Source organism: Sceloporus undulatus, chromosome 2 (genome assembly GCF_019175285.1).
Source record: "Sceloporus undulatus isolate JIND9_A2432 ecotype Alabama chromosome 2, SceUnd_v1.1, whole genome shotgun sequence".
In the NCBI taxonomy this organism is placed as follows: Eukaryota; Metazoa; Chordata; class Lepidosauria; order Squamata; family Phrynosomatidae; genus Sceloporus; species Sceloporus undulatus.
The window spans coordinates 315,992,820-316,223,032 of record NC_056523.1 but is presented as its reverse complement, the minus strand read 5'-3'; the positions used below and the strand labels follow the sequence as shown (position 1 = coordinate 316,223,032).

Genomic DNA, 230,213 nt, shown 5'->3' with positions numbered 1-230,213 from the left:
AGTAAAACAAGAGACAGACCATATAATAATAATAATAATAATAATAAATTTTATTTGTATACCGCTTTTCCATAGATCAAAGCGGTTTACAGACCATATAAAAACCATTAAAAACATCTCATAAAAATAGATAAAATCCACTAATACAAATTATACAAATATAAGCATTGCTATACTAGGGGTGAGCAAACTAAAGTGGACAGGAATAGGATATTTTGAGTCAGATAGCTGCAGTGTTTCACTCAGGATATGAAAATCTGAGAAGAAATGACATAGCATAAATAGTGATGAGAGGTGTAGCAAAAGCAGACAATTGATATAATGCAAGCATATCAATAAGACTTTGGGAAAATCCATCAAAATAACCATAATCCAAGTTTACATTCCAGCTACAGAGGCAGAAAAAGATGAAATAGAAAAATTCTATGCCGGAGTCCAGGAGGAAGTTTACCTTATACCGAAACAGGACTTGTTAACATTAGGTGGTTGAAATTCAAAAGTATGAACAGAGCCAAATCAAAGATTGTAGGAAAATTTTGCCTGGGATCAAGAAATAAAGCAGAAGAGTGGCTGACTGAAATTTGTGAAGCCAGCCATGTGTTCATCACCAGCACCTTTCAGAAACAACCTAAGAGGTGACTGTCCACATGGACCTCACTTGACAGGCAATATAGAGTACATAACTTCTCCTTATGGTGTGTCTGCTTTCACAGGCAAAAACAAACAAACCCTTCTGAACAGTTGCAGGGAGAGAGTGATTGTTTTTAAGGCCAGAACCAATTGCTTCAATGCCAGAAGGTTTGTGGAATTTGTCTCTTTCTCTTGCTGTAACACTGTTTCTGTAGCACATGTCAGTCAGATGCGGTTGGACCTCAGCTCCCAGCATTCCTCACAATCATCTGGGGCTGGTGGGAGTCTGACAGCATCTGGGGGGGGGGCTTCATGATCCCTACTCCTTTTTTGTATTAAAGCAAACAAAAAAAACCATGGCCTTGTTTCCCCTTGTATCGCCTGCTCAGGTTGCTTGCTGGAGTGCTGAGTCAGTCATTATGAAACTAGTGTAGTGTGAAAACACTAACAGGAAAGGCAACCCAGCTTAAATGGAATCAATGTGTACTTGTGTGTGTGTATGGGAGGGTAAGATTCAAAAATCTCAATTGCAAATGTTTTGAAAAAGAAACGAGGGGTCATGTTTTTTTGAAACACAACTGTAGAAAGAACCTACTGATGAAACATAAACCCCTAAATACATGTAGAAGGAGGGAGGAGGAGGAATACAATAAAATCAGAGAAATCAACTGTAGATACAAGCGTTGCTCAGAAATGGTTGCACAGCAACAGTCGTGCAGGGAACATTGCCATGACAACAAAGCCAAGCGACTGCCATGGTGTTGTCTGAGAGGCAATTTCAACATCTCTAAGAGCATATGGTAGAGTCTTCCCATGGCCTAGCTTAATCTTCTCCCTGACATCATGACTTTCTTGGGTAGGGAGATTTTAGAAAAGCAACTCTCATTCTCTATTCAAGGATGGAACAGATTAGGGAGGGCGAATGTGAATATCATTGAAAATCCAAATCAGCATTAAACTGTGCAGAAGGAAGATGGGGAACTTGCAGTTTGCAGATGTTGTTAGATTCCCACATGCCCAATGGTTAGGTATGTTGAAAGGCAGGAGGTGTAGTCCAACAATATATTTGGCAGGACACCATTGACCCACTCCTGCTCCTCTTCCCAAGGGATGAACATAGCCTCAAAGCAAAATAAATAAATAAAATGGATTGCAGCTTCTTGATGGAATCACGTTTAGCAAATTGAACTGTCAAACAATTCTTCCTAACATTTAGCTAAGATCTCTCTTCTTGTAATATGAACCCATTCCTGGTGGTGGTCATTATCATGACCATCATCATTATAGTTATTTATATCCTGCCTTTCTCTCAATATAGGGAAGTGAAGTGGCTAACATCACACTTAAAACAGTACAAATTAAAAACAATGCAAAGGCATTAAAAAGTGTGTGTGTTTGTGTGTGTGTGTGTGTGTGTGTATACTGTATATATATAGTTTAAAAAACAATTAAACAATTTAAAGTCAAAAATATTAAAATGTATTAAAAATGATAAACAAACCTTGACATCTGACTTGCACAGCATTTTAAAGCCCAACATTTGTTAGTTTGAAACAGCCTGAAGACATTCAAATGTTTTTACATGCCACCAAAAGGAGAGCAGGCCTGGGGCCATCCTAGCCTCTCTAGAGAGGAAGTTCCAGAGTCTGGGAGTAGCCACTAAGAAGGCCCGTCTCATGTTCCCACCAAACAAAACTGAGAAGGTGGTGGAACAGAGAGAAGAGACCCTCTGAAGAATCTTAGTGCTCTAATGGACACATAAAGGAAGATATAGTCCTTCAAATAATGTGGTTTCAAACCAGCATTTTGAATTGGGAGTCAATGGTGCTGTAGCAACAAGAGAGTTAAAAACCTGGCTCTTTGGGCCAACTGAAGTTTCTGAGCACTTTGCAAAGGTAGCCCCATGAGTAACCCAAATGGTATGGAACCAAAGAATGTACCACCATGGCCATGTCTGACTTCTCCAGCAATGGGAGCAGTTGGCACTCTAGTTTTAACTGTGCAAAAGCACTCTGGGTCACTACAGTCGGTCCTTGGTATACGCGGGGGATCCGTTCCGGACTCCACCGCGTATACCCAAATCCGCGTATGCTCAAGTCCCATTGTCCCCAATGGCGGCGCACGTACACGCGCGCCGCCATTGGGGACAACTTCCCTCCCTCCCCTCTCCTTCCCCCAACTCTTTCCTTCCCTCCCTCCCTCCCTTCCTTCCTCCCTCCCTCCCTCCTTACTTACCTTTTCTCCCCGGTGCCGCATCGCTGCTGCTGCCGCCGCCGCCGCCACTGCCTCAGCCATAGCAGGGGGAAGACCGGGTGGGGGTTTTGGAGGCAAAGAAGCCTCCAGCTTGCCACCCGGCCCTTCTGTGGTGGCGGCGGTGGCAGCGGAGGACCAGCGCCAGAGGCCTCTTTGGCCTCCTCTCCGCCGCTGCTGCCACCAGCACCTCTGTGTAAGGGCCGGGTGGTGGGCTGGAGGCCTTGTGGCCTCCAGTCCGCCACTCGGCCCCTGCATCAAGTTGCTGGTGCCGGCGGCGGAGAGGAGGACGAAGAGGCCCCAGGCGCTCAGCCTCTTCCTCCTACTCTCGCTGCCATTGCGGGGGGGAAAGCTCCAGGGCAGCAGCACTCGGCCTTTCCTTCCCCTGGCTGTAGCTGTGAGAGGAGGCCTCCTCTCCACAGCCACCGTGCCGGGGAAAGCCAAGTGCTGAGGCCTCCAGAGCAGCGCCCAGCCTTTCCCCGGTGTAGCTGCGAGAGGAGGCTCTGGCGCTGGGGACAATGCCAGAGGCCTCCTCTCGCAGCCAGGTGCCAGGACAAGTGCCAGAGGCCCCAGAGAGCAGCACCCACCTTTCCTCCGGCAATGCGCGGAGAGGAGGAGGAGGAGGCCGAGTGCCTGGGGCCTCTTCGGCCTCCTCTCCGCGCCGGCGCCAGCACCTTCATGCAGGGCCAAGTGGCGGACTGGAGGCCCGAGGCCTCAGCCCACACCCAGCCCTTGCACAGAGGTTGCTGGCGCGCGGGGAGAGAGGCCAAAGAGGCCTCTGCCACTGGTCCTCCGCTGCTGCCACCACAGAAGGGCCAGGTGGCAAGCTGGAGGCTTCTTTGCCTCCAAAACCCTCACCCGGCCTTCCCCCTGTTATGGCTGAGGCGGCGGGGCAGCAGCGACGTGGCCCGAGGAGGAAAGGTAGAAGGAAGGGGGGGAAGGAGGGAGGGAAGGAAGAGTTGGGGGGAGGAGGGGGAAGGAGGGAAGTTGTCCCCAATGGCGCGCGTGTGCACGTGCGCCGCATGGGGACAAATTCCCAGATTTGCCATGCACATATGCTCAAATCCGCGCATGGCAAATCGCGTTAAGGAGGGCCGATTGTACTGAACTAGAGACCTCCAGGCTCAGAGCTGAATACTCCCAACTATGAACCTGTGGTAACCCCATCTAATACAGGCTGACATGACATTTCCAGCCCTCTTACCGGTGATCTGTGATTAGACAACCAGATGCAGGACCATGTAATGATCCTGATCCCACTACAGATTGCTGGAAGGTGGAGCTAGAACTGCAATATCTCTGTACCCCAACACTTTGGGAAGGTGTTGGCCATGACATCATGATTCACCTCTCTCCCAAAGTGTGATTGCCTCCTGAAACTAGCTGTTGTGTAAATGTGCACATGGCTGCTGGCTTTGTTGTGCTGCTTGCTTGCTGTGGGGATTGGAGGAAAGAGGAGTGAAATCCTGTCCACTCACACCATGTACTGTCTGAGAAGTGGCTGCAGTGGAAGGAATCTATTTCACAAAGGCAATTATGAACAGCAAAATTGAGAATCTATGACAGTTTTTCCTGTCAGTGAAAAGGTGCGCTACAATAATGAATGGAATGCAAGGCAGCAGCAGGATGAACCAACGCCGTGAGATAGATCCAACCAAAGATGCTTTTTATCCCAGAACCATGTAATAAGTCCTAAGCCACCAGTTATTTGTCCTGCTCTTCCACAAGTCGCTGTGGCTTTAATGCAAGGATTGTCCATGCTATGGATGTCCAATCATTAAGCTGTGAAATAGTGGCCTCAGCATGTCATACCAGGGTGAGATGATTATTAGTTAGAGTGGAGCAAACTTCAGGTGTAAATAGTGGCAGGCAAAATCAGTAGCCCACCTACCCCTTGTGTGGCACTGCTCTTTCTGAGCCCCCTAGCCATTTCCCTCTCTGGGAGACAAGTGGTAATGCAACCTTGTCTGCCCTGGAATCATAGAATCATAGAGTTAAAAGAGACCACAAGGGCGTCCAGTCCAACCCCCTGCCATGCAGGAATCCCCATCTCATCACTATTTATGTACTTGGATCCAAGGAAGGAGACTCCACAACACTCCAAGGGAGTTTGTTCCACTGTTGAACAGCCTTCTGTCAGAGTTTCTCCTAATGTTGAGGTGGAATCTCTTTTCCTGCAGTTTGCATCCATTGTTCCCATTCTAGTCTCTGGAGCAGCAGAAACAAGCTAGTCCCTCTCATTATGACATCCCTTCAAGTATTAAAAAGGACTAACATATCACTTCTTAACCTCTCTTCTCCAGGCTAAATTACCCAGCTCCCTAAGGCGTTCCTCATAAGGCATGGTTTCCAGACCCTTCACCATTTTAGTGCCCTCCTTGGACACGCTCCAGTTTCTCAATGTCTTTTTTAAAATTGCGGTGCCCAGAACTGGACACAGTATTTCAGGTGGGGCTTGACCAAAGCAGAATAGAGTGGCACTATTACTTCCTTGATCTAGATACTGTACATCTATTGATGCAGCCTAAATTGCATTGGCCTGTTAGCTGTCACATCGCACTGTTGACTATGTTCAATTTGTGGTCTACTTGGACTCCTAGATTCCTTTCACATGTTTCATTCAGTCAGTGTCCCCATCTTATATCTGTGCATTTCATTTTTCCGCCCTCAGTGCAGTACCTTACATTTCTCTGTGTTGAAATTCATTTGTTAGCTTTGGCCCAGTTTCTAGTCTATTCAGGTCATTTGAATTTTGATCCTGTCCTCTGGGTATTAGCTACTCCCCCTAGTTTGGTTCTCTGCAAATTTGATAAGTATGCCCCCAATTCTATCATCCAGTAATTGATAACGATGTTGAATACACTGGCCCCAGGACAGAGCCCTATGGGACCCCACTGGTCACTTCTCTCCAGGATGAAAAAGGGCCATTGTTGAACACCTTTTGGGTTCGGCGGTCAACCAGTTACAAATCCATGTAATAGTTACTTTGTCTAGCCCACATTTTACAAGCTTGTTTGCAAGAATGTCATGGGAAACTTGTCAAAGGCCTTACTGAAATCAAGATATACTAATCCCAGCATTCCTCATCTACCCAGCTTGTAATTTTATCAAAGAAAGAGATAGGTTTGTCTGGCTGACTTGTTTCTCTGAAACCCAGTTGACTTTGTGAATATGGAATGTCATCTAGATGCTCACAAACTCTCTGTTAATGATCTGTTCTAGAATCTTTCTGGTATAGATGCCAGACTAACTGGACAATAATTGTTGGATCCTTTTTCCCCCTTTTTGAAGGTGGGGACAACGTTTGCCTCCTTCAGTGTTTGGCACTCTCCTGTTTCCAGAAGGTCTCAAAGATTATTGCCAATGGTTCCGATATTATATTTTCCAGTTCTTTTAATACTCTTGGATGTAGTTCATCTGGTTCTGGAGACCTATTCATTTAGGTTTAAACAGGTATTCCTGTACTATCTATTTACTTATTCTGTGCTGAAATTCTGGCTCCACTATCCTCAGGTTGAGCACCTTTGCCTTTTCTGGAAGACTCAAGCATAAAAGTGTGAGTAATTCTGCCTTTTCTCTGTCTTCTGTTAGCATTTTGCCATCTTCTCCACGCAGTGGCCTACCGTTTCCTTCTCTTCCTTTGCTGCAGCACATATAATAATAATAATAATAATAATAATATAATAATAATATTTATTGTATACCGCCCTGTGGCGAACCAATCCGGGCGGTTGACAACAGTGATTATAACAGAGTAAATATAAAATTAAAAACATTATATCCCTCCCCTCCTTATAAAAGTATTAAATATGACAGATTAAAAACACAATATCAAAACAAAATATATTTAAAACAAACTAAAAACCCTGGTGTCCCTCTGGAGATCCTCAACCATCACTGAAGATGGGGCCACGAGAGGAAAGAGGGGATCAGGGAGCCCAGGCCGGGAGGTTAATGGAAAGGCCTGCCGGAAGAGATCCGTCTTGACAGCTTTTTTAAAGCTGTCTAATGATGTCAACTGACGGATCTCATTCGGCAGGTCGTTCCAGAGTTTGGGGGCGACAGCAGAAAATGCCCTCTGGGAGGTCGCCGCAAGCCTAGATTTTGTTTAATCCAAAAAAGCCCTTTTTATTGTTCTTAACCTCTCTAGCAAGCCTGAGTTCTCTCTGTTGCTTTAGCTTTCTGTCTTTACCCCTAAACATGCTCGCTATTTGTTTGAATTCCTCTTTGGTGATTTCCCCCTTTTTCATTTCTTATACATGTCCCGTTTAAAACTTAGCTCAGTTGAAAGTTCCTTAGTCATCCATCCTGGTTCTTAGACATCTCCATTTTTCTTCCTCATTGGAACTGTGTTTGAAATTGTCCCTTCAGTATCTCCCTTTTAAAAAACTCCCATCCGTCTTGAACTCCCTTCTTTTAGTATGCTGACCATGGATCACCCCAGTATTTCTTTACGTTTACTAAAATCAGCACCAAAATTCAAAAAGGAGTGTGGCCATCTTTGGGGATGCTTTGATTGGTTTCCTGCATGGCAGGGGTTGGACTGGATGGCCGTGCGGTCTCTTCCAACTCTATGATTCTATGATTCTATAAAGTCTAGAATGTGTGTCTGACTATTCCTGGCTTCTCCTTTCCACTGTATAACAAACTCCAGGAGTACATGATCACTCCCACCTAAGGATCCCACCGCTTGCACTCCATTAGGTCATCCCTTGCCAGAAGTCCCTCCTCATGGAACCGCAGCCCATGGTCCAAGAACCCAAACCATTCTTGGCGGCACTATCTATGGAACCAGTTGTTTACATCCACTATTTTCTTCTCTCTTCCTGGACCATGCCCTTCAACTGGGAGAAGAGATGAGATGACAGCCTGTGCATCCATCTCTTTCAGCTTCCTACCCAGAGTCTCATAATCTTTTCTGATATTCTGAAGGCTGCGCCTTGCAGTGTCATTGGTTCCCACATGAACCAAAAGCAAGGGGTGATGGTCAGTAGACTTGACAAGTCTTGTCAGCCTCTCTGTCACATCATGGATCTTTGCCCCAGGGAGACAACACACCTCCCGAGACATCTTGTTGGGCCCACAAACCATTGCTTCTGTACCCCTCAGCAAGGAGTCTCCCATGAGCACCACATGCCTCCTCCATGGCTTAGCAGTGGCTGTTCCCTTTGGTGGTACTCCCAGGGTCCCCTGCTCTGTCCTTGAAGTCTGTCCATGCTGCTGTTCCTCCTCATCCTTGATAACCCAGAGAGATTCAAATCAATTCTGTAGCTGCAAGCCCACAGAACGTTCCCTGATTTCCCTACTTCTTTGTGTGACATTCCTCCAACTTTCTACTTCTGTTGTACGTGAAGTGACCTGCTCCTCCCCAGCAACTTCCTCTGTGTGTTTCCCATCCAAGACCATCCGGTTCGTTCTATTGAGATGAACCTCCTGCTCCCTAAGATGCTGAAATGCCGATACCTGGGCCTCCAGCTGCTGTACTTTCTCTTCTAGGAGGGCTACCAACTTGCACTTGGTGCAGGTGAAGTTCCCCACATCTCTTGGCAAGAAGACCCCTCAGCCCAAGAACTTCTGGCATGCTAGGCAGTACAATCCAGTTGTCAGCATTGTGAAATAAGATCAAACTGACAGTTCAGTTAGCATGCAATATTTGTACACATTGGTACAGATTGGTATATATAATGGAAAGGATGCCATTTTATCCTCAAGCAACAAAATATCTTGGCCATGCCCATTAATTCCAGGAATCTGAACCCATGTATTTCAAAGCCACAACCCATAAAGTTACAGCCAGATTCACTCCATCAATGGTAGAAAGGCAGAAGATAGAGTGGTAGAAATCATAAAACAAGAAAGCTTTTTCTCTCTTCTTTTTCTAAATTAGTCTGTTATAATTCCTGAACTGCAGCAAAGGAACCCACATTTTTTAAAAAATGATTTGATATGCAAGTTGTCCTTGTGTATAGCTTGTGGTGTATGGCAGAATGTTGGCTCCCCCCCCCATTCATCATTTTCCATCTGTGTCTAGCTGGTGAATTTTAGGATTTTAATAAACTGAAAAACAGATCCCACAACCTGAAGTTTGTCTGTGCATAGCATAGTACCAAGTGCAGATAATATCCTGTGCCTATAACTAGGCCAAGGACCCATTCACAGTTTGAGTCAGCTTTAACTGCTATAGCTTCATCCCATGGAATGCTGGAATTTTTAGAGGTACCAGGGTTATCTTGTAGAAAATTCTAAATATTCCATGAAACTCAAAATCCCAGCATTCCATAGAATCAAACAGTTAAAGTAGAATGAAAGTACTGTACCTGTAATTGTGTAATGTAAAATACCCCAGTAGTTTTCACACTGGAACCTGGGAGATGCTGGGGTTCTTACTATCAGAAATTCTTTATCCATGTGAAAGTTAGTTACGACAGACGAAGTTCTCAGAAAACCAGCACGCCTGCTGTTATCATACTTCCTCTACAGTGTGTAAACATGGGAGTGTTCTATATATTTGCTGAGCAACCTTGGACGTGATCCATGTGAACTTTCACCTTGTTCTTAGTGTGATGGTCATTCTGCACTGGGCGTCTTCTAGTCCATATGTCACTGGACTACATATCTCACTAGCCCCAGACACACTGGCCAATGATCAGGGATATTGGGAATGCTAATCCAAACATCTGAAGGAAATGAAGTTGGTCACCAAACAACACAATTCCCTATTGAAACCTCATGTCAGGTAAGAGGATTGCAATATACCTTCTCCCTGTTTAAGGAGATTATCTGACAAGCCCTATTCTTACCACAATCACATAAATGAAAGGAACCTGATACAAACAAAACAAACAAAAACAAACAGCTTCATTTATATACTGCTTCATACTGAACTAACAGTGTCTAAGTGGTTTACATTTGTAAGTTAATTGCCCCCAACAATCTGGGTACTCATTTTAGCAACCTCAGAAGGATGCAAGCCTCAGTTGAGATTGAGCTTTGGCTGGTATTGAACTCAACTGGTTTTGAGTCAGTGACTGCAGTACAGGCATTTAACCACTGCGTCACCAGTTTGGGAGTTATCACACGTGTTTTCAGTCACAGGATTGAGGCTGTTGCCATTGAAGGCCCCGCATTTTCTTTCCCAGATTGCTCCTTAACCCTGCTTCCTTATCCTATTGCTTGACCAAGAATAACTTTCTTTTTAAAAATTTTATTTCTCTTTTTAACACAATTAAGCAATTACAGTAATGTGATTGGGGGGAGAGAAAAGTAAAGAAAGTGTAAAAAGGAGAAAACCATCCTGCTTGGAAATAGCAAGGGGGAGAGGAGTAGACTGAAACCACATGGCTGCCCAGTCCTGGAAATGTAGTTGGAAACTTATTGAACAAGAGGGTTAATGCAACAGCAGTATGATTGGCAGCTATTATGGACTTTGCCCATTAATGTAGAGGTGCACCACAGTAACAGGTGGCCTGCAGAGTTCAGTCGTAACATAATCTGGTAAAATTCTTCCAGTGAAGAATTCTATTCACTTCTATTCCACTTTTCAAGCCTCGTGCAATAATCTCCTAAAACTCACACATTGCAATGGATCATTTAGTTCCCTAAATGCACTGTTGTAATGTGGAATTTATTCAAACATTGAGTGACAGAATCCGGTGCAGAGGAAGGTCAACTAGACAACTAGACAACCATAACAGAAGACTGATAATGAAAACTATACATTAGCAGACACCTCTAAAAAGGCGTTTGAACATTTCTGTCATCTTCACTGGCTAATGAAAAGTCTTCTCATTCTTATCAAAAGGCAGAATCTATCCATCCATCTGATATTCTCATATAATAACAAATGCCTCTCACCCCAATCGTCAGCAACTGATGGATTGATTTTGTCCTTTGGTAAGGATGAGAAGACTCTATAATACCGTAAGTGATTTTTGTATTGGCCAAAGAAGATGGCAAACTTCAAAGCATTTTTTTTATACTCTGTGTGTGTGTGTGTGTGTGTGTGTAAGTACTGGCTTATATATGGTTGTTACCCATCTTCTATTACAGTTGATATCAATACTTAGTTTGCCTTCATGCAAGCACTGACCTACGCTACAGTCTTTAGGTCCTCATATCTCAGCCACTTGTCCTTTATTTTTTTCGATTTATAAACAAAAAACCTCCTGGAGTCACAAATACGCCTTCAGATCAATTAAACAATATTATACGGAGAACTTATTTTACCCCAATTAATGCTTTTGGGGGGCAAACTATGATACAGAGAAGCTGAGATCATCTACTCTGGTTCTCAGAAAGTCAGTAAGGACTCATTGGGAGAAGACACTGGATTTCACTGTTCGTTTCTTTGTACGTACCCCCCAATTTTATTTAACTTTTATTCCACCTTATGTTCTTCTACACTTCATTTTGGACACACAAATATTTTGGTCATGGCTTTGAGCATTTTTACATTGGAATTCTCATGGCTATTGGAAAATACACCATGAGTCAGATTGCAGAATTTGTTTGTTTTTAATAGTGCACAAGAGTTTTAAAATCATGGACTTAACATATGAGTTCCCTTTATATATATTTATATATACATGTTTAGAGCCATAATGGTGTAATGGTTTGAGTGTTGGACTAGGACCCTGGGAAACCTTGGGCAACTTTCAAGCTCTGAGGAAGGCAATGGCAACCCTGTTCTGAAGTAATCGTTCCAAATAAAATCCATGAAAGGTTTGTCTTAATGTCACCAGAACTATATGTTATGTGTGTGTATATTAATAGTTATACACCACACCTATGTAAAAAGTAACTTGATGGTGCACAACAACAAGAAATATAAATGTTTAAGGGGTTTCATTTGGCATGAAACAATATGTGAGCCTCCATGTCCTATATGATATGAAGGGGTATGCTTCAGATTTTGGCCCAGTACATACTGGCATTGAAGAACATCCTCGTCATGTGCGAGGGGCGCCCCCCGCCCACACACCCCTCACCCCTCGCACGTGACAAGGGTGTCCCCGCTGTGTGGTGTTGAATAGACGGTGCACGCAGCGATGACGTCATTGCTGCGCGGCATCCAAATGGAGCCGCGCAGCAGCGATGTGCTTGTGCCGCCGCAAGCTATTTGCAGCGGCACAAAACATGGCTGCTTTTTAGCGGTCCTTTTTTGCGTATCAGCGCCGTGCAATTTGGTTGCTGCGGCGCTGCTATGCAGCAACGAGAGGCAGCTCCTGGCCGCCTCTTCCTGGCGCTCTGTACTGCGCCCAAGATTGATTATGGCTGCATCTGTAATGCAGAAATAATGCAGTCTGACACCACTTTAACTGCCATGGCTCAGTGTTATGGAATTCTGGGATTTGTCATTTTGTGAGTTATTTAGCCTTTTCTGTCAGAGAACTCTGCTGCCACAACAAACTACACACCCCAGGATTCCATAGCATTGAGCCATGGCAGTTACAGTAGTTTTAAACTGAATTATTTCTGCAGTGCAGATGCAGTTTATGTCAGGGTGTATCAGACCTGAGTGTTTTTGAATTCTGTATACCTCTGAATTCTCCACAATGTGTACAAAGCTGGCATACCCATTGATACAGGGTCAAGTTCTCTCCAGGCAACAACAAAGTGAGAAATGGATATAGACAATTGTGTGCATAATTTCTGAGCCCCCTTGCCCCAAATTAGATTAATGGGAAATTAGCATTTATAAATGATAAATTTCACTCAAAATGTTGGCATGGATGTGGAGCTAAGGGGATTTACATACATATGTGGTGGGAATGCTCATTTGTTCAAGAATTTTGATCAGAGGTTAAGTAACAGATATAGGGATATATATATATATATATATATATATATATATATAATAGGGATAGAGATACTATTCCTATTATATATATATATATATTGTTTAACTCTCAGTTTAGGGGAATTAAGATTGAATAGTAATCAAAGGTATGTAATAAAACAATTTCTAAAAGCTGTCCATGCAATGATTGCTTTTGGATGGAAAAAGAAATCAAACTAGAATAAATCTTATTTGTTTAAATATATAAAAGAATACATATTATTTGATTTCCTTAGGGAAAGAAGACTTAAATATATTGGGGAAAGCAATAATGAATCATGGAAAGATAAATGGGAAATTGTGATTAAGAAAGTGGAAGGTAAAATGGGATATGAAGAAGTAAAAAGTACAATTAATGATATTTTCCACATCTCCGATAATGATTGTTAACTCGACTGAAATGTATTTCTCTTGAATGCTGTTTTTTGGGAGGAGGATAGAGGGGAAAAAACATTTTATGAAATGTGGATTGTACAATTTGCATTATGTACTGTGTAATAAAAAAATAAAAAAAGATTAATGGGAATAACTTAAAAGATAACAACAGAGTCTTGTGGCATCTTAAAAATGAACAAGTGTTTGTTCAGAATAAACTTTTCTGTAGTGCTGTCCATGAAAGCTTATGCCAAGAAACCAAAACCAAAACTTGTTACTCTTTAAACTGCTAGAAGACTTTGCATTGTTTATCCTGCAAGAGACTAATATGGCTAGCCCTTAGAAATTCTTAAAAGATACAGTAGACCTTTGGTTTCTGCTGAGGTTTGATTCCATAACAATAGCAATAGAAAACACATTTTTATGCCACTTATCAGTGAACTGTGGCTGTGAGTGGCAGCAGCACAAGCATTTAACCACTGCACCACCAGGGCTCTCTGTGGATACCAAAATCCATGGATGCTAAAGTCCCATTAAATACAATGGAACAGTAAAATGGTGTCCCTGATCTAAAATGGCAAGAACAAGGTTTGCTTTTTAGAATTTATATATATATTTAAAATATTTTCAAATCATGGATGATGGCTGAATCAGTGGATAAAGAATCCATGGACACAGATAGCAGACTATGAAGATAGTGTTCAATACCTTTTTGTACAAAAAGCATAAGCCTTTTGCTAATTGCTCATCAGTCCTCAAAGTATGTACTCCTTAACAGGAAAGGAAATTTACTAAATTATAATCTAGAAGGCATACAACAAGCAACAACAGTTCTTCAGCAGATGAGTGGATATGTTTTGGGGCTCCCCAAATTTAAATCCTTGGTCTAGGAATAATTCATTCAAAGCAGAGAGAGAAGAGGTGAATATTTGGAAGGGATCCTAAATTGTCTGCATTTCCACAAATACTCATATAAAGGTGGAAGATGCCAGCCTGGACTGTGCAAAACTCATTTGAATAAATTCCATTCTGAGAGGGTTGAGGGCAGTTGACTGTTTGAACCACCTTGGACTTTACAGGAAGGCTGTTGGACAGTTTGTGAGATTACTTGGCAGGATCTGCTGAGAAGGGCAGGCAAATCAGGAGTGAATTCTTCATGACAGAAACAGGGTACACTTCATCTCAGTTACTGCTTATTGGATTCATTTACTTCAGGCTCATTCTTGGAAGAGATTCCTTGTTTCTCATAGTTCAGGTAACTGGAATGCATTAGAAAATATCAGTAATCAGAAATGAGGGATGATCACCCCTTGCAATGTTGACCTGGAGTGCAGTGCTTTATTTTTCCACATGTACAGTTAATAGACGTTTTAAAAAGAGGGCCCAAGCACGGGGTGGGAGAGGTGATATATTTGACTAGGAACTAGAGGACCCAGATCAGATTGCATTGTTACTTTGATTACTGGGTTGTGTGTGTGTGTGTGGGGGGGGTGTGAGTCTAAAATGTAGATTATTACTGAAACTATTTATGTAAAACATATTATTTGTGTATTTCTATACGTTCAAATCTTGTAAGATGCAGGTTGGGTTTTGGGGAAGCCCATCAAAACTAGTGATGGGAAAAAAAGAACAGCATTCTGAATAGTGAGCTGCTGGTTTCGTAGGGTGCTTGTGTGTGTGTGTGTGGGAAATATGTGTGCGTGTAAAGCAAATTGTGGGCAATTTTCTGTGGGCAAAACGTACTGTATATACAGTCGGCCCTTCTTATACACTGATTTTTAAATACATTTTAATGGATTCAAGCATATACGGTTTGAAAATGTTCCAAAAAAGTATAAATTTCAAATATCAAACCTTGATTTTCCATTTTTTATAAGGGACACCATTTTGCTCTGTCATTACATTTAATGGGACCTGAGCATCCACGGATTTTGTTATACATGGGGGATCTTGGAACCAAACCCCAGCAGTTAACAAGGACCCACTGTATTTACACTGACCTGTGGAGGTTTTTTTGGGTCAATTTTTAGACTACAATTTCTAGAGTTATATGAGTATATACAATATCTACTCCTTTTAAAAAAAATCCCCTGGAGCAAGAGTGTCAGGAAAACAATTTAAAAAAATAAAGGATGTTAGTTTAAACTGTAATTGAGACTCACTAATATCCCATTTAGTTTATACCAGTATTTATTAACCTTTGTGAATTGGGAAACTGGCATTTCCCCACCCCCTACAAAGTGCCAAGCACCAATACAATATTTGTATCCATTAGCTACAGGGACAGAAACTTTAGCGAGTGGGCAGCTGATGGCTTGGACTATGGACCACAGCTCTGAGTAGCACTGGCCCATATTTTTGGCCATCAAGATGTTTTGGATTACCATTCCCACAATGCCTCAACGGGAGCAGCTTTTGATATTATTTTGGGCTAACTATGGCGCTTTCCAGACCGCCCCAAAGGGTGGTCTGTAAAGCGCTCTCATTTGCTGCCCAGAGGAGCCTCAGCGGCCAAACTGCGTGACTCCTCCACGCTGCATTTTGCGATGCGGTAATGATGCCGCAAGGTGCCAATGGCGCACTTGAGGTGTCATTACTGCACCGCGATGTGCGGACGCTAAGCGTCCACTATGTCAAGATAGTGGCACCCATATAGAATGGGCACTGCCATTTTGTACATGCTCGGCACATACTAGAGTTGGAGGTGTCCGGAAAGGACTCCCCTTTCTAACCCTAGTACGTGTGGTGCATGTACTATCGGCGCATGTAGAACGCGCCCAAGCTATGTCAGAAATTGATTTTACTTGTGGCAGAAACTCCCCCCCCCCCTTGCAGTAGCAGGCTCACCAGCTCATGTTTCCAAAGTACAGTACACTGGATCTATTGTTTTGGTGAGCTAGCCATCCATGGACTGGAGCTCCTGTGGATCGGCCTGTACCATATTAACCAATTATGACACACACCTGTGGGAACTGGGAAACAAAAAAACGTAACATCCAGGCCATGAAATTTCAAATCCATTAGTAAAAGAAGTAACTTTTTAGTTGGCCCCATAAAAGTATAACTGTTTTGCAGATTTTGGAATTTGTTTGTAACTGTACTTTCAAAACACATTAAAAGTCTCATTCCTTTCAATAGGTCAAGTCTAGTTGGGACTAGAAAATAGATTTACCCTTTAATTTCCTGATGAATCTTCCCTAATTCCAACTCACAATATATGGTGTTTGATGGATGAGAAAACAGTGTACATGTTGGCAGAGGTGGTGGGCAAGGAAGAAAAGAAGAAGATAAATGCAGATCACTGATAAAATATAACTGACAGGTTGTTAGATAGCCCAACCCAGCAGATATTAGATGTGTTGGACGACAGATCCCATCATCCCAAACCAGCCACTGAATTCTGTAGTCCAAGGCATCTGGAAGCAGTTAGGGTTGGGAAGATAACTTTTAGCTCAAAAAGAGTTAATTTAAAGCGGCATGCAACAAATTGTGCCCATAGGAAGCACATGTATGAATTTGTCACAATGAAATATACCATCTTCTCTTAGTATCTTCTCTTTTAAAGTTAATCAGTGATTCAGAATTTCCCCACCTCTGAATTAAGTTTTTAAGTCCTCTAACAACAACAAAAAGTATTTAAAATTACATTAAAATGGAAATACATTCATCATTAGTTTCCCCATATTATAGGTTATGCAGCCAAGATAATGTCATATTACAGCCTGGTAATAAATCTGGTGTTATGCAGAGAAGTGGAGAAATTAGCATAAAGGAATTATGCAGAACAATCCACTCTTATTAACTAGTTTTCTGGCTTTTTTTAAATTAAAAAAAAAATGGAAATCCAAACTATGTAGTGGCAATGTTGTGTGAAAGGAGATGATCAAACCTTTTGCTGGATCCATTGTAAAAGTGTTGATCACTCCATCCTTTAACATCACTGTTACAATCAATTTCCTCACATTGCCTTCTTAGACTATTTCACACACACACAGGCATCTATAATTTGAACCTCAAAGCCAATACATCTTACTTTAAAATACTGTAGTGGAAACTATTACACCTTCATCTCCCCCCCCCCCCAACTTTAGTTTCCTGTTAACTGACTGGTTTGGAAGGAAAAACAGAAACATCATGCAAAACACCTTAGTCAAATTACACCTGCAGGGTTCCTTCTCAGCCAAATCCAGGACTTAACTGCATGCAGAAGTCATTTGCATTCCAGCATAATACACCTCTGTCTCTAGCAAACATGGTCCAAAACATTTTGCTGCCTAAGGTGAAATAGCAAAGGATGCCTGCACACATCCAGGAACCTGAATCCAGCCAAGTTATTCTGGTATGTGACGCAGAAAATTCCACAGGTGCCTCTCGCCTCCCCTTTCCTGGCTATAAAACTACAGTGATAGGAAATTAAATAGCTAATCACTTGTTGCACTTTCATAATATTTCAGTACTTTTCCCAATTGTAAGGACAACCTAGCTAGCCAAACATTAAAACAAAAAAAGAATCCAAAAACTGAGCAGAGTAAAAGTGCATGTGTGTGTATGTGCTTCCAAGTTGCCTGTTGACTTATGACCTTCAAAGGATTTTCTTAGGAATACTCAGAGGTGGTTTGCCATTGCCGTTCTCTGAAATTTAGCCCACAACACCTGCTATTCATTGGCCACCTCACATCTCAGTACTAACCAGAGCTAATCCTGTTTAGCTCCCAAGATGAGGCAGGATCTGGTACCTTCAGGGTATTTAAGTCCCTGTGAAAGTTTATATTTTTATACATCTGTCTAGGCTCTTCTTTAGTCTGCAATACATACGTGCGCACACATGCACGCACTAACCTGCACACACACTTGTGTTGTGGTTTGGAAAAGAGGTGGTTGTATGCCTCTGTGTGCATGGCATTTTCTCGGGAATTGCAAATATTGAATTATAAAAGAATTATGTAATTCCTGTCAGGATATCCTGTGCATACAAAGGAGGGGTAAACTGGATGTGACTGTAAAAAGGAGTGACAAAGCATCATCATAATATCTTACCTGGCTATATTTGCCTTTTAAAATTGATTAGTTGCTGTAAGTTAGTCACCAACTCTGGTGACTCCTAAATGAATGTTCAGTTTTGCCCTCACAGCCCCATAGTTTCACCTCTGTCTCCATTTCCGACTTCATCTCCATCTTGTGTGTTCTGTTTCTTAGTAGTGTGACAGAATCCTAGACATCATTGGTGTGCTATTTTATATCTTCAGCACTAACTTCTCTGGCATGTCATTCTGTTGTTTCAATTGAGGAGTAGGGAGGGAGGAAAACTAATTGCTAAGGGATTAAAAACACAGAAAAATGCCTTAGAGATTATTCCCTTTTATGTTTCTGCAATCATTATGGAAGCATTTATTACTCTATAGCATTCGTAAAACATTTTGCTGGCAAATAGTGTTTGTGGACTTATTTACAAGGCAAAAACAGATATACTATGCATACATTTTCATGTGACTGTCAAAGTGGTTGTTGGATAGTATGTATCAATCAGGTGGCTTTCATATATAGCTGAAATGCAGCCCCCTGTCAACCCTATTGTCAGATTATTTCCGAGAGAGGCTAATATAATGTGTCTCTGCAGAAGAACAGCTTTATTTAATTGAAGAATAATCTAGAACAGGGATGGCAACTGTGGAAGACTGGGGGGCTGCTTTGGTCCCCCAAGACTCCTTGAAGGCCAGTACCTCCTGCCGCACTCCTAAATTGTTGTATGTGTTGTGTGCCTTCAAGCCACTTCTGATTTATGGCAACCCTAAGGCGAACCTATCATGGGATTTTCTTAGCAGGTTTCTTCAGAGGGAGATTGGCATTGCCATCCTCAGAGGCTGAGAGAGTGTTACTTGGGCAAGGTCACCCAGTGGGTTTTCATGGCCAAGTGGGGATTTGAACCCTCATCTCTAGAATCCTAGACCAACACACAAACCACTATACTGCTGCACTCCTGCAGCACAGACATTTCCGCAAAAATAAAAGGATTTTAGTTCCCAATGCCCTCCAGTGGGGGCACAGCCAGCATTTTAATGATGTTTTTTGGGCCTTTCTGGACCATATTAGGCTCATGAGATGTCCTTTTTAAAGAAAAACAATGACTCCCTGGAGGCCGTTTTGGTTTTGGCTTTTTGGAAATGTTTATTATTTATTTCTTATTTATTTATTACACTTGGAGAATCCACGCAGCCTCCAAACATGATAGAAATGCCCTCTACACCATCTAGATGCCATTGGGGGGCATATTGTTTTGCACCTGGGGGGCTCTGGGGCCACAAAACAGCCTTCAGGCTGAATTTTGCCCACTCTTGATGTAGAACAATAGCATGTATATGGGCTTCAAGCTGGATGTAGAATCACCTTTAGGTTAATATTACTACTATAGGCTGAGTTTCCCTTATCCAAAACCCAAAATACTACAAAAAACCAAACATTTTTTTCAAGGGTGGCTGAGACAGTGACACCTTTGCTTTTTGATGGGTCAGTGTACACAAACTTTGTTTCATGCACAAAAATTATTAAAAATATGTTATAAAATTACCACCAGGCTACGTGTATAAGGTATATATGAAACAGATGAATTCTGTGTTCAGACCTGGGTACCATCTCCAAGATATCTCATTATATATGTATAGGCAGGTATAGGCATTCTTATATTCATGAAGATCCGAAATCCAGAATATTGCTTTTTGCTCCCAAGCATTTGAAATAAGGGAGTCTCAGCATGTAAAATTAAGCCGTGCATCATGCCTAACCTGCACAACCCATGGGGAGGGATGATGGGAATTGCTGTCCACAATGTCTGGAGGGCCACATATTCCCCATCCTTGATGTAAAACAGTAAACTTTCCCTATGCCAACTTGGAGCAGTTTGGCAGTATATCTATGCGATTTTAATTTTTTTTTTTAAAGTCTTGCATAAACACACAAGTGCTCACAAACAACATTGGGGGGAAATCAGATTAAACCTACTATTTTCCCCCGTGCCATTTAAAAAATAATAGGTTGGATCCAGACTTATCCATTCTTAGATTATGTGCATTTAAATTAGTGGCACAGGCTAGTCATGCCTACATTAAATCCTTTTTGTTTAAATGGCTTTACCATAAAGCCCAAGGAAGTCTGGATCCAGGTTAATCTGCTTTGTGGCCATTTCTTCAGCAAAACATTGATATCCAGCTAATGCTAATTAAATATTTTGTATTGCAATTTATTGTTGCCATTATATATATTTAAAATAATTCCCCTCTGTTAATCTGATGTCTTTGGTTAAAACTGTTTGTTTGTAACACATAGTTTCTGTTCTCTCAATTGAACAGGTGCTTTTCATGCACCTCTCATTCCAGTTCTGACTTTTCTCCCCAAAAGATATATGGAGTGCATTCTTCATAGAAGCCCTTTCCCTTTTAGCTGAAAAAAATTAAAATAAGGCAAGGCTATATGTTCTTTAGTGTGGTGTAGTGATTTGACTTTTGGACTACAACTCTTGAGACTAGGGTTTGATTCCCAGCTCAGCCATCAAACCCATTGGGTGACCTTGGGTAAGTCACATGCTCTCAGCCTCAGGGGAAGGCAATGGCAAATCTCCTCTGAACAAATCTTGCCAAGAAAACCCCATGATAGGCTTGCTGCATAGTCGCCATAAGTCGGAAACTGCTTGAAGGCACACAGCAACAGCAATATGTTCTCCTACAATATGTAATAAAATACTTCCCTCATTCTTAGAATATTTACTTAGAAGTGTGTATTGGACTGCAGCCTTAATGATGACTTAAAATCATTTTTCTTAGGACAAGAATACATTTTCCCCTTGTTTTGTTTAGCAAATTGAGCAGATATTTCCTCTCCTTGTCTTCTGTTTTTTTCCTTTCTCTCTCAAAAGGAGCAAATAGGCTCTTCTTGCTGCAGCAAGGCTGGTTTTGAGCCAAGCCATTCTTTCTCTGACAACAACAACAACAACAACAACAACAACAACAACAACAACAACAATAATAATAATAATAATGTTTATTTCTATCCCACTTTTCCAATTTGATCAAAGTGGCGGACAAAATTCATATAAAATACATAATAATCAGTACAATCAATAAAACAATATATAAAAACAACATATAAAAAACTAATACTCAGCCAGCTGAGTGAGGGAATCCAGAAACATGTCACAGTCGATACCAAGATAGAGCTCTGCATCCCCTTTTCTACTCTTAGTGGCAACTGGAAACAGTCTGGAAAAGTGTCAGGAATACTGTGGCTACTAGTAGAAGCCTCAGATGCTGGCACTAGGACCTCACAGACATCCTTTTTGAAATGCTGGCTGGTAGCATGTCTGTGGTACAGTGACAGAGCCGCTCTTGCTGTTACACAAGACAACGGGGATCAGTGGCTGCAGCAAGAGCATCCTTTACCTCTTGAAAGGTATCCATTTATCTGCTTGCTGTCTTCAGCATCCTTAACCTGCCAATGGTTTTATCCATGCTCAATATAATTTTCTGCATTGTCAGATCCATAGTGGTGATATTACCTTCTCCTCCTCATACCTGTTTTTTTCCCATATATTCATAGAACAGACCGAAGCAACAGTGCCAGAAAGAAATGGGCTAGTTATTTTCCTGCTGGCAGAATCCAGAGGGACTGCTTCATACCAAAAAGTGTAAGTCAATTTGGTATGATCTTCCTTGTATTTCTCATGATGGCTTGTGCCTTTGACATGAGCAAAACACTTCCTCCCATCCACCCTGTTTATATTTGTTGGGGGGAAACATATAGGAGATCCTTAGAAATTCCAGAGAGGTGCATGTGCTATTTGCTTTCTTGTTCATTTCTTATTTGTTATGCTTATTTGTTTATGTATGATGAGAAACTGTTTTCTATTGGTTTTTCTTCAAGTCTTGTCCAGGGCCACTAAGGAGAGAGCAAGCAGCTTAGTTATAACAAGACTGATGAGAGTTAAAATTAGGAAGATGTCACTGAGATGGGAAACAAAAGTACCTGGATTTAATCCACATTAGTCCCATTGTTTTGGGGGAAACAAGACAGTTTTCAATCAGACTACTTTGATATAACTGGATTGTGTACTAGATTCCAAGGGCCAACTTCAGTCCCTATATTGGGAGAAAGGCAGGATATAAAAAACATAATAATAATAATAATAATAATAATAATAAGGGTGTGACAGGGTCTGAATTTAAAATATAAAGACTGAGTGATTTTTCACCATGTCACCACAAACCTTTAAAAATAATTTGGGTGCTGTAGAAGAAAGTATTCAATCTCTCTTCAGGCAAATTGAGATGAATGCTAGTAATTGCTTAGGAACAGTTAGTATAGGGAGAAGTCCCTCCATGTAGTGGTTGTATAGTATTGTGTGCCTAAATTTTGAGGGATAAGGAGTATCACTCAAAAACCCAATACTACTGCTTCCTCCCCCATGACATCCTAGACATTATTAATCTTTTGGAGTTAGGTTTAGTGCTGCTATATTCTATGTTGTTTATTGTCTAGACTTGATTCACTTAGAAGCAGATACTTTTTCAATAAGATAAAGAGCTAACCCAAACTAAATGTAACAAGCAGAATTGGATCTGGTTTAATAAAAGGCAGCAAGATGTGGCAAGAACATTAGTTATGGGGAAAGCAGCAGAGCAATAGTTAGAGAAGGGGTATATCCTCTTGCCCATCATCTTTCCACTATGCATTACACCATTACTGCATTTAGATATTTAGAGATGAACAGAGCTATGACTTCATACCTGATGCTAATATCTAGTTTGTCCTAGATCAGAAGGCTTACTAGAGTCTAGTTATTTTATTCATTTTTTAAGGGACTGGATTTAGCAGAGCCTTTGGCTGAGGTATTGCTTGTCCAAGAATACAGGAATGATTTTTCTTTGTACTCCTGGACAAGATGGCTGTTACTCGTAGAACTTTGTTCCTTAATGTTTCCTTCCAAGTCACTGTTAGTCACAGTACCCAGAGGCAGTTTATCCCTATTCTATAGCTGTTTTGACTTCCCTTTGGCAATAAAGTATCTGGTCTGATACTGGTATGGCATACAATTTATCTCCTTAAAGTCTTTAACTACAAGATTCAGAAGGGTTTAGGAGTCTTTTAGTGATCCTCCTTAAATAAAGATAGTTAAGGAGCAGATGTGCAACCCTGAACTGAAATATGCCATAGATTGAAAGAGAATAAATATTGTACCACCCAAACTGTAAAAAGACATGCAGGCTTTGGATGTTGCCTGATATAAAGTTCCATCATGTATACTTACAGAAATAAAATACTTGTTTCCTAGTGAGTTTATTTGCACAAGGGAATGAAAGCATTTGAATACAGAAATGCTTCATTCTATTACTGTAACTGGTTGAGGAGAATGTGTTGATTATGTGTTTGTGTATAATTTCATTATTAATACTATAGATGGTTTTACATGGTTTTGATGGGCTTCTTAATGTAAACTGAGAACAGAAGTTGGTCTGACTTGGAGGAACATTTCAGTTTTGCTTGAGAGTCCGTCACAGCATTTTCGGTTGTTCTGTGGGCCGGGCCATCTGGTGGTTTTGTTATTTCAGCAGCCACTATCCTCGTGGCTAATGCCAGCTTTACATAGTTGTGATCCCATGCTCAGCCAACAACAGAGTTAACAGCCCAAAAAATATCTACAAAAAGAAAAACAAACAAAAAGCAATGCTGGCACATCCACCCACAACATCCCTGAAAACTCCAAGACCACCCACCAGTCACAACATTCCCTACATGACGGCTTCCATGTATGAGCCAGGCAGGAAAGCCAACATATGGTGACTATGGGAAATGCCACAGAGGTATCAGCCTACATATACTCACAGAGCAGAAGCATAGTCTGAGAAACAGATGACAACACCTTCCCTATTACGAGGCTGAGTGGTCAGGAGGCCAGCATGAAAGACCCAGAGGTTTCCTAGGCAAAGACTTTGAATTTGGCTGGGCTGTGCAAGCAACAATGCACACTGAAGACATATGTAGAGCAGGGTTTTACCCACTTTTTTTCTTCTTACAAGGAGGGAAGTAATGAATCATATGAATAAGGACAATGAATAAGGATTAATTCCCCTTGCTAGATTACCTGCCATAACTCTTGGCTTTCAGCTCCCATCTACTTTGGCAGCTCTACATTGCTTGATTGTGACAAAACCCCACAGAGGAACATCTAGCTTTCTACTTTGATCTGCCTCACACTGTGGAATGTGGAATATGTTTTGATGTGTTAAATGACTTTCCAGTTGCCTGTGATGAAGCAGTGATGAAATGGATATGATAATTTGGAACGGAAAGCAGTTGCAAGTTTCACCAGATGGTTCCTGTAACTTACATAAAAAAAATAAAAAATAATTTTTTTAATTTATATACCGCTTTTCTTAAAAAATCAAAGCGGTTCACATCATATATTACGTACAATAACATAACAACAATAACATTAAAACCATCAGCAACAACAACACTATAAAATACAATTAAAAACTCATGACAGCGTAACAATGCTGTCTGGAGGAGAAGGGGAGGTCTATAGGAGTCAGAAGTCAGGGTATGCCTGCTCAAAAAGGTGTGTTTTCAAACCCTTCTTGAAGCGGTCTAAGGAGGTGGCTGAGAGGAGCTCATTGGGAAGCGAGTTCCAGAGTTTAGGGGCTGAGATGGAAAAAGCCTTCTGAGAGGTGGTGACTAATCTGGCCTCTGGAACCTTCAGCAAATGCTTCTCAGCAGATCTGAGTGTGCGGGGCGGATTATATGGGGAGATGCGGTCCTCTAAGTACCCTGGGCCCAAGCCATTTAGGGCTTTATAGGTAATAACCAACACCTTGTATTGCGCCCGGAAGCGAATAGGCAGCCAATGAAGGTCTTTAAGGACCGGTGTTATATGACTGGCCCTGGATGTACCAGTGACCAGTCTTGCCGCCATATTCTGTACCAATTGCAGCTTCCGGTATGGTACAAGGGTTGCCCCATGTAGAGCGCATTGCAGAAGTCCAAATGAGAGGTTACCAGAGCATGTACTACTGTTTCAAGGTCCCCCCGGCCCAGGTAGGGACGCAGCTGGCGTATCAACCGAAGCTGATAACAGGTGCTCCTAACCATCGCATCCACCTGAGATGTAAGGTGGAGTGACGAGTCAAGGAGCACCCCCAGACTGCGTACTGAGTCCTTCTCGTTCAGAACAGGTGGAACCACCACCATCCCCGGGCCAGGGGATAAGTGCTCATGGAGGGTATTTGGTAGGCTTGCAAGAAAGGGTGCTATCATTTAGGCCATCCTTCCCCACCACAAGACCCTCCATATACTTTGGGCTAGAAATTCCATCATTGCTGACCATTGGTCGTGCTGATGTGGCTGATAATATAGTTGTAGTCCAAAACATCAGGAAGGCACCACATTGAGGAAGGCTGATCTAGATGTTCTATGTGCCTTGTGTAGTTCTTCATTCACTTGGCTACTCCTCTGATGGCTATGTTTTGGAAGGCTCAGTTGCTGGGGGAGACAGTTTACTCTACTAGACAATATCCTTCCATCCAGTGCAATGGTATTGCATTGGAACACTGTTCTGCAGCATGTGCCCAGGCTGTCGTTCTGTATAGAATGAATGTTTCCACTGATAGTAGCAAGTTCTCCCTTACTGCTTGTGTTCTCTGTGTAGGAGATGCTGTTAAAATTTATTATATAAAAATTACATTGTTGCTGTTGTCATTTCTAACTTATGGCAACCCTATCATAGGGTTTTCTTAGCAAGATTTTGTTTCAAGGAGGTTTGCCTTTGCTGAGACTGAGAGAATGTGACTTTTCCAAAGTCACTCAGTGAGTTTCTGTGGCTGAGCAGAAATTTAAACCCTGTTTTCTATTGTCATGGGCCAACGCTCAAACCACTGTACCAAGTTAGCACTTTAAAATTGCTTTTGTTGTTGTTAACTGCTCTCAGGTCAACCCCAACTAATGGTAACCCTGTGGATGAGACACCTCCAAGATTCCTTATCCTCCACTGCTCTGCTCAGTCCCTGCAAACTCATGCCTGTGACTCCCCTGATTGAGTCATCTTGCTTGTGGTCTTCTCCTCCTTCTTTCCCCCTCTACGGCCTCATTCCCACTTACCTGAAATTCAGATTCCTGATTCGATTCCTGAAACTGGTTCTGCAAAAACGTGGTTCCCACTATGTTTGCACCAGTTTCAGGAATTGGTTCAGGAATAGGCAAGTGACAAGGGGCAGCTCGATGGCTCAGCCATCCCCAGCCCAGACTCCTTATTGGTTTCTTTGGCCACTGACTGGCTTCCCTGCGGCCCTTTTAAAATGTTCTGTGGCTGGGGAAGCCAGAAGGAGGTTGCAGAGAAGCTGGGGGAAGCCAAGAAGGAGGTTGCAAGGCTTCCGGCTTCTCTGTGACCTCCTTCCAGTTTCCCTGGCTGTGGAAAATTTTAAAAAAAGGTGCAGGGAAGCCGGTCAGTGACCAAAGAAGCCGTTAAGGAGGCTGGCCTAGGGACGTCGGGGCCAGTAGAGGCCAGTGATGGGCTGGGCCATGCCAGCTGCCCCCAGGGCCAGGTTGCCAATGGGAACCAGGGTAGATTCGAATCCGATTCAAATCTGCCTGGTTCTCACATGGGTTGAATTGGTTTATTTCTAAATAAATTGATTTGGCCCCCAAAACACCCCATTTTACCAGCATTTATTTGATGCGGGTTAAATGGGCAAAAGTGGACAAAAAGTATGCCCCCCTCTTTCTGAATTGATTTCTGAAATGGGATTCAGTGGGAACCATGCCCTTTCAACCTGGATCACGATCTGGATTAAAAGGTAGTGGGAACACTCCCTACCTTTCCTAGCATTATTGTTTTTTCTAGTGAGCTATGTCTTCTTATTATGTGGCCAAAGTACTTTAGTATCATGTGGCCTAAATGTTCTGGATTGATCTGTTCAAGGACCCATTTGTTTTACTTTTTTTTCTGTATATAGTATCCAAAGCACTTTTCTCCAGCATCACATCATGAATGTTTTGATTTTCTTTCTGTCTCATTGGCGGGTTACAAAGTTTGATGCCCCTTGCCCTATCACGGACTCAGTCCGTACAAAATGGCAGCGCCCTGTTCATATGGGCGCTGCCATTTTGACTTAACGGACGCTCTGCGTCCGCACGTGGCGCCCCAGGAGTGACGCCACGAGTGCGCCCTTTGGCACTCGCAGCGCCTCTTCCGGGGCCTGAGAAGGAGCGCGATTTCCGTGCTCCTTCTCTGCAGCATCCAGGAGCCGCGCCGTTTAAAGGCTGCAGCTCCCCGACGCTGCAAGCGGCGGCGGAGGGAGAGTGCTGCAACCTGGCGGTTTGTAACCCGCCATAATTACCATTTACTACAGGGATGCAGATGGGAGACACTTGGCATGTATACCTGACTCATAATGCTAAGGTGGTAAATAGTGCTCCTGAACATTGCCACTTGGGCATCCAGTAGCAATAGCCAGTCCAAAAGCATTTCTATTCATACCTATATTCCATAACCTTCATTGAACTTGTGTGTGTGTGAGAGAGTGTGATTGATGGAGAAGCATGTGCAGGGGAAGCAATCACGAAACTATAGTATCCATGCAGCAGGATGTTAGTGTGAAAGACCTGACGTAAGAGTTGTTTGAAAAAAGTGGCAGAGGGGATCAGCTTCAATAACATATTTAAGGGGGAATTTGTCATTAAAAATCACAGAACATGAATTGTCAATTTATTTATATATTTGGTTATTTTATATCCTGCTCTACCTCATAAACCCTCAGCATGGCTAACAAAATTACATAAAAACACAAAATTAACATAACAAATTACCTAGAATTTGTGAAGTGAAGGCATAAATCTCTATGGTTTTAAAAAAAGAACGAGTTAATTTTTCTGCTGAGGTTGATATAGATATAGGTAATATGGAACCAAAACAAATCAAAATACAGCAGGAAAAGTAATTTTTTTAAAAATCACATCTTGGATAAAAGTTACTTTTGGGGGGCTACGACTGCTATAAGCCCCCACCCAGTTTGCTGGCTGGGAGATTCTGGGCATTGTACTCTAAAATACAATTTTTACCAGCCTCTGAATTTAATCATGAATATATTCAAGAGTGGTCTCTCAGGCCTCACTATTTTTACTCCGCTGAAATCATTCTGCCAAACCAATTACTAAAACATGAACTCCATCCTCCACATGTTATGAATTAGTAGTCAAATGTGGTTCAGGAACAAAGAAAGTTGCAGGCCATACATGGTCATTTTTAAAGCCCTGATTGCTGTAAAGATTTGCTACTTTTGACCGTTATCAAAGGCAAATATCTATTTCATCCAATGTGTATACAAGTTGGATAACCTGAAGCACAGAGCTGATTAAATTAGGAGAGTGTAAATCCCAATGTCAACTGAACTTACTTGCATCAAGCATAGACCATGTAAAATCCTTAGACAAAATGGACAGCCATGTAACTGCAATGCATAAAAGCAGTGGTAAAGGTGTTTCTGGCAGTGTCCTCTTTCAAGGCATCCCATAAATGTGGATAATAGTGTTTCTGTAAATTTCTGGAAGACTACACAATAATTCTGAATTTCTGTGAGATATGCTACTTCAACAGCTCTTGGATTTTTAAAAAGCCCTATCATAGAAGATTGACAACATACATATAAAAGTTAAAATTCCTTTGACAGTCAGTATGCTGTCAGTTGAATGATCATCATAACTCCTACAGGTACTTTGTGAGGATAGTGTCTTGTGGTATTGATTATTGTTGATTGTTGCTTTGCCAATTATTGTTGCCTAGAACGACCTTACACAATAGCTTCCAGAATAGCCCCCATTTCCCCACCCCATCTCACTCCAACTGAAACACTTAGAAATATTTACTTTTGTTTTCCTGTCCTCAGAATTCAGACTACAATTCCCTAAGGGAAGCATTGACTCCCACTCTCTTAGCTATCCAGCAAACCTTTAAACAATAACAGATTTTTCATATATTCATGTATCAGCAGTGATTTATGTTCTGGAAATTACTTCCCAAAATGAAAGTGGGAGATCCTTTAGATACCCAGTTTAGCACAGATAGGCCCAGTACAGAACATGGAAAAGGGGCGATCCGCAGCCACCCCTTTCTGCACCAGGTTGGGGGCAGGTCAGCCTCACTGGCAGCCCAGAGGTCCCAATCCAGCACTTTTCCAAGCCGCGGAGAAGCAGCAAAATGTTGTTTCTCTGTGGCCTGGAAAGAGGTGTCCATGGGGCTTCATGCCACCGGACAGCCTGACAAGCACGGCGAAGAGGAGAAAGGGGCCACGCTTTGTATGGATCATCCCACGCTTTGTATGGATGGCATGCTTCCAAAATGGTTGCTGTCCATACAAACTAGGGCTGGGGAGCGTGTGGTTGCTGCACGCTCCCCAGTCCTAGTTTTGACCCAAGGACGACACTTCTGCAACATCCGTATCAGGCCAAAGATTGCTTCAATATTTCTTAAAGACAACATTTTTAATGAATAATTCATCATAATCACTGCCATCATTAACATTATCAAGATCATTGTTGTTGTCTTGTGCCTCCACGTAGTTTCTGACTGATGGTAACCCTAAGGCAAACCTATCAATGGGTTTTTTGGGGGCTGAGAGTGTATGACTCACCCAAGGTGATCCAGAGCATTTCCATGGAACAGCGAAGAACTGAACCCTGGTCTCCAGAGTTGTAGTCCAATGCTTGAATCACTATAATGCTCTCATACCTCCCCTTTATTCTTGATTGCAAAATAGTGAACATTGTGAAGGGCATTGATTATTTTATTTATTTATAGAATTTATATCCCACCTCTCTCTTGAGATGGGGTTCAACATGACTTTGTTGTTGTAGTTGATGTTCTGTGCCGTGAAGTCATTTTTGACTTCTGGTGACGCTAAGGTAAACCTATTATAGGGTTTTCTTGGCAAGAATGGTTCAGAGGAGGCTTGCCATTGCCATTCTCTGAGGCTGAGAGCATGTGACTTGCCCAAGGGCTCACTCAAGGTGGCTTACAGTAATTTTTAAAAAGATGAAACTAAAATATTAGTTTACAAAGTTAGAAAAGAGTTAAATAATAATATTATTTTAAAAGCATGATTAAAACAATGTAAAACATTTAAAACATAATCACCAGTTAAACAAAAGAAGTAAAAATACAGCATACCACTTCACACAACACTTCTGCTCCGTAATTAAAATTCAAAGGTGTAAAATTAAAATTAAAAATGTCTTAACCTGCCAGTGGAAAGAGAGTGGACAAACATCAGGTGGTTCTGTACAAACTGAAGAATCAATGGCCCGTTCCGCAAGGGCCTTTGCGCCGCCCCCATCACGTGCTAGGGGTTGGCCGAGGACCTAGCATCCATACCAGCCTCACCCCTAGCATGTGACGGGGGCGTAAAAATGGGGGTGCCCTATACACATGGGCGTGGCCATTTTTACGTGCTGGACGCTTAGCGTCTGCACGTCCCCCTTGCCTTGCGATATCACGAGTGCACCATTTGCGCACTCATGCATCGCAAGCATGGCGCAAAAAGAAGCCGCTTTTTGCGGTTTCTTTTTCCGCCACTGGGAAGCCTCCCCGTTTGGAGGCTGCAGCTTCCTGGCAATGGAATTGGAGGCGGCGGCAGACCACAGCTTTCAGGCGGTCTGTAACGCGCCAAAGTTTTTATTAACAAGCTACAATGATTGCATCTTTTTTAGTGTTGCCTGCAAGTGATACAGGGCTCAGGGTTTTGCCCAAGACTTTTTTTTTTAAAGGTTTTTTTTTTCTTTATTTCACAAAAAGAGAAAATAATTACAAACAAAAATCATTCCATATTACATACAATTTTCTCTTAACCCATCATATCCTACTCCTTTCCCCCTCTCCCTCCCTCTCCCCCCTCCCCCTCCCAATCCTAATATACTTTACATTCTCTTATGTATTACTATCTCTACACCTATATATTTTCCTATTCCTTCACTCTACTTCTATACTCTTCCAGTATTGTACAATCAAGTTCCAATCTTCTTCTTCATCTTCCTCTTCCACTTCTTCCTCTCTATCTTCTCTCAGCTTTCTGGATAATTTATCTGATTCTCTCATGTCCAGTACTCTTATAAACCATTCCTCCAGAGAGGGTATCTGATTCCCTTTCCACTTTTGGGCATATATCACTCTCACTGTAGTGATCATGTATAACATAATTTTCCAGTACTTTTTTTCAATTTCTTTTCCTAATTTACATGTCATGTTCAAAAGGTACAATTCTGGATTCTTTGGAATCTCCCTTCCTATTATTTCTCTTACTACAGAGTGTATGTTATCCCAAAATTGCTTCGCTTTCCTACACGTCCACCACATATGATAAAAGGTCCCTACAGCCTTCCCACATTTCCAACAAGTTTTGTTTGCATCCTTATACATTTTTGACAATTTGACCGGAGTCAAATACCATAAATAAAACATTTTGTAATAATTCTCCTTTAGGTTTTGTGCTAAAGTAAATTTGTTAGTCTTTAACCACGATTTCTCCCATGCCTCCAGATTTATATTATGTCCAATCATTTGACTCCATTTAATCATATTATCCTTTATACCTTCTTGCTCCAACTCTCTTTTTAGCAGTTCTTTATAGTATTTCGATATTTTTTCTTTTTTTGTTTTTCACCAATTATACCATCCCACTCATTTTTCCTTCTTTCTATACCTTCTTCTTTCAAATCTTTCTTAAACCTTTCCTCTAATTGCTTATATGGGAACCATTCTAATTTTATTCCCTCCTTCTCCAGCTTCTCTCTAGATTTCATTTTCCAAGTTGTTCCTTCTCCCTCTTCCAACATTGTTTCATATGTAATCCAGTATTCTTGTGTCCTTTTAAATTTCCCAAAGTGTGCCTCCTGTGGTGACGTCCACCTTGGTATTTTGTTGTAAAAATTTTTCTTTCCATGTTCCCAAATTCTTAACAATCCTTTTCTTATTACATGATTTTTAAATTCCTTATCTTCTCTCCATTTATTATACATTAAATATCCGTGCCACCCATATTTAATGTTATGCCCTTCTAAATTCAACAGTCTCTCATTTTTTTAGATTAATCCAGTCCTCTACCCATACCATCCCACATGCATAATAATACGTTTGTATATCCGGTGTTCCCAAGCCTCCTCTTGTCTTATCATCTATTATACTATTCCACTTGATCCTTGCCTTTCTTCCAGCCCAAATGAACTTTGCCAGTTCTTTTCTCCATTCCTGGAAACACTTATCACTATTAATTATTGGGAGGTTTTGAAAAATGAACAACAATTTTGGTAATACATTAGTCTTGATAGCAGCCAATTTACCAAACAATGATAAATTTAGTCTAGACCATCTCCCCAAATCCTCTTTAATCTCCTTCCATTTTTTCTCATAATTATTAACAAATAAATCTCCGGTTCTTTTGGATATCCAAATTCCCAGATAATTTACTTTGTTTTGGATTTTAAATTTTGTAAGCTCTGCCAGCTCTAACTCTTCTTCCTTTGTCATATTTTTAGTCAACATAGTTGTTTTATCTACATTGATTTTAAATCCTGCCACTTCTCCAAATTCCTGAAGTATCGCCATTAACTCCCTTATACTATTTATAGGATCTTCTAAAAAGACAACTATATCATCCGCGTATGCTTTTACTTTATAACAATGATCCTTTAACTTTACCCCAACTATCTTCTCATTTTGTCTTATATCTTGTAAAAGGACCTCCAATATTAATATAAACAATAATGGGGATAATGGACATCCCTGCCTTGTTCCTTTTTGTACGTCAAATTCCTGTGACTTTTCTCCATTCACTATTACCCAAGCTTTCTGTTCTTTATACAATTCTATAATCCATTTTGAGAAAGTTTCTCCTATCTCCAGCCTATTCAATAATTCATGCATAAACTGCCAATTTATGTTATCATATGCTTTTTCTGCATCGAGGAAGATTAACGCCACTTTCTTTTCTTTATGAATATCGTAATACTCTAATACATTTATTACTGTTCTTAGATTTTCCTTTATTTGCCTTTCGGGTAAAAGCCCATTTTGATCTGAGTGTATTTTATCTTTCAGTATTATTTTAAGTCTATTCGCTAGGATACATGTTAATATTTTATAATCATTATTGATCAAAGAAATCGGCCTATAATTCTTCGGCTCCTTTTCATCCTTCCCCTCCTTATGTATCACCGCTATGTGCGCTCCTCTCCAAGAGTCTGGTTTACCTTCTTTCTCTATATCATTAAAAACTTTTAACATGCAATCTTTTAATTCTTCCTCTAATTTCTTATATAAACCTCCAGATAACCCATCTGGTCCAGGCACCGTACCACTTTTACCTTTCCTTATTGCTCCTTTCAACTCCTCCTCCACAATGGGTGCATTCAGTTTATCCTTCAATTCCTTCTCTAATGGTACGATTGTTCGCTTATCTAAATATTTAATTATTCTTTCTTGCTGATTATCTCCTGTTTTTTCTTCTCTGTACAACACTTTATAATATTCTTCAAATATTCTCTTCAATTCCTTCTGTTCCTTATAAATCTTTTCTCCGCTTCTTAATTCTAGAATCACCCTTCTTTCTTTTACTTTCCTTAATCTCTGTGCCAACCATTTCCCTGGCTTGTTTGCTTCTTCAAAAAATCTTTGTCTAGTTCTCTTTAATTGCCATTCCACCTCTTTGTTTAATTCCTCTTTAATTTGTCTTTGTATTAAGTTTAGTTCTTTTCTTACTTTTCTGTTTTTTGGGTCCTCTCTTAGTTCTCTTTCCTTCTCTTTGCTTTTTGCTATTAAATCTTGCATATTCCTTTCTTCCATTCTTTTCTTCCTGGACCCTAATTTCACAAATAGGCCTCGTAACACTGCTTTACACGTATCCCATAGCAATTTTGGTGGAACTCCATCCTTATCATTTTCTTTAAAGAACCAATCTAACTCTTTTTTCACATATTTTACATTTTCTTTGTTTTCTAACAATGATTCATTCAATCTCCATATCCATTCCTTTCTTCTACCTCTTAAGCTTAACACCACTGGATTATGATCAGATACTACTTTTGGTAATACTTCTATTTTACTAATATCTGGTAACAATGTTTTTGACAATGCAAACATATCTATTCTTGACATGGTTTTATGTCTCACCGAGAAAAAGGTATACCCCTTTTCTTTACCTTTTTTGTACCTCCATGCCTCCTGTAGTACACAGTTATCCATAAGGTCAAAGGCTATTCTTGGCAACTTCCCATGTTCCCTTATAGCTCTTTTTTTTTTTTGTTCCGTATGTATTGATCTATCTTCCTTAGGGCAAAATACCCCATTCCAATCTCCCATTATTATTACTTTCTCTATCTTTTGTTCTAGTATTATATCTTGAATTTTTCTAAAGAAGCTTTCTTTCTCTTTAATGGGAGCATATATCCCAATAATTAACATTTGTGTACCATCTACTTTTATTTCTATACCTACATATAGCCCTTTCTGATCCATAACAATCTCCTTACTTTGTATGTTCTTGTCCACATATATTACTACTCCTTTCTTTCTTTTGTCGTTTGCTGATATATATGCTGTTCCGAGCCTAGTATTTCTCAGATATTTCAAGTCTTTTTTATTTATATGTGTTTCTTGCAAACAAACAATATTAGCTTTCTGCTTTTCTATGAATTTATACACACAGGCCCTTTTTGCCCCCGAGTTCATTCCTTTAACGTTCCAAGTCAAGCATTTCAATGCCATTTTGTCTCCCTCACCATTCTTTGTTTCTCTTGAACTTTCCATAATTGCTTATTTTTACTTCAGACACCTTCACCCACGACCCCAATTTTTATATTTTTTTACTCCCGTTCTCCCACTCCTTCTGTAAGTTATCATACATCTCTTTCGCTTTCTCTATTGTATCTATCTTATATCTTCTTTGCCTGTAGGTAAATGATACCCCTTCTGCTCTTTCCCACCTAAATTCTATGTTTCCTTTCATCAATAATCTAGTAAGAAATTTATATTCTTGTCTCTTTTTTAAAATTTGGCTAGGGACATCTTTAAATATCTGTATAACTTCATTTTCTATTACCAATTTTTCTTTATAACTTTTTTGGATTATTAAATCTTTTATTTTTGTTCTCAGTACATATATAACTATGTCTCTAGGTACTTTTCTTTCTCTAGCCACAATAGAGTTAATTCTAAACATTCTATCAATTTCTGTTTCCAATTTACCCTCTTCTAGTTGTAAGAATTTTTTCTAAATAAATATAAATATAAATAAATATAAATAAATATAAATAAATATATGCCAGGCTTCAGTTGATAAACGACCAGACAAGCCAAGTCTCCCGAAGTGCTTTATTTACAGTGCTATAATACAGATCACAAACAAATACCAACTCCTACTACAACCCACAAAGCAATCACTGGAAGCCTCTGTGCTCATACAGCCTTCAGACCATGCGGTCTCCCAAACCCAGTGACTTCCTGTGTTACAGTCTAAAGTGTCCCCCTGTGCAATCCCGCTAGATGTTTCATCATCCAGGGCTTAGTGCATGCAGGCATCAGCTGTGCTTGATCAGCCTTGTCCTTAGAATCATAGAATCATAGAGTTGGAAGAGACCACTAGGGCCATCCAGTCCAACCCCCTGCCATGCAGGAAATCCAAATCAAAGCATCCCTGACAGATGGCCATCCAGCCTCTGTTTAAAAACCTCCAAGGAAGGAGACTCTATCACCCTCCGAGGGAGTGCATTCCACTGTCGAACAGCCCTTACTGTCAGGAAGTTCCTCCTAATGTTGAGGTGGAATCTCTTTTCCTGTAGCTTGCATCCATTGTTCCGGGTTCTGTTCTCTGGGGCAGAAGAAAACAAGCTTGTTCCCTCCTCAATATGACATCCTTTCAAATATTTAAATAGCGCTATCATATCACCTCTTAACCTTCTTTTCTCCAGGCTAGACATCCCCAGCTCCTTAAGTTGTTCCTCATAGGACATGGTTTCCAGACCTTTCACCATTTTTGTCGCCCTCCTTTGGACACGCTCCAGTTTCTCAATGTCCTTTCTAAGGCCGGGATAATTCTCTCTTCTAAACTCTCGTTAACACTTTCTGATAACCCTCTAAGTTTAATACATTTCTCTCTATATTTCTGTTCTAGTTGTATTCCTCTGTCTTCCTCTTGTTGTACCCTTTCCTTGACTGCTTTAACTGATCTCTCTAAGTCATGAGTCCTTATTTTTACCTCCTTAACTTCTTTCTTTACTTGTCCCATTTCCTCTGAAATCCTTTCTATTTTACCTCCTAGTTTATCCATCTCTTTTCTCATTTCCTCTTTAATCTCCTCTCTATTGTCCCTCATTTCCTGTTTCATCTCTTTTTTAAAACTTTTAAATTCCTCCAATAGGCTAGTCATTTGTATCCCTATTTCTGTTTGTCTTTCTGGTGAGACTGATGGTGACCTTCCTTGAGTCTGTGCCATTTTTTGTGACTGTTTATATTGCCTAGTGGTAGGTCTTTTTCTCATTCTATTCCTTCTCCTTCCGTGCTTTACCCTTTTTACCTATCTCTTTATTTTATCCGAATCACTCTCTTTCCTTTCTATCCTGCTCTTCACTGTCTTCCACTTTTTCTGCGTTTACCACAGTGTTTGTGCAGCCCTGGCTGCTAACCAATACTAATAAAGGGCCCTGCCACTCGTGACTCCTGCTCTTCTTTCTCTATACTCCTGGTATTTTTCTATTTTTCCCTAGTTTATTCTTTCTACCCTCCTATGAGTCCTTTGAGAGCCTCTTCCCTTTCTCTCCTTCCCAGGAAAGACTTCCAACTGGTTGTCTTGCTTTTCTTTTCTTCAACCAGTAATCCCTCTATTAGTTCTCAACCTAGCCTGCTCCTTGCTCACGCTAGGTTGCTCTGTGGTCTTAGCCACCTTCTTTACCACAGCTTATTTTTCTTCCTCTTTACTTTTAACCTTTCCCTCAGCTGATTACTGTATGCTCTTGGCAGCCACTTCCCTATTTCTTTAATTGCTTTACTTTCCTTTCCACTATTTCTTCCTCCTATACTTTTGTTTTGTTTTATTTTATTATTTTTTTAAATTTTATTATATATTTTTTTCCTTTTTTTCCCCCCTCTGCCGCGCCCTGGGGTTGCTGCCGCCTCCGCTGCTGGTGAGTGCGGTGGGGAGGGGGTTTTTGAGGCCTCCCTCCCGGCGTGCCTGGCTTCCTCCGCCGCTCTCGCCGCGCCCTGGGGTTGCTGCCGCCTCCGCTTGGGTTTTGCCCAAGACTTTTCAAAGTAGCTTCTGACAACTCTGTGCATCGTCCAGTTTTGATCAGTTTTGATCCATTATATTTTGTTGGTTTGCAATAGGGAAACACACAGTCATCAGTTGAACAACAAACACCTTTAACATCAGTGTCTCTCTGGGTTGACTGGTCAGTGGGAAAAGCTATGGAAAAGGCTGTCAGGAGACATCAAATGCGCCTCACCAAATATGCCTCCAGAAGTGGTGGGACTGAAAGAAAGCTTTCTCCTACAGATCATATTCTTAATCTTTCAGATAGTCTTTGATGTAGGGTAGTATCTTTGTGTTCAGGACTGGTATATTTCAAGGATCCTTGAGTTTTCTTCACTCAAATGCACATTGCACCTCCTGCAGAAAACCAATTGGTAGGTCCTTTCAAACGAGAGAGAGGTACCAGGTTGGTGCCAGCCCTTTGGATACTAATTACTTTTATGGGTGCAAGCAAAGATGTGAACTCTAAGATATTACTGTGTTGGGGATAATGAGAGAATGAAGTTGGTGCTTCAAAGTATTTGAATAAGGCTCAGATAATTTCCACAATGGATCCAACTCAAAATGGGATTTATTTCTGACCCTACTGCTGGCCCTGAAATCCCTCTCTCCCCATCCCTAAGCAGTCTTCTCTTTCTCTTTCCCTTGTAAAGGGGATGGGATAACTGGCAGTAGAACATAGAAAATTGCCTTACCATACTATTGGTCATCTAACCTGGAATTGCCCACTCTGATTGTCAGTAGCTCTCAGGATTTCAGGATGATTCTTTCAAGTCCCTGACTGGAGAACTCTTGCATTACATGTTTTTTTCCTGTCTAAGTATTGATCAAGTGTGAAGGTGCTTAACTTCTGAAATTAGATGAGATTGGTGTGTTCAGGGAGATGTAGTGGTAGTAAGTGTAGAAAATCACAGGGTAGATACTTTTAAAAAACACTTTTTGTTTTAGTTTTGTTTTGGGTCAGGGTTTGTGTAGGCAAATAAACTTCTTCCTATTCCTTGAGGCCCTGTTTTTGACAATCAATTCTGTCCTGCTGTTTATATAGCCCTATCTTGGGTTTAATTTTTTCTTCCAAAGCAGGGTTGATAATTAGTCAATTGACACAAAGCAGGAAGGGATAGCTAACACAATAAAAGATCAAATCAAGATTTAAGACAAAGTTTTACAGGCTGGAATGATGAGCCAAAACCAATCAGATTAAATTTAAAAGAGATAAATGTTAAGTCCTGCAAAAGCAAAAGTATAGGATAAGGAGATCTGAATTGACAGCAGAACATTTGAGGAGGATCAATGTGTCTGAGTTGATGTCAGGTTGAACATGAGCCAGCAGTATAATGCAGCTGTTAAGACAAGCTTAAGCAGTTATATGCTGCATTATCAAAAGTATCATGTCTAGATCAAAAGAAGTAATAATTACAGTCTGTTCTACATCTGGCGTAGTGTTTCACTACCGATACTCTACTGACCAACACATTTTTAAAAAGGCACCAGCTAGTTGAAATATCTAGAAGAGGGTGGCTAAAATGGCCAGAGGTCTGGCAACAAGTCCTATAAGGAGTGTTTGGAAGAGGTGGGAATATTTACCCTGGATCAGAGATTCTTAAGGAATAACAATTGTCTTCAAAGATCTGGAGATATGCCATGCCGAAGATGGAGCATGCTCCAGAGGAAAGGACTAAAAGCATTTGGACAGATGTGCAAATAGGTAAATTTCAGCTAAATCTAATGAGAAACCACAAGTCTCACTACCTATTCAACAAGGGTCAGGCTACCTCTGGAGATGGTGGGCTCTCATTTGCTGGAGGGGTTAAAGTAGAGAGTCTAGATCAGTGGTTCACCAACTCAGGTTCCCCATATGTTTTGGACATTTATTCCCAGACGTCTTAGCCAGTTTGGCCAGTGCTCAAGAATTACAGGAACTAAAGTCTCAAACATCTGGAGGACTGATGTTTGAGAACCACTGAGCTAGACAATGATGCAGCAGTTAAAAAGCCACTATTATCTTAGGCTTCCTCAATAGAAGTGAAGTGTCTAGAAACTGAGGAAAGAAATAGTACTCTTCTATTCTGCTTTGGTCAGGTCTCACCTGGAATATTGTACCAAGATCTGGGCACTATAATTCAAGAGGGATATTGACAAGCTGGAGTGTTTCCAGAGGAGGGTAATCAAAATAGTTCAAGGTCTGCAAAACCTATGAGGAGTGGATTAAGGAGCACAGTATGTTTTGCTTGGGCAAGAGAATGTTAAGAAGTGGCATGGTAGCCATATTTAAATATTTGAAGGAATGTCATATTGATGATGGAGCAAGCTTGTTTTCTGCTGCTCCAGCAATTAGGTCACAGAGCAATGGATTCAAACTACAGGAAAAGAGATTCTATCTAAACATTAGGAAGGACTTCCTGATGGTAAGAGCTGTTCAACAGTGGAATACACTGCCTTGGAGTGTAGTGGAGTCTCCTTCATTGGAGGTTTTTAAACAGAGCTTGGATGGCCATCTGCCAGGAATGCTTTGATTGTACATTCCTGCATGGCAGGGGGTTGGACCTGGTGGCCCTTGTAGTATTTTCCGATTCTATGATTCTATGTTCAGGAATAACAGTTCAAATATTGTTAGAGTAGCATTAAATATGGGCAGACAAATATCAGATATAATCAAACAAGGTTGTTTAAAAATCTATTTGTGTTATGACAACAGAGAATGTATTCACCAACAACCTTGAAACTTAGGTTATCTGGAGATAACTCTTCTTGTGAAACAGTGACAATAACTTTTAAAAAGTTAATAGTTTATTCTTGTTGGAACTTCCCCCTAAGGTGTCCAGAGATGCATACATAGTTTTCCTGCATTCTGTCCTTGCAACAATGCTGTGAAGTACATTAGGCTGACTGTGTGCATGCAACTGACCCAATATTATCTAATGGCCATTATGGCTATGTAAGGGTTTGGATGTAGGTCTTTGTTAGACTGGATTTGTGCTAGGTTGCAGTTAGGATCTGATTCTAATGACATAGCTGAGGGTCAGATAGGCCAAAGGCAGAAGGCAGGATCATGGACATCTGGAGATCCGGAAATGGGTTAGGCAAAGGGACAGCATCAGAAATGTATTAGAAGATGAATCATAGGACCTTATCACATGCAGGGCGAAATGTCATGCAAAAATCATGGAAATGTTGCAGAAATGTTGCAGAAGCGCCAGAGATGTCATCGTCTGTGGCAGTTCTAAAGTATAATTGAGGCTTCCCGCTATGTTCCCGTCATGGAATCCTTTGCAGGGAAGCCAGGAGGAGCCATTTTTTAAATAATGGGATATCCCATTATTCAGCAAATGGCTTCCCCGTGAACGATTCCATGATGGGAACATAATGGGAAGACCATGTGTGATAAGTTCCATAGAATCATAGAGTTGGAAGAGACCACAAGGGCCATCCAGTCCAACCCCCTACCATGCAGGAATGGTAGGTAAGAATCAGGTTGGACCAGAGGGAGGAGTGTAATTGTCTCCTAGCATCTTACAATCTGCCTACCCAAGGGACTTTGTCCTCATGACTGCTTTCCTATATTATATAGTAATAACAGATAGTCAGTGGATGGAATGTTTTTATGCTGTTAGGCTTGCTCCTATTGTTCCTGCACAGGTCAGTCTGCCCTTTTCATGCCTTTTGCTAAGACGAAGCATTAAAAGAACGCCCTAACAAAAAACTAGAGTGATTCCACCCCCCAAAAAGCAAGCCATCACAGCAAATGGACTATGAAACTTTCAATAATATTACAAGCATTGAATTCTTTAAAGGCTAGCAGTATTAATTAATATATGAGTGGTCAATGAGTTGCTGGTAATGCAACCCTAATTTTATTTTAGTACTGGAATAATCAGTATGAAGGGATGTTGTAGCACTTTAAGAGACTGAGCAAATAAGTTTTAAGCGTAAGCTGATCTGGGGAAAATAGACGAAGTCTGCAAAAGCTTATTCTACAATTTATTTCACTTCAGCTGGAATGTGCTACAAGATCCCTTAGCATGAGAGTGAGGATATAGCTAGACGATAGTGTTAGTAAGTAAACCATGGGGGGGGGGGGAAAACAAATTGTTTTGGGAAGAAGATAGGTTAGGATAAGAATAATGGGAGGGGGAATGGCAGAAGGGGGATTTGTTTAGGTTTGCATTTCAATGTGAATCTATCTATCTGCAAAAACTTTTTCCTGAACACATGTAGCAAAATGCAGTTAATTGAAACGTATTTCCATGTATCTGAATTTTGTGTACAGTTTCCAATTAAAACAAAACTCCCAAAATCATGGAGAAAGGAGTCATGTCAGGGAAAATAGTATCTACAACAAACAATGCTATATTGCTTGCAGAAAATGTACATATCAGGTAGCAATGCAAAAAAATGTGTTTGTTGAAAACAATGTGCAGGAAAAGTGCCCCCCCCGCCCCCCCGCAATAGAAAATCCCAAACTGATGTGAAAATGGGACTACGGTTGACTCACACTTCACTGGGTGGCTGTTTGTTTCTGTGTGGGAGGATTGGGGAAGCCAACCTGTTCTGCCTGTAATCAAGCTGGAGAACTTGGAAGCCTGCATGGCTTGTAGGATGCTGGTAGCTATGTAGGATGCTGTAGTCAGCATTACCCTGTAGTGCACTCCTCCCTCTGAATATAAGCTTAGTTGACCTAGCTTGTTTCCCCCAGAATATCATCACACACGCCTGTTTTCTTGTTCAAATGGAAGTCTAATATTTATTAAAAGAAATGCATTGAGATTTGAAAACGAAAGAGAAATCCTGGTTCTAGTTAGCTATAATGAAGAAGTGGGGGGGACCCATTTGCGTTCTGCGTTTCTCCATTCATCCTACATAAATATTGTCTACAGTCAGTTGCAATTGCTACAATAGGCCTTGGTTGGCAGACAGTTGTAGAAAGAACTTTATCCACAATTGTTGTTGCCTCCCTCATAGAAATTTGTTTCTTTTATCATAGAATCATAGAATCTATAGGTGGAAGAGGACCACAGGGGCCATCCAGTCCAACCCCCTGCCCTGCAGGGAAAATCACAATCAAAGCATCCCCGACAGATGGCATCCAGCCTCTGCTTGAAGACCTCCACGGAAGGAGATCCACTACACTTCCGAGGGAGTGGCATTCCACTGTCGAACAGCCCTTACTGTCAGGAAGTCCTCCTAATTTGAGGTGGAATCTCCTTTTCCTGCAGTTTGCATCCATTGTTCCGGGTCCTAGTCTCTGGAGCAGCAGAAAACAAGCTTGCTCCCTCCTCAAATGACATCCCTTCAAATATTTGAACAGGCTATATATCACCTCTTAACCTTCTTTTCTCCAGGCTAAAACTCCCCAGAGCTCCCTAAGTCGTTCCTATAGGGCATGGTTTCCCGACCTTTCACCATTTAGTCGCCCTCTTTGGACACGCTCAGTTTCTCAATGTCCTTTTTGAATTGTGGCGCCCAGAACTGGACACAATATTCCAGGTGGGCCTGGCCTGACCAGAGCAGAATAGAGTGGCACTATTACTTCCCTTGATTAGCACCATACTTCTATTGATGCAGCCTAAAATGTATTGGGCTTGTTAGCTGCCGCTAACACTGTTGAACTCATGTTCACTTGTGGTCTACTTGGACTCCTAGATCCCCCCCACATGTTGTCTCTTTAGCAGGTGTCCCCCATCCCAACATCCGTGCACTCACCCTTTCGCCCCAAGTGCAGTACCCCACACCTCTCCCCGCGAAGTTCATCTGTTTGCTGTGGCCCAGCCTTCCAGTCCATTCAGGTCATTTTGAACGTTGATCCTGTCCTCTGCAACAGGAGACAGCCAGAGCAGTCAAGTTGAAGAGCAGCACTATAAGAACATTGCTGCACTATTGTCATATTTCTTTTTCAATAGTTTCATCACAATCGTCTCAGGAGCCTTATGTCCTAATCAATTTAACATGGAGTAATGTTGCAAAATTGCTGTTGCAAGCTGTAGTCTGTAAAGGTTGTGGTCAGATTTCACCATGAAGCCTGTGGTACATGTAGTTGCTGCACTCCCTGCTGTATCCTGATAAGCACAATGGATGCAAGCAAATTTAAGACTGAAAAACTGAGAATCATAGAATCATGAGTTGGAAAGAGGACCCAAGGGCCATCCAGTTCAACCCCCTGCCATGCAGGAAATCTCAATCAAAGCATCCCCGACAGATGGCCATCCAGCCTTTGTTTAAAGACTCCCAAAGGAGGGAGACTCACTACACTCTGAGGGAGTTTGTTCCACTGTTGAAACAGGCCTTACTGTCAGGAAGTCCTTTCTAATTTAAGGTGGAATCTCTTTCCTGGAGTTGCATCCATTGTTCCGGGTCCTGTTTCTCTGGAGCAACGAGAAAACAAGCTTACTCCCTCCTCAATATGATATTCCTTCAAATATTTAAACAGGCTATCATATCACTTCTCAACCTTCTCTTCTGCAGGCTAAACATCCCCAGCTCCCTAAGGCGTTCCTTTGGACATGCTCCAGTTTCTCAACATCCTTTTGAATTGTGGTGCCCAAAACTGGACACAGTATTCCAGGTGGGGCTGACCAAAGCAGAATAGAGTGGCACTATTAAAAAAAACAACACTATTAATTCTCTTGTCTGAACAGTGATGTCCAAACTCTGGCCCTCCACGTGTTTTGGACTTCAGCTCCCAGAAACCTCAGCTATCTTGGCTTATGGTCTGGAATTGGGAGATGGTCCAAAACACCTGGGGGGCCAGAGTTTGGAACATCACTGATACAGACATTATACTTGTATTGATGCAGCCTAAAATTGCATTGGCTTTTTAGCTGCCACATCACACTATTGACTTATGTCAACTTGTGGTCTGCTCGGACTCCAGATCCTTTCACATGCAGTCTCGTTCACGCCAGGTGTCCCCCATCCTATATCTGTGCATTTCCTTTTTTCCACCTTAATTGCAGTACCTTACATTTCTCCATGTTGAATTTCATTGTTAGTTTGGCCTTGCTTTCAAGTCTATCTTCGGTTATTTGAATTTTGATCATGTCCTCTGGGGTTTAGCTACTCCTCCTAATTTGGTGTCATCTGCATTTGATAAGTATGCCCCCATTTTTGTCTCCAAGTCATTGATAAAGATGTTAATAGCACTGGGCCCAGGACAGACCCCTGTGGCACCCCACAGAGAAACTGAGAACCAGCATGACAGTTCATCCAACCTGTGTGAGCGAGGTTAAACTTGGGCAAACACTCTTCCTCCAGCTGCTATTGTCTTGTCTCTGTAAGTAACATGAAATCACAGGCAGTGTGATCTGTTGCATCAGAGATATGGGAATTCAAGTAACAAAGTGAATAAGGTGAGTCTTTGTAGTCCACAGTTTGCTATATCTTGCAACATTCCAGATATGGCAGTACGTTTTTTCAGTAGCCACCTTGGTGCTATCATAGGTAGAATCTTGTCTGGGACAATGGAGTGTAGTTTTCTATTCTTTAGTTATAGAACGGTTGAGTAGGAGATAACCCATGCTGGCACTGTGAGTGGCATACCTTTGGAGCGTCCCCCTCTCTTCTTCTAAGGTTTCCAATATTTATTGAAACTATTTTATTTAAATAACCACTATTTTTGATAGGGGGGACTGTATATAGGGGTTCAGTGAGTGGTGTGTTTCTCTCTCTGTATGTTTTGAATTAGTTAAAATAACCCCTCTCTTAACAGGTTCTTCTTTGTTAGGCCCTTGTACCTTTTAAAGTAGTTCTTTCTCCTTCTTAGTCTGCAGTCTGCTTTGTTGTTGTTGTTTATCACTAAATAATTTGCCAATCCATCTGGATTAATATATAAAGACAAGAAAGACAGCAGAACAGTTTGATAAAGGAGGTTACATACCACCACATATTTGTTCTGTTGTTTTGAAGTTCACTAAGAATTAGGTCTGGACGTGGTTTTGTTCTCAATAGAACTTGTGGGGGCAAAAGAGCTGCTAAACAGATTCCAAATCAATGAAGGAGGGGGCATGCAGAGTCCTTGTTTTGAGCAAATTGCTTTTCTTAGAAGACTTACAATTTTGTGTACCAACTGCAGGTGAATTTAAATAACTGTTACTAATCAACTCATCTATGGACACCCTGGCCGTCCTGGCTTTTTTGTTTTTTACAGTTCTGCCTAGGTATCAAAATCAGAATGCTATTCTTTTCTGTTTGCCAGAGAAAATGAAGCATATTTGTAAGTACCTTTTCATTAAAGACATAATTAACAAAGCAAATATTAACATTATCTATGAAACATTATTTTCCTCTGCCTTTTTTAAAAAACAACAACAATTGAACACAACTATGTTAGTTATTGTGCATTTCTCTTCAGTTTGTAAACTTGCAATTGAATTGTTTGTGTTTTACAAATTTTGTACTAAATAGGTATTGTGTGTCTTTGAAGGATTATTTGTCGCTCTTGCAATTTCTATCTATTTATTTCATTTGTTCACATTCTACTAATGGATGCAATAGAACATTCCTCTCTTTCCCCTTAGCCTGTTATGCCACCAAATTCTGGGTCCAGATTTCTTTTTAGCAATTTTGATCCAATTTTGGGTTAAGGGAAGATTGTCTCAAACCGTTACACTAGTTTTCTTGTGGTATATATGTCAGCAACTCATCTGAGCCCTGTAGCCAATGCTGGCATACAGCAGAGTAGACTGGCAATTCAGAAATGTGGTTCTCAGTCCTCAGTTGGAGATAACAGCAGCTGGATGTCTTCAGGAAACTGAGAATGCAGGAACCTCAGGGACTCTCAGCAACCGATGCCAGGCCTTCAGTTGATAAAAGACCAGACAAGCCAAGTCTCCCGACGTGCTTTATTTACAGTGCTATATACAGATCACAAACAAAATCCAACTCCTACTACAACCCACAAAGCAATCACTGGAAGCCTCTGTGCTCATACAGCCTTCAGGACCATGCGGTCTCCCAAACCCAGTGACTTCCTGTGTTACAGTTCTAAAGTGTCCCCCTGTGCAATCCCGCTAGATGTTTCATCATCCAGGGCTTAGTGCATGCAGGCATCAGCTGTGCTTGATCAGCCTTGTCTTAGAATCATAGAATCATAGAGTTGGAAGAGACCACTAGGGCCATCCAGTCCAACCCCCTGCCATGCAGGAAATCCAAATCAAAGCATCCCTGACAGATGGCCATCCCGCCTCTGTTTAAAAACCTCCAAGGGAAGGAGCTCTATCACCCTCCGAGGAGTGCATTCCACTGTCGAACAGCCCTTACTGTCAGGAAGTTCCTCCTAATGTTGGGTGGAATCTCTTTTCCTGTAGCTTGCATCCATTGTTCCGGGTTCTGTTCTCTGGGGCAGAAGAAAAACAAGCTTGTTCCCCTCCTCAATATGACATCCTTTCAAATATTTAACTAGCGCTATCATATCACCTTAACCTTTTCTCCAGGCTAGACATCCCCAGCTCCTAAGTTGTTCCTCATAGGACATGGTTTCCAGACCTTTCACCATTTGTCGCCCTCTTTGGACACGCTTTCTCAATGTCCTTTCTGAATTGTGGCGCCCAGAACTGGACACAATATTCTAGGTGGGGCCTGACCAAAGCAGAATAGAGTGGCACTATTACTTCTCTTGAACTAGACACTATACTTTTATTGATGCAGCCTAAAATTGCATTGGCCTTTTTAGCTGCCGCATCACACTGTTCACCTTCTGCTACTGGATGCTCATGGTCAGACACACACACACCTCCAAGCATTTTCCAGTGTGCTGACTTTAACCCTCGACAATATACAAAAAAACAAACAAAACAAAACAAAACAAAACAAAAGAGTTGGGAAGCACGGTTCTGAAAGCTCCTATCTCTTGACAGTGAAGACTGTGTAGACTGCACCCTACATGTTTTAAGTAAGTCTTAACCTGTGGACTTTGTGAGGAGAAAGTAAGCAGTTTGATTTGGCATATTCCACTGAACTTGGAGGAGATAATCCAACGGCCTCACTAAACAGTTTTGGTCACAGGGGACTTAAGATGAAAGGTGTGTCACTTGCTGTGAGCACAATAAATAAGAAACACAAAGAAGACACCAAACTAACATGGGGTTGTTAGCTCAGAAAACACCGAAAGTATTGGATTGCTTTAGGCCAATGTTTCCAACTTTCCATTCAGAAAGATCAGTATAAATTGAGCATGTCATTAACCTCAAAGATAAACACTGAAATATTAAACTATACATTTCTGTGCACAGGTATCTGCATTGTTGTTGTTGTTGTTGTCATCGTCATTGTTACTGTGTGCCTTCACGTCATTTCTGACTTATGGTAGCCCTAAGATATTACGGAGCTTCCTTGGCAAGATTTGTTCAGAGAGGGATTTGTTCAGAGAGGCTGAAAGAGTGTGACTTGCCAAAGGTCACCCAGTGGGTTTCAATGGTCAAATGGGGTGTAAAACCTTGGTCACCTGAGAACTAGTCCAACACCCAAACCCACTAAACCACACTATCTTTCTAGCTATCTTATACTTTGGGGAAAAAAGTGTGAAAGTTGACCATGGCGGGTTACAAACCGCCACTTATGACGCGCTCCGTGCGTGCTAGGGATAGGAAGGGGCGTGTTAGGGTTAGGAAGAGTCGCCCCTTCCTAACCGGCCCTGGCCCCAACACGCGTGGAGCGCGTCATAAATGGCGGCGCCCATCCACATGGGCTCCGCCATTTTGACGTCTTGGATGCATAGCATCCAGACGTGTCGCGGCAGAAGTGACGCTGCGAGGGCGTGCTTCGCCCCTCGCGGTGCCACTTCTGCGTTTTGAAAAGGAGCGCCATTTCGGCGCTCCTTTTTCACTGCGCCGGGAAGCCTCGTGGTCTGGCCGCTTGGGCTTCCCTCCACAGCGAATGGCGGCGGCGGGAGAACGGCCGCTTGAGGGCGGTCTGTAACCCGCCTACATGTGCAAAACATGTTTGATTTTATATCTCCAGCTTAAAAGACACAGTTATGGAGAATAAGGCTCTCAATGGTTGCCAGTTATGATGGCTATGGTGGGGTACGAATGGCAGAAAAGGGGCGGTCTGCATTTCTGCAGATTGGAGGCAGGGCAGCGTCACCGGCAGCCCCTTCAACTCCAACCCGGTGCTTTTCCAGGCCATGGAGAAGTGGCAAAATGCCACTTCCCTGTGGCCTGGAAAAGGGGGTGTCCTTTGGGCTCCATGCCCCAGGACACCCTGACAGCTGCAGCCAGAGGAGAAAGGGGCCACTTGACCCCTTTCTCCCTGGTACTGTTCCCACAGCCATTTTGTGGCTGCGGGAACAAGGCGCATGCCTCCTCGTGCCATTGTTAGGCTGCCACAAGTGGCCTGGGGCGGCACAAACACATCAAGCCCACGCTACACTGTTTGGACGTGGCATGGCCATGACATCATAATGGTGGTGCCCGTGTACACAGGGTGCTGCCATTATGCCGCTGCTGGCATGTACTAGGGTTGGGGAGCATGTACATAGTGCACGCTCCCTAACCCTAATACCGACGCTGGTACACTGCTTTTTGGTGGTCTGTACTGCACCTATATAAAGCTTCCAGTATCACAGGTAATATGCTTCTGGGCATCAAGTGTTGAGAAATGTGAGTGAAAGACTGCTATTGCACTCATGTACTATTGCTATCAGCTTTCTATGGAAATCTGCTTGGCAACTGTGGAAAAGAACAGAACACAAGAGTAGTTTTATCCTTGGTTTGGCTCTTCTTATGTTCTTATTTTTAACAGATCTGCAGTAGTTAGAGAACATGGGAGGCCCCAGTTCATGTTCTGTTCAACCACTTTTGTTCCACACAACTATAGCCAAATTTATTTTAGACATTTCATTTAGACATGTAGAGAATGCACCCCACTGCTGTTAGAGTAAGTATCAAATCTGCCTTCAACTGTGAAAAGGTTAGCCAAATATAAAATAAAATAGAATAACACAAGGCAACTACATAAAATTGCAGCACAGATACCAGGAATGTCAAAACACTCCTGTGTGCTATATACTGTTTGCACATCGCTGAGAGAAAACTGTCTCTTGGGATGAACATCTGATCCAGATTTTGTCTAAAGTTGAAGGCTGTGCTGCAGTAAATGAACTGCTAATGTGTCTGCTTCACATTAAAAAAATACCTTACATAAAATGAGCTGTTGCCATGATTGCCAATCTGACAATGAGGAATTCTAATGTTAACTTCATATTGCTCAACACTGAAGTGGGAGCAGTTTTAGGACCTGAACTTATGGTCCTTTCAAGCCATTGTCACGGCATTTTGATGGCACACGTCATGAAGCTGCCCTGAAGCTGTCTGGAAGTTGGGTGGCTGCTCACATGAGGACAGCTTCATGCCACTCTGGCAGCATGGTGTTTACATGCTGCATGCCGCTGTAGTGTCATGAAGCTGCCATAGCACCACTGCAGAGCTGGCAAAGCTAGCTTTTCCCTTGTCAAAAAAGGCACAGAATTTATCCACTCCTTTTTCGGCCAGGTTCAAGGTGGATTGGGGCCATGGCATGTGTTTGCCATTGCTCCAATCTGTCTTTGGAAGGGGTGGCTTCAAGCTGCCTGTTCTGTCCCATCTGCCCCCCCCCCAGTCAAGATGCCTTGAGCTTTTTCTTGACCTTGAACCCCAATGTGTCCCCACTGCCTAGAACAGTGATTCCCAAACTTTGGTCCTCCGGGTATTATGGACTTCAACTGCCACAAGTCCCAGCCATCTTGGCTAACTATCAGTCTCTCTGAGAACTGAAATCAAAAATATATGGAGGACCAAACTTTAGGAACCACTGATCTAAAAGGTATTGGCGTACTTTTTTTCTGATTTCACACCCTCCCACCCAATATGTTTTAGGTCTGTGCATGTATTTGCAGGACTGGAGTGACATTTCATCAGTTCTGGTTTTGAATAAGACTTCCTGGGCCTAAAACATGAGCCCCCCCCCCCCCAAAAATTATGAAATTGACCCCATGACACGTACGGGCCACAAGGGAAGTTCATCAGCGAAAAGATAGGGGTGTGGGGCCAGTGTGGCCATCTGAGGTGTGGGAGGAAGGATATGCTACCCTCAAACTTCTGGCAGCTACATGATGTGTGTTACCACATTATCTATGCATTGACACACTATACAGATTAGTTTGCAGTAGTATGAGAAAAAGAGCTTTCATGTTTTTGTATGAAGGCATGGGAAAATTTGCATGGGTCTTCCCTGTTTGCAAATAATTCTGTTCATTCATACTACCATATGTATAGACGTTAGAATTTCACACATTTAAAATTATTTTAAGGCTATGGGAAGATTTATTCCATTGGAAGTACTTTTCCAGAGAAATGAACATTTAAAAAACCCTCTAAATTGAAGATGTTGTCCAAACACCTGGTTAAATTTTTTCTTGTACAAAAATAGTATCTCCTCTTCTCATAGTTTTTGTGATTGATTTGAAATAGCTGTTTATTTGTATGTGAACATAGGAGACTTTTTCTCTCTCTCTTTCTCTCTCTCTCTCTCTCTCTCTCTGTGTGTGTGTGTGTGACTTATATGTGCCCATGTTTTCTAGACAAAGAGAAGGGAAAGGATGACTGGGTTACCTGATGTTCAGCTGTCCATATTTTGGGCATTGAAACATTTTTAAATTAATGTGTTTTTAAAATTTTTTTATTAGTCTTTATTTCTAAGATTTACGCCCTGCATTTCTATCAAATGACTGTCAAGGCCGGAATGGATCCCCCGTGTAAGGGGAGGATGGACTGTATTTTTAAAAGATGGATTTTATTGAACATACAGTGGTCAAGCTATACACAATAGTTGCACACTCATGCACACCTCAGATAAATGGGGAATTTAGGGAGCTGCAATGTGCAGAGAAAGAACTCCCTGAAAGACTGATTCTGAAGATGTCAGAAGTTAACACCTCCATGGTCCCATTGGACATTTGAGAAGCTAAAAAGCACTCCTTGCCGTAACAATGGGAATGTTTGGCCTCATTATATCTTGACTTATTTTGCAGTTTGGCCTCATTATATCGTGACTTATTATTTTGGTAGAAATGAACAATGGACCTCTGAAAAACATCATTAAAAAGATAAAAGTACACCGCATTAAAAAAACCCTTTGTCACATGAAATAAGACCCAAAGGCATGCCTACGTAAAGAGATATTTGCCTTACAATGGCAGCTAATTGACTCTCATTGAACAACCAGGTAAAGGAACCCAGTGTGACAGTGGTGGGCCTCTGGCAGCTGTCCCCAAATGCCACCCGTTGATGCTGGGCCTGTCTAGGATTGTTGTCACCAAGCATTTTTATTTACTTCAGTTATGCATCAGTCTTGTTTCCAAGGTGTTTTGGGAGGCAGAGTTGTGGTCCTTCAGATATGCCTTTAAATCCCTCCAGTCTCTCATTTAGTGACACAGAAAATTGCAAAACTTGGGCAAGAAAGAATTTTGTAATTCCTTGTCTGGCACTACTGGTCTGCGTCTCATACCAGGCAATGATAATCTAAAGGAGTCAAATGTTTACTGCCCTCTGAGATAGATTTTTCTTCTTTTGATGTATTTTCCAGAACTCTATCTAATCTAGTTTTAAAATGAGTTTTACAATATTGTCTGCTGTAAGTAAATTTGCTTATTTTCTCTGCACCCAGACAGTTGTATAAAATACATAAGACGAAGCAGAGTTACTTGTGGTTGGTAGATTCTTAATAATAAAAAATTGCCTCCCAGAGGTTTAGTCATCTCCTCCTACTGTAGCTCTTTCCAAATAATCCAAAATATTTTAATACTTCAAAGATGAAGTGTTCAGAAAATTTATATACCATTTATTTGATATACAATTTTTTCATGATTAAATTTAAGAACAAGTTCACCCATCTTTTTATATCTATTTACACGTTTCTTTGAATAATTAACAAGAGTAGATGAATTTAGTCTTGCAATTTTTGAAATTTTAAGATTTGAAATATGAAATTGTTAATTTAGTAGAACTAATAACAAACTACAAATTAACTAACATTAAATTAAATTAAATTATGAAATTAATCTTTTAGTCTGCAATCCAGGTGTCCCATTGTAGCCACTGTCTCCTTGAAATTCTCTGTGGGGGTTAATGTGGGTACAGTGGAGCATAAACAAGACATATCTACTTATATGTGTTATTGCATTCTGGGACAGATGATTTGGAACCTACTGGAAAGTTACTTAATATATGAATATATGCTTTAAACAGAGTCACACCATTGGCCCATGTAGCATACTTTATCTGGGGTTGGCTCTTCAAGAATCATTCCTGAATCAGCTATCTGAGATTCCTGGAGTTGTTGAGGACTCAACCAGGGTTATCAGCATGTGAAGCATTACATTTGCAAGGAAAAGCTACAAGTCCTCCTTGCATTAACTGTAGTTACTCTGAAGTCTCCTCATTAATAGACTAATTTATCGTACAATCTGAAGGGATTTAATATTGAGCAAGCTTGTTTTCTGCTTCTCCAGAGACAAGAACACAGAACAATGGATTCATGCTATAAGCAAAGAGATTCCACCTCACCATTAAGTAGAACTTTATGACAGTAAGGGATGTTTGACAGCAAACATGCTGTCTCAGAGATTGGTAGAGTATCCTCCTTTGAGCTTGTTCCCACTAGGGGAAACCCCGCGTTCTGAATCGATTTCATTAGGCAGCGTGCCCATTAGGATTCAGTTTAAATCTAGAACAGTTCTAGACCAACCCGGAATCGTTCCCACAAGAAATCGAATCCAGAAGCGGGTTAAAATTTAAATCCGTGTTTTCCTCATTTAACGCGTGTTTAAAAAACACTAGGGTCCTACCTAGTGTTTTTCCCTTGATTCGAGTTAGGAACCGGAGTATTTAGATGAGAACGATAGCATTTGAATCGGGCTAGAAGGATGGGAGGAGCTGACTGCGATGGGGGCTGTCATTGGGGGAGTTGCCCTTTCTGTCCCCATCCGTCGTGGCTGTCGCCATTTTTGCTTCCCTCACCCCTTTGTTCGCTGTGGTCTTTCAATAAGAGATAAGGATTATTTTTATTTTTTATTTTAATGGTTTACAGGCGCTTAATCTCTTCAGCGCTTTAAGCGCCTGAAGTCTCGGCTGCTCAAACGCCTGCATCTGCAAAGGACTACAAGGCTTCTCCCGGTGGATTGCAACCTTCCCTCTGTGTGGGGAGAGCCCATTTCTAACGGAGGAGAGGCAAGAAGGGAAGGCTCCTCTAAGAGCCATTCCCTGCCCGCTTGGACTCTGATCTCGCCCAGGCAGGGAAGGGAAGGCTCCTCACGAGGAGGCATCTGATCTCGCCCAGGCAGGGAAGGGCTCTGATCAATGGGGGGGGGGATAGAGCCTTTCTCCCTCTCTTTCTCAAACGGAATCTGCCTTCTCCTCCAACCCTAGAAAGAGAATCTTTGGGAAGAGTGCTCCCTCCCTGTTTTGCCAGAAGCCTCCCCCATTCATCTGAGGGCTCTGTCAAGGGATTCTGCCTGACTGTCTTGGTGGGAGACATGAAGAAAACCTATCCCATAGTTCCTCTGGCAAGAGCTTCGGTTTCCTACTAATAAATTCGCTTTGCCACAAGCTTCCCCCCTTCATCTATGGGCTCTGTCAAGGGATTCTCTGCCTGATGTCTTGGTGGGGGAGAACATGAAGAAAACCTTTACCATAGTTTCCTCTGGCAAGAGCTTCGGTTTCCTACTAATAAATTCGCTTTGCCACAGCTTCCCCCCTTCATCTTGGGCTCTGTCAAGGATTCTCTGCCTGACTGTCTTGGTGGGAGACATGAAGAAAACCTATCCCATAGTTCCTTGGAAAGAGCTTGGGTTTCCTACTAATAAAAATTAGCTTTGCCATAAGCTTCCCCCCTTCTCTATGGGCTCTGTCAAGGGATCTGCCTTACTGTCTTGGTGGGAGACATGAAGAAAAAACATATCCCATAGTTCTCTGGAAAGGCTTCGGTTTCCTACTAATAATTCGCTTTGCCACAAGCTTCCCCCCTTCATCTATGGGCTCTTGTCAAGGATTCTCTGCCTGATGTCTTGGTGGGAGACATGAAGAAAACCTATCCCATAGTTCCTCTGGAAAGAGCTTGGGTTTCCTACTAAATTCGGAGGGAAAATGTATATAAGGCTGACAGCGCTTATGACGTTTGATCGTTTAAGCGCCTTGATTGGTTCATTTAAAAAAAAACCGCCAAAAATAAATCGAATCAGAAACGGTCACAGAGATGGAAACGATGTCACAGATAAATCGATTCCGATTAATGCGGGTTAACATTACGTCATTCTGACGTAGTATTGATTGACAACTCCAAATAAGGTATGGAGGAGAAGATTCGCTTTATTTAAACACCGATTTCATGCCAAGTGAGAACGCTTACTGAACGCTTGCAGGTAAAAAATCCGAATTAAACAAGCAGATGGGAACGATGACTAAAGCGATTCTGAAAGCGGGATAACAACTGTGTTATTTTAATTCGATTTTATTAAAAACGTTTTATTTTAATTCGTATCAAATCCTAAGTGGGAACAAGCTCTTTGAAGGCTTTAAAGCAGAGGCTGGATGGCCATCTGTCAGGAGTGCTTTGATTGTGTCTTCCTGCATGGTAGGGGTTAGACTAGATGGCCCTTGTTGACTCTTCCATCTCTAGGTTACTAGGATTCTTTGATTCTATGATCTTTCTTTAGTGTAGCTGATTTGAATGTTGTTGGCTGAACTTCATCCAAAATACATCTTCCTCATCAGCTTTCATATCTTCCTATTTATGTGTACAAAAAACTCCCCTTTCTTTTTCCCATTTTTTGGTTGGCAAGCTGAGAGGGAGGGTCAGCTCTTGCATCTTGTCTGGTCTGCAAAGGGGAGATAAGGAATTCAAGAAGCCCTTAGAGAGACTATTTCCATGTGAATAATTTAAATGAAAATAACATGTAAGAGGCACTTACTTCACAGCAATGAGAACTTTGTTGAAATATTGCATACAGGTCCGGTTGCCCCCATCAAGCAATGCACAGAGAAGTCTGGATTAATTCAAAAGGAAAGGAAGAAATTATGAATAGTGAGGAGAACATAACATACTGACATACTGAAGTAGCTGTGTTTGTTTACTTTGGATAATTGAGAGAGGATAATTGACAATTATGTGGAAGTCTACCTTAAAAGGTATAGAGATCCATGGTTCATTTCTACCAAAAAATAAGTCAGGATGTAATGAGGCCAAACTGCATTGAGGAGAAAGCGTTTAAGATGAAATCCAGAAGAGCTTGATGTGAACAATTCAAACAGGCTGCCTTGATTTTAGTAGAATCTTCACTGTTTGTCTTTAAGTAAATTCAAGTCATGACTGAGTCTCTTTCAGACATATATCCAATCTGTTTGGACTTGACCTATCAACCCCAATCCAATCTTTTCTGTGAAAAGTATAAAATGTACAAAAACAGATAATACAGTATAATCGAGAGCTTTCCAGTAGTGCCTCTGGGATTATGTATGAATAGCTTTAGATGCCACCCAAAGTAACACTAATTGAATTGAATGTATTTTGTTGTGTAGCTAAACTATCTTTTGTTCAGTGTAGAATTTTACCCATTATAAGGGGAGATGGGCTAGAGAAGGATTAGAAGGATTTTTCTCCAGTTCAGTGGTTTATCCAACCGCAGTGACTTTAAATGTTCTGTTTAGCATTCCTGGACTTTTTTTTTAATTGACTCAAAAGATGGTAGGACACAAATGGAACAGCAGTCTTTTAATAATTAAAAGCCACTGATCTTCCAGAAATGCCAGGAGGTGCCCCAGTAATATCACATGATGTGTTCTTTCCCATCCACCTGTTAATCATAAGGATCATTACGTTTGCATGTAAACAGCTATATGAATTTGTTGTTTTGTTGTAGGAGTTATCAGGGATGAAAATAGATGGCACTGGTTACTAGGCAATTTGTTTTGAAAGATGTGATTCTGGGAATTTTCATATAAACATTTTCACTTTCAAAATTCGGGGTGCAAATTTTGATCAGTTTTACTTTACCTGAACGAATCCTTCCCTAGCTTAATCACTATGATGAGGATAAGAAGTAAGGGTCTCCTCACAACATTTATCAATAATTCCAGCAAGGATCGACCTTAAAACCTGCTGGAATCAAAATATCAATTTCCCCTGTAACATGATATGACAATTCATACCATGCCATAGCCAAAGAATACCCAGAACATGGAGTTGTGGAAGTCAGAAGCAAAAACGTCATCTCCCCTTTTTTCTGTGTAATAAATTGCTGCTGCTATTTTGTTCTATTACATTTTTAATAGTTTGGAGCATTTTATGTTCTTGCTGTTTCAAATTGCATCATAAACCACATTGGGATAACCAGAGTTCGAACACATCCTAGGGTGGTGGATATGTTTGTAATCACAGAGGTGTAGGAAAAATACAGAGAACTCAGTGATACGAGAAAAGGCAATGCTTGAATTATTGGTTAACTGCTAGAGCATTACTTGATGAAGCTGATAAAGCCTATCCTTGACTTTGCCCAGCTGTAGTCTAATCATGTCCTTTGTATCTAGAGGAGAGGGAATTACAAAAGCTAGAGTCTGGCCCAATCTCTCCCTCCCTGTAATTCAGTCACTGGAAAATATGTTAGGTGTATTCCATTGCTTCACACATTGTAGGACTGAGATGTCTCTCAAACTGACTCATCTGAAGATTTCTGTGACATATACCAGCATCTTTTTTTATTCAGATTAAAAAAGAAGAGGTTGAAAACTGTGTTTCCTTAGGAGAAAAAAAAACCCTGCCAAATATTCATGACAGTGCACCACAACATTTGAGAAAAGGTCTTGACAGCTACATGTCAAGGCTTGTCAGGAATCGACTTTGCCCCTTTTGCCATGATCACAGAACAGCAGAACAGAAAAGATGACTTCCATAATTATACATCTGGATAGAAGTGTATCTACAGAAATTGTTGCTGGCTGGGAGAAAGCTCTGGAAAGAGCAGAAAAAAGAGTTAAATAGGACACCAGAGAATGTGCTGTGTTTAATATTTCATTCAGTGATAATGAATTATTGCTTAGAAGTTAGAAAGTAGCAGAAGGGAAGAGTGGGTCAGAAATTTTCAGCAACAGATACTTTGTGGTAATGTGATTTTTGACTCCAAATGTTTGATTAATACCAGGATTGGTATCTGAAATATAGAAAAACTGCCAAGATGTCTTAGGCTGCACCTGCACTGCAGAAAAAAACATGCAGTTTGACATTGCTTTAACTGTCATGGCTTAATGCTATGGAATTCTGGGATGTGTTGTTTTATGAGATGTTTAGCCTTCCTTGTCAGAGAGCTCTGGTGCCACAATAAATTATAAATTCCACGATTCCATAAGATGGAGCCATGGCAGTTAAAGCAGTGTCAAATTGCATTATTTCTGCAGTGCAGATGCAGCCTAACAGGCTTGTCATTATAAAAGATTTGAATTTGTATTCTAGCAACTATGAACTGTTTATCCATATAATCTGGTGTAGAGAAAGGAGTGAAGCCAGGCGAATTCCTTGTCCTCATGAATGAAAATAATTGATGTTGAGCACTAATTGTGGGTTATATTCTAGTTTTAATTCAAAATTCAGATCACACACATATTTCATTGTTTTTAGTTATTTATCATTATATTCATATACCCACTGTCAATTGCCTTGAGCAACTAAATGGAAATAAGATGTTTTTCAAGGAAAGAAATTTAAGTTAACAAAAAATTGAAGAAGACAGAATTGTATATGTGTGAAAAAATACCTGATGAAATCTCAGCTGCCAATTTCTGGCTGAAAAATTTCTAGTGCCCAGGAGTGCAGTTGGAATGCCTGTTGTCAAAGCCATTCCTTGTCCTCTGCTGTGTCTGCAAAAAGTCAAGAAAATGCCTCCAATGATCCATGGAGTTAGATTTAATTTTCCTTCAAGGTACAGAATCCCCCTGCCTTAATCTAGATTCTTCCATACTCCCAAGTTTTGGTTTTTCCTTACTAAAATAAAGTATAATTGAATAAATGCAGCATGAAATTCACAGAATCATCTATCAACAGAAATTTGGATTGTCAGGTCTCAGGGCACCAGCTGAAGTCTTAGGGAACTGTTGTTGGAACAATGTTGAACAGGCTTAGGTCATCTCCTGATTGGCTGAAATCACCATGTCTCTCTAATAGCTTTTTCTACTGTAGAATGTATCACATCACATTCCCATTGTTTTATGGCATTTGCAACTCCTGACACAAGGAGTGGAGTGCCAGCATCGTGACTCATAAATCTGCCTTGTCAGGAACAACACAGAGAAGAATATCGCACAGTGTTCTGAGAACGTTCTGGGAACCCAATGGGAACGGAACACATTTCAGTTTACCACACGTATGTGTTCCCATCGGGTTCCCAGAACGTTCTCGATGTGTTCCACATGCGTTCCAGGGTGGGGACGGATTAGATGTGTTCCCAGCGAGCTGTAACGTTCTCAGAACGTTCCTGTCCGGGATTGCTGCCAGCAATCTCTGACTTATGCTGATAACCAAGTCTGCACGTGAAAGCAAAACAAACCTTGTGGAGAAGCAGTCAAAGAGTAAGCCGAGGAAACAAGCCGGTGTCGGGGTTGCAGAAAGTCAAGCGTGCCAAAAGACGAGCCGAAGTCAGGAAGCCAGAAAGCAGCGTGGTCAAAACAGTCCGAGGTCACAATAGCCAAGAGATAACAAAGGTCCGGTCCGAGGTCAAGGTAGCAAGGTAACAAGATGTCTGGAGCTAGAGCGACAGCAATCACACCAAGGGCTCATGCAATAAACTCTAGCAACAAACTCAAGCCTCTCTTCCACTTAAATCAGGGAAGCTCTCCCTCGAGCCACCTGAGGCTGGTTTGCTAACTGTCTTTCTGCAATCCTCCTGGATCTGCGCCTGCAAGCACTGTCGGCCCTTCTCTCTTGATAAGAAGGTACTTGCAGGCATGCCTCATCTCCTGAATCACCACTAGGCTGTGGCACCATAGAAGGCCTTTCCTCAGCACTAGGACCTGGTTGGACCTCCTGCTCTGAGGCTGGGGAAGCACAGCTGGGGCCTGGCAGAGCAGAACTAACACCTGGCGTAGCCTCAATCAGCCCTTGCTCTGGAGGAGGCTCATCCTCCTCCTCATCCTCCGAGAGCTCATCTTGGCTGGCCATGACAGTTCCATAAGAAGTGTGTGCAGTATTCGTATCCGTTCCCAATTCCGTTCTCTCATTCGTCCGTCTCCTGATTGGCTGAAACAATGCCCTTCTCTTTAGTCCTCCAAAGTCCTAGAGCATACTAAATTTTTCATTGCTCTCCCATGTATGATGTGCCACCCTCTTTGACAAAATTAACATAGATTTTATCCTATTTTCCCCAAACTATATATATATATATATATATATATATATATATGCGCACATTGGCAATATGGTTCTAAATGTTGTGTATGTGTATATATGCATATATTTAAATATATGACTCTGTATGTGTTTGCTTTCTGCACACACAGACACACAAATACACACACACACACACACACAGAAACTATACATAAAATGGCTACTGTGTGCATATTTATGTGTGTGTGTGTGTCTCGGTTTGTTCTGTGCACACACCCAAACACCCAAAAATACAGACATATTTATATAGATAGAATTCATAGCAGTAAATTTCACAGGTTGAATGTTTGCAAACTTAAACGGAGTCTCAAAAGTCGAAGATACATTGTCTCGGGAATTGTCACAGTGACTGTGTCGCCAACAGATAGCAATGTGTCTAGAGACATTTTTCTGTAGCGGTGTGTTAATGGCCCGCCTCTGTTGGCTGTACACACCATACAGCATGATATCAGAGGGCGAGGGTTTATAGGACATCTAGGGACAGTGGCTGCAGTGAGACGGATGACCGGACACTACAACAGGGACAATCGTCCCAGCAGAGAGGAGGACCCTGATGCAGGGGTTTTTTTTTGCAAACAAATGTCCAAGGATGTGGTGGCTCGATTCCCTCCGTGCTTTTGGCAGATACTTCTGAGGCTGGCACCGGCTTGTACACAGCCCTCAAAATGAAATACGCATGCGCTACAGCAAAACGTTCTGGGAACGTTCTCAAGAAAAAGGGATGCGCTGTGCAGTAAAATGTGTTCCCGTAACGTTCTCATCATGTTCCACTTTCTTGAATGCAATAATACCCATTCCCAGTGTAACAGAAATTTCAGGAAACTTAAAGTTCTAGGACTGACAGAGCAAAGAATTGGCAAGAGGACCTAGTAAATTGAAAATCCATAAGTTTATTTCCAATTGTCGACAAAGGAAAACATTGAACTCAGTGGAATTCAAGTTCCAAAAAGCTGAGGCCCCGAACAAGACAAAATGGCTCTTTTTATATTATTGAAGACAAAGAAGCTTCTTCAATATACCTGATTGGCTAATTACAAACATACAGAATTCTTACAATCAGAACAGAAATACATGCTTACGTTAAAACTGCATCATCACTCCTTACCCCCTCCTTTAAGAATTTAGTAGCTGCCTTCTAACCTTGCTTCTGAATATCAACAATATATCCTTATCTCAGTAGTTTATGTTATGTCTTTTTTACTGGTGCCAGGTTCCATTTAGGTCAAGATGCACTCATTATTCCTTTGCTCTAGTTTTTTCTAAACTCCAAGCCTCTATTTTAAAAACTATCTTTCTGGCTGACAAAGGTGACTCCATCTTTCTATAGATTTCTATTTCAACAAGGAATTTCCACCACACCAGAACATTCCCAGAACGTTCCATCTCGTAACATTCTGAGAACGATATGCGATAATCTTCAGAACCTAGCAGTGAGCCTTCCACAAATCTCAGTAGCAATTCAAGGCCTGGACAAACACTCTACATGGCATGTGTGCTTTTGGTAAGACCACATGGGATGCTAGCCCCAGAGAATAATGAGAACTGCTATAACTACTAGGCATGTTTTGCTACCTAATTGGCTGCTGAAATTGTCTCGTCTGCCCATGGCCTCTGGTTGAAATCCAAAAACCTGTTCCTCAGATTTGGTCCTACAATTGCAGGGAATGGGATGTTGCTGATCTAGTAATCCAGAACAGAAGCATGGATTGCTGTAACTAGCACTGCAGAAAAAGGCTTATCCTCTCAACATTCAAGTTTAGCAGTCTTTTTCTTTTAAGGGCAGTCTTCTAATTTTCCTTTTGTAGATGGCTGACATAAACCAGTTTTGCTGATCTTAGGTAAAAACAGAGCTTGCTTTCACATTTCCTGCTGATGTTACTTGATCTGAACTAGTTGGCCTGACTTTTGAGAATCAAAGGAGAGACCTTAAAATAAATGAATGTGTTTTTTGTTGTTGTATTTCAAATGCCTCCTGGCACATCTCCCAGTGGAGCAGGCAAAGGCAAGTTCCTTTGCCTCGCTGAGTTTATGATGGGGGAAACATGCACAAGTGTTTTGAAACTCTGAAACCTGTTTTTCAAGGATGGTGCATCATTCATTAGCATGAGCCCAACTTCCTCCTTGACAGATATCCACTATATTTATTCAGCTGAAAAGGAAACAATATGTGGTTGCAATATGTTGTCTTCAGTTAAGCTCTTTCAAACAAATTGTGGCAGTGGAAGAGATCCTGTGATGAGATGATGAAGGAGGCTTCCCTGATATTTAATAAATAATAAATAATGAAACATTATTTATACCCACCCCTCTGTCCAGGACAATTGGGGCAGATTACACATTAAAACTTCATACAAAAAACCAATATCCCCGTTTCCCTCTCTCCCCTAAAATAAGAATTAAACAGTTAAACATTAAAAATAATCCAATTAAAACAATCCAATTAAAATAGACAGCATGTGATTGGGTACAGAGTATTCAAAGAGGAAGTCATGTTCAGTGTGTGGTTGGTTTTACTGTTCAGGAAAGGCCTGCCAGAAGAGATCTGTCTTGACAGCCTTTTTGAAGTGGCTTCATTGACTAGCTGGGTTTGGAGACTGGACTAGGATATTGGAAGATCCCAAAGATCTCAACTGAAGATGAATGGATATGTAAATTAGTAGAGTTTGAGGAGATGGATAAATTAACACAACTAATGAAAGCTAAAACCCAGTGAACAGTTCTTGCAAGAATGGAACCCACTTATAGCTTATTTGCAGCTAAGAGTGGTGGCATCAGCAGGCTTTGAAGTCTGATTGATTTTATTGAGGTTAAGAAGGAGACAATATTATAAAGAAAAGGTTTTTTTCTTCCTGTTTTAATTATAAGGAGTTAAAATGAAGAATAAGTTGAATACAGGAAGTTTATATATGAAAGGAATGGGGAAAAGGATCAAGGGATATGCTGTTTGTCTTGGCAAATGGGAAGTCAGTATTTGTTATCTTTTTCTTTATTTACAGTTTTGTTTTGTTTTTAGAGGGGGATATATGTATATAGAGGAATGTTGTGGGCTGTAGTGTCTTGTGCTTCTATTATGTGATTTGTATAGTGACAAATACGTGTGTGTTAATATATCATTAAAACATATTTTAAACAATAAAGAAAGATGTGAATGGAAGTATAGAGGGAGTGATTTAGGGGAGACAGGCCTTGTAAGACTGCAGCACTAGGGCAGTGATGACATCTCCAACCCATAAGCTCCTTCTTCTCCTTCTAAATTGCATTTCTGTATGCAGTTTATTCAATAAAATTACAATGGCAGCAATGGATTGGAAGAGCAGAAGTATCTTTTGTGTGCAAAGTGGACCACATAAAGGGCCTCTAAGCATTGCTGGTGTTTTACATTGAAATGAAATAATGTTCTGCTGGTGTCTGGTTTTATTGTTGTTGTCTGCCTTCAAGTTGTTGATGACTTATGGCAAGCCTATCACAAGTTTGTTGTGTGCCTTCAAGTTGTTAATGACTTATTGCAAGTATATCACAGGGTTGTCCAGGGCTGAGAATGTGTGATCCACCCAAGGTAATCCAAAGGGGTTTTATGGCTGAGTGAGGAATCAAACCCCAATCTCCATCCATGTCCCATGCTCAAACCACTGCACCACACTGGCTCACTGGTATCTGCTAATCTGGTATATTTGGACATTTTTCTTGTTGTGTGTCTTTAAGTCATTTCCAAGATATGATGACCCTAAGATGAACCTATCATGGGGTTTTCTTGGCAAGATGGATTCAGAGGAGGTTTGCCATTGCCTTCCGCTGAGACTGAGAGGATGTGACTTGCCCAAGGTCACCCAGTGGGTTTTATGGCCAAGCTGGGAAGCAAACCCTGGTCTCCAGAGTTGTAGTCAAATACTTAAAAGACAACACCATGATCCTTTGGTCTCTTTAACAATGTTGGAAAGTAGCAGGGACTCTTTACATCAGGTTGGGAATTTTGTAGCCCTTGAGATGTTGTTGGATTATATTTCCCATAGCCAATGGTAGGGAATGCTGCAGTTTGCAACCCAATAACGTCTAAAATCTCTCTCCCCCCCCCCCCCCTTTTATGGACATGATTTTACATCAAGATAGCAAGCATTTCTTACTAAGCAAACATTCCTTGTCATTCATGATACCTGCATCATAGTCTGAGGGAACTATAGCTGGCATGTAAATATTGACTAGTATGAAAATGCAATGCAATATTTATTTTGCAGGTGTTCCTTCATATGAAGGCACTAGTCAGTACACTAAGTAAAGTTCAGACTTCTAACACAATATCTTATATTTGTTATAACTACATGGAACTGGAGAAAGGGCTTTTCCTTTGCCAAAATGAGCCTCAACTTATTCATTTTCACTAATCTGTGACTGGAATCTGGGAAGATATCTAAGACTTGTTCTCCTGGAAGCAGAAGGTCGAGAAAGAGGTTACTTTAATTTTGAATTGACCATTAGTCTATCTGTTCTGTACTTGACTAATACCAATTTTCCCATGGCTAATACCTGAACTTTTTAAAGATGCTACTTTATACTGGGATTAGAACCTGAGATGTTAGGCATTGTGCTATTTCTGGACAATGGTGGATTTTATCTTAGAGTATTTAGTGAAGCAGGGAAGACCTTCATGGGGAAGGGATATAAATCCAGATTTCCTTTTATATATTGCCTTTGCAAAGAGTTCAGAGCAACATTCTGTCTTCACAGCAATGCACACAGATCACATTCATTAAATGAATGCAATGACAAAGAAGGGATTCTGTTCTACATCCAAACTGGGCATGCTCTCATCTTGTGCTCGATAGTCTTCTCAGGTTGTGACAACAAACTGACTTGTTCTCCAGACTGAAATTGAGGGGTTCTGTGGCTACAGAGGTGGAACTGTGGTGATAGCTTGTTTTCTCTGGGCATCCAGTTTAAGAACAAAGTAGAGGGGAATAGAGAGTAATGGAATGTGGTGGAAACTGATTGAAAGTGATGAAACCGTCAAAGCAGTTGCCTGGGGAAGGGGGAAACGAAAACATCAAGATTTTCTTTACACAAAGTTGAATGCAAACTCTTTCAAAGGGAGATAGGATAAGAATAAGTCGAACATTTCCAGATGAATTGCAAGCATGGTATAGCAGTGAGTGCAGTAGTTATTCCCCTCGATTCCCTGGCACCATGACCAGAAGGAACCTAGTGTGGGGAACAGAAAGTGCCCTTCCTACATAGAAAGTAGTCTTATACCATTATCTCAGACTACCAGCCCAGTATTGTCTGACTCACAGCAGGTCTGCAGGGCCTTTCACATCGCTTACAGCATGATACTTATCTTCAAGTAGAGATGCCATTCAGGGGTCATGGAATCTTAACACCTGAAAAATGCCCATTCAGGCTGTGTTTATAGGACTCCAAGGAAGGTGAGTCCACCATCCTTCAAGGCTGTCTATTCCACTCTCAAACAATTATTCCAGTAAAAAGGTTCTTCCTTATAGCAGTGGAATTTCTTGGAATTTGAATCTGTTGGTTCATTTTCTAGTTTCTGGAGCAGCAGAAAACAAACTCGTTCCATTTTCACATAACAACCCTTCAGGTATTTAAAAATGGTTACCATGTTACCTTTTAGTATTCTCTTCTCCAAGCTAAACATACCCATGAAAAACAGCTTGTACCCCAGGGCCTTTTTGTTTTCTCCTCAGAGCCTCATAAACCCTTGCAAGATGTTGAAGGCTGTAGTATCATTTTTTCCAACATGGATCAGGATGAAGGAGTAATAGTCAGTAGGCTTGACCAACCTCTCTGTTACATCTTTGTCATTTTGTTGAACCCACAGATCACTGTATCTGTTCCTCTCAACAGAGAATCACCTATTACCACTACATGTGACTTCTTTCTCCAGGAATTTAAAGGCGCTCCATAGAACCCACCAAGGTCAATTCTATGCTTTCTGAGGACTGACACTATTGTTCCTGTTCTTGTGTCTCATAATCACTGATTAAGAGGATAGTTTGGAGATTGTGTAGCTGCAAACGTACAATGTGATAATTCTTGATAATTCTGCCATTGTGTTTCACATTCATCCAAGCCTCTTATTTTGAGGAATTGTCTCCCTCTCCAAAAGCATCCCCATTTCTTGCTCCTCCAGAAGAGTCTGTGCCACTCTTTCCAAAAATGCTTCATCCTCTTTGAAAAACTGAAATGTAGGTACACGAGCTTCAAGTTGTAGCATCCTCTCATTCAAGAAGGCAGACGGTTTGCACTTGCTACAGATATAGCCCTTCATATCTTCTAACAAGAAAATAAACGTGGCACAGATGCTGCAGATCACTGCAAAAATTATGTCTTCACCCATGTTTCTCATCCTATATAGGCAGTTGTGCAGCTTACCAGACCTCCCCCTCAAAATCCCCAGGAAAATGCCCACAAAAATCCCTGTTTTCTCTTTCTGTTTGCCCGGCTCTAGAAATGCAAACAACGCCGAGCCAAGTCAGTGACTAAATAGAAACCTGCCCTCTTAGACCATGTGTTGGGAAGAGCACATAGTTCCAAAACAAAGAAAAATACCCACACAAACCTCCAAACAGGGCAGTTGAACAATCAACCCTGAATCCTCGAAACACAGACTCACATTATTCTATTCCTCCTTTTTATGAAGAGCATAATTTATAATGGGTAGAGAATCTCACATCCCAAGACCAAAATCTGGGCCTCTAAGCCATCCCTTTGGGGTTCCCTTTATGGTCAACTCCCTTACTCAAGCTATTATCATTTGGTGGTTTCCAGACTTTATACTGTATAGTCTTTTTTCCCATTCTGAAAGATTGAAATACTTGTCCTCAGGCTTAATTACTCACAGAGTTGTAAGTTAAAATATGCTGGTAGTTTTACTCCCACCTTTTGGGCTTTATCTGTGTCTGCCACTTAAATGTAGTCTCTGAGAAATTTCTTAGAATGGAATTCTGCTCTTGATTTAGGGTGGTTCCCCGACTCTAATTTATACTAATAAGGATGTTGGTTTCTGAGTGTCTAACCTTATGTGGACAAAGAGCACCAACTGAAAAAGGGAGATATTTAGCAAGGTTAGAGAAATCCTAAATACATTGGTTAAAAGAAAGAAAGAAAGAAAGAAAGAAAGAAAGAAAGAAAGAAAGAGGGAACGAGAAAAAAACAACCTAATAAGGACCGAACATGATCAGTTGCCTCAGTACACTGAGTTATGTCTTAGAAGGAACAAAAACAAAGTTATGAGAGTGGAAATGGAGTGGAGTATCTTGTAAGGGGCATGGGTGGCTGGCTGGGTGGCTATCTGGAACAATGAATAGGAACGTATCACACTATAACATTTTGGTGCAAGTCCAATTTCTGTGCTTCACTACTATTCTCCATCCTTTCTTACAACCCCCACACTAGTAATATACACAACCCAGATCACAATGTTCCATAAGCAGAGAACAATGTGCAGCCTGCTGAAAGGCATTCCTGAAACAGATAGCTGCAGGAGATATATGCAAGCTATGCAGTTGTCATGCTGCAAGGGGAAGCAAGATAGAACTCACTTAAGATGTTAAATATACACTTGGTTAACTCATTATTGGATTTTCAAATACAAATGGCATTTTAATACCATAGTCAGAGTCACCATGCTACAATAGTTCTGATTTCAGGATATAAATCTGGACAGCAAAGAAAAGTGGCAGGAAGAGAATTAATTCATTTGAAATACAGTGCTGGGGGAGAAATCTGAGAATACCATGCCAAAAACACAAAGAAATGGGTCTGAAAGTAACTCAAGCGTGAACAATTCCTAGAAGCCAAAATGAATAAGCAGAAGCTATTGTCCTTTGGACATACCATGAGATGACACAGCTTGCTGGGGAAAAAAACCTGATAATGCTCAGTAAAGTTGAAGACAGTAGGAAAAGAGGAAGACTAATAGTTTGATTCAATAATGGAAGTCAAGGACCTGAGATTGCAAGACCTGGGCAGGGCTGTGGATTACCAAGTCTCTTGTGGAGGTCTCATCCTTATAGGTTTGCAGTACACCAAGATCAACTTGATAGCAAATTACAACAATACAAAGACACACTAATAATGTGTGCTAATAATGAACAACAAAAATGTGGAACTGTATAAAGAAATTCCTGATACTACATCAGACTAATGGACAATTTACTCATCACAGGCATAGTACCTGACTGACTGTATGTCTGAAGGTCTCTAAAATAAAGAAGTCTTCTTTAAACATTTTTCAAGAGAGTCTTGGTTTGAACTTGAGAGCTTCTAGAGTGTAAAGTATTTTGTAATGCCCTTTGAAGCAATAACCAGAGAGCTGTACACATAAATAGAATATTTTACTTTCAAATCAGGCCATGCTCCAACAATTTCAGAAATGTTTTAAAAAGAAGGGTCAGAAGGAACACAGGAGGTATGTAATGAAAACCACAAACTTGCCCAACTAGAATGGGGTCACCCATAGGTTCTAGCACAAATCAAGTCAAAAATTTGACATAGCTTGTAAATTAACCTTGAGTGAATCCATACATAGATACTTTGAGCAGTGGAACCAAAGCAGAAACTCACTAGTATCAAAGAGTTCTGCTGTTTTTGTCAAAACATGGCTATTCCTTTGGAAAACATATTGCCACATTTTGTTCATTTATACTATTTCCTCTTCAAGATTGGGCTCAGGAAATCACCCTCTCCTGGAGCAAGTTTCTGACTCTTTTATAACTTAGTGGGTTTTGTTTAAAGGATGCTGAAAATATTAAATCAGATAAATACTTACGGTAAGTGGCACTACTATGGGAGAGAAGGCAGATAGTGTACCTGAACTATGATGGAAAGTCCAAGACAAATGGTTCACTATGAATCTAATTTTGCCCACAAATACATCCATCAAAGGGAGGGGGAGTCAGGTTTGACCCACGTAAGAAAAAAATGGGACTTCCTTCTCTTTGTGAAACAAGACCAGACAGTTTGGTATAGCAGTTAGAATGTGGAACTAGGATTTGGTAGATCCAGGTTGTCATTCATTCTGAGTCATGAAACTCAGTATGCCATTCAGAGCTGGTGCCAAAACAGGTGCCTAAATTAAGAATGTAATTTGCAAATTTTCCATGGGGTCTAGGAATATTTCCAAGGGACACCATGAGCCCTTGTGAGAAACATCCATGCACCTGGAGAGGAAGGTTTCCAGGTCAACTGGCCTATATCCTAGATTCATTTCACCATTCTTGATTTAACATGACATTTTAGATCCAGTAAAGCAGGTTTTTTGGCTCTTTCTCTTTCAATACAGATAAAGGTTGAAGAAAGATAATGGTTTTAATGAGAGCTGCAATTAATTGCTTTCCATGATGGTTATACTATTTGTTTTGTCTCCTTGCTACCTCTGGTGGAGGGATTCCCAGTGCGTGCTATGGTCTAATCAGTTGCCATCTGTGGGCGGGGCTGGCGTTCCAGGCTGCATCCGGGGCGGAGTTTACTTCCTCTTGACTCTGGAACACGTGTGCCACAAAGAGAGGACACAGGTTGCAATGCAACAATAACTTTAATTAACCAAACTTTTCCTTCTCCGGATAACAGTCAAACAAAACACAACAGTGGGCTGTTAAGGCTCCTAGCCCCTTTCCATTAAACTCTCCCGTCCGGGCTGTTTTACAGGGAGGAGTCCACCTCTGCGGAAATAGGACTCCTGCGATGTTTCTTGTGAGGTTCCGTTTTCGCTTTTTCCCGACCTTGAGGCAAGGGCCCAACCTCCCAACGTTCCCCTCTCGGGTCCCACCACTCGTCCTCTAAGTCCGGTAACTTGCGAGCAGTGCAAGCCTCGGCGTTGGGAAAAGGAAAATCCCCCTCCTCCCGTGGGTCCCGCAATTGCATCTCTTCGTGCGGTCCTCGTCTTGGGCGCGTCCCTCGATGCCTCAGTGATACTGGGGTACCGCTCCGCCCTGGACTCTGTCGTACCTGCCCTTTCCCTCTCTCGGCTGCCACTTCCCATCCAACTCTTCCGCGTCCCAGCCTCCTCGCCTGCTCTGGCCCTGCCTCTTTTATCCCCCCAGGGACTATCTCTGCCTCTCCCTCCAACTCCGCCCCCTCGCTCTCCTTTCCCCAGCTATCTCCCATCCCCAACTGGTCCTCCTTAGCCTCCTTATCCCTCCCAGCAGCTATAGCCTCACTACACCATCATGGGTGCAAGGGATATATATGTGCGTGTGATGTGCTTGTGTAAAGATGTCTTGGTTCTCTGCTTATACATGCTTGTTAAAATTGCAACTGACAATGTAAATAGGAATTATAGCAGTAAGAATCAGTGTTGTTTAGTGGTTACAGCACTGGACTATGATTCTGGAGGCCAGCATTCAAATCCTGGCTTGGCCATGTAAATCCACTGGGTGACCTTGGGCAAATCACACTCTCTCAGTCTCAGAGGATAGCAATGGCAAATCCCCTCTGAAGAAAACCCCATGATAGGTTTGCCTTAAGGTTGCCATACAGACAATGCAACCAATAATCAATTTAGAACATGCAATTCTACAAGAAGGTTGCCTTTTAAAAACAAACAAACCAGGGCTCTCCAAAAGTGTAGTATTCTGAGTTTATTAGATGTCATAACATTTTTTGAAGAACACTTGTAATAAGTTGGAAAGTGTTCATAAGAATCATACAGGTAAAAAGTGTAAACAAACTATGAGAAGGTTTTATAGAGAATCCACAGTATCTGTAGTTGAATAATTATCTCAGCTAGTTGTTTTAAACTGGATTGATTTTACATTTTAACATAATGGATCCTAAATTTTTCTATTTTGCTACTATTTAGTTGTCCCAAGGGAATATAGCTTCAGTTTATCAGAGTATGCCTCATTTTAGAAGCATGTGTGGTTACGTAGTTAGGTTTCATCAAAGGATTTCACATGTCAGCAGAGTTTAAATTGCACTTCTTCCCCAATCCTGCTGGTGCCCTCATGGTTGCTGTGTAGCTGATATGATTAGTACAAGTCTTCAGAAAGCTGCTCCCTTGTTCTTGAAGCTGGGATCTCAAATATCTCTCCCAAATCTCAAAATTATGTTTGCATAACTTTGCGGGATTTGAGCCTGGATTACATGTTCTGAATTTCAAAACTAAATAAGAACCCAAATTTAAACACTAGTCTGACTCATAAATAATTCCCTTCCTTATTGCAAATACGATGAATGTAGACCTTGAATATGATTTTAAAAAAAATCTTGACAGGCTTAAGAATTGTGTACTGGGGCCCACCATCTGCCAGTTTAAAAGAAGATGTTAGTTCTTGCTTTCTTAATTTTTCATATAAATAATAATTATTATTTATTTATATTTTCCTGCCTCTCCCTGCAGATCAAGGCAGGATTACAACCTGATAAAAATACAAACAACAACAACAGTCTCAAATTAAAACCTAAGCCTTATCATAATACGACAGTAAATAACAGTTAAGATTACTCAATAGACATGGTCAAAAAGAGTGGAACATTGGGTGGATGGCTATCTTATACAGGGTCCAGGTAGGGTAGGAGCAGGCTTCTTTTAGCTCTCCTTGGGATGGACTAAGCTTTTTGTCTTTCACCACTCTATTCAAAGAAGGAAAAGGTTTCTTTTTTGGTAGGAGTCAAGGTACAGTAATTACATTGCACTGTGGATAAGTTCACCCAACTTTTTGAGGTCAATTTTTTAACTAACATTTCAAGTATATACAGTACCTACTTTGGGGGGTAATAGAGGTATAACAAAGCCACATTTCAAAATTAACATCATGAGAGTGAACAAAATAATGCCATTGGTGCAATTAGGAATAGTTTCTAGTTACAGCCCCCCCTTCTCTGGTTTCCCTTTCATGCATTTGAAGATTTGTGGATTCGATCAATATTTTATCTCCAGGGATCTCTAGGTCCGCCAAGGTGATTCTGTGGTTAACTTCTGTTGGAGTCATGCTGGAGGACCTAGAGATTCCCGGAGAAGTGCTTACTGGGGGTCCAGCACCACTTTCTCCTCTGCCTTAGCAGCATTGAAATGACTGATCTGCCAGTAAGTGTTCTGACTTTCATTAAGGCGTGATCCAAAAAGATACACAAGTTGACAACAGAAGCTCCACTGACTTGCAAAGGCAAGAAAAAAAATTGTTGTGAAAGAAGTTTATCCCCCTACAGTAGTGGTGTCACCCTCCCCTTCTTAGGGTATCACTTGGTGTGGTCTGAATCCCTTGCACCCCTCTAGTAATGCCTTGGCATGGCATGTTTATGCAGCCTCACTACTGAATCATAGAGAACCAGAGCTGACATCTTTCTTTAACTATGTATTGCAGAAAAGAGAAGTAATTGCTGGTCAAATATCTTCCAGGAAAGCTTTCCATCATTACTGACTTTTTATCTGAAAAACTTCTGATTATCCAAAGAACCTCATTATCGGAGGCAAACCAGAGTTTCTGTTTCTAGCCAAACTCAGTGCAGTCCACCCTTAGTATCCACGGACTTGCCATCCTCAGATTTGAGTACCCACGAATGACAAATCCACGTTGTCACCAATGCATTACAGGAATTCTGTAAAGCTAAAATGGAATTCACTTGCTCACAGCATCAGGGCTGTGCTTCCACTGAGGGTGGTGTGGAAAGATCTGTCTGTCTATCCTTCCACCTGCAGTGCCTTGGGCCCCCTCCGGATCCTGCCTGTGGGTCCCCCTCAAATCATGTCAGCTTGGTTCCTCTGTCTCTTCTGGTTCCTCCCTTGCCCCAATGAGCCAGTGGCATGGCAGCAGCATGCATGCACCACTATTGGGGATAATGGATGGGATTTGAGCATCCACAGGTTTTGGAACCAAACCCAATAGATACCAAGAGCTCACTGTAATTCATCCTAAAGGCTAGTAGGATCAAGCCATTGGATAAGTTATTACCCTACAACCTGGAACATTCCTGATCTTACCTGATATTGAAAGCTACTCAGTGTTGGGCCTATTTGGAGATGACCATTAGGGAAGAACAGGAATTTCCAGGTAAGGCTAGGAATGAATCCTGCTGAAAAGTCTGGACTGGACTGCCAGACAAAGTTGACAATACTAGGATAAATGGATCAGTGCTTTGGATCAATAAGACAATAAATGGTTCAAGAAGGCAACTTCCTATGTTCATATCTGCTTAATTAGTGAGTGGAATAATAAATGAGAGTGTTATTTTAAAAGGCTGACAATTACTAGTGGATAGAACAAAAGAACTGAGAATGTGAACCAGAGTTATTATTGAATATTGAAACAGCTAAAGGGCTGTTAACTGAAATAACACAATGGAGGCAGAAATTCATAAAGAGCAGAAGAAAAATCAATATAAAGCACATTTGGTTTTGGTAAAGCCTCCAGTGAAGAGCGATAACATGGACAGCCAGAAAAACAAACAAATTGGTCCTTTACCAGATCAAGCCTGAACTTTTCCTGGAAGCAAAGATGATGAAACTGAGATCATTGTACTTTGGCCACATCAAGAAAAATGGCAATAATGCTAAGGAAGGTAGAAGGCAACAGAAAGAGAGGAGGAACACATGCTTGATGGATAGACTCAATCAGAGAAGTCACAAGCCTGGATTTGCAGAACCTGAGCAGAGCAGTGGAGGGTGGGGGAGGGGGCTTGCATCCACAGGGTTGCAAAGTGAAATCAAAATATATAGCAATATCTAAATCTAAATGTTTAGTGATAAAGATAATTGGAGTTGTGTATTATTTTCTGTCTCAGTAACAAGGATGTACAGGAAGCCTCTGTAAATTTTGCGAGAGGTAAGGAAAGATATATATGTGTTGTTGCCAGGAACAGTGCTTGATGCTCCATAGAACACAGAAGTTTTGTCTGCCAAACTATCACAAGATTGTATGTGATCAGAATGGCTTCTTCCTCCCAGTACACATGATTTGGGAGAAAACAGAGTGAGAACAAGTTCACAAGCAGGTTGGCACAAACATTTGAGTGAAGTCAAGGGTCTAGAACAAGCTGTGCTGTTTATAATTGGCAGTAACAAGGTCAGATAAAATCTGTGGTATGTGACGAGTTTAAGCTGTAACTGAAATGTGGAGCTATGCTCATGGGACTCTTTCCCTTGTGATTTGTTAACAAAAATGGCTTAATCTAATAATTTCCTTTCCAGCGCACATAAATACACCCCCACATACTTTACACACCAGAGATCTGTGCATTTAAAAAATGACAGCTGTCCACCAATTAAAGAATGTTAAGCTGATGAATCATTTCACCTTTCAAACATTTAATTGATTACTTAATTAAATTTAAACACATTTTCAGATCATGAGTAAAGGTGGCTTTTGGAGATGCTGAAGGTAGTGTAGAAATATTCAGATTAATACACAAATTCATTGTGAGAAAAAAGGACTATCCTTAAGACTCTCTTTTTCATTGCCCAGAGCAGTAGCTCCTGTGAACCTTCAGCTACTAGCCCCATGATAAAAGTATTGGTTTGTCTTTTTAGCTGTCCATGGTATCCAGCCCCAAATGAGTTGATTTTATTCCTATCACCTTTCTTCATTGTCCAGCTTTCACAATCCCCCATAGAAATGGGACTATGATGGCACGAACAATTCTAACTTTAGTATTGTGATATATCTTTGTCTAGTTCCTTCATAGCCTTTCCAAGTCTTAAGTCTTCTTCTGATTTCTTGATTGTTGTCTCCATTCTGATTAATGACTGAACCAAAATACTATATGGAAAATCTTGAACTATTTCAATGTCTTCATTGTCTGCTTTGAAGTTATGTAAATAAGATGAGATCATTATTTATGTTTTTCTTAATGTTCAACTGTCAGTCAGTGGAACTTGATAAGCCACCACTTGTATATATTGGATTGATTCAATGCGTCTATGCTATTTGGGACTAATAATTGGATTTAGGCCATGGACTGAAAAATATGCAATGTTTAAACTGGGCACTGAGCATAGGCAGTGTTTTAATAATTAAAGAGGGGGAGAGATACATTCTCCTTCCTTTAGAATTAAGGATTATGATTATCCTGCCCTCATACATCTTTCTTGATAATCTCACAGTTAAAAGAAATGGCAAAATTTTATATATCAACATACTTGTAAAAGCTGAAACTCTGCATCAAAAGCTAGCCAAACAGCCAGCCCAAAATATTAACCATTTTAATCCAATTATATTTCCAGGGAATGTTCAGGTCTTGCTGTACCTCCATCATCACCACACTGAGAAATCTGTAGTGTGTTCTCTGTAAACAGAAAATAATGAAGCAATTTCAATCAGCACTTTGAAATGGTTAGCTTGATTATAACCTTGAAGGTTGATGTTTTGCTCATAAAATGTCAACTGTAATGGCATGTTCAAAACACATTTTGTCTGGACCCATAAAACAAAGAATACTAACAGGAGTTGAATTTACAAGAAGTGAAGTGATTTGATGTCACCCCATTTCAATTTGAGCATTAGATTTGGTTCAAGATACAAAAAAGTTAGGGAAGAAAGATATTAAGCTATCAATTTGAGGGGAGAGTGTAGGCCATCCTTATCCTCCTAAAAGCTTCCCCAGACCTTCAGAGTGATCTATTCAGCTGGCCAGCAAATTTGAGAAAGCAGCTGATAGTAGTACAGCTACCAGGGCTTCTAGAACTATCTCACATTGAGGAATACTCAGAATGAGGCATTGTTTGGCAGGTTTGGAAGATGTTTCTGCCAGCTGCTTTCCTGATCCTGCAACCATCACAGAAAATTGGCTTGAAGCCCCCATCACACTAATGCCTTGCTCTGACAGGTCTCTGAAGTAAGGCATTGTGAATAAGGTGACCATGGAAGTGGTCTAGTGGGCTCCTCAGAATGAAGCCTGATGTCTGATATCATCTGATCTAACACCACATGAATGATGCAACTCCTCTTCCCAAAGGGAGTAGTAGTGCTGGACCTTTTCTTGATCAGGCACCACCACCAATCTGGTGCTGCCACTGTTTTCATCAATGATTGTCGTACAATGGGCCCTTGGTATCCACTGGGATTCTAGTCCACCCTGTGCATACCAAAATCCCTGGATGCTCACAATTTATACAATACTCAAGTTATATACAATGGGGTAATAAAATGGTGTCCCTTATATAAAATAGCAAAATCAAGGTTTGTTTTTTGGATTGTGTGTGTGTGTGTGTGTGTCAGTGTGTGTCAGCCCATGGATGGTTGACTCTGTGAATACTGAATCTGTGGATAAGGATGACTGACTTTAAAGAATGTAGTTGTGAATACTTCTTTGATCTAGATTGCAGAGAGGGTGTTGGTCATTTTTAATAGGGGCTTACAGTATAAGCCTCTACAAAGGGATTGCCAAGCCTCATCTCCTGTCTGAGCAGTCACCCAGCCCGTGAGCTGCCAATAACAACAACTTTTTACTCTTACCTGCCTCTTCCCAAGGCTTAAGACAGGATACAACACAAATTAAAACACATAAAACATTTTAAAGACATTAAGTTAAAACACATAAACATAGGACACACTAAAATCACCAACAGTATTTTTTAAACGATAGAGATTCAACAAAGATCAAACAAAGAAAAGAGGAATGTTAATACAGATGGTGTAATGTAGCTAAAGCACTTTAGTATATTGACTATAATGCTTGTATAACATTTTTAAAAACTCTCAGTGGAAATGGGTGAAAATTAATTTCTGAAGTATGCGTGAGACCAGATGTGACACGCGATGAGTGTGTGTGTATGGTGGGGGGGGAGAAAAGTATACATTGGCAGGGGAAGTGAGGGAAAATCCAGCATATTTCAAGAAAGAGACTGGATGCACTTTGTAAAGTAGCAGGTACAGTCGAAACAGACATAATTGGAAACTCTTGAGACTTCCATAGACTTCCCTCGCCCATCTGGAGATACCCTCAATTTCACTTGAAGTTTCCATTTTCACGTGCACCATGCCACGGGCACTGAATGTCAAATATTCCTTTGATTGCTCTTTAAAAATGATGTTCATTATAACAGAGAAGAATCAGAAAACCAGACAGTAACTGGACAATGGCAAACCAAAGAAAAGAGAATATTGCATCCAGACTACCTCATAAAATTTGTAATCAATGATAGTATATATATATTTTGAGGACCGTTACATATAAACAACCCATCAGATTGTTTCTGGGCACAGCTCCTAGCTGGCAGATACTTGCTTACACACTCTATGTGACAAACATTCACTCTCTTTCATATTCTTCCATTTCACCAAACTTTTTTTTTAAAATACACCCCCCCCCCCCCCCCCCTTTAACTTCAAACTTTAGCCTTAAAGTCCAAAGACAGGTGTGAATGTGTAAGCATTCAGAGTGGCTTTGGAAAACTGACAACAGTAACATTACATATAGTCTCCAAACTTTTACAGATGTAAACCAGGAAACATGTGGCCAAGTAATATTAGAATGTGGTTAAGGGGGCAAAAGGTATAAATGTGGAAGGACAGACAAGCTGGAAGAGACTGCTATAGTTTCCTTTTGCCTAACTCTATAGGAAAGGGCAAGATTCTGCCCCCTTTCTGAGTTAGTTGAGTGGAAACTACTTTTGCACTTTGAACAGTAAGCCAAGGACAAAGAGGGAAAGTTGCAAGAGGAAAAACTGGGACATTTTAAAAGCAACTGAAAAAGTGGGAGAATAGAGGCTTAATCAGGTCTGTCCCTGCCAAAGCAGGACAGTTAGAGGGCATGGTATTATATGCTTTGAACAGGCACACCAAACTGATGGTGCAGTGGTTAAATGCCTGTATTGCAGCCACTCATTCACAAACCGCAAGGTTGGGAGTTCAATACCAGTCAAGGGCTCAAGCTCAGTTCAGGCTTGCATCCTTCTGAGGAGGTTGCTAAAATGAGTACCCAGCTTGTTGGGGGCAATTAGCTTTCACTTTGTAAACCGCTTAGGGAATGCTAAGTGTACTGATAAGCAGTATAGAAATGTACTTGCTATTGTTATTCGTATCTAGATAATAAACATGATTGGTTAAACTCTTGTTACCAATATGCAGAGGAATCTTGTAGCACCTTTGAGCCTAAGAGAAAGAATAGTACAAGCTTTCCTAGTGCCTAGGCATAGAACATTACAAGCAGGCTGTCTGTGTGAATCGCAACTGAAATGCAAAACTTGTGGATGTGGTGGTGAGATAGCAAGTTCAGTTCAGTTTCATTGGGAGACAAAGGCAGGAGGAAGGATGTTGCCTAAAGTCAAGGCGAGTAGATGACCATATGAATGGTGGTGGGAGTTATCAGAATGTAGTTTGATGCTGGCTGGGAACCAGATAGGCGACATTATTTAGTGGTTGGCATCACGCTACGTTCCAATAACTCTCACCACCATTCATATGGTTATTTACTCACCTTGGGTTTAGACAATATCCTTCCTCCTGCCTATGAAGTTGATCACACCGGGGTTAAAACGTTCCCCAGTGTGTTCTAACGTGCTCACTTGCGGGTGCGCACAGAACATGATGGGAACGTGATGGGGCCAAGAACCCCATTTTACTGCACACTGGAACGCCACCTTTACCGCCGGGTATTCCAATCGTGTTCCCATTGAATTCCAGAGGGCGCCATTTCTGAGAACTGTTTTAAAGTGTTTAACACGCATGGGCAAGTTAGAACGCACTGGGGAATGTTTTAACCCTGGCGCGATAAACATTTTTGTCTCCCAGTGCAATTGAACTGACCTGAACTTGTCACTTCATCACTACACCCACAAGTTTGCATTTCTATTTCCAGCCTGTTTATAAAGGTCAGTTCTTAGGCATTTAATCTATGCATTTTAGGAAACAGATTTGAGTCTACGAAAGCTTATGCTACCAACTTCTTTCTTTCTTTCAGTCTCAAAGGTACTACAAGAGTTGCACAAACACAGCTGTCTCTTTGAATTTTTATTACCAATGTTAGGAACCTTTTTGCTACAGATACTTGCAAAATCTAACACGGATTCTTAATACCATGCCCTTTTCTCTTTGACAGTACTGCTGTCCTCCTGTTCAGCTGTAGCTGGATTGTTTTTGTTCCCAAAAAGAATATAATCACTAAGTGCATGGCTGCTTTTTTTTCCATTCTACTAGGACAAGTTGTGAGTTGTCTATATCTTGTTACAAAATGTATTAATGGCTCTTGCAATATGAAACAGTATATCATATATATTACACATGGTTTTATTCCCTTCTCTTCTCTAGAGGACATACAGCTGAATCATCAGTCATAGTGAAGAGGTACTCTGTATTCTAACATTAGAAATAGTAATAGTCAGTAAGAAAGTCTTACAAGTCTAGTAGTCACTTGTATTTTGCCTGGCAGCATGTCTCCAGCATCTCAGGAAAAGTCTTTCCAACCCTAGTACCTAAGATTCTTCCACCACCATGGCAACTGATCATTTAACTATGTTGTAAATAGGATAGGGAGGTGTGTGTGTGTAACTATTATTATTATTATTGTTGTTGTTGTTGTTGTTTATAGTGCCGTAAATTTTGCATGGCACTTTACAACCCAAGATTAAATTGAGCAACAATTTCTTTATAAGAACTATTTCCTCACAGCCTTCATTAAGAAGCTGTTTTGCTGTTCATATCACTGAAATAAAAGTAAGCCAGAGGGGAGGATGATTTTATTTATTTATTTATTTATTTATTTATTTATTTATTTATTTAAGGCCAAGGACACACCCATCTGTCACAGAAAGAATGCAGATTTCCCATTCGTTAATCTTGGCATAAAATTATTCTCAAGAAACTGGCTATTCAAGCAATCTAGGAAGATTTTATTTTTAAAGTTGAATGGAAAGAAAATGCAAGAATACTCACAAAACAACTCTTTAGTTTATTAAAAAGGGAGGAAAGCAGAAACTTGGCAGTAAAAATTGCAGAACTGCTCAAGCTGATTCATTTTTTCACAACGTGACTGAAATAAAATTGTCAAGAACAGTTGAAGAATACAAGTTCTCAGAGTCCTTTGCTCCAGCTATTCTTAAAAACTCCAAAATGTCACTACCCAGATGGTTTCTAGATACTCTTGACCCTGGGCCAGCCCCCTCTGCAACCATGAGCTATGATAAGCAGAGAGACTGATAAAGAGAGAAAGGGAGATCATGTTACATTTCCCTTTAAAAATAAAACAGAACAGTCCTACCTTGGTTATAGGATCATTTATTTTTATTTATTTATTTATTTATTTTATATGTCACCTTTCTCCCAAATTGGACCCATGGCAGCTCACAAAAGATGTTTAAATATAACAATAACAACAGCAGCAGCAGCAATAAAACAGAACAAATTTAAATCACAATTAAAACACCACAGTAATAAGTCAAAAATCTAAGATCCTTAAAAATACCAAGTTAAACATATAAAACCATTTAGAATTGGGCCAGTCATGTAAGACTTGATGCATTGCAGTGGGATACTGTTGTATTTTGCATTCATTAGCAATGTGAAATGCAGGCATTATTTTCATCAAAATCTTAATTAAGAAACAGTTGCATCAACTCTCTTTTTTTCAGTTACAGTACTTTTCTCTCCAGCATACCTTTGCTCATACAGGTCTACTGCCAGTTCCTCTTCAGAGAAAACTTCAGTAATATACTATAAATCTTTACTAATATGTTACAAGTTTGCCACCCCACAAATATTGATCACTGATACATATTACTTGGGGTTAGGGTAGAATAGGAATATCAGGTTGCTGCTGCTGCTGCTGCTGTTGTTTTAAATAGCATTTCAAGCTCTGTCCACTTTCTTGGAGGGCAAGAAAAAGACGTGTCATATAGAGTGGCCAGATGCAAAAAGAGGATGCTAGAGCAAATGAATTTTCCTTTTTCTTCATTAGGAAAACTGCAGGAGCCCTCTTTTACATCAGACTAAGCAATTACAAGGCATTCACTATGTGTGGATGACAGAGATCTCCAGGAAGACTGGTATGCGTGTCAAACTATCCAGGATCATCAGCATTCCATTTTGTGTTTACAGTGACCCTTGAAATTGGTCCAGGGCTGCTGCTGGACTGCAGAATTAATGCAATCACCACTTTAACTATCGTGGCTCCATTGTATGGAATCTTGGGATCTGTAGTTTGTTGCAGCACAGAACTCTCTGACAGAGAAGGTTAAATCTCTCACAAAACTACAAATCCCTGAATTCCATAACACTGAACCATGGCAGTTAAAGCAGTATCATAATGAATTAATTCTGCAGTGTAGATGTAGTCCAGGGAAACAAACTGGCGGTTATCCTATGTAAGAAGCAAACACTATGTGACTGGAACTCCCATTTTTAAAACCTTAAAGCAATCTATAGTTTTTGGTGGGTTTTTTGGGCTATGTGGCCATGTTTATTCCTGACGTTTCTCTAGCACCTGTGGCTGGCATCTTCTGAGAATGCTGACATGGAGGAGAGTGGGGTCTCTTGGCACTCACATTTCAACGGAGTAGTGGAATACTGCAAAGCTAAAAGCAGTGAGGAGGGCATGAAAGTCTCTCGTATCATCTGGCCTTAAATGGGAATTTGGGTCTTGATTACCAGATCAAATCAAATCAGCTTTTCTTGCCCATACATTCCAAGAGAGAACAAGAACTGATTTTGCAGTTTATGAAGTTTTCACACCAGTGCTTACCGTGGATTAAGCGCCGGTAAAGCACCAGTAAAACGTCCCTGAAGCACAAGGGTGTGAAAGCCGATTGTGCTTTTGAAATGGCAGTGAAGTGTCCTCTCGTCTCTACTGTCCTTGAATTGTTGATGGAGCAGCCATTTCCTATTAACGCAAAGTTCCCGTTAATAGGAAATGGTTGCTCCATGAACGATTCAAAGATGGTAGAGGCGAGGGGACACTTCACTGACATTTGAGAAGTGTGACCATCTTTCACACCTTCACGCTTCAGGGACGTTTTACCGGCACTTTACTGGCACTTAACTCACGGTAAGTGCTGGTGTGAAAATCTTAGTTGTCTAAGTTAAGATACAAACTGCTGAACCTGTCAGGATAGATGTCATGTCCCCAAAATGGTGCACAAGGATCTCCCCTGATGTTTGCCAATTTTATTCTAATTATTTTTGAGGCAGAAATTGAATTCTATTGTTAAACTAGGTTGCTGAAAAGACAGAGATGCAGATATGAGTCAAGAAAACTGTGTCAGTACATAGTCCTTAACATTTCTACCGATAAGGTATGCAGAAATGGCCTTAGAACCAGCACAGAACATTCCCTGCCCTTTCTGTTTTACCTTGTTGTTATTGCTGTTGTTAGCGGTCCTTGAGTCAACTTCAGCTCATGGCAATCCTGTGTATGAGACATCTCCAAGCCCCCTGTCCTCCCCTTTTTGGCTTAGGTCTTGTAGATTCAGGCCCATGGCCTCCCTGATTGAGTCTTTCTATCGGGCACGTGGTGTTCCTCTCTTTCTTCTGCCTTTTGCTTTTCCATACATTATTGTCTTTTCCAGTGATTTATGCCTTCTCATGATGGGCCAAAGTATGACATCTTGGCTTCCACAAAGAGGCTTGAGCTGTTCATGCTTGATCTGTTCAAGAATCAATTTGTTTCTCTTTTAGGTTGTCCACAGGATCCTCTGCATTCTTCTCCAACACCACATCTCAAATGAGTTGATTTTCTTCTTATCTGCTTTTTTACTGTCCAGGGGTCACATGGTGATGGTGAATACAATGGACTGGATGATTCTTGTTTTCATATTCTTGTTCCTGGTTTTATAAAAGATTACATGGCTTGAAGGAATTATCTATTGCCATGTGAAACTAAAATGGCTGCTTCTGCTAAACATTTTCTCTATTCATAGGATGTACATATAGCTATATACTTAACAGTCATCAGTGAGGCACTGTCCTTGGAAGGCAAAGCTTACTTCGTTGTTAATGTTGCCCCCCCTTTTTTTCCATCCACCACCCACAGAGTTGTATGAAAAAGCTGTGATGGGAAAGAAGACTTCATTTTCACCCACTTTCCTGTTTTGAAGGATTCTTCACAATCAGAAAAGAGGTAATCATGATTAATTTTGTCTCAGTTTGTGTCTAGTGCATTCTCTCTCTTTCTCTCTGTCTAATGATACAAAAATAATTTTGGGTTTAGGAAGACAATTTTGGAGGATTTTAGATTTCATAATTCCAGATAAGTGAGACTCAACCTGTACAGAAGAACTGTAAAAATATTAATGAGTGGAAGCAAACTTCTTCCTTTCCAACTAGGCTGAATCCATACTTGCAAAATAATCCAGATCCAGTATGCAATACATTATCCTGATTTCACGTTGTGTATGACACAATGAGTCATAAAAACCCAGACTCAAATTGATAGCCATACATTCCCTGGTCAAATTCAAATTGGTACAAAAGGTGTTTGCTCCTGTCCACTTTCCTCCCTTCCCATCATGAATAAACCTATGCACCAATAGCTTTTCTTGTTTTTCTGTCAGTCTTATCACCTAGCTTGGATGCCTACCCCCCCCCCCCCATCCTTCACACCCCAGTGAGTAAGTGGGGGAACTTTAAATCTCTTCTGACACAGGAGAAGAGGAGCCGAGGAGAAGGAGAAAGATTTTTTTTTCTTCCCTCACTTCTCTTTCCATTTTGAATCTTTAACTGAATTAAAACTGGCAAATACTTAACAAGCTCCTTCTTCTTGGTGTGATGTTTGGCTGGTGAACTTCTTTCAGGCCTGCAGATACTTGCCTTTTGTGTCTAGATGATGCTAGTTACTTAAATACTAGTGCTTAGTGAACTGAGTGTACTGTTAGTATATATAAAATGAAATTTATAGCTGTGGATGACCTATCTTGTAAAGAGGATTGTTTCACTGGGAAATTCAAATGGTGTTTGTCTTAACAATGTAGGGGCTAGCGAGGGGGGGGGGGGGGGTGTGTGATGTTTCTTCTAGTGCAGCTCAAGTGATCACTTGAGTGCCTAATGTTGATCAGTGGAATTTTAGTTATTTGTTTAAAGCATTTCTATTCTACTTCTCTGTCAAACAAGGCTCAGACTGGCTTACATCGATTCAGTAAAAGAAAGCACCTGCCTACAACCTTATTATCTAAAAATACAGACAAGGGGAAAAGAATGGGGAGGAAAAACAAACAAACAAACAGTCTTTTTAGCACCATTGTCTCCACTTTTGAGATCTCCTTTTGCTAGTTTCCTAGAATGGATGCTGCTGGTGACAGTTTTCTTTATAAAAATTATTATAATAATTATTTTGCATGTTAAATGACACCTGCTGGAAGCTCACATAGCAACTGATTTCTGAGAAAATCCCTTCACTTTTGAAGGACTGAAGCAGCCCAATTTTAAAAAAAGAGGCAGGGGTTCAAGTTGGAGTTTTTCAGGAGTGCCTTGAATATACCCCAAAGTCTGCCTTCCTGGACAGGAAACCGAGGCTGTAAGAAGAAAAAGTTCTACCTGCATAAGATGTCCTAGAAACTTATGGGATTGGAATTAATGTCCACTATTTTGCAAACATTATGTACCCTGAATTCTCCCCTAACTTCCTCTGCGAATTGTTCCTTCCAGTTCTGTAATGCTGTTATCTTAAACGCTCTAGAGATACCATTATTTCCTGTTAAGTAAAAAGAATGTTCTTTCAAACTGGCAAAACAAAACCGTCCTTATAGTACAAAGTATCAGTACGACATCCACTGCATTGCCATTGAAATAAACCTGCACATGTCAAAACCTCATTGTATCTGTCATTATAAGTATATGAAAGGAAGCGAAAGAAAAAGTCATCCCTGATTATGTTTAGGAAGAAACCTTCAAGAGGTCTCTAGAGGGGTCATATTGTTTTTGTTTGCTTACACAAGGCTGACCTGACTTTGGGGTACACCTACACTGTACAAATAATGCAGTTTGACACTACAGTAGTTCCTTGACATTTGTGGCTTTGACACACATGGTTTTGATTACGTATTCGCAAGGTCAAGGCTGCTGAGCATACACTCCTCCTCCCCATCTCTGCCAGGGAGATGGAGGCATGTGTGTGTGCACTGCTCCCCCCCCCCCGCATTTGATTCACGAATTTTGACCCTGTGAATGTCTAGGGTTGACTGTAAATGTTGTAGGACCATCCTATAGAATCCTGGGATTTGCAAGTTTGCCACGTCTTTCATGTTCTCTGCCAAAGCATGCTGGTGCCTCACAAAACTACAAATGCAAAGATTATGTAGGATGGAGTCATGGTAGTAAAAATGATGTTGAACGGCTTTATTTTTACACTGTAGATGCACCCTATGTTGTTTCATTGCAGAGGAGCATGTTTGAGTTTTGAATAAAAAGTTTGCTGAAGCAGGATAAACTGTACTTGTTTGCTTGCTTGTTTTGTATCCTGCCTTTCTCATGATAGGATTCAAGATGGCTCATGATACTTATGGGGCTTTTGTAGGAGGAACCTATCCCTATTCATTCCATGTTATTTCTGCCTTTGGGACCAAATGTTCTCTCCCCCCCCCCCCCCCAATACATTTATATGGCTTCTCTGATGTCTTTAGGATCAAATATTCTGTTAATATTCTGAGGTATACTTGTACCTTCATTCTTTACCTTTGAAAGACATTTTTGTTTGGAAAACAGTTGGAAAACATATCCAGTGAAGCTTGATGACATTACAGTTGTTACCCATTCCACCAGCAGTCTCCTTTTGCTGTGGACTTGCTGAACAAGTTTTTCCAGGGTTCAGTGCTTGAGACTCAGTGCAGCTGGACACTTTTAACCTCACCACTCTGCCAAATATACTTCCTTCATCTTCAGTGGATGGCTGAATACTTTCAGCTAATGTGTAAAGTGAGTGCAGCTTTAGTGTAATCTGAGTTTTGATGCACTGAATGCATTGGGTTTTGGTGTAATCTGAGATGAAAATTGGTGATGTGGCAATGCGATTGTACTTGCAACTCATCACAGGTTACTGATGAACATGTATGAGTAAACTAGCTAAAGATGCACTGTAAGCTTCAGAAGCCTCTCCTTCTTTGGAGGTCTTTAAACAGAGACTGGATGACCATCTGTCAAGGATACTTTAATTGTGTGTACTGGCATGGCAGAGGGTTGGACTGGATGGCCCTTGGGGTCTCTTCCAACTTTATGATTCTATGAAATACAGATTCCTGAGAAGATATATTGCTTGGTCTGAACCGTCTACTTTTAGATACCTTTCAGAACATCACGAACACTATCACTTTCCTGGTTTCCACTGAGTTTTGGATGTGGACCATTATATGTGCCTCCGGGGCACCATTTTGTGGAGATGCTAGTCCTGTTTGGCTGAATATTCCCAGAGGGTCATGTGGGAGAGTGAGAGGAGCTACTGCTTGGCCTCATAACCATTATGTTATGGGATTTCTTAAGGTTCCACACTGCCTCTTATGCTTTGAGAACTCTACATGAAACCACTGAGGAAACCATTGAGGGAGATCATACAGATCTGGGGTATTTATGAGTATTATACTCATAGAATCATAGAATAATAGAATGGGAAAAGACCTAAAGGGCCATCATGTCTAAACCCCTGCTTTTTTAGTTTTCTTGCTGCAGTGATTTCTTTTCATTTTGTATGTCTCTACTTACTGAAATGAAGTACCAATGTGAAGGGTGAAGAGTAAGTAGAAATGTGTAATAATACTTTGCACTGACTCATTTTGGAATCCTGTTTATCCTGTGCCTCAAGCAGTTTGCTAGCATTTTATGTGTGCAGTTCATCTCCTACTGTTTTGCCTCATGCAATGGTAAGACTGACTGTTTTTCTCCTTTAAAAATCTGGTTGTGGTACTGAAGGATTTCTTTGAAATATCAAAGTAGGGATCCATTGAAGAGTTCCTGTGTCAGTTGAAAATTATCAAAGTTCAGTGAAATCCATTTAGGCATATAAAGGATGAGCGATGGGGAGCAGCACAACTTGAAAAAGCAAATAATATTATTTAAAAGTAACAAATAGTTTTAGCATCACTTCTGTTGCAATTCTGAATTTCCACATCTCCGCTTCCCCTTGCCCCAACTAACAAAAGAAGAAATGACACAGGGGCAGACCTTTGCAATTACAGTACATACGAGTGGTCAGACTTGAGGGATGTAGCCATGGTCCAAAACACATTGCACAAATAATCCAGTTTGAAACCACTTCCTGGCTCAGTGCTAGGGAATCCTGGGAATTCTAGTTCATTGTGGCACCAGAGCTCTCTGACAGAGAAGGCTAAACATCTCACAAAACTACAGTTCCCAGAATTCCCTAGCACTGAGCCAGGGCAGTTAAAGCATTCTCAAACTGGTTATTTCTGCAGTGTGTCTTGGACCCATGTTAGTTGACAATAAAAAGCTTGCAAAGGCATCTTGCAGCACCTTTGAGATGACCTGTGTGAAAGAAGTTGTAGCCTTCCATAGACTTGGTCTACTTCCTCAAATATATGGAGAAAACTGGTTGCCAGGAAGGACCTTTATAATCAGACTGTATGAACAGCCATAGAAATGCAAAACTTGTAGGTATGGTGATAAGAGAACTCCACTTTTAACTATGGTTGTTAAGGGATGAAGGCAGGAGGAAAGATGTTGCCTAAGGCCAGGGTGGGTGGATGACCATATGAATGGTGGAGGGAATTTTTGAAAGTGCTGTGTGCAAGGTGGGAACCAGAAAGGAGATATGATACATAAATGTATGTGGGCGTATATGCACATGGGTGCATGTGTGCATGTATGTGCCTTCAAGTTGCCTGTTAACTTATGGTGACCCGATGAATTTGATACGGTTTTCTTAGGTAAAGAATAATAAGAGGTGATTTGGTCAGTTCGTTCCTCTGAAATACATTAGTTGTTTTTAACTGCCCTTGAGTTGACTTCAGCTCATGGTGACTCTGTGGATGAGACATCTCCAAGACCCTCTGCCCTCCACTGCTCTGCTTAGGTCCTGTAAACCCAGGAACATGACCTCCTTGATTGAGTCCATCCATCTGGCTTGCATTCTTTCTCTGTTCATATTGCCGTCTCCCTTTCTTGACACTATTGTCTTTTCTAGTGAATCACACCATCTCATGATGTAGCCAAAGTATAACTGCCTTAGTCTTGTCATCTTGGCTTCCAGTGATAATTTGGGCTTAATCTGTTTGAGGAACCATTTGTTTGTCTCTTTGGCTGTCCGTGATCTCCTCAACACTTTTCTTCAGCACCACATCTCAAAGGAGTTTAGTGTGTGTGTGTTAGCTTTCTTCACTCATATCCATACATTGTGATGGGGAATACAATGGCTTGGACAATCCTCATTTCAGTATTGAGAGTTATGTCTTTGCTCTCTAGGATCTTCATTTCTTTCAAAGCTGCTCTTCCCAGTCCTAGCCTTCATCTAATTTCTTGATAGCAGTTTTTGTTCTGATTTATGATTGATCCAAGGTATGGGAACTGCTTACACCCAATCAAATATTACTTCGTGAAGTCAAAGGCTTACATGGCCGGCATCCATAGTTTTTTGTGGGTTTTCCGGGCTATGTGGCCATGTTCTAGAAGACTTTATTCCTGACGTTTCGCCAGCATCTTCTCTGAAGAGATTTCATATGGATTTATTAAAGGAGAAACTGGAGTTTAAAGAAGCTGGAATTGGGCATCAGTGTGCCCATGAAATTTTGTGTGTGTGTGTGTGTATTTCTGGCTCACATTCTGGCAGGGCTTTCCAACTTAGTTACCCCTTCCCAGATATAGAGATATAGAGATATAGGTGTGTTACAGACCGTCCGTTTGGGGCGGCCTGTAAGCGGCCCTTTCCCCGCTGTATCGGGGCCTCAGCTGCCACAACGGCAGCCTCCGAGGCCCCAATCCGCCGCTTTCCAGGTCGCGGGGAAGCTGCAAAAGGCCGCTTCCCCGCGGCCTGGAAAGGGGTGTCCTTTGGGCTTCATGCCCCAAGGACACCCGATGGCAGCGGAGAGGAGGAGAAAGGGGCCGCTTGGCCCCTTTCTCCTCTGCGTCACTGGCACAGCCATGTAAAGGCTGCACCCAGTGACGCAAAGCTGGAAGAAGCTCCGAAACGGAGCTCCTTCCAGGGCCGCAGAAAGGGCTCTCTAGGCGCCCTTGCGCAGCCCCACTACGTCACAACCACGCCACCCCGTTTAGAGGCGGCATGGTGGTGACATCGTCATGGCGGCTCCCATGTAGAATGGGCGCTGCCATTTTGTACATGCTGAGCACGCACTAGGGTTCGGGGCATCTGGAAGGGACGCCCCTTTCTAACCCTAGTACGTGCTGAGCACTTACTTTTAGGCGCGTCTGTAACGCGCCATAGATATAGAAATATAGATCTAGATACTACCCTGACATGAACATGATCACAATTATGAAAAATGCCTCCTCGTTTGGTTATTTTTCTCCAAATTTTACTTGAATGTTTTTAACGTTTTTACTGTTTTTAATGCTTTTATACTATTGCTGTTTAATCCTGTTTTAGCATTGGGAATGGGGTGGGTGGGTACAGGGATTGATTTATTCTTGGATTTTACTGTAACTTTGACGTATTTTACTGTTGTAACCCACCCGGATTCTTTGTCGTCGACATCATCATCATCATCATCATCATCATCATCATCATCATCATCATCATTCTTTGGATTCCCAAATACAGAAAGCCAAGAGGGGCTAGAACTCAGACTGAAATCACTCTGCATTGTTTGAAATACAGTCGGCCCTTCTTATACACGGATTTTTTATACACGGATTCAAGCATACACGGTTTGAAAATGTTCCAAAAAAGTATAAATTTACCTTGATTTTCCATTTTTTATAAGGGACACCATTTTGCTATGTCATTATATTTAATGGGACTTGAGCATACACGGATTTTGTTATACACGGGAGATCTTGGAACCAAACCCCAGCGTATAACAAGGGTCCACTGTATTTGTGTTTGGGTGTATGCAGCCAAATTTCAGAGCCCATGAAAAAAAGAAAGTAACAGGAAACCTTGGGTAAACATAAAGTTCATAGCGATATGAAAACCATTAAGGAAAGGAAAAAAAAACAGCAATACTGAAGTGTGAGGTTGAGGAGAGACCCAAATTAGCCTAGTAAGAACTCAGGGTGCATCTACACTGTAAAGAAAAATGATTTTGACACCACTTTAATTGCCATGTCTCCATCCTACAGACTCCAGGGGTTTGTACTTTTGTGAGACAGCAGCAGTCTTTGGCAGAGAAGGTTGACAAAACTGAAGATTCCATGGGATGGAGCTACAGCATGTAATGTGGTGTCAAATTCTATTATTTCTACAGTGTAGATGTGCCTTAGTGTCTGACAACCTAGTGGGATGGAGTTTCTGGAGAAGAAGGAAAGAAGGGATGCACAGTGATAAAAAAGAGGATAGTCAAAGCTATCTCACAGTCTGGGCAGGTCATTCTTGGATTACATTATTATTATTATTATTAACCTTTATTTATAAATTCTTTGTAAATATCACTGGTAATGGAAATAAGGGTTTCCCATAGAAATCAATGGAGAAATAATTTATTAAAAAATAATTAACCTGGTATTGGACACTAGGACATTTGTCAGATTCCTAACTCCCAAAGTGGGTGGGTGGGGAGTGGAATGAGAATAGGCTATAAGAATTCAATAAAAAATAAAAAGTATGCTCAGTCAAACAAACTTAGGCGTGGTACAGACCGCCAGCAAGTGGCATACCGGTGCCGCCGATTCTAGGGTTAGGGACTGCACGGCAACCGCACGGTCCTTAACCCTAGAACGGACGGACAGCATCCTGTGTACATGGGCGCTGCCGTTGTTACGTAAGCAACGCATGGCATCCACACGTCGCGCATCGCTTACATAATGAATGCACCATTGGTGCACTAGTTATGTCTACCCTGCGGCGGACAATGAACCCGCTTTTCCTGGGTTCTTTTTCCTGTGGAGGAAAGCTGTGCAGTTTGGCGGCTGCGGCTTCCCTCTGGAGGAAAGTAGTCCGCCGACAGGTCGTCCTTCTTGGGCAGTCTGTCCCAGGCCTTAGTTGGTTTTTTTTTTTTTTGTTCTGGGGATGGAGAAAATGTATTGTGGGGAGTGGGATGAGGTAGCTGGAACCTTTACACTGCATTTGCTTGACTTACATAAGAAGGGTTGTGGAGAATGTACAACTTCATCTCCTCCTCCAAACCTAAACACATTGATTTAGAAATAAATCCCATTAATGTCAGTGGAGCTTACAAATGAATAACTGAAGGAACAATTAACTTAAACTGTCTATGGAGAAGACAGAGTGATATATTTGACCTGAAATCAATGTGTCTGGATAAACTCTCTCTCTCTCTCCAACATTAGTCATTGTCCACCTGCATTATCATTCTAGGGAAGGGATCAGGGTAGAAAGGGCAAAGAATCATGATCCACTTGTCTTGCACTTGATTGAGCATCGTCTGTCGCCTAAGTCATCACAGATAGGGATAGAGCACATCTCAGTCAATATTTCCATTGAAAACCTATGATGAACTGCACCAGGGTAAGTCTGAATTTAAAATGTGAGAAGTATACTGAGAATGTGCTTTCTAGTTCTCCTGTTTGTTAGCAACACTGACACATAATTAAGCAGCTTATCATTTTTAGGCTTGAACTGTCTTTGCTGGATATGAAATGCAAGTTGAAGGAGCTATTGCAAATTTGCTATCAAGCTACAGGAGTCATGCCATTTAAAATTTACCTTTTTTTTTTGGTTCCAATGCAAGAGGATGTAGTAGACCCATAACTGGTGATACCAGGTTTTCAAAACACAATAAGGAACAGTTGAAATTCATGACATTTAGGTCTGACAATCAGGACATGGCAATTAACAAATCTGTTTTCTAGCTAAATACCAAATGGAAGTATTGTTTTCAGTTAACCTAGCCATGCATTTTTCTGTAAAATTAATATATTATTTATATCTATAAATACAGAGTTGGGGGGACATCTTGTTCAGTTTAAATGAAAGGAAAAGCTTTCCAGCTCCCAAAGAGGTGTGTTGTTGTTGTTGTTGTTGTTGTTGTCTGCCTTCAAGTAGTTTCGAATTTATGGCAACACTATGGTGACCCTATAATGGTGACACTTTCATGGAAAGATTTATTCAATCAGGGTTTACGCTTACTTTTCTCTGAAACTGAGAGAATGTGACATGCCCAAAATCACCCAATGTTTTCTGTGGCTGAATGAGGATTTGTACCCTGGTCTCCAGAGTCCTAGGAGATTATCACACACCTCTTTTTGCCCAGTCTGAGCATGGGCTGGGCACAGGCTTAAATGGGTTTAAACAGATCTTATTGTGTGCCTCCGTGCCCAACCCAGTCACATCGCATACCCAATCCAAACTCCTGGCATACCTTCGAAGAACAATACTTCCCATTCTTTGAAAAGTACACCAGGAGTCTGGATCGGGTATGCAATGAGGCCAATTTGGGCACAGAGGCATGCAATAAGATCCGTTTAAGCCTGTGTCCAGCCCATGCCAGCATCAGCCAAAAAGAGGAGGGTGATAATCTCCTTAGTCCAAAACTCAAACCACAACACCACACTACACTGCCGCCCTTCTAATAAAGGACACCCAGCAAATATATTCTGTGAACTTCATGTCCCCCATATTATCTTCTATCACACCCAGTAAAAATCATAAAGATCCCCACCTAATCTGCTTTTTTGGGGGTAGTTGTGGAGATAAGATTAGGTAACCATAAATATTTGATTCATATCTCTAAATATGTACCTGATCTCATTGGAAGAATGGTGGATACATATTAGACTAATAAATGAGTATAGCCACAGGAAAATGTTTTTCTTACATTCTACTTAATATATCCAGGGTGGCTGTGTCGGTCCTCTCCTGTGACCCCACCAGAAAAAACATGTGAAGATAGTAGGACCAAGGGAAGGACCTCTCTCAGTGTTCTGGGCATGCTCATATGCTTCAGATTGCCTGGACCTGAGCCATACAATCTTTGATAGCTCAGAACCAGCATTTGAACTATTCTGAGTGCCTTTAAGCATATGCAGAACATTTTCTTATACAACAGAATCACTGTATCCTCCCTGCTTCCCCATTTCCGAACAAGAAGGATTCTCTGCAAAAATCAGTGATAGAACATATATTTTACAGGCAAGAGCTGAAGATTCTAAGTTTGATTATGTTGCTTCTCCATTTGAAAAGATCATTTATCTAACAAGCTCACTGTTCTCTCCACCTATCTTACCTTGTTTGTTTAAATCTGTTAACCTCATACTGAAAAGCTTATTAAATGATGTGGTATTTGCACTTTTTTTGGTCTATCTTATTTGACATATCATTTGTAAAATGTCTGAAGCAAAAGTTCAGAAAGGAGTCAAAATAGCCAAAGGGCTGGTGAATGCATGATGCTTAAATCACCCTGAAACATCTACTCTGACAGCTTTACTGTTTTACAGCTTTACTTTACTACCTTACTGTTACATCTTAAATAAATTTATTTGTTTAAGCATAGGATACACTTTTGTGATAATCAGGAAATCTATAGAGTTCAGACACTATGGGGAATATTTAACCAATTTAACAACTTCACCAATCCCTTCTTCCCCAACTTTGGCTATCCTAAATAGAGAGATCATGTTCATCCTGATCAGCAAAACTCAGATTGTAATTATTTTGTTGTGTGTCTTCAAGTTGTTTCCAACCTATGGTGACCCTACTATCACTGAGATTTTTTGGCAAGGTTTGTTCAGAGGGAGTTGCCTTTTCCTTCCTCTGAGGCTGAGAGCATGTGATTTGACAAAGGCCATCCAGTGGGTTTCCATGGCCAAGTGGGTATTTGAACCGTGGTCTCTAGAGTTGCAGTTCAGCACTGAAACTGCTACACCATGAGTGGGATGTCATGCTGAAACAGGCCTGTATGGTTGCCTTGAAAATTATTAAGGCTTCTGCCATACAGAATTAATGCAGTTTAAGACCACTTTAACTGTCATGGCTCAATCCTATAGAATTCTGGGATTTGTAGTTTGTTGTGAAACCAGACCTCTCTGGCAGAAGCTAAATTATCTTATCTTTGTAAAACAACTACACATGTCTCACATAATAAATGCCTCACATAACTACAAATCCCAGAATTCCATAGCATTGAGCTGTATTATTATTATTATTATTATTATTATTAACCTTTATTTATGAAGCGCTGTAAATTTACACAGCGCTGTACATGCAATCTTTTTAGTTAGACGGTTCCCTGCCCTTGGGCTTACAATCTAAAAAGACATGACACAGAAGGAGAAGGGAGTGGTGGAGGGAGAGGGTAAGAGGTCCAGCAGTTCCTCTCTACCTCCGAGGCCTGGACCAAGGCAGATGGACTGGAGGGAGGGCTTGGCTTCATAATGGAAGGTTAATCTTCATCCAGGGAAAATACATACTCTCAGGTAGGATAATACATATACAATACATAGCAATACAGGAAATGGTTTGATAAACAGGCACTAAAAGAACATCAGATGGTAAGTTAATAATAATAAGTTAAGTTAATAGTTAAACCAGTGTGAACTACTCAATCATAAACCATAAGGTTGCAAGTTCAATACCAGCAAAAGGGCTCAAACGCGACTCAGTCTTGCATCCTTCTGAGGTTGCTAAAATGAGTACCCAGATTGTTGGGGGCAATTAGCTTACACTTTGTAAACTACTTAGGGAGTGCTTAAGTGCACTGATAAGTGATATAGAAGTGTACTTGCTACTTGCTACTTAATTCTGCAGTGTAGATGCAGCCTCTGATTGGAACTGCTCCTAATGACAAGAGTGTTAGTACAGAGTGACCAGATGTCATAACTGCAAAGGAGGACAAGGCACTGCAAAATGTAGTGCATTACAAAACAGAAGCTAAAAACGCTAATATAAATATAAATGTATGCTTCATAGCCATGCTCAAAATGGAGGACATTTTAGAATTTCTCCTGGACAGATGGCTGGAATGTAGGACATATCCTGGAAAAGGAGGACATCTTTTCATCCTGCTTCAGCATGCATGTTGACGTCACCCAACATTCATACTAGGTCATAGTCAATACCATATCTTGGTCCACTTATTAAGATAATTAATGGGTAGCTAATGGATCCAAGGGAATTCCTGAATGTTTTGAGGAATGTTACTACCACAAGAACTCAGACAAGGAAACGCTTGGGCAGTCAGCACACTAACAGCATTGCAATCCTGTCTCAGTGCCCCATGACTAGGGTCAGACAGTCAAATTTAGGAAATGGCTGAACTGGCTAGTACAATGGAGGAATTGATTCCTAGCAGATCACTGTGATATTCTGTCACCACCTATTAGATCTGTTGAGAAGGCAGTGGTTTTCAATGCAAGCAATGGATGTTTGTGTATATAGAGGTGTATCTTGTGATCCGTTAATTGAGATGGTGTTGTTGGTTTTCTTCAGAGAAAGCCCATGTTCAGAACACAGAAAATAGAGCTTGAGTTAAAACAAGGAAGAAATCATGGCAATAGCTTTTAGAAGGCAGCTATTTTTGCACTCACAGACAAGAGATTTGGGTTCAAAATGGAGTCTGTTGGGTTCGGGCCAACTATCTAGTCTGCTTGCAGATTACACATACACCAACAGTTAATATTTAATACCTTCTTAGAGAAGATGTAGGAATCATTTATCCCTTCAATTGTTGGACTGCAACTCCCAGCATCCCTACCCAATGGCTATGCTGATTAGAGCTGCTGGGAGTTGCAGTCCAACCATATTTAGGGAGCTGCATGATTCCCAGCTGTAGGAATTTGGTTTCATGGAGGTATGGATAAAAATAGTGCTTTTCCTCTAGACAGAAGTGCATTTATTGTTCAAAATTTTCCAAGATTCTCAAGTAATCTGTGAAACTAAAATAGAAATCTTTACTTTCAGAAAAGCTTAGTAAGTACATTCTCAGGCATAGAAAGTTTCCCATGTACGGGGGTGCATGTTAGAGTTATTACAGTTCTCCTGCTATTACTGTTTTGCACATTTACAGATGTTTTGTATACATGCAATTAAGGATCAAAAAGCCAGGTCACTGTTGCCATTGTAAACCACAAGATGCTTTCCATTCCATGACCTGTCAGTAAATACATCATCCAGATAGCTTAGTAAAGTGTTTTTAGTTTTATTGCAATGTAGCTGCTTGGCCCACAAAACATTAGCCTCATTATTGGAAGGAGAGGAAAATTAAAACAAGACAGAGTGGACCCAGTTTTTTAAATTTACCATCGGATTCAGCAGTTACTTGGCTGCTTAGATTTTAACAGGCAATTCCTCTTCAGTTATCATTTGCACAGAGTCCTGAATTATTTTGTATGTTCATCAGAACATTGTGAATGATCATAACCTTATGGCCAGTTACAACAAAGAAGAAATATTATTCTACTTTGTTTAAGTGGTGCTGTTAAAAGTAAGGGTTTTGGATACCTACTCATTTGGGAGTAAGCCCCATTAAATTCAGCAGGATTTACTTCTGACTCAACCGGTATGGGATTGTACTGTTCCAAATGTTCCAGTGAGAATAGCCCTTGATTTTATTGTCTGCTTTACTTCAGTGAAGCAAATCTTGACTTTCCTTTCTGCCTTACTTTGGTGGAGGAAAGGGCAATGCAGTCAAGCTCCAGGTGGTCTCCCATACAAGCACTGAACCAACCCAGACCTACTTAGTTTTGCGTGTGTTGGTGCTATCAACATATGCCTTCAAATCATATCCCAGCAGTGGCATCGCTAGGGTTGGTGTCACCTGGTGCAGTAACTCATGGTGTCATCCCCCCCTTTTGGGCTGCATCCATATTGCAGGAATAATCTGTCTTGAGACTGCTTTAATTGCCATGGCTCAATGCTATGGTATTATGGAAGCCATTCCCAGAATTCCATAGCACTGAGCCATGGCAGTTAAAGCAGTCTCAAATTGGATTATTTCTGCAGTGTGGATGCAGCCTCAGATGACACCATACCAAATCTTTCGTAATTTTTTTTTTTTGGTACTAATATTACTATAAATGAACATTCCCATATCCAGTTGGCCCTTCATATCCACAGATTTTTTTTATCCACGGATTCAACCATTCATGGCTTGAAAAAATAATTATATATGTATGTATGTATGTATGTATGTGTATATTTATATGTATATATTTCCCAAAAGCAAGCCTTGATTTTACCATTTGGTATAAGAAACACCATTTTACTATGCCATTATATTAAACAGGAATAGAGCACCCGTGGATTTCGGTATCCACAGAGGTTCTGGAACCAAACCTCAGCGGATACCAAGGGCCCATTGTATCACTGCATGTAATAGCAATAGATGTGACATAAGCAACTAGCAAAATTAAACTTATACCTTTTAATTACACTATCATATACAGAGCCTAAACTTACTTGCATTTTCATAGTTTCATGTGGTAAAAGTTAAAATTTGGTAAGATGCGATATTTTCTAAGAAAATTTAATATTTTTTAATTAAAAAGAAAACCCCGAGGCCTTTCCTTTCTCCACTTCCTGAGCTTCCCACAGTTCATACCATCTCTTTCACTGAGCTCCAGCATTTTAAAGGGATGCAGGTAAACATCAAATGGCAGATGTTTGGAAAGCAGTAATTTCACACGCACCCCTTAGGGTATCACCTAGTGTGGCCTGAAACACGGGGCCCCAGTATCCCAGGACTCTATGGTGCAAACTCTGAGCAAATGAATAGGAGGCATGCAAGAATGCCCTTGATCTACCAGAGCATCAAACTGTTGTTTGGGCTGCTTAAAAGAAACAAAATAAATCATGTTTTGAATGATGCAAATCTCTCTCTCTCTCTCTCTCTCTCTCTCTCTCTCTCTCTCTATATATATATATATATATATATCTCCTTCCAGTGATGTCTGTTCATTTAACATGCTTGCCTTTCCTTCTAATTATAATAAAATTCATGGGCAGATTTCATTCATCAAATAGTTGTTTTAGCACACTGGCCAAATGATGCATACTCAGATCTGTAGGTGGTGATTTAAGCTGATGTAAAGTCTCCTTTCACTTGGTAAGGAGCCTTCTCATGTGGGTACTTGCTTAGTGATTGTGACCTGATGAACAAATGATGGGATTACAGTTGGCCCTCCTTATCCATGGATTTTTATATCCACAGATTCAACCATCCGTGGCTTGAAAATGTTTTTTTTTTTAAATTATTAATTTCAATTAAAAAAATTTGATTTTGCCATCTTCTGTAAACCATTTCACCATTTCTTTGCATTTAATCAAACTTGAGCATTTATGGATTTTGGTATCCAGGGGGGTCCTGGAACCAAACCTCAGTGGATACCAAGGGCCCACTGCAATTACACCTGAGCCCAAATTCTTATCACTTGGTTCTATTCTTTGAGGAGATAACAACATAGGACACCATTTCCCAGGAACTGAATTGAGCTAATTGAGTGGAAACTAGTTAAAAATGTGCTTAGACTGTATCCACACTGCAGAAATAATCCAGTCTGAATCCACTTTAACAGCCATGGCTCTATGCTATGGGAAATGTAGTTTTGTGAGACATCTAGCCTTCTCTGTTAGAGAGCTCTGGTGCCACAACAAACTACAATTTCCAGGATTCCATAGCATTGAGCCATGGCAATTATAGTGGTGTCAAACTGGATTATTTCTGCAGTGCGGGTGCAGTCTTAGTGAGGATATGCCTTATACACAGAAGCTCACAAACTTATATCTTTAATGTCTGGCTCATAGGATCTCAGGTGTCTGGGAAACATCTTTGCCACTGCCTATCAGATTACACAGTATTAAACTAGATGGAGAAAACCATTACAAGCCAACCTGTTATATTTGTGGTTGTATTGTTTATAAATAACGTTTTTATTGTTGTTTATTTAAGGTTATATTAGTTTGTATTGATTTTCTCTTTGTTTCATTACACTAGGTTTTGGGTTTTTTTTCTTTTTCTTTTTGATGTTTCATGACTGCTTCTTTCAGTGGAACGCAACATATACATTTTTGGCATTTTTTTTAACTAAAAGTTTTTACAAATATATTAATGGATGCAAAACTTTTTTTTTTAAAGCAACACCAGTAAATGCCACAGACCCGCAACATCCTTGGTTCATATGTGATAAACAAAGGTTCATGCAAACTTTGGCTTTCATCTTCAATCCTCCTGCCTGAAAAATACTGATCTACCTTACAGTGTACAATGCAAATATACCAACAAAAATGTTAAGCATCAGAACCATAGGGTCCAAAGCCCAGTGTTTAAGATATCATACCTCGGTATTTTTGTTTTTGGCATATACATAAACATGAGGATTTTGTTTATGTAGCAATTTAACTCCTAACTTGATCAGTTGTAGAATGGAAGTCTTACTTCTCTAGAGTTCCTCTGTTTATGAATATTACATACTTTTTGCAAAGACTTGCCATGGTAAATTCCTTGCCAGCCAAATGCTTTTGGAAATGCTACTTTGCCAGAGACACAAATAGGTTGGAATGGAAATATACGTATTTAAACATGAATGAATATTAATGAACTACTTTCTCTCTTTTGCATTCCTCTCTGGTAGATGCTAATTAATCCTTTTTCAGTCTTGTCTTTTATCTTTGCCCAGGCCATCTGCCTTAAAAATGAAAGCACTCAGGTATTTGCAATTCCAGTCTCTGCTTGCTTTCATCTGCTCTGTCATGGAGATGGAAACAATATTAAATATAAGTGCTGGAATAAAAAAAAGGATCTTACGGTCATCTAGGATGCTTCCCATGCCACGCCAGGGCTCAGTACTGTGGAGGCATTTCTTTTCTGCCACAAGCGGGAAGCAGACTATAACCAGAGGCCAAAATAGTTGAGAATTCTGACTTATTTTCCACAAGGAATGTTTTAGTGCATGCTGCCTTGGCTCCTCCTTCCAGTAGACACAGCTAAACTATCCTGCAACTAAGAAGGAAGAAAAATCATTCCTTTATGTAAGATACCCAACTCCTGCTTTCTTAGAATCATAGAGCTGGAAGAGACTGTGAGGACCATCCAGTGCAACCCTCTGCCTTGCACTCCTGAGAGCACCTAGTATTTGTTGGTGGTCTCCCATCTTAGCAGTAACAAAAGCTGACCTGCTTAGCTTCTGGGTATTTAGACCCTGTCATGCTTTAGTTTACCTGATTTGATGGCTAAATAATGTGTTTTAATATGCATCTGACAAATTTTTAAAAAATTGCTCAGAGCTATGCTGGGACAAAATGTAATTAGTTGTCACTTTGGCTAGTCCAAGTAAGCTGCTTTCGAATCATGTTTTCTGATCCTTGCTTATTTGTATATGCAGCAGGTAAAACTAACTACAGATCTAGTTTGAACAAAATTGCAAACTGTGATAAGCTGAAAATACAACAAGATGCTTGAGGAGAGAAGCAAGAAGAGAGAAAAAGGAAGCAGGCTTGTGCTGAAGTATGGTTTCACATCTTCTGTACCCAGGCTGTAAATCTAAGTGCCCTCTAATTCAAGACCTGATAGCAGGAGATTGTAAGAGTCAGTTTCTACGCTGCATGAGCATCTTTTGCTAAGGCTTTTCTTTGAGAAATGCAGTGTTTGTTCATTATTTGCAATCCATACTTCTTACCTCTCAGCAGGATACTGGATCATATCTGTGCTGACATGTTGGCAGGTAGGTCAAACTTGCCTGCCATACTTTGCAACATGGTGCCATGTAGTACTAGCACACAACAGCTGATTATGTTGACTTTGTTAACATGTACTATCTCACAGCCCTGTCAAAGAATTAGTCACAGATCTATTTAAAGTCATCTCCCCCTCACAAGAGTTCATAATCTGTTGCAATCATGTTATGCAGATTAATTTGCCTTGCAGTAAATGTATCATCTTCTTCAAATCTCCATGGGCATTAACCTTGAGTGGCAGCAACAGAAGAAACCAGGTGACACATCTACTTCCATAATCTCACTGCAATTGCAGAAGTCATAGTGCTGAATATGGCTTAATTTGTATTGAAGTTTGATCCATCCTAAATCCTGTTTCTTATACTTGCCAGCCAGGTTGGAAGCTCACCACTGTCAGGTCAATATTGCTCCTCATTGGTGCTCCATGGCATGTTTTCTCTGGACATAGATACAGACATCATGGCTAATAATCATTGAAATCTATTATTTCCTTGGAACACTTTTTCATTGTCAAAATATTACATTGTTGGAGATGTACAAATGTGTATAGATCATGAAAAGTTCTGGAAAGCTCTTAAAGAAATGGATGTGCCACAACATTTTATTATCCTGATGTGCAACCTGGATTAGATTCTGAGGAAAAGAGCTGTGAAAATCAGAGGAAGGAACATCAACAATTCAAGATATGAAGATGACACCATAGTACTAGCAAAAAATAGCAAAGACTTGGAACAATTACTGAAGAAAGTCAAGGAAGAAAGGCAGGTTTACAGCTGAACATTAAGAAAAGAAACAAAAAAATGGCTTCAGATGATTTACATCATTTTAAAGTATGTGATGAAGATACTGAGATAGTGAAAGATTTCCTATACTTTGTCTCAGTCATTATTCAAAATGCTGACTCCAGTCAAGCAATCACATGAGATCTCCTTCTTTGAAGGTCTTTAAACAGAGGATGGATGGCCAGCTGTCAGAGGTGCCTTGTGTATTCCTGCATGGCATAGGGTTGGACAGGATGCCCATTGTGCTCTCTTCCAGTTCTATGCTCCTAAGATGAAGACCTGGAAGGGCAACTAGGAAGGAACTGAACAAGTTCCTGAGCTGATGGACAGCCACATGTTCAATAATGCATATCCTCATGATTAATCCAGTAGAAACCACAAATCCTTTTTCACCAGAGTTTATAGAGTCCCCCTGCAAATTCCTCCAAATCACATGTGGCCAGATTACAGTCTATTTCATTCAAATGAGGATTCTTAATCACATAGATGACCTCTATGACAATTATTCTACTGTATACTAGCAGCATATCTTCAGTTCCAGCACCAGTATAAGGTTGTTATGCTCAAGCAAAAGATAAAACTCTGAAGCAGTAGGAGCAAAGGAAACTGATTTATTTTGAATCAGACTGTTGGTTCTCTCTAGTTCAGACTAGAAGGACATGTCTAGAATTTAAGACAGGATTTCCATGATGGAACAAAAGCATATGAAGGTTTGAATAAATAAGCAGTGACTGATAACCTTTGTCCAGGTGGTAACCTGCTTAGCAGAAGATATCGCAGGGAGGATTCAACAGGAAGAATATTAATTTGTCACCGAGCAGGTTCATGAGACTTTTAGCCTAGGGAGGTTAGTTACTGTATAGCAATCACACTTGTTAACTTGATTTTCCTAGAACAGAAAAGCAAGGACAGGATCTAGGCTAAACTAGGGTAAAACAAGTTGGAGGCCCTAGCTATCATCATCATCATCATCATCAATCATCTCAGTATTTGGGGCCGGTTACAAACTGGCACTTTAGTGCGTGACGAGCACGCACTAGGGTTACAAAAGGGCGGTGCTTCCGCACCGCCCTAACCCTAGTGCATGCTCGTCACACACTAAACGGTGGCGGCCCTTCCATACGGCCGCCGCTGTGAGGACGTCACGGCCGCGCCGCCTCTAGACAGGGCGGCGCGACGTACGTCTTGCTCCGTGCCAGGGGCTTAGTGCGCCCTGAACACGGAGCAGGAAGGAGCTCCGTTTCAGAGCTCCTTCCTGGTTTAGTGTCGCTGGCGCAGCCTTCAGACGGCTGCGCCCAGCGGACTAAAAGAGAAAGGGGCCAAGCGGCCCCTCTCTTCTCCCGCCGCCGGGGAATGGTCCTTGGGGCTTGAAGCCCCAGGGACACCCCTTTTCAGGCTGCGGGGAAGCGGCGTTTTGCTGCTTCCCCGCAGCCTGAAAAGCGGCGGATCGGGGCCTCAGCGGCTGCCGCTCTGCACACTGAGGCCCCGATCCGGCGGGGAAAGGGGCGGGTGCAGACCGCCCCAAATGGGCGGTCTATAACCCGACAGAGTTATCTCACTTTTTTCCAGAACTGGGGCTCAACATATTTTGTTGACAGTTGTTCATGCTAATTCATCCTAGTGATGGCAGGTTGCTTTACTAGTAGGGAAAGTGCTACAAAGGATGAAGTATGGAGTGTAGATCTTGTGGCTCTCTAGTGTTTCTTGAGTCCAGTCAGCATGACCATTTATCATGGGAGCTGATGGGAGCTGTAGTTCAACAGTGTGCAGAGCACCACAGATCTTCTGTAGATACCAAGGGGGCATTACTGATTTGATTTTGGTCATTTGCCCTATATATGAAGATTTCTTACTGACACACCTTATCAAGACATGTACAATTTTAAAGAATTAAAGTGTAAGCTTAAAACAGTGAGACTGATCACTTTGGTTACAAATGACTGGGTTGATCTATGGCCTGAACAGGGAAATACATCATTCTAAAATGGTGGAATGAGTGCCTTCCCAGTGCTTAGATGATAAGCTACTCCTCACAAATAGTATACGCTGTGTTGTTGTTGTTATTGTTATTCTGTGTCCTCAAGTTGTTACTGACTTCTGACTTAAGAAGAAGAAGCTAGCACGGGTTTTCATGGTAAGGTTTGTTTGGGAAGCGGCATTTCCATTTCCTTCTTCTGAGACTGAGAGTGTAGGTCTTGCCCAAAGTGATCTCATGAGTTTCCATGGCCAAGTGGGAGTATAAATACTCTAAATAAATTAAAAAATAAAATAAATTTCAGTAATGCAACACTGAAACCAATACATCTTGCTGGCCTTTATAAGCGGTATTGTTGTTGTGTGCCTTCAAGTCGCTTTCCATTTTTGGTGACCCTAAGGCAACCCTATCACAGACTTTTATTGGCATGATTTGTTTAGAGGGAAGGGGGTTACCATTTCCTTCCTCTGAGGCTGAGAGAATGTGACTTGCCCAAGGTCTCCCAGTGGGTTTCTATGGCCAAATAGAGTTTTGAATCCTGGTCTCTAAAGTTCTGTTCCAATGCTCTGACCACTACACCCCACTGTCTCTCCTCATAAGCTGTATTACCAACAGCAAAATAAAATAAAACGGTTGTCTCTCTTAGTTTTCTGTTAATCAAGGAAAATTGAAATAGCTATCAGATTATTACTATCACGGTTGCTATTCAAAGGTATAGCCGCATTAGTCTGGAAAATCAGTATGCAAAGGGTCATTGTAGCACCTTTGTGACTAACTGACATGCTGTTGATATTGCCTTTCCTTTATAGGAGGGGATTGGTAAATAATATTACATAGTAGCAAAGGAATATAACCTGATTTCACTATTTATATATGCATACTTTTCAAACAGTATTTCATTGTGACTATCCATGGGCCTTACGATATATAACAGGCAGTTTGCAAGATGAACCTGTTAGGGTTTTTTCTTTATCAGCTACACTGACAGGTTAATTTGGTTATTACAATAATGCATGTTCTGTTTAAACTCTTCCTACTTTATTTCCTTTGAGTTGCAAATATTTATCTTCAGTGCTTGTTATTCAGCACCAGTATCACAGATAGCTGCCTTATACTGAATCAGACCATGGTTCCAACTAGCTGACTATTGTCAAGTCAGACAAGCAGCCCTTCCTCAGTGCTTTAAGGAGGACCCTCTCCTCATCCTACCTAGAGATTCCTGGTATTCCCTGGTGATTTCTGATACAAGTACTAAGCAGGCCTGACCCTCATTATGATTCAAATCAGGTGCTAAGGTATGGTACTATCAAAAAGTTGTTATGGAGAGGGGTCATAACTCAGCAGTAATGCACATACTTCACATGCAGTATGTTGCAGGTTCACTCCATAGCATCTCAGATAGCAAGCCTGGGAAGAACTTCTTCCAGAGACTTTGGAAGAGCATTGCCTGTTATGGAAGACAACACAGTGGGCCCTTGGTGTCCACTAGAGTTTGGTTCCAGGACATCCATGTAGAAACCAAAATCTGTGGATACTCAAGTCCCATTAAATACAATGCCACAGTGGGATGGTGCCCCTATAAAATGGCAAAATCAAGGTTTGCTTTTTGAAATTTGTTTATTTTTAAAATATTTTCAAACTGTGGATACTTGTATCCATGGATAAAAAAAATCTGTGGATATGGAAGGCTGACTACACTGGGATCAAGGGGCCAATAATCTGACTCAACATAAGACACATTTATGTCATTTTAGATATACTGTCTCACACAAATGTGACTTCCACAAAAAATGACAATAATATTTAGAGATGAGAGCATGGAGCAGTTAGAATCTGGGCCCATCCCAGAACAGTGCCAAGAGACGAGGTGCCTTCTTCTCTTGTGCCTTAGAGACATGTCAGTGTGTGGAGGGAGTCAAGGGCATTGTCCTGCTTTTTGGCGCAGAACCCAAAGATGTCTAGTCCAGCTAGTGAGCATTGGTACAAGAGAAATGGGCTATTTTTTATTATGAGTAGAAAGAAGCCATCTGCCTCTGGGGCTGGGAGTAAATCTCCTGGTGTATGTTCCAGTGGAAGTTGGGCATCCCCCAAGGCTCTAGAGCAGCTTTCTGCCTCATGGGAACAAGGCAGGTTCTTCTCAGGCACCTTGTTTTAAGTTCTGTTCTCCTAGTGTGTGCCCATATTTCATAATAACACACATTCCCCCTGAATACTTAATTTTTTCTAACACATCATACGGTTAAAACCAAAGTGGAAAAACAGCTTCAAAAGGTGGATTAGATATGTTCATAAATGTTAGGACCACCAATGGCTACTAGTCAGGTTTGCTATATATCACCTCCAGTATTAAAGGCAGTATGTCTCTGTATATCAGTTGCTGTTACTGTATATCAGTAATTAACAGAACCATTGCACTAATTTCCCATGCAAGGAAAGTCATGCTCAGAATTCTGCAACAAATACTCCTACTATATATGGAGCGAGAAATCCCAGAGGTGCAACCTGGATTTAGGAAAGGAAGAGGCACTAGAGATCACATTGCAAACACTTGCTGGAGTGGACCAGGGAATTCTGAAAGAAAGTCTGCATGTGCTTTACTGACTACAGCAAAGTCTTTGACTGCATAGACCATGAAATCTATGGTTTTCTCTTAGAAGAACGAGAATGCTACTACATTTGATTGTCCTGATGCATAACCTGCACTTAGGTCAAGAGGCTGTCATTAGGATAAAATAGAATAGACTACAGAGAAACAGAATGGTTTCCACTTCAAAGGAGTCAGGCAAAGCTGCATTCTATCATCCTATTTATTCAGCCTGTATGAAGAAAATATCATATGTAGAGCAGACTTAGACCCAGAAGCAGGAGGAGTCAAAATCAGAGACCTAAGGTACACAGATGACACAGTACTACTAGCAGAAACCCATGAAGACCTGGAGCAATTACTGAAGAAGGTCAAGGAGCAAAATATCAAGGTATGTTTAATGCTGAACATCAAGAAAACAAAAATAATGACCACAGAAGCTCTATAAGAGTTCATCCTAGCTAACGAGAAAATTGAAATAGCCAAAGAGTTCCCATACTTTAGGTCAAATATTGACTAGAATGGAGAGTGCAGTCAAGAAATCAGAAGATTGGGATTGGGAAAGGCAGCTATGAAAGAACTAGGCAAGATTGTAAAGTGTAAAGATATAACTATGAAGACTAAAGTAAGGAACATCCAAGCCATTGTATTCCCCATCACCATGTACAAATGTGAGAGCTGGACAGTGAAGAAAGTTGATAGAAAGAAAATAAATTCTGGAGAAGAGTGCTGAATGGATGCCCAAGAAAATAAACAAACAGGTCCTTGAAAAGATCAAGCCTGAACTCTTGCTGGAAGCCAAGATGACCAAACTGAGGTTGTGGTACTTTGGTCACATCATAAATCATTGGAAAAGACACGGATGCTAGGAGATGTAGAAGGAGGGAGAAAGAGAGGGAGAACGAACGCGAGATGGTTAGGCTTAATCAGGGAGGTCCTGGCCTTGGGAGTCTGCAGGCCTTGAGCAGAGCAGTTGAGGGCAATGGGTGTTGGAGATGTCTCATCCACAGGGTTGCTATAAGTCAAGTTTGATTTGAGGGCAGTTAACACCACAACAAAAAAATCAGTTGTTCAGGAACTGAAAGTGAAGGTTGCAGTTCCATATGTCCTGGTGTGGGATTTTCCATAGGTGCTTGAATAGCCACTATGTGAAGAGAACACTTGACAGAATAGGCCTTCACAATTTGATCTAGCATGGCTCTTATGTTCTCAACAGTTTAACAACCATGACTAATATAAATGATTGATTATTGCTTTTTTTAAAAAAAAATGTTGATTCAATATAGTTTGGCATTTTTATATTGTGAGGACACACAGAAAAGAAAGCATTAAAGATATTTTGCGACTAACCTTGCCTCCAGCATCCATTTTATGGTTACTCTCACAGCAGGTTTTTTGTTTGTTTGTTTGTTTAAAGCCAAATGCAGCCACATGCCCAGAAAGTTTGGAACCACTGTTCTAGATAGATTTGTTTCATGAGGGAGAGTTTTTCTCATAGTTAATATTCTTGCCAAGAAAACCCCATGATAGGTTTGCCTTAGGGCCTCCATAAGTCAGAAACAACTTGAAAGGTCACAACAACAAGAACAACAACAACAACTTCATTCAGGGAAGAACATTCTGCAGATGTTTTAACTGGACTCTTTGATATTATAAACATTTTGTATAATATTGGTATCTTTGATGCTATACCATAAGCCTAATTATAATGGAATACAGGTGTGGGAGCCATTCTTAAGTAAGACTGGCTTTATTGTGCTATGGATTAGATTTTGAATGTTCTCTGTATTTCACTTTGGATGCTGCTTTTTGGTGGGAAAGGCAATTTACAAGTATTTAAGTTTCTATATATTTCTTTGGGTGCTTTTTTCCAATAAAGAATGCAGTCTGTAAGTGCTTATAACTGTATTTCCTTTCTATCTGATTCTATGGAGATTGTTTTGATACTTACTAACCAGTGTCTTCTGTCAGTTGTGCAATGGATGAGAATGAACAAACAAAAATAAAATCCGAACAAGACAGAGATGTTCCTGGTCATTTGAAAGGAAGATCAGGGAATAGAGATTCAGCTGTACTGTGCTTACACTCCCCCTGAAATCCCAGATTGTGGCTTGGGTATACACCTGGGCTCAGCTGAAGCCTGGATGCCCAGGTTTCAGCAATGGCCATATTTGCATGGTGAAAACTTTGTGTGCTAGCTGCAACCTTTACTGAAGATGTAAAATCTGGCTATGGCGACATATAATTACATCCTGTCTGATTTACTGAGTGTCCTATACATGAGGCTACCTTCAGAAACTGTTCAGAAATGTCAGCCCAAAATATTGCATTCAAAATGATAACCAGGGCTGATTGTATTTCCTTATTAGTCATGCAGAAGGGTCTTTTGAGATGCCCAGCATTTATACTTATTGTTATATTCTAAATTATTTTATACTGTTTTTTCATATAACAGATGGTTTAACTATTTCATAACTCCCCACCCCATCAGGCTTTTAACTGTATCTTGTTTGTTTGTTTGTTTAATATACTGCCTTTCTCTTAAATTGGACCCAAGGCAGCCCACAAAATATGCTTTTTAAAAAGTATAATTTTAAAAACTTGGTTAAAAACATCACATCAATGTAACAAGTTCAGAATATAAAATCATTAAAAACATACTAAGTTAAAGTAAAAACAAACAAACATTAAAACCATTCAAAAACAAACACCTCAATAAGAATCCACCTTGAATGCAGTTGCACGTTAAAAGCCTGCTTAAAGAGAGACGTCTTTGGGGTAAAACAGACTGCCCCTTTGAAGTGCCATCCTGTCACCCTTTCCTTGCCAGATCGGGGCCACGGCAACTACATGTCATGGCCCCGATTTGGAACTTTGCAGGTGCTAAAAAGAACGGCAAAATGCCACTCCTTTTAGTGCTGGCTAAAAAGGCACCCTTGCTTTTGTGCCACACACACCACACCTCTTTTTTGGTGCAGTACATCTAAATGCTCTTCTGGAGAAGAAGCATGATGCCACCTGCCATTTGGGCAAGTGGGCAGCATGACACCAGCATCGGGGCACCATCGGGGCATGCGGATGCCATGATCCCACTCTGCCCCAAGGCCAGTGTTAAACACCAGTCTGTTTAGCCCCTTTGCTGGCAAAAGGTGAGCTGAGTGGAGGCCAATCTAGCCTCCTATAAAAGGGAGTTCCAGAGGGAAGGAGCAGCCACCAAGAAGACTATCTCATGTGTCCTCACCAAGTGAGCCTGTGATGGTGGTGGGACTGAGAGAAAGCCTTCTTAATATCTTAGACTTCTGGCAGGTTCATATAGGAAGATACATAGGTCTTTCTGGACCAAATAAGTCTGGACCTAAGCCGTAACTTGTTTTAACATTATTTCAAGCTACTTTGTGTCAAATGTTGGGAGAAGGGCTGGATATAAATTAAATAAATAAAACATTTGACTGTATTTTATTTAGTTGATAGTAATATATTGTCCCTAATATTAGCAATAAAATTAATACAACACTGCACATCCAAAACATCATATAAAAACTGTAAGAATGACAGAACAGTCTTGTTGGTGTGTTACTTCAAGCCATTTCTGACTGATGGCAACCCCAAGGAAGCCCTATCCTAGGGCTTCCTTGGCATGATTTGTTCAGAGAGAGTTTTCCATTGCCTTTCTCTAAGGCTGAGAGAGTGTGACTTGCCCAAGGTCACCCGCTAGGCTTCCAGGGCTGAGCAAGGATTTGAATCTTTGGGTGTATCTTCTGTAGAAATAGTGCCGTTTGATACCACATTAAGTGCTGCAGCTCTACTTTATGCAATCCTGAGATTTGTAGTATTACATTCTTCTCTGCCAAAGAATGCTAGTGCCTCACAAGTTTACAGATCCAAGGTTTCCATAAGATGGAGCCACGGCAGTTAAAGTGGCATGAAACTGCATTATTTCTAAGGCGTAGATGCACCCTGAGGCACCCTGAAATAATGCAGTTTGACACCGCTTTAACAGACATGACTCACTACTATGGAATCCTGGGATATGTAGTTTGTTCTGGTACCAGAGCCCTCTGACAGAGAAGGCTACATATCTCACAAAACTACAAATCCCACAATTTCATAGTATAGAGCCATGGCAGTTAAAGTGCTGTCAAACTGCATTAAGTCTGCAATGCAAATGCAACCTGTGTCCTCCAAAGTCCTAGTCCAGTGCTCAGACCACTACACCACACAGGGTCTCATGCAAAACAAGCTAACACAAAATAATAGATTAGACATACTATTTCCATTTAGACTACAAATTCAGCCAGGGTTTGATTCCCAGCATGACCATGAAACCCCCTGAATGACTTTAGGCAAGTCACAGGGAAGACAACGGCAAACTTTCTCTGAACAAATCTTGCCAAGAAAAACCCCTTGAAGAAAACATGAAAGCACACAACACTCACAAAAGACTCAAAATAATGATAAAAACATAATTCACTCTTTTGATCTAATGCCATTATTGATTATTATTTTTAAAACAAATATGGCAAGCTTCATGTTAGACAGGGAGGAGAGAAGAGCCTGCCAGGTTTTAACAATGGGCACTGTGTGTGTGCTTAGCTGTTGGCACTGCATGTGGTTGAATCACAAGCATGATCTGAGTAGGGTCCATCCCTCACATCCGTGTGGACATTCAGAGGGAACGCCTTTTTCCTTCTTCCACTAGCCTTTTCAAAGCTAAGCTTCTGTGATCTCAGAGCTGAAGGGTGGTGCCAAATTAAAAGCAAGCTGACTTTTCCTGCACGACTGTTCTCTGGCAGCAAAGGATCAATCTAATCTTCCTGGACTATACAGCCAAAGACACATACACACACCCCTCTTGCACATACTTCAATGTTTTCAAAGATTGCTGGGTTGCTTTGGGGCATTATTTCGCCTGAGAGGAGTTGACTGTCGGAGAGCCTTTGAGAAAAGCAGAATAAGAGTAATCCGTAACTAGACACCCAATTCAAGGGAAACTTTACACACCGGTAAGTTTCACAAGACTGGAAAAAAGAGAGCTGGTTCTTTATTTCTTTGACTATGCGTTTATACACTCTTGTTCTTGGAAACATTAAATTGTACTTGCCGAGTAACTTTGCTGAAAGGAATTCAGATCTGAACATGTGCCACCACATAAGCATGCCTGTGAAAGGCCAACCAGGTTTGGATTTTTATTTTCATTTGCAATTGTTGCTATTCTTGTTTCCTTTTTAGACTTTTTAGACTTCTGCACTGGCTGTAAGTTTGGCTTGCAGGCTACATTTTGATAGATTTAAAAGTCAAACTTTGGGGAGTAAACACCTTGCTTACTTCTTGATGTTTGCCTGTTGAACAGCTGGAGTTCTCAGGAATTCAGGGTGTGTTCTGTTTCTTTTGTGTGCTTTGTGTATGTGTGTTATATTTCTGACTGCCTCTAAATTACACGTGGAACTTTTGAGTGGGGTCATAAAAATGCAGGATATATTGCCTTTATGAACAGGTATAGGCTTCTTTGGATTCTTACATTATTGTCACTAATCTCACTTCTACTTCCCAGTTTGCTATTAGAGCCTTTTAAAACAGGTTTGTTACAAAATGCAAGTTACCCAGTTGCCCTCTTTTTGTATTATAGCAGTTCGTTTAGCTTTTAAGATACCGATCACTGCTGATGTGTACAGGAAGTGCTGCGGTAACTTTTCAAAAATAGTTGTACTCGGAAATTGTGCTTAGGAAGGGGAAAAAAGTGGATGTGAATGACAGTTAAAGTTGCAATCTTGCACATACTTTTCTAGGAGAAAGTCTTACTGAGTGCAATGGCCACGTTCCCACTGAAGAATAAGCCAGGCCTGGTCAGTCCAGGTTTACCAGGAACATGTTTTGTGCTGTTGCATGCAGTCTGTTGACTCCCTCCTCACTCTACCTGGTACTGTAAGGAGCTTAACAGATCAGAAACAGTCTGTTTAATGAGTCATCCGGCCAAGATATCCAAACTAGTTGTACCCATCACTAGCCTAGATCATCTGAATTAGGATCTCAGATCTTATGGCTTGTACACATACATCCTACAGTTGACATTTTTGGCCAATCACCCTATATTCTTAATATGATTAACAAATACATGAGCAAAAGTAGGATCAAAAGTAGTCTGAGATAGAATTCTAGTGACTGGCCTTTATGGTAATTAAATTTCACATCCAACATATCCTCTGCTGTAAATCATTCAACAGGAGTGACCCTCAGAGGAAAACAAAAGAAAGTAAAACTATAGAGAGTCCAGATAAATCTGTGTACTACCAAGGGAGGGAAACAATATTTGCCACCATTCATCCCCTTATCAAAAACATGGGTTTTCAGTCACAAAGAATAACACAGTGATGAGAATTCTGCAGTTTTTGGCCACTATTCACACACTGTAAACCTTTCCAGGAAATTGTTCTTTCCAGTTCTATCACCACACCTTCCTTTTTAAGCACAACCCCCACCCTCATAAATAGTTTCTAAATAGCTATGAATAGGCAGAGGGGTTGTGAAAGACTGTTGAATTTTGCACACACACACAAAAGTATTGCCACATGTGGGCTATTCCTTGTCGTCTCTGTTGTGCTATGGACCTCCATCTCATTATCTCAGGGCTTACAACCTACTTAAAAGGTGAACTGATGCTGCTGTAAGCTACCAGGAGATGCAATTCACCTTTTTCAGCTTATTAAAAAAGCAGTCCAAGAAATCTGGAGCAGCTGAGAGCTGCCTTTGGGGCAGCCATCCTTTGTCCATCCCAAATGTAGCTTCTCACTTCAATAGGGAAAACTAAGGGGGAGTAAATGGACTGCACACACCCAACACAGGAGCAAGTTTCCCTGTGGTCAGTAGGTTTATGGACTCTCACTGATATTCACTGGTCATCTTTAATTCCAACTCTCCTTTGCAGAAATGATCTTCATTGTAAGAATCCCTCCGCTTCTTCACGTTGTGCCTCTTGGCAGTTATTAAAGTGGAACAAATTATATCCAGGAGTTGTTACATTTTTCTGTAAAAAGAACAGTGAGGTTCATGATCATCATTACTGACAATCCTTGTGAAAATAGATGGTGGAAGGAACTGTTCGACACCTTTAGACTTTGTTCAAAACCATTAGGAGATTTTTGCAGTACAAAATATCAGTTCCTGATAGCAATAGCTGTAGGGCGCGTATTCTTCTCTAAAATGGGCAATATTTTGACATATATACAAAACCACCCCTCTGTTAACCTGGTTAATCTCTTTACTAAACTCTTGGTGACTCCTTTGAATGTGGAAGCAAGTAACCAGAAATATTTAAGGCAGGTTTATTGAGCTCGTATGCTTATTTTCAAACAAATACATGATAGAATATAATGTATGCAATTGAATAACTTGGAAACTTTTTTTTTTAATTTGAGAATTTGTGGATATTAAAAAATGGAAGCATGAGCTAGTTCTCTTTTCTCTTTGCTCAGGGGATATCCGTTTAATCCATTTACATATGGATATCAGTTTAATCCATTTGCAGTAGGCTAGCAGTGATTCCCAAACTCTGGTATTCCAGATGTCTTGGACTTCTGCTCTCAATATTCCCGACTGTTGGTTAAGATGGCTGGAGCTTCTGGAAGTCCAAAACACCTGGTGAACCAAAATTTGGGAACCACTGATTTAGAGTGTAAGAGGTTGACAGTGATGGGATGGGTGGACTTGGAAGGAATAAGGCAGATTTCCTATGCAATAAATTCCTCCCTTCACTTCATCCTCCTGTTACTCATCCCAACCTTTACATGTCTTTGCGGTTACTGATACTGCACACCTGATCTCAGGTACATAGGAGAAAGAAGTCAACTATATTCCAGGCTTCTTTCCCCACTTCTGCCATGCATTTAGTTTTTTATGGCCAGTCTGATCCAGTTCTAGTTGGACACCAAAGAATTTACACAGAATAGTTGTATCAGAATATGGATAGAAATGTGCACACAGTTATTAGAAGGTGCATCCCATGGAAGATAAAGGCATTTACACAGCATTTATTCTCTTGTGTGCATTGATGCCAGCAAAGTGCAGGGAACCGAAAGCCTATTTATATATGAAGAGTTGGACTGAAGGAGACTCAGGAAAGTTAGCCAAAATGAGTGTATGTATCATTTGACATGCCAATCACATGTCAGTTCCCAGTTTCTTCTGGACTCATGATATGATCAAAAAAATTGCACTGTAGATGCTGCTCCAACAGGAAGCAGGGTTGTTTCCTAATGGCAGTGGTATTCAAAGCCAAGACATTGGGGCCCTGAGTGTGATTTTTTTTGTGTGTTTTTACTCAAGTGATAAATTATATTCATCCATTCTTATAGGGAAAAATTAAAGTGTTTTTATTTAGAATGTAGCACTACAGTGAAAGCAAAACACATTCTTCTCTCCTGGTACTGGGAGGCCCCAGCCAGTGGAGAAGGGACCCAGTTCCCTCCTTCAGCTCTTGTAGTCAGTTGTAGGTTTGTAGAAGAATAACACAATGATTCCCACTCCCCTGAAGTCACAGGGGAGTGGGACAGGAAGAAGAAAAGAGAGAGACTGTAATGCAAGGATAGAATATATGCATTGCATATAGAAGTTGTACTCTGCTGTTTACTCATCCTACCCCCTCTGAAGAAACTTGCCAAACAAACGCCATGATAGGTTTGTCTTTGGGTTGCCAGAAGTTGGAAATGTCCTGAAGGCACACAACAACAACAAAAATGGTGAATGTCATGAGAAGAGTATCAGAGAATTTTGAATCCTTCTATTTCTGCCTGCCTATGTGCCCTTATTATCATAGTTATAAGAGCTCTTTCTTGACCACCTCCAACTCCTGGACATGCCTTACAAGGTAAATAGGCTTGTGATTAAACATGGACTTACTAAGAGAGAGTTAAATCCTCTTTCTCCCCACTAGCAGAAAGCAGAAAATCAAAAAGAGGGGTAGTTTTAATATCTCTCACCATTATTTTCTCCTATGTAGTAGATAGTTTAAGGAAGTAGTTACGCAAACAGATGTTGGTTTGTTTTATGAAGGTGTACCACAAAAGTTTCAGGACACCAATTTTTGAAAAAAATAGCTTATGGCAATGTTGTTTGGTTGAATATTAATTCACTCAAGTACTTCCTGCAGTATGACATGCTGATGGATTTAAATTGTCTTTATACAAGACAACAGGACTATATGGACTATAGGACCATAGTGCTAATTTCACATGCAAGCAAAATTATGTTCAAAATTTTGCAACATAGACTCCAAGCATACATGGAGATAGAAAAACCAGAGATCCAAATGGGGTTAAGGAAAGGAAGAGGCACTAGGGACCACACTGCAAACATATGATGATTAATGGAGCACATCAAAGAATTCCAAAAGTAAATAAACATAGACTATAGCAAAGCTTTTGACTGTGAAACACCCTTAAAGACATGGGAGTGTCAACACATCTGATAGTCCTGATGAAAAATATGTACTTAGGACAAGAAGCTACTGTCAGAACACAACACAGAAAAACAGAATGGTTCCAAATTGGCAAAGAGGTCAGGCAAGCCTGACTCCTTTCACCCTATCTGTTCAACCTATATGCAGAACATATTATACGTAAAGCAGGCTTAGCCACAGAGGAAGCAGTGAAAATAGGAGCAAGGAATATCAATATGCGGAGGACACCATACTATTAGCAGAAAACATCATTAGAGGAACTACTAAAGAAGGTCAGGAAAGAAAGTGCAAAGTCACCTAACCATAAAGAAAAAGACCACTACACAAATTCAACCTAGACAATGAGGAAATATAAATAGTAAAAGAGTTCTCATACCTGGGATCAAACATTGACAAGAACAGGGATCACAGTCAGGAAATCAGAAGAAGACGAATAATGAGGAGGGATGTTAGAAAGAACTAGAAAAGATCCTAAAATGCAAAGACATACAATTAAGCACGAAAGTTAGAATCATACAAGCCGTTGTGTACCCTGTTGCCATGTATAGATAGATGCAAGAGCTGGACAGTTAAGAAAGAAGATAGGAGGAAAACCAATTCATTTGAGATGTGGTGCTGGAAAAGAGTGCTGAGGATATCATGGACATCCTAAGAGACAAAGAAATGGATCCTAGAGCAGATCAAGCCGGAAATCTCCCTGTAAATCAAGATGATTAAACTTATGCTGTCGTACTTTGGCCACATCATGAGAAGGCATAACTTATTGGATAAACCAATAATGCTAGGAAAGGTGAGGGGAAGTAGAAAAAGAGAAAAGCCACATGCTAAATGGATGGACTCTATGAAAGAGGTCACAGGTATGAATTTACAGGAACTAAGCAGAACAGTGGAGGACAGGGAGTCTTGGAGAAATTTCATCCACAGGATTGCATAAGTCAAGCTCGTTTTTCAACAACAACAAATACAAGACAATAGGCAAAAGAATCAAAATGGAACAGAGGAATAGCATTTTATATGTCAAAACTCAAGAATTTAAAAGATCAGAGCAAAAGGTTATATTTCATCTCAAAGTCAAGTTGCATTTTGAACCATCACCACCTGAAGATGTCTTGGCTGTCAAAAATATTTTCTTCTTCATGCAGAATGTTGTCATTTTTGCAATAAAATATTTGTAGTTGTTCTTTTGAGTTTGGCACAAGACCCCAGCCATATTAATACTGGGATATTTGAGCTTCCAGTAACATTTTTTCTGACTGAGGGCCAAAGCAGTTGTACCTTAGTTGTGTAAGTGTATTTTTAATATGTGTTTTGGGGGCAGGGAAAATTAAGCGTTTCAAGGGAGCCCTTGTCAGTGCCAGTAGAGGCTTCCCTTAAAATGTAACTGGTACTGCAAGAGAAGGGAAATTTGACAGGACCATGTCAGAAAGAAAGAAAAAATAGCTTCCCCACCACTACAGTCCTTAGGCTGCCCTATAGCTACTATTTAAATAACAAAAGTATTGTCGTTAATTGAATTCTTGCAATTGATCTCATGTTTGATTTTGCCCTCCAAACAGTGAGGCTTAGGGCTCACAGGGCCTACTCTTTACACAAGATGGAACAAGTGGAAGAAGGGATCTAAACCTGCCCCATCTGTGCCTTACATTGCTGAGCTCTGTCACTGTAAACAGCTTTCTCCCTATCTGGTTCATTTGCAACATCAGAGACAAACCAACGGAAAACTGCCCCCCCCGACCAAAAAAATCCCCCCTACAGAGTGCACCAAGGAAAAGCAAGGTGAGGGGTTGCACACTCTGTTTTTATGCAGATTTATTTTCCTGTAAAGGAGTAGTTCCTCCACCTCCTTACACATACTGTGTATGTAAACAACGCCCATGTGTGATCAGGATACATCTGGTTGCCCCACATGGCTTGTTTGGCCTTTGAAGAGCCTGATTTGGGCTGAATCCTGTTCCGTGTGTGTGTGTGTGTGTGTGTGTGTGTGTGTGTGTGTGTGTGTAAAACAAGCCTCTGATTATTAATGTGGCTGTACAAAAAGTTTTGCACACGGCTGTGTTTGCACTCGCACCTCAGCTTTGACGTTGAGAAAGTTTGAACAACGATAAGGAGCAGTTCTCATGATGGACAGTGATTATGCTTGCTGAGAAAGAAATGCCATGACAGTTGCCTTCTCCTGTAAAATTTGCTTCAGGGTGTAGTCAGCAGCTATTTAAAGCCTAAGTAAAGGTATGCACCCTTCCTTACAAGATATCGAAACTGTCAAGGTAGACACACCAAGACACACAATACACTTGCAGCTGTGCTGCAATTATGATATTAAGCCGGACACCACCTGTACATGAATTGGAAAGTGAGCACAAAGATAGGCTATAGCTGAGCCAATGCCGCATTAGACCACCCTTTTGCGCTGTGCTGGCACCAATTTTAGGGTTAGGGACCGCACAGCAACCACATGGTCCCTAACCCTAGCATGGTGCGGTGGCATAACAATGGCGGAGTCCCGTGTACATGAGCACCCGGTTTTTCCGGGTTCTTTTTCCTCCAGAGGGAAGCTGCGCAGATTGGCAGCTGTGGCTTCCCTACAGAGGGAATTAGGCTGCTGCCAGGCCGCCTTTTTCAGGCGGTCTGCCCCACGCCAATGTCACTTCACTCTTGATCTCCTCTGCTGGTTTTGCCTTTATAATAATGTGTTTTGTGATCCCCACAAGGGCAGGAAAAGAAAATAATTTCTAAGAACAGGACATAGGAGAAGAAAGGATTTGACTTTATCCTCTTCCCTCTCTGTCTACATTTCTTCCTTATGCCGTATGAAAAATAATGGAGTTGTACTATTAATAAGCATCAGAATGTGTGTATGAGTGTGTTGCGTGCCTTGAAGTCATTTCTGACTTATGGCAACCTTGAGTCAAACCTATTATGGGGTATTCTTGGCAAGATTTGTTCAGGGGAAGTTTGTTATTGCCTTTTTCAAGGCTGAGAGCAAGTGCCTTGCCCAATGTCACTCAGTGGATTTCATGGCCAAACATACAATTGAACTCGCTGGCTCTCATCATTAGAATGCAGATCGTCTATGTCATGCTTCTTTCCAGTTGTTGTTGTGCACCTTCAAGTCATTTCCGACTTATAGTGACCCTAAGGTGAACCCATCATGGGGTTTTCTTGGCACATTTTGTTTAGAAGAGGTTTTACCATTGCTTTGCCCTAAGGCTAAGAATGTTTGACTTGCCCAAGGTCACCCAGTGGGATTCATGGCCGAACTAGAAATTGAATCCTAGGCCCGTTACAAACAGGCCTAAAAGTGTGCGCTCTGCGCGTGCTAGGGTTAGAAAGGGGTGTCCTTTCCGGACGCCCCCAACCCTAGCACGCGTGGAGCGCACACAAAATGGTGGTGTTGTTCCACATGGCCGCCACCATTACAACTTCACGATCGCGCCACACCAGCGCACATAGTGCGCCCCTTCCCCGGCCGCAAAAGGAGCTCCGAAACGGAGCTCCTTTTGCCGTTTGTGTCACTGAGTGCAGCCTTCAGATGGCTGCGCCCACCGACACAGAGGAGAAAGGGACACCTCCCTGCCACTGCGGGGTGTCCTTGGGGCTTGAAGCCCCAAGGACACCCCTTTCCAGGCTGTGGGGAAGGGGCCTTTTGCTGCTTCCCCGCAGCCTGGAAAGCGGCGGATTGGGGCCTCAGTGGCTGCTGCTCTGGCCACTGAGGCCCCGATCCGGCTGGGAAAGGGGCAGGTGCAGGCTGCCACTTTTCGGCGGTCTGTAACACACCCTAGACTCCAGAGTTGTAGTCCAGCACTCAAACCACTACACTATGCTGGTTCTCTAGCTGCTTTTGCATCGAAGGGAAGGAGCCCAGTAGGGCAGCCCAGATGAGTGATGGGCAAAAACCAGTTGTGAGCTATCAAGGTCAGTTTCATGAGAACATCTGGTAAGAAGGAAACAAGGACAGGTAGTCCTGGGAAAGAGAATGTCTTGAGTTGTGGACAAATGGCATGTAAACCCACGAAAAACATTTGAGTTGCTATTAGCTTTTCATATACTATATAACCAAAAAATGTTTCATACCTGAAAGCATATCTGAAATATTTCATACCTGTTTTTGAATAAAGTTTTCTGGTTTTGCTGAGGCTTCTTTCTCTGTATTGATGTTAGCCAATAAATTGGCCACCGTCACCATTCTTGCCCTCCCTGCCTCTTTCTCAACCCACCCACCCTCCTTACTTCTATCTCCTACCACTGGGGTGCATGTGTAGGCACTGGGAACAGTGAAGGGAAGGAGCGCCAGAGAGTGGCCCAGGCAAGTGGTGAGGAATGGAGCCCCCTGCCTCCCTCCTCTGCTGGGCACTGCTGCCTTGCTCTTGGGACGGGGCTCTCTCACCCTTCCTGCCTCGTTCTCTTGCAGCTGGAGCACACACGGAGTAAAGGGAACCATAGCTGTCCAAAGTCGAGGTGTATAGTAAGTACAGAATTTGATGCATTTTCATAGAGTCGTAGAATCATAGAGTTGGAAGAGACTACAAAGGCCAACTGGTCCAGCCCCCTGCCATGTAGTAACACACAACCAAAACACCGCTGACAGATGGCCATCCAGCCTCTGTTTAAAAACCTCCAAAGAAGGAGACTCCACCACTCACTGAGGCAGCTTTCAAACAGTTCTCACTGTCAAGAAGTTCTTCCTAATGTTTAGGTGGAATCTCTTTTCCTGTAGATTGAATCCATTGCCCCATGCCCTTGTCTTTGGAACTGCAGAAAACAAGCTTGTTCCATCCTCAGTATCCCTTCAAATATTTAAACAGGGCTATCATATCACCAAGGAACCCCCTCTTCTTTAAAGATACCCAGCTCCCTAAGTCATTCTTCATAAGGAATGGTTTCTAGATCCTTCACCATTTTGACTCACCATTTTGGGTTTTAAATGTTGAGTTACGTCATGGGGGCCATGGCAACAAAAATATTTCCAGGGGGTCCCTGGTATAGAAAATATTAAGAACCACTGCTATACAGTATTTCTGTTTGCCCATGTGGATACGGAAACCTTTAAGGAGAACACCGTTTGCTCTTTGTATCTCCATCTGAGGTCTGAGATGAGAATAGGAATAGATATCAGATTAGTGAACTCACAAAGACACTGGCATTCCTTTAGGTAGAACAACTAAAGCACCACTGCTTCTTTAGGCCTTGAGTAGGAATCATGTGGTTTACCAGATGTTGTTGGACTGTAATGCTCTGCATTATTCCTTACTATTACTAACTATGCTGGCTAGGGCTGCTGTAAATTTCAATCCAACAACATCTGGAGGACTGCATGATTCCTATCTATTCCCTGGGCAGGTTCTAGGACAAAAGCACATCTGTAAGGCTTATATCCAAGTAAAAGGCCAGAGGGTCTCAAGGTGCAGTTTGTTACCTACAGCTTCTCCTCCCTCTTTTCAAACTTCTCACCAACCAATATCAGCAATCATACGGGGGGAAAGTCAACAGACTGATCTACAGACATGTGGGACATAATTACGTATATTCACTAGATGCTGGAATGACAGTATGGATCACCATCTTTAATGGTAGAGAAATAGTCAACCTCCTGCAGAGTCAGATCTTTCTGATGTTGCCCTTAGTAGAGGACTGGAATTCTCTAGAGCAGCTTCCGATTCAAATTAAGGGCCAACTTTAAAATAAAAGCTGCTAAAACACATTTCTGTCTTGCTATGCTCCCAGTCAAGGCTATAGCTTCCCCAGGCCATCTCTCTGTCTAAACTAGAGAAGACAAAATACAATAGCAATTTTTAATTATGTTGCACTGGATTTCTTCATCACTGATATAAAGATCTGGCTATAATATTTAGTTGCATGCTGGTCTAGTGTATTGTTCTGTTTGCTTTTTAACCAGGAAACAAGAAGCTATATACTGTGGTATGTTTATTTCTTCCTTTGTGGTTGCTTGAAGGAATTGAAAGTGATAATTATTTGCTAAAAATCTTAGACAGATGCAATTACGTATAGCAAACACATGAGAGACCCATGGGATATTTGTAAAAATACCTGCCAATATAAAATGTGTCACATTTTACAGCAGCTTCCTTGAAAAATTCTGAACCATTACAGCATATATTTTTTCTTGAAATAAATAAAACAACTGAGCTGCTGTTTAATGGTGTTCTAGTGGCAGAAAGTAATAAAAAAATAATTTTTCAACATTATGAACTGATTTCACACAGCCGCTTGCCAGTTCTAAAGCTGTATTGCCTTCTGCAGTCAAGCTGTGATGCAAACTTGTTTGCAGAATACAGGCTAGTCCATGTCTACTTTTGTGCTGTGTTCCACAGATGGTTAAACTTGCAACTAGAATTCCCTGGCATAACCCTTCATATCTGGTCCTTTGGGAGAGGGAAAGGAATCTCAGGGTGAGAGTGCTCCAAAACACTCAGCAGAAATAATCCAGCTGAGACTGCTTTAACTGCCCTGGCTCAATGTTAGGGAATCCTAGAAATTGCAGAGCGCACTGACAGAGAAGGCTAAATGTCTCACAGAACTATAGTTCCCAGAATTCCCTTGCATTGAGCCAGGGCTGTTAAAGTGGTCTCAAACTGGATTATTTCTGCATTGTGTTTTGGACTAATGTTGTCTTGCAAAGTGTGTGTATTCTTCTTTGTTAGATTTGCTCTTTTTTCCTTTGAATGACATACTCTGAGCAGTTATGTTTGATGCTCAGGATATAACATTTAATGATGATACAGGTCTGCTCTCTGTGACATTAGGTACTGTGCTAAGTCTTAGGTTTGGGTCCTAAAATCTGAGGACCTAGGATAATACTAACCATATCTTCCAACGGTCTTGATTTGGCAAAGGTCAGCCCTGATTAATTCTCTATTGTCCTACTTTCTTAACTGCTTTAAAAATGTCTCAGTTTCTGCTTTTCTCCCCTCACCTCTCCCTTTATCCTCATCTTAGTCCAATTGTTGCAAGTGAGTTCAAAATGAAAGAGAACTTTGTACTCTCCAGCAGGGAGAAAAGAAGGTGAAATGTTTCTTTTTGCTGTAGATTCAGGAAAAAGCAAACTACTGCAGCCTTTCTTAGCTTTTACATTCTTCCTCATTAATAACTTAGGCCAGCTTGACAACACATCCCAGTTTTCACCTGTAAAATGTTGGAAGGTATGTAAACCAGGTAACTCTACCTGCAACCCAGGCTACTTGCTGAGCTATTCAACAGATCAGTACAATATGTCTCAATTTGGTATGGATTGACAGACAACACACAAGGTGTTTTCATCTACATATGCTCCTAATTAGGTGAATTTGCCATAAGACAAATTGGTCATAAGTTGTTTAGTGGAGATGTCCACTCAGCAAGGAGGTTCAGCATTTTAAAATGGAGTTGACTGGGCCAGAGGTAAAGGCTCAGTGAGTCATAAAGAAGCAGTCCCTTCTGCCTCCAAAGAGTCTGCATTTCTATTCCTGCTTGTTACCTGGCTCATGTATATAAATTAGGTTGGCTAAATTAGGCATAATAAAATTATAGGAAAATTGGAGAGGGAATACATAAGGATTTGAGAGATCCATGTCTCCTCTCACTAGCAGCTTTGTAAACTGGGCACAGTAACACTAAAAAGATTCTTTGGACTGGCATTATAAGAGAGGGAGAAGCAAAGAAGTTATTAGGGGACAATGTATGTTATGAGATGGGAAGAATGATGACTCAGAAATGTTAGGGTGTGGGAAAGATAAAAGTTTCAGCAGGAGCAGAATAGACTTTAAGAGAAACAGAACTATTATGTCTGCAAATTCTACTCATATCTGTAAACCACATCATATAGCAATTTGTGAGAAAACATAGTAGCAACGTTTTCCCCAAATAGTTCCAGTGAGTAGATTTGAAACCTTAAATTCACCCTGCTGAACATAGAAACCATTTTTTAAAAAAATCATATTTTTAAAATATGAGATTTCATTGGGACTTGAGTGTTCTTAAGCCTATAGAAAATGGGGGGGAAATTGGTGGTACCTTGGCAGGACAGAGGCCACAGATACAAAAGAAGGAGATGAGACAGTGTAGACTGTCATAAAAATTTTCCTTTCTACATACGCGAAGGAAGAGATACAATTTCACTGTTAAAAACTAGAGCTCCAATCCTTCCAATTCCTTACATATTTTTTGCATGGGAAATAGCAGGATAATTGTGCCTCCAGCACCTTGAAGACAAACCTGAAAATACAGGTAATGCAAAGAAAAATGGCATGACAAACAATACAGCATTGTTAGTTTGCAACAGTGCAGGAAGTCACCCTCACTTCCTGCTTCTCAGATAACAAGATGAATGCTCAATTGTTGTAAATTACCACTCAGAGACATTGACACAGTTCTTGATGATGTAAAATCCAGCGCCTTGGGCCGTCCTTCCCTTTTGTACAAGTATGCACAAGACCATACATCACACAAGTATGCATAAAACTTGAAGGAGTGGAATAGAGAAACAGGAAAGGTATATTAGAAAGTCACCCTGGCTTCAGTTTCTATGACAGGCAACTTCTTTTCCTTGACTTCCTTTTTCTTTGAACTATGTGACTCAGGAAGAGGCTCTTGCATATGTTTTGACCACAGATCATTTCTAAAGCTTTTGGGAGGTTACAGAATTGTTGATAACTTTTGGGATCAAAACTTCTGCTTCCGTTGAGGGTTCCTGACATTTCCACTCCTTTTTTGGTGTGACAAGTTAGAATCTTTCCTAACCTGCAGGACTAACCACTGGCTCATATGACTATACCTTTAACTTGAGCTTAATTTGCAGGTGGTTCTGCTAACATCTCTCTCTCTCTCTCCATGCTGTGAGAGGTTTGGCCTGCTTTTCAAGTGGCTGTTAAAGGAACAGAGGCAGGCTGAGGTTTGGAGCTGCTGGAAACATCACAAGGATCTTCATATCTCACGGTCAATCTGTCTGCATTTCCTTGTGCTCCTTGGGCCCCAGTAGTGAGAATACAGATCATTTAGCAGTTTACCACCTACCTGGTGGGGAATAGTATTCTTTTGCCCCATACTGAGAAAAGGACAAAGACTGCCATAGCAGTCAGATCTGGAAACAAAGGTATAGAATAAACAGGGGAATCCAGAGGTAAGCTGTAACCAGAATAACTGTAGCCCAGTTGTCACCATGGTAGTAAACCTGTGTATGTATCTAGCATTATCTTATACTGTTCTGCAAATTGGGAGTGTTACATGAATGATTTGAATTAATTCACTTCCAAGCAAGCTCCTCTGTCAACACTAATTCCATCCTTTTCTGAACCGAGAATTCTAGAAGAGGGCTTAAATACCTTTATACAGGCAAGGACTTAGGATGTGCTTTGCATTGTAAGTAGCAGCAATTATGCTGGTAATTTAAAACAAATCTATTTAATAATTAGATTCATATTCCACCTTCCCTTCCATGAACCCACGGTGATGTGTAGGGCTGCCCTCTTTTTCTCATTTCAACTTCATAACAACTCTGTAGGGTAAGTCAGGCTGAGAGAGACAGACAGGAAGTTAGGCATTGGGTTTTATAGTTCTAGTGGGGACTAGAACCTGGATGTCCAAAGTCTCAGGGGGCGTTCCCACTTGGCAGATAAAACGGATTATATTGGTGCAATTCTGATTCGGATTATGTTCCGGGAATAATTTGAATTTTTTCCATCGTTTCCATTACCTCGATTCATTTAGACCCTGTTTTCATTCCCATTTATTTTAATCTCTTTATTTTAAAGTGGATTAACTTGCTCCCCATTCCCATTTGTGTCCATAAGCTGTCAATCAAGTGCGTAGGCTTCAGACGTCACAAGTCTTGGTGTTTGTTTTTTTTGGGCAGCCAATGAAAATCAGCTGCATCCGAGGCTCTTCTGTTGTGTCTTCCCAGACTAGAAGGAGGCTTGGCAAATCGGATCAAGGAGGAGAAGGCAGAGGGCTTCATTATTGGGGAGAGAATCTTTGGGGAAGAGAGAAGATAAGGCTCGATCCCTCCCTCAGATCCCTGGGCGTCCAGGCTCTCCATTCCCCAAAATCGCTTTGCGCCCCCCATTGCTCACTGGGCTGTCTGTGGGGTGATCAAGCAGGGATGGCCTGCAAAGCCCATCCCATAGTTCCTCTGGAAGGAGCCTCCTTTCCCAAAATTGCTTTGCGTCCCCCATTGCTCACTGGGCTGTATGTGGGGTGATCAAGCTGTCATGTCCTGCAAAGCCCATCCCATAGTTCCTCTGGAAGGAGCCTCCTTTCCCAAAATCGCTTTGCATCCCCCATTGCTCCCTGGGCTGTCTGTGGGGCTATCAAGCAGGCATGTACTGCAAAGCCCATCTGCTGCTCAGGCAGAGGTGAAAAAAGAAAAAAAATAGTTTAAAATTGTGTTCAATGGCTCTCCTCACACATCAGTCTATGAAAGAGGAGCAGAGGGGAGGTTGCAATCCACCGGGGTAAAGTCTATGCGAATTGAAGAAAATGGTGCTGGCAATGCAGAAAGAGAACAAAGAGGGTGACACCCCCAGGCCAGCCCCTTGAGCGCTGCTCCTCCCATCTCCAGGTTCCCGAATCAGACACCCTTTCGTTCCCATTTGGATACAGCAAATTGTACCCCGCTTTCAAAAATAACCCGCATTATAAACTACTATTATTTTAAACAGAATTATAGGCTGATAATCCAGTTTAAACATTTTAATTCGATTCTGATTCGAAACGCGGTGGGAACGAATGAGGGGTAAGGGAGATTTAATTTGGGCTTCTGTGGGAACGATGCACCCTAAATTCGGATCATGACCCGCTTTATAGGTAAGTGGGAACAACCCCTCAGTCCACTACACCACATTGGCAGTTCTGCATCTCTAGTGATGTAGCCCAAACATAGACTTGCTCTCTCCAGTGAGAAAAACTACAACTAAGTGGCGATGAATGCACTGGAAAAGAGAGAGAATCACAGGGAATGTAATGGATGGACACTTAGGCGGGTTACAGACCGCTGCTTTGCGGTGGTCTGCCGCCGCCACCGGTTGGTCCGCGGGGGAGCCGGAGCCTCCACACGGTGCGGCTCCCGTGTGGACCCATAAAGAAGCTCCAAAATGGAGCTTCTTTTTGAGTCGCATTTGTGACGTAGCGAGGCGCCAGGGGCGCACTCACTACGTCACAACAACCGCGACGCGTACGGACGCTCAACGTCCGATACGTCAAGATGGCAGCGCCCGTATGAACAGGGCGCTGCCATCTTGTACGTATTGAATACGTACTAGGGTTAGGAGGGTGCGGAAGCACCACCCCTTCCTAACCCTAGTACGTATTCTATACGTACTAAATGGCGGTCTGTAACCCGCCTTAGTTGCTGCTAACTGCCCTTGAATTGGCCCCAACTCATGACATTCCTGTGGATGAGACATCACTAAGTCCCCCTTTCATCCACTGCTCTGCTTAGGCCTGCAGATTCTGGCCCATGACCTCCCTAACTGAATCTGTTGTGTGGTCGTCTTCTCATTCTACTGTCTTCTACCTTCCCTAGCATTATTGTCTTTTCTAGTGAGTCATGTCTTTTCTTGATGTGGTCAACGTACGACAGCCATTGTGTCATCCTCTTGGCTTCTTGAGAGATTTCAGGCCTAATCTGTTCAAGGACCTATTTCTTTGTCTTTTTGGTTGTCCGTGGTATTTTCAGCACTCTTCTCCATCACCACATCTCAAATGAGTTTATTTTCTTTCTGTTGGCTTTCTTCCCTGTCCAGTTCTTGCATCCACATGTGGTGATGTGGGATACAGTGGCTTGGATGATTCTAATTTTAGTGCTCAGTTGAATATGTTTACACTTTAGTATCTTGCCTAGTTCTTTCATGACCAATTTTCCCATTCCTAGGCTTCTTATTTCTTGACTGCAGTCTCCATTCGGATTGATATTTGATCCAAGGTACAGGAAATCTTAATCCCACCATTAATAAAAGAAAGGCATGGTACTGTATACCAAAACTACAGCTTTTATTTTACTCTTTCCCCATGCATGTAAGATTCTACTCAAAATGCTACAGTTTTGAGCTTTAAGACTAGTTTATAGTTATTTCTGTACTTCTGGTCCTACTAATGCTTTTGGATTTCCATTTCCAGAAGCTCCAGCCCACATTCCCAGTGGTCCAAACATTGAGAGAATTACCAGTCTAAACAAGAGGCCAGAAGAATCTGAAACAACATGGGTGCCATAGCTAAAGTTGTCGTCTTCCCCACCTCTGCCAGCTGGGTTCTTCTTTAGAATCTCTTTGTATTTCATTAATCATTTTAGGAAGATGGGCATTTTTTTCTATTTAACTCCACTCTTCACATTCCTACAGCTTTTAACAGCCATGTGTAGGCATATCTATTACTGTACCTTGAGAATAGCATTTGATGCATATGATAAAGCAGGCTGTAGCCTCTGAAAGCTCATGTGGAGAACTTGTGGTCCCCCAAATGTTGTTGAACTCCAATTCTCATCATCCCAACTCAGAAGTCAGGAATTAGAGGAGCATTTCATGAGCCATAGATGCTTCACCTAAAATGTTATAAATGACAAGATTCTTTCTTGCTTTTCAAACAGACATGTGATGGGCAGAAATTCAACAAGGGAATCAACAAAACTACCGTGATGGGAAAGCTGTGCCTGTAGAACTTTTTCCTGTTAGTCAACTGAGAGATGATATATTAACTGTCAGAAAAAAAGGTGTCAACCTCTGATCTGATAGGAGAATATTCCGACAAGCATGAATGAAATAAAAGGAGTGATAGCTCAGTCACAGAGCACATGTTTTAAAAACCCCATATATAGCTGCACACTGTCCATTTAACATAATTTGTAGTGTGACAGTACATCTCCTATAGGGTTTACACTTTTTTTTAGAAGAGGGAATTCTGCAGGTGCAACTTTGAAGAAAAATAAAAGCTACATTTAATAAGTACTTCTCTTTGACATAACTATTCAGGTCAGAGGAACTGTGGTTTTTTCCTTTGTATCTGCTCACCCTGGAGGAGAGATGCATAGCAGGAGGACATTCAGCAAGTAAAGCCTCTGCCACCATAAAGATGCAGCATGTTTTGGGGCCAAACTGAGCTTGCCTGCCACTCAACTATTTAAAGCAAAGTGGGAAAAGGAGGCATGTTTCTCATTGTTCACCTGCTACCATGGAAGAGTGGTCTGCCTGTGATAAGTGCTTATAAAATGCCTTTAAATTATTCAGGTTGTGTGAGCAAATGTGATTGATTTTATTGAAGTTTTGAGTTTCTGCACAGCCTGTCTTAATCCCAATATATAACTACCATGGAACACCTTCCATCAGTTTGATTTATTTTATTTTATTTTGCTGAGGATTCTAAATAGCTACTCCAGGCCATTAAACAGAAGTTTTTGCATGTGTTATTTCTGCTTGCTGTTAGGAGAATGGAAATCAGGCAGTGGCATCTATTAAGCAGGATTTCAGTCACAAATTGCTATTGCTGATGCGCAGATGTCTGACGAATGAAATGCACAAATACAGGGTGGGTGAAAGCAGTACATGTGCAATGGATCTTGGGGTCTTAGTAGCCCACAAGCGAAACATGGGTCAACAGTGTGATTCAGTGCACCCAAAAGCCAATGCAATTCTGAGCTGGATCAACAGAAGCATATTGTCTAAATTGAGGGACATAGTAGTGACACTCTAGTCTGCTTTGGTCAGACCTCACATGTAATTTAGTGTCCAGTTTTGGGGCAGCACAGTTCAAAATATTGAGAAGCTGGAATGTATCCAGAGAAGAGCAATGAAGATGATTAAAAGTCTGTAAATCATGACTTATGAGGAACAAGTTAGGAGGTGGGTGTGTGTAACTTGGAGAAGAGAAGACTGAGTGTTGATGTGATAGCCAGTCTTAAATATCTCAAGGGATGTCATATAGAAGATGGATCAAACTTGTTTTCTGCTGGTCCAGAAATTAGACTGAGAACCAATAGATTCAAATTACAGGAACAGAGCTTCTCCCTAAATATTAAGAACTTCTTTACTATATAAGAACTCTACAACAGTGGAATACACTGCTTCAGAGGATGGTGCATTCTCCTCCTTTGAAAGTGTTTAAACAGAGGTTGGATGGACATCTTTCAGAACTGCTGTAATTGTATATTCCTGCATGGTGGGGAATTGGACTAGGGTCTCTTGAAGCTTCCTCCAAATGTAAGAGTCAAGAATTCTATGACTTTTGGTACATTTAAATTCCTCCACATATGAATCAAGAAAGTCTGGATAGCTAGAGCTTATGGAATTCAGACTTTTGTGCTAATTGGTTTAAAAAAGCAGAAATTAAATGTTTAAGGTGATATCCATCTGTGGGCATAAGCACTGCAAACATAATTTCTCCACTTTCTTTGTAAAGAAAAGAAATGAGCCAAACAATATCAGAATAAGCGCAGAAATGGCAATGTTCAGATCAAGGCTGGAAAGCAAGCGGCAAGTCAGATGTTGTTGCAGTTCCCAGCAGCCCTTGCCAACTTTGTTATCGTGTACCTTCATGTCATTTCTGATGTATGGAGACCCTAATGCCACCCTGTCTTGGGGTATTTTTGGCAAGGTTCTCCAGAAGGGGGTTGCCATTGCTATCCTCTGAGGCTGAGAGAGTGATACCTACTGAAGATTACCCACTGGGTTTCCATAGCTGAGCAGGGATTCAAACTCTGGTCTCCAGAGTCGTAATCCAGTGCTCAAACCAGTACACCATGTTGGCTTTCCCCAGACAACTAAGTTGATTGAAATAAAACAAAACATACCTTAATATGATTCACACACAACGTTCTCGCATTTGTGGAACTCATTTTTAATGACTCAGCACATTTGGACAGTGGTGTCTTTGAGACTCTGGTTTAAAAGCCAATTCATAGTCCCAGCTACAGCAGCCATATTGAATCTATTAAATTTATGTAAATGTAGATTTACCATTCAGCAATTGAGTCTGTGGGTCTACTCCAGCTGGGACTAGCAGTTGGATTTAGAGCAGGAGTAGGAACACACAGCCATCCATACATAACAATGTAGATTCTGTATTAGAAGACCCAGCATTCTTTGCTATTGGCTATGGTGGCTGAGGCTTGCAGTCCAACAGCAACTGAAGGGCCGCCTGATTCCTAGCTCTGATTTAGGCCAATAATGCTTAGTACAGGGGAAAGTTGACTGAAATGTATCTTTCAGGTATTTCTTTTCTTTTCTTTTTGTATTTTTTTCATATAGATTTGAAGTATTTTACAATTCTCAAAGTCCTTCAGAGTTTATACATCTAAAGATTTCAGTAAAAAGGGTTGTTTGTTATTGTTAGAAATGAGGTGGACTAGTGAAGGATCAAATATTGTGACTGCTAAGCTAAAAAATACGTAGCACAGTTAAATAATAAAAAAGGAAAGCTTTATTTTTACCCCACCTGTCTGTTGGACACAATCGAGGCAGTTTAGAATGAAAACAAGAACATACATACCCCATATCCCAATCAATCCCTCCCTCCCCTAAAACAACAATTAAACAGATTGAACATTAAAAGCAATACAATTAAAAGAATCAGGGATGGGCAGATGGGGCACAAGTACTCAGTGGGATGATAAATTTGGGTTTAGTTGGTGGCCAGGTTTGCTATTCTGGGAAGGCCTGCCAGAAGAGATCCGTCTTGACAGCCTTTTTAAAGCTGTCCAAGCTGGTAATATGATGGATCTTCTCTGGCAGGCCGTTTCATAATCTGGGAGCAGTCAAATAATAATAAAAACTTTATTCATTCCCCTAGAATGACTCTAGAGGTAAGGGTTTGGGTTTTGTGACCTACTTTGCAATTACCCAACCTTGAGGAACTAGTAAATAGAGGAAAAAAGGATCTGGCTGGGAAATGTAAAACATGTTGGCTAAAGAACATTTATTATTTAATAGCTAAATTTTTATTGTCAGTCTTAATTCTCAAAGCAATGTGTGAAAAATCAGACAGGAAAATGACAGGATGTGATCGTTAAACATCTTGTTTTCTAAAGGTATTTTAGTGTTGCCCCATTTAATTATGAATATTGAGCTTCTAAATAATGGTTCTACTTGAAATACAGTGATTTCCTTTTAAGATGCATACACTGCTACTGCTTGAATTGAAAAGGTATAGTTCATATGTTGCATCCTGCTATGGAGCATTTGAGTTTCAGTTTACATTGGTATGTTTGTTTGTTTTTCTTCTGTTTTTACCATTAATTGGAGTTCCATGTTTGGGGCTGAAAATGTCTCATTAAAACATGTATATTCCTATGTATTTAAATCATTCTTAAAATTGCCCATTTAGCATTAAGCCTACACATATTTTCTGTTAAGGAAAGGGGAGGAAGAATGAAAAAACTAAGTCACTGTTGTGCACTTGTGCATGTGTTTACATGTATTTGCCTGTGCACATGCATAAATGATGAATGTGGTTCTAAAGAGAATTCTACCAGATGTAAGCTCTGCACACAGCAGCTATATGCAATGTTTGTTGTTGTTGCGTGCCTTCAAGTTGTTTCTGACCAATGGTGACCCTAAGGTAAACCTATCATGGAGTTTTCTTGGCGTGATTTGTTCAAAGGAGATGTCCCATTGATTTCCCTTGAGGCTGAGAGAATATGACTTGCCCAAGGTCACTCAGTGGGTTTCATGGCTGAGCTGGGAATTGAACCCTGTTCTCCGGAGTCGTAGTCCAACACTCAAACCACTATGCCATGTTGGTACCTAATTCTAAAGTCAGAAAATAGATCAAAACAACCACTCAAGTTCAAAATTACACATTTAATTCTAAACATACAACAGAAAAAAAATGGCTTATTTAACATGCTGACTCTAGCACATCCTTGAAGGAACTCATGGCCCTTGAGATATGGGCTACTTCTGGGTCCAGGTTCAACTCAAGGGCTGCCATTCACTGAATTGTAGGTGAAAGGCAGAAATATAAGAGTATATAAGATGTTGCAGCTTTGTCAGTGAAGTTGTCTTTAACTAGATTGATACAATGGTTGGGTGATATCCTAAACTATATTTCTCAGTTGGTATATCTACTGGGTACAAGGGAGAAGGTGTTCTTGGTGGCTGCTTCCAGCTCTAGAATTTTCTTGCTAGAGAGGTTAAACTGGTGATCTCCCTGTTCGCCTTCCATAGGCAGGGTAAACCCTTTTTGTTTTAGTAAGCCTTTGACAGATGATTGAGTGTGGGGAGAGGGGCATTTCACAAAAAATAGCCATGGGTTTTAACTGCTTTTAATTCTGTTATTAGTTTAATTGTATTTTTGAGATTTGTAGGATCTGAAGTTTAAAGCTGCCTGTTTTAATCTCTGTGAAACTTTCCATGCTGGGTGAAGTTCAAGATGCAAATAAATGCAGTTATAACAAATAATAATCATTGTTGAATAGACAGACCTTGGACTAAATTCTGTGGGAAAAGTCTCTTACAAGGCTTACACTGAAAGTTTTCAAGTTATGTTAGAGAGATGCAGTTTGGTGGTGGATATCTATCCCTTGAGGCTGAGTAACTTGGAGTGGTGAAGAAGTCTCTCCCCCACTATGCCCCTCCAAGTTTTTTTCCTTCAGATGGCATCATCTGCAGTTTCATTTCAATAAAATAGAAGTCATCCCTTTAGTTTACTATCTGTGTGGGACTATCTTTGCAGATGATTTGGAGACTTCAGCTAGTACAGAACTAGGTTGCTGGGATTTTGCTTAGCTTATCTACGATTGCAATAGTATTATATTAGTTGCAAAGAAACATGATTGATTGATTATTTGGTTCCAAGCCTAGTTCCATATTCTGGAACTTACTCTTAAAGCCCTTAGCAGCTTGGAGCTTAATTATCTAAGGGAGCCCATATACCATATCAGGCTGCTCACATATTAAGATGTTCAGGAAAGGCCCTTATCCATGTTCCACTTCAGAAAAATTAGATTCAGAACTTGAAAAGTAAATTTTTAGATGATAACTCCCAGAATCCCTTTGTTTGGGATGCTTTGAGTTCTAGCCCAAAAACATACTTTTCTAAGCTCCAATATTGATTATTCATGTCTAAAGACAATACACATATGCAAACACAATTCCTGGTGGTTGTTGTGTGCCTTCAAGTCATTTCTAACTTATGGTACCCCAAGTTATCCCTATCACAAGGTTATCTTGGCAGAATTTGTTCAGAGGGGGTTTGCCTTTGCCTTCTTCTGAGGCTGAGAGAGTATGACTTGCCCAAGGTCACCCAGGAGGTTTCCAAAGCTGAGTGGGGATTTGAACTTTGGTCTTCATAATCATAGTCCAATGCTCAAAATACTACACCACTTTGGCTCTTTTAAACCATTTTAACTTACTATCTGTACAAGAGACTGAAAAGGTTATTCTTTCCAATTTTATGTACTGTTTTGCTGCTGGTCAAATGGCATTATAGACTCAAATTCTTGCTGGATGCAGACCTGAGATCCATTTTAGAGTAGTATGAAGGATAAATATTTGATTACCGGTACATGCAGGACTGATCATATAACACCAATATTAAAGTCACTCCACTGGCTACCTATTAGTTTTCGGGCACAATACAAGGTGTTGTTTATCACATTTAAAGCCCTACATGGCTTGGGCCCAACTTATCTAAGGGATCGCCTACTTCCATACAATCCGCTCTCAGGTCCTCTGGGAGGAATATACTGCAGCCTATAAAGACCAGATTGACTGCGACCTCCCAGAGGACCTTTTCTGCAACTGCTCCCAGCCTGTGGACAAGATCCATCAAATTACCAATCTAGATAGCTTCAAGAAAGCTGTTAAGATGGATCTCTTCTGGCAGGCCTTCCCAGAATAAACTACTCGGCCATGTAATGACCCCCCACATATATGTGATGATTCTGCCCACTGTTATTGTCTTAATTGTTTTTATGTAATATGCAATTTTAATCTTAAATTTGTTTAATTCTTTTTAAGGGGAGATAGTTTGTACATATTTGTTATATTCTTTTAACATTATAAGCCGCTTTGATTGTTTTAACAAAAAACAGGGTAGAAATAAGTTTTATTATTTATTTATTTATTAAAGATTTGGTCTATGAAACTGTAAAATAAATAGGGAGATCTTGCATCGTAAAATGCAGCTGTGATGATGGAGCTCTGTCACCATAGCTCCATCTGATGCCTGCCCCCCAAATCCCATTATTTCACCCAGCAAAAGGGTTTCCAGAATACTGCAAAATGGGGCACTGGGCAATCATGTCTGCAGCACCCTCCCAGCCATGGAAACATTGCAAACAGGTAGATGGAGAGACTCTTTGAGTCCTGCTTTTCTCCATGCAGACTGCAACCTGGAAAGGGCTGTAAACATGGATAATTTCCCAGTACTCCATTTTATATAACCTTAAAAGTCCTTTGCTTGGTCATTACCTGGCTGAAAAGGTAGAGTTGGGTGGGAGTTTATGCATCATGTCTAGTTATTAACAACCATACATGTGAATCACAAAAAATTGTAAGTGCTTAAGTTGGGCTTGTGACATCATAATTACTAAACAGGATGCCAACTGAAATTTTTCTTTTTTTTAAAAAAACCCCTAGATATAGCAGGTATTTCTGCTTTGAACATGCTTCTGATGTATCACTGTCATAGAAAAAGAAAAAAATCCTGTGAAAAATTAAACTCTGCACATGGTTGAAAGCAGATCCACTAGCCAACTCTATAGACCATTTAGATGCATGGCATAACTTTTTTTCATTGAGATTATTATGACACTGCCATTCCATGGTGGTGGGATTGCATGTTCCTGTGAAGCAGGTGACTATGCTGATGGTAAGAAAGTAGGGTTTTCCATGTGAGACAGGCTTTTGCTGATGAGCCATACTAAATGTGATGAAGAGTTACTTGGTGGCAGCAGTAGTGAGGAGTGGGATAACACTGGTGGAGGATTTCTCAGACACAACAGCAGTGGCACTACAGCTAATGCTTGTTAGTACTGCAAGGAAGAGGCATGGTAAATCCCATTTGAATGTCTTTTTACCATGAAGACCCTATGATGAGACAAACCAAACTGAAACAAGAGATAGTGCTAGAAGATTAGACTCCCAGGTTGGAAGTATTTAATGTGCTCCTGGGGTACAGCAGAGGACAACTACATGTAGCCTTATGGCTAATGGCACAACTGGAATCAAACTGAAAGGACGTTCAGCTGTTGACATGCTCAGAGGGGAAAGAAAAGTCCGTAACATATTATAAGAACATGTAATGTGAGAAGCATGAATCAGGGGAAGCTAGACCTAATAAAACAAGAAATGAAACATTTAACATTACAATACTTGGGATGAGCAACCTTGTAAAGTGCAAAGGAATGGGACATTCTGAGTCAAACAGTTACAGTGTATGTAATTTTTAGGACATTTTCAGGAAATGAAAATCTAGGAAGAAATGGGGTGGCATTAATAGTGAAGAGAGATGTAGCAAAAACAGACAAATGATATCCTATAAAGTCTGACTGAATCATATCAATAAGACTTCAGTGAAAATTCATCAACACTGTTTAAGTATTATCCACGCTTATGCTCCAACTACAGAGGCAGAAGAAGAAACTGAAAGATTCTATGCTGATCACCCACCAAAACAGGATTTTGTTAAGCACAGGTGATGGGAATGCAAAAGTAGGAAACAAAGCAATATCAAAGATTGTAGCAAAATTTGGCTTCAGACCATTGAAGCAGGAGAGTGAGTGTTTGAATTTTGTGAAGCAAACAATTTTTTTCATTGCAAATACATTCTTCGATCAACCAACAAGGTAACTATATACATGGGCATCACCTGATGGCCAATGCAGAAATCAAATAGACAATATAACTGAAAGCAGAAAATGGAGAAGCTCCATTCTCTCTGCAAAAACAAGACCTGAAGGAGATGGTAGCACAGACCATCAACTGCTGATATCACAAATTACAGTACAGCTAAAGAAGAACACTAAACCAACCATTGCATCAAAATACAACCTGAAGTAATAAAAAATAATGAAAAAAATGATTTGCATTATTAAGTCAATTTGACCAGGAGCCAGAAGAATTCTGGACTGAAGCCAGGGTCCTTGTCAGTGAGGAATGCAAAAATACACTATCTGAAGCAAAAAAGAAAGAGAAAGCTCACTGGATGACTGATCAAACTCTTAAAGCAGTTTTTAATGATGTTCAGATGATAAGCAAAATTAAAAGGTAACAGAAATAGGGTCAGAATCCTGAATAAAACTATTCAGCAACTTTTGCATGGGGGCAAATAGAATTACACTCAGCCCACCCCAACTTCCCACTTTCCATCTGTAGATTTGAGAATCCATGGATGGTCCCACCCCATCAGGAGAAGACATGACTTATTAGAAACTACAGTAATGATTTGCAAGATGGAAATCAAGGAAGCCATGGCACTAAATCTGCAAGACCTGAGCAGGGTTGTTGATGATTTGGAGGTCTCTTATTCGTCACCATATGTCAAAGTTGACTTGATGGTAGTTAACAACAGCAACAAATAATAGGGGATCGCTGTAGGGGGTCAAAGCCAGTTGTGGAATTATATAATACTGCTCCTTTTATTTAAAGGGAATTCTCCCCTCCTTCCTTCTTTAATCATACTAAAGAGATACATTGGCCTGGAAACTGAGCAACATTTAAGCACTACCTGGCTTTTGAAACTGGCATTAAACATTCAAAAGAAAGCTTAAAAAGAAAGCTTTTGGTAGCCTTAATAGCACTGGTGCCAATGTATTATTTTTATGTGTGTATTTATTTTGACATTTAGAGCAGGCTTCTGTATCCCAAAGGCATATTTATGGAATCATACAGAACAACAAATATAATAGCAAAAGCAAGTTGCAGAACAGTTCTAAAGGCAGCAAGAAATCTGCAGCACAAATAAAACAACACAATAAAACAAATGAGTATTAATTTCTAGAGGATAACACACACACCCCAGGAAAAAAGCCCCTAAAGTTGTGGGAGGAATAGTCTTAGCACCATGCTTAAATCATGGATTCTTTAGTCATGCTTTAGGCTTGAGGGGAAAATTCACTCCAAAGAAAAGAAGGAGCTGTGTAGAAACAGTGGCTAGTCATTAATTATGGGCAAGAGGTAGAATCATAGAATCGTAGAGTTGTAAGAGACCACAAGGGCCATCCAGTCCAACCCCCTGCCATGCAGGAAATCTCAATCAAAGCATCCCCGGGAGATGGCCATCCAGCCTCTGTTTAAGGAGGGAGATTCCACTACAATCTGAGGGAGTGTGTTCCACTGCTGAACAGCCCTTACTGTCAGGAAGTTCCTCCTAATGTTGAGGTGGAGTCTCTTTTCTTATAGCTTGCATCCGTTGTTCCTGGTCCTGTTCTCTGGAGCAGCAGCAAGCAAGCTAGCTTCCTCTTCAATATGACATCCCTTCAAGTATTTAAACAGGGCTGTTATATCACCTCTTAACCATCTCTTCTCCAGGCTAAACATCCCCAGCTCCCTAAGTTGTTCCTCATATGACATGGTTTCCAGACCCTTCACCATTTTAGTCGCCCTCCTTTGGACACACTCCAGTTTTTCAACATCTTTTTTAAATTTGTGGTGCCCAGAACTGGACACAATATTCCAGGTGGGGCCTGACCAGAGCAGAATCCTTTTATGGAAGCAGCCTTAAATCACATTGGCCTTTTTAGCTGCCACATCGCACTGTTGACTCATGTTCAATTTGTGGTCTGCTTGGACTCCCAGATCCCTTTCACACGTAGTCTCGTTCAGCCAGGTGTTCCCCATTTCACAGGCTCTTTGGTGCAGGGCATGTAAACACTGTGCTGTAAATGTGGCGTGATGTCACCTGCTATGTGCTCAGGAGGGTGGCGTGGGAGCAGAGTTGTGGGGTTGTGTTCATCCAGGTGTCGCCCATCCTATATCTGTTCATTTCATTTTTCCGCCCTAAGTGCAGTACCCTACATTTCTCTGTGTTGAAATTTATTTTGTTAGCTTTGGCCCAGCTTTCTAATCTATTAAGGTCATTCTGAAGTTTGATCCTGTCCTCAGGGATATTAGCTACTCCTCCTAATTTGGTATCATCTGAAAATTTGATAAGTATACCCCCCAATTCTGTCATCCAAGTCATTGATAAAGGTGGCTAGCATTTCTGCAAAACCAGTCCTGAAGAATGGTTACAATGGGTTTTGTACCTCAGGGTTTTCTGGCTGTCTCATGTCGATCTTTTTGTCTCTTGGGTTTGCAGGTTTATCAAGTTCAGCACTATGACTGATGGGGACTATGACTATCTGATCAAGCTCCTGGCCCTTGGAGATTCTGGGGTTGGGAAGACAACTTTCCTGTACAGATATACAGACAATAAGTTCAACCCAAAGTTCATTACAACAGTAGGAATTGACTTCCGGGAAAAGCGTGTGGTGAGTTCTTTTTCTATATATTCTCAAAGACAGAAAACTTTGTTCTGAGGTGCCATTTAAATATGAAATAATTTCAAATATTTGAAAGTAACCAGTTAACACCTCAATGTTTGTTGTGTTCATTCAAGTAATTTCTGACCTAAGGATTGAGAGCCAGTGTGGCGTAGTGGAATGAGTGTTGGACTGTGACTCGGGAGACCAGGGTTCGATTCCCCGCTCAGCTGTGAAACCCACTGGGTGACCTTGGGCAAGTCACATGCTCTCAACCTCATGGGGAGGCAATGGCAGACCTCTTCTGAACAAATCTTGCTAAGAAAATCACATGGTAGGGTTGCCTTAGGGTTGCTATACGTTGGAAAGAACTTGAAGGCACAAGACAACACCAACAAAGTAAATCTATCACAGTGTTTTCTTGGCAGAATTTGTTCAAAGGCAGTTTGCTCTTGCCTTCTTCTGAGGCTGAGAAGAGAGTGTGACTTGCTCAGGGTTAACCGGTAGGTTTCCATGGCTGAATGGGGATTTGAATCTGGTTTGCCCAGTATCTAGTCCAACACTCAAAACTACTATACCATGCTTGCTCTTGCCCCCAGTGTTACGACACCTTTTTCATCACATGATTTTCCTATAGACACTGCAGTCACTCTTTCTAGCTCTCATTTGGACTTTGTGCAATTTTTCCTCATCCAGTCAAAGCCTCTGCTCATATGTTGTTTCAATTCAACACATTTCCCACACAATTTTAACTCCACTGCTGTTAAGAAAACAATGGCCTGTTACAGACTGCCAAAATAAAGCTGCTTCGGGTCTCTTTGGAGGATTGCTATTTAAATGATGCATGGGTCCTAAGAGTCCGGAGGTCGCGCCAAAGCCACACTCCATTCCTAAGCACTGGAGTGCAGCTTTGGTGCAACTTCCGGATTCTTAGGGTGCATGCATCATTTAAGCAGTATACCTCCAAAGAGATCCGAAGCAGCTTTATTTTAGCAGTCTGTAACAAGCCAATCAGATAATTCTTGGTTTTAAAAGTATCTCTCACTAAGAAATGATCCTTAGAGGGAAACTCAGTGGACTTGTTTCATGCAACAGGGCATTCCAAGCAATATGACCTCTAGTAGCTACAGGAATCTTTGTACTATTTAAGTGGCTCATTTTGTTAGGCAGTTTATGAGAGAATAGTGAGTCTCTCAAGCAAATGGCAAGGCAGAAACTGAGCAACAACTGGGCCCCTGTCCACCCATCCATGGTCTAGCAGAGAAAGGAAACAAGCTTAGTCTTCTGTTGAGAATGCTTTCATTGTCTGTTCCTGCATGGCAGGGGATTGGACTGGATGGCCCTTGTGGTCTCTTCCAGTGCTATGATTCTATGATTCTTTGTAAAACTTTAAAAAGTAGCCTATGTACTAAAACTTATGCATAATCAAATACATAGTACAATAAAGGAGAGAGAGGGAAAGAAAAGAATCACTCCAGGTTAGTGATATAGGAAGAGAGACGGCATGGTAAAAACAAACAAACAAACAAACAAACAAACAAACAAACAGCAAGTCACAATAACTGTGCCTAAACTGCTAGAGAATAACATGCAAACTAGTGATAAATGAGTATGCCTTAACTCTAGTCTGTTAATTCTAACACATTTAATTGGGGGAGGTGACACTTTGTGGTCATATTTTGCAGTCAGAATAGTACAGGAACTCTGTATTGTCAGAGGATAGCTTTTGGAAACTATAGTATAGTTCTTGGCAGTATATAGGTGTGAAAATCTGTCAGTGTTGTTATGACTACATTTCACAGAATCCCACTGGTGTTTTTGTTCTGCCTGGTTCAGTATCAGAGTATAAAACACATTTTTATTTCCCTGCACGGTTGTTAGTGTGTTTTTTTCTGCACATTTTCTATTACAAAACCAAGACATTTTATGCACTTTCTCATGTGTGCATTTTTCCATGGACTGAAACACATTTCTGCCTGTTTTCCACATGTACACATGGTATTGCGTGCACATTATTTTTCTGTGAAATACACCACAAGCCTCAAAAACATCCAGATTTCTGAACCAAGATTTAATGTGTTCCACCTGGGAGATGCAAAATAGATAATTCCACAAGGGAATGTCAACCAAATGAATTTCTTTTCCATCCCTATATGGCAGTCAGTCTGATGTTTTTCAGACACTCTAGCATCCATCTTAGCTTTTGCAGTCTTTTCATTTCTGCACCATTAGTTTAGTTAGTAATCTAACCCTGATGTTAAAGCCATATGGCGTGTCATTCAGATGATAATTTTTGTTTGTGACTGTATGGGATTTTGTTCTTTAACAACACAAAACACTCACAAAACATTGCTGTTCCAGAAAGTGTTCATGTGCTCTCCAACATTCCATGCTTCTTATTTTCTACTGATTTGCATTGAGTTTTTCTCAGTACAAAAATCTGGTGCATTTGTTTCATTTCTGTTCTGAAGTAAATTTCATTGAATTCGGTGTAGTTTGCTCCCATATAAATCTAAACATCTTATCGGCAGAAGCTGAGTCCTTGAATGTAATCAGTAATAAGATGATATCAAATAATCTGGGCTTCTCTGCATTTGTGGTCATTAAACTGTGTCAGTTTTGCTTGAAAATGCGTATTGCTGCCCCAGCTAAAGATACAGTTAGCCCTCCATATACGTGATTTTTTAAAAATTTAAAAATCCATGATTTTTTAATCCACGGATTCAGCCATCCATGGCTTGAAAATTGTGTGTGTGTGTGTGTGTGTGTGTGTGTGTGTGTGTGTGATGCCATTGTATTTAATGGAACTTGAGCACCCATGGATTTTGGTATCCATGTGGGGGAGGCGGTCTAGGAACCAAACCCTAGTGGATGCCAAGGCCCACTGTAGTTACTGATATTCTATGTCAGCTACTTAGATACATCCATATAACTAAGGGCTTTATCACATGAGCTTCGTTCTCACCCCAGTGAGCAAGGTTGCAACAAGGACTTGCAATAGTGTTCCAGTTTCTGATTGTTCATGGGAGAAGGTGGCATGCTTCTCCTCTTCCTTGCTCCCCAGTAAGAATCTGAATGGACCTCCTTTGCCCAGTCCACCTGCTGGCTCTTAACATGGTTGGCATGGCATTTTTGTAGTTTTACAACAAAACTAGGTTACAGATCTGCAAGAGCAGTAATAAATGCCAGCCATTATTATGTTTTTGGAATGTGTTTTTAATTGATGCTATATGCACTGTTATACAGTGGGGCCTTGGTATCTGCTGGGATTTAGTTCCAGGACCCCCTGCGGATACCAAAATCTATGGATGCTCAAGTCTCATTATAAACAATGGCATAGTAAAATGGTGTTCCTTATATGAAATGGCCAAATCAAAGTGGGGTTTTTTTTTGGGGGGGGGGTATTTTCAGGCAGTTGATAGTTAAATGTGTGGATACAAAGGGTCAACTGTGCTTATTTTCTCAGTTTAGCTTTTCTTTGGGTGTATGGTGCAGTTGTAGTAATATGGCCAAGGCACCTCTCTTTGTGTCCACTCCCACCCTTGCACACACTTCTTTCCATCCCTTACCCTAGTCTTAGACTGTATCTGCATTGCAGAATTAATGCAGTTTGAAATCACGCTAACCACCATGGCTCAGTGCTTATGAAGTTCTGGCATTTGTAGTTTTGTGAGGTAATTAGCTGTCTCTAACATTGAGATTTAGTGTCACAACAAACTGCAAATCCCAAGTTTCCATAGCACTGAGCCATAACAATTAAAGGAGTGTCAAACTATTAATTCTGCAGTGTAGCAGCAGCCTAAGACTACACAGGGTCCCTAAAATTGAAGTTCACTATAGTTGCTTGTCTCTCTTAATTGAATACATGCTAATGTCCCTTGCAATGTTCTCCAAGAGGGCCAAACCATCTCTTCAATGCAGAATCTATTCCAGAGTGGATAAGCTAAATCCTTTAGATATGGACCAAGGAATAAATATGTTCTTCCTGATATCATCAGAAACGCATTCATTAAAGCTGACAAAGACAACCCTTGTGATTCACTGGTATGATTTTTGTTATATCAGTTAACCAGCAAATGTAAATGTCACAAGACAAAGATTTATTTATTTTATTTAAAATATTTCTACTCCACCCTGTTTCAAAACTATCTCAGGGTGGCTTAGATGAAGTAAGATGAAACAAAAAGTTTAAAACAGATTAAAACAATAACAATAATTTAAATAAGCTAAAATATATTAAACATAATATACAAGTTAGAACAGAATTAAAACTTACAACTATATAAGTTAGTATTTGAGAAGAATCAGTGAAACCCAAAAGCTTTGATGGGCAGCCACATTTTTACTTAGCCCCTAAATGAAATCAGAGTTGGCACCAATCAGGCCTCCAAAGTGAGTGCATGCACCAGTTGGGGTGCCACAGTTCTGTCTCTCCAACATCCCCATACAATGTGTCATCCTCACTGGTGGAACGCAGAGGGGAACCTCCCCTCCCCAGCAGACTTCAAGGGCCCAGTTCTTTAAATGTCATCAGAAGCACCTTGAATAATAATAATAATAATAATAATAATAATAATAATAATAATAATAATTTGTATCCTGCCTCTCCCTGTATTGGATCAAGGCGGGTAACAACAAACAAAAGACCAATGAAAATACAATACAACAAGCGACAAGTAAAAACATAATTTCCTAATTTCCTATCTCCCTCCCACTCTAAAATAGCGTTAAAACAACAATTCCCAATAAAATGCTCCCAAGAAAATAGTCAATAAAATCAATCATGATCACAGTCCGGTGGGAATTCAAACCAAAAATGTATTGGTAGCCAGTGCAATTCTTTTAAGGCTGATATTATATGCTTTCTCTATGGTACTCTTGTCATCAGTTGAGCTCCTGAGTTTTTCAGTAGCTACAGTTTCTAAATCCTCTTCAGAGGAAGCCCCTCATAGAGTTCAATACAGTAGTCTAACTGGGAGGGTACTAGTATATAAACTATTGGGGCTAGGTTATCTCTGTCCAGGAAAGGCCATAGCTGTGCACTAAACACTCCAAGCCACAGAGTTCACTTGGGACTCCGGTGACTGGGATGGATCTAGGAGTGCTCCCAGTCTGCATACCTGCTCCTTCAGGGGGAATGCAACTCCATCGAGCGCAGGTTGTTTACCCATTTCCTGGACCCGAGAACGACCAATCCACAGAATCCCCATCTTATTGGGATTCATCTTTAGTTTATTGGGCTGTATCTAACCCATTACAGCACCCAGGCAGTGGTCCAGCTGACTCGGATGGCAACCCCAGCTAACTCTAATCACAAGGAGAAATATAACTGAGTGTTATCAATACACTGATGTCATCCAGTGCTAAAACTCTTATGGATTTCACCCAGATATAGATTGATATATAGATATTGAAAAGCATTGGATAAAATGGAACCCTGTGGCACACCATAGCTTAATAGTCATGAGGCTGAACAGGAATCCAAAGCTACTGTCTGGAGTCAGCCCTTTTGATAGATGTAGAATCACTGTAGAACAGTGCATCCTATTCTGCAGAGCCTGTCGAGTAAGGTGCTGTAGTCATTGGTATCAAATGCCACTGTGGGATCCAAGAAGATCATCAGGGTTGCATTCTCCCTTCCTTTCCCCCAGAGAAAGTCATCAGACGGAGAAACTAAGGCCATTCCAGTGCCACACCCTGACCTGAAACTGGACAGAAATAGGTCCAGATAATTTGAGTTCTCCAAGAACCCCTGAGGTGACCCAGCACCTCACCCCAAATGGGTTATTTGCAACAAGGTGGTAATTCTCATATACCTCTGGGTCAAGGGAGGTCCTTTTCAGGAAAGGATGTACAGCCTCCTTTAAAGTGGTAGGAGATGCCCCCCCTCTCTATATGTATATCTTGAACTATCTGTATATCAGCTATCAATGATATTTTTTTTTAATATTGAGGCAGTCTTATTAGAACTGTTCCTAACATAATTTGCAGGTTCATATTGTCATGTTTTCCCTCCCGCTTTGCTCTCTCATTTTAGGATGTGATCGTAGTATGTTATCAATCTATCAATCATGTTCAAGTCGTCATCTAAGATGCATGGGAATTTTCTCATGTTGTAATCACAACAGCCCAAAGAGAGTGACTGGTCCAAGGGTATTCAGGAAGCTTCACAATTAAATTTATATGTAGGGAGCTTAAACACATTTCAAATCTAGATGTCTCCAATCCTGTCTAATGCTGTCTCCAATACATATACCCCTTTAGCTGTCTCCCAATAGCACAGTCACAAGAAATGTAAATGTGATTGTTAAGGTATCTGTTGGCTAGCACTTGTAATGTTTTGGGGCATGAAATAACCACATGATTGCTTCTTCATCTGCTGAAATCTACCCTGATGGATGGTCAGTTTTTTTTATTCTCTTTTTATTTGCCATTTATTCTATGGTCACTTAATGAGGTTGCATCACATCAATGAGCAAATGCCCCACACTATCTAAATAAACAGCTGTGCTGCCTTTGTTGTATTTCAGGTATACAACAGTCGGGGGTCAAATGGATCTCCTGGGAAAGCCTTTAAGGTTCATTTGCAGCTCTGGGACACAGCTGGGCAAGAAAGGTAAGGCCTATGAGCTCTGTGATGTAGATATAATCAGAACAAATGCATCTTCATAGATATAGAAGATTTGATTCAAGTTAATCAAATTAGTGATTTTTAAATTTTTTTATTATATTTCTTTTTATTGAATAATTGAATTATCTGGGAGAAAAAACATTCTTAATGTTGTTGTTGTTGTTGTTGTTGTTGCTGTTGTTATGTGCCTTTAAGTTAATTCTGACATATGGTGACCCTAAGGGAAACTTATCATCAGGTTTTCTTGGCAAGATTTGTTCAGAGGAAAGGCAGTGATGAAAGAACTAGACAAGATCCTAAAGAGTAAAGGTATACAACTGAACACTAAGGTTAAAATTGTCTAAGCCATTGTATTCCCCATCACCATGTATGGATGTGAGTGCTGGACAGTAGGAAGAAAATCAACTCAAATGAGATGTGGTGCTGGACAACCAAAAAGACAAACAAATGAGCCCTATAACAGATCAAGCCTGAACTCACCCTGGAAGCCAAGATGATGAAATTGAGGCTGTCATACTCTGGCAACATCATGAGAAAGCATGACTGATTAGAAAATACAATAATGTTAGGAAAGGTAGCAGGCAGTAGAAAGAGAGGAAGACCCCACACTGAATTGCTAGACTTATTCAGGGAAGTCATGTGTTTGAGTGTGCAGAACCTAAGCAGAGCAGTAGAGGACAGAAAGTCTTGTAGATGTCTCATCCACAGGGTCACCATGAGTCAGGGGTTGACTTGAAGGCAGTTAACAACAATGAAGTTGTGTAACAAACAAGGGAGCCTGATATTTAGCTGTTCTAGTAAAAATTCTCATGCCATGATGGGCTTTTGTTTCCAAGACATTTCTTTTTAAAGTGGCCATGGCTTTTCTTTTACATGCCATTGGGTATGTTATGTCATTGATTTCAATCTGAGTTGTGCAGGAGGTTGCAGGTACATATGAATTCAGCAACTATTTCGCTACAACAATAGTTGCAGTGTTTGCTTTGTCTTTCCAGCATAGAACAGTGATCAGGTAAGTGTAGGATGCAACTGTTTAAAAGTTAGGCTTCATAGTGCACATCTAAAGTGCCTGACTGTATTTACCATTGTCAAAGCAAGGGCTGTTTTATCAGTGTTTTCAGAACTTGAGATATCCTCTGTGCAAAAGTGTAGCTAGTCACTTATGAAATACATTGGGAGATAATATTTTGCCAGTCACAAGGGCTGGTAAAATTTTGATTTCCAATTTTTAACTATATGGGGCCACCTGTGTATAATCTATCAGAACACTAATCAATTAATTTACTAAAGATTTGTTTAATTAGGTGACAGCTCTAGTAATGATGAAGATACACAGGGAATTGTTATGTTGTTTTAGCTAGGATTGTGCTTGAAGGTGTGTGAACAAGACTGAATAGATGAACAAATGCACTAGGGGTGTATTGTAGGCCACCCGGCGGTCTTGTTGGAATTCTATTAGTGCTGTATGTGAACAGCTGCACTCTTTCCTCTAGTGACATACAGTGGCAGTGAAGAAAAGCAGACAAAATTTGCAGTCTTTGGGCAGTTTTCCTCCAGTACAGGCAGGTTTCAATTTACATGGTATTGCATTCCTGTACTCATAGTGTAAAATAAGAATGTGGTAAACAGAGGAAGCCAATTCCGTATGTTTCAATGGAACTGAGGCAGTCACAAAGTTGGCATTTTTTCTGGAAAAGTTTATTCCTGATGTTTCTCCGGCATCTGTGGCTGGCATCTTTTCTGGAGATGCCAGCCACAGATGCTGGTGAAATGTCAGGAACAAACTCTTCTAGAACATGGCCACATAGCCTGGGAAAAACACACACACAAAAAAAACCCTATAAAACATCAGACTTTATTTTCTCCAAGCTATAAAAATGTAGAGATGCTGCAACTGCTAATCCCAAGGGGGTTTGGCTGGAGTGAGATGGTTTGCCATTAGACAATAGTTCCTCTTCAGAGGAGGGCAGAACAGAGAACAACAACAACAGCTTTCCAGGTGGAGAAAGCACAACAAGAAAAATAGGAAGGTGCAGCACATCTTCTTCTATATGTTCTGCAGCAAGTGCAGAGGGCACAACAGGAGAAGCAGCTCATTGTCTGTAGTGCCCTTTTCAGGAGCCTTGTCACATAAAGAAAGCAGACTTCTGTTGCTAAACTCCACCTAAGCATTTGAGCACACCAAAACTCCAAGATTCCAGTTTCTTTCTCCCTCTCATGCCTTCTAAGCAGGCAAAGGAAACCCCTTCCCTCCAAATAATGGCAATATTTGAGATTTTTCATCCCTCTCACGCTCCCTCTTCTAAGCTGGCAAGGGAGATCCCTTCCTTCTAACAGTGCTAGCAATGCAGTTGCTGCGTTCCTTGATCCACCACTCCTACCTGGGCAAGTAAATGAAACTGCAGTCACTTTTTCTTGCTACTGAAAACTTCATCCCAAAATTTCCAAATAGTCTTGTTATCTCGTCTCAACCCCTTTGTTCTTTCACATCTGTTTTCTTGCTCTCCTACCTCACTCATCTGCACAAGTGCGCTGGGAGAGCTCTACATTGTGGGTGAGACTTTCATTTATTTCTTTATTTCTGGAGAAACATTATAAATTAACTGAATCAATGCAAATTGTGACTTGCTTGTACCTTATTTGTTTCAATCTGCAGCTGCAGACTTTATTTCTCCTGTAGTACTGCCTACACCATTTTTTGTTAGCGTAGTGCAGCATTATATTTGCAGGAATATTTTAATAATAGTGAATCTGGGTATATAAAGCTTGTGCTTACAAAACAAGAGAATATTAAAGCTTTCCTTTGTCATTTATCTTTTTTATTTCAGTGCCAGGAAGCAATGCAGCAGAGAAACATTTACCTACTGAATGTTCAAGCTAACTCTATATGTTGATCCCCTCACTTTCTTTCTCTTGGCAGATTCAGAAGTCTCACAACAGCATTTTTCAGAGATGCCATGGGCTTCTTGTTAATGTTTGATCTCACCAGTCAACAGAGCTTCTTAAATGTCAGAAACTGGATGAGTAAGTGAAGGGAGAAGCTACCTCTCTTGGCTTTGAATGCTTTTAGATTAGACTGTATTGCATCTGTCATCCTTCATACAGTGGTACTCCCTGTTTAAGATAGACTCTCTTGCCTAGGATAACATTTTAAAAAAAAACTTTTACATCACCCCAGGTAAAACATGAAGTTTACCTATCTCCTTCTGTGTCTTTACCACAAACATAGAGCCTTATCAAAGTGGAAACAAAACCAGAAAGTAGTGGATTTCTCTGTGCCTTACTGCATGAAGTTGTAGCACTTCATGGGAGATGGTTGTAAAAGTGTGTCTTTAGTTGAACAGATTTTTCCAGCCAGAAAAATCTGTGTTTTTATGATGATTTCCTATTGGAAGAGAACAGAAACACTACAGTGTCACACAGTAAGGGACAGAGAAAGCCATTACTCTCTGTCTCCATTTCTGCTTTGTTTTCTTGTGCAATAAGTCTCTCAAAAGGTGTGTTCTGTGTTCTAGTTGTAGGCTTCCCATTAATATCTGGTTAGGCATTATGAGAAACAGAAGGCTAATCTAATAGACATATGTCTGATCCAACAAACTGTTCCTGTGATCTCTCTTGTCATAAGCCATAGTTATTAATATGCCTGTATTCACAAAATGTGGAACATATTGGTTACCTTACAACATTATTGTAAGGATTACTGAGATAATACATACGAAGGGTTTTGAACACATAAAATGTACTGCATACATATTATACATTTGTACACATATTTATTATCTCCTGACATAGAGAAGACATTTCATGTTCCATGAGCTATCTAGGCAACATTTTTTAATTGATATCTCTCCTGTTTCATTCTTTGTTTTGTCTGTTAATTGGAAGGTTTGATTTCTGTTACATATAACATTCTGAGCTAAAAATAAATTATGAATTTCTCTGCACTGAAAGAACAATGGTTTCTACTGTTAGGTTTGCAAATCACTTTTTTAAAAATAATATTTTAATTTTTTCCCATTAGGTCAACTACAGGCAAATGCTTATTGTGAGAACCCAGACATAGTATTAATTGGAAATAAAGCTGACCTGTCAGATCAGAGAGAAGTCAATGAAAGACAAGCAAAAGATCTTGCAGACAAATATGGGTAAGCCAGTGTTCTCTTTGTTAACATCCTCATGTAATTGAGCTTATTGATCTATTCCATTGGTAGATGTAGGGTGTGATGGTATACAAATTCAAGTCCCTTTTAAAGACCTTTTTATTCAGTGGAAGACAATTCAGTATGGTGTCACTATGGGTAGAAACATGCCAGCTCAAAAAGCAGCATGACACCGCCCCTAAAAGAGCCAGGTGGGTGCTGTGGCAATCACACACTATTGCCCCACTCCAGCTTTTTTCTGGTGCAAAAAGTGGTGGCAAAGTGCTGCTCCTTTTTGCGCTGGAAAAAGGGTGGCTTTTCCACCATGATGACACCTTTTTGGTGTTCCTGCGGCATGTGGCATATGAATGCTGCACCTCTGGAGCGCTACAACACTGCCTGCCATCTGGGCAGCATGACACCAGCTTTGGGGCGGCATCGGTGTGTGCTTCATCCATAGGACACATCCCCACAGTGCCAGGAAGCTGGCATATTGTGCAGATCTGTACTGGCCCTATATTAGTGCAAATGGGAGTTGCAATAGCTGATGAACTTTTTCCAGGCATTGCATAAGGAAATATTGTGTACCTTCTGATGCAAGTTGTTCCTCTAACTGTATAAAGCAGCTCAGTAACCTGACTTACATGCTGATCAGGAGTTCAGCCATAGCTTTACTCTTCCCACACTACTCCCTGCACACAAGCAAGGGTGCATCTACACTGTATGATGCAGTTATAACTGCCACAGTGCCATGCTACAGAATACTGGGATTTGTTGTTTGCAGAAGCATCCACATTCTTTGGCAAAGAAGGCTAAGGTAAAATTACAAATCCGAGGATTCCTCAAGAGGAAGCTACAGCATTAAAAGTGGTGTAAAACTATGTTATTTCCAGATGTGCCCCAATTGGCTCACAGGGTACACCAGAAAGTTCCCAGCTAAATGCCGGAATTGCAAGCACTGCTGCCCGGCTGACCATCTCCACCCTGCCCTTCTGATGGGCCGCAATCCTGCATAAGATACTAGAGGACCTTTCTGCTTCACCACTTTTACATACGTTTTAGGCCAAGGTTAATTTTTGCATTGTCACCAAGGGTTCATAAAAGTCAGCACTTAACTCTTCACCTAAATATTTATCTTTTGTGGCATGACACTTTTGTCTAAAATCTGGAATGCTAAATTGCTTGAAATTGGGATTTTGATGAAGATGCATACCATTTTCTCTTTCTAGTCCTTGCTTTTCTGTACAATATATACATTTGTTTACCTGTTGCTCCTAGAACAAGGGACTGCAAAAATGAAAAGTTTCAGGTACTGCCCTTGATGTATTAGAAGGAAGAAGCTGCTGGTGGTGGGGAGTCAAATTTGTATAGGCAGGCCCAGAGAAAGAGCTGAAGGCCATGATGTAGTTCTATTGATGTTGAAGCCAAGCAATTCTGTGTTGAGGAAGACCATTCAGAAATCATGTGTAATGTATAAAAAATATAAGTGTAAGAAATGCTCACCCTTTACAATGTGACACAGTTTTTTATTCATTTAAATATCTCCCTTTGTTAGCATCCCATACTTTGAAACAAGTGCAGCTACGGGCCAAAATGTGGACCAGGCAGTGGAAACACTCTTGGACTTGATAATGAAACGTATGGAACAGTGTGTTGACAAGACTCAAGTCTCTGACACGGCCAATGGAGGAAGTTCAGGGAAGCTGGCTTCAGGAAAATCAGAAGAGAAGAAATGTGCTTGTTGACTTCATTGCCTGAGCAGAGGAGAAAGAATGAGAAATTGTCAAATCAGAAAAAGACAGACTGACCAACCACTAAATCCAACCCTGAAAGCTCTTGTGGACCACATGGGACAGCTGTTATTGTCTTAAGCAAGCCTGATGTGTTTTGATGCTGAGAAAGTCATATTTGAACAGATGCTCCCTTTATAGTGTCATGTTCATGAATAAAAACCCAAAGGCCCTCATCTTCTCAGTACCATTAGTTTAGTAAATAGAGGAAATACTTTCCTCTTTGGGAGAGAGCATTGTTGAAATGTTAGAAGACAGTTTCATGATCAGATAAGAGGTCAGCCTGGAGGCCTGTATCATCATTTCTAATCACAATGCCTTCTGTTACAGTGAGCATTATGCACTTGCTAAAGATAGGTTGTCTTTAGAGAGTGTGTTTAATGTGGCTTACTATATATGACTTTTAAACAAAAATACCAAGCATCTATTGCAGTTACATTCAGCTGCCTAAGCTCTTATTGAATTCAGAATGTGGAATCCTCTTCCAGAGCGAAGTTGGGGACTAAGGAATATTATGGTTCAGTCCTCAAGTAGAACTAGTGAGAGGTGGGCTAGAGGAGAAAGGAGATGCCCCAAAATTCTGTTACACTTCAAGTGTTGAAAAGGAAGTGTTGAGAAAGAGCAGATACATAGTGGTAGCTTAAAGTTTTGGAAAGTTTCCACAAACTGAAATACTCAGGCCAAGCATATAAGATTTGTGTCCCAATAATATGTACACAGGAATGTTGAACGCTTTCCCTGATTACTCTAAAATTGTGATCCTTTATTGGAGGTTTTTCCCTGTACAGGAAAAAAGAGACAGGTTGGGGATATCTGTTAGGGTCCATATAAATCCAGTTAGATTTTCTAAGTAATGCTTTTCCTTCATATTTGTGATTTTATGTTTATTTTACAGGTGGGTACTTCATAATTTGAAACATTTGAACTTGGAGTTGCTAAGTAACAAAGCGGTGGATTATAAGTGTAGATAGGCAGTCTGTTAAGGAAAATGTGTAACCTAAAGCCACATGTGATAGGACAGTGATGTACTAAAATGTGTCTTCTCAAATAAAAATCCGGTGACTTTCCTTCTATTATGTTCCATTCCTATATGATAGTAAGGAGCCAGTTAGGGATATCACAGAACAACATGGCTGGCTCTGTAGCAGAAACAAGACAAGGCCCTGAGATCAGTAGCAGCTCATTGGGGATTTTGGAGGAGGCTGGATACAAATAAAACACTTAAGCACTGTGTCTAAATCCAATTTCTAGTCCTAACTACCATAACTCTTTGGGTCAGTGGGAATTGTGGAAGTGTTGACTTACTGTTCAGCAGTTGATTCAGTGGGTCTATTTTAGTTGAGATTAACAACTGGATTTCAGAATTTAGCCTATTGGTCTTTGTTTTTTCTTCATCCTCCTGACTAACCTTTTCCCTTCTGAAATATAGCCATTCCAAAATAGGCTGACATAGACTGTCACTATTATTTAATTTTGGAAAGCTCATCTTACTAGGAAGAAATTGCCTTCTTGTACTAGTCCAGTGCAAAAAACTTCTTACTGGTTAACCACTAATATCTCCAGTCTTTGAAGTTGATATATGCAACAATTTAATGGAAGGTAGAGAAATGATAATTTTTTTAGGGCTAATGTACTCCATTAAGTTTTTTCTTCATTTTCATTCAGTTTCTTTGCCATGCTTAGCATAGTTTAAAATAAAGGTCATAATCCTGCATTGGGAGATGTAGCTATGTCTTTGTACCTATATGTCCCAATGTTATCCTGCTAACCTACCCTTTCATCAGTGGAGGGCCTCTCTACTGCCAGTCATTTATTTATTTGAAGAAAGTAAAAGGATAAGCAGGGACACATCCAGCATTTACCAGATGTGCTCTTTAAGGGATTTTGGGCTTCAGCTCCCAGAATCCCAGACTATTGGCCAATGTGGCTGAGGCTTCTGGGAGCTGAAGTCCAAAATCTCTTAAAGGGCACAGTTTGGGGACCACTGCTATAGGGCATCCCATACAGAAGCCTGTTCAAGTATGTCCAGATACAGGAAAAGAGCTGGACACATCTCCACTCATTCATCTCCCTTGATCTTTGGCCACATGGAAATTGCCATATTATGGGGGCAGTGCTAAAAAGCTGGAGTGTTGTGTGGATTGAAGAGACCCCCTGACCTGCACAGTGACTGTAAAAACTGAGTTGCAATGGTGTGAGACAGACTTATGCCATTGCAATTCATACACAGGATGCCAGCCAAAATGTTTATGATTTATTCTAGGTCTTGATAATAATCCATTATGAACTCCTGCCTGCAAAGCTAGTGTTGCCTTCTTCAACAGCGCCAAAAGAGTTCATGTTGTAGAAAAAAACAACCTTTTTTACACCAGGAAAGGAGGAGGAAACTACTCACTTGGAGCCAGAGTATCCTGCTTAAGATTGATGGCATGAGTGGTTGTAACTGACTAGGAAAGAATAACAGATCCTGGCTTCATTAAAGGGAGGTAATCTTTTCTCATGTGTTATAAAAATTTATAACAGGAGCATTTTATTTCTTTTCTGCCATCCTGTCATGATTTCATACTGGCTTTCCTACTGGAGACACAAAAATTTCCACAGTGTCTCTTTGATCTTAATGTGCACTTTCAGTATTCTCGAGTTCTGGATACCTTTTCTTAACCTAACCTTGCTGTCTGTTGCTAAAAGATCATCACTGCAGAATTGGGACACATGGCTGACTTTAACTGAGGGATCCCAGGTTATTTTAACAGGGTTACACTTGACAGATGGTTTTACATCTTCTAGCTTGAATGTGTGGTGATTCTGGCACCATATGTTTAATACTGCAAGGACAGGTGCACAGATATTGCAGTGGTTTGCATGTGTGTTGCTCTGGCATGCATATCTGACTGCAGTCTGACATTGCTGTCTTGTCTACTTCATGCCAGGCTGCTCTCTAGAACAGCAGTAACCCATGGCTTTTCAGTACTAACAGCTTGACAGCAGAAATTGGGCTGGTAGCACTCCTGAATGGCCCTAAGAAACAACTCTCCAGAGGCCCATTCTGTTTTAGTTCCCTGATCCTAGTCCAGCATAACATCGGTGTGGGTGACTATTCTAGCCATGCATGCTCATTTGATCATATGAAGTATTTCTGTTGTGAACTCTTGAGCCTCTGCATGCAAAGGACTGAGAAGTTTGAGAACAGTATTTCCCCCCAATATGGTGCATGTTTTTTTAACCAGTGCAAAAAAGCACAATGACAATTTGTAGCTACTGACCACTGAGATGTGGAATCCCACATTTGCACTAACTACCACTACTGGATTGAACTAGAAGGCTGGTTCACTGACTCACATTCAAATTCATTTAATTGTTTCAATTATGTATGTTCTGATTCATTCTATGGTACATAATTAATCATCTGTGGCACCCTGTGATCTCAGTACCTCATCCCTGCCTTATCAGAGCTGGAAATGAAGGAGGAAGGCACAGGCTGGGTAAGCATACATCAGGTAACATTTTGCTCTCACAGTTCAACACTGGAGGCTTAACAAAACATGCTTACATACATTGGAATACTTGAACAGATTTCATCTGCCGTTCATGGATCCACAATTGTCAAGGCAGTAGGAAAGCTTTTATGAAAAGGAAAGGTGATATTGTAACTGCAGGCTTCTGTTTGTTCTGCTACAGCAGTTGGCCTTGATATGCGTGGAGATTATTTGCAGCAAAACCTAGCTCTGTGCAAGAAAAATGGAGAGAACATATGACTGACAGTATGGGCCTGAACAAACAGGGAAAAATAAAGCTGCTTCGGGTCACTTGGGAGGTATGCTGTTTAAATGATGCATGCATCCTAAGAGGCTGGAAGCCATGCCAAAGCCATGCTCTAGTCCTAAGGACTACAGCACTGCTTTAGTGCAGATTCTGGCCTCTTATAATGTGTGTGTCATTTAAACAGCATGCCCCCAAAGTGACCCGAAGCAGCTTTATTTTGGCCTGTCTGTTCGGGCCCTATGTGAAGTACAGTTATATTTGGATAAGCCTATTGAGAAATAAAAAAAAAATGTGCCTAACTGTATTCTTCAGAAAAAATAAAGAGACTGCATATTATTATTGAGTGCTGAAAGATATTTTGTCCACTTAAACAGAAAATTGTATTAATATCAGTTGGATCTCAAGAAAAAAATCATTACCTCATTTAGAATTTGCTTGTATACTAGTCCATCTCAGATCTGCAAGAGTGTTCATCATATGCTTGTATCATTGTTATTCTTAAGGTTTATCACAGTGTCACCTTCTCTAAGGGCCCGAACAGACAGGCCAAAATAAATCTGCTTTGGGACACTTTGGAGGAATGGTATTTAAATGACACATCTTAAAAGGCCAGAAGCTATGACAAAGCTGCGCTCCAGTCCTTAGGATTGGAGCATAGCTTTGGCACAGCATCCGGCCTCATAGGATGCATGTGTCATTTAAACAGCACACTTCCAAAGTGGCCTGAAGCAGCTTTATTTTGGTTTGCCTGTTCAGGCCCTAAGTCAGTAATGGCCTGGCATTACAAAGAGTAAATCTAAAAGAGCCTATAGGTATTTGTTGTTTGTGATTTCTAAGCAGCTGCAATTGGAGAATTTGGCATATTCTGTGGCTACTCCCAGGAGCGCACCACTTACATAGTACTCTTGGTCTCATCTCAAAGATCAGCACCTAGGATGGGGAATTTCTACCCTCTAATGAAGGCCAAACCAATATCATATTGTGTGTGTATAGTAATTACAGAAGTGAATTAAGAAGACAAGTTAACACAGTGAGAAGAAGCAGAATCGTAACCAAGAGAGGTGGTTGGAGCCCTACTATGTTAGTGTGGTTAACATTGTACCAAGAAATGTTTGTCCAAGTAAGAGGATGTGTATGGCACACTTTCTGCAAGTAGCACACTTTCATTTTGACTGCTGTACCTGGGACCTGCCTTCCTGGCCTCAGACCATCTACATAGGACAAGGCTTATATGTGGGGATTAAGTAATGCTAAGCAGTACATGACGTTTGTGCACTTTGAAAACAATGTTCTTCTTCCTGTCCAGAGAAGAGTAAGTGGCAACCTTTATGTTCTTCAGCTAATTTCATGCCAACCATTTAAACAAAGTCTTTGTTGAATATTTATCTTCTCTAAATGTACATCCTCTCTGCACAATAGGGCTTTCAGTGTACATAACTATATAATTAAAGGTATTTCATTTATCTTGCCTGAATATATTTATTGAAATAATTCTTTTCAAGTTTTGTATTCTTTGTCTTTCTGATTTAACAGTAACAAACTTCTAGTCAATCAGTTGCTTCTTTTTTTTGTTGTATTCTTTGCTTTTTGTGAATTTCCCCATTCTTGTTAGATTATTCCAAGCATGTTTTATGTTGGTCTATGCGGCAGGTCTTTGAATGTTAAAAAAGATAATACATTCTTGAATGTGGAGGTTTTTATTATACGTCTCTTGATAGACTGTGATACCAGCATAACAATGTCAGTCATTACTTTGTTGTACCAAAGTACCTGTGGCTTTAAAATTGTATCTATATACACATGCACACTGTCAAATTTTCTTCACTGGTGTCTGGGTTTGTATAATATGGTCAAGGAATGTAATCCTGTGATTTCATTTCTGCACAGTTCTTTTAAAAATTAAAAAGAATACATTTTTAATCAGTAGTGGACTGTTGTTCTGGAGAGTAAAATCACTATACGTGAGAGTGTGTGTAGTCACCATGCACTATTGACATTCACAGTATTTACAAGTTGAAACATGGCAACAATTTTAGGGACAAATTACCCATTTTGGTGCCCTTGTTGCAAAGATGTTGACAGCGCACCCACATTTGCCCTTCTTGCAAAGATGTTGACAGCACATTAATTTAATTAGCTTTTGAATTATTTTTTTTTAAATATAACATTCACCTGAAAATTTAATACTTTAAATTGGCCGCATTGCAGCAAAAAACTATGTTGGCTTGTCAGATGGGCATTCATGGAGAAAGATGAAATTTGTCTTGTTATAACTATTGTTTTTCAGTCTCTTAGGTGCTAACAGAATTCCTTTATATCTTTTTATTGTTACATGAGATCATGATCCATAACAATTGTTTCAATGAAGCTTGGGCTTTGAATTTATAATGTGCCTTTGAAACTTTTTCCCCCTTACACTTGACTCTACTTTTTTGATTTTATTGAAATACTTGGATTTTTGGCTTCCATATGTTTTCCAAACTCAACTGTGTTGAATGGCAGGCTCCCAGTACTATTTGATGTTATAATTTGCTGCATTCCTAATTCCTGGGGGCAGCTCAGCAAGTATCATGCTGGGTCTACTAAATAAGTCATGTGCAACTGTGTAGAAGAGTTCCTTGTAAATCTTTAATAATGGCAATGATTCTAAAGCTTCATATGAATAGGTTTAAAATTTGTAGTATCATATTTATCTAATTTTTAAAGGCATATGAACATTTTTGAAACTGTCAGCCAATAGTAAACTTAAGAGATCAACTGAGAACACTGAAAGAATTAAGCATCCCCTTCTTGAGATCCAATCAAAACTGAAGTTGCCTGGAAGAAAATAAAATGGAAGGACCTCAAGTGAGCTCACTGGGAATTGGAAGATCCAGCTTCAAGTCCCTACTGAGACATTACACTCTCTGGGTGACCTTAGGCTATTTACTTTCTCACTGCTGACCTATCTCACAAGGTTTATGTGAGGGCCAAGGGGGGTGTGCCGCCTTGAGTTTAATGAAGAAAAGTGAAATACAGGCCACAGGCTGCAATGTGTAACTTTTTAAAGGTGGAACTGATGCAATATGCAAGCTTGATAGAGAATTGTGATGATGTACAAAGCTCTGTTTAAGATCTCCAGTTATGGAGTTCGCATTGCATAACAGGGCACTGCACAAGATGTCCCACTGTACAGTGGAGGTTCGCACTGTACAGTTCGGTACCATGAAAGATGGGGATGGTTTCCCTGGCCAGGCACAGGGCACCCATAAATTTTCACTGGGCTCCATTGTGGATTATCTGTGGCTTTGCTGGGGATTGTTGCGCACCCCCTCCCCCCCATGCACTGTCATTGTCCAAGGGCATCCTATACTATAAAAGTCATACTGTTGTGTTGAGACCATTGTGCAACTGCCCTCACAGTTCACTCTGCTAGTGTAATGGTCCCAGTGGCACAGCTACAATGCTTCACTCCTGGGAATGCAACAATTGCATAATGCCACAATCCTAAATTGCACAATTGTAAAATGGCTTATGATACGCTAAAGTTCCCAAAAGGACACCAGCCATAAATGTAAGAGGCAAACAAGGTAACTAAGGCAGAGTAAACCTGCATGACTTTTGGAAATTCTTACCTTCAAAGACTGAAATGTTGGTCGATCTATTGTGTCAAACAGTTCTCTTGCCTTTGTCCATCCCAAACTGCTCATGTTATTTAATGTCAGTTGAAGATGATCAGGTGAGGTTGGGGTGGGGGGTATGAAGGCCTCACACAGAGACCATTTGCAGATCTGTTTGAACAGATCATAGGTATTTGATGTTCTATCAGGCAGCACATACCTTTGGAGTATTATTGTATTATTTATAATCACAATATTACCACTCTGCAAGGAAAACTGACTCGACCTGATCTGGGGTCAGAGTGAGCTGCTGTTCTGCTGCCCCCTCTGTAATTTAACAGCATCAGCTTTCATATAGTCATTGTAACAAACAGGCCTAACAACAGACATAATCACTGAGTTTGTCGAAAGCCTTTTTTAGACTGGAAGATGCATGCCCAGATTATTAAAAGGGTGGACAAAAGGTTGATTTTGTTCCCATGAGCACTTTACCATTACTTTATGGGAACCCTTTTAGCCAGGTTGAGAATGGTTTTAATCCCTCCAAACATTGCCTGTGGGGTTTTAAGGATTGGAGCTCTGCAGTGATCCTGCTTTAACTGCTTTATCCTGACATTTTATTAAAATAATGTATTATGCAGTATACTGGCCAGAGAAGGGTTTGTTTGTTTGTTTGTGCATGCCAACATGGTGTAGTGGTTTGAGTGCTAGCCTATGATTCTGCAGACCAGGGTTCAAATCCCAGCTCGGCCTTGTAAATCCACTGGGTGAACTTGGGCAAGTCACACTCTCTCAGCTTCAGGCATGGCAGTGGTGAACCCCCTCTGAAGTAACTTGCTAAGAAAACATACTAAGATAAGGTTGCCTTAGGGTTGCCATAAATTGGTAATGACTTGAAGGTACACAACAACAAACAACAACATATACACTGCTTTTTCAAAACAAAGTTTGAAATGGCTTATAAAATAATAAGTAGCACAAACCTATAATTCTGTGTCATACAACACACCCAGTAATCCCGCTTCATATGGGCTTCAGACATTTCTCTGCACTTCAGCAAGCTTACAACTTTAACAGATTCTGTATTGCTGATTCATTCTCAATTTCATAGAATAAAAAAGGCCTGCAAAGGGCCATGTAGCTCCCTGCCTTGTAAGAATACACAACTAAAGTAGGGTTCACAGATAGGATCCATGACATGTCTCCAGTAACTTTAAATCTGTGCAGTGATACATGTTATTCACAGTATGCCAGTGCCCTTTCACACTGTAGAGTTATAGTGCTATGATTCCACTTTTACTGTTAAGGCACATCCTGTGGAATCCTGGGATTTGCAGTTTAGGAAGAAGCATTTACAGTTCTCAGCTGGAGAGCTTTGGTGCCTCCTCAAACTACAAATCCCAGGATTCCACAGAAGGCAAATTTGGCAGTTAAAATGGAATTATAATTCTGTAGTGTGAAAGAGCTTCTCACACTGCAACAAAGAAACTGTAGCTGAGAGGCAGTGAAGTATCCATGGACACCTGTTAGCATATTCATTACCGAGTTTTTCATAGTCTTAATTCACCAGTTTGTTATGGCCCAGATTTTTGCTCTAAAATAAACAAATCCAGGTGATCCTGCCAGACTGCAGAATCATTTAAGTCTTGTCAAATGCAGCTGAATAGTTAAGCCTCCTTTATTATCCTTTCTGCACTAGGTAGTTCTTTAGATACAACTTTAATCCTACTGGCTGTTATATGCTCTTTGATAGTTTTGTGGTTCTTATTTTACTTTTAATTTTTTTTTTGCATTTTCATTTTAACTGTTTAATTCCTTTTTCTATATACGCCTTGAGAATACATAACTTAAGGTATAAAAATATGTATAGTAGGTCAATAAATAAGCATGAACCTTATTCTTCATTTAGTGTTAACACTGACTGAGCATTAACATTGTATCCTGAAGCTAATTCCAGCCAAATCTGCAGCCTGATCCAATTCATGTTTACTCAGCAGCAAACTCCCACTGAGTTCAATGAAACTTACTCCCTAGTAAGTACCCTTAAGTTTCCACTCTGCAGCACTTTTCTATGGTACAGTGGGAGAATTAAATATGTGATTAGTTCAACTGCTTAACCTCAGTGAGAAGTAGGAATATTTAACTAAATCTAGATTGAATCTGCTGTGCTTTCAACACAAAATGTGCTCATAGAAGAAAGGTATATCTCCACTTGAGCTTGAAAGTGTTCCTTTTTTGGACAACTCTCTGAACTGGAAACCTTTTGGTGTCTTACACTGCATAATGGTGTCATAAAGGACTTTGGGGGTGGTAGAAAGTGGTACCAGAGGGAGAGCAGAGAAACACAGCTCTGTTATCAGAACAAACTGCTGTGATTGCTTCTGACCAGCCCACAACATCACAGGACAGCGTTTGCTGCCATCCTCCCATTGTCAGTATGCCACACTTATACCACACAGGGAACTGGTCAGCCACTTATGTCAACTTAGTAGCAGAAAACATAGTGGCAATAGGATATGCCTCATTCTCATCTTGCACCATGCAGTTCTCAGGATTCTCTGAAAAGAGGGAAATGACACCAATGCCACAGGCAAGTATATCATCCAAGCCATCTCTCAAAACCAGGCATTCCAGAAATAGACAATTTGGGGCAATTTGCCACTGCAGAACCTGGCTTATGTTTGTTGTGGGTGGATCCATCCATTTCAGCTTTATTCTCTTTTTTTGCATAATGTATCTGACGTAACTTTCTGGGCTCAGATTCAGCCTCATTAATACTCCATATGTTCTTCTGTGTAGATAAATGTGCTGTACATAGCACACAGAACCGGTCTGCTGAAATCTGTTCAGTGTAGGAGAATCACTGTTGATGGCAGTACATCTTTGTCACTGATAAGAATATCCACCACTCTACAGTAGAGTTTTTATAAATAAATTAAAAGAAAAGTATCTCTCCTTCTCCTTCTCTGACCGTTTGTTCTATTGGTTGAAAAGCCTGGGATTCTATCTTTGTTCCAGTGAGCCCAGAAGCCCAAACATGTTATGTGTTGAGAGAGTTCCCTGTTCAACATATTTCAAACAAAATTGCACAGAAGAGTTATCCTTGAATGGAAGGTAATAAAGATGGGATCTTTGCAACTGATGTTGGGAAAGGTCTAAGCTTCTTAGGGATCCTTCACCTGCGTAGTCTGTTTATCATAGCGTATGGCAAACCTCCATCCATCCTGTATGAACAAGGAGATAATACAAATGAAAAACTTATTCTTATAGGGAAAAATGTAATTTAGCTCATGCAAAGTAATCTTATTGCAAGGACATGGCTAGAATCCTGTTGATTGATCCCAATTAGAGTAGGCCCATTGAATCAATTGTTGAATAGTGAGAAAACATGTGGTTAAATCAATTTGGCTCTGCTCTAGTTGAGACTAGCAGTTAGATCTAGGTCCATGTAATGAGTTTGGGGCTGGTGCCTTTTTCAAATATTTTAGGAAAAACATTGGGTCATTATTCTGTCTAATTCAGCACAGCAGACTGCCTACCAACAATGTCTAGCTACATGCCTCATGCAAATTTACTGCAGTCATAAAACAAATCGACAGTATCTATCCCCTGAGGTAACCTTCCAGCTTTTTTAAATAATTCGGAAAGAGAAACTGAATTATACGATATAAAAAGCTAATTCAGATTCCTTTTTCAGATTATTTTATGAATAATCTACACTCCTCTAAATGTAAGGGTGGAAATGTGCAGTCATCCACACACTGCTTAGTCACAGTTCCCATTGTTCCTATGTGAGGGATGATGGGAAGTGCATTCCAATATTTGTATTGCCACATGTTCTCCATCTCTGCTCTTATCCACATATGTAATTATATGATCATGTAACAATAGGTTAGATATGAATATACCCTTCCTTTTGTACATATTATGTTTGATGGCTATCAGTTTGATTCAGCCACATTTTTGTAGTCATTTTTTTTTACCATTAAATCATGTCACTCACTGAATGGCAGGAACATCTCAAGGTTCCAGACAATGAATACAAACCATGGTATGTGTTCGTAACTATGATTTGTAACAAACCATAGCTTGGGATAAAATCCAGCTTTGACTATGATTTGGAAACGTACTCATACAAAGCACATACATTTCCCATAACCTGTTTCTATGGGTGAATTCTGTGGGTTAATTCATTCCAGTAATCAAATGGAGAAAAAGCATCCATATAGTAGCAACATGAAGCCAACTTGATGTGTCACAGCCACTTATCAAATGCTTTGGCCCCATCATGTGGAGAGATTTCACGGCATTTCAGCACATTGATCACCACAGAAGGAAATAATAATAATAATAATAATAATAATAATAATAATAATACAATCTTATCAAAACTCGAGGCAGGGTACAACATTATATTAAAACACATAAACATAGCACACATGAAAATAATTCAATATCAAATTAAAAATAGTCTCATTTAAAATTCATAGTTTAAAATCAACTGGCCTGACGGAAGGGAGGTCTTTAACACTGTTTTAAATTCAGACAGCATGTTAAGCTGTCAAATTTCTCTTGGCAGGTCATTCCACAGTTTAGGGGCTGTCAATGAAAATGTCCTCTGGGTAAAACCACCTATCTAGCTGAAGTAAATGTCCCTCAGAGGAACTGAGTGTAGGAGGTCATTATATGAGAAGAGGACAACCTGTAGGGTATCTGGACCCAAATCATGTAGGGCTTTAAAGATAACAACCAACACTTTGTACCTTCCCTGGAAAGTAACTGGAGCCAGTGGAGCGACTTTAATATTGATGTAGTATGCTCACTTTTAGATGCATCACCGATCAGTCTGGCTGCTGTGTTTTGAACTAACTGAAGTTCCTGAGCTTGGTAGAAAGGTAGACCAATGCACTGCACAAGTCCAGTTTTGAGATTACAAGTATGTGCACTACCATCTTTATGTCTTCCAATTCTAGGAAAGGATGCAGGTAGATTATCAACTAAAGCTGATAATCAGCTGATAATAATAATGACCACTAAGTGTGCCAAGGTACCGACACTAAATTTGCTATTGCACATTTCCCCAAATCTCTTCTTGCCAGCTGGGCATACAGTGCTATATAGAGCACACACAGCAAATCTGGTCTTTTCCAAGAAAGTGGCAGTATATATTAATCTTCTTAACATGCTAAATCACTGGATTGTAAAAAAGAAAAGAAAAGAAAGCCTTACTTTACTGAAACAGCTTTGGAGACTTTTGGTTTAGACTGGCCAGAGTAGAATTCCACCTTGTACTTCAGTTCTTTGTTCTAGAAGTTGAGGGAGGAGTAAGTATGTTTGTTTCATTTAATAAAACCATAGTATCATAAAGATGGAAGAGATTGAAACAGCCATGTAGTCCAATCTCTTGCCATGCAGGATGACAGTTTAAATTTCTGAATGATGCCCATCCAACCCTTCTTTAAAGACTTTCAAAAAGAGACTCCACCACTCCATGAGTCAGTCTGTTCTACTGCTGAACAGCTCTTATTGCCATGTTCTTCCAAAGGCTTAGGGAAAACCTCTATTCTTGTCATTTAAATCCATTGGTTCATGTCCTAATTTTTGGAGCAGCAGTGAACAATCTTACTTCACCTTCTACATGAGATCCCTTCAGATATTTAAATATGCCTCTCACAGACTACATGTATCCAACTTCTTAAGCCATTACTCACAGAGCTTGATCTCCAGACCAAAGATATAGCCAGGCTCTTGAGGGCTTGGTTGTAGCTCCTCCCATTATGATGATGCTATAGGTGTCCCACATACAGCAGAACACTGTAGATTTTACAGTCAATCTACTTAGATTTTGTGCAGAGAAATGTGATTAGGGAAAGAGGACCAGGAAACACCATCTTGAACTTTGCTTCTAGCAGAACAATGTTTTGGCTTAATAGGAAAGGAAAGATTGTTTGGAAATATTCAAAAAATGTTGAAAATCATGTTTTTCAAGTGTCAACAAACTGTGATGAGAAGAATCCTGGACTGATGAATATCTTCACAGTTAGGTGTAAAATTCTCAAGTCGTTTTTGTCCAGAGAACAGCACTCCACCCTCCTCCAGAAAATGATATTTCAGAATAAGTCCCATATTGCAAATAAACTTTGAAAACCACACAGTTTTCAAAAGACTCCCTCATAGTGGGAAGGAAATTGCTAAAACTGCTCATCCCTTCCATCAAGAAGGAATGTAAGTCAGGAATTAGATCCCTATGAGTTAGTCATAGGCATGGTGAAACATTATTTTACCTCATTTTCTGTACAATTGATAGAATTTTGTCTCAACTTTGCAGGATGAAACAAGTATGGAATGGGACCAGTAGGATCACAGATTGAAAAAAAAAACATATCCAGCTGTTCCTTTACCTTTGCTTGGAGCATCTCAATCTTTTCTTTCAGACTTTCTATTCTTTCATCTTGGAGTGTTAATTCATCATTCAGTTCTTCAATCTGAAACCAAATGAAAATTAGAAATAAAACTTGTTAGATGCTTGTTTCTTACACTGTCAGTTTTCTCACGAGGAGAGGATCAGGAGACTCTGCACTGTCAAGAGGGTCCTGTAAAGCAGCATCAGTTTTCAGCAGAGCAAACAGATTTCCTCTTCAAAGACCTAGCTATGTTAGTCTGGGAAATCAGTGTGCAAAGAGATCTTGTAGCACCTTTGAGACTAAAGGAAAGAAAGAAGCCTGTAGCATGAACTTGTGAGGAAGTAGACTCAAGTCTACGAAAGCTCACGCTACCAGCTTCTTTCTTTCAGTTAGTCTCAAAGGTGCTACAAAATCCCTTTGCACACAGATCTCTTGTCACTCAACTGCAAAACACAAGACTTCACTGGCTATATTAAAACTACCAAACCAAGTAGAAAGGGTGAAAGCTTGCAGTGAACAGCCATCAAAAGCCATCTATACAGAAATTAATGTTTATCTAGCATCTTTAGCTGTGTGAGACACAGAAACCTTGGCTATACAGATTCTTCTTTCTTAGGTTCTAACTTCATTTTATCCACATAACATTTTTTTACATATCAGGAAAGCATTTACTGTATATATTCATGTACAAATCTAGAAATTTTAGTCAAAAAATTGACCCCCCCAAAACCTGTGTTGACATATCCATGGGTCAATGTATATATATAAGTACATGCATATATGTAGGTAAATATTGTACATTAATTCTTACTTTTTTTAAGAAAAGGAATCATCCCATTCTCTGAGTAGAGTAGCAAAAGGTGAGAGCTTAATCTCTCCTGGGAGCACCTGAAAGAAGCAATGGCTGTCCTCTACTATCTCTCATCCATCCACCTTTATGGTAAACACAAAACAGTTGTGCCTTACAGAATTTGCAAGTTCTCTGGCATCATTTCCCTTCATTGCTTACATCCTTTGTTATATGCCCCTAAGTTTTACCCTTGACTTATTCATAGGTCATATAAAAATCCATAATTTTGACTCCAAATCTATCCTTGACTTATATGTGACATCAACTTATAGTCAAGTATGGCGGGATACAGACCGCCCAAAAAGGGCGGTCTCCCGCCACCCTGGTTTCCTGCACGAGGGAGCTGCAGCAGACAAACCGATCGGCTCCTTCGTGCAGCAAAAAGAATCCACAAAAAGCAGGTTCTTTCTGCGGTGTGGTTGTGACACTGCAGTGCGCCAATGGTGCACTAGCGGCATCACAATGATGCCGGGATGTGCGGACGCTAGGCGTCTGTCATGTCAAAATGGCAGTGCCCATATGTACAGGGCACCGCCATTTTGACACCCTTGTCATGTGCGAGGGGCGAGTTGCGTCTGGAAGCGCTGCCCCTTGCACGTAATGATGGTGCCCCATAGGGCCCATCTGTACAGCGCCCATATAAGGTATTTTAATTTTGTCTTGCTATTATGCTTTTGTTTAGGGTTCTTACCAACCATGCCCTTTTCTAGGGTACTCCATTCCATCCTACCTCTCCATCTGTCTTCCACTTCACCAGCAACATTAAATCAGCATTCAGGGTTACTGGTAATTCTGTTTTGAATGGGCTCTCCTGAGAATTTCCCTACTTTAAGGGACCTCTCCTTTGATAAATGTTTTTTTTAAAAAAAAACCTTCAAGTTTAGGTATACTCCTAAGCCTGCTGGTATGCCCCCATCGTGTATCAATGTTGCTTTTGCTACTCAAGGCCGCATGCACAAAAAACGTGTTTGCTATTTGTGTATAGATTTTGCTGACCTGTTGAATCACACTATGTAAGTTTTGATGCTGGGAATGAATCACACTGTCCAAGTGGCTAATTTGTTCCTGAAGTGTGGAGATCTCTGTCTGAAGTTCGACACAGCTGGTAGAGAGAAGGAAAAAGGAAAATGTGTTCACACAGAAAAGCATGATGGGATGAAAAGCCACTCCTCAAAAGAGATGTCACCTTATGCATAAAATCTACACAAACATTATGGATGATTGGCAGTTTCACATGACCCATTGGTACAATGACCAGTAATTTTCTTAAAGCAAAATCTATACAGTTGCTCTCCTATTTTAATAGAAAAATATTCTGCAAGAATTTCTCATTCAACCACCAATAAATAGTACATATTCTTTTGTGGATGGCTCAAGTGGCATCAAGCAAACAGAGGTAGACATTAGATCAAAGGGAAAGCTCAAATTCTGTAATAGGCACTAACCATTCCTCAAGGTTTCAAATGTTAAGAGTCATCTCGCACACTGGGAACAGTCATGGTTTTTGTTTTTTTTGTAAAACACCTACATTGTCAAGACATAGTGGAGTGGGAAGAATGAATGGCAGGGTACACACCACCAGAAAGAGGCGCCTCCCCGGCGCCTCTCTTTGCTCTGCAGGAGCACTGCAGCAACCAAATTGCGTGGTGCTCCTGCGGAGCAAAAAAGGAGCGCCTGGAAGCGGCTCCTCTTTGTGGTATCGTTCCGACGCCGCAAAGCACGAGGGAAATCGCGATGACCTTGCTTTTGGTGAGCGTGCCACATCTGCGGCGCCCTCGTCACGTGCGAGTTCTGCCAGGCGTGTGGGTGCTCCACCCACCAGGCAGCCCTCGCACGTGACGAGGGCGCCTCAAAGGCACATCTGTTCCAGGCCATAATGCCCATCTCAAAGGCAATGAAAATCATTATTTAATTAAAATGTCCTAATAAAAGTCAGATCAAGGTAGCAATATCATCTGGAAATATAACACAACACTTTAAATGTTTGATTTAGAAGCTAATTTACAGAAGTTTAGGTTGGCTGAAGGATTCTCTTAGTAGTAATAACAACAACAACAACTCACAAAAACTTAGAATCATACAATCATAGAGTTGGAAGAGACCACAAGGACCATCCAGTCCAATTCCTTGCCATGCAAGAATACACAAAGCACTCCTGACAGATGGGCAGCCAGTGTCTGTTTAAAAACTTCCAAAGAAGAAAGCTCTATCACACTTCAAGGGAACATATTCCGTTGTTGAATAGCTATTACCATCAGGAACATTTACCTAATGTTTAGGTGGAACTCTATTCTTGTAGCTTCTATTGCTCCATGTCCACGTCTCTGGAGCAGCAGAAAACAAGTTTGCTCCATCTTCAACGTGACATCCTTTCAAATATTTCAACATGGCTATCATGTCACCCCTTAAACTTTTCTTCTCAGATTAAACATACTTAGCTTCCTAAATCACTCCTCATAAGGCATGATTTCCAGCCTTTTCATCATTTTGGCCATCCTCCTCTGGACACATTGAAACCAAAAGGACAAGTTGGTAATCACAAGTAATTGAAATCTGGTTGGTTTCAGTGAGTCTACTGTAGGTCCATATGGCAAAGTCTGAATCCAGCTCATACAATATCAAGTGTTCTGCTCTTAATTAGTACAAAGACTGTCTCTAGCCTCTTGAAAGCTGACAAAGGCTCATAAAATTGTACTAATTAAAAGTAACAAAAATTTGTGAATTTCTCTGAAGATGCCAGCCACAGATGCTGGCAAAACGTCAAGAATAAACTCTTCTAGAACATGGCCACATAGCCCGAAAAACCCACAAAAAACAATTTGTGAACACTTTGCAAACCTTTTGGTATTTTCAGCATTTGACATCATCTGGTGAAGTTTCTCTTTTAAAACCTTTTTCTTTTCATTCAAGGTTTTCTTCTCCTAGGAAATAGAAAAATCACAAAATGTACATACATTTCTGATGTGTAAAAAAAGAAATGGAAACACAACTTTTCCATTTACTACTCCTCTTTTTCTTGAACAGCTCTGAATATTGACATTTCTCCCACCACTCCTTTGGTTTACTTACATATTTCATATTTTTGTAATGATCTCCATGTGGCTGATCTATGTACATACACAGAGCTCAGGAAAAAAAAACTTTTTTGAACTCCCCAAATCCACCATTCAGTCTGGCCACTGATCATGCTGGCAAGTGACAGCCAGTAGCATCAGTAGGGATGGTGTCACATGTTGCGGTAATGCATGGTGTCACTCTCCCTCATTGATCTCCTCCCTTACCACACTATACAGAATCCTTAGTAATGTTTTTGTACTAATATTACTCATAAATTGTAATTCCTATAAATCACTGAATGTACTGTACAGTAGTGGTAATAGTTGTGAAATAAACAACTAGCAAAATTAAAATTATACCTTTAAATTGCAGTAGCATGTGCACCGACTAAACATATTCACATATACATAGTTAAAGTGTGGTTAAAGTGAAAATCTGGTAAGAGGTGATGTTTTTAAAGAAAATTTAAAATATTTTAAAAATTAAAATAAAATAAAATTTAGGGTTTTTGTTTTAATTGGGACCTCTCCTTTCACCTCCCACTCACACCATCTCTTCCACTGAGCTCCAACATTTCAAAGGGATGCTGGCAAATGCCACAGCCTATTTCTACCAAAAGATGTTGGGGCAGATATTTGGGGATCAGTGGTGTCACCCCATTTTAGGGTGTCACCTGGTGCAGCTGCAACCCCTTGCACCCCCCTAATGACATCCCTGGTGACAACCATGCTGGCTGGAGGATTCTGAGAGTTTCCATTTTAAAAAATAACCTTTTTTAAAAAAAAAATCTCAAATACCTTCCATGTATTAAGAAAGTTATGGATTTTAAAAAAGTTCTTCCCAAAACTGAGCCAAACTAAATTCTCATTCATATGCATATGCCATCACTGAAAGGGCAGCTGATGCTGTACCTTGATAAAGCTAATTATGTGTGGGGCTAGGGAGAAGACCATGTGGAAATTCGATGTATATTGCCTTGAGTTTTATCAAAGGAAGATGAGATATAAATGAAAGAAATAAATACTAAATATTAACATGGAGAGATACCCTGCTGGGCAACTACCCCACCTGCTAATGTCTCCTTGTACTTTAGAAGAAAAGAGGGTTATTTGAGTGGGATGGCTGGTGACAGAAAATCCAGAACATATCTTTCTCCTGTCTACTTTTGGGCAAAATTATTTAGGCAAGACTTTGGCTATTAACTGCTCATATTTTTGTCTTTTTTAGTATATTTCAAATTGGTGTTTTTAACAGGATTTCTTGTTTAAAGCATTTTATATACTTTTTATTAAACAATTTTAGCTGCACTTTGTTTTTAATCTGTATTGTAAGCCACCATGGGTTCTGTGCCATGAGAAAGATGGTATATTAATTGAATGAATGAATGAATGAATTGATTGATTGATTAATTATTGGGAAGAATCTTTTCAGAATAATCAAACAACACAGAGCCTTTAGAATACATACACATACACTTGGGCCCCATCTTCAAAGCATCTCATTATGTGTAGTGTAATACAGCCAGGCTGTGGTTTTTTGAAATAATTTCATTTCTGTTCACTATTTTAATAAGCAGGACTGAAAGTTGAATATACTTTATTCAAATGCTTGGGACCAGAGGTGTTTTGGATTCCCCCCCCCCCCCCCCTTTCGCAATACAAGCATAACATAATAAGATACTTTGAAGATGGGACCCAAGTGTAAATAACCAATTCATTTATGTTTCATATACACCTTATACTCATAGCCTGGAGGTAATTTTATACACAATATTTTAAACAATATTGACCACGAAACAACATTTGTGTACTGTATACTGAACCACTGGAAAGCACCCATGTGGACAATTTTTGAGTATTTTGGATTTCAGAATTCTGGATAAGGGAGATTCAAGCCATACATGAAAAGACTGCTTGTTGATTTTGAGAATGGTAGCCCAAGAGGTTAGCACTTCTTGATATTTCTATACTGTGCGCTAAATTAACAATGACCAGACCTCAGAAATGTGACTGTTTTGGACTACATGTCTCAGAAACTGCCAGCCATCATGGACTCTAGCCATAAGAGCTGGGGAACTCTAAAACTTTTACTCCGAATAAGTGACTTTTCCAGGTTCTAAACAGAACATATCCCATGGGTGTGAGTGCTGAAGAGAAAAAAAAAATCTTTAAAGCTTTTTATTCCTTCCTTCCTTCCTTTCTTTCTTTCTTTCTCTTTCTTTCTCTTCTTTTCTTTTAAAAATTATCTTACAGTTTTTAAAATTCAGTGGTGTTTTAATATAATAAACATGCCTAATTGTGTGCAAAGGGATCTTGTAGCACTTTTGAGACTGACTATGTAGAAGAGGTTGTAGCATACGCTTTTGTTGACTTCATCTACTTCCTCAGATGTCAAATTGTGTTTAATTGTGTTTTAACTTTTCTATTATCAGGTTTTTAGATTTTGGATTTTTTTGGATTTTGGAATACCTGTATTCGTATATGCATACATAATGAGATAGCTTGGAGATGGGACTCAACTCTAAGCACAAAATTAATTTATGTTTCATATACACCATAGCCTGAAGATAATTTTATACAATACATTTTTACAAAGTTTGTGTTCATTGAACCATCAGAAAGCAAATGTGTCACTATCTCAGACACCCATGGAAAAAAATGGGTTTGGGAATATTTTGGATTATGGAATCCTAGACAAGGGAGACTGAACATGTATCTTGTTTTCACTGACTAATGTACCATACAGGAAGAAAGCCAGCATATCAGATGATAGATAGATAGATAGAATGACAGACAGACAGACAGACAGACAGACAATCTTTTGGGATGTAGCTTTATGAGGGATATAACAAATTTCAAAGGATTCTCAACCTGATGCCTTAGCTGAGACTCTGTTAATGAAATGTGATCCCTTTGGCTTCCAAATGAATAACAGAACAGATGGTGATGCTTAGATTTTAAGTCATGCATTCATTGCAATAACGTCTCATTGCTAATCATTATTTACTACAGAGGAAGTGGTGTTTGTTCACTGTTAGTGCTGGTGAATCAGCCGAGAATGCTTGAAAAGGTTTTGCAAAAGAGTTTGCCAATATATTTGAATGATAACAAAGACACATGAAAGTTGTAGGCGTCTGTAGGCAAACTGTTCCAAGGCTGTCATAAATTGGCTCTCTTCTACTATTTACCAAATCAATATGAGTATTTTTTTAAAAAAATCATCAAATGGATCCTATTTACACCCACATTAGAAAAAATACTTTCAATCTCTGCTCCCACATGGCATTATCAATTTTATGCTATTTGCACATTGATACAGAGTGCCATGCAAAAGTCCGCCCACAAGCAAGGAACCTGTAAATACATATGCTTTTCCATTTCTAGTGTGAAAACCATTTCATCTCTGCTATACATAAATGTCTTCAACAGGAAGGTGGGTTGAAAAGGTACATCAGATAAACAATAACCAGCACTTAGGTCTAATATGCACTGCAGAAATAATGAAGTTTGACACTACTTTAACTGGTCAAGGGGTTGAAACAGACAGGATGGGACCGCAGCGACCAGATCACGTGGCCCATGAAAAGGAGCTGTAAGAAACCACTCCTTGTTCAGTCAGTTTTGGGGTGCATTTGGAGGTCCCAGTGTGGCCTCTGTGCAGCCTCTGAGTCATCTGGGAATGTGTGCGTCCTGTGCATGGCCTGCCCCTGGATCACCTCAACACAGCCCTTTTGGTCCATCTGTTTGAGGCCAAGGCTATGGAATTCTGGGATTTATACAGGATATGTACATTTCCATCTGGTGCCACAACAAACTACAAATCTCAGAATCTCATGAACCTCTGTGGTCATGGTGCCATTCCCAGTGTAAATGAAAGTGAAGTTGCTTAACTTCTGGTTCCAAGTACTAGCCAAAATAGGCTGAAATTCCTGCATTTCAGAGGAGGGGGAGAGACTGTGGATGTTGTTGGGGCAACAGGATCCCAACTATCTTGCCTTTGTCACAGTTTGGGTGGGTTTTTGATTATTCAGCTGAAATATTGCCTGGAAAAGCAAATTAAATTTTGGTGAGGTGCCTAGTGACTTTGAGGGACTCTTGAGGCTTCAGAGACTATGATATGGAGTTCAAGGGGCCACATGCATCCCATGGGCCCAGTTTGTGCAACCCCTGATCTAGATCCTTGTAGGGAAGAAAGCAGTGGTCATGCCGGCTGGAGGATTCTGATAGTTACAGTCCAAAAAGTAACTTTCTCATCTAATGATGACTCACCAAAGGTTTGGTAAATTTCTGGATCCTGCTTTTTTCCTGAGAGCTTGGAAAATCATGGTCCTAAACTACTCAAACATGATTAGTGGCCTGTGTTCAGTTTAATTTAGTCATGAGTTGGGCCAGTCCATCCCAGAGAACCCATTTAGCAAAACTGTTGTTATGTGCCTTGAAGTCATTTCCAACTTGTGGTGACCCTAAAGAGCACGTATCGTGGGGTTTTCTTGGCAAGATTTGTTTGGAGGGGATTTGCCTTTGTCCTTCTCTGAGGCTGAGAGAGTTTAACTTGCCAAAAGTCACCCAGCAGGTTTCCATGGCTGCGTGGGGATTCAAACCCTGGTCTCCAGAGTCCTAGTTTAATGCTCGAACCACTACACCACACCATCTCTCCCTCTCTCAATCTCTCTCTCACTGCAAACCTATGCTACCATGTAAAAGCCAGCTTTCACTGTCTGGGGATGGGCCAACATATATTTGGCCCTAGAAGGCCCTGGGCTCAATTTCTGGCATTTCTAGTAAAATGTTTTTGCGATAGCAAGACTAAGAACGACCTATGATTTAGAGATCTACTGTCAGGTCAAAATTTGCACTGGTATGCTGGACTCCTAAACCAACAGTCTAAGTCACTCTCCACATATATATTCAGGGGGGAAATTAGCAGTCTCATAACAAAAAATAACAACAACCCTGATCCTGAAGACTTTCTTTACTAGTACTGTATAGTGTTGATCAGCAAATGGAAACTTTACTTTTTGTATGATTACTTCTATGGCCCTTAGGTGCAAAAAGAACTTTTTTCAGAATCAGCTCATTGTGTGCCATAAAAGAAACACACAAAATAAATACACACACACACTTTCCCTGCTTCTGATTCTGTAGAATGGGGGAAATCATGCCCACATGAACAATGGAACAGAACTTACAGCCTGACCTCTTCCCCTTTGTACTCGTTTCTCCAGTTCTTCAATCTGGCTGTGCTTTTCTGCAGCTGAACATTCAGCTGGCTAAGATTGTCTGTGCTTTGTTTTAATTTTTGTTTCTTGCTCCAGCTTGCGGGCCTGTGTTTGAAGGAGAGAAGCAAAGCTCAGAAGAGTACAGGAAAAAGCGCTGCTGTCCTCCACCAACACTGATATCTACAGTGTAACAATATTTACCACTTTAACTGCCAGGCTCCATCCTACAGAGTCCTGGGATTTGTAGTTTTGTGAGGCCACAGCACTCTTTGGCAGAGAGGCTAAAGACCTTTAAAACTACAAATACCAGGATTCCACAGGATGGTGCTTCAGTCATTAAAGTGATGTCAGACTGCCTTATTGCCACAGTGTAGATGCACTCGTAGGCCTGTTACAGACACCAAAATAAAGCTGCTTCAAGTCACAGTGGAGGTATGGTGTTCAATGATGTATGCGTCCTAAGAGTCCAGAGGCCACACCAAAGCCATGCTCCAGTCTTTAGGGCTGGAGTGGGCTTTGGTGCGACTTCTGGACTCTTAGGACGCATGCATCATTGAAACACCATACCTCCACTGTGACTCGAAGCAGCTTTATTTTGGCTGTCTGTAACAGGCCACTATCTGCAATGACTTGTTCATGGCAAATCTGCAAAGCTGTCATATGGTGGAATAAGTAATATTCAAACACAGTGAAGCACCCTTGCAGTACATTTATGCTCAATGAAAATAAAGGACCCTGATAGATGTGACCAAAAAGGCCAACTAACCAGCAAGCAGCTTTCTGTAGTGGCCAACCCAATGCATCTGGAAGCCTACAAAACAAGGTCTGGAGGTATAATCTCCTCCTCTCTTGCAGTAGCAGCACATGTTCAATGGCCTATTGACCTCCAAACAGCCACCTGGCCAATATTTATTGGCCATCTTAATCTTTCATAATTGGGTTAATCCCACGCACCTTGGCTAAAGCCTAAGACATTTCACTCCTGGTACATCATGTACTGAAATGGGATGGCAAACTACTGAAGTGTGCACGGCACAACTTCAAGTTACTGGGGGTAATACATCTACAAAAGTTCCCCCATGAGTAGAGAGAGTTCACAGTCAAAGACTCAAGAGCCATATACCTGCCATTTTGTTCATAGTTCCTTCTTGCCTCTTGCTTGAGATCCTCAGAGCGCTTCCTTAATCTTCTTGGAGTTTCTGGGCTCCATGTTTCACCGACTCTGCACCAGCAATCCTCGAAGCTTCCAGCTGGAAAAGAGCCAATGTGGATTGTTTTTCCAAGACTTATGACAGCCATTTAAAACAACCACATAGATAAGTAAAAATGATCTATTACACGGAAGGGAGGGAGGGAGGGAGGGAGGACAAAGACCAATTAAAGCTAGACAGTGGACAAGTGTGGAAAGCAAGAGAGCGCCATTAGCCACCCAGGAGACCTTAGGACTGCACCCAATTTTACCCTCCCACAAAAACAAACAAACAAAACAAGAAAATGTTCTCAAACCTTGTGGGAGATATGGGAACATTTTCCCATGGGAAGAGGGCTGTCCCGTTTTAGGCCACAAGAGGACTTTTTAGGGCATTACCAGAAATAACTTCTTGTTTTAGAACAAAGTCTCCCCTTGTTTTAAAATGGGCTTGGGGCAAAAATGTTATAAAAGTGTGTCCACCACACCTAGGGGGCATTTGGGGAGAAAATGAGGGGTTTTTTTTTGGGGGGGGGGATTAAAAATTTACTTACTACTATGTCTTTACTGGTGGTAAAGAAAAGGGGGCAATTCAGACGATAAACCTAGATTGGGCTCTAAGGGGAAGGAAAAGGAGCATACACTCCATATGTGGGTGCACCTTCATTTTTTCCCTCTTACAAGCCAAGACCATCAACTATAGTTGGCCCTCCACATTTGCACCTTTGACTTTTGAAGATTTGATTATTCACAGATTTAACTAATCTGTTCTCTCTGGGAATCGCTAGATCCTCCAGCACAATGCTGCCACAAGTTGACCATAAAGTCATGCTGGAGGATTTAGAGATTCCTAGAGAAAACACTTATCTGGGAATCTGTAGGTCCTCCAGTGTGATTCTATGGTCAACTTCCCCACCTGATGTTGACCACAAAGTTGTGTTGGAGGACCTAAAGATTTCTAGAGAGGTGTTCTTTCAGGTGTTATTTTTTTTTAAATGTGTACGCTTTTTTTTATTTGTGATTTTCCCACTTTCAGGGGGTCCTGCACCCCTAATGTCGAGGGACCACTGTATTTCCAATTCTGATTTTCCTGCCTGATTTCCTCATAGCCACTACCGCAGTTCTTCTCAGTTCTTGGCAGTTGCTGGAGAAGGGGAGACATGGAATTGTGTAAGCAGAGCATTATGCTCTGATCCAATCATCTTCCAAACTAGAGGCACCACCACAATGCCAGAACAAACCTAAACCAGAGTGAGGGTGATCCTAAGTAGCTTCCAACATTATTAGGCTAGGAGAAGTTTGGATTCAACCCAGCTTCTGCTGGACATCTAAACCAGTTAGATTTGTATTCTAAGGGCTCTTCCAAATTGCTCTAAAGAAGTGCAACTCAAAGAGGTGGACCATGGGTCAGTGGTGATCCATGAACCATTGGCTATCATTCTGCAGATTTTCCAAGAAATTTCTTATTCCATATCTCAGTCCACTACACCATGCTGGCAGGGAGCCTTCCAAAGTAGATTAACATTCAAACATGCTCTACCGCCATACCCTAGTTATTTTTAAGCATTGACACATTAGCTTTAACAAAGCTAACACTTTACTTTATGAGTAACACATTAATAAGATATTAGCAATGTGCTACTGTTAATTAATGTATTTTCAAAGCTTTTAACAAATGACTAATAGCCTAAAATGGCCCAAATAGTCCCAGATAAAACAATGGTTGGGACTGTGTTTATTAGTCCCAACTAGAGTCAACCCCTTAAGTCAGTTGTTGTCAACACATATGTAAATCCAACTGATTCAATGGCTCTACTCTTGTTGGCACTAACTCAAGGATCTAGATCAATGTTTTAGAATGAACAAATAGTCATTACACACACACAAAAGTAGTAACAATGCTGCCAGTCATTTGGCTGTTTCTTAAAAGAATGTTATGCTTTTGCAACTCTTGAGCTAAAAAGTTATAGATGACATTGTTACTTTTAGTGGAATACTTCTATGCTCTGGTTTTAGATCAGTTTCAAGACTAACTGTGAGTGATTTAAATCATCATCAGCATCATCATCAACACCATTACCATCATCGTAATCTACAACAGAAATGGTTGCTATGTGTCACTAATTATACCAAAGTACCTCTTTCACAGGGAGAGACAGCATGGCATAGTGATTTGAGCACTGGACTATGACCCTGGAAACCAGGGTTCGATTCCCAGGTCAGACATAAAACCCACTGGATGACCTTGGGCAAGTCACATGCTCTCAAACTCAGGGGAAGGCAATGCCAAACCTCCTCTGAACAAATCTTGGCAAGAAAACTCCATGATAAGTTGTCTTAGGGTCGCCATACGTTGTAAATGACTTGAAGGCACACAACAACAACAAACCTCTTTCAAACCTCTTGCAGAAATACAGACACACCTTGATCTTTAACTGTTCATTTTCTTTGTTCACCCGTGTCAGTTCTTCTTCTGCTTGTTTCATCTTTTCCACTGTCTCGTTGTAGCTCATGGACAGGGACTTTTCATCAGGTCCCAGTCCAGGTTCTTGGAAATGTGGCTAAAACCAAATAACATTTTAAAAATCAGACATGTTTTTGGTTCTCATCCTTGTGTTCTTACAGGTTACGGAGACAAATAAGTTCAGGTGTTGTGTTGATTACATTGGTACCAAAAATAGAACCTCAATGTGATTGCACCATTGCATCAACTGCAACTGAGTCACTGAATATATATATGCCCAAGCACATATATGAAGGATGAATGATTAGAGAAGGGAACAGCTATTTAGGAATCACAATTCAGTCACAACATCTTTGAAGCCATCCTGGCTCTTCTCCTCTACCCCAACCTTCCACAATTATACCCTTCCCCGTGACCATGCTGCACTCTTGACCATGCAGTACTCATCTTCTACTTCCTCCTACAGCTGAATTGGCTTCCATGATGGTAAGACTGTAAGAAAAGCCCTTCCTACACATGCCATTCCATTTCACAACATAGAAACAGAGCAAGTCGAAAAGATATCCCCTCTTAAATAAACCAACTTTCTGTCCATTAAGACCATTAATGGACTTTTTGCCCAGGCATCCACCTGGTAATTAAGCCTGCTGAGAATACATCAATCAGCAAAATGGCTCCATTCAGTGGTGTCACTAGGCTTGGTGACACTTGATGTTGGGGCTGCTGAGGGGGGATGGCAGCGACTGCCTGCCCCACTCTCCTCTTCTTCTGCCTTGCTCACCTGGTGCATGCTCTGCCACCATCACTGCCACCTTAGCTTCCTCTCCAGGAACAGAGCCAGGGTGGTGACAAAGCCAGGAGGGCACTCTCACCCCTCCACTGCCCTCGCCACCACCTCAGCTCCCTTCCTGGGGAGACAGTCAGAGTGGCAGCAAAGCCACAAAGGGTGTACTTGATCCTTTGCCACAGCAGCAGAATGCCTGACCAGATGTCACTCCTCCTCTAGGTGGTTGAGGGGAGTCCACACTCCCCTCAACCACCTAGTGATGCCACTAGCTCCACTTTTTTTTAAAAAAAGAAGAACAACGTGTGATGTAAGGAACAACCTGACTACTGTAGTTTGTGTGGAATTTTTTTGGTGGTGGTGGTGGTGGTGGTGCTATGTGGCTGTGTTCTGGAAGAGTTTATTCCTGATGTTTCACCAGCACTTGTGACTGGCATCTTCAGAGAATGCTGGAATGGAAGTGAGTGAGGTATATATACTGTGTAACCCTTAGTTGAGAGGAAGTGATTTATATATTAATCTGTGTGTTGTTTTCTTGTTGAATGGCAAGGCCTTAGGGTTTGACTTCATAATTAGTGATCCATTGCTTCCCTGCAGCCTGGAAAGGGGTGTCCTTGGGGCACAGTGGCAGGGAAAGAGAAACACGCAGCGAAAGGAGCTCCTTTCGGCACTGCTGAAAGGGCGCCACAAGTGCCCTGTAGCGGCGCGCGCATGTCACGCCTGCGCTGCAGCATTTGGCTGCGGCATCGCCGTGACATCATAATGGCAGTGCCCATGTAGATAGGGCACTGACATTTTGGCACCGTGGTTACGTGGTAGGGTTGCGGGGCGTCTGTAAAGGACGCCCCGAGGCAACCCTTGCACGTATCCAGGCCAGCACAAAGCGCTGGTCTGGATACTGCCTCAGATTGAGTGGATAAAGATTCTGACCTCACCCACCTGCAGCTCTGGCCTTGATGAAAAAATGGAAAATATCTCTCCCCAGAAAAATTGCCTCTGAGGCAATGGAGCCCTTAACAAAATATTTTCCCCTACCTTGTACTAGGTGGATAAGAATTCTGGGCATTTATAAAAGGCAGCTTCCAATAATCCTAACAAGGTGGCAGATTTACAATCAGTTGCTAGATGAAGCCTACAGGATGAAGGATGTGGCCCTCTCCTTCATCCTCATGTTGAACTGAGACCTTGTAAGATTTTAGTCCAGACTTATTTTCACTCTCTTAGCCCTCTGGCAATAAAGCATCTTGTTCAATTTGCTCAGCTCCCAAGGGATTCATATTTGAAAGCATTCGCACAACAGCCCTGATAAATAACAGCTTTTGATTCCTCCAGGACCACATTCTCTGCCTACAAGATTAATTAGCACTTGGAACACCTCATCAGGCAGCAAACTCTTTCTCCCTGGGTTTGCAAATTATGGGTGTTAAGCAGCTAAAAGCCAAGTATAATTCCTTAACATTCTTTGGGAACGTCCAACCCTTGCTGGGTTTGGAGAGGCCTGCAAGCCTCCTATTAATGTGTGTCCTAATTCTGCACCTTTATCGGGCAAATAGTGAGTCTTAGCTGTGACACCAGCTATGCAAGGGGTGAAGCCAATGCCTGAATTAAAGGGACTATTTTCAGAAATCTACAAGGGAGATCATGAGCTGGCTAAAACTCAGTGTGGTAGTGGTGGTTAAGGGTGGAGGTAACAGTGGTTTAGGTGTTCAACAGTAAAATCTATAGTCCTACAAAATTGGCTGTCTTGACTTACACTATACATAATAGATACATCTTGACCAATATAATACATATTTTCAGGAAGAAAATCCATCCATACCTTTGAATCCAGCATGCCATTTGCAACCCCATGGCTAAACTCATTTTTATACAGAAGAGGCTGAACCTTTGCAAGAGTGGATCTAATCTGCAGGGGAAAAGCAAAAGCAATCCCAATCTCAACATCTGTCTGGAAATTTAAGCTGCATACAAATACAGTTCAGATTTATGTTTCACTACAACTGATGTCCTACCATCTAGCATCTGGCTGTTATATATATACATATACACACATTTTTAAAAAGGTCTAAATACCCTAAAGGCACCAGATCCTGCCCGATCTTAGAAGCTAAGCAGGATCAGCCCTGGTTTAGTACTTGGATGAGAGACCAATAATGAATACGAGGTGCTGTAAGCTACATTTCAGAGGAAGAAATTGGTAAAACTATCTCTGAATATTCCTTGCCTTGGAACACTCTAATGAAATTTATGAGGTTGCCATAAATTGACAGACAACTTGAAGGGGGGCATGTGTGAGTGCATACGCACGCACGCACACACACACAGAGCACAGATACATATAATATGTAGGTACAATTTCAATCGAAATCCTCACATTCTTTTAAAATAAATTTCAAAATATGCTAAGCTCAGATAGCTAATATTCTATGCATTTCATGGCATAACTAGTTCACAGATGGATGACAGCTACCTGTGCTTGGTGACTGAACTTTTTCTTGTTGTTGTTGCTGTTGTTGCTGCTACTGCTGTTCTTGTTATGTGCCTTCAAGTTGACTCTGACTTAGGGTGATCCTAGTCTATATTAGACTAGATGTACTATTGTTCTGGTTCCACAAAATGCACCTTCATATGTTCATGGGAAATAGTACCTGTTTTATATATTCAGTTTCTTCAGTAATCTCAGATATGGTTGGTCCATTCAAGAAGTAATCTCTCTCAGTCCCCCTGTCCTGTTTCATGATGTGTTGTGTTACCACTAATGTGGTAGTCATTATCCGGATTGGAGGGTGATCTGTGTTGAAAAGAACACAAGCGTTAATTAGACTGAAAGACATGGCAAAGATGCATAACTCTAACCAATGGATTTAACAGGCATGTCCAGATGATAAGAATGCATATTGTAAAAGGTGGGGCAGGGGACCAAATTATGATGAAGATGCATAATAAGAAAATATTGTGCACTAATACTGTGCAATGTGTCTGTGGATTCACAACTCCTCTGGTTCATTTTGTCCTCTGAAAAGGTTTATTGTTTAGGTACAGCAAGGAGGGTAACCCCTTCCTTTAACACATTTCAGAATAGTTCAGAGTTAACAGAAGTATCCCCTTGAAATTTTCATTATTGTTCTAATCTCGAACAGCAAGGAGACTGACTCTGAAGGACTCAAGTTATCTCATGTGAAAATGGGACCACAAAGTATCCTACTTGAGAGAAGAGGGTCACTGATTTGAAAGGCTGTGAGAGAACAGTCACCTATTTGAAAGCCTACCCAGACCAGGTTAAATAACAGAGCCTGGAACAGCATTTTATAAAAGGAATTAATTTCTTTTCTATCAGTATTTTAAAGATGGAACTTATGGACACTGCTTGTTTTTGGAGGAGTGATTCATTAGTATCTTACTGTATTCATTAGCATTACTGTTATGCATGAATACAGTAATGCACAACTAATACTTTACTACTGATGATAATATGTCAGTCATGGATTGTTTTTTAGTTACTTTTAAATTTATTATGAAAAACACAAAAATGGCCAAAAATACACACACACACACACACAGCCCAAAACATTTTAGGTATAACAAGTGTTATTCCTGAAATGTTGCTTTGCTGTGGGGGTGCCATTTTGGGGACACTCTAGCCATCGTTGTATTTCTAAATATATCTTTTAAAAATATATTGTGTTTTTTATATTTTATTATTTAGACATATTATTTTAACTTATTATATAATATAATTAAATATTACTCTTGTTGTTTTGTGCCTTCAAGTTCTTTCTGACTTATGGTTATGCTAAGATGACCATATCACAGGTTTTTCTGGGGCTGATATGATAGCTCTGTTTAAATATTTGAAGGGATGTCATATTAAGGAGGGAGCAAGCTTGTTTTCTGCTGCTCCAGAGACTAGGACCCGGAGCAGTGGATGCAAGCTGCAGGAAAAGAGATTCCACCTCAACATTAGGAGGAACTTCCTGACAGTAAGGGCTGTTCGACAGTGGAACACACTTCCTTGGAGTGTAGTGGAGTCTCCCTCCTTGGAGGTCTTCAAACGGAGGCTGGATGGCCATCTGTCGGGGATGCTTTGATTTGGATTTCCTGCATGGCAGGGGGTTGGACTCGATGGCCCTAGTGGTCTCTTCCAACTCTATGATTCTATGATTCTATGAGTGTGTGGCTTGCCCATGGTCATCAGGTGGGTTTCCCTGTCTGAGTCAGGAATCAAACCCTAATCTCCAGAGCTGTAGTCTAACACTGACACCACTATGTCATGCTGGCTCTCAGTTAAATAGTGCATTGTTGCATTAATTAAAATAATATTGTTGCCTTTTATTAAAAAAAACACATAGTTAAGATCAGAGGTTGAAAAACTCAAATGGTTACACTATTCCTACTATCTTAAGATGTATTACAAATTTTGTTAAATTATGGCAATTGTTTCTAAGTTTGCATCTACATAAATTTAGAATTAGACCTGCAAATTTTATGCCAATCTAGATTCTCTCGTTTTCTTTTTCGATGATGTGTTTCCTTGTTCATTTGGCAATCAGTTGAAGAGACTTCCATTCGAAAAACATGGCCTTCAGATTTGTGCTGCAACAGCATTGCATAGTAGCCATACTAGCTCTTGGATTCTGGGAGCTGTAGTTTCCAAAGGAAACTTTTCAACTCTGGGATCATTAACTTGTTGACATGTTACTTCAGCTGTCATTTTAGTATATACTGTAACATTAGCATGGAATCATATAATCATTCATATAATGAATTCCATCTATTTATTATAGTTGTGTGACTTCAAGTAGTTTCCAACTAATGGTGAACCTAAGATGAACCTATCCTGTAGTTTTCTTGATAAGATTTGTTCAGAAAGGCTTTGCCTTTGCTTTTCTCTGAGGCTGAGAGAGTATGACTCATCTAAGACCACCCAGTAGGTTCCATGGATGAGCAGGAATTCGAACCCTGGTCTCCAAAGTCATAGTCCATTTGTATGCACTGGGCACAACTTTCAAACTACTATACTATGCTGGCTCTCTATTTATGAAACCATCTTTTAAGTCCTAACCACTTTGGTATTGTGGGTCTTTGAAACAATAAACAAATGCAAACATTGTTTACCAAGAGAGAAAGTGGGGTGTGTTTATACACCATGGACAGCAAGCTCTACTTTAAACCAGCCTCAGCTCTCTGAAAACACTACCATCTCTTCTCAGCCTTTGACATTCATTGCACTGTGTACACTCAGTAAGCACACATTAGAAAACAATATCAGTATGAATCATAAATACATTACAAGAAACAGTTATACCTCATGCCCAGAGCATACAAATGTACATTTTAGAGATCAAGGACATTAAACATTTCTATTTAAAAGTACAAGGATTTTACATTGTACTACATAAATATCATAAACACCACAATACAAAGCCAGCATATTTCCTACACGCAAGTTAGAAATGAGAAACAATGTAAGATTCTGAGAAGTCGTTCACTATAAACTATGATATATAGTTTCTAGCCTGGTCAGTTGGGTGATGATATGATAATACACCTGAGATGATGGGACTTTGTCTACAAGTAAATAATATCATGTGGATGGCAATGACCAAACCATATAATATGGCAGTGTGTTAAAGTAACAAGGAAGCAATACAAACATTCAGCCCAGTCAGTATTTTGTTGGATTGCATTGATACTGATTTCAACATGTGTAACAAAATTCATAACTCGGGACTAATTCCCTTCTCGGCCATGAAACCCACCTGGTGATCTTGGACAATTCACATGCTCTCAAATCTTGCCAAGAAATCTCCATGATAAGTTTGCCTTAGGGTCACCGCAACTCAGAAATGACTTGAAGGCACACAACAACAACCACAACAATCAAAATTCAGAAACAACTGTGAAAAGAAGTAGGTTCCCATATGTTCAGAGACTGGGCCCCAACACTTCCTTAACTGCACGGCAGAGAAAGAAAAAGTGTCCTAGTTTGAACTCAATGGGAGCCCGCACTGCTCAATATCAGTGATGTTTATGTAGTACAATGGTGACATCCAGTGTTTGATGAATTAATCTCATAGCTACACATATTCTGTTTATCTCTGAAATCCTCCAGCATTGTTACTTTAACACTTCTGTCTTTCCCCTTACAAACAAGAAGGAAGCCACTTCCCTTAGTTGTATGCACACTGAATGACAGAGGTGGGCAATTTATCACCCTTCAGATGGTGTTGAATTGCAATTCCCATCAGTCAGTACGGTTTTTGGTGAGGGATTCTCTGCAACAGTGGTTCTCAATTTTCAGTCTTCTGAGTGTTTTGGATTTTCACTCCCAGAGGTCCCAGCCAGCATGCCACAGGGATTGTGGGAGCTAAAGTGAAAACCACCTTGAGGACAAAAGGAGAGAACCACCGATCTACAAGAGGGTCATGCAAAGACTGCACCTTGAGATTTGGCATAGAATTTAACATTCTGAGAATTTCAGGAGGATATCAAGAGCACAGACCATAAAGAGAGATGATAACTTTATTGTCTCTCTAGTACACACACGCTCCAGAAAGTCCAGATACAGTTAAATCTGGTGCCACCTAGTGAGCAAGCCATATCTTCGCATGACTTCCTTTTATAAAAGTCAGGATTATTCAGATGTTGTTGTGTTTTTGCACAACTATCCGGATAATCTCATCCACACATCCATTTTGTTGTTTATACAATTTTAAAAATTTGAACTGCATCTCTGTGCATCTCTGTGAGTTCTGTTGCTCACATGTAACAGCACTCAAATAAAGATGGAGTCGATGATGCAGATGTATTCAAAACAGGTTCAAGGCATGCAGAGTTTGATACCTGTTTATATTCATACATACATATATTCAACAATGCAATTTTTTAAGAAAACTTGGGGGGGGGGGAACCCCAAGGTTGGTTACCCCAGGTTAAGTGAGGGGTTGTTGTTTTTTGGGGCAGCCCTACCAAAACTTACTTGGGTGCATTTTGCTCTTCTGCACAACCATTAAATATACAGGAGCCTTCTCCAGTTTTCTTTCTGACAACCCTATTCTTGTCCGTACTTTATGACATATTACTTTTATTGGATTAACATAGCATGTATCAGTCACAGAAATAAAAAGGACTTCAATCCAACTGGAAAGAGGGCACTCATATATATGAACTGCTTCCTAAGCAGTTTACCATTCTCTGTTAAAACTTGTTAATTGAGAAATACTCATCTTTGGCCAGATGATTATAGCTATGCTGAATTAATGCAGTGTCTGTATATGTCTGAAAATGGGCTACAGTCAGCCCTCCTCATCCACAGATTTTTTATCTATGGATTCAAGCATTCATGGCTTGAAAATATTCCATAAAATAAAATAAAATAAATTTCAAAAAGCAAACCTTTATTTTGCCATTTAATATAAGGGTCACCATTTTGCTATTTAATGGGACTTGAGCATCCACGGATTTTGTTACCCACAGGGGGTCCTGAAACCAAACCCCAGTGGATAACAAGATCCCTGGATATGTTCTCCACAAGAAATGTGTGACTTCCATAAACTAATTTTTTCCATTTCATAAATACATAAGAGAGGTAAAGCTGCGTGAATATTCTCCTGTTATATAAATTTGCTGAAAGTACAAAGCTTAATAGTTTCTTAAGGGGAGTGTTGCAGTTAATCTGCCTGCTAGGCAATACTGCTGTTTACAACCTTGGCAGATGAGGTAATGAAAATAGTAGAATCCAAGGAACTTCAAGGAAGGGCTAAGGCAAAGAACCTTCAACCCACCCACCCCGAACGACAGGTATGGGGGAACAAGACTTGTCTCACAACATTGCTTATATTTGATAAGAAATGAATGCACACACCTAGAAAGCTGTAAACGTACTAATTATAGCATTCCTAAAGAGTTAGTAAAGAGCCAACAATGTGTAGTGGTTTCAGCATTGGACTAGGCTTCTGGGAGAACAGGATTCAAATCCCTGGTAGGCCATAGAAACCCATGGGGTGACCTTGGGCAAGTCACTCCCTCAACCTCAGAGGAAGGCAATAGAAAATCCTTGCTTACAAATCTTTCCAAGAAACCTCCATGGCAGGTTCTCCTTAGGCTTGGCATAAGTCAGATCAGAAATGACTAGGAGGCACATAACAACAAAGAGTTGATAATGAACAAGATTGAGTTGGGCGTACTGATTTCCAGGGCCAGTGAACAATGGCTTTCTATGCTTTCCCCTTCCAGCTGCAGCTGTCTATGGCACCAGAAATCTTCTCTGGAGAGTTTCTCAGCCCTCTGGAGTTTTGATGTGCACATGGGCTGTGGAGTAGTGTTTCGTGGAAGCAGGAAAATCTAATAGAGCTCTATCATGGGATCCTAGTCATTGCATTTTCTATGTATAGTTAATTAAAAAGCAAGTTGTTGTTGTTGTTGTGTGCCTTCAAGTTATTTCTGACTAATGGTGACCCTAAGGCAAACCTATCAATGTGGTTTTCTTGGCAAGTTTCTTCAGAGAGGGTTTGCCATTGCACAAATTACAAAAATGAAATTGCCTACTTTGAGAGATATTTTATCATTTTATGATGTTGCTAATTCCTTTTATGAAACAAATGTTTTTTTTAAAATCAATGAATACTCCTATGTAGTAGACCCTCCATCACTCTTTACTTTGGGTCCAAACAGACAGGCCAAAATAAAGCTGTTTCAGGTCACTTTGGAGGTATGCTGTTTAAATGACACACACATCTTAAGAGGCCAGAAGCTGCACCAAAGCTGCACTCCAATCGTAGCTCCAGTGTGGCTTTGGTGCAGCTTCCGGCCTCTTAGGATGCATACGTCATTTAAACAACACACTTCCAAAGTGGCCCAAAGCAGCTTTATTTTGGCCTGTCTGTTCAGGCACTTCTTTTCATTCTGGGAAGAGGTTTCTGGGAGAAACTTAAAAAAAAAATCCTATCTAGCACCTTCCAGGTGTATTGTATGAAAAGTTCTACAATCCACAAACAACGTGATCATTGACTGCTGGCTCAGGGCGATAGGAACTGTAATTCCATACCTCAGTAGGTTTCCCGATTGGGCAAGAATAGAGTAAAAACATGCATAACTGCAACATAAACATGTAGATGTCCTAAACACAAGACAAATAAAAAGACTCCCGCATTGCTTGGAGCCAAAGGAGTTCTCATTCCCCAAAGTAATTGCCATTACCCACTTGTCTTTTCACAGCTCATGCTGAACGAGGTACTGCCCTTTCCCAAAAGACTGTTTTGAGCACACTTGATTGTAGTTATCCCGAGGACAAGATTTCCAATTCATGTGCCAAGATGGCTGAGGGATAAAAATAAATGAAAGGTGAAAAATGAGATGTGAGGGAAAGGATGATAACTAGATGCCTTATCACAATATAATACTCTTCAGTGGGAGGATAGGAAGCTCCCTTACAGCATATCAAACCAAGGAGATTATTGCATGGTTCTTAAATAGTGGGACAGAAGCGGGATCAAAACTGTAATCACGTGAACTTATCGCACAACCTCGTGGCTGGGCTGTAAGTATCCTGTAGTCAATCTGCCATTGCTTTCAATGAATGGGAAAATCCCATGAATAGCTGTTAATCGCACCATTTACCCCTTATTGAAGTATGTGCCATAGGCCATTCAGGGGTAGTTCAGAGAGAAGGGGCTTTAAACCAGTTTCACTGCACACACATACACCATTTCCAATGAAAACAAGCACAGAGGATTAATCAGTTCTCTCCCTGCCAAACCGGGACAGTTGGAAGGCAAGCTTCCTGATTCACAAAACCACCACTGTACTACACAAACTTCATTTTGAAGACTGGAAATTATTTAACACTCTACAGACAGACTGTCATGTACCTTCCAGTGCAAGGGGATAGTCAAGAGACATTATGACAAGGCAAGTTTCTGGAAAGGCTTGTCCTGGGTTTGCCCTAGACCAGTAATTCATCCTGTTAATTTTTTTTAAATGATTTGTTAAAAGGCTATGTTGAAATAAAACTGTGGTAGAGAACATGGGCAAATGCCTCAAAACGGGTCCTTACAAGAACCTTTACAGGTTGGTGCAGCTGAAAAAGTGCAGCAACTTCCCCAGGGTCTCCAGATTCATTGATCTATCTAGCCTAGAAGTGTCAACTCTCATGGACAGGAGCTTTCCTGGGCTTTCAGAAGAGCTTTTTCTTCAACCTACCTATTTGGTGGTCTCCATCCAAATACTAAACAGGACTGATGCTGCTTAGTTTCTGAAATCAGACAAATGTGTTCAAAATGGTATTGCTATCTGAAAAGAACTAATACAAGGTCCTCAGATAATTTGGCCTACAATCTCCAAGTATTCAAGGATATAGTGGTGTTAGTCTGTAGAATCAGTATGTAGAGAGATCTTGTAGAACCTTTGAGACTAACTGAAAGAAAGAAATTGGCAGCATGAGCTTTTGTTGACTTCCGTCTACTTCCTCAGATGCATTTGCTGGAGTGGAAGCCAGGCACAGACATGTATGTGTCATTGGTATGTGAGGATGCCAATTCAAATCTCCAAGTATGTTTGTTCCACCTAGTATACAGTCATCACTACAAGGATACACCCTCCAGTTATCACACTTAATTCATAATTTGGTGTTCTCCCTAATGAGGCATGAGAAGGCAACTGTCACAAAGTATCATCTGCACTACTTCCAGTCTGGAAAGAACCTGTCTTTGCTTGTTTGGGAGGATGGTTCACCCAGATGACACAATATGGATGGTGTTCATGGGGAAATTTGAATGTCTGTTCCAGAACAGAAAGAGCTTGGTTGTGCTAATAGCCACTGGCTTAGAAGGCCTTAGAGAGGGATAAACAAATTAACAGAGGACAGCTTTTTCCAGGGTTATTTCACTGTGCTCAGTGAAAATGTTAGTTTGATGCAATTTCATGATTTGAAAAAAAAAGTTTCATGCTTCAGGTTATGAAAAGGGAGGCTTGGAAATAAAACAGCTAGCACAACAATGCACTTACATAAATCAATGGCATGGCCACATCTGGCATATAGTGTGCCTTTCTGGCAACTTCAAAGAACATCAGAGAACTGCAGAAAGAGGCAACCTAACTAATTCAGGGGTTGGAAACTCTTCTTTACAATGAAGGACTGATATTTTTCTGGCTATTTAGGCTGGGGAGAGATGAAGAGGACCAGAGAAAGATATGATCAGAAGTGATTCAAGACAGACCAACCACCACATGATTCATTTATGAAATGAACTGCTACAAGATATACTTGGGCATGGGCATTGATGGAATTAAAATGAAATAAATTTGTTTTAACAGAAATATAAAACAGGGTGGATATTATGAATATCCAACAGCAGAACAACTGATGATCAAGTGTCCCAGGAAGCTGAAATGTTGCACCAAAATGTGGAAATGATAATGGCCTATCCAAGAACATGTGAAAGGACCACAAATTGAAAACTCCTGATCTAAACACAAGTAGCTTGGAAGGTGAGTATAGTGGTGGATTATCATCTTTGTGACCTTCCTGTTCTCTTCCTGTAAACATGGGGAGAGGGATATCCACTAAAGGTGACTGGACAGTACTCTTGTACCCTATACCAATCCAGTTAGTACATCTTGTACCCTATACCAATCCAATTAGTACATCAGACTTTTCTAAATGAATCTGCTTGGCTGTTGTAAACAAGATGCTCAGCAAGTTGTTATTGGCATGGGTTGCACAGGGCGGAGCAACCACCTGCCCTGCAACCCTAGTACATGGTGGCGGCGTAATCATGGCATATGTTTGCAATATGAAATCTAATGCTTCTTCTTTGCCTGAATCCAGCTTGGACAACTGCTATTTCTTGCTCCATATATTATAAATTTTTGTTGTTTAATTTTGAGCATCACTATGCTTGCATGGAAAATTGATGCAATGGTCATGTGGTTACTACAATCCTTTGTGTGCCCTTGGGATTTGGAATATATGTTGTTTCCAATCTTTGGGCCATTTTTTTATTTCCCATATTTCTTGATAGATTTTAGTTAGAACTAGAACAGATTATGTCTCTGCAGCTTGAAGCAGGTGTATTGGTATAATGTATTTCTCCCAAGTGCTTTGAACACAGGTCCTACTTCTTTTTCTAAAAATTTCAAATGGTTGTTCCTGAATGAACAGGAACAGTCTTCTCTTTGACATGCTAGTGTTCTATATAGTGCTCAGCACTATAAAGCGGTATAGAAATGTAAGTGCTATTGCTATATGCAGAAAACATTTAACCTCATGCAGAGTGAAATGGTGCAGGTTACGAAAAAGTTTGCCACAACAGTGAGAACTCTACTCAGAGGTCTAGCATTTTAAGACTGCAATCCTATATTCACTTATCTGGAAACAGGGATGTATAACAACACCATTTTAGTTCATTTTTAATAAAAAAAATAGTTTACTGAAATGTGCAAATGTCCTTACACGTAGAATGGAAGAATTAAAAATCTGAATATGGGAGAAATGAAAACTAGCAGATTCATTCATCTAGATCCAGGGCTTTGAATCGTGATGTGCTCAGCATAGTTGTGCTGAGTTATTGTTGCCACTTATTTTATTCTGAGACTTTCCTCATCTTTAATAAATATTTAGCAGATAGGTAAAATATTTCCTCTCCATGTTGAAAATGGCTATTTTCAATCAATTCTTCTGGTTCAAATTTTGTTTCAATTTCATTTTGAAATATTTTAGCAATGTTCATGAATGTCTGCATATTCAGGGATGAAACAACATGAAGGTGTTTTTGTTTTAACTGTATGCAAAATAAAGTGAACCTCATATATCAAATAATCCCTCCAGAGCAGAGATGAATAGGATTTCACCGTAAAAACAGGCAGTACACAGCAACCTATTTCCCATGTTATTGTTTTTTTAAAAAACCCCCACTCCATCCGAACATAACATCTGATCATTACAAGGCTGGTAGACAAATATTCCCAAGATTATTACCAAGGGTTTTGCAAATATTAATTCCTATCCTGATCTTGGTAATTATTCTCAATAATTATTTAGCAACTCTGTTATTTGCTTTCCCTATGCAAGGAAAATGTCCTGCTTTGTCTTATGAATGTCTGGGGACAGGTTTGAAAGAATGTCAGCATTTGCATAAGCAAACATCCATAGAACCACAGGCAAAGCTGCTTCATTCTTCTCTTTCTGCAAAGCACTAGCATCATATCAAATACCGGAGTATATCACACGGAGCTTTTTGGTGGTGTTGTGGCTCAGTTCCAGCTCACTTCCAAAGTGATTGCACTTCCAACAATGCGGTTTCATGTCATAAACTGACTGTTTTATCAGACGCCATTGATTTCTATGGGAGCCCCTTGCGAATTGCTTCAGCAGTGTTTCTGAAGTCACCACTCATTTTGGTAAAAACAGGGAAAAAGTGACTTCAGAGAATTCGCTTCCAGGCTGCCTTCGATTGCACTGCGATTTGGTCTGACGTGGAAAAGCACTCCGATGCCACCCCGCTTGGCCCCTGCGTCCTGCTCCGTCATCCCCCTCCTCCTCCTTCATGCCATCTCCTCCTCTCTGCCAACCAGCCAATCCCATCATCCCCTGCGTCCCCTGCATCTTCCTACGATCTGCTCCCCTCCTTCAGCCTGCCACCAATCCCATCATCCTTTGCCTTCTCCAGACCGATCTGTCCCCTCTTCAGCCCCCACCAATCCACATCCCCTGCCTTCTCCTAGACCCTGATCTGCTCCCCTCCTCAGCCTCCACCAATCCCATCATCCCCTGCTTTCTCCTAGACCCTGATGCTCCCTCCTTCAGCCGCCCCCAAGCCCATCTCATCTGCCTTCCCTCTCCCGAATCCTGGCCACCAGGACCCCCAGCGACCTATTCCCATCCATCATCCCCTGACTGCTCCTGCATCCCAATCCTGGCCCCAGGGACCCCCAGCGAGCTAACTGATCATCCCCTGACTGCTCCTGCATCCCGATCCTGGCCCCAGGGACCCCCGCAACCTATCCCATCATCCCCTGCCTTCTCCTAGACCCCGATGAAGGATGACAGCTAAGGAGGGGGCAGGGAAGGAGGACAGCGTCCAGAGCCCCACTAAGCATGTGCAAGGGTGCTGATTCGAATCATTGAGCCCTCAAAGTATGCTCTGGTGTGGTAATACAATGTGCACTCACTCCCTTTTGCTTGAGTCCGCATCACGTGACTTGCTTGGAATCAAACTGACTTCGCTTCCCCTTCACTTCGGAAGGACAACAGAAAGGCAACCAGGTGTGGAAAAACATGACGTTTTAACCTCAATCTGCATTGCTAGAGAGGAGTGACTCTGTATCTGGTGTGGAAAAACATCACTTTTTGTATTGCTAGAACAGGAGTGACTGTGGATCTGAGCTGCAACCCTCCCCCCCCCCATGTGTGATAAGGTCCACCATCAGCTGGCTCACACCACCAATAAAATAGCTGAGGGAGCTATAAAGCTTTCCCTTCTCACAAAGGAGTGGGAGATGATCACATAGCAGCACCCTGAAAAGTGTTATATCATATATTCTGGTGAAAATCAGGTAATTTGCAGGGGCAACCCCACCACTAGGAAGAGTGAGGCAATCATCTGAGGTAGCAGATTCATACTACACAGTGGCAGCAGAATGATTCCACTTTAAGTACCATGGCACGCATATCCCCCCCACCAACATTTCACATGGCAAATCAAGACACATGTGGTCAAGAAACATCACCCTGAGACCAACATGGCACAGATTATTGATGAAGAAGAGCACACTGAATAGGAGTGGCTGCAGCAGCTTGCTTTTGCCTGGGCCTATTGGAATTTGGGAAGTGCAAGATTCAGCCCTTTTCCCCTCCCTTCCCTGCTGAGGTAATGGAGAGTAAATTTGCACTTTGAACTCAGTGTGCAAGAGTGGGTTCTTACCACTTGGCATCTCACTGTTCTGAAAATGTGTGTCTTTTTGTTCATGTCTCCTGAGATCTGTCCATCTTGCCAGTGGTGGTCAAAATACACATAATCATAGAAGCACTTGCCATCATTTTGGAGAAATCCTGGAAGACAAGTGAGGTGCCAGAGGACTGGAAAGGAGCACATCTTGTCCCTTTCTTTTAAAAAGGACAAAAAAGAAGACCGAGGCAACTACACTGAGGTCACCCAATGTCAGGAAAAATATTAGAACAGATTATACAGGAGTCTGTTTGCAAGTACTTGACAATGCAATGATCAGTGGGAGAAAGCATGAGTTTGTCAAGAACAAATTCTGCTAAGTTAATCTTATTTTTTTTTTTAAAGAAGTGGGTCACCCATTTAGCAGATTGTGGGAATGCTGTGGATGTCATTTAGCTGAATTTCAACAAAGCATTTGCATCGTTCTGTATCAGTTCTTCTGTCACATCTATTCCATTGTACTAGACACTGAAAGCTTCAGCTGTACAGATGTCATAAACCACAACACCCATTATCCCTTATCATAGGCCATTGTGACTGGGGATTCTGGGAGTCAAAGTCCAAAACATCGGGAAGATCAATGCTTCCCCACCCTATCAGTAAACATTCACTGCATAATTCAACAGCTTTTTTTTTTTTAACAAAGGACTCCTGCAAACACGGAAGGGCCCAGCTCAGATTCATTTGTACATATTCGGAAACACCTATCCCGAGGCAACTGGTTTTGCTTTATTCAGCCTGTTTAATGTGTCTGCCAAATCCTCAGTAAATACAGGTATACCTCAGTTAACACAGTAGCTTTGTTCCTGGGCATTATTTCTTTAACAGAAAATTTGGAACCTGCAGCAGAAAGAACATGGAAAGAAAAGGGATAGGTTCCCATGCCACACACATGGATGAGGTTGGATGAGTAGATGTGAAAAGATGTTGCAAAAAGGAGCTTCTTTTGACAGATGATTTTAAAACTCACTTTCATAAATATATTTATTAATATATTTCTTTTTTTATGCTGCCTTTCTCCCAAAAAGGGACCCAAGGCGGCTGACGAGATAAAAACACTTAAAAACAATTAAAATAATCCAGTTAAAACATTATAAAAATAAGATTTAAAACAAGTAAATGTTAAAACACATAATCTGACAGGCCACTGATGCATGAGACTTCCCAGTTCCCATGTCATAGAATCATAGAATCATAGAACTGGAAGAGACCGCAAGGGCCATCTAGTCCAACCCCCTGCCATGCAGGAAATCCAAATCAAATCCTCCCCGACAGATGGCCATCCAGCCTCTGTTTAAAGACCTCCAAGGAAGGAGATTCCACTACACTCCAAGGGAGTGTGTTCCACTGTCGAACAGCCCTTAATGTCAGGAAGTTCTTCCTAATGTTGAGGTGGAATCTCTTTTCTTGTAGCTTGCATCCATTGCTCCGGGTCCTAGTCTCTGGAGCAAGTGAAAACAAGTCAGCTCCCTCCTCCGTATGGTATCCCTTCAAGTATTTAAACAGGGCTATCATATCACCTCTTAACCTTCTCTTCTCCAGGCTAAACATCCCCAGCTCCTTAAGTCGTTCCTTATAGGACATGGTTTCTAGACCTTTCACCATTTTACTTGCCCTCCTTTGGACACGTTCCAGTTTTTCAACATCCTTTTTGAATTGTGGCGCCCAGAACTGGACACAATATTACAGGTGGGGCCTGACCAAAGCAGAATAGAGTGACACTATTACTTCCCTTGATCTAGATACGATACTTTTACTGATGCAGCCTGATGTCAACTTATCTATCCCTGTAGATGGTAACTTATGAACTTATGCTCAGTGCAAACAGGGAGGAAACCAGCAGAAAAACATTTCTACAAGAACAAGAGCAAGCAAGCAAGACCGTATGGATCTACTTAATGTAGGAGTGCCCTAGGAAATCTACCTTATCTGACTAGTCATAGCCAGTGGACTTTGATCTCAGCAAAGGCATGGAGGGAGGTCACGAAACACCTATTGGTAAAACAGTGATACTGGGTGTTTTCAAAGAGAGTGAAGCCTCAATTTTCTCATACAAGCCAAATAAATGATTTTTACCTGGAAAAAAATATTACACAAAACTGTCAGCCCTAATCTGTTGTTCTTTTTCCACTCACTGGTTACAATGGTTAACTTGGAAGGAGAGTTCAACCGTGAGATAACCTTGAAACCGGGAAAAAATGTAGGACAAAAATTTCAAATGTAGGACACACAAACATGTGTCCTACATTTGAAATTTTTGTCCTACATTTTTCCCTCGCCGCTTGGGCTCCGCCCCTGCCGCGATCGCAGCGAGGCCCAGGGCCCAGGCGGGGAGGGAAAGCCTCCCTGAGAGAAGGATTACCTCCCCGCCTGGGCCCCCGGCCTCGCCGCGATCGCGGCGGGGAAGAGGCCCAAGCGGCGACTGAAAGCCTCCCTCAGCTTGCCACATCCTGCCCGGGGGCGGGGGCAAACCGGGGCGGGACCGTGCGGACCCGCCCCAAACCGGGACAGTCCCGCCCTCAGGCGGGATATGGCAAGCCTACCGAAGGCACACAATGACACAAGAACAGATTAAAGTTCCCCTGGCAAGATGTGCAGTAAACAAAGTGTATAAATTCAAAGAAAAGAGAGACAAACTTCCAGATCAAAAGCTGTTGTCTCCAAACAGATTTTAGCTCATCTTTCCACAAGATCAAAACCTCTCAAATACTCCTAACTAATGACAAGACCTGCTCATTCCACAAAGTAGTCTAGTATCACCGTTTTATGAACTATTTATTTTGCTTATTCTACACCTTTCTTGTTATGTGGCTAAGAGCCTCTTTTAAAGGCACAGTGAAAATTAAAAGAAATGTGACAGGTATCCAAAATAAGAAATTGCCAGTGTTTGATAAGGAAATACATACAAGCATTATGAAAAGAAAAAACAAACCTTGGCTTATTCCCGCAAAACATTTATATAAATATATGTTTTCAGCTGAGAATCAGGCATGGCTTAGTGGTTTGAACGTTTGCCTAGAGACCAGGGTTCAGTTCCCTGCTTGACCATGAAACCCACTGGGTGACCTTGGGCAAGTCACATGCTCTCAGCTGCAGGAGAAGGCAATGGCAAACCTCTGAATGAATCTTGCCAAGAAAACCTCATGATAGGTTTGCCTTAAGTTTGTCATAAGTTAGAAATGACCTGAAAGCACACAAGAAAAACAACAGCAACAACACTGGTAAAACGAAAGTGTAGGGACGAACCAGATCTCTAGCAGAGAGGAAGTTCCTCACTGAGAAAGCCCTGCCAAGTATAGTTGCCCTATAAATGACATTACTCCTCCAGGGTACCTTTGAATTGAGCTTCTCACATACCAATGGCATATATAGGAATGTCTGTATTTCAGTATTACTATTAGTATTTTAGTATTTTATTGTTTACATTTTGTATTTGTATTGTATTATTTTATTGACAGCTGGGGATGTTTAGCCTGGAGAAGAGAAGGTTAAGAGGTGATATGACAGCCCTGTTTAAATACTTGAAGGGATCTCATATTGAGGAGGGAGCAAGCTTGTTTTCTGCTGCTCCAGAGACTAGGACCCGAAGCAATGGATGCAAGGTACAGGAAAAGAGATTCCACCTCAACATTAGGAGGAACTTCCTGACAGTAAGGGCTGTTTGACAGTGTAACACACTCCCTTGGAATGTAGTGGAATCTCCTACTTTATTGGTCTTTAAGCAGAGGCTGGATGGCCATCTGTCGGGGATGCTTTGATTTGGATTTCCTGCATGGCAGAATGGGGTTGGACTGGATGGCCCTTGCAGTCTCTTCCAACTCTATGATTCTATGATGTAATCCTGCCTTGATCCATGGGAGAGGCGGGAATTATTTATTATTATTATTATTATTATTATTATTATTATTATTATTATTATAATACTGTATAGGCATATATGGGCATATATCTATATATATATGCCTACATATTTTGATTTTGAATTGACCTTCTCACATACCAATGACATATATAGACACACACACACACACATAAACACTTTGTATTGACATCCTCACATCCCAATGGCACATATAGGTCCTTCCCTGGCTTCCCCTCCACCAAATGCATCTGAGGAAGTAGGCTTTAGTCTAGGGCTCCTGCTGCCTTTGAGTGATGCCCAATGGCCCCCAGGACATGATCTCCATGGAGGGGCAGCCTTTCCAGCAAGGGAAGCAAGCAGATCTCCTTCTCAAACCAGGACAGAGGCGTGGGAAGTGAGCCCACGCGTGTTTTGTTTGTCTTGCCCCCTCCTTTGCCTTGCTTGGGTGGATGACCCATCAGGAGCCCCATCTGGACTCTCTCCCAGTTCCGCTCTTACCCCGGTTCGAACGCGCGTCTGCCTCCCTCTGCTGCGCCTTGCCCTGCTCCTTCCCCAAAGGCCGGAGAGTGATGCCTAAGCCTAGTCCTTCCCTGCCTGGCCCTTGTCTTCTTGCCAGCCCCAGCCCCGCCTGCCTCCCGCCCCTCCCAGGGAGGCTCCGACCATCATGGGTCAGGTGTGTCAACGTTTCTGAATGTGTCTCAAAGTCAGGCATCGTTATATATATATACAGATAGGAGATCAGTGAAAATATTGCCCCCCAAAATGCCCTCCATTCTGAACAGGACTAAGAAGCAGGGATTTCTATTCTCAAGGACATGGCCTCCATGTCAGCCTCCTTTTCCAGGAGGCATTTCAAAACTGTCCTCCATTCAGAGCAAGACTAAGAAGCAGGGATGTATATTTTCTAGGACATGTCCTCCATTTCAGTCTCCTTCTCCAGGAGGGATTTCAAAATGTCCTCCATTCAGAGCAGGTCTAAGAAGCAGGGATATCTATTTTCTAGGACATGTCCTCCATTTCAGCCTCCTTCTCCAGGAGGGATTTCAAAATGTCCTCCATTCAGAGCAAGACTAAGAAGCAGGGATGTATATTTTCAAGGACATGGCCTCCATTTCAGCCTTCTATTCCAGGAGGGATTTCAAAATGTCCTCCATTTTGAAGTAGGGGTGTATATTTTCTAGGACATGTCCTCCATTTTGGGCATCTATTCCATGAAGGATTTCCAAAACGTCCTCCATTCTGAAAAGGACTAAGAAGCCTGGATGTTTATTTCCAAGGACATGTCCTCTATTTCAGACTTCAAAATGTCCTTTTAGGGAGCATGTTTTGTAGGAGTCATATGTGTCAGGTTTGTAAACGTTTGTCAATTTGTCTAAGTCTGTAATTGTTATACGTATATATTTTTATTGATCTTATATCTGTATATGTATATATACGTATATAATAATAATAATAATAATAATAATAATAATTTTATTTATATACCGCTATTCCAAATTCGATCACAGCAGTGTACAACAAAAGTGATACAATATAACATTTAACAAACAAGTATCACCAACAACATGTTAAAAACATCCCAATACAATTTAAAAACTACAAAACTTACAACCTTAAAACACAAACACGAAAACTAGCTGGATAAACAGTTGTATATCAGGAGGGAGAACCACATAACATCAGGACATATGGGGGAAAGCTTGTCAGAAGAGAAAAGTCTTTAGTTTCTTCCTAGAAAGATCAAGAGAGGTGATGGAGCGGAGCTCGTCGGGAAGGGAGTTCCAGGTCTGCAGGGCCAAGAAGGAGAATGCCCTTTGCGAAGACGAGATATATTTTGCCTTAGGAACCCTCAACAGATGCTTCCCGGCTGATCTGAGAGTGCGGGGCGGATTGTATGGGGAGAGGCGGTCCTCCAAGTACCCTGGGCCCAAGCCATTTAGGGCTTTATAAGCAATAACCAACACCTTGTATTGTGCCTGGAAGCGAATGGGCAGCCAGTGTAGATCTTGTAAAATAGGTGTTATGAGGCTAGTTTTGGAACATCCAGTAACCAACCTTGCTGCCATATTCTGTACTAGCTGAAGCTTCCGGGTATGGTACAAGGGTTGCCCCATGTAGAGCGCATTACAGAAATCCAACCGAGAGGTTACCAGAGCATGTACCACCGTTTCAAGGTCCCCCCCGGCCCAGATAGGGTCGCAGCTGTCGTATCAGCCGAAGCTGATAGCAGGTGCTCCTGACCGTCACATCCATCTGAGATGTCAGGTGTAGCGACGAATCCAGAAGCACCCCCAGACTGCGAACTGAGTTCGTCAGGGGGAGCGTGACACCATTCAGGACAGGTGGACAAATTTCACTACCCAGACCCGGGGAGCCTATCACGAGTACTTCCGTTTTCTCTGGATTCAAACTGAGTCTGTTTTCCCTCATCCAGCCCATTACCGACTCCAAGCAAGCATTTAGAGGAGAGATGCCATCCCTAGTCACTGCATCAGTCGGAGGCACAGAGAAACATATTTGGGTGTCATCAGCGTACTGATAACACAGCGCCCCATGTCTCCAGATTATCTCTCCCAGCAGTTTCATGTAAATGTTGAATAGCATAGGGGACAAAATTGCTCCTTGAGGGACGCCAGATGTAAGCGCCCTCTTATCGGAACAACAGTCCCCCAGCTGCACCATCAATAAAAAAAATTTTTTTTTAAAAAAAAGCCCTCCATTCTAAGCAGGACTAAGTAGCAGGGGTGTATATTTCCATGGAAATGTCCTCCATTTCAGCCTCCTTGTCCAGGAGGGATTTCAAAATGTCCTCTATTCTGAGCAGGACTAAAACATTTATCACACGGGAGGGATCTCATGAGAAAACAGGATTTAAAGTGAAAAAAAAAAACCCCTGCAAAAGCGCGACTGATTTTCAGACGGTGTCGCTGTTAAGGTGCATTAACACAACGTTAACCCGGCTAGAAAGTGGACAAAACACGATTCTTTTTAATTCCGGAAAATCCTGAAAGTAAGAAGAATACATGTTGTCAACTTTCTAGCAGGTTTAATGTTGTGTTAACCCTGATCTGTGTCTCCTTAGTTTTTTTTTGTCCAGGTTTTAAATCCCATTTTAAATCCCATTCCTGCACAGGATGCCTCCCATGTGATAAACTCCTAAGAAGAAGGGATTTATATTTTAATTGGTGTTTTTTAGCTTCTATTTTGGAATGTCCTCCATTTTTTTCTCTTGAACACCCTACATTTTGCAGTGCCTCGTTCTCATTTGTGTTTAGGGCATCTGGTCACCCTACAAAGTGGGCATGTTTTTAGTTAGTTGAAACATGCTAGAAAACAGTTTAAACGCTGGAACGTATTTAAAACGTGTTTTTAATTAAAAGAAAATAATCAGAAAACATCACGCCATATGTCAAGAAAACCCCATGATAGGATCGCCATAAGCTGGAAACCATTTGAAGGCATACGACAACAACAAATTTCACTTTAGATGGCCTAAATGCCCCATCGAATCCTGGAAGCCAAGCATGGTCAGCAGTGGTTAATATTTGAATGGGAGACTGCCAATAGTGAACTGGTGCTGTAGGTGAGATTTCAGAGGAGGAAACTGGCAGAATCACCTCTGAGTAATTTCTTGCTGAAGAAAACACTGAAATCTAGGGGATCACCATAAGTCAACCGACAACTTGGAAGCACCTACACACACATGATGGAAGTTTATCACACAAAGGAGGTCAGGAGTTTATCTCATGAATATCCCGGGAAAATCATGTAATTACGTGTAATGATTTCACACGACATCGCACAAAACCCGCCATTAAAGTGCTCACAAAGAAACATTAATGCACATCTTTTACATCTGGGATTTCAGCGACAATGCATTTCCAATATCGCTTTGTTTGTGAAATTGCATGCGACAATCATTTGTGCAATTACTTGCCATTTTTGCTTCATTTGCAGGGTGCTTTAATGTCTCTTTAATGTCAAAATCAGCCCCAGTGTGATAAAAAAAGAACACAAGTGCAGAAGTGCACAAGCTTTTGAGTTCTCCAGAGCTCTTCATCCGGCTAAATGGCACCTTCCTCTTATTGTGGCTTGTGATATGCAGTTTGAGTCCATCCCATGATGGAGATTGCAGATAGAGTGAATCACTGCAAGGTACGTAGGTGTAAAGTTATACCTGTTGGAATAGATCTAGGACAAGGGAGCAATGGCAGGTTGCTGTTTCTGAAAACAAAGCATGATCTGCTACTCAGATCTGTCCCTTGCCTTGGGTGAAACACACACATGACTGAGTTAGTACAGAGCTGACTCAGGTAATTCATTTCATTTTCAGTTTCTCTCATGGGACTGAGCCAAATTGCAGACCACATGGGCCACAGCATGTAGCCTAAATGTTAGACTGTAATTTCCCCACTGTTGTTGTTTTTGTTGTGGTGTACCTTCATGTTTTTTCTGACTCATAGCAACCCTAAAGCAAACCCATCCCAGAGTTTTCCTGGCAAGGTTTGTTTGGGGTGGGGGTAGGGTGGGGCTTACCTTTGTCACTGAGGTTGAGACAGTGTGATTTGCCCACAGTCATCCAGTGGGTTTTCATGGCTGAGTGGAGATTTGAACACTGAAGTCCTAGTGAAATACTCAAAGCATGCTGCCACACTATATGCCACTATATGACACACTATATACCACAATATAGTGGCATACCACAATATGCCACTATATAGGGCAGTGGTCCTCAAACGGTGCCTTTAAGAAATTTTGGACTTCAGCTCCCAGAAGCCTCAGCCACGTTGGTCAATTGTCTGGGATTCTGGGAACCCAAATCCAAAATCTGTTAAAGAGCACAGTGTGGAGACCACCGATATAGTGTGTTGGGGGGATGATATCATGAGTGACCACACCAGGTTACACCAACCCTAAGGAGAAACTGGGACATTTTTAAACCAGCTGGAAAAGTGGGATGATAAAGGCTTAATTGGGACTATCCCTGCCAAATAGCACAGTTAGAGGATATGCTTTCCTCATCCCCCTGCTTCCCCCCCTTGGGACCTGTTGTCCTGATGAAGAGCGAATTCAAAAGTATGCATACTTTTGTGACGTTTAGGCTGATTCTACTAAAAGCCAAGACTTTCCAGCATACAAGTAGATTTTTTAAAACTATAAACAACTAAAGCCAATTCAGCTCACATTGCAAAGTGACAAATGGTGAGGCAAACCCCAAAGGTCTTCAACATGCATTGAATCTATAATCGTAATAGTGCTACTAGTAATTGTTCTTGTATTGCTGCATCAGAAGAAATTGCTGTTTCCATGCATGGGAACCACTGCACAGCAAAATCTACTCCTGGTTGTTGGTAAACAAATATCTGCAAATTGCTGTACAACCAGACCTTGGAAATGTTACTTTTGGGGACTATAATTCCTGGCATTCTCCAGCTAGCATAGTTGTCTTCCTAATTCTGGGCACGACCAGGAGATGATTGCCAATACTTTTATATGAAAATAGGCAATCTCTTGATCCAGAAAGTTTCCACTTCTGTAAAGAATTGCGTAATTGGCTTCATTCCGGTCATGCGAATCCTCCTAAGTGAAAACATATAATCTAAATGAATCCAGCCAACATCACTGCCAACTTAAAACTGAGGTATTGTTTGCAACCTCTTTTTAATAGGATATGAAGTAACATAGCTGTCACTTCCTTCATTTAAATCAGGAGTGAAGATTGTGTGGCCTGCCAAATGCTGTTGGAACTGCAAGTCCCAGCCTTCCCGGCCATTGCCTATGCTGGCTGAGGCTAATGGAGTTGCAATCCAGCAACATCTAGAAGATTACATTATTTCCACACAATTTGAATTATATGAAATTTTGTCTGTAGCCACAAACCTCTTGTCCTGAATCATAATGTATTCCCAGTTTCACAAGTCTCATAGGACATGGGGACCTATATGCTTGCATCCCAAAAACAGTTAAAGTGTTGCCATCCCAGAAAATCACAAAAATGCGCATACCCAGAGCAGAACAATGTGTTAAAAGACCTTATGATTGCAAGAGAGTGGGTTGAAAGCGCATTTGTTTTTCAGACAGATGTGGCAAAATCCCATTGATGGCTTGAAAGTAAGTATTTTGCGCATGCACACAGAAGCAGTAGTTGTGTCACCAGAAGTCACCCAGAGAAATAAATAATTTTATTGACACAATTTTCTTTATAAAGCATCCCTGCCTCTCCTCAGCTAATGACTAATGGGAAAGACTTAAGGAGGAGACACATTCACACACAGAGAGCCACGGGAGGGAGAGAAGCAAGCCATTTATCTCTGTGTGTGTCTGTGTTGTGTGTGCCTGCTGTTCCTTTAAGAACAAGGCTGCCTCTCAGCACAACAAAAGAACCATGGGAACAGGGAGAATCCTGCAGATGGTTATCAGACTGCAGCAACTGCACACACAAAAAAGCGAATTCGTGAAGAAAATGGAAATGAAAACATGGTATATTCCCCAAAATGTCTATTCCCTGATTCATGTCACTTCCTCTTTGGAATCTAAGCGGTTTGCATGCAGCATCGTCTGAAAAGCAATTGCGAAATTGTGCCTAATACCCTGGATAACCCCAGGTTCTGTCCAGCTTAAACTTCCAATTTTCCCCATGTGATGAAGTCCATAGTATATATGAAGTGAATCATTGCCCTAAAGCAAAGGTGGACAAAACACAGCGCATGGGACACCTCATGGTGTATGGTTTCACAGGAATTGACTTAAAACTTTCCAACCAATCCAGTTCTAGAATGCCAGTAGCCCCTCACAATGTGTGCCCTCAAAAAGTTCTGTGTAGCTTCCTCCCAAGTAAGTGTGCATAGGACTGATTGTTGCCAGATTTTTATTATTCTTAGGACAATCATTGTTATTGCTGTGTGCCTTCAAGTCATTTCTGACTTATGGAGACTCAACCTATCATGGGCTTTCCACATAAGAATCATTCAGAAAAGGGGTGGTTGTTGCTGGCCTTTGAATCTGAGAGAGTGTTATTTGCCCAAGGTCACCCAGTAGGTTTTAGTGGAGGGTCAGGGATTCGAACCATGGACTGTCTACAGCTGAAACCACTACATTGACTCTGAAGGACAATGGGTGTCTGAGTATTTCTTAGTACTTGATCATTTAGTACACTTCTGATTGATAATTTCAACTACATAGGAGTATTGGCAGAGCAATTTGACCAGATCATTTTGGGGTGAGCTCTGCCTCCCAGTTTAGCCATCAAGCCACCTCCCTTTTCTGGGATCATTAGTGTCAATGGCAGAGGGAGAGGGTAAATCCATAGAAAAAATGCAGCCCATGCCATTTTAAAATGAATTGAGAAAAGTGGAAAACTAGACAAATGAAAGAGAGATAAACCTTGAATGTATTTGTGCATTAATATAGATTCTAATTCATGAGCTGCTCTTCTGCTCCATTTGCTGCGGTTAATTTCTAAATCAGACTGGAAGGGAAGCAAGCCACCCAGGGGACCAGTGATGTAGCAAAGTCAAGCAAGGCTCATGGAGTCAGAGAGCCAGGGCTTTTTCATTAGCAAGTGTGATGGCACAATTGCTATCCCTCGCAGGGTTACCTATGTTAGTTGCAGTCCTCACTGTAGCTAGGGATAGGTGTGCTTCCCAGCAACAATGTATTACAACAGGTGTGAGTCATGACGATATAAAGGATTTTATGATGGCTTATTCCTGAATGGGCAACTAAGACCTGTTAGTTTTATTTAAGACCTGCTCCTGGTAGGGAATAAAAACTGCTTGAAGTAGGGGTTTTTTTTTAACATGAACATCTGTCTGGATTTTCTTGGTGGTTTGTCAGTCATGCCAAGTGCATACAGTTCAAAACCTACCTCTTCACCACTGCTAGAAACCATGGGTGCATCTACACTACAGAAATAATGCAGTTTGACACCACTTTAGGTGCTTTAGCTACATCCTATGGAATCCTGGGATTTGTAGTTTTACCAGAATTCTATGGTGTGTACTCATAGATTAGATTAGAATAATAGGATTAGGAGGGAGGATCTAGGTTGAGATCTCTAATTAGTCTTTGGACTGGCAGATCTTGGACTACTCATTTTCTTCACGGGGGGTGCATCTATATTTCAGAACACTAAGGAAGGTACATGAGATGACCAAGAATGTCATGTGCTGACACCATATCTCTGTTTCTGCATGAACTGGATCCAACATTCATAGTGGCTCATAGAATTGGGCAACTTTCAGGCACAACTCAGTTAACAAAGGAAGTCCTTCTTACAGTAGACCCTTGGTATCTGCTGAGGTTTGGTTCCAGGATCTCCCATGGGTAACAAAATCCATGGATGCTCAAGTCCTATTATATGCAGTGGTCTAGTAAAATAGTGTCCCTTATATAAAATGACAAAATAAATGTTTACTCTTTGGAAATTGTAAAAAAATATTTTCAAGCTGTGGATGGTTGGATCTGTGGATGCAGAATCCACGGATATGGTGGGCTAACTGTACAATACCTTTTTATGCCTACCCAGCCCTCTTTTTCTTCTTCTCCTCTGTCTAGCTTGAGGTTTTTGGCTGCATTGGTAGGATGGTGAAAGAGTGCTGGACAAAAACAGACTTTCAGAGCTGGGCTGCAGCAGCATGTCTGCAATAAACAATAACCCTTGAATTAGTAAAGAATCTATTGTACTAGAATACTCTAGTTGTGTGTACATCCCTACAACAGACAAATTAAACTGCCACTTCCTTTAGATTCCCTTATGGAGCATGTGTGAACAGTAAAACAGAAAAGAAGGAGGAGGAGGAGACATGGATCTGTAAGTATGGTCACCAAAATGGAAATCAGAAGAAGGCTAGTGAAAGGGACAAAATTTCCCTGGTTGCATTTTGGAAGAGGTTTTCAAGTGACACCTGAAAGGTTCAAACTGTTTTTGTCTGTTTATGCAAGGCTTTCTTGACCTGATTGTTTCATCTCATGTGTACATATTGTTAGTTTTGAATAAAAAGTTTCCTGACACTTCTAGGTCTACTGCCACACTGCAGAATTAATGCAGTGTGACACTGCTTTAACTTCCATGGATCAATGCTATGGCATTCTGGGATCTGTAGTTTGTGTGGCACCAGAGTTCTCTGACAGAGAAAGCTAAATGTCTCACAAAACTACAGATCCCAGAATGCCATAGCATTGAGCCATGGAAGTTAAAGCAGTATCATGCTGCATTAATTCTGCAGTGTAGATACAGCCTAGAATTGCTTTCTTTTCTTCTTGCTCCACCTTGTGGTATGGGTACCTACTCCTAATTTTTCCATGGCATTTTTTTCTCTGGTACCAACTTTTCTGTTAAAGAAGTAATGCCCAGGAGCACACCTATCTCATTAACTGGGATTATACCTATAGTCATCTCAGTTCTAGACTGGACAATTTTATAGGTAAAATATGGTGACTCATGGCTCAGGTTATAACTAGATTCTACTTGCCACCTTACCCTAGTAATGTAAATTATTTACAAACCAGTACCTTTTAAAAAGGCGTTTATATCTATGACACTAATTAACTCATCTAAGCAAAGGTTATATGTATTGGACAAGGCAAATGAGCCCTAGCTCCCCTCTGTGTTTAAACTGTTAACACAGAAAGGCAGGACATGGTTTCAAAGTCTATTACTGTACTGCTGTCACTCAAGATTTCTGAACAGGCAGAACAATTTACATTTCGTTCTTCACCGTACATTCAAATGTTGTAAGTAGAACAATATGTGCAAAAACTCATCTTTGTTCTCAGGTAACTCATTTTACATAAGCCTGGTCAAAACATATGCTTTATTCTGAACTTTATCTTGGACAATTGAGTCATACATTAACCCAGCAGTGTAGGAACCGGTCCCAACATAATTGAACCCCACAGCATGTCGGTAACACTTGTAGTGCCTCCCAGAATATTAGACCACATAGACTGCAGGAACCACATCAACAGGGCCAGCTGAAGATGTTTTGCTGACTGTGGTCATGAAAAAGGTCTTATCTCCTTCTGTTGGACAAGTACACCACACAATTATAACACTATGATTCCACTTCCACGGCATTCTGTGGAATTCTGGGGTTTGTAGTTTGGGGAAGCAGTAGAACTCCATAGATGAGAATGGTAAACTACAAATCCTAGGATTCTATAGAATGCTGCCATGGCATTTAAAGTGATATCATAGCAGTATAACTATATACAGTGAGACCTTCACATTCACTGGGGTTAGGGGCACAGGCCCCCCATGAAAGTGGGAAAACCACAAATTAAATAAAAAGTCACTATTTTTTTTAACCAGAGAGAACACCTCTTTGGGAATTGCTAGGTCCTCCATTGTAAGGTCTGGTAGATATTGGCCATCAAATACTCAATTATTGTAATTACAAAGACAATAAAAGAGAAGAATAGCACTATGTAATAGTAAACATCAACTGGAATGCTTGCAAATAAGTTCAGGAATTTGGATACATATGTATCTAGAGCATGTGTGAGTTAACAATAACTCTCAGTGCTTTTACAATTTGGCTGGTATGATGCCTGCAGAAAATTGTTTTATAGGGTTATATGTATCTTAGTCATAACACACATTACAGAGTTCTGCAACATCCTGCATACACTCATGAGAAATCTGCATAAAACAAACATCCTTATAATTTAGATGGCTCACAGTAATTGAATCCCGAGTTCATGTTTTCCCATATAGCAGTGCTAATCAGGTGATGGTCCCTGGACCAGTGCTGATCCTTGAGCCATTGGCTGCCAGTCTGTGGAGTTTCTAGAACAGAAAGAAACAGTGGCAGCCTGTGGGTAACTGGAGCTGGTCCCTGGCACACTGAGGGGATAAAAACCCTATTGGTCCCCAACATTAGGTAACTTAAGATGTGTTGCTTTACAGCAAGGATGGGCAAAATGCCAGACATGACTCACTAGGCCATATCTCCATCAGTGAACCCATCCTATTCCCCAGATCACACTTTTTTGGGTTCTTGTGGAAGCTTCCAAAAGCAGCAAATTCCCCTGTTGAAAAGTGTTAGGTATTGCTTTAGATTTAGATTTAGAACAGTATCGCTTTAGATTTGTTATATAAGTAAGTCAAGCCATGTGCTCTAAAAGAAAGCAAAAATCTAAGGCACGCTTGCAAATGTGACCTAGCGGCAAACTTCTCCCTTGCCTTATCTTCTAATTTTCAAATTCTGCTCCGATCACTGGAAAGAAAGGAAGAGTATGAAGCAAGAATGGAAAGAATATTCACAATTATTCATTTACAGGTTGAAAAAAATTGGGAAATGGTGTTGAAAAGAATAATACAGTGGTAATACTTTGTGCAGTTGTCTCCTGTTATTTGAACATCCTGAAATGTTGTGGAAGAATTACTGTGCAGAGAAAAAGACATAGATGTGTAAGTGGGGAACATGTTTTCGGCACAGAAAACACTTTTCCAAGTACAGAAAATACGTTTTTCTCCACTCAGTAATTCTGCAACATTTTGAAACATATGAGGAGAATACTGTACTTCAGCTCAATACTTGTTTCTCCTTCTGGAAGAAGATAACTACAGCAATTATTACTCCTTCCTTACACATGAGGATGAAATAGTCAAGGATTTACATCCCTTGAGTGAAGTGCTCGCTGACCACCTCTGTTACAACAGGGAGTCTGTTGTATTCAGAATTTTAGCCATTCCATTTTTCCCCTTCCCCACCCTCAAGTACAGCTTTTAAAAGAGTATTTCTGCCTACCTCAGGGTTTTCCTTTGACTGGTGCTCATGGTGCTCATTTGGCTACAAAAGGACTGGCACCCAGAAAATTAAGATAGTAATATATATGTATAATGACAGAGTGTTATTGGCCTGGGTTAGTCTTAGGATATGGCAAAGCATGCCAACTTGTATATGTACACATTGTATATTTGTCAGTTGAGATAGTCATCACATTGTAGTCTACATAAAGCCTGTAATTTCCTGTGTAAGGATTCTTCTCATTAATCAGATAATATTCCTTCTGGAATATCAAGTTTGACTGATTCATATTTCTTCCTGTTCTAATTCATCCTTTGGAATTTCTATCAGCTACCTGACATGCTGGATTGGAAGGTTATATTTTTGGTGCAATGTATCTGGCATGATGATAGGTTCATTCTTATTACCAACATTCACAGTTCTAATACAGTATAAATCCAAGTCAGAATGCCATAAAGTTGTGGTTTGAAAAAAAACACTGCTTAACCAAAATGCCAGAATTTGTCAACACACTTGAATGACAATATTTGACAAATACTTGTGCCACAACTGGTGAGCTCCTGATAAGAAAATTATTAGTATAGCTCTCTTGTACAATTGTTCTCTTTGCAGTAGCAGAAAATGGAAAATGTATGGTTGTTTTCATTAGCATTAATAACAAACAGGAAAAAGCTTTTAAAAAGATTATTCTGGCTGTATTTATTTTTGCCTTCATGAGCATAGTTGCTTAGATTTGCCATCAAAGCAATAGGTAATGGCTGCAATCAAACATCTCCTCAACAAAGAGTAAATAACCTCAGGAGAAGATATGCACCAGCACTATGCAACCCCATGCAGAATAGCAACACTGTACAAAACGTATCAGTGACTGGGTGCCATTGTGCAATGTGCCATATCCAATGAACAATGTGAAATTGCTGCATGAAATGCACAACTATAATGCTCTATGTTGCTTTGAGAAAGAAATTGGCAGCATGAGCTTTTGTGGACAATAGACTGAAGTCTACGAAACTTCGTGCTGCCAATTTCTTTCTTTCACTTAGTCTCAAGGGTGCTACAAGATCTCTCTATGTACTGCTTCTGCAGACTAATATCTTTGAGCTCTGTGCTGTATGTACAACTCTAATTCCATTGCAGTCAGCCTGTTGCACTATGGTGAATAATACCATGACTTACACATGTGTATCTCACTAACAGAATTACATGCAATAATTTATTTTTCCATTGGGTAATCGAGGCGCTTTACAGAGTGCCCAAAAAGGGCGCTCTGCCGGCGCCCATGTTTGCTGTGTGAGGGAGCCGCAGCGGACAAACCGAGCGGCTCCCCCACACAGCAAAAGAACCCGCAAAAAGCGGGTTCTTCTTGCGGCGCAGTTGTGACGCCACAAGGTGCCAATGGCGCACTTGTGGAATCATAACTGCGCTGCAACGTGCAGATGCTAAGCAACCGTCACATCAAAATGGCGGCGCCCATGTGTATAGGGCACTGCCATTTTGACGTCCCCAGTACGTACTAGGGGTGAGGCCTGATTGGAAGCTGCGTCCTCGGCCAACCCCTAGTACGTAATGGGGGCGGAGTAAAGGCCCATCTGTAATGGGCCAGAGTTATACAGATATTTTCACCTGTTACCTAAGAGACTCTGAGGTCCTTGAAAGCAGTAGGAATGGCTGAATCTCTACTTATACAAGCAACTGTGAGCTCTAGAAAACCTGCAGCCTTTAGAAACACTCAATAATCCAACACTATAGTCCAGTGGCTCTCAACCTTCCTAGTGCCGCGACTCTTTAGTACAGTTCCACATATTGTGGTGACCCCCAACAGATAGAGGAGCAGTGTCTCGGTTCCTCAATCTGTCTCGACCCACAGGTTGAGAACCGCTGCTATAGACGTATCCATACAACACATACACTTATTCTATTTTACCTAAGAAACCTGAATAGTTACCATATCCAAATCCTTGCTCACCCACAACACTTATTGCATTACCATGGGCTAATCATTATCTTTAGCCTAACTAACAATGTTATTGACAGTGTACTCAGTACATGGCTCACTGACACAATTAAACCATCTCTTGATGCTGCAGTCATCAAGTGACAAGCATGCATGTGTGATCTAGCTCAAAGAATGCTGATCACTTTTACACCATTCACAATATTTTAAATAGTCAGCCCCATTTATCCTTAGTGGAATGATACAAAACATTAAATTGGAAGATGATATTAGGTTTATAAAAATTTTGCTTTACACATGATCATGTTTACTTAGAGGTAAATTCCAATGCATTCAAAGTGACTCATATACTTTGGAAGTAATCATTCTTTAGCTTTGTCTTGTTCTCTGCTTTAACTTTCAGTCTCTTCCCTAAGGATGGATGGATGGATGGATGGATGGATGGATTTATTTATTTATTTATTTATTTATTTATTTATTTATTTCTATTTGTTTCAATTTATTTCAATTTATAGATTGCCTTTCTTATACCAAGGAACCCAAGGCAGCTTACAAAATTTAAAATAAAAGTTTAGCTAACAATATACTGTTACAGAGATAGTGGTGTAGAGGTTTAAGCATTGGACCATGCCTCTGGAGACCAGGGTTCAGATCCTGATTGGGCCATTGAAACCCACTGGGTGACCTTGGGCAAGTCATACAGTGTCAGTTTCAGAAGATGGCAATGGCAAAATCCCTCTGAAGAAATATGTCAAGAAAACCTGAGGGTTGCCATAAATCGGAAATGACTTGGAGGCACACAGTAACTACAACAAGAACAACAACATAATATTACAAGTTTAAATAAACCAATTAAACATATTTAAAAACAGCCTAGAACCGTATATCATCTTCTATGTAACATAACTTTACTTATGCTTAACTACATCCACACAGGGAAAATAATGCATGTTTGACTATTTTAATATGGTTCTCAAGGTTCTCCTTTACATACTTGAACAGAATCAGTTAAACTCTCTAATAATTGGTCATCTAGCAGAGCAAGTAATAAAACAATTTTTGGACCGCAAGCACAATTTGCATTTATCCACCTGCTAATGATGAGCATGCTATGGCATGTGACTGGGATAGTTCAAATGGTGCTTTCTCGTGCTTTTGCTCCTTCACTGGCTTGCCAAGCAGCACGACACATCACATAAAACTGAAGCTCTCAATCATGACAGTTTACATACTCTGCGTAATTCATAGTTTGTAGCCTCAGGGAGCAATCCTAAACTCTCAAGGAGAAACCCCGAGGAGACTGTAGAATATAGTCGACATACTTCTGTGTGGAGAGATAATAGAGTTGCTAGGTAAGATGAGTAACAGGGCTTCTTTCCTTTTAATGGTTGTGCAGAAGAGGGCATTTCTGCAGACGCTGCTTCTCACACAAGCTACACCTGCTGTAATGCTGTCCTCTACACAATCATTAGGGGACAGAAGCATTGTTTTTTATTTCACCTGGCAATCCTAACACAAGCGAGAGGTCTGCAGGTGGAGAGATAAATTTGTAAAAGGAGTCAGCATAGAAAAGCTTCACCACTGTGGATCTCCTTTTACTGGTGTCATGTGGGTGTAATGGGTTGGAATGGAATGTTTTGGGAGGCATACTGGGAGGGCTTTTGAGGAGTCACTTCCAGTCTCTGGAACTCCCTGCAGTGTTTGTTGTGGCTGTTGTTGTTATGTGCCTTCAAGTTGTTTCCAACTTATGGTGACCCTAAGTTTCTAACCTATGATGGCCCAATCCTATCATGAAGTTCTCTTTGCAGGATTTGTTCAGAGGAGGTTTGTCATTGCCTTCCCCTGAGGTTGAGAGAGTGTGACTTGTCCTGTATACATAGGCGCCACCATTGTTACGCAAGCTCCACACGGCATCCACATGTTGCCATGCGGCGCTTACATAACAAATGAGCCAGTGGCACACTTGTTACGCTGCCCCTGCAGCTTTAAAAGAACCCACTTTTCTTGGGTTCTTTTTCCTCTGCAGGGAAGCTGTGTGGTTTGGTGGCTGCGGCTTCCCTCTGGAAGAAGAATAGGTGCCAGCAGGCCGCCATTTTTCGGTGGTTTGTACTGCGCCAATAAGTGTTAAGGGTGTTTTTGATGCCCAATTCATTGTTAAAGGAGCACCATATAGGCATGGTATTCTTCATCCTTCAGGCTTTGTTTGGTAATGATAATAAATACTGTGTACAATAAGCCAGTAATCTTATTGGTATGGTTCTATTTGGTGGTGCTCACTTGAAACAAACAAACAAAAAACAGCTTGAAACCAGAGCTTGGAGAGGTTACTTTTGGGGGGATGTAGTTCCCCAAATTTCCCAATTTCTAGGAGTTGTCCAACCGCCCCCCACCCCAACAAACCCTTTTAGCTAACTCTGCATACACTTTTCCGCAGAAGCCAAGACAGCTGAAGGAATATTGATGGAAACACTAGTTTAACTAGTTCCTCTGGGTGGGTCAGTTAAGAGAATTCAAGGTGAGCATTTAAATTATATTGTAGTAGTCCTTTGGCAAATCATGAGACATTTTGTCATAAGTCATTGGAAGAAGCTTATAATTAATTTATTGCTTCAGTTACACACACTATTAGCTGGATCCTGGCCATCTTTTCCCACTCCAAAAAGAATTTTGTCATATTAAATAGCATATACTGGACTATCAGGTTTAGAGTTGCTATGTTTTAAAAGCAGCAATAAGGGACAGTCAGAATTCCTGCCTTTCAGAGTTGACAATAAGTGGCTATTAACAAGGTTATGTTCCATTTAAATACCAGCTAAAAGTATTGGTTTCAGTTAACATAGCCATAAAATTAACATATTATCACATATGTCAAAAAAAAAAAACACTCTACTGTTCCTTTCCTTGAGCTCTATCAGTTTGGATGCCAGTGTCCTCAGAAGTAAAAAAGAACATTCACTAGCTTTAAGTCAAAGGAAAGGAACACAAAAAATCTGAGTATCTGTCTTGGCTGTGAAATTCAGAAATGCATGCTTGCTTGCTCCAGCAAATCAGCCTCATCTTATCTTACTGCATCCACACCACAAAGAATGTGATGCTTTTGTATCTCATTCAGTCTACATAAAGGGCCCTTCAAATATTCAAAAGACCCTTCAGATTTATCCTTCAAATAGCAGATTCCTTGTAATAAGGAGCACCTGAAAATGCTAATTGAGTTGTTCTTTGCTTGCCCACTCTATAACCTTGAGGTTGAAAAGAAGTTCATCAGAGCATGCTTGTTTTCTGCTGCTCTGGAGACTGGGAGAAGGGCCTGTCTTGGATCCAGACCACCATGGAAAGTTGCTTAGTCTTCTTTCCCCCAACATTAGGGGGCTAATCTGGTTTACACCTGCACTGGCTATGTGTAAAAGAAACATTCCTCATTCAAGGAATCTCGTGAATTTTGCATTACATTTTGTCCTGAATTTGCTACTTTCCATGCATCCAAAAATATAGGCAAGCAAAAACATTCCTTCTCCAAGTACTTTCTAAAAACTCTAAGCCTTACTTCTTAAAAGGGTTTCTGCCCTCCCTGATTTGAAGGCCAGCACAACTTGTTTTAGAATCAGGTTGTTGGTTGTACAAAGTCAAACCAGCACACCTTTCTACTTAGACTTCTTTAGATATAAGCTATGGTTTTACTTGAGAAAACATTAACTATACATGAATAACAAATTCCCCAAGCCAATCATTTGGCAATGACTTCCTCAAATGGCTTCACGAATCAATGACTTCTGTGTGGAAGCAGTCATTAGATTTCCTTCTGTTCAATTCAGCCTTCTTCCCATTGGGCCAGTCTGCAGCTCACATCAATTTCGTTCTCCCTTTCCTACAGCTGCTCTTTTATAATCTAGATTCAAAAATACAAGCTGTTAAATCACCTTGCCTTTCTGAAATCGTAAAATCACAGCGAAAGCCTTGATAATTATTAAGTTTTGTCATCAACAACCAATGACTCCAGCAAACTGAAATTTGATATCAGATAGCTTTGCCCTCGGATCTGAAAGGTAGCAATCTTATATGATATATATCAAGACAGGCTGGTTAACTGTAGAGGATATGTGGGGTAATTTTTGCCCTGTGAAGGGATGCCCACTGCCCAAAACAGGAGAAGAAACTGAAGCTGGAAACAACTTTTGTTTTCTATTTCTATGTATTTTGGACTTTTATTTAGGGGGACGGAGGCTGTGGTGTGTTTGAGCTATTACAGCGGGGAAAAAATTGGTGTGATTTTCATCATACCCCACCCAATATTGTGCTTCAGAGGGTCTTGGAGGAGTCTGAGCCACCAAAACAAAACAAAACCAATCAACCCCTCCAAAAAAATCCAGTCACCTCCAAAAGCCTCAAATAGCTCATGCACTAGGGATGGAAAGAATATTCCAAATATTCCAAATATATTAAAAACAACAACATTTTTTAAAGTGCTGCGATGTCTTGAGGAGAAGAATCCTGGAATGATGAGAATGTTCACAGTTTGGGACTTTTGGTGCACAAAATCTGCATGTGGTTGTTTTGTGCAGAAAACAGCATTTTCTGCACAAGACCCAGCTTTTCCTGTTCGGAAAATAATATACCAATGCAAAAATATTAATTCCTCCACAGGAAATGCTGTAGTTTGGGATTTTGTCTATGTAAAAAAATGTACATTAGGAACTTGAATAGAAAACAGTATTTTCTGCATAGAAAACTGCTTTTTCTCTGCAGGAATTAATATATTTGCATTGAAATATTATTTTCCATGCAGAAAATACCACTTCCTACAAAAAAAAAATTGCTCCATAAAAAACAACCATGTGAAAATTTGGCTTGAAATAAATCCCAAATTGCAAATATCTTTTAGAAATGGTGTGATTTTCGAATAACTTTTCACTGCGGGAAGAAAATTACTACCTTGGGGAGGAAACTTCCTGAGCTACATCCCTACCATGCACTGCATTCACAATGCCACACTTGGAAGTGAGTCACATTGCCTCCTGTGGGACTTATTTCTAAGTAAATATGTATAGGGTTGGACTGTAAATCTAACATGCTAGGAAAATAACAGAACACACCCTGCACACATACACACTCCTCTTGTGAACATATGGCAATCTTGCACATATGGAAGAAGCGCTGCATGAAGTATATTTCAGGATAAGCAATTTCCTAGCATGCTGCAGACATATTTATGTAAAAGGGATGGCAGCTTGGCACAATTAGGAAGCAGCCATCCTGAGGGACCTGACCCAACTGTCTTTCCACAGCAGGCACAATGGCAATGGCAACATAAGGCGTACCAATGTCACGGCACAGGTGGGCCATTTCTTTTCCATGCCTCAGCACCCATTATTCAAGGGAAAGAAGACAAACGGATGTTTTGCATCTTGAGATTCAGTTTAATCACCTATCTTAGATCAGAGCCAAGTCCTCATCTCCATGGGCTCAACTTGCTGATCTTATACAGACTTTTAATAGTATGCGGTGCTGTTTTGTTGAATTTTTATATCATCTTTTAATGAATTTTAAATGGTCTGAACTCTGTAGATTAATTTTTTTAATGTGTATGTGTATAAAAAGCAAATGAACAGTTCACACACACACACACAGAGAGAGAGAGAGAGAGAGAGAGGATTAGTGTCCCTTATCCAGAATACTGAAATCTAAAATATTCAAAAATGTCCACATGGGTGGCTGAGATAATGACAACTTTGTTTTCTGATACATCAATATATACAAACTTTGTTTCATGCAGAAAAAAATTATTACAAATATTGTATAAAATTACTTTCAAGCTAGGTCCATGTGAAACTTAAATGAATTTTGTGTTTAGACTTGGGATTCAACTCCAAGACATCTCATTATGGACATACATGCAAATGCAGGTATTCCAAAATCCAAAACACCTCTGGTCCTAAACATTTCAGATAAGTAAGACCCAATGTGTATATCCAATTAAATGAGAAAAGTATACATGCACACATATATCATACAGTGTTCTCATTTATTTGTATTTACAAAAGCATGTGTCACAAACAACTTGAAAGCAAACAACAACAACAACAGTTCTAAAAAGTATGAGAGTGATACAGAAGTAAAAAGCACAGTTCAGAGCTTTCCATTCTTATTTGTACTGGGCATAAAATGTCTAGGTGGGACATTTTTCTGAACATAGGTCAAGCCTAACCATTTTTGTAATGCCCCAGATGATCCTGCTTATCTGTCGGCAAGAGACAGGCCTCACCAATAAGAACTGCTCCAGACCTTTTTTTGTACAAAATTCATAACTGCCAAACAGGTCTTGTTTAGTTAGTAATGTGACAGTGGACTGCCACCTAATGTTAGTTTGCTAAAAGTTCAGGGAAGATTGAAATGAAGGAAAGGTCTGCACAGCCATTATTATTGTTAGTGGGTTGTTTGTTGGACTTGGTTGTTATGGTTAGACTTGGCTGTCATGATGGAAAAATGACCCTTTCAGTTATTATGGAAAAACAACCATTTTGGACTCTGATTTGTTTAATTTGTTTCAAAGGATAAAGTTGAAACGTAGTCAGAAATGTTTATAAAAAATAACCAGGGATTCTGTTCTTTATTTTTATTTTTTTATTAAGCATTTATATGCACACAAGAAACAACAGCACACAAGATCAAAATATATGCATATTTATATACCAATACTGATGTTTCTCACACTTCAATCCTATACATCCACTAATATACCTTCATCTTACAATCTTCATTCCAATTCTTTCTTATAATTCACATTCTCAAACCTTCTTTTCTTCTCTTTACTTAAACATTCCCAAACCCTCTTCCTTCTTCTCATCCATCCCTTCCATTCTCATTATGCAACTATCTTCCATATAAAAACATTAATCTTACTTAGCTTTCTCTTCCTTTCTCTTCTAGTCCTTATTTTATTTACTAACTTTCGTCCTTACAGACTTAAAACCTTCTTAAAAACATTTCACCCACACTTCCCATCAGTACTGGCTCAATTTTTGTAGAGTTTTGATTTGCTGTTTAAAAAATCCCTCTAATTGTTGATATCCCAACTGCAAAACATAACCAGGGTTTCTGAACTTGAATTGATGATGCTTACTATGGGGCCTCAAATAATTTGCTGCCTGAAGCTGTACCCATCCTTCATTCTCCATAAAGAAACTAAGATTGCTGCACTGCAGAAATAATCCAATTTGAAACCACATGTTTCTATACTATGGAGCCCTGAATTTGTTGTTTATTGTGGCACCAGAGCTCTATGACGGAGAAGGTTAAATCTCTCACAGAACTACAATTCCCAGGATTCCATAGTATTGAGCGATGTCAAACTAGATTATTTCTACATGGATTATTTCTATAGAGTACAGATGCAGACTGACTGGCCTAGAATCTGAATGTTACTTGAAACTTGCTTCAGCATTGGCGACTTAATGTTCGATTATCTAGTTGTCCTTTACTCACATAATGAATATAATAATTTGGACCAACTTTCCCATTCGCACAGACCTTCCACCTTGTGTCATTCCTTGACTACAGTAACTAGAGTATTTAAAGTAGGGTAGTTTGATAGAAAGACATACCATCCTGTCCATAAGAAATGCATGAGGGCAAGTTAAGGTATCCAGGAAAGAAATGGAATTGCATGTGTTTTTCTTTCTGCAAATGTACAATAAAAATAAAAAATGAGTCTATATATTATTGTAAAAGCTCTTTTGCCTTGTTTCGAAGATTTGCAATACTAAAAGCCATTCATTGCTCTGTTAAGGAGACTTACTTTTTAACATTGTTTAGAGGATTTATAATACTGAAAGCTATTCATTGCTCGGCTAAGAAGACTTGCTTTGGAATCCATTTGGACATGCTTTGTTTAGAAGATTGTCATACTGTAAGCTAATTGTTAATCAGCTAAGAAGACTTACTATGCAGTCCTACTGGACTGACTATGAACGCAGCTGCCTGCAACTCACTGAGGTTCTATGTGGCTTTTCAAAGACTGTTGATGAATGAAAAAGATATTACACTATTTTATGTTTTATGATATTGATGTCATTTATAGCAAATGTTCATTATGTATTGATCTGTGTTTGCCATTGAATAGTAAATACCAATAATATTGTTGTTTATTTGAACAGGGTTACACCTGTTACTTTGTTCTTGCATTATCCTATTAGAGATTTTGTGGCTCTGTTGTGTTAATTCCTTGAATGTTCTTATATCAGGCTTTTAATGTATAATCATGTCAGGGAGGCTTTTATACCGGGTGGGTGTTTTAGATATGTTTTTAACTTTTGTATGTTTATGTAATTTTATACTGTTGATTTTAATTGTCTTTTAAAAAAGTGTACTGTAAAATTTTTAAATGGCTTTATTTGTGAGCTACCGCGGGTCCCTTTCTGGGAGAAAGTATTAGTAAAAATTCATTGCTCTGTTAATCAATAAATCTAAAAGCACAGATCTTCTCTAGGAGAGAAGGGCCTGGAGTACAGGAGGAGAAAAATTCCTATCTAATGAATCTGACCTCTATGGAAACAAGCAAAATGGTAACAGTTTTATATTGGCCAACAAACTTAAGATGAGAAAATTAGTTTAAGAGAAGCAAGGCATCCCATATGGTATATACAGCTCTGCCTCCAAAAGTGGTGAATGACCGTACGCAATGGCACTCAAACTTGTTACTCTTGGGACCCCCTTTTACATTTACATGGGACAACACACACACACACACACACACACACACAGACCATAGTATATAAATAAAAATATTTTGTTCATGTAGTGTGCAAAAGAACTACAGAAAGAAATTGCAGAAAGAAACAACTGCAAAAAGAAAAAACACATACAATTCCAGTTTTATACCTTGATACTTTAACTTGCTGTTGTGCATTTCTTACAGACAGTATATTTTCATCTGCACATTTATGTATATTCAGATTTTAATGTTTTGTAAGGAAATAACTTTGTTCAAATTAAAATGGTTTTATTTAAGTAAATTCAATGTTTAACTCAATGCATGAGTAAATTTGACACATCTAAAACTCTGGGAAAAGGAGGAGAAGGAAAGACCAGGGCCTTCAAGCCTTGTGCCCAACTTGAGCAACTCTCACACCCCCATTTGAGAATCACTCACATTGGGGATTGAGGAAGAATGGATACATACTGTCTCCCAGTATCTGCCATCAGAGGTGGTTGCCCCACTCTGACTTCAGCCACACTTCAGAAATAATCTAATTGGACACCACTTTAACTGTTATGGCTCAATGGTATAGAATTCAACGGTATGGAAAACCAGTGGTGCCCCAACAAACTACACTTCCCAGAATTCCATACCATTGAGCCATGGCAATTAAAGTGGTGTCGAACTGGATTATTTCTTGCAGTGTAGATGCAGCCTCTGTCTAAAGATAGAACTGGTTTTTCCAGGGCAGTTGATCAGATCAATAATAGGTAACGGCACTGCCTATGTTTGTTTTTTTTTAGGGCTGTTACCTGATTAATACAGTTTTAGCTGATTAATCATGTGTGCTTTAGTCAATTGATTAATCCATTAAATTTGCATTAATCTACATGAAAGTATACAGTTCTCTGGAAAAGAGCATACTTTCTTTTGTCTTTTGAGGATGCAGTCATATAGTGCAGCAAGCAATACCTTGAAGAATGTATCCTTTATCTTATCAAGGTGTTCACTATCTGTTTTTCAATAAATACTTGGTTCAAAACTAATGATTTTCCCCGAAATGTCTTCTGCCTAATTAATTTTAATCAACCAACTTTTTTTAAAAAAGTTATGCAATGTGTCAACCATTGTGGCTTGATAAACAACAACAACAACAACAGACTTGAATCTAATGCAGGATGGGTGGTTTTAGTTCAGTCCTGGTATAGATATGCACTTGAGCACAGATTGAACGACATGTGCCAAAGTTAATTATAGTGAAGTGTTATCTTCCTCACCATATTAGCTGTCAGCAGCAATCTCATTAAAAGATGCATTTAGTACATTTATATTTTACCTAAAATCACATACATGGTTTTTCACCCCAATTTAATCCTCATAATAACCATGTGAAATAGGCTAAAGGTGCACCTGGACTGTAGAAATAGTGCATTTTGACAGCACTTTAACTGTCACTTTAACAGAATCCTGGGATTTGTAGTTTTGTGAGGCGCCAGCACTCTTTGACAGGAAGGCTAAAGACCTTGTAAAACTATAGATCCCAGGAATCCATAGGATGGAGCTACAGCACTTAACGTTCATTATTTCTACAATGTAGATGCACCCCCAGTGAAGACAGTGAATAGTCCAAGACCACCCAGTGAGCTCAAAGACTAATTAGAGATCTCAACCTAGGTCCCTCTTCCTAATCTAATCTAATCCAATCTAATGTCAATTAGTACATACAATAGAATTCAAAAATAAATGGGGATAATATGATCTATAATCTAATTCTTGTCTAATATTGTCACACTAGGTTTCTAAAAATACTAACAAATTTGATCATCTCTTTATTTAAAATTCCCAGGAATCCCTAGCACTGCATCAGGGCAATTAAATGGTCTCAGATGGATTATTTCTGCAGTATGTTTTGGAGCCCAGTAATCTCAGTGGAACTTACTTGTATTAGGCATATACATAGCTGTATTGGTAAGGTTTTTGCCTTCATTATCAACATTAGATAGAGTTGAACTGAACTGAATTGGCAAAAACTGTTTCTCAGCCATTTTAGCTGCCTTGAAACTGGCTGTTGGCTACGTCTCTCAGTTATGGCCAAGATGAAATTCCAATGAGAATCACTATACGTGTATAATTTTGTTTTTCTCAGAAAGCTTGTTCTGAGGTGCTTTTTGAAGATGGGGGAGATATTCAAAATGCATGACATCATAAAAATATCTGACTTGTTTGCTTGTTTTTCCACACATACTCTTGTACTGCATAACTCTAACCTGCAGACTTTTTTCATCTTCTTTCAGTCTCCTTCATTAGATCATATATTTGATTATGCGTAACTTACTATAGGTAAATCTATTTCTACATGTTACAAAGAAGGCACTTTATTTCTTTTTTCTCCAATACCCTAGGTGAGGGGACATTGGACTGGTTGTTGTTCAGTTTCTGCTTTGCCAATTTGCTTGTGAGATTCAGTATTATTAATCACATTTCTCAACAATCGAGTGGGATTGACTTAAGTGTTGATTACTATTCAACAATTGATCCAGTGACTTTATTCTAGTTGGGGCTAGCCATTGGATTTAGGCCCATGACTCCTCAAATTGTGTGGTTATTTTCAATAAAATTCTGATCTAATTTTAGGTCTCTCCGGTCTTTCTTAATAGGCACTGTAAAAATACATTCCTGTTATTTGTAGAGGCCAATGTGATGCAATCTTCTTCCCTATCTTGAACTTCCCTGTCTTAGAAACCTGGTTGCTCTATTAGTACCAGATAGCCAGTATAGTTTTATTCTCTCAGATAAAATGGAATAATACAGTTACAAAATGTCAATAAAATCACACAAAAATACATGCACAGTTATTAAAATAGCCAAATCGTCATCTCTTTCTGTACTATTGAATCAAGTGTGGAAGATTCTTTAAGATTAGTTATAGAAGATCAGTTGGGTAGGCCCACCGGAAGAGATCCGTCTTAAGTGCCTTCTTGAAGGCATCTAAGGTGGTGATAAGACGGATCTCTTCCGGTAAGTTATTCCAAAGTGTGGGGGCGGTGGCTGTGAACGCTTTATGGGAAGTTGTCTGGTCTTCGTATATTCCAATAATTTATGTTCTGAGAGTGGGGGGTGGATTGTGTAGGGAGAGACATTCTCTTAAGTAACTCAAGCACAAGCCATGCAGGGCTTTAAAGGTAATGACCAACACTTTTTATTGGGCCCGGAAGCTGATTGGCAGCCAGTGTAATGATTTTAATATTGGAGTAATATGGTCAGATCTAGATGTACCTGTGACCAATCTGGCTGCAGCGTTTTGGATCAGTTGAAACTTCCGAACTTGGTACAAAGGTAGCCCCATGTAGAGCTCATTTCAAGGTCCCCCTGGGCCAGGTAGGGGCACAGTTGGCGTATCAACCGACGTTGGTACCACACGCTCCTGGCCACTGCCTCCACCTGAGATGACAACTGTAGAGACAAGTTGAGGAGCACTCCCAAACTGTGAACTTCGTCCTTTAGGGGAAGTGAGACCCCATCCAGGACTGGTTGACAGATCTCCTTCCCTGGACCAGGGGTCTCTATCGCAAGCACCTCTATTTTCTCTGGATTCAACCTGAATTTGTTTTCCCTCATCCAGCAAGACAGGCATTTAGAGGAGAGATGCCATCCTTAGTCACTGCAACATACCCACCATAGTATTTGTAGCAAAAGAGAGAACTGTGTGATGGGCCAAAATAAAACAGGAATAGAAAATTAATTGTACAAAGAAATTCTATATATACTCTTCTGTATTTTAGTTAGGATCCACCATGTGTCATTTACACACACCTTTGCCATAAGGTGTAAACAAGGCAACTTTGCCCCAGTTCAGTAATGGGAGAAAGTGTCGCAGCAGGAGGAAACAAGTTTCTCTGCAGGTTTAAAATTTCCCTGAACCAGATGAGGGTGTTTAAGATGTTCAAATAATGAAATAAAATGTATTTTAAGTTGCAAATGAAATGCTGCTTAGTGGACCCAAACATGCATATCCAGTACTGCACTGTGAGTAAAGCAAACCAAGCAGATGTTCGTTATATCAAAGTGATGCTTCCCAGAGAGTGAGGGATGTGCATCTGACTCTCTATGCAAGCACAATGAATTCCTAGGCATGCTAAAACCAGGGCTGGGCAGTTGTGGCAGCACAGGGAACAAATGTTTTGCTTCTGGTACTCCCCATGAACCTCTTGGACTAGCAAAAATGCCCCCCCCCCCCGCAGCCCTAGGAACAGCCAGAAGTCCACTTCTGGGTTTTGGGTTGTTTTTTTTTAAAAGTTAAACGTTGCAGGTAAATTTCAGCAACTTATTTTTAAAAGTGAGATATTGCAGGGAAATCTCTTCCACTCTTGGATGTTGTTGTTAGCCACCTTTGAGTTGATCTCGGCTAATGTGGGGGTGTGGGGTTATGATGTTTTAACTGTTTTTATTCTTTTTTATATTTTATAATTTTATTGGTAGAATGAAATTAATAAATGTTATTATAATAAATTGATAAAACAAAATATTGATTAAATTCACCTTACAATAATATATAAAAACACTTTTACATTATATTCCCCATACATATAATATATTCCTTTATATTCCATTCTTTACTACTTTATCTAACTTTAATTCATATTTCTTTTCATCATATATTTTTCATAATTCCCCCCTTCCCCCAAGTGCTCCCCATCACCCGAGCCTATCTTCTTATTATTCTATCTCCAGAATTGTAACTCTTCCTCTGGTGGTAAAACACCTCCTTCTTTTCCTAAAACTTTTTGTACAAATGTTTTCCATATTGCTTCGAAATCATTTCTCTTGATTATTCCTCTTCTAAACTTAATTTCACTAGTTAACTTATCATTGGCCTGTTACAGACTGCCAAAATAAAGCTGCTTCGGGTCCCATTGGAGGTATGCTATTTAAATGATGCATGCATCCTAGGAATCCGGAAGCTGCACCAAAAGCTGCACTCCGGTGCTTAGGAATGGAGTGTGGCTCTGGTGCAACCTCTGGACTCTTAGGACCCATGCATCATTTAAATAACATACTTCCAAAGAGACCCGAAGCAGCTTTATTTTGGCAGTCTGTAACAGGCCATTAATTGCTATTTGCCATATCTCTCTATACCAATCTTGTATTTGTAAATCTCCCTGGTCTTTCCACTTTTTTGCTATCATTAATCTCGCCACTGTTAATAAATTTGTAATTAGATCCTTTATAACTTGGGTGCAGTTAGTTTTATCATATAAAGATAATAAAGCTATCTTTGGACAAAATTCTAAATCAATTTTTGTTATTTCTTTTATCTCTTCAAATACCATTTGCCAAAATTTCCCTACAGTTTTACAACCCCACCACATATGCATATAAGTGTCTATCTCTTGACACCCTCTCCAACATAACCTTGAATAATTCTTATTTATATGACTTAACCTTACAGGCGTTAAATACCGTTTCCAAATTATTTTATAATAATTCTCCTTTATTCGTATAGAATAAAATTTTAAATGGTGTTGATTCCAAATTTTCCCCCATTCGTGGACGTTTATTTTTTGTGCTAAGTCCTCCTCCCATGTTGTCCTAAAATAATCTTCTTTCTCATATTTTAATAATAATTTATATATTTCACTTGTGACCCCTTTCAAAGTTTCATTTGCCTCTATACTTTCTCTTTGCCTAATCAACTGTTCAAATTTTGTATATTCTCTAATCTCTCCTATATTTTTCTCATACTTCTTTGTCCATTGTTCCAGTTGAATACAATTATACCAAGTTAATTTTGATCCTTGCAATTTCTCCTTAATTTTCCCTTTCTCCCTCATAGTCTTCATCCATTCTTTTATCCTATATATTTCTTGACCTCTTACTAATTTCCCTACTTCTTCCTTTAAATTTACTGGAAAATTTTTTAGCATTATAACTGGTGTTAAAGGTGAGATAGCTGGCATTAGTTTTTCTTTATTTTTTTCCCCAAATTTCTAATATATTCTTTAAAAAGGGGTTTTCTATTTCCTTCATTTCTTTCATAGTAAATTCTTTAAAAAATATATTTTCCAATTTTTCCTCTATTCCTGTTGTTTCCATCTCTAACCAATCTAATTCCCCTTTCTCTATGATTCCATCTATAATATATCTTATTTGGTTTGCATTATAGTACAGTTTTAAATTTGGGAGACCCAAACCTCCTTCTTTTGGGGGTTTATACCAATATCTTTTATTAATCCTTGCTTTTTTATTCCCATTACAATAGTTATTCACTAATACTTGCCAATTTTTAATTTCAAAATCTGATATTTGTATTGGCAGCATCCTAAACAAAAAATTAATCTTAGGCAGAATTTTCATTTTTATTAATGCGATTCTACCGAACCATGATAATTTAATATTTTTATATTCTTCTAATTTCCTTTTAATTTCTATTCTTAATTTTTTATAGTTCTGATCCTCTAATTTGTGTAGATTTTTTGTAATTTTTATTCCTAAATATTTAATTGTGTCTTTTACCTTTATATCTATCTTTCCATCCTTTACAAATTCCTGTTCTTCCATTTTTGGATAATTGAACAACATTAGCTCTGATTTATTCCAATTGACTCTTAGTCCTGTCATTTGTCCAAATGGTTTTTCACATTATTTTTTCCAAGGGGTCTCTAATTGTTAATAGAGTGTCATCTGCAAATAAACTTATCTTATTCAATTTTCTCACCCCAGTTCCTTCCAGATTTTCATCCTCCCTAATAACATTTGCTAATATTTCAATAATTATTGCAAATAAAACCGGGGAAAGAGGGCATCCTTGCCTTGTTCCTCTAGAAATTTGTTCTGTTATTCCATCATTTATTGTTACTACTGCTGTATTATTTAAATATAACTGATCTATCAATCCTCTAAATTTTTCTCCCATACCTAATTTCTTTAACGTTATTTTTAATGCTGGCCATTCCACACAATCAAAAGCTTTATAAATATCTAATGCCATTATTCCTGCTTTCTGCTTTCTTTTCTCTATTATATTTGTTTTATTCAGTACTCTTCCTATTAAATTTGACATTTGTCTTCCTTGCACAAATCCACACTGATCATTTTGAATATATTTATATATAAACTTATTCATTCTTTTTGCCATTATGGCTGTTAATATTTTAGCATCCTGATTGATAAGGGATATAGGTCTATATGAACCTGGGTCTAACAAGTCTTTATCTGGTTTTGGAATCAGTATTATCATTGAATGATCCATGATGGTGGGATCCTTTCTCCATTTAAAATTTTATTGTATAACACTTCTAATTTAGGTATTAAAACCTTTTTAAAAGTTTTATAATATTCTGGTCCTAATCCATCCATTCTTGGTGATTTCCCTCCTTTTAATTTATCTATCACCTCTTCAATTTCTTTTTTCGAAACTGGTTGTTCCATTATTTCTTTATCCTCTTCTTCTATTTTTGTTCTCCAATTTTTCTCTATATATTTCTCAATTTTGTCAATTGAACTATCCCCTGCTGTATATAAATCTTTGTAGTATTCTTCAAATATCCTTATCTTTTCTTTCATCAGCATACATTTTCCCCCTGTTTTATCCTTTATAACCCCTATAAGATTTTTCTCTTTCTTTTTTTGTATTAATCTTGCTAACATTTTTGAATTTTTGTTACTATATTCAAAAAACTCCCTCCGTAAATATATCAAATTTTTCTGGATCTGATCTATTTCTATCTTCTCTAATTCCTTTCTTTTCGCTTGCAATTTTATATATATATATTTACTTCTATTCTTTATATTATCCTTATTTAATTTTCCAATTTCCATTTCCAGTTTAATTTTCCTCTCTTCCTTTTGTCTCCTTACCTTGCATGTTTCCCTAATACAAATCCCTCTTGCCATTGCTTTCATAGTATCCCATAATAAAGCTTGAGAAATCTCTTTATTATTAATATCCCATATAACCTGCCATTCTTCCTCTATTTTATTCACTATTTCTTTATTATTAAGTATGCTAGTGTCTAACCTCCATCTTTTTGCTTCTCTATAATCTTTTTTAATTATGAAATCCATGTTTACTATTCCGTGATCTGTAACTTTTATTCCTTCTATTTCACTATTTAATACCCTTGACATCATATTTGTGGATACAAAAATGAGATCTATTCTAGAATAATTTTTATGAACTGCTGAATAGTAAGTATAGTTCTTGTCATCTCCTTTAATCAATCTCCATACATCTTTTAATTCTTTCCTATTCATTATCTTGTTCAAAGGTGTAATCTTATTAAGTCTGTCCCTTATTGTTGGATCTGATTTATCTTTACACTTATCCATGACCACATTGAAATCTCCTGCCATAATTGTATAATCTCCCTGCATATCCTCCATTTCCTTAAATACTTTTTCATAAAATTCCATTTGATTTTCATTTGGAGCATACACATTTACCAACAAATAATTTTCTCCCCCCATCGTTCCTTGCACCAATACAAATCTTCCTTTTTCATCTGACTTAACTTTTAGTATATCAAACCCACATTTCTTAGATATTAAGGTTGCTACTCCTCTTGCTTTAGAAGTACCATATGCTTTTTCATATGTGGCAACCCAGTTCATCTTCAATTCCGATGATCCTGATTTTGCTTGGTGCGTTTCCTGAATAAAAAAAAATCCGCTTTCTGTTTTTTCATTAATGATTCAGTCCTTTTCCTTTTAATTACAGACCCCAGTCCTTTCACATTTAATGTTGCTATCCTTATTTTGTTATCCATGTTGCTATTCTACGTCTTCTATCTAGGCTCTTCAGTGCACTACCCCTACAAACATTTCCCCCCTCCCTCCCTCCCTCCCTCCCTCCCATCCCTCCCCCCCTTCCCCATTTATCCACCTATCCCTTCTTCCCCTCCTCCATCCCCAAGGTCTTAGACCTCGCCCATGGCTTCTATTAGCCCTCCAGGAGGGGGGGGGAGAAAGAAGCCATCTCTCCGATGTGTGGTCCATTTCCTCCTCCTGATTGTTTATTATTAATCTCTCCTGTCATGTCCTTTCAAGAAGAAGAAGAAGAAGAAGAAGAAGAAGAAGAAGAAGAAGAAGAAAGAGAAAATTATAGAATAGCAAAAAAGTCAACATCCTTGTCCTTGTTTTCTATCATTCCTTGGCTCCTCCAGCTGCACCCTTGTCACTCTCTCCTCCTTGCTTGGTCAGATCCAATTGCTCCAACAGCTGCAATCCTTGCTCCATAGAGAAAATCTTGTGCTGCTTTCCTTTCCATTGAAATTTCAAAAATACAGGATAGCCCCAACTGTATCTTATTCCATTTTTTTGCAGAACTGCAATATAAGGCTTAATGCTTCTTCTCCAACTAATAGTCTCTGGACATAAATCATTGTACATTTCAATTGTGGTGGTTCCATATTTCAGTCCTCCTGAGAGTTTCCTGATTTCTTTCATTAACTGATCTTTCTTGTAAAAACTTGTTATTTTCATGATTACATCTCTAGGGGTCAAGCCCCTTTTACCTGTTGATGCTCTGTGCAGTTGTTCCACTTCCTCCTCTGCCCAAGTCATCTGAGGGACAATGCTTTGTAGCCATTTAAGGATTTCCGTTTTTAATGATCTGGATGTTTCATTTGGCAACTCAGGAAAGCCTCGAATGCGAATATTATTCCTTCTGTTACGATCCTGCAAGTCAATAATTTTCCTTTCCAGCTGATCCAATCTGGTTGAATGTTCCAAAGTTATTTTTTGTTGATTTTTCTGTTGACTTTGTATTAATTGGATTTTTTTTATCCACTTGTTCAATTTCTTTTGTAATAGTCTGAAAAGATTTGTTCATTTCACCCATAATTGTCTTAGTTATAGTTTCTGTTAAAATAGCATTATTTTTGATTATCAACTCATTCATAGTTTCAAAGCCCTTGTTTTGGTTTTCAGTGAGCGTTTTTTCTAACCATATCTTTATTTCTTCTTGTTTTGGCTCTGTTCCCGGAACTTCGCCCTGTTGTTTGGGTCTAGCTCCATTTTTTCCCACCTCCTCCATAGATGTTGTCTTTCTCATTTCTTTATTACAAGTTCCAAGCTTCTCTTGTGAACTTATTCTTTGCAAACGACTATAAGCCTTGTCAGAAGGGTGTCGTTTAGACTCTCTTCCCCAGTTTATCACTGTTTGTTTGAGTTCCTTTTTTTTTCTTTTGGCTTTTAGACATCTACCAGCAATCCAAATGTCCACTCAGCTGACAAGCCTCTAGCCAGCAATGCCGTATGTAAGATTGCTGTTTATTTCTCTTCCTTTCCTTTAATACTTTAATTAAACAATTCCAATCTGCTCTCTTCCCTTTCCAATATATTTATTTGCAGTTACTCACAGTTTTTTTTTCCTCATTAGGAGAGATTTTTTTAGCTTTTCAGGCTTTGCTTTCAGGAGCGGTCGATCTTAGCTGCTCACACCATCGCTCCTGGCTCCTCCCCAAACTGTTTTTATTCTTGTTGTACACCGCTGTGATCTTTGGAATAGA

At 40.4% G+C, this 230,213-nt stretch overlaps 2 protein-coding genes across 4 annotated transcripts; one reads left to right on the top strand and one right to left on the bottom strand.

The window, feature by feature from the left end:
* Nucleotides 1-14,331: 14,331 nt before the first annotated feature.
* Nucleotides 14,332-155,561, top strand: RAB27B (RAB27B, member RAS oncogene family). 3 transcript variants are annotated; one of them, XM_042454720.1, is made up of 8 exons: nt 14,332-14,348; nt 21,680-21,767; nt 82,732-82,818; nt 138,450-138,621; nt 145,143-145,228; nt 148,164-148,267; nt 149,265-149,388; nt 150,938-155,561. In XM_042454720.1, exons 4-8 carry the CDS (start codon nt 138,469-138,471, stop codon nt 151,125-151,127), a joined length of 657 nt encoding a protein of 218 aa, XP_042310654.1. In that variant the 5' UTR covers nt 14,332-14,348; nt 21,680-21,767; nt 82,732-82,818; nt 138,450-138,468; the 3' UTR covers nt 151,128-155,561. The 3 variants fall into 3 exon arrangements, with proteins under 3 accessions (XP_042310654.1, XP_042310655.1, XP_042310653.1); XM_042454721.1 differs by lacking the exons at nt 14,332-14,348; nt 82,732-82,818 and adding an exon at nt 21,450-21,532; XM_042454719.1 differs by lacking the exons at nt 14,332-14,348; nt 21,680-21,767; nt 82,732-82,818 and adding an exon at nt 110,510-110,784.
* Nucleotides 155,562-159,964: 4,403 nt separating this feature from the next.
* On the bottom strand, nt 159,965-197,863 carry CCDC68 (coiled-coil domain containing 68). The gene is given in 15 exon segments (XM_042453509.1): nt 159,965-161,757; nt 163,763-163,839; nt 164,935-165,018; nt 166,784-166,889; nt 168,626-168,708; nt 173,874-173,875; nt 174,041-174,094; nt 174,097-174,152; nt 174,267-174,279; nt 175,186-175,312; nt 177,675-177,812; nt 180,319-180,405; nt 181,148-181,290; nt 187,702-187,817; nt 197,805-197,863. Coding segments are annotated over 14 exon segments (1,038 nt in total). The 5' UTR covers nt 187,721-187,817; nt 197,805-197,863; the 3' UTR covers nt 159,965-161,708.
* Between the last annotated feature and the right edge of the window lie 32,350 nt (nt 197,864-230,213).

Coding starts and splice junctions, on each gene's coding strand:
- RAB27B (XM_042454720.1), top strand. CDS start 138,469: ATGACTGATGGGGACTATGACTATCTGATCAAGCTCCTGGCCCTTGGA. Junction 145,229..148,163: donor GACACAGCTGGGCAAGAAAG/GTAAGGCCTATG, acceptor TTCTCTTGGCAG/ATTCAGAAGTCTCACAACAG. Junction 148,268..149,264: donor AAATGTCAGAAACTGGATGA/GTAAGTGAAGGG, acceptor TTTTCCCATTAG/GTCAACTACAGGCAAATGCT.